This window comes from Acanthochromis polyacanthus, chromosome 1 (assembly GCF_021347895.1).
Source record: "Acanthochromis polyacanthus isolate Apoly-LR-REF ecotype Palm Island chromosome 1, KAUST_Apoly_ChrSc, whole genome shotgun sequence".
NCBI classification, from domain to species: domain Eukaryota; kingdom Metazoa; phylum Chordata; class Actinopteri; family Pomacentridae; genus Acanthochromis; species Acanthochromis polyacanthus.
Genome location: NC_067113.1, coordinates 29,577,875 through 29,850,771, shown reverse-complemented (window position 1 = coordinate 29,850,771; position 272,897 = coordinate 29,577,875). Strand labels below are relative to the sequence as shown.

Sequence of the window (272,897 nt, the reverse complement as noted above, 5' to 3'; positions counted from 1 at the left end):
TATATGTAATCACTTTAGATATTTTTAGGATTTCTTTGAACGATTTTTACAAATTTTTAAAAATATTTACAAGAATTTTCCTGCCAAATTTGGGGGATTTTTTTTTTTTAAATTAAACTTTTAAGAGAAACTTTCAAGGAATATTTACATTTTTTCCTAAAGGTTTTGCAATTTACATGAGAAGTGCTAAATTTTTGCAATGCAAATTTATGTTTTTTACTTGTCTGTGTAGATTCTCATCCAGAACGTGGTGATCCTAGAAGTTCAGTAAAAAACAGCTAGGCTTCTCTTTGAGGCTTTTGAAGATACGAGAAATATTTTTTAATCCCATAGCAAATGTGACACCAGTAGAAAAACAAAACAAGGAATTTGCACACGTACTGTTGATATGTGATAGATACACTTATATATCTTTATACTGTTATTGACAGCTATTATATTTTTAATGTGTTCAAAGCACACTTCATACTGTGATTATAATGCATTTTTACTGCTTGTTTTTCACTTCTGGTTAGATGATAAAATTACATCTTGTTGAATCTAATCTAATTGAGATTCTTCTTTACGTAGTAATTCAGATATTACACAGATTCCTCTGATTGAGGAAAATACTGATTATTGCACAGTTATTACACAAAAAGAAAAACACTGGTAGTGCACAAATTCTTCCAAGAGCAGAAAATATTTGACTATTGAGAAATATTAATATCACACAGATTTTACTGATATTGCGGATTGTTCTACGTGTAGAAAAAGGGAGAAACTGAGGCTTTTAGAGTAATTTCATCACTTAACATTTTTTGTGATTTTTAGTGTGCCATAGTGTCAATACAATGTTATTTCTTCAAGTTTTCTCTTCTCCACCAGCACTAAACTCTGTTTGAATTATGCATTACATGGAGTTTTCTGAGTGCAAACATTGATGAATTTAAACCTACTAAATCTTGTGATAAATACTGGTTTCTTAGTGGATTCTATTGCACAGTTCAACTTGAAACATTTGTTTGGATTTGTGTTCCTATTTGTAATCTGCTCATGCCATGTCCCATTTTAATTGTATTTTTGATGCTCAGTTTTCTTGTGTAATGATGCCTGACTTGTTTAAGATGTCTTAGCCCTTTTTAAACTTTAAATTATAATAAATAACATAAAATGTCCAGTTGAAGTTCACTAAAGTATATCTAGATAAGTATATAGTTCAGCATACACACAGTCAAAGAATCATAAGTTGCAGTTTTAATTTCTAATTGAAACTTAATTTTTTAATTGTTTTTTTGTGAATTAACATTTATCAATGCAATATTTGGCAAGAATAAAAACTGTTAGAAAAACAGTTTAATTATAATTGGTAGAAGTGACTAAATATTTTAAAGCCAGTTGTCAAAAATATTTTCCCCACATCAGCATACAGAAGTCTGACAGAGTTCTTGATATTGTCGATAAAGCAACAGAAAACAACCTGTTCTGGAAAGTATGAAAAATAATCAACTAGAAAATAGAGAAATAATAAGTGGACAATACATTTGTTTTCTAAAAAAAAAAAAGCATATTTATTAGTTCACACAACGGAGCAGTGCCTCCACACAACACCAGGAAATCAAAGCAGAATGTGTCCAACGTATCGGCGAACAGGTGGGTGAAACGCGACCGTCTTTTTCCAAAAGCATCAAACAAAGGAAAAATAATAGAACCAAAGTTTTATCATGCAGCATGTTGGTGCAAACCCTTTCTGTTCACAACTCAAGACTTTCTCTTACAAACACACATACATACAAGGCAGCAGCTCCTTGCTGATGGAATGGAGGCGTTATGGGCACGTCTGCTGGACCTCAGAACTGCAGGCAGCAGAGCTGACAGCTTAACAAGTCACTCAGAGAGACTCTCCAGGTCTTTATTTCACCAGTCCGATCTTCTTGGCTTCTGTTTCGTATATCAATAACCGCCACATTTTTACTATGAAGACTTCTGCTTCTTCATCGAGAACCTGAAAAAAAAAAAAACAGGCCAGTTAAACACAATTTTAATTAAAAAGCTTAATAAATCGAAGTCATCAAGCTTGATAAATAAAAATATGATTACCTGTGCTTGACTTTGTTAGTTTCTTGCCACATGTTGTACTTTATACTTTACTACATTTATCTGACAGATGCAGTAACTTTACAAGTTCAGACTTTTTAATATAAAGAACACAGAAAATACATCATTAACCTACCAAACAGTTTATACACTTGGCGAGGCAGAAAAGTGGCGAATATGTTGATAATCGTTTAGAGCACTTGTGACAGTACTCATCATCATTTTCAGAATTTTTACAAATCGAACAATTAATCATTTAATGAAGAAATTAATCAGCAGATCCACCTAAATCAACTACAGCAGTGAAATCCTGCTTTTACAAGTAATAACAGTCATCTTCTTCTTTTCCTTTCGGCTTTTCCCTTCAGGGTCGCCACAGCGAATCAATTGCCTCCATCTAAGCCTGTCTGCTGCATCCTCTTCTCTCACACCAACTACCTTCATGTCCTCTTTAACCACATCCATAAACCTCCTCTTTGGTCTTCCTCTAGGTTTCCTGCCTGGCAGTGGGAAACTCAGCATCCTTCTACCAATATATTCACTCTCTCCCCTCTGGACATGTCCGAACCATCTCAGTCTGGCCTCTCTGACTTTATCTCCAAAGCCTCTAACATGTGCTGTCCCTCTGATGTACTCATTCCTGATCCTATCCATCCTGGTCACTCCCAAAGAGAACCTCAGCATCTTCAGTTCTGCTACATCCAGCTCAGCCTCCTGTCTTTTCCTCAGGGACACTGCCTCCAGACCAAACAACATGGCTGGTCTCACCACAGTTTTGTAAACCTTTCCTTTCATTTTAGCTGAAACTCTTCTATCACACATCACACCTGACACTTTTCTCCAGTCGTTCCAGCCTGCCTCTACACGCTTCTTCACCTCTTTTCCACACTCTCCATTGCTCTGGACTGTTGACCCTAAGTACTTAAAATCCTCCACCTTCATGATCTCTTCTCCCTGTAACCTCACACTTCCACTTGGGTCCCTCTCATTCACACACAGATACTCTGTCTTGCTGCGGCTAACCTTCATTCCTCTCCTTTCCAGGACAAACCTCCATGCCTCTAGCTTCTCCTCCACCTGTTCCCTGCTCTCACTACAGATCACAATGTCATCTACAAACATCATAGTCCATGAAGACTCCTGTCTAACCTCGTCTGTCGTCCTGTCCATCACCATAGCAAACAAGAAGGGGCTCAGAGCTGATCCCTGATGTACTCCCACCTCCACCTTGAACTCCTCTGTCACACCTACAGCACACCTCACCACTGTCTTACAGTCCTCATACATGTCACAAGTAATAACAGTCTAATTATACAATATACAATAATACCATTTACAAATGATATTTTTCTGTATTTATAATTTCTACTTTCAAAACACGTTTACAAAAGAATCATTTTCAATGCAGGAGTTTTACCCGAGTACTTTTGCAGTGTGGTGTTAGTACTTTTACTTGAGTAATCCATCTGAATACTTCTTCCACCACCAGTTTTGAATTTCAGCTCACACTGATGAATGAATGCGTGTGAATGTTGGTGGTCGGAGGGGCTGTAGGCACGGATTGGCAGCCACGCTTCCGTCAGTCTGCCCCGGGGCAGCTGTGGCTACAAATGTAGCTTACCACCACCAGAGTAAGAATGTGTGAGTGAATGAATAATGGATCCATTGTGAAGCGCTTTGAGTGCCCAGAAAAGCGCTATATAAATCTAATCCGTTATTATTATTATCACACTGTGTCCTTAAAAAACGAAGCTCACCAGGATGCCTTTTTACTGCTACTGTCACAGCCGCCCTAATGGGAGCTTGTTGCTCCACTCTGTGCACATCTTTATACAGCTAAAAGCGACATTAAAGGAAATCCTTATTATCCCCAACGGGTCATTTCACAACCATCAGGTGCCCTCACACGCATATATTGATGTTATACATAACTATGAACCACCACAGCAGTAAAATTTATTTATTTTGCTCGTAGGACAGTAGAGTAAATAGAAAATGTATTGATTTAATGGTAAAGTAATATTTCCACAGTGTTATAAAAATCTCAAGTATTTATTGAACCTGCACCCTGATGGAGGGAACTGGAATTCCTTGTGCTTGTAAGATCATCTCAGCCTTCTTAGTTGCTTTAAAAAGCAGGTCAGGTTCATTCAGATAAGTGCCAATAATCTTGTGACCCACAACAACTACTAACTACAGGCTACAAAACCAGCAGAAATACACAAAAGTTTACACAGATGCGATTGCAAGCAGATTCTGGTATTTTCAAGAGATGGAGCAACACTGACACTTCTCAACTTCTGTGCAAAGAACGACCCCTGACTTACCTTTTTGCATTTCAGGATGGTATTGGTGTTGAAGTTCAGAGTTAAATAACAAGAACTCATTTACTGCTACACTTTTATCAGAAATCCAAAGTGTGATTTAGAAAGCATACATTTTCCACAGAGAAGAAAGTACAAATTAAATGATTTAAACAAGTAATGATAGTGAAAAAGAGGATTTAAACTCACCATAGCAACATCATCAAGAATACCCTGAGGGGTGCTGTGTGCCATTACCTGGAGGTATAAGAACAAAAGTCAACCAGAGAAGACAACATGCTCAACACCACAGGCTTAGAAAAACAAAGAAGTTGTATCACATTTTGAAAAGCAGGACATAAATGTGATAACTTGAGAACAGTTCATTTCTTTCTGAGCTTCTATCATAAACAATAACTGACCTTAGAACAGACAAAATCAACCAGAGTGGGTTCCTCCTCGCCGATGTATTCAATAATCTTCTTATTAATCCACGGTCTAATGCGCCGATCCATCAGAGTCTGGAAAAACACAATCAGAGCAACACAAGGATTCATTTTCAACTACTAATCGTGTTGTGACAGCTTAATGTGTGCATGAAAGAGATTAATAAAATATCAGTTAATCAAAATGCTTCAGAGCGTTTTACCGAATCGACCATGGCCCAGTCCAAAGGATAAGAGAAGAGTTCAGGCCTGCCGGTCGGGATCTTCTCTATAAGGCTCTTTATGTGCTTGCGTTTCTCCTCTGTGTTGATGCTGCCTTTGGCCCCTGAAATTTCTGCCCCGTCGAGCCCCAGACTCTTGTCGTCGTCGCCGTAGTCCAGAGGGACCAGCTTCCTTTTGCGAGGCTGCTCATCGGCCTCCTCGTCATCGAACTTGTTGAAAACACTTTCCACGGTCGCCAGCTTCTTTCGCTTCCCTGCATTAAGCTGGCTGGGGCTGTTGGTGGCACCTGGAGTAGAAAAAGAAGAGGAAACTAGTTTATTCTGGCACAAATGCTGAAGAAATAGCTCCCTCTGTGTGCTGAGTTTACTCACCCAGTTTGAGGCTGAGTCCGATCTTGGGCCGGTGCTCCTCTGGTGGCTGGACCTCCGGGGTGCTCTCTCCTGGAATGATTATGCCGCAGGGGGATTCGTTGCTGGGCGTGTTCGGAGTCACGTTCCCGCTGGCGGAGGACACCGAGGGTGCTGTAGTGATTGGTCGCATGATGGGTTTAAGTTGCGGCTTGGCTTCTTGTGAGTCCTCGCCATCGTGGTAGTCGTCCTCCTCCCCTTCCTCCACATCATCGTCCGAATGCTGTGGCGGTGGGCCTCGAGGCGCCGGCTCTACGGGCCTTCCCGAGCCTCTCTTCTCCCGATCCCGATCCCTGTGAGCTTTCTCCTGGTTCACCTCCTCCTCGGGTTCAAGCTTCAGCGGAGGCTGTCGTCGGCGTTCTGCCTCCTCCTCCATCTACACATAACACATGAAAAATCTTTGGTGGCTGCTGGATTTATATAAAGATAACAAGTGCGCTGAAATCATTATAGTCTGGACTTCCTCCATCAACAGTGAAAAGTTGCTCTGACAAATGGATGTCATAAACATCTAAATGGCATGATGTAGTGTGTGCTTTATGACGGTGTGATAGCGCAAAAATGTATTCCAGTTTAATAGTTCTTGGATACACTGAGTTTTGTTGACATGCAGGCGCCACATGAGCACAGCAAAATGAGCTTCAGAGAAACACTAAAGGAGGAAGTAAGGAAGGTTTGACTGCAAAAAGAAACACGATATGTCGGCTACAGAAGGGAAGACTGTCTGCAGCATCTTGCCGGTGTTACCAATAAATGAGGAAGAAAACTAATATGTGTGTTTAAACTGGCAGCACAGACCTCTATACGAGTCCAAAGCCAGATCTGAACATCATCCCAAGCAAAAAATTATTTTGGATGCCACTGTCAGCATTGTACCATATGAGAAAGATTCAAAATGGATTTTTGCAGCTTTTTCTCTGCAAATATAGTCTCTTTGTAATGATTAATTCTTTCCAAATACAGTTATTTGTGCCATCTGGTGAAAATTCCTGTATTTCTATACATTCCAGAAAAACAAAAATATTGCAATCACAGTTTTTCTGTATATCATACAGCCGTAGTCTGGACAGTGAATAGACAAACTAACAGAAAAAAATAAGTTTACTACACAGGTTTGTTTCCTGGACAGAGTTTTTTTTTTTTTTAGATTTTAGTCAACACCAAATGAAAATCACCACGGCAAGTGAATAATCAGAATCAAGAATAAAAATAGAAACTTAATTTCTTAATCAGTTTTGTTAATTTGGGTTTAATTTACTCAAACAGAAAAGGCAGTTTTGTTGACAAAATGGTTGGAAGTAAGATAAATCGTGGATTTCTGTCAAGTAAAGGCTCATTTTCTTTACTGATCATGTTTATTGCTCATAGCCTCCCCAAAATGCCTATTCTGAGTGAGTAAAAACTGGTTACATGTGCCAAAACTCCAAGAAAACAAATAAGAATCATGCAAATGCGCTGCAAAACAGTCCAAAGAACAAACACCTTCTGTGCCTCAAGTGGGAAAAAAACCCCAAAAAACTCTTGAATGAAAAAGAAGGCATCAATGTCTGAGGGGAAAAGGAAGTTCCAGTGCACCCAGACAGCTTAGCTGGCTGAGCAGGCGACCCATAAACAGGGGCTATAGTCCCCAATGCAGCGGCCTGGTTTGATTCAAGCTCACAGCCATTTGCTGCAGGTCTTTCTCCTATTATTCTCTCTGCTTTCCTGTCTGCCTTTCTACACTAGCAGGTCTAATAAAGCCAACAGAAGACCAAAAACAATCTTTAAAAGAGAAAAGGAAGCTGCAGCTGGACTCACCCTCAGCAGCTCAGCATCAGGGTCAGGGTGACCCTCAGCCAGCAGCCGTTGTCTGATCTCCTCCAGCTCCTCTTTCTCCCTCTTCCGGTCTCGCTCGTCCAATTCTGTCTCCTTTTCTCGGTCCCGAAGTCGCTTCTGCAAAGCACTGCCCCTGAGGAAGAGAAAGCAAAGTCAAGTAATGAGAAAAGAAAAAATACATCCTTAAAACGTATAAATATGCGCTAAAATAATCACCTGTAGTACTTCGGGTCGTCCCTGTCATCGTCATAATCTTCAAGGAATTCTTTCAGTCTTTTGGCTTCTTTCATCTGATTTTAAACATACAGTAACAATAAGTTTATCTGCATTAAACCAGCGAGATAATTCCACACATCTGACATCATGCCATTGTAAACTGTCAGGTTTACCATTTCACGACGCCTCTCGTCCTCCCTTTCCGTTTCTTTGCTGTAATCGCGAGACTTCTTCCTCTCACGTATCTCCCAGTTTTTCAGACGCTTTGAGGAGACACAGTAAAATAATTCAATCAGCATATACAGTCTCCTATGTGCAATTATTTAAAGGTACATCTAACCGAATTAAAAATGACATACTTCTTGGTACGCTGCCTCCTTGTCTCTCAGCCTCCTCTCGAGTCGCCGCCGTTCATAAACGTCCTCCTCATCTTCCTCACGGTCTCGTTTTTTATCCTCTCTGGTCCTCTCTCTGCAGAAGACAGCAGGTTACTGACCAACTTAAATATATTAACGCTGAACTGAGAGGAGAAAAAATGCAAAGTAAAAATCTCCAAGAACTTATTTCTCCTGGGGACAGTCTTGTAGGATTGGTCTGAGCCAGCACCAACTGCCAAACACATTTTTACTACAGTTATGTTTGATAGCTTCCAAACGTTAAACTACAGCTATTTGCCAGACCGAGTGTTATTCAACAAAACTGCCCTGAAAACAAAATTCATATTACAAATTAAGTTCCACATTCCTTCTTGACTTTGGAAGCAGCTACTGGTAAAATCCTATCGTGGTTTATTTAACAGCTGATCTGAAACTTTCCATAATATTTCAAAAAGGCAACTAAAAGATTCAGAAGAGCTACTAAATCCATCTTGAGGTGAGGTAACTGTACAGCTATTTTGATTTTGTGTGGTTCCACTGAATAGTATTCCATCATAATAAAAGACATTTTGCACCTACCTATTTACACCAATGAGCCACATCATTAAAACCACTCACAGGAGAAGAGAAAAACACTGACTGTTGTTATAATGTGATGCTCTACTGCTAAACCTTGGGTCTGCAGCTACCACTAAAAGAAGAAACAACATTTTTCACAGTGGAAGTACCCGCAGTTTAAAAGACTACAATAGTAGCATCAGGCCAGAGGTACCAAGAGCATGGTAATCTTTCAAATTGCGGGTACTTCCATGTTGATAACTGTTGTTTCTTCTCTCAGTGGGAGCAGAAACCTGTCATTCTAGGCTTCTTCATTAACAAGGGTGACTAGAAGTGAATACGTAAAACAGAAATAGGAGGTATTAAAATATCTCCTCTGTTTATGTGCAATCAAATGAGTTTGATCAGTTTGTCTTCCGTAGTTACATCTGTTGTTCTTCTCCATTTTCTTAATATTTCAGTGTTCTGAAACTTTTATTTCCCACTAAGGTTCATATCTAAAAGCATTTTTGATTACTGTTTTCCAGATAGTTCCAGGATAATCTGTGGCTGCCCTCTAACTTAGTCATGATACATTTTAAGTTCCACAACATAACATCTTACAGTAGAAAGGCTACTGAGCTAGCCTAGCCGCGCTAGACAACCCACGGCAACAAATTTAATTCTCTGCCAGGGTGGGTCTAGTTACCCTCCATAAGGCTCGAGGTTTGGATTCTCCTAAAACTGGCCGGACGAATCATCATGAAGTGTAGAGTCAGAAGGCGGGCGTAACTAAGTGATGACAGAGGCATGACGATTCTGACAAACAACGGAAACAACTAGCCTAGCCACGCTAGACAACCCACGGCAACAAATTTAATTCTCTGCCAGGGTCGAAAACAAAAACGACAACAGTCATTGAGCTCCATTAGCACCAACTCTGAATAATCTTTCTGTTAGCATGTCTGTAATATACTTGAGCTTCACCCATTGATGTATAAATAAGGCTTCACCGAACTACCGCATCCTCTGATTTCCGGCGCTCTAGGAGCCTATTCGTTGCGCTGATTGGTTGTATACCTACCCAATTGCTGCAGTGTGATTTGATAGACAACCTTTTAGCCCGCCTCCCTCCCTGTCGAGCCTGCCTAGACCCTTGCGTCTTCAGAGCATGGGTCTAGCCCGGCTAGGCTACTACTGAGCATCATATTTGTTCCTACTGACCTCGACCTGCTGCGATCTTCGCTGGCATCTCGACTCCTCTCCCTCTCTCGTTCCCGCTCCTTCGTCCTTTCGCGGTCGCGATCTCGCTCCCGTTCACGGTCGCGATCTCGGTCTCGTTCCCGCTCCTTGTCCCTCTCTCTCTCCCTCTCCTTCTCTTTCTCGCGGTCGCGGCGTTCCCTCTCTCGCTCTCGTTCTTTGTCCCTCTCCCTCCTTTCTCTCTCCAGCTCCAGTCGCTCCTTTTCTTTCTTCCCTTTTTCCTCCTCCAGTTTCTGCAGGAGCCCAATGGGAAGAAAAGGGGAAAGTGTGTTACTACATGCGAAACACACAAAGAAAGACCACATAACACATAAATATAAACAGGTTATGAGCACATAATACTATAAAATGATTGAAATTCCCTTTGCCAGACATGCTCACATACTCCTGCCTTGGAGAGGCTGGCTGCTGCAAGTCAGGAAGTCTTCCTAGCCCTGTTGCTTCTTCCAGGAAGTGAGCTACGGGTTTAATGTACATACTGCTCAATTTAGGACACATTGGTGTAAAATGATAAATTGCAATGGTGGAAAGACACCGAAACGATTGAGGTAATGTGGATTTGTATGATAGATTCCAATGGGAGTGGAAGTTAAAACATCCAGCTGGTGTTTTATTAATGCATTTCAGTGCTTACAGTAATCTATTCTGGTTACATCAACGGGCAAAGAGATCAGTAACAGTCCTGGCATCAATAATCCGCCTTCCTCTTTAGAACATATGCTTACATCGAATGATTTTTTTCCCCCACATGTAACAGGTCAACTCGTCCTCTGCAGTTACAGTGGGATCTATGGTGATCTGAGATTATGCTCTGATGTAATACGAGGCCATTCCAATAAAAATGTCAGCTGTAGGCTAATAAGTGTCGGTCACATTCACATCCGCCCGCTTTCCCAATCAATGTGCACTCATGGGAGCGCAGAAAAAGATTTGACCTCATGCAAGAGACAGAGCAGGTTAAAGTGCATAATGTTTGACATGGATTTTAGAGATACCCCCTAGTTACATGAACCAAAGAACGCACTCATCTCTGCGCAGTAGGATTGAACTGGAAATGGGGCTTCTGATACTACAATCATGCAGATGGTGATAGAAAACACTTTAAAGCATCTGCCGAGTCAGCTGTGAACCTTTAGTTCACAAAGACCTAAGTATACACTTAAGATCACGGCTATATAATGCCCTGGTTCACTCTTACCTACCGGCGCCAAGTGGATTAAAACAAGCCGAAGCTTAACAAGGCAAATGGCCCAACTAAGTAAATTACATAATCAGTTCCCATGTGTTTTCTACATGGTCAACTGAAATGCAGGGAGGCAAAGCCAGACCACAAGGCAAGTGATCCCCTGCAGCTGTGTGGGAGTTCAGAAGGCAGCCGAATGACAGAAGCACAATTTGAGATATCATAACCTAAACAATTAGTTTTATCTTTACATGTCATATTTTTTATCTTTATTTTGCACTAAAAAAAAACAAACTTGCAGCTGATTATGAAGCACCTAAAAGTTCTCACAGTTGTTGAATGTGAATCTGAATTAATAGGAAATGCAAACCCACTCGTCTACATTCTAAGTGACATTAAAATCATTGCATTTTCTACAGACCGTACTGGAGCTACTGGTGTGCAACTTACAGGCGATGAACTACGGTTTCAGCACTTCTCTGCCCCTACACATCCTACAGGCTACATGTGGGAGGAAAAGCAGGTCAAGTGCAAAGTCAAAATACTCAGGAAAATCGTCCACGCGACACCTGTGAAGCAGCTTAATTACAATTCATCCACAGAAATGACACCAAAATCTACTTGGTTTTTTTTTTTCAATTGAAACAGTTTAAACAAATCAGATATTGAATTTTATTTTGCCACAAGGAAATTAGTGAAGCAGTCTTACCTGCAGGTTGTCTTCTGGTGTCTGTCTGGTCTCTCCAACCCCGTAAAAAAAACTTTTAACGTCACACCCACAATTCAAACTGTCTCCTCACGGATTTGGGTTAATACTGCACATCTTGACTGGTTTACAATATTTAAAGAACACTGTTGGAATTGTGCATCTGACATCTATTAATTAATGAACAAAAACCAGGAAAGAATGGAGGAGGTGCAAGCTACCTGTTCTATATGAGCTTTACTTAAGCATTGTGAGACTTGACTCAGCTTAGAGTTTGAACACCTTTTTACCTCGAATCCAAAGGACGGGCTTTGACAGCTGACAAGTTAACCATGAGGCTCTCATAACGTTTTCTCACTTCTTTCCAACCTAGAACTTACCTCATGTTTCTCATGTTTTAAAGACCCCCCTCAAGAAAGTTTTTCTACATTTTTAACATGTCCATAGGGTGTTTTTTTTAATATGCTAATGAGTAAAATAAGTAGTCAACTAAATAAGCTAAAACTGCAGTGTACCAATGACAATCTGAAAAAGCACAGATTCAGATTTCCCGGGTTTCACCCTTCACAAACCTAACGATAAACAAACAAAAAAAACTTGTAAATATGCAACTTGGAGAAATGCAGATGAATTTATAGTCGTTTAATCAACGTCTGAAGAGAGGCAAAAACATAGCTTTGTGCCTAGTTTGAAAAATACCAACTGAAAACAACTTAATCAGAATTTCAAACACCGTTAAAGAAGAGGACAATATTAAGTTGAATGTAAATTAACAGAAGTTTTAAACTGTCTACCTTCTATTCTACACTGTATGTTTTTATTTTTTATATTTGTGCTTTTATTGATAGTAGAGACGCTCATGTGTTTTGCAATCTAACCACTTAGGTTTTCCTGTCCTGCCAGTTTGGCCTGTTATTAAGTTTTAAGTTCCTAGTTCTTCCTTGTTGACGGCAGTTTGTTTAGCACATGGCATCAACTGTGTTTATTGTTGTTGTCGCACCTTTATCTTTGGTACACGTGTTTTTTTTCCTCGATTTCTGTCATTTTTTTTCAGGGATCATCACAGGACATTATTTTACCTGTGAAGAAGTAGCAGCAAGAGAGACCAACAACTGGTCAAAGATTGCAAGGAAAAAAGTGGTTGTTTTCAGTAGAGATGAGATATCATGGATTCTAAGCCCAACCTGCAAGGAGTTAGCAGACAAGATTAGGAATGAGGAATGTAAAAAGGCTGCAAACTGATCTTCATCCTAACATGACTCTCCTCTGCAGGAGTGTTTGACATTGTGATTAAGTTACAACATCAGAGCTAATGTCCAGTTTCACGAGACGTTTACATTTTGTTACTAGTTTGCAGCTTCGTTCTCTTCACTCTCATATATTTGAGCATTTCCTTGTTCCCTTGCCGTCTAATTAAAGGGGTAGGGGTAGAGTCAAAGTGACAGAACAGAAGAAAGGAAAGGCATGACTGAAAACAAAAGAAAAACAGAAAAGTAAGGTCTTACCTTGCATGTCTTCAGACCGCAGAGTGCTGTGGAGGGGCGCTCCCTGCTTTAGTTATGCTACAGGCTGCAGTGTGAACTACTGCAGAGGTTAGGCTCATTTAGTCTGTGTGTGTTCTTCAAACACAATTTATTATCTGAGGATGTGCAGAGGTTCACTGAGCTGCCCGACAACAAGTACAAGCGCATCAACATTTAGCAGTCACTACCAATTTGTAGATTCTTGTTGCAGCATCAGTGTCGTTTTGCATTCGCTGAACGCACAAATAAATAAAAATAATACAAGTGAACCGAGAGCCAGTTGCCCCTCTGCAAACCCTCCAGAAGGGAGCGCCCAACATGAGTAAAGAAGAAATGAAAGATCATACTTACATCCTATCCTCGCAACTTTTTCCAAAGCTGAGTTTCTGAGATTCATCTTGCTCTAGTCACCAAATGAACTCTACCATATTGGTGGGGTTTAATCAATAGATTAGCTTTAGTTGGAATTTAACATTGTGTCCATGCACTCTGTGTGATGAATTTAGCTTGTGCAGAGCTGAAACTTTTAGTCTCAAATCAGTATCATAAACAGTGTTAACACTTAGCCCGTTTGGAAAAAACTGACAGGAACTATGAAGCCATCTATGAGTGGCTGACATTGCATCAGAATACTTCAATAGATACCATAAATTCCTATCATTAACATCGACTACTTTCTCTTCCTTTACTGTTAAAATTTCTAAGTATATGGTTGACAGTAAAAAGAAAAGTAAATTAACTGTAGATTGATTTTTTTCTGGAGGAATTTCTAATAATTATTGCAGAGGTTTTCTTCTTCAAAACCTAATTTATGGATTAAAAACATCAGTTTGATACGTTACCTTGTGTGTGTCACGGAATTTACTGATCTCTCTGGAAATCAAGTCTCTCTTGTCATCCTCCATCTCCATGGCATTGATATCCTCCTTGCACAAAGCACAGAAAGACAAGAAAAAAAGCACACTAAGTACTCACCAATTACTACAAATGAGCTAAAAAAAAAAAATACAGCTGAAGAAATTACTGCTCCACTTCGTTCTCATCGTGCAAAGACTACCTCCTCTTTCTTCTCTTTGCGCTTCTTGTTGCGAGGTTGACTGTCGGGATCCTGTGAAGGAGCATTGAGCTCACTTGAATACTCTCGGATAAGGACGTCTATGATCCCCTTCACCGCCTGGTCCCGACGCAGAGTCTCTTCATCAAGAACCTCCTCCTCGTCTTCATCCCCATTTTTTGAATCACCACTAGCTCCCTATTTGTTAAAAAGCAGAAACCCAATTCAACTAAATGACAGGAAATACTGAATTCCAACCATGTGCTGAACAGGTGAGCAGCATACCCCATTGGCACTCCTCTTCTTGGCTTTCCACTCATCTAGCTGGGCTTTGGTCTTGGCATCTACTTTGACCAACAGCTTTTTATCACCTAAGAGCAACTCGTGCAGAAGTCTGAGGGCTCGCAGGGTGGATTCAGGCTCCTTATACTCACAGAAGCCAAAAGCTTCAAGAAGTAGAGGGGAAAGGAGGAAAGTCGGTACCATAAGTGTACAAAATAACAAAATATACGATACCTTAGCCATATGAACCCAAAATTAAAGCTTAAAATGGCAATGTTATGTCAAAATGCGATATATTTATGTACATGTTTTCACCAGCTTTTGCTAAAAAACAAAAAGAATGATTAGTAACTCAAAAGGAACAACAGTCGTGTGACAAATTTTTGAAAACCTGTCAGCTAAACTGCAGACTGTGTTCACAAAGAGCAGAGAACAGACACGCAGAAAGAATTTAAAGAGAGTGAGAAGAAAATAAATCATATTTGATGATAAAGTTGCCATTTTGGACAAGTTTCAAGTCATTTTTGACAATTTTCAAGCTATGTGGCACGATTCATGAGTCAGTCTGGACTAGCTTTAAGTCATTTTGAATGAGTTACAATTTAATTTGGACACTTTAGTGTGACTTTGGACAAATGTGGACTCATTTTGGAAATATATTTAAAACAACTTGTAAATCATTTTGAACAAAAATTTAGACAATCTTCAAATGATTTGGGGCATTTTTACAGAAAAACTAAACATACTTGACCAATAAAATAAATGTATGTAAACATTTCAGTATCTACAGTATGTTGACTCCCCATTTTAATTTCTGTATTGATAACACCTCTGGACACTTAATAAAAAAATTGTACATGTTATCTTTTTAATGGAATATAAGATTATAAATTAATTTTACAACACAAAAGATGTTCCAGTGTTCTCTCTGATTCTAGTCAGGGTTGTGTTGTTTCCATGGAGGTGTAGGACTTTATACTGCAGTGAAAAATGAGCCCACAGTGAATAATAGTGAGACAGGAGCAAAAAACACTTTGGGGTTCACAGAGTTTAAAAAAAAATTGCAGTAAAAAGAGCATATTTAAAACACCTGAGGTCTCTGTTCTACGCAGCATAACATGTACTAACACTGAGAGAAAACTGTTTAACCGTGTTGGTGTTACCTTGAAGTTTCCCAGAGGCACCTTGGACCCTCTTCCAGCTTAGAACAATCCCACATTTCTAGATTGAAAAGAAAAGAAAAAGTTATTATTTCCCTCTATAGATAACAATGATCAATCAATGGCTAATTGATCCCACACAGCATAAGACAGAATATGTGTATCCCTGTAACTGTAGCTCCTTGACATTTGTCAGTGGTTAACCCAGAGCGTATGTGGTGCACTGTGTTTTTCTGTAAGCAGCTCATTTGCAGCATACATATCTACTGCTTTACTTTGAAAATTTTATGCCGACTGACAAATAAAAAGCTCTAAAGTATGTCTGTATGCAGACTGATTTGGTACAAATACACAGCTGCTTCATGCCATAGAACAGCAGTTTTCCTTGACAGAACTGTTTTATTTCATGTACAGTGAACTCACTGCTAGTAACTGTCTGACCAACATGTCAGATGCTTTTTCAGAGATGTTTCCTACGAACACGGTGGTGGTTGGACCGCCACCATCCTCTGCGTCCTTGGCTCTGATGCCACCAGGATCCTTCTTTGGAATCATCGGCTTCTGTGCTATGGTGACTGTGGTTGGGACCAGGACCTGCAGAACATGAATTTAAATTTTCAGCAGTCCAGTATCACTCTTATCGAGAGAAACAATACAAGCAACAAGGGAAAAAAAATAATGCAAAGCGTAAAAATAACTGTTTATAGGTGGAACATTTTGAAGGTCAAGTCATATTTTCTGTGTGATCAATGCAGAGTTTGAAAGCAGACAAGCACCAGGCTCTATTCATAGCATTATGTATGCAGGTGTCCACGTTGCCCCTCATATCACTCACTTAAAAACAAATAAGGCTCCTGTGGCTGTTTTGTAAAGGCTCTGACTTTGCATTTTTTACAGATACAGCAGCTGGTTGCAAATTGGGCTGCAGCACCGTACCACTGTGATTATTCCTGAGGTGTACGGACCTCAGAGGGTGAACATAGCACAGGATTTCTGGAGGGTTTAGAGCTTCCCACTGTGTTAAATTAAAAGCATCTCCAAAGTCCTGTGGCGACGACCTGAAATTTGTTAGGATTTTTTATCTCACGAAGGTACTAATACCTGAACACTGAAACTGACATTACATATGAGTGTTATAGTATTGATAATAATAACCATTCATTGTGCAATGAATCCATGAGTTCTGCTTGACCTTTAAAAGGGAAGAGATGGAGCTAAGCATCAACTCCAAGCTCTGATGGGTAGAGACAAGTCACGCTGGAAAGCTACAGCCGCTTACAAAAAAAGAAAGCTTCTTCTTCTCCACGTGCACACACTCTAACAAAGACAGAGTTTTGGCCTTGATCCACAGCACATTCCTATTTTCTTATAATGTAACAATTAGTTTTACTGAAACTGGTAACTCAAGGTTGTTTGAAGGAGAAAACCATAATAATCTTCCCTGATGAACACCTGCATCCTCACTATGAAATACCACTCATGGCTACATCACATCTCAGCTAACAATGGAATAATACTAACCGGTAGAAAGCGGGAAAGAGTTTGCAGGAGGGTTCCTTTTACAGGATGCAGCTCTTGGGGATTAGATGAATCATGTGCAGAGAAAAATGGACATGTCTGTGCACCAACTAATGGGAGGACGAAGTCTAAAACACGTTTAGCCAATCATATTTCAATATTTGAATTTCATGTTTATATCTATGACCTATCACATAATACTGGACGGAATAAAATGTTGTGCTCACTTTTGATTTGATCCTTTTCTGGGAGGCTGTTCCAAACAGAAAAGGTCTTTGTACAAGATTCTTTTGAGACGCTGATATTTGGAGAATAAACGGCTTAACTGGAGAGAAGTGGTTTGTCTTCTATTTCAATAAACAAACACATTCAACAATATTCACCAAAAAAATTGCATGAAGCTAAATTGTTAATGTGTCAGGATTGTGTTCTTCATAGCAGGTCACACAGAACAGGAATTCCAGATTCAAACTCACTGTGGGTGTCGGCGTCACTACACCCATGTGGACTGGGATCATGGGAGTACCTGAAAACACAAACAAAATACACTCAAGTCATGTGTGATGTGAGAAAAAGAACATATACTGATATCATTATTATTATTAGAGAGTGTGTGATTGCTAAAGCTAGTAACCATTAGGGTTTCTAAACACATATTGGCAAATGTTGTACTGTTCTGTTAATCTAATAAGCACATATCTGTGATACGATTATCAAACCTTCTTAGTGAATATTGTTAAAAGGATTTCTATGTAGTTTTCCACAGTCAGCTCCGGATACAGACTGCTAACCTTCATCAGTTTATGAAGCTATTATGTTTCTTGTCAATCATCCAATATACAACCTTTTTCGTGTTTATAAGAGACATTCTATTGAGAAATCGGTTTCATATATAAATTTTAAGACAATGCAATTAGTAAATTGTAAAGGCTGCATTTTAAGACATATGGTACATAGCATGTCTGATTCAGGGTTTAAAATGTGATGTCAATGGTTTTACAAAAAGATTCTGTCAACAGTGTCACAGTCACACTTCTGATGGCATCGCATGTTTTAAGGCTTTTGCACATTAATGACTATGAACTGAAGCTGAAACTAATTACATCGCAAATCAATTTTACAATCATCTAAGGCTGTCAGAGAATTTAAAAAAAGAAAATCAAAAATGGAGTTGTCTTGTACAATGTCAACACAATACACAATCTTGGGAAGTCAAGCTAAGCTCCCATTTGTGATACAAGACAAACCCATGTGCATATGTATAAAGGGTGAAAGACACCAAATTTCTTTTAAATCTAATCTGCATATTTGATTTGTAGAGAACCAGTCTTTACATAACAGACAGCCTCTCCCTAAGTCAATATGCAGAGCTGTGTCAGAATGAAGCTATTAGAAAAATGAACTTACATCTGAATGACAGAACAGCTTTAACAGACAAATGAAGCAGTAATATTACATATCCCAAGACTGAAACTGGATTTTAGCAACCACCACTTCGAGATGCGGAGAAAGATGCACATGAAATTAAAGTTTAATGAGCAGATTAATGGGATTTTTAGCAGGGAATCTTAAGATTGCTGGGTTGTGATTTGGCTCAAAGTGTCCATTACAGGGTTTTAGCCTTTTTTCTATCGTAAACTGATGTTTTAGTCAGACATTAAATCAAAATATGAGCCCAGTAGTTGCAGCTTAGTCACAAATCTAACTTTCTGTTGCACTTTTTTGCGCCACAGAGTTGGTCTGATTTGATTCTTGGTGAGCTCAGGTGGAGTTTTCACCCGAATGACCAGAAGGGAACCACGGGCTGATTCACAAACACACACACAGGGCTGTTCAGTACCTGGCGGGACACCTGGGGCGAATCCTCCGTACTGTGGAGGGGGGATCCGGGGAGGTAACTGTGGGATACCGATCTGCTGACGGTTGAGCGGCGGAGGGTATGACATCCTGGAAGAAACAGAAGCAAATAGGCGAAAGCAGATGTTTACCAGGAGACCAAAGGAGCACTGTTGACGTGGTCAGAGAGGCTAGTAGTATTTATTTACATATATAGCACAGCTGTCTGCCAAAGTGTCAAACTGAGCAGGTGCGACAGAAACCTTAAAGTCCGCTACGTTAATTAGCCAAATTAGCTGCAGCTAGCTAACGGTTACTGTGTGGCCTTGCTAGCTAACATTAGCCGCAGCGGTCAAGCTCGGATTTACTCACCTGCAGCTAAGTTTGAGATAAAAACCAGTGTCTAATAATACTGCCGGTTATTCTAATAAAAGCCCATTAAATACAGAGGATGGGAAAACCGGGCGCTAAAAACTAGCGGTATAATTGTCGCCGGTGCGCTACGAGAAGCCCAGCACCACATACAAATAACTGGGACCTATTCTTTTCGCAAGGCATCATGGGATTGATTCACTGGGATTGATTGGCGGTAACACCCTGAATGTTATCTCTCAGGCAGGCAGTCCTAAAAAGGATCTTTTTGACTCCTTACTGGACTTTTTCCACCCAGGTAGTACAAACAAAAACACTAAAATTTTAAATATTTGTTGACTGTAATTTTTGAACAATTTAAATTTATTGTCCTGTTATTGAATTACACATAATAACTAGTGAAATCCTAGAAAATAGGAAGTATCCAGCACTAAAAAAGGGGCAAAAACTGTAAAAAAAATAAAAAATAAAAAAAAATGTTCAAGTGGTAATTCGCTCATAAAAATACTTTGTTAAAACAAGGAATTTACAGTTTTAGTTCATAATAACTGTGCAATATAGATAATAATATGTGCAATATTAATATTTATGTCAATATTTCCAGTCATGAAAGAATTGGTTCAATACCAATAACGTGGAATAATGTGATTTCTATAGCTAGTATTTATGTATATTTCGGTTTATTTTGGCTATGTTTTATTTTGTATTACATATTACCTTATCATATGTTATTGTAATAGTAAACACTCATGAGTAGGAGAGTGAAAGAATGATGAAAGATTATTTTTTTAAGCATTGAAGAAAATTTTTAGACTGTATTTACATATCTGCTGTTATTTGAAAGAAAAATGTCTACGAAGAACTGAATAACATTTTATTTTACAGATTTTCCTCGCAAATAAAATCTTGTAAAATCCAAAAAAACTAAGTATTTATTTACATGTCCATCCTGAAAAATCTGGCAAAAACATGGAAATTATGGACACATAAATTTTTTTTTATGTATGATCGTTTATTCTTTTAGAGTGTTTGACTGTAAAATTACACAATGTAAATGGTATTTAAATCAACGAGTTGAAAATAATCAGCAGTAGCATGCATTCTTTTCACCATCAACAATCTTAAGTGGGTTTGCACATCATCTCATGCGAGACTGTTGCCTGCCAGACTGTATTCAGGGCGTTTAAAGTCCTTTCCACGTATTATACCTGTCCATATTCTCCATTTTAGACACTTGGTGGCACCAAAGGCTTTGCTTTGATTTGGAAAGACAGGCTTCCAATGTGTGTAGAGTTTTCTAGCTTTGCCTCCCGCAATACATCTGGCAATTACTCCAGTAGATGGGTGTTAGTTGTTGCCGAGCAACCACTGAGTCCAGTTCAGCGTCTGTAACTTTGCTGCTTAGTGAAAACTGACAATAGGTTGCTTTAAAAAAAAAAAAAAGTATGTTATTTATTTGGAACTTTTATTTTTGGATTTTTTAAATACTTGATTTCATTTGGATCTAAAGACAAAAAAATTAGAGAGTAAATATCAATTAATAAACAGTACATATACCCTTACCTGTACAGGCTTCAGTAATGTATATCTTCTGATAAATATAATGTATTATAATGTAGGTGTAGGACAAATCTTGATACAGATGGATATTTGTATAACATTTTATTTCATTCTGTCTTCTAACATTTTGTTGTCATTTTTAGTGTTGTATTGTTGCTCTGTTTGTGTAAAGCACCTTCCACCTGTGTGTTGACGGTTATTGCAGCCATGTGACTTGTGATCATGAGAGGACCTGAAAATAGAAAAATACACTCAAACTACGTGTGAAGTACATACAACAGACACAGATATGATTACAACAGTGTGTGTGATTGTCAAAGCTGCTAACAAACCAGGTTTGTCCATCAAATACTGATCAAATATTATTAAATAAGAGTTTGATCATTTGTTTGTCTAACCAGCAGTTATTTCTAATATGATTATAGAATCCTTGATGTTCATTATTCAAGGAATTTCTCTAATTTATCACAGTTTGTTAAACTTTTAAAGTTTCACATATGACTGATATTCTTGTCAGAGTTTGAATTACTGCTGATCAAAGAATTATCAGATTTAATTGTTACATTGGTGTCACCTCTGGTTGTTCTTTGATAGTTTAAATTATACTTGTTCCTGGGATTTTATTGTGTATTTTGAGGTTTTTTGGCCTTAGGAATAACCACTCTGGTGGAATTAAACTAATTGTGAATAGCCTATGAGACTTTATTTCTATGCTACTTAACTTTCAGAACATAGGTGCTCAAAAAATAAACTGTACTGCTGCAAACTAGAGAGAATATAAAACAGCTCACAGACCAATTTTAAACATTTAAGAACGTCTTGTACCCAGGGGAGCAAGCTTCCGTCAATTTTCGCCTGAAATTTCTACTGAAGATGTACGGAAAGTAAATTGAATGCTGTTCTTGAACTGTTTGGAGTACAGGCATGGTTGGGGTCTCCTTTGAAAGCTGACAACCTGAATTTTTACCCAGTGCAGTCAGAATTACTCTAGGTGCTACTGGCACAGAGTATTTTATGTTGGAACACACTGAATTAGGATGACTTTTATTCTTGCCTAAATTTTTTCCCTAATAAAACACAAGTGTGGCAGCACTGTGAGAGCTTGAAAACACAAAAAGGCAACAGCCTGGGGTCTTACATAGTTCAGGTCAAAATTTCAGAGCAATACTACAAGAAATGAGTGTTTCACACATGTATTTGTACTACTATGGCCAGGCGCTGTCAATTTTGGACACCCTCTGTACACCCTGGGCAAAAATGATATGTTCGTTTTTCAGCCCGTTTTCACATTATTTTCACTCCAAAAACTCATAAAGAACTCAAAAAAGGCACTTCAGAGCAGCTCCAGTGTGGATCAGACACAGAGAGACTGGGAGGGGGAGACAGAGAGCCTCCAGCTGCAGCCGTAGCCGAGGTGTGAAATGTCACACAACCCCGCTATTCAGCAGCTCATTGGCTATCAGCCCTGTCAGTCAAATGTTTCCTCCGACGTGATTTGCTCAGAATTTACTGACGAAATGAGGTAGGTCCAGATCGGTCAGTCTCGGCTACGGTTGGCCGTTTAGGGCTCAGAGGCAGGCCAGAGTCACTTGATTGGTTGAAACACGGTGTAAACATAAAGGAAAGACTTCAGTCGCCATTTTGAGTGCAAGACCGCATTGATATCTGTATGCTGAATAAAAATATGGACATAAATACAGTGAATATGAAAGGCGCAGCGCCGCCATGCGGTGAGTTGTGCCCTTTAAATTTTTGTTGTTTGTTGGAGAAATGTGTTTATATTACCCGCTGTGGTAATCACATCTGAAAGTAGTTTATACCGGCGGATTCATGAGAATCTAAGTTTTACATGGGTGTATAGTGTTTGTATAATCGCGTTTGCAGCTTCAGACATATAAGGAAATGCTTATGCAGTTCTCAAAGTGTCTGAAGCGCAACGGGTTAAATTCTGTGCTACCTTACATTTATCTGGTGATGCAGAATAAAACAGTATGCAAGACATATGAGCTTATTTATTAAATTGCAGTTAAACTAATTACAACAGAAAATAGCTTACAGACCAAATAAACAAAGTGTTATCTGCAAAATATATTCAGTGTAACATAAAGTAGTGTAACAATATTGTAAAAAGCCTGAATAAACAAGCAAAAAAGTTGAGAAAGTAAGTGAAAAGGTTGCATGTCTATATACAATATATAATAACACTAATAACATTTTTGCTCGTTCATTTAGATTTCATTGTTACACTAGTTTAGATTTTTTGTGTAAATCCAATTTTAAAACACCCCGGAAGCTTTAATTCTATGCTACTTTTCTTTGCTCATTGCTTTGTGTGTAAAATTACACACAAGATATATGAGCTCATAAAATCAATTAAACAAAAGAAAGGTTTTAAAACATGCAACCTTACTGACAGATTAGCTTACTGGTAATAAATAACAAGCCAATATAGAAAAATAAAACTCATTTTTGCTGGCTTATTTTGATTCTTTGAGAACATTTTGTAAGCTGGGAAGCTTCAGTCTCAATGTCAATGCTAAACACTTTCTTGAGTTTACAGAGGTGGGGTGTAATAAATCACTTTAAATAAAGTGTAATAGCCGGAGAAATAAACAAATGAAAAAGAAGTTCATGAACCTAATGAACGGCAAATCCATGTAGCGGCAATAATAATCAACTTTTTCTGCTCACATTGTACATTTGGTTGGCTATAGTTTTGCATGTCAGTTTTTTTTTTAGAATGGTGGGATGTAGTAAAGTGCCAAGATCTGTAACAATACTCTAATATTTCTCTTTATCTGCTTACATTGTAGGTTGTTGCATAAATAAGACTGCATGTCAGTTAGTTTAGAGTCTGACTGAGAAAAGTGCTAAGATCTGCAGCCTGTAATCAGCTGCTCCACACATTACAGACCGTGTGTGCATGTCGTGTTGTCGTGTTGTGTGTCTGACAGCCGGTGTTGTGTGTTTTGCTGGGACCTGCTGGACACGTGTCAGGTCCCGTTAATGTAAACAGTCCCATCAGCGCTGCTCGGCCGCGTCTGTGGAAATTTCCACTTCACCCCCATGAGGCTGCAGTTGAGGGCTCCACAACAAACATTTCTAAAGCGGCTCTTGGCCCATATCGGCACGGGGAAGTACATGCCTCCTCCCCGAACGAATCCTCTCATTTCCACGGCTCCCATTGGTCAGTGTGAAGGTGTGTCATCCTGCTGACGTCACATGCCCCTTTTGGAACGGTCCTTGCCCTCGGTAATAAAGTTTCCCAATGTGTGTTTTGTAACCTGTGTGTGTACATGAAGGGGTTGAGATGAGTAAAATACCTTTTGTTGGTTTAGTGTGACTACCGACGGGCGTGTCCATTTCCTCCACTCATCCTCCTCTTTCCTCACGTCATGAATATTAATAAGATAGAGCAGCCATAAGACCGCCCCCCCTGCACCACCGCGGACTCATTCAGCATCCAACAGCGCAACATCTCACTGCGCTTTCGTCAGACTGTCTGGTCTGGGCTCTACATTTTAGTGTCTGGGAGGGGAAAATGGCTCTAAGAGGACCACTTATCCGGGCGCTGCTCAGAACCCAGCTCGGTCATACGTGCCAACAAAGCAGGGCGCAATCCGTGGCCGTGCTCGGCGCGCCGTTTTCAAGAGGACAGGTAAGACGCATGACTTTTTCATGAGTCATATTCACAAGGCATACCATTTGACCACATGTCTAACTTTGATTTCCTCCCCGGCACAGAAAAGAAGAGGAGTGGAACACGGGCCTAAAGTCATCAGAGATGCGGGGCTCATCGAGCGGCTCTCCACTTTGGGTAAGCGAGACGCAGCGCGGAGGTAATGATAAATAATGCCGCTGCGTTATGTAACCGGAGATGGGTGGAACCTGCATTGGAAGGCGTTTAGACAGATTTAACTTCGCAACCTCCGCTTCACAGGCAGCTCGTTACATCACCGGAGAAACAGTAAATATAAGCATCTGACATGTAACCAAGGAGAGAGCTTAAAGGCGAACGACGCGGGTTGTGCGTAAAAAAAAACACATGACATGCGTTGGAAACATCACAAACCTCACACAACATCTGAGGAGATGCAGTAAAAAGCAACTAGACTTCTCTTTTAGGCTCATGGAGGCGTTTCATCTCTCCAAGAAGTAAAAAGAGAAGGATTGACCTGCTGTAAATCTGCACCATTCAAGGTGCTCTCTTCTCATTCGGGAAACCGCATGCCCGCTTTAGTCATGCTTTCCCCTCCTCTCGCACATGCTCGGAAGGGAGCGGGAAGAGGATGACTGCTTTGTTTCCACTGTGTCGTCAGAGAGCTGCTGTTAAAGCGCGTTTTGTGCGTGCGCGTCGCGGGGGGGGGGGGGGTTACGTGTCCGGTATCCAGCGTTGGAAGGTGGAGGAGCTGAAAGGAGACACCACAGGCGGACAGAATACCGTTTTCATTTTAGAGCCGGTGTCATGAGGATGCATTGTGATTGAAATTACATAAGAAAGGGCTGGCAAGGAGACAGAGAGAGGAGGAAAGTCCGACAGAGAAGCAGTGATAGCAGGAGGGAGGATAGCTGCTGAGTGTTTAAAAATACAACCAGGCAGTCTGCCAAGGCTCAGAGTCACACCATTTAACATCACATCAAATCAGATCGAGAGAATTTAGACTGGAAATTTAAAGCAACAATCAGAAAAGAAAGATAATTCATCAGTTTGCGTCAGTCTGTATGAGTCATGAAAACTTCCAATGAATTTATGGCCAACTTTGAAACTACATTGAATTAGCTTGTCCTAACAGTTATGATTCCAGATTTAAGACCTGGATCACAAAAGGTATTGAAGTCTTTTTTCAGATTGTAAAGGACAATCAATTAGAAAGTTTTGATACACTACAGAATAAATTCCACTTAGAGAAAGAAGTTTTTACAGGTACTTGCAAATTAGGAATTATTATGTTAAAGAAATCAAGGAAAACATTAAATATAATCCACTAATTGACCTTTTTATAAAAGCATATATATCAGAACTTACAAGAGCAATAATTTCTCAACTGTACAAAGCTATTAATAATCTCAACAGTCTCTCAACAAATTATATTAAGGGAAGATTGGAAAAGGAAGCCAACCTAGTTATAACAGATGGTGAGTGGGAAAATATATGGAAAAGCTCAAGTTCTCACATTTGGAAAGAATCCATCCATCCATTCTCTATACACCGCTTTATCCTCACTAGGGTCGCGGGGGGTGCTGGAGCCTATCCCAGCTGACTCGGGCGAAGGCAGAGGACACCCTTGACAGGTCACCAGTCTGTCGCAGGGCTACATATATAGACGAACAATCACACTCACATTCACACCAACGGGCAATTCAGAGTATCCAGTTAACCTCAGCATATTTTTGGACTGTGGGAGGAAGCCGGAGTGCCCGGAGAAAACCCACGCATGCTCAGGGAGAACATGTAAAACATTTGGAAAGAATTCTGTTGGAAAAGTGTAACTCGCTACTTTATAACACCATGTCAAAGTGCACATTTCTCACAAGGAAACAGTCAGTGTTGGAGAAAATGTGGTTACCAGAGAGCGCATCATTACCATGTGTTTTGGGACTGTCAGATTCTACAAAAATATTAGTTGGAAATTAACAGTGCTTTAAAACATATTTTTCAAATGACTATACCTTTCAACTTTAAAACTATGTTTTTAGGTTGTAAAACTAAAACAATGCAAATGATTGATGGATATCTTTGGTATATATCACTAGCAGCAGGAAAAAAAGGCCATAACAAAGAAATGGACGGAACAGAGACCCCCAACGATTCAGGACTGGGCCCAAATAATGACTGACATTTACAAAATGGAAAAGATCACCTCTGCGGTCAATTTAAAGATGGACTTCTTTCAAGCACATTGGGAAAAATGGGAGAAATATGCAAAACAGTACATGCCTGAGATTATATAGAGAAGGTTCCTTCAACTTGAGACAATACAATGTAACTCTCTGGAATTTCATTTGTTCTATGGTTTGTAATCAAAATATGTATACATAAAAATATGGGGGTAGAGACAGAAGAAGTTGTATAATCACACCTGCTTCTTGTTTTGTTTTTTTGATTGTTTATATTCTAACAACTCTGTAGCTTTGTTAATGTCTCATATCCTCCAATAAAAACCTAAATGAAAGAAAAGATAATTAGCTTGTCCTCTCCAAACAGACGGATTTTCAATTATTTTATCACTGATGCAATAACACAAGAGTTTAAGTTGATAGAGCTTTAAAAATCAACTTATTACAAGCAGTATGTATATGGTATTTGAAGGGAATTTTTAAGTGTTCACAAATGCGGGTAAAAATACAAACACATCTGAATTATAGTGTTTTGTTTTTCCAAAATATGGTTAGAAATTCTAAATCTATAGCTAAGAGTAGCAAGTAACAGCAGGCTAATGCACAAAGTTACAGTTTAAATTTAACGCGAGGCGCCACAAACAAGACACAAGACAGCAAAAAAAAATTGAAAACTAGATGCAAAAGAAAAATGAGCCATAAAACGGCACAAACAAGACACAAAATGACCAAAAACAAGACACTGAACTACAAAAAGGAAACACAAAATGACACGAATAAGAACAATGAGGCATAAAAGACACAAAATGACAAAAATGAGATGCAAAAGAAAAATGAGACATAAAACAAGACACACAAATGAAACACAAATAAAACACAAGCAAGATGAAGAAAAATGAGATGCAAAACGACACAAAAGAATACGACATGATAAAAACATGTCACAAAGTATAAAGTGTTGTTGATTCTATGATGATATAAATACAGTGTTTTATTGGAAAGTCTAGTTACAGTATTAAACAGTCAACATCACATTCTACTATATAGTCTGTAGTCGATTAAACATTATTTAACTGTTTAATGACAGCTGTAACCCTGCAAAAAAAGAAACAGTAAAATACCAGCACTGCTCTTAGTCCTGGTGCCATAAAAGAACTGTTTCTAGTTCCGCAAAGAACCTTTTAGCAAGAAATTCATTAAAGAACCATTTTAAAGAATAATTTCTGCTTGGAATTTGTGAAATTGTAACAGAAATTTCTTACTGTTGTCTTATGTTTCATTGATCAAATCATTAATCCATTAATTGAGAAAATAATCTGCAGATAAAACCATAAAAAAACATAATTGTTAAATCCAATAAAAATGAAGGAAATTTAGAAGCTACTTTATAGAACAACATAAAGGACCATCCTGAGAGCCAGAGAGGAACCTTTATTCTTCTGAGTGTTCTTATTTCTTTGTGAAGGCCAGACAGTTTTGTGCACATGAGAGCTCTTATAAACTATTAGAAGCTTTTCTGTGTAATCCTAATTCGTTTAAATATCAGGAATGGTTGCTGAAGTTCTGCCGATAAAGCTCGTGCAGATTAAACTAGATAAATGGGACACTTATGTAAAAAGTGTCCTTGTTCGGTTCGGCTCAGGACAGTCGAGACGTCACGCCGTGTTCAGCCAGCGTTCGGCTTCTTTTTTTGGCTGCAGGTTCTGGGTCAGTGTTGAATTTTTCAGCAGTTTGTACCACCAGTTTCCAGACTTATTCAAAGTCCCTGCAGAGTTTAAGAGTTTGTACAAGAGCTGCAACTAAACCCTCAGCTAAATGCACTAATATTATCCTAATACTTTATATATATACACAATCAGAGGCATTTTATACTGTATGTGTACTTTGTATTGACAATAATGTAAGAGCTTTAAGATACTACAAAATCATATTGTTAAAATGCATCTGTATGGGAACAAGGAGAGAAATAGTTCTGCAAAAAAGTCTTCCACCAAAAATAGTAATCACTGTATGTACCTTCCGTTCTATGAGCGTTTATGTGTTTTATTCTTGGGGTTATGCCACCTGAGGCCACCCTTTAGCTGCAGCCCTGTCTAGGCTACTTAAAGTCTATCTGTGGTCCAGACACAGATAAGTCTTCTTGGAGTAATAAGGACACTGGAGGTTAATATGGGGCCACGGGGGACACGAGATAGAGTACTAGCACCACAATAAAGTCAAGAAAGCTTCAAGTAATTACTGCAGTGTGATTTAAAGTAATTGTAATTAATCTGGTTTATATTTGATTGAGATAATGACCAATGTGCACAAAGGAATGTCTTTAAATTTCACATTACAAAATTAGGTATCATGTTACATTTGACAGTAAAAAAGATAATACTAGAATCTATGCAGGCCACTGCACTGGATGGTAGCGCTAAACCAGTTCATCTAGTTGATCAACAACTCTTTTGATAACTGAGTGATCAGTTTGTTTTTCCCCCTAATTTGAATATTTTCTGTTTTGTTTTTTCACTTCTCTATTACAGTAAACTGAATGTATTTGTGTTGTGGATGGAACAAGACATTTGTCAGTTTAAGAAACCATTTTCTGTCATTTTACAGAACAAATAACAAACTGATTAAGCCAGATAGTAATGAAGAGATTAATCGACAATGGAAATACTTAGAAAAAGTCAGTTCCAGCTCTGCTCCCTGTGAAACCAGGTGTTGCTGTTAACTCTACACAGGAGTGAAACTTGGCCTCCATTCGCACGATGAGGCTGTTATAAATACACTGACTATAGAGAACACCACAGACAAAGCAGAAGTCTACTGTCATGATACCTCTGGGTTGAACAGGGTCAAAATAAAGTCACCAAGGAGCACAACAGACTGTTCAGACGCCTATAAATTACCTTTGTAACAGCAGGTATTATTATTATTCAGCTTATAAAGCATCAGAAAATGATGAAATATGTGGATCAGTGTCTCCAAAAGTCCAAGATGATGTCCTCAAGTGTCCTACTTTGTCTACGACCCAGATTTATTCAGTTTACTGTCAGAAACTAGACAGTAATTACATTTAAAAACCTGCAATCAGTGGATTTTGACTTGCATTTTTAACTTAACGGTTGACAGCTGATTAAATAATCACTGCAGCTCTCATCATCACATATAAACATCTAGATGAGTGACAGATGAGGGCGATCGGGACAGATCTGGACAGTTACAGCTCGGTGATCCCAGCGTCTTCAGTTGCAGACATCAGCTGTAAACATCAGCGGGTACACAAGAGGCCTCGGCGTCCTCATACGGAGCATTCAGCAGTTGGCACACTTTTCTGCATGTGTACATTTAAATCAAATATAAAGAGAAATGTTCCAGAAATACTTTAAACTGTATGGAATTATGATTAAACTGCAGAAAAACTGACGTCTTTTCTTATTTTTTTAATGTAGTTTGATTGGTTTATGGTAATACTTTGTATACTGGTATAGACTACTAATAGTGTAATCCATTTTTAAGTATGTAATATATCAAATTATGATCAAAACCATTGCTTTTTCGTTTAATTTCATGTCTCAAATGTTTTTAAACCTATTTCCGATGTGCTTTTTGACAACTTTACGTTGGTAATTTTGTTTTCTCCCTTTACAGTGTCACAGATAGAAGTAAATTCTATGGAAAAAAAAAGAGCTTCAAGAGAGCATTGCTCTCTTACTGTTGCCTACAAACACATTTTGAAACATTCAAATCAGAGTTTGGAGGCAAATACTTGGCTCTGAATCAGCTTGTGGTGGCCTGATGTCAAACTGGCAGCAGTGAAGAAAAGATACAGCTGCAGCCCGACACATGAAACCAAACACTAACTGAACTAAATACCAGGTTGTCTTGCCATCTGTAAGCTCTCAGGTTTGCTGTACAAACAGTTTCAATAAAAAATTCACACATGTAAAGAAACCAGTAATCCTATAGAGTTACATGCAGTAAACGGTCCAGTTAAGTGCTTATAGGAGCTGTATCTTGATTTTTTTTTTTTTAATGGATGAAAACTTCCTGCAAGTCGCTTTAACGCACTTTTGAATTGTCCTGCAAGAGATGTTCATGATTGCATCGACTCATTACTATTCCTGTCCTGTCTACAAATGGTAATGAGGCGCACCGGCTGCCCTCAGATCAGCAGAGTAACACTAAACCACCATCAAGGCTCACGTTACCACATGAACCCTAATATGGTGATTCACATCGCTTGTTTACTTCGCAGTCCGCGTCCTAAACTAAGTGGAAATTTCTCGGTCTTCACGTCTACGGCGACCTAGAATAGGGCAAACTGAAAACCTGAGCTGCGGCAGAGAAACGGGACCAGTGGAAAGTGCTCCGTCACTCAAGCTCCTTTGGCATCGAGTGACTCACCAGGCTGCAGGCCACACAGTCCACTCTTAAGTAACGCTGTGGCAGAAACAGATTAGGATTTTCAGATAACACCTGCAGCGTGGCACCTGGAAACATCCCAAACCCTTAGCTTGCAGGTTTCTTCCTTGCAGCAGTATCTGTCCTAAAACTGACCCCACACAACAAAACCTGCCATCAGGCTTAAAAGGCATGTTGTCTTTTAAAAAACAGTGACTCAGCATAAAGCTCCTCTGCTTAATGGTTGTTTTGCTCTGTTGTTGCGGTTTTAGACTACTCTGTGCACGACTTTGGCGACCTGAACTTCCACCACCTGGAGAAGGACGAACCCTACATGGACGTGAAGTTCCCTCGCTCTGTGGGCGGAGCTAACAAGATGCTGTCTGGTGCAGTGAGCAGAGCGATCGGTGCTGGACACACCCTGGTCATGCTGGGAGGCGATCACAGGTAATTAGCTCTAATGCAGATGATGCAGCGAGAACACCTCCCCTAAGGTCACGTAGCACAACCAGTGTAATATTTAGATATAGAGGGGTGACACATTAAAGCAAAACCCAACATAAAGTGTTCTTGTAAGGTGTTGGACCATTGCATGCTGCCACAACAGCTTCAGTGCTGCTTGATGTTGAATCACCAAGTGTCTGGAATGCTACTGGAGGGATAAAAACCATTCTTTCATAAGATATTCTTTCATTAGAAGGGTGCTGTTGAAGATGTCGTTCCACAATCTTCCTTAAATAGTGAATTGGGTTTAGATCTGGTGGCAGTGAAAGATATGAGTCCTATTATTTTCATCATTCAGTGACACCTTGTACCCAATCGATGGTGGAAAATATCACTTTCATCAGGATACAAATGCTTTGGAGCAACTATGTTTTCATCTCTGGACCCACATTCAGCCATTTGATCCCCTCACTGTCAGGTTTCAGGTTTTTCTTTTAATTTGTCACCCATCCAGAAGAAACTGAATATCATTTTATGTATTGATGATACGACTCCCTTGCAAGCCTATGGTCAGCATCTAAAGTGGCAAGATATAAACACCAGTTATTTATAAGGGCTCTCATCCTTCCACAGCCTTGCTATTGGATCAGTAGGTGGCCACGCCCAGCAGTGTCCTGACCTGTGCGTCATCTGGGTCGACGCTCACGCAGATATAAACACGCCCATGACTTCTCCATCAGGAAACCTCCACGGCCAACCGGTGGCTTTCATGCTCAAAGAGCTGCAAGACAAGGTGAGGAAAATAATAAGCTCACAGTAAAATCACTCACTTTGTAAACAGGCACTCACTGAACTAGATGCTGTAGCAGTGGTTACTTTAAGCAGTTCACATTGTTGGATTTAACATTAAAATAAATGTTGGGCTGAAGGTGCAATGTGATCATGTGCCTTCTCTTTATCAGTTTATGGCGGAAATGTTTTATTAATGTGAAGGAAAACACACTGTTCAGACACTAGGTGACAGCTCACAAATGTAGCTAAATATAAAGCAGTAAGGCTCTCGGGCCTTCTGTGTTTACAAATGTTTATACTGATGTAAGTTGACTTTTCTCATTGAACAATAAGTCAACACACATAGTACAGCAGTTTTTTTCCTGGGCGCAAGTATTTAGTCGTCAGTACAAACTGCTAAATGTGTAACTGATTTAAAATGCTTTACTCATTTTAGTTCTGGCAGTAAAAAAATAAACCAAGACATGTTGGATTGGATTTAGTTGCCAGTTATTTGTTACTAAAAACACATAACAGAATCACTCATTTTAACTGAGCTGTGTAACTCTTTAACAAGTAATACAAGTAACAATATTAATTCAAAATATTCTCAAAAGGAATCTTTGGATTTGTTGGATTTTTCATGTATAATTTTAGAGGGCATCACCCTTAATTTTTTATTTAGTCAGATACATTTCTACAATATATTTTATTGTAAAGTTTTAACCTTGATATTTACTGAAACAAAAAAAACAAACAATTATAAATAAATATGTAAATGTGTTGGAAAATAATGGTAACTTGACGTAAATAGACTTCAGCCCTGCATGAAAAAATGCTGCCTTGTACTTTACCCCAACAAACCCAGTTGTTGATGCAATGTTTTCTACTAAAAGTTGTGCTGTTTTCGTTTAATAAAGAACTTTTTTTTGGTTTCAGTCTCTTCATATATGTCTTCATATTACATTATGTCCATCTGCCGTTGCAGATGCCAGATATTCCCGGGTTCTCCTGGACGAAGCCCTTCCTCTCCTCGAGGGACCTGGTGTACATCGGACTGCGAGATGTTGACCCCGGAGAGTAGTAAGTACAAACTTTAACTATATGCGGCTAATTTTTCCAACATGTGGCCACTATGAAACTGATGTGTTTGATTTTTGCTGAGTGCAGCCACATCCTGAAGGACCTGGGCATCCAGTACTTCACCATGAGGGACATCGACAGACTCGGCATCCAAAGAGTCATGGAAGTCACTCTTGACCATCTTCTGGCGAGGTATGTTAAACAGATTATGGTATAAGTTCATTATCAGCTGCATTATTTATAATGCATATTCACATTTGAACGTTCTTACCTTGTCTGGACAGGAAACAGCGACCGATCCACTTGAGCTTTGACATCGATGCGTTCGACCCGTCTCTGGCTCCAGCTACAGGAACTCCAGTGAATGGAGGTTTAACCTACAGAGAGGGAATCTATATCACAGAGGAAATTCACAACACAGGTACAACAAACACCAACACAATGACATCTTATTAAAGACCCTCTCCAGTGAAATTCAGATGTTCCCAACAAACATTTACTTAAGCAACAATGAGGTACAAAAGACTCTAACAATGTAGTTGAGTAAGAAAATAAGTTATTATCTAACTTAGAAAACAATCAAACATTAAACAAATTCAATACCTGAAACAAGGGCAATCGAGATGTTATTTTTATTATTATTTATATTTATTTTATGTATTATTTATATTTATTGGCTCTGGTGAAAATCGTGTTTTATCTGTACTGAGAACTAATTAATGCAGCAGAATACACATTATCTAAAGTACAACATAGTGTCATCAACATAAAGATGTACCTTACAATCATACAGAGGAGACAATATTATCTATGTATACAGCGAACAGCAAAGGCCCCAGCATTGAGCCTTGTGGGACACCTTTTGCAACTATTTTGATGTCTAACCTGTGAATGTGTTGTTGTGCAGGTCTGCTGTCAGTCATGGACCTGGTAGAAGTAAACCCAGTCCTGGGGGCGAACCCCGAAGCCGTGGAAACCACCGCCTCTTTAGCGGTGGACGTCATCGCGTCGTCTCTGGGTCAGACGAGAGAAGGAGCTCACGCCTCCATCGACTCGATTAACTCTGCGAAAAACGACACAGAGCAGCTCTGCCTCTGAAAACATGGAGCAGAGCTATGAACTTTATCAGTGTCATGCCTGACCATTCCACAACCTTGAAGACAAGATCGACCCTATCAGTAGCTGATGTTTTAGTTTGCATCTCTTTGCAGTTTAGTGTCGTGTTTAAACCAAATTATTTCTGGATGCATCAAACTACGAAAGGGCTTTAAAAATGTTCCTATTGGTACTATTTAGACAAGCCTTTGATATATTTAGAAACCACTAGACTTATTGATGGGACTACTATTATTTTAAGCAGCAATATTAACTTATTTTGTTCTTGTATGTCATAACTTAAGTGTAAGAGAACACAGCTGCCACACATTTATCATGTGTTTGGCTTACAAGAAACTGAACCTGCTTCAGAGGTATGAAATACTAAGTTTGACTTAGTTTATAAAGTTCGCAGTCTGATGTGGACTTACACCGTTTTGTGGCTGTGCCAGTTAGTTACAACTAGTCATGTGCTATCACTTTCGGACCAGTTATGGTTTCTGTATTTACTTTAGAGTTTTACTTTTGTATTTTCACAATATGTGTGTGTATGAATATTTACTACATGAGTGCTCACGAAAACAGAAAGTATCCAGCATTCACTAAAAAGCTGGTAGGAAACAAGTGTTTGCATAATTAAGCCGATTTACTGCTTGTTCTGTATTTGACTTGAAGTGACTGAATGATTATTATTTCAAAGAGCTTCTTTTCTGGTCTTCCATAAATGTGACTACATTTTTTCTTCATTTGTACATGTGTCTTGTTTCCTCCTTACACCGATTTTATTTTGATATCAAGGTGTGCCGTATAACTAAACCTTTTAATTTCAACATGACAAATCCACAAGTCCATTAAGACAGTTAATATAATTGAAGAGTTCTACTGTTGACCAAACAGGTTAGTTATTGAGTGCATTGAAATAAACTTCAGCATGAGACACTACTGCACAGGTAAAAACATTGTTACATACACTGGTCAACTTTGAGATATTTTGCTTCCATGTTTCCTTTCAGATTACTGGAAAGAAAACATACAAAATACACATTTAGGTGTTTATTTTATTAATTTTTTACCAAGTGGTATTTTTTGCAAATAAATAATTAGATAATACCTCATTTGCACATTTAAACATATCATTTCAGAAAACTTGCACTATGAAAAAATAACTCTTAATATAAGTAATAAACTGGGGAAGTTTCATGGCGATAAACATTTAATAGTGAATACATATATCTTTAAAAAAAAAATCCTGAGTTAGTCTGAAATCTCCTCTCCAGTAGCACCTTCATCATCTTCATATACCAAACTTTCCACTTTTATTTATTCTATATTCTACTGGATTATGTCAAATAACTGGCATATGTAATGAAGCCATGCAAAAATTTTGCCTTCATACTATGAATATTGTCTCAGGTATTCTCGAAATACATGGATGCGGGTCTAAATGTCCCACTTTTTAGTTAGTTTCAAAGGCAAAAGCAAAACTACAGCAGCTTAATATCTATGACACTGAGTCATAGTAACAAGCATTGGTACCCTGGATGTGTGATCTGTTCACTGGTAATTCACTGGAGAAAACTGAACAAAAGTGCATTTAGGGTCGACTATGAAGGGTCGCATCAGGATGTGGGTCAGGTGCAGATGAAGGGCCGCATTTTTATCTACATACTGTGGGGTCTTACCAGGATATTTTAATTACCTATGTAATTTTGTATAAAAAAAAACCTTAACATTTAAAGTAGTCAGGTAAACTTTTTACAAGAAATAAAATTGGAGTGTCTTTACCTTAATACTTAAATATGTTAGGTAAACAGCTAGAAAAATACTGTAGGGTCTTAACCTCAATATTTCAATTACTCACATAAATTTATATAATAAATAATAGTGTAGGGTCTGAAGTTTGATGTGGGGTCTTGGACGTAATATTCAAATTTGTTGGGAAATTTTTTGTCAATAATGTAGGATCTTAACCCTAATGTTTAAATTTGCAGAATAAATAATATTGTAGGGTTGTGTAACCTTAACATGAGGTAATGAATTCCAATTCTGTAGGACAGAAGCGTATTTAGGGCCAACTATGAAGGGTCACATCAGGATGTTGGTCAGGTGCAGATCACAGGTCTCATATTTACCTCCATGTTGGTACCAGTCTCATCTTCTGTGTCAAAACTATTCTCTATGCATCAAGTATGATAGTGCAGGGTCTCAATTTCAATATTTAAATTAATTGGATAACTTTGTATAATAAACAATATTATAAGGTCCTGAACTTAATATTTAAATATGTTGGGCAAATATCTATAATAATATTGTAGGGTCTTAACCATTACATTTAAAGTAGTCAAATAATTTGGAAAATAAACAAAATTCCAGCATCTTAACTTTATTTTTTAAATTATTTAAGCAAATTGTTTAATAAATAATATTGTAGGGTCTTGAGTTTAATATTCCATTTAGCTAAGGAAAATTTGTACATTAAACATTATTTTAGTTATCGAGGGAATTTTGTATCATATATAATACTGTATATTAAATTTGCAAAAAGAATAATATTCTAGGGCCTTAACCTCAGGTAACCTAGTCATGTAAATTACTGTAATCTTACTTTTCTATTGGAAAGCACTTTGAGTTGATGTCTGCTGTTTTAATGTGCTGTATAAATAAAGGTTACCTAACCCAACCACCTGCTCCACACAAGCAGGTCACCAAACATGTTTGTGCACTTTGCATCACACCAGGAAGGCATGATATGGCTTCAGGAGGAAAAACACGGTGGCAGATGCACCACTTCACTGACACGGCACCATAAATAACCTTATCACCCATTATTTGAGAATTAATTCCGTAGTAACAGATGCTGTTTACCAGCTCTAACCTGTCCTGGTGCTCCAGCCTGTCATGCCACAGCGGATGTTTTTCCTAACTCTTAACTGGCTGCCTTCCCTGGAAACACCAGATACAGTGCAAACTCAGGTTAAACATTAGCTTTAATAACATCAGGGCTGGCAAATAATGAATTTCTGTGCCTATTTGTAACAGTGATTTCTGAATTATACAGTAAACAGACATTAACGATTAAAAACATTGCATCTGTATTAAGACTTTCTGAGTCCAATTTTTACATTCGCTACAGAATCAGCTGGTATGTTATGTTGATTCATTTTACAAAGCAAAAAAAAGGAGCTGAATTCCAACAGTTATGTATCTCGATCCTCTTAAAACTGCGGCGTTTATGGGTAACATTTCACAAATACTGTTGGAATCAGTAGATCGTTTGTCCAAATCCTTGCAGAGAATCATCCGTGGCTCCTGTAGCATCATTCTGCAGGGCCTCATTGGCATCAACAGACCAATAAAAGGCTGAAAATATCAGTTCAAAGAGTCTCTGTGGGTTTGGTCCATTAACAGGTTCAATAATGAGCCGTTTTTCACCTGCCCATGGACAGAATCTCCTCACAGGAACAGCTGGAAAAAGCAGAACAGTGTTATTGCTACCGGACAGTCAGTGGAGACGGATGAGGAGAGTCTGGATCCACAGCTCAGAACGTTTTGTACAAAGTTTGCTCATTTGTGTTGGAAGAACTTCAGGTAAACCACAGCTCCCAGAATGGCCAACTCCATTAAAATGATGATGGCTAATAGCAGCTTGTTGGTCACCAGCCTGCAACACAGAAGAGGATAATCAGCAGTCATGTTCCATAAATATGCATAAAATAAGCCTAGACTGCAGAGTAAACTGTTATATATTAGAATTATCTGATTAGTTAATTAGAAGATGGTCAGAAAACCGTTACGCACACGATGCTGATGTGATGACTGGATGTCATTCATGGTAAAATAACATTTAAAGATGTCATTTCTCACTATATTCTGACATTTTACAGATTAAACCACTAAAATTTTGTAAAAATATTGTCATTTTTCATTATCTTCTGTCAGAAATTCAGTAATTAGCCATTTTTTTTCAGTTACAGAGCTTGTTAAAGTTTTTCTTTTTTTTCATTTTTCTTTTTTATGAGAAAAAAAATAGTTGTTTTAAGAATGTATAATTTTATTTTTTATGGGCGCCCATATAGCTCCACGGGTTAAGCGTGCGACCCATGTACCCTATCATCATCATCACTGTGACTATCAAATAAAAGCCGAAAAGGCCAAAAAAATAACTTTAAAAGAACGTATAATTTTTTGTTAGCTGAATGCATAAAATGAAATTATTGTACTGTAATATTGCACCCGAAAAAAAACATTCATTCATTGATAATGATGATAATAATAATAATAAAGAGAAAACATACAGTACAGTCCAAAGTGCTTCACATTACAACAATAAGGTACAAATTAATCATTACAAGGGCTAAATGATTATGGCTGATGTAATAATTATTTTGATCTATATTGAGATCACACTTATAGTATAATTTCATCGCACGTACACATTCAAATAAACAGAGCTCTGATTTCACTTCAGTGTCGTACTACATTCCTGCTAATGTAAATAACATATCCTTCTCAAAAATTCAGAGCATCTCTTACAGGCAAAATAAAATAAAACTTGATACTGCTTATTGACAGGCACTATAATTGTCAAAGTTCCCTAAACGCCTCACATTCAGACTATAGAAGACGCTAGCAAGGCGGTTGTGCAGGAGAAGCTTCTAGTCTCGAGTAAAATAAGGCGTTCTAACGTCACATTTACCAAAGTTGAAACAAAGTCATTTGATCTGCACTGGCTGTTTTCCATGATTGGATGATTTTTTTGTTACATCAATACTGAAAGTAATGATGTTATTTTAACTTTGGGAGGTAAAAATCGTGATTACTGTTTGATTAATTGTGCAAGAAATACACCACATCACTGCACACAAACGATAACAACAAAGAAATCTGTGGGAATAAATGCACTGAGCAAGAGGAACGACATCAAACTCAAAAAATGAACATTTCACATCCAATCATTTAGCTCATTGATAAGAAAGTCAAATAAAATCTCCTCAGGGAGGCACTCACCGCCGTGACATGGCACGTAGAATTTTTCGACTTCGACTGAGGTTCTCTCCGGTATTTACCAACTACACAGACAAAAAGCCAAAAGAAACAAGAGATTTAACAGACTCATCAGCTTCTCCCCACACTGACTTAATAAAACTGTTTTATCCCAGAGCAAAGCTGCACCATCTAGTTAATCAAATGCTGCATCATTAAAGATCCCATAAAACAAGAGAAACAGCTGATCAAAACTTCTTCCCACATGAAGGTAAGTGTCATGAGAATTCACAGCTCACTCTGTCTCTGGTTCGGTCCAGCTGTTCTCTCTGTTCTCCCAGCTCCTCGATGATATCTGTACCGATCTGCTCCGTCTCGGTGGCGATTCGCTGACTTCGTTCGATACTCTGGCTGGCGTTGTTCAGAGCGTCTGTGCCCTGGAGGAGCAAAGCTCTCTGGGACTGGAGGTGTGTCTGCACAGGAGGGCAAATACGGGCAAATTTTGGGTTAATAGAAATAGGATAATAATAACAGAAACAACATTTACATGACAAAAAATACACTTATGTGTTTATTGAATATGTTTCACCAACTCTTAACCCTCGTGTCGTCCTGCGGGTCAAACTGACCCGTTTTAAAGTTTGAAAATGTGATTAAAGAAAATGTATTTTCACAGTGTAACTTCTGATGTCCACATTTTCAACATTTTTGGGGAAATTTCGCTGGATTTTGGTGGATTTTTTGTGAATGATCTTCAAGAAAATACTATAAGTTCCACTGATATATACATGTAATCACTTTAGATATTTTTAGGATTTTTTTGGAAGATTTTTACTCATTTTTTGAAAATATGTAAGATTTTTTTTTACCACTTTTTTAAATAAAACTTTTAAGGAATTATTGGAATTTTCTTCCTGAAGGTTTTGAAAATTTTCAGAAACTTGTTGAATTTTTAGATTTTTTTACAGACAAGGAAATTATATTTTTTGGTGCCCGTAAATAAAGACAACAGGAGGGTTAATATACAAAAATATATATACAAAACACCAAAGCCATCATTTTCCACTGATATTTTAAATAGTTCCAATATTTCTGCTTTTAAATCTTAACTACTCTTTCAGATGCACTGTAACTGTCTTGACATGTCCTCATATTGTACAATCATTCGTGATTTTTAGATCTAAAAAGACAGTATTCACACCTTACAGCTGCATTTCAACATACTTATGATACAATATGATCACAGTAACAGAATTAATTAAGGATTCGGGTTGTGGTAGTTCCTCTGGTATTGAGATGACGTTTTGCTCTGACAGTCTACACTCACACTTTGCTGATTCTGTGATGAATAGATGCCGTGATGACTTCCTTGCACCGGCTGCGATGGGAATCCAAACCCAGGTGCAGAGTTCTTCATGTCCCTCTGCAGCTTCCCCAGATCTCGGTGGTACAGACGAAGCTTTGTGCTCATAGCGTTTCGGTAGGACGGAGGGGCGGCACGCAGCTCCTCTTCCATTCCTTGGAGCTGGAGACAGATAAGAAAATTGTATTACGTAACACAAGAGAAGGATAAGATCTGTCTTGAGCCGACAAGAAATTTAGGCACTTTACAGACTTTATTTCAAAGGGAAAATGGGTCAGTCATCTGTCTAGCTGTCCCTTGCTTGAAAGTTAGTGGTGGAAAATAACTTTCTACATCTACTGCATTGTAGAGGGAAATTTTCCTTTTAACTTCCCTACAATTCTTTGACTGTTAGAACTACCTTGATGCTTAACAAACACACACATGACCAGTGGATAAAATACAGTGCATTCTTCAAAGTTTCATCTGTTAAAGTGTATAAAATACATAGAATGATCTCTAACTCAATACGGAATATTAAGATGTGGTTTACATTAATGTGTAGTTAAAAAATAGAACTCATTCTTACATACTATATAGTGTTCTTGCATGCCATTTAGTATGAAAGTGTAGATCTTAGAGAGCACTCCTGCATCTGTCAGTCGGAGCTGTAAATCACACTTTAAGCTGGTTGACTATTGTTTAGCTAGTTGTGAACCTGGTTGGAAATAGTACTTTTGTGTAAAGCTAGGAGAATAACTAGTTGTGGGAGGAATAGCATAAATAAATGTCTTTATATTTTAGCAGCTTTATTTTACACCTCAAACTTTGAAACAACCATAAAGCACAATAACAATGGATTTTTACAGCATGACACTTTCAATTTCTAACTATCACCTGCTAGCTTAAGTGTGTTTCCTCAATCAGCCAGGTGTGGTTGACAGAGGAAACAAGATGTTTGTGGGTGAAACAGGCCTCATATTTATATCACTGAGATGTATCGTTTAGAATTAATTTAAGAGATTCACACGTTAACAAGTCAGCAAACTTCACCCGTGGTTTAAGTAGATTTAAGCCAGCTGTAGCTTCACAAACACATAAAGTAGAGAGCAGCTCACCACTTCTTCAGCCTCCCCTTGTCTCTCATCGAAGCTCCTCACCAGCCTCTTCCTCTCCTCTGCAGGTGTGACAGCGAATATTTTAGTTTCACAGCACATAATTTCTTGTCAAGCGTCAGTTATGGTGAAGCTAATGTTAGCTGGCTAACAACAACAGCAGCTGTTTACCTCCGTAGACTTTCAGAGCTCTGTCCGGCATCAGCTTCAGCTCCTCGTACAGAGATTTGTAGATTTCATGAAGCTTCTCGAACTCCTCCGACGACATCGTGCTGGTAACTGTAGCTCAGTTGCTTCTTTGTGAATAAAACTATTTCCTTTGAGCAGCTAAATCCAGAAATAACCTAATCCAGTAGTTTTGCCCTCAAGTTAATCAGAATCCCGGGACTTCCGCATGATGGGCCTTGTGACCGAGCGCCTGAAACTCCGGAGCAAAAATAAATAAAAACACATTTCAATTTAGTAATTTTATTTAAAATATAGACAGATAAAATCCATATTTCGCACATAATCTAATTTACAAAAATATTAAGAAACATGAAAGGAATTAAATTTTAAAAATCATCGATGACTTTTTTCATTCAGGCATGGTGCAGACAGCTTTAACATAACACATGCTTCTGGGAAATGTAGTTATTTGTGTGTTTTACAGCCTTTATTGGCAACAGAATAACGTTACAATACAACAAACAGTACAGGCAGTACTGAGGAAGAACAAGTAAGCATCTGTAATAACAGCGCAATCAGAATAAAAACTATACAATGCAAAACGCACATTTTTTATACGCCTGTGATTTTGCAACTTATCTGTAATTTAACAAAGCTTGTTTTGATAAATCACAGACTATATCTATTAAGATCACAGAAAAAATTCACTTACTTTAATGTACATGTTGTAAAAGGAAGAATTACGATATGTAAAAATATTATTTTGATGAAGACATTATTTCAGCCTGTTACCTTGTAAATTAATGCCCCCCCCCCCCCCCCCGAGATTTTACTATTTAATATCTGTAACAAAACAGGGGCAATGTGCAAAATAAGTGTTTGCCAATCAAATAATAAAAAGTATATGTGAAATATAAATAATATTTCTTTCTGTTTTAAATATGATATAATTTTTTTAAAATGTGCTTTTAAGGTGAAATGTAAAATCAATTGTGTTTTTTAAACAGTTAACATGTAAATTAACCTTTTTTTCTTAGATTTTATGAGATACAATCAGTAATCAAACAAACTAGGGAGTCTGTTTTTTTAAAAAGTGTTTCAACAATAGTTTGCCAATCAAATAATATCAAATATATTTAAAATGCTTTTTCTTTCTGTTTTACATACAGTAATAAAATAAAATAAATAATAAATAAACCCTAGGGTTTCAATAGGGTCCTTGGCACCGTCAGTGCTCGGACCCTAAATATAAATAAAAGTGTCCATTTGAGGTCAAATGTAATATATAGAGGTGGGTAGAGTAGCCAAAAAAATTGTACTTAAGTAAGAGTAACGCTACTTCAAAATAATATAACTCAAGCAGAAGTAAAAAGTAGCCATCCAAAAAATTACTCAAGAGTAAAAAAGTATTTGGTGAAAAGTCTACTCAAGTACTGAAAGTACTGACTAAGTGTTTGATTGTAATGTCTGATTTATTTTTTAGAAATGATGTAATCAGACAGACAAAAATATAAAATAATGTGCAAATTCTGGTATTTACAAATAATAATTTAAAAAACTGCAAAAATAAACATTTTTACAAAATGACAAGTTAAGGCACAAAAAACACAAACTTCCAAATCTCAGTTTTTCACAACATAAAGCTTTTGAAACAAACACCTGTAGTAAGGTAATGTTTGTATGTTTGAACAGTGCAAACTACTTCCAGTGAAAAGACATACTGCATGCTCATAGAGTCTATGACATTCACTGTATGTGAATGCTGTATCCCTCCTAAATTTCCTTCACTAAGCCAGCCCTCTGGACTTCCAGTAAGCTGTGTTCCTATTGGCTGTCCAGGTGGATGCTTGGTGTTATCAGGAACACCTGAGCAGCTCAGTGTTGTCCTGCTTTATTGCAGTCAAACATTTCCTCTGCTTCTCTTCACCACTAAACTGGGTTTGCTTTAGTTTGTTCTTTAGGCGTTGGCTTGCAGCTTCCAGCAGTAAAATCCTCTTTGATGTGTTTCTTGGTGTGTTTTAGGGCTTTGTACTGGATAGTTGTCTTGGTAAATGTGGTTCTTTAGCCACAGTTAGCACATGGTACTAATGTGTGCAGTCATTAGTGAGTTTAGTGCAGCTGAGTTGTGTCTTTAGAGGTTTTGGTCAGACACATTCTGTATTCTTGTTTGTGGTCGGTTATCCAGAAGGTATGAGTTCCTGTCCTGATTCTCTATTTAAAGAGCTTCTCTGATAGGCTGCAGGAGACTTTAGCATTTGGGTTGTGCTAGTTTGGTTTTTGTACGGTTTCATTTGGATGACTATCTTGAGGCCCCTCCATGTGGTTTAGTGAGGTTCTCTGGAACAGTTCTACAAAGCAACCTGCAGCAGAAGAGACTTTGGGAGTTTGTAGGAAGTTCTGGAGACCAGACTTTAGAGCAGCAGAAACATTTGTCAGCAGTTTGAGCAGGAGAAGGTGAGCTTCAGAGTAGAAATGAGAAGGAAACCTTCTTGACCCGTGTGGTGATGTACTGTACCAAGAGTTTGAGCAGGTTGTGAAGAGTCGACTCATTAAAGGAGAAAACAGGAGATGTTGTTGGTTTTTCTGTCGCTCTGCAGTTTCTTGAGACTGAATATCAAGTTTCTATTTTAAATGATTTACTGTGTGAGCCCAAGAAGGCTTCAATAAACTCCCTCCATCCCCTGGACACAACACATTTTATTACCATGTTAAGTGTTTCAAGTTTCATTCATAGACTTTTCTCTTTGTTTAATTTTGTCATCTGTGTGAAAGGTGCTAAACAAATAAAGTTGAATTCATAAACTGAATAACTCATGATTGTGACAACAGAAGTATTTTTATTGTGATTTAAGGGTTTGTTTCATTTTTAAGATTGGGGTTAAAATCTTGACAGAAAAGAAGATTAAAGAAATAAACTACATTTAAAAAAGCAATTAAATCAAAGGAAAAACATTTAATAAGAAATTAAACATTAAATACAATTAAATTATATTAAACATTTTTTCAAATATTCAACATTAAAGATGAAATATTTTAGAGAATTAAACATTTAAAAATACAATTAAATGAGAAGAATATTAAACATTAAAAACAAAAGATTTAATTAGATTATTAAACTCTTAAAAAGACAAAACATTTAATTAATAAACATTTAACTTAAAAATAAAATTAAACAATGAAAAAGAATATTAAACATTAAAGACAAAACATTTGGATAATTAAACACTAAAAATACAAAGCATTTAATTAGAAAATTAAACATACAAACATAATTTAACAATTAAAAACATTAAAAAAGACAAAATATTTAATTGGATGAACATTAGAAAAGACAAAATATCTAACTAGAACATTAAACATTTAATTATAAAACTAAATATTAGAAAAGACAAAACATTAAATAGGAAATGAAACAATAAAAACACAATGAAGCATTTAAAAAGAAAAACATTAAAAGAAGATAAAGCATTTAAAAAGAAAACCCCTAAAGACAAAAGATTTAATCAAAAGATTAAACATTGGGAAAGAAAATTTTCAAACTTATAGAACTTAGAAAAGCTGATAAAACATTTGAAAGAAAAATAATTAAACATTAAAAAGACAGAACATTTCAAAATCAAATCAGACATTAGAAAAGAATAAAAGGTGAGAAAGTGCAAAACTAAACATTTAAGAAGAATCAAACTAAAGACAAAACATTTGAAAACACACCAGTTAGACTTTAGAACAGGGATGTCAAACTCATTCCACAAAGGGCCGGTGTGGCTGTAGGTTTTTGTTCCAACTAAGCAGCATCACACCAGACCTGACTCATTTAATCAACCGATCTCAGTCTCCAGACAGGTGATTGGTCAGACTGTGTGCTCCAGGCTACAGCATTTAGTTCCAACATTGCTACAGCATGTAACGCGCATGCTCAGTGAAAGCCGGTGTCATTTCCGGGCAGGCTCTAAAAACTACAATCCCATGCCGCATTGCGCGGTGCCTCGTTCACCCCGCTGCGCTCTGCGCCCCTCTCTGCTTTGACATCAGCTGTTCTGCCTCCACAGCAGCAGCATCCCGCCGGAGGAGACGCAGCAGCGGAGCCGCGATGTTCGTCCTGATCGCCGCCGCGGGACTCGGACTGCTGACGCTGCTGGTCATCGTGTTCGCTCCGAACATCAGGTGAGCCGCGAATCAAGTCACTTAGCCACTCATCCGGACGCAAATGTACTGGTTACCACATCAGGGGCAGGTCGGCTGACAGGACTCCACTGAGCTCTGGTGGATTTATCACCATCAGGTCCGCTTTTAATCCGAAATCAAACACAACCAGCTCTGTTAGGCTCATAATTATTGGGTGTTTTTCTATTTTTGCTTATTTCACACGACGCTGGGTGGCTGTGTGAGCGGAAAATCAATGGAGATGGAGCAGTGGGAGTTTTTGCACAGATGAACCGGGTGTCTTCCATCCGAGCGCTCGGGCCTATCAGCAGGCTGAGCGGGGGAGGAGTTCAGTCCGTGGGCTTCAGTCCGAGCAGCTATTGGTCACAGGGCGGCTCTGATCCGTGGAGAGGCTCGGACCACTACGAGCTGATCACCGTCCAAGTTCTATCTGTGAATTATTAAACTACCAATCCATATGTCCGACCGGAAGCTCAGCAACAACTTCAGCTGATTGTAGAAGAATCACTCAAATGAAGCTTCCTGGTGCTTCAACTTCTGCACCTTCTTAAGTCATTTGCACATTTCTGTACACTCTAAAAAAACAATACTGTCACTCTTGTATATTCTGTAGGTTTTTTTCTAGATTATAGTCTATATATTTTAACACTCCTGTTGTCCTCATTTATGATCAGAAAAATATTTTTCCTTCATATGAAAAAAATCCAAAAATTCAGCAAAAAAATTTCAAAAATTTATTAAAATTTGCAAAATCTTCAGGAAGAATTTTTTTAAAAAAAAATCCTTAAAAGTTTCCCTTAACATTTTATTTTTAAAATTTTATTTCTTGGCAAGAAATAAAAAGTAAGTTTAAAAAAATGTAAATATTTTTAAAATGAACAAAAATCTTCAAAAAAAACCCTAAAAATATCTAAAGTGATTCAACGTGTATCAGTAAAACGTCTAATATTTTCTTTAAGAACATTCAGAAAAAAAAATCAACACAAAATCCGGTGAATTTTGCTGGATTTTGGTTGATTTTTTTCTGAATGTTCTTAAAGAAACATATTTTAAAATATCTTTTTTTTCCCATCAAAAAAATGTTCAAAAATTTCAAAAAGTTTCACTGTGAAAATATTGTTTTTTCCCCGCACATTTTCAAACTTAAACGGGTCGACACAGGACGACACAAGGGTTAGTGTGGTAAATGACTATTCTATCTGGAAACGGCTGATTTTTAGTGGAATATCTCCATAGAGGTACAGAGGAACATTTCCAGCAACCATCACTCCTGTGTTCTAATGGTACATTGTGTTAGCTAATGGTGCTGAAAGGCTCATTGGTGATTAGAAAACCCTTCTGCAATGATGTTAGCACATGAATAAAAGTGTGAGTTTTCTTGGAAAACATGAAATTGTCCCCAAACGTTTGAACAATAGTGTACCTGCTGAGACATGAATGTTGCTTCCCCGTCCGCCGCTCTGCTCTACATCAGTGTGTGTAGTAATAATCTCTGGTCGCTGTTGAACAGAAAATATGCAGCAGGAGGAGTTTGTAAATCTTCAGCACGACTGGACGGGAAGACGGTTCTCATCACCGGAGCCAACACAGGGATCGGGAAGGAGACGGCGCTGGACCTGGCGGTACGAGGTGAGATGATATTCAGACTTATTTACTGCATGTTTGTACCTACAACCTTCTACCACAAGGAAACAGCAGCGTCTTAAGGTAGCACGGCTGAAGAACACATCAGGGCATTTATGAAGGGAGTGTGTTTTGAAACTGGGATATATCATAATCATTCTTTTACCACATTTTTTCTTAAACCATCTAATTTTCTTTCACTCTCTGATTTTGTCTCCAAAACTCCTCTAATGCTAATTTTAAAGATTAGGAATGAATAATTTCGGGGAAATATCTCATTTCAATTTTTGTGACAGATTTTGTTTACGAAAAAACCATGAAGATGAAGCATGAATTTGCAAACCACTGGCGTTTTAAAGTTTTTTTTACAGTTACACATAATGATGTTGCATAATGTATATAATAAATTGCTTTCTTTGTCATTTGCTAATTGCTTTGGTTTAAAGTGAAATCCATTAACTGTGCAGCTCTAACGGAAACTCAATCAGTCTGAGTGCTTCTAAACAAACCTTCTCACACTTCACTAGTAGCTGCCAATATTTTTGACCTTACATACTGTATACATTTAACTGTAATATATTCTAAATCTTCTAAAAACAGGCTTTTGGTCCTTTACTACACACAGCAGCAAGCATGATTGGTTTGCATACAGTGAAGGAATTTACTGGTCAATTAGTTATCAGTATCATTATTTTTTCTGTAACCAATTCCTGATATCGTAAATTAATTTAAAAATGCATACATGTTGGCTCTGATGCAGCCGCCTCTTTCTGTCTGGTATCTCCAGTAACATCCTACCGATAATTCTATTTCATGAATTATCTGATAGAATAAATGTAGATAAATGTAGATAAAAGGCATTTCAATTATGTTTTGTCTCGGCATTTGCTGTTTTCAAAATTTTGACACCAATATTTTCATTTTTACAACAACCATAATTGGTTCCAAATATCAGTTATTTGTCTCCTGGATTACTAATTATCGGTATAATTATCGGCCTGAAAAGAAATCTTATCGTTCAGTCGCGAGAGACGATAAATCTGTGTTGCCTTATTAAACAAAAAATTTCTGCACTTTTCTGCAATTTCTGAGCATTTGATACACAAAAATACCCGTAATGTTTGAGTAAATGAAGTAAAACACTGTTTTTCATTTGTCGTTGTCTAAAATTACTTGTAGGTGCCAAAAATTCATTTTTGCAGGAAAAACCCAGTGAAAAGGGGTGCAAAGTGCAATTTTATGTACACAAAGAAAGCAATTTAAGGCTACATTTAATGCTTTTCCTTGTGCGGGATGCTCAGTAGGCTTTAAAACAAAACTTATGTAGCCACATGTGAAACTCACTGGGCTCTGCAGGTTTTGAATAAATTAAAACACAAAGGAGTCTAATCTTTTTTTGCCTGCACACACCCAACACAACCAGAACATCCCATCATCTTTGACTGACTGTAATGTGTGTTTTGTTCATAGTTTAGCGGTTTATTTCTCCTCTAACAGGAGCTCGGGTGATCATGGCGTGCAGAGACGTGGAAAAAGGCGAAGAGGCTGCAGCCAGCATACGAGCTTCTTACTCCCAAGCACAAGTGGAGGTCAGAGAGCTGGATTTGGCCGACACCTGCTCCATACGAGCCTTCGCACAGCAGTTCCTGAGAGGTGAGAGCAGCCGTTTAATCCTCATATCCACCTACAAACCTCCACTGTTTTGTTATTTAACAGCTGTTTTTTCTTTTCCAGAGGTCAACCACCTTCACATCCTCATCAACAACGCTGGGGTGATGATGTGTCCGTACACGAAAACCATCGATGGCTTTGAGATGCACATTGGAGTCAATCATTTGGGTACGACCTTAGAAATCTCCTGCAATCAACTAATCATTTAAAATTCCTCCTTAGTCATTGATTAAACCCCTAAAAACTCATCTCTGTGTATAAAAGAAACATATTTAGAAGCTTCTTTTCTATTAAAATGATTATTTCCTGGCTTAAAATGCTGTAAAAACTGTAAAGTTATGCCACACTTCATACACGCTACAACTGAAAACCAATTCTGAAGAAGGATATTACCACAGAAAGTCTTGTCTAAGTTTGTACGTCTGAAACCCTGGAAGTGAGATTCTGTGTCGTTGAGTCCCTCATAGATTCACTGCTGTTTTATTGAACATTTACAAGTGTTAAAATATAATTCTATCAGACAATTATTTGGAAGCAGAAGGAAGCATGGCTAAAAGAGGAGCAAAGTGTAGCTGAAAATGAGACCTTTCCTAAGATACAGCTTATTTAACCAGCCACATATCTCAGTGGTGATATGAGCCTTTAAATTTGACCCCAAATGCTCTTTAAAAAAAAAAAAAAAAAAGTTTCAGTGAATTATAAAAAACAAAAACATCCAAGATACACATTTCTATTAAGTCACTGTCATTAAACTAGTGCAGTTTAGCTACTTAAACTATCATATATGAATTGATATTGATGTTTAGAACAAGATTTTGGCTTCAGTTTAAGACACCTTGAGTGGATGGAAAACTAATTTATTTGTACTTTTGACCAGAGCTCAAATGTTTTCTCCAGTCCTGAAAGTTTTGTTTCTCTTTCCTGTATTTATGAAGTTACAAGGCTCAAATATGCTGCAAAAAAGAATACATTTATCTATTTCAAGGGTCTGTAACTCTAAAAATAGTCGTAGTACGAAGATTAAAACATGCATGGCTTCATTTAATACACTAAAGTTATTGTGCAAAACAAGTCAGCTGAATCTAAGGAGGTCAGATGGGAACTTTTTTTAAAAAAAATTTGCTTGATTTTATTAGGAATGAGCCATATAGGGCTGAATTAGTCCAGTTATTACAACTTGCCATTGTGTCATGTAGATAGTTTTTACAGTAAAAACGAGGCAGGTTTCTAGAGGAAGCAAAAGTGTGTAGTTACATCTGAGCCATTTAAAGACAGGATGATTATTTGATGGAGAAAACTTCAAAGTATGTAATTTTGACACATAAAAATTAGTTTTTAGCGGTTTAATCATCAATAAGAGGTGGACGTAAAGCAATATTTGGGTCTAGTTTTTTCTTTATCTGTCAAACCATGTTGAACAATTACAACTTTTCACTTTTACAGAAAAATACGGCTAATTCATAACGAGTCTACTGTTTTCATTCTAACAAACTATACATTTATGTCAAATCTGTGTCCAAAGTCAGAGCTGTTCAGCTATAAACCACTGATTGTGCGTTTCTTACCTCCGTCAGGTCACTTCCTGTTGACGTCCCTCCTCATCGGGCTGCTGAAGCGCAGTGCGCCGGCCCGGATCGTGGTCGTCTCGTCTCTGGCCCACAACTTCGGCTGGATCCGCTTCCACGACCTCCACAGTCAGGGCAGCTACAACAGTGGGTTAGCCTACTGCCAGAGCAAACTAGCCAACGTGCTCTTCGCCAGAGAGCTGGCCCGAAGACTCAAAGGTGCACAAACACGCAAACAATCGCACAAAAAAATGGGAGAAAAGACAATCGACCTCTTGTGGTCACTAATTAATGAATCATTTTAATTCTAGAGTGGGAATAAAGAAAATAAAATAAAATACTGAGGGGTAATGCTGATGTTTAAGAGCAAGTAGAAAACAACAGTTTGTAAGATTTTAATTACAGAAGTAAATGAAAGTCTATAATTAATTTCTCACCTGTACAGCAAAAAAAAAAAAACTTACTGTACGCATTTTGTAACTACAGCAAAATAAAATAAACCTTGAAGAAAAGTGTACAAGAACACAAAGAAACAATTTATTAACCTTTTGAACCCCAAAACCAACCAGTGCGCTTTAAAGGCATGCTATCTTTACAAGATTACAAAATTAGACCATTTATCCGAGGCATAAAACTGTAATAACATAAAGAATCATCGAATTTTCTGATTTGAGATTTCTCAAACTATTATTGTACAGCATGGAATTCTGTCAGTAAAACTGTCCAAATCCAAGCTGAATATCATGATATTCAATCAAAATCACTTAATTGTGCAGGCCTTTTTAAAATTTTGCCATAAATAAAGCTTTTGCACAAAATGGATTTTGTAAAAAAGTAAAACAAAAATGTTAGATTTGAAATTTCCTGACAATCCTTGAACTACTCATGTGCTGTTCTGTTGGTAATCTAACTGAATCTCAACCTAAAATCATTATATTTCCTAAAAATTACTTTATTCTAATTTTAAAAATGCCAGAAAAATAAGTGGTTTGCTTTAACTAGATTCTGTAAAAAACAAAAAAACCTACTCTCTTTAGCACAACCGTGAAGCCATTTGTGACGCAGAGTGACCTCACAAAAATTCAGGGGTTTTTCGGTTGAACTGCAGGCAGTGTTTGTCCTGAGCTAATCAGAGAAAAGTTTGGAGGTAAACTAAAATGTAAATGGTAAAATCTATACAGCATGAAAATTCTATATTTTTTTAGTGTTGGTAACACCTCTGGGCACTTAGGAAACATTAAACACGTTGATTCCAGGTTATTTCAGAATTTTAACTGTAGTTTTTTTCCTTTTCTTTTATAATTTATGGCATATCATTGTTCTGCTGTAGAAGACATTTCTAAGTTCCCTCTATTTCTAGCCATGGTTGTGCTGTTTCCATAGAGGTATAGGTTTTATATTACGGTGCAAAATGAGCCCACAGTGAATTAAACTGACAGGAGCAAATAAAAACACCTACAAACTGCTCAGAGGGTTAATTGAGAGCCGTGTTGTTTCCACAGGTACCAATGTGACGGTGAACTCAGTCCATCCAGGGACGGTGAACTCTGATCTGACCAGACACTCGACCCTCATGACGATATTTTTCACGGTTTTCGCCATGTTCTTGAAAACTCCTCGGGAAGGAGCACAGACCAGCATCTACTGTGCCGTGGCAGAAGAACTGCACTCAATCTCTGGGAAACACTTCAGGTAGGCAGAAACAAACCGCCCAGCTGCTCAGTGAAACTCTTCTCTATGAACAGAGGGCTTAAGGAGTTATTCTAACAACAGAATGGTAACATAGCCTGCATGTGTGATCCTGTAAAAAACACTTAGGACTCTGAGCTGAACTTCTTTATTAAAGAACAGCGCTTTATTCCCCTGAGTCCTCTTTAAAACCACTAAACATTTGTCACATTTCTTCTACATCAGCGGCTCCGACATGGTTCTGCTATTAGACAGTTTGTCGTTTTTATTATTTTATTAAGTGCTCTTACTTCTTAAAAAGAAAAAGAATAGAAATAAATGTCCAGTACACTGCTGGAACAAGACCGAGACAGTCGTCTGGGATGTGGGCGACGATTTGAAGTCTGGAGCCAGACTATAGAAGAGTGAAATCCCTTTTATACTCCCTGTTCAGGTCAATGGTTATTCTGAGTAGCACTTAAGCTTAGTTTACTTGTCTTATAGTGAGGGTTTTTCTTATATAAGGTAGATTTATTTCTGCTTCTATATTGTCTGTCGAGGAGCCACATACAGCAAATAACTAGATTTGCTGACTCGTGCTTGCATGTTTCCTCCAACCAGTCAAGTTTCATCTCATTTCAGTCCAGATTAATTTAATATACGAAATGATTACTCTAAAAGGATTTAACAGGTGTGCACCCAAGATTAACGCCAGTGAATCAGTATTTATTATTCCGTTCCTGAGTTATTTTGTTGACTAGCAGCCAGAAAAGTGTTTTTGCAGAACATTATGATGCCACAGTGAAGCTCACTTGAGACCTTGTGGGCATTAAACATACCATTAGACATTTGTGTGAAATTGTGTCAGAAATAGTGTATGGATATCTTTAATTATGGCTAGAAAAACCTGTTTTATAAGCTTGTTATGAGCTCTGACCACCAAAATCAGTTCATTGTTGAGTTCAGGTGGACGTTGGATGCAAATCTGCAGAAATTCCCTCATGGTTTCAAAAGATATTGTGTTCACAACAATGGGACATAGGGACAGACATGAAAATATGATACCTCTGGTCATGGCTGCTACCAGTAAAGAGCATGCAAATGCCTCAAGCACAGCCTGTAAAGAGTGGATGTGAATGTTACCCATTGGTTTGTAGACTGCAGTGAAGTCTTGAGTTGGCATTTGACCATGCCCATCTTGGCAAGGGTCTAGGAACTCTCGACAGGGAGGGAGGCGGGCTAAAAGGTTGTCTTTCAAATCACTCTGCAGCAGTTGGGTAGGTATACAACCAATCAGCGCAACGAATAGGCTGATGTAGTTCCTAGAGCACCGGAAATCAGAGGATGCGGTAGTTCGGTGAAGCCTTATTTATACAGTCAATGGGTGAAGCTCAAGTATATTACAGACATGTTAACAGAAAGATTATTCAGAGTCGGTGCTAATGGAGCTCAACGACTGTTGTCGTTTTTGTTGTCGACCCTGGCAGAGAATTAAATTCGTTGCCGTGGGTTGTCTAGCACAGCTAGGCTAGTTGTTTCCGGTTGTTTCTGTCAGAATCGTCGCGCCTCTGTCGTCACTTAGTTACGCCCCCCTTCTGACTCTACACTTCATGGTGATTCGTCCGGCCAGTTTTAGGAGCATCCAACCTCGAGGCTTATGGAGGGTAACTAGACCCACCCTGGCAGAGAATTAAATTCGTTGCCGTGGGTTGTCTAGCGCGGCTAGGCTATATGTAAATATCATTTAACCAGTTTGTGTCATCAGTATATTATTTCCTCCAGCATAAAATACATTTTTTTCTGTATGAAATGCTCAGAAATAACAGGAAAAAGCAGAGATTTCTGTCACCCTCTAAAAAGTCTATTCTGGGATAGGAAAAAAAAACATGCATGCGAGGTGAAATTTCAGCTTCACATCTTCAAATTTTCTGGATTTATTGACTTTAGGAAATTTAAAATCGATGCAAGAATGTTTCATCTTCAGTCTAAATATCTGTTATTATTGTCATCTTGTCTTTACCCAACACTGTAAGCTGCCACAAAAAAGGCAGTTTGATCAGAAATGCTGATAATAAAGCTTATAATCACGCGCAAGGTCAAGCAGAAATTAGATGACTGCTCTGAGCGATGACTCACGCCGACATTATCTCTTATGTAATGACGCTTCCTCCTCCTCCTCCTCCTCCTCCTCCTCCGTCTCGTTGCAGCGACTGCGCTCCTGCCTTCGTGGCCCCACAGGGAAGAAGCGAGGAGACGGCGAGGAGACTGTGGGACGCCAGCTGCGAGCTTCTGGGCATCGAGTGGGACTGATTCAACTTTTGAACCGACATCTATCTCAGTTCTCCGAGGAGTCCTTACCCTTTCTGTTTCACCATTCACTTCAATATGGTTTCGATGTTCTGTACTTTTTTTCCCTACCTAATAAGCAGTCAGGTAAAATTCTGTAAGAGGTACTAAAATGTGAAGTTGCTTTTTTGTGTAATAATGCAGACATTACATCATAATAACTTGAGTATTTTTGGTGCTCCACGGCGGCTAATCGAACCAAAACCACTCGACTATATTATTGTGTAACCACAAATACCTTTTTCGACTCTATATTTTTGTGACACAATGTGAATCCAGTGTAGGCAAAAAAGCAACTTGATGCATCGTGTCGCTGTGGGATACGGTGAAAGGTCAACGCAGGGTAAACGACCAGCATTTTTATCAAATATCGTGTTTTGATTTCTCCAGAATTTGCAGTAAAATTGCTTGACTTTTTTGTGCCAGCGTTTCTAAAAACAAGTGCAGGGGTTCTTACAGCGTTTCCAGGTTGATATAAACTTATTACAACTATCGAATATCCGCGTGAGTCTGAGCCACAACTACCGCTTGAAATGCATAAATGTATTTTGTGATACCTGTACGAGCTAATGAACAAGACAAGGAGGTTTTTCTATCTTTAAAAAGAAACAACATTCGCAGTTTTTTCCCCACTTGCATTGTCGGCACAATCTGCACATTCCTGGAGGAACGGCAGTTTTACATTTCTAAGGATCTCCCGACTCATGTTTCCTTCGCAGCATTCACATGCAAGGTGGCCAAGAGTTTACATTCTGTGTTTTATACGAGTCAAACATGCCTTTTACTACACTTACATTCATGTTTAAGAGTTGAATGTTTACATTTTATGTAAATAAAATGAAATATTACTAGAAACTTGCTCGCATGAATCATTTGAAATCCTTGCAGGGAAGAAAGAAACGCAGGTGAATCGATCATTTTGAGCCAAGAAACGTTGGACAAGGATGAAATATTTACGGAATGAATGAGTCAGGTTGAATCAAAAATGAAGTAAATGAGAAAATATTACTGGACTTAAAGCAAAAGTTAGACATTTGATGTCTGTGAAACCGGATGACCAACCAGGTGAAGCAGGCAACTGACCAGAGGCATGAAAAACACCAAGTTTTTGCATAATTTAAGCCTACATGGTCCAATTAATCAAAAATTAGACTTCCATCTTGCAGCCTGAGTCTTGCAGAAGGGCTCAAATTCAAAGAACAAAATGGTTTAAGGCTTTATTGCTCTGTGTATTAGATATCCAGTCTAAAATTCTTGCTTCTTAGCGTTGGAAGTTGTTTATTCTTTTTTAAATTAGTACACTGTCTGCCCAATATTTTCTTCAATAAATAGGCAGATTTTCACTGGAAGAATTTGGGTCATGTGCAATTTGGCACACATATTTACAGGAAAGTGAGATTTTGTTTTGATAATCGATGATCTCGAGTTATAGAAAAAAAGTGCTTTGTGTGAGGGGACAGTGACCGTTAACCATCAAATTCTAGTCAGTCTTTCCTCGAGTCAAAATGAACATTTGAGCCAAATTCTAGGAAATTACCAAAAGGATTTCCTCATTTACTGTACTTATAAGATGGTAGGGACAACCTGAAAAACTAAATCCTTCATTATTGCACTGATTTCTGTTGCTTTGTCCGATCAGTAGTCAAAAAATCAAAAACACTCACCTACAGTTGCAGAAAACAAGCAAAAATTCATATCATAGAGGCTCAAGCAAGTGATTTTAGAGCATCTTTCCTTTAACAGCAAAAATTAGCTTAATTATAACCAACAATAATAATATCAGATTTGTTTCCATTTAATTTTCTGTCAAGTAACTAAATAATAATTCTGGCTAGAATCAGGGGAAATAATAGCCTAGCCGCGCTAGACAACCCACGGCAACGAATTTAATTCTCTGCCAGGGTGGGTCTAGTTACCCTCCATAAGGCTCGAGGCTGGATTCTCCTAAAACTGGCCGGACCAATCACCATGAAGTGTAGAGTCAGAAGGCGGGCGTAACTAAGTGACGACAGAGGCGTGACGATTCTGACAGAAACAACCGGCGCACAATAAACAGTTATCTTTCGACTCGGCTTTGGCCACAGCCCTTAAAGATTTGAAGCTAAAATTCAACTTGAAAGATAAACAAAGGACGGCACTGAAGTGTTTCATTCAGAAGAAAGACGTATTTGAACTTATGCCGACGGGATATGGCAAATCCTTAATATACCAGTTGGCTCCGCTGGTTGGGAAGCTAATGGGACTTAGCCACAATCCGCCGGCGCTCTAGGAACTCCGTCAGCCTATTCGTTGCGCTGATTGGTTGTATACCTACCCAGTTGCTGCAGAGTGATTTGAAAGACAACCTTTTAGCCCGCCTCCCTCCCTGTCGAGCTTCCCTAGACCCTTGTGCCTTCAGAACATGGGTCTAGCGTGGCTAGGCTAGGGAAATAATGCATTTATCTTCAATAGTGGGGGTCAGTTGGGGTCCCATAACTAAACTTTTTCTTCAGGCCCGTCAGGAGTTAATAAAGCACTGCAGGTCTGCAAACTAAACATGCTGTTAGCCTCAACAGTTCAGTAATTCACCTGAAGTGTTCCGTTTGTGTCATTTTGCATGTTGTAAATGACAAACTTTCGCTTTATAGGGGTGATGTGCGACTATTTATTGGCTGAGCAACCACAAGTACCAGAATTTACAAGATCTAACCCAAAAGTAGTCCAGCACATAACTCTCCAGGTTTGTGCAAAATGAACAAAGAAGATACAGCATATCATTTAGTGAGCTTCACAGAAACACCCAGGTTTCCAGCCATTATGCTAGGTAGTGTCTACAGATACGGACCCGTACCCGTAGCCTGTGGCCTACGGATACGGCACTTTCCATTTGCCAGACAGATACGGACCCGTACGCGAGTCTCGCGAGTCAAGAAGCTGCTAACCACTGCAAACTGTTGAAAGGTAAGCAAAGGTTAAGGTTAGGGTTAGTGTTAGGGTCAGGTTTAGGGTCCGTACCTGTAGTACCGATGCTACGGGTCCGTACCTCCAGCGTCTACCGGGAGTCACGTGACCAGATCTCGCGTATCTGATTGGCAAATGGAAAGTACAGGTCCGTACCTCTCGCAACTACCATTATGCTAAGCTAAGTGAGCAGCAGCATAATATTTAGCAAACACAAAAGAGGGTAGCATCAATCTTCTCTGCTAGCGTTAAACTATTGTAAAGAAAGCAAATATTTCCTAATATGTACTTTGAAAAAAAAAACACATTCAAGTGCAAGAATCCACATTTTTAAATATTCCATGTTTATTTTAGAAGGGATGGAGAAACCATGTACATTTCAAAATCACTCATCCCTGCATCGTTGAAGCAGTTACTGTGTTACATATTTTACAATTATTCCCCATATAATTATTTTCTTTCTTAATTCGCTAAGTATAAAGTGCGGCAGTGATGAGACACAACAGTCAAAGTTAAGAGGAATTAGAGTGCATCTCAAGTCTCAACTGGCTTCTTTTCATTTCACGTCAATTAACACTGGATCTGGCTCCGTTTTCCGACTAGTGCAGCAGCAAAGCAAGGCAAAGGGACGACACAGGATCTCCTCCAAGTAAAGATGGACTACTTGACCACGTGACAACAAGAACTATGACATAAATCAACTAAAAAATAACGTGGATATACATCTGCACCGTTATCTGGGTTGCAGGTTTGTGAATAAAAGCAAAAACAACATATGGCAACAGTTAAATCCCTTTTTTTTGGAACATTATTTGACTCCTCCTGTGTTTAGGTGATTCATTGTGGATTTCTACAGTTCAGACAGATGTGGGTCACGTCTCCGGTGAGAACAAAGCAAGAAAACGTGATGTCCAATCAGCATTACTTGGAGCAATTACTGCCTAAATAGGAAATAAAACGACTGACTACAAGTCGAATTACTGGAAAATGAACTAGTGTGGGTCCCTTTCTGTATCCTAAAAACTTTAACATTTCCTGGAAACGTCTCAGCAGTTTCTTAAATATTTTAAACGGTTTGACACTAATCCTTCTTGTGCATTTGCTGAAAGCCGACCACACAATGTGCTGTACAGGTAAAACAGGATAACAGCTTCATCAGATTACAAAAACACGACAATTTTTTAGATTCGTCAAGGTACATCACAAGTAAAAACCTTATTCAAGCGCAAAAACGACATAAAAATGGGGAAATAAAGACCTACATGTAACACCTTTCTAGAGGCCTTCCAGTCTGTTGTAGATATTTTCCCTTTGGGCTGAGGTAGGAGGTAAAACTTACACAAATACCATAAAGATATGCTCATATTGCGCAAGCGTGACTGGACCTGGACACTGCGAAAAGCATTTCTGTTACACAATAGTGGTTGTAGCTCCCGCACGTTCACACTGCCCCCTTCTCAAATACTGCACAGATGAGTGTTAACAGCTAAATATTTCCGGCGTAGAGATAAAGCACGGCGGTGATTCACGAGTTTTACAGCACGCAAGGCGACCTCAAACAACAGAGGCCATCAGGGTTTGTTCTATTTGGCGAGGATCCAGTTTTAATATATTTATGTGCTTTAGATTTTTGAAATATTTCCACGATGAAGTCAAATTTCCTCCCCGAAGAGACAAGAAACGACGACAGACAGCTAAATGTGGTGCTTCTGTGCAAAATGTAATAAAATTTTACAGGAAATTGAATGAAAAAGGTGTAAAAACTGAGTGTCAGCTGTATTATAGTTGAAATAAGTGCCGGGTATCAATTACAGACTATGCAAAGTCATGTCAGTTCACCCCCCAAGAACAATGAATCCTCTTTTCCGTATAGTTTTTAAATGCTGTCTGAGTGATCCCTTGTTTCGCCGACTGACTGGGCCTTTACCTGGCGTTGGGTCGGGCCTGCCGCTGCTGAGGCGCCTTGTTGCTGTGTTCAGAGAGCCACTGCCGGCAGATGTTCTGCATCACCGAGTCCTGAGTTCCCTCGGCGGCCTGAAGGACGTCCTGAACCAGCGGACCGGCTCGGCTCGACTCCAGCTTCACCGCCAGCAGGTACGCCGGCCTCAGCTTACTGCAAACCAGGTAGGCTTTGATCTGCAGAGAGAGCGATGATTAAACAACGAGCATTGAACCACCAGAAATCAGGCAGCTTTGCAAATAAACAGTTTTTACATTTGAAGGGGATGCTCTTTTTTTTTCTTTAAGTGGGCCATTGAAGTTTAAAAAGACAAATAATGAGGACATGAAATAACAAAATCTGTAGAAAAGCAGGCTTCACAGGAAAAACAAAGCATCAGAAATAGAATAAAAGAGCACAGAAAGCCTTTCTGTCATTGTATTCAGGATACAGTTAGTTAAAAAGACATACATTACATTACATTTTTTAAAAAAAACATTAAGCTCTCCATAAAAATCACTGCCCATAAGACAAGAATGATAACTAAGTGTTCCAATTATTTTATTTTTTTTAGGTTATTTAGTCATTTATCATTGGCCTATCTTACATTTTACTGCTAAGTTTTATTTATTCTGTACGCTGCTGGATCTGAGAATGAATTTCATTGTTTTTAACATTTCTGAATGGCAATAAACTGAACAAAGAGAAAACTGTGCAGGAATCAATAAAGCACCAGAGCTATTGCACAAATCTCAGCGGTTATTTACATGTGGAGTAAAGTAAACATAAAATACAATGAATATAGAATATGTATAATAATGTCATATCAGTATAGTGAGAGTGTTATTGTGAGAAAGTGTAAGGAGGGACTACAACTGTTCACTTTTATGTTGATCGAGAGAGGAAACGGCCGTAGGGAAGAAACTATTGCCGGGAATTGAATACTGAAGGTTATGATTTCTGGCTTCAGGCAAGAAAAGATTCACTTGTTAAGCTTATTATTAGCTCTATTGTCACATTGTACCTTTTTGTACTTCACTAATACTCCATTTTTGTTGTAAACACCAGCAATTTTGGCATCTTATTTCTATTTCTTTGATCATTTACACATTAATTGTACACTAGTTTCCTTATCTATATTAACATGTGAAAAACTAAATATCTTGATTTTTTCCCAAGGAGATGAATAAAGTGTCTGTCTATCTATCCATCTTTCACTGTACCTTGTTTTCTGCGCTCTTCATCTCCAGAATGAGACTTTCCAGCTCCTTGGCCTGAATCAGATCAAAGATAACAACAGTTTTCATGACCAAACATGCAACAAACTCATGTATTTAAAAAAAAAAAAAAAAATCATAATATGATTCCTTATGTATCTTCAAATCATTCACATCAGCCGGTCCTTTATCTGCAGTGGAGACACAGTCGAGGATGAGGGCGTCGCAGTCGTTTTTGGTGGCAGTTCCTGATTCGCCGACACACTTGAGCAGCTGCCTCACAGATCCATACTGCTTCTGTCGGACGAGTCTTTGACCGGCCCGAACGTAGACGGCCTGGGCCTCCAGCTGGAAGTCCTGAAGAGAGAATATAGCCACATTAAACTTACAGTAAACAAGCCTTATCTTTTCTTTTTTTGGTGTGTAAATGGTCAATTAGCTGCAGTTATCCGTAAACTTAATGATTCCATTTATGAAGGAAAATCATGTTTGAAACCATTACAAACTGCTGCAGCTGGTAGAGACAGTGGTAATAACCTCGTCGGCACAGAAATATAATTAGTGAAAGCGCAGTTTTAGTGCTTTTTTTGTCTAAATCAAAATTATAAATGTAACTATCAGAGCTGGATAGAATTTGTCTATTAGCAGGAATTTCACAAACAATTCTGGATCTTTTTGTACAAAACAAGGTAGAAAAAAATCTTTCTTGTAGAAAAGCCCAGCTGGAACTGACAAAATAAAATACATTTTCCAGACTTATCCGGTTCAGCATTTTGTAAAATATTAACTCTGAAGTCAAATTTACTCCCCAACAAGACGAGCATCATTAGAAATCAGAGAAAATGTAAAAATTCTGACATGACGGATAACTCAATGTGGCGTTTTTGTAAAAAATATAATGAAAAAACTTGAATTTAAACAAGAAATAAACACTATGAACTCACCTGTATGACTCTATAAGCGATGCCAAAACCCTCCTCTATGTTTTTTCCTCCAAGCATCACCTGCAGCATCATGAACAAAGAACACATTCCTGATTCTAAGATAACGTTCTGACAGCATCTTTGTTGCACATGAAAGATGAAATACATTCGAAACAAAGTATTTATTATTATTTACACAGACTGCATTGACATATGTTAAACACTGTAAATATCTATTATCTTGGTATTTATTTCCATCGCTGGTGAAAAGATATGATTTTAAACCTTTAAATTAGATGATAAATTGCTGACATTTTAATGTTCCACATCTCTAAAAACAGGACACTTTAATAAAGTTGATATTTTTCAGGTGGATTACAGACTTTTAAGCAAAGTAGGGCAAAAACAAGCAGAATCTCACCTTGCAGGCGACTTCAACCTTCATAGGACTTCCTCCGAACAGCGTAGGCAGTGAACTGGATCCAGAGGACTTGGAGGAAGGCGGGCTGCTGGTCTGTGGGGCCTTGGAGGACGTCGCAGCCTCACAGCGGTGAAGGAAACGGGTCACCTCCAGCTGCAGCTCTATCGTATTCATGTGTCTGATGTAAAAGACAGAGGACACAAAAATAAGTGGAGCAAAAATGAAGCCTCACTTCTCAAGCTGTTCTGCTACACAGACAAAAGCAGATTTAGTTTCATCCCATTGTTTGAAATAAGGATGTATTAAACGACCTGGACACATCACTGGAGGACATCATCTTCCTGAAAGAGTTGACCTGCGACCTCCTCCTTCCTCCACCTCGACCCTGCTGCTCCTGCAGGTACGTCTTCAGGTGTTCTTTGGCTCGGACCAACCAGCGCTGCACAAAGTCAGATTCAGGGTCAGATTGCTCTTATGTGCAGTGAAAAGATTTTTACCTGGTTGCATAAACGTGGACAAAAAAAGGAAGAGACGTGCCTGCCGTTCCCCCAGCTGGAGGTATGAACTGGCTCCATGCGTGAAGAACCGGATGCAGGTCATGGCTGCACGTACGTGGTCCTGCAGAGGTAAACAGCATTTTGTATAATTTAAACATTTTGCGATATTCAGAATACAAGATGAATAGAACAAATGCATAATAAAAGAGGTTGGGACATGATTACAGGAGAACAAACTTTAAAAAAAAAAAAAATCTCTCCTGTACAAGACTTTTAATAATTGAAACTGCTATCCCACTTTTTTGGGTAGTTTTCTGGCAAAATACTGAACATTTTTATCTCTTCAGGCCTCTAAAAATCATATAATCAAGTGTTTATACAAACTGTTATGGAGGCTGCATGTTTATAGCTTCATATTAAGGTGTCACAAGCAAAAAAGTCTGATAATTACCAATACAAAGGCAAACAGGACACAAAACAATGATATTATACTCATTTTAACAATTAAGCTGCTAGAATGAGCCTCTGAAACATCCATATGGGGAGAAAAAGGCCCGTTTGGTCGGAAAAAAGGAGATTAGATGGATTTTTGATGTGTAAATGATGAATTAGTCATATTTAAAATTAAAAACTATTTAATTTGTGAAGTAACAACGCGTCTCCAACCATCATGAACTGCTGCAGCTGGTACAGAGAGTGATAGTACGCCCGTCGCTGCAGGAACTGACAGGAGGCCATGAGGTAACGGCTGCACGACTCCAGGCCCGGGTCCAGTTTTTCCAGAATTCCCTGCAGCATGCCAAGACAGCCTCGTTCCAGACTGGGCTGCAGCACACCCTCCAGGAAGATCTCCTCTGGGCAGTCCTGAGCCGCGGCAGAGCACAAAAACACAGGTCAAACTAGAAACGGCACATGCAGTCACAGCTTTAGACATCTTCATATTCGACACGCTGCAGCTTCTTTAAATAATCTGCAGCAGTTTGTCTGGTACCAACAGCGTGCTTTGTTGTATTTCTGTCTAAAAATAAAAATCAAGGCTTATAAACCAAAGTCACATGGACCTCAGTGGTTGGACAGAGTTTGGGTGACAGGACCACCAGACTGTTTTGAGATCTTGGCAACAGAGCGGTATGAAAGTATATCTGAAGCCGGGTTACATAATCCACTAGCTCCACACAAATGTGCAGTTTCAGCAGGAGAATCAATCAAATGTATAGTTAAATTACTTATTTAGACATACACTACAGGTCAGAAGTTTGGACACACCTTCTCATTCAATGGTTCTTATTTCATTATTTTAAACATTCTAAATTATATGAAATTATGTTGTAAACAGAAAGTGTTCATCTTCAGTATTTATCTACAATGTTGAAAATAATACTAATAAATAAAAAGCACTGAGTGAGAAGGTGTGGACAAACTTTTAACTGGTAGTGTATGTCAGTCAAAATTCTCCCAAAATCAACCCTCTGCACCACATTCTGTACAAAAAAAACTAAAAAAAAAATCTGCATCCCAAAGCACAACCAAGAGGCCAGTCATGTGACAGAAATTTCGTGTCTATTTGGTTGAACTGCAGGCTGTGTATGAAAACAAGCAAGGCAGATTAAGAGTAAAATACAACATATTCGAGAAATAAAAACATTGCTGCATTGTTCAATGGTTGGAAAAAGGTATTGAGGAGGAAGTTGTCTGTCTGTTATTGAGAGATACGTTCAGCATGGTGAAACATCTTTAAGTTCACAACACCGTTTGTGGTGTGTGAGAAACAACGAGTTTGTAAAAATCTAAGTAGTAAAATATCTATAAAATGTGGAGCTCCCATTGTTTTCCAGAAGAAGAAGAAATTTAACCAAATCTAAACTTCAAATTGTGTTATTTCATTGAAATGACTTTTGTCTCATTGAAATTTCGCCCAAAACTGTTTGCTTTACCTGGATTCCACAAAAAACTAAATATTTTACTCTCCTGGTGAACTGCAGAGTTGAGGAAAAAGGAAATACTGATGTGCAAATATTTAACTAAATTGTAGAAGTCAGAGTAATTTCTTTTAAGTGTTAATAAAACTGTTGATGCCAGGTTTTTAGCAAAAAATGCACCATTTTTCTTATGATATACAATATTCTAACTACGTTATAATGTCTATACCTAGTAACAAGCCACACTGCACAGAAGACATTAATGAGTTCTTTCTCTTTCTAGTCATGGTTGTGTTGTTTCCATAGAGATGCAGGACTGTATATTGTGGTGAAAAATGAGTCCACAGCGAGTAAAAATGTAACAGAAGCAAAGAAAAAAAAAATGCTTAGAAACAACTTAGAGTTTCAAAAAAACTCCACATAAAATGCCTTCAAAAAAGTTGCAAATCCACCAGTCTAAGCCTCACCTTGTTAATCAGGTACGTCAGAGCTTCTTTCATACCGTCGTGGCGCATGTAGAAGCTGATGAGCGCCAGGTGAGTCCCGTACGTGTTCAGGTAGTAAAGACACTCCTGGTGGAAGCTGTTGCTCTTCGTCGGAGACTCTGACCGATCCACAGGAGCGACATCGTTCAGGGCGTCCTCCAGCTCCCGTAAAGGAGCCAGAATGTCTTCATCAAAGGGCTGATGGACACAGAAAACACAAACAATCATTAATTTATATGTGCACATGTTGTCATTCATTCGAATTTAACATTAAATCTACTGAAATGGTTTTTTAGCCTAGCTGCGCTAGACCCATGCTCTGAAGACGCAAGAGTCTAGGCACGCTTGACAGGGAGGGAGGCGGGCTAAAAGGTTGTCTATCAAATCACTCTGCAGCAATTGGGTAGGTATACAACCAATCAACACAACGAATAGGCTCCTAGAGCGCCAGAAATCAGAGGATGCAGGAGTTCGGTGAAGCCTTATTTATACAGTCAATGGGTGAAGCTCAAGTATGTTACAGACATGTTAACAGAAAGATTATTCAGAGTCGGTGCTAATGGAGCACAACGACTGTTGTCGTTTTTGTTGTCGACCCTGGCAGAGAATTAAATTCGTTGCCGTGGGTTGTCTAGCGCGGCTAGGCTAGTTGTTTCCGGTTGTTTCTGTCAGAATCGTCGTGCCTCTGACTCTACACTTCATGGTGATTCGTCCGGCCAGTTTTAGGAGCATCCAACCTCGAGACTTACCGAGGGTAACTAGACCCACCCTGGCAGAGAATTAAATTCATTGCCATGGGTTGTCTAGCGCCGCTAGGCTAGTGGTTTTTTTATTCTTAGGTGCAAATTTTTTGAAGCGACCCAGGAGTCTTTTTCCTTTAGCTTTGGGTCTTTTATAACTCCCAAAATATAAATTATGAGCTCATACAACCATGAACATATAGTAGAAAACATAACCAGACCCATATATATTCCATCTTATTATGTTTTGTCACTTGGTGCCTGAATATTGTGTTTTTGTTTACATAAATAAAGACATTTCCACCATAAATCTTTGCAAAAAAGGAACAAATCAGTGGATAAGAAAGTGTTTGACGCTCTAAATAAAACCATCACACGTGCTTCTATCCAAAGAACAATACATGCAAGCGTCACTGAACCACACACAGTTTCTAAAGGACACAAAAGTTCATCAGAGGTCTCATTCAGTGTGGAAGCTCCAAAATAACCCCGGCTCATACACGGAGTGCCACACATGCTAGAACCTGCTGGCTTCCCCTTGGCGTGAGCGATAACGTGGGAGGATTCCTGAGGTGTCATGTAGCAGAACAGGAGGTGAAACTGTCCAGCACATTCTGTCGGGGGAGTGACTCTATGTGACCTCTCCGTTTCTGTATGTTTGGACAACATGGCACAGCTGAAAGGATATGAACTGACAAGCACTTTATATGGCTATATATCGCTTTTAGATGGAATTGGTTTGCTGTAATTTCTTCAGAGTGTGTCAAAGGAAATTATTTGGGTAAGTTACTAAATTATAGTTCGCTAAATAAACTTCTCAACATCTCCAAGTTCTAGTTTTTGTGATGCACTGGTGGCTTAATGTTCATGAATAGATTTACAAAGCAAGCATGCACACACATTTTTTGGTTTCTATATAAGGAACTGCACAAAACATTTTAAAGGAGGATGAACTGGGTGGGTTAAAAGTTCTCTAAATGCAAGAGTACGTTCATTGTTGCACTTCAGTATTTGAACATTAGATTAGATAGATCAGATTCTTGAAGCCTGTGTGAAAAGTGTTAATCTGAATATATAACAGTATTTAGGAATTATGGTGGAGCTGATGGAGCATGAATTAAAGTTAGTGCAGGATGATTTCCTCAATTTTTTCTCCTCCAATTTCAAATCATCAGGGCCCTCTGCCCAGCAATCTGCAGTTTGCCTGAAATGTATTTTTTTCATCATAAACTATAGATATTTAAAATGTCATCACTGAATTTTTAGATAGGATATCTAGCAATGTTGTAGTTTTGGTAATTCAACGTGTTATACCTGCTCAGTTAAAATAACTTTGGTTTCATTTTTGTCTTTCAAAATTAAAAGCATTCTATATTTCTAGTTGTGTATTATTGTGACAGGCAGCTACATGTGGTTCAGAAAATATCCCTAGTTAACTTCTGCATTATCAGGGCTTAATGTGAGCTCAAACATGGGACTTTTTATGACAGCTGAATTTTTTTCATACTTCATCTCACCCGTAATCACAGATGATTTGATCTACAAGTCCAATATTACAGATTCTGAATCAATGACATGATGAGAAATAAGAATGAAAATCTCAAGTTTTTATCTTTAATAGTTCCTGAGATACTGTCATTCAAACAGCAACAAATACAAATTTCAATGTGTGAAAAAATGTGCTGAAAGCGTATCGACAAGCATGCACATTTTCTAAATTAACTTGGAAATTATGCAACATATCAAGCTACAGTAGGGACAGCAGCTGAGAGACGCATGAGGGGCAAGGTGCAGAGCATCCTGACAAATCCCAACCATCCTCTGTACAGTACTGTCTCCGGACAAAAGAGCAGCCGCAGCGACCGTCTGCTTTTAATGCCCTGTAGGACGGAGCGCTTCAGGCGATCCTTCATCCCTTCAGCCATCAGACTACATAACTCCTCATAGCTCCCCCCATTGCACATGCACACTTGCACTTATTAATTTGTACCTATAAATTCAACTCGGTTGCCCTTTTTATGTTTTTATGTGTTTTTTTTAGGTGTTTCATATGAGCTGCCGGATACAATAAATAAAGTATCTATCTATCTAAACTTTTACAATACAGTAAAAAAAAATGTTTAAAAACGTGCCAAAGAGGACAGAAACTTGTGAGATCAATTACTATAGTATTTTATGTCTCCCACTGCATTTATAAACGCTGTTTGGATCGAACACAAAGTGAAAACATGTCAATATCTTCCTTACCGTGGCTTGACTGGGCCTCACTGTGGTCTCCAGGTGCTGGACGACCTCCTGCAGCAGTGAAGGACCCTGGCTGAGCTGGTTTCGGTCCACCGGGGGCTTCAGGCAGCGAGTGAACTTCTCCCTGGCCGCTGAAAGGATTCCTGCCTTCAGCAACGCCAATCCCCAGGCCTGCCACACACCGCTAGGGTCCAGGCCGCTCTTAGTGGACACCTAGCGAAGCAGAGAAACCGATTACAGCTACGGAATTTAACTTTCTGGGAATTTGCATTTATTTATGAATAAGAGAGAGTCTCACCTCCACTGCTAGCTGGTAGTATTCAGCTTCCAGCAGCTGATTACGGAGGCGCGTGACGGCAGCAGTCTCCAGAATGTCGTCCAGAGAGGGAATATATTTGTAATTGGCCGTCACTAGAATCTTAAGAACGTCGACTTTACTGGTGTAACTGTGGATGTAGAGGATAAATAAAAGAGGAAGAAGCGAAACAGAGAAAAATCTGTTAAAGAGACGAACAAAGATCTAAAGCAAACAGAGGCGACATATTGACCATGCATGCTCATGAGAAGAATAAGGATAAAGGAGAGCAAAATAATTCAAATTTAAAAAAAAAAATTAATAATAAAATCTAGGTTCAGGCACTCAAAGTGGGTTCATAAAGCAAAAACGCTTTCAAATTAGCGGACTCGAGACATTAAAAAACACACAAAGCACAATCGGACATGAGTTGGAGTGTTTTTTAATGACTCTAGCCATCTAAAATAAATCCCTCTTACCTTTCAAACCCACCTGCAATGACATTTTTTGGCTCTAATTCTTTTGCCCTCCTTTAAGCACACTTCTAAGTTTGCATCTAATGGAGGTCACGCCGTAATTTGAGTCCTGTGGTGAGTTACAGCCCAACAACTACCCCTACAGAAGCACGTATATATTTACAGCTGCCTTCAGTCATACGACTTCTTACATGAAGGCAGCAAGTAGGCGTAACCTTTTAACGTAGGTGAACCAGAACACAGCATTTTATATTGCACCTGTTAGTGCAGAAGAATACATTAAGCATTAGTTTTTTATAATTTAATCACTTAATGGAAATGACTATAAGCAATAATTAAGGTGCAGAAAAATGTTGTATTTTACTTGTTCTTCATAAGCATGATCTGGCATTTAAACTAGCCAATGGTTCCAAGGTTGCATTATAAGCAGTGATAAACTGTATAATATTTTCTCACGGCTATAATTTGCAGCTGTCATAATGCTGAATCATTTAACTGTGCTAAAAACGCACCAATCGCAGTTTCTTAGCGGTATTGAGATTTTCTATACGTCAATACTCAGACAACAAAAACCCTGTTCTTACCAGGCTTTGGTTGCTTTCGTTGAAATGTAAAGATGCTTCCCTAAATGCTTCACATGTTTGGACAGGCGCTACAATTTACAAATGTTCCCTGAACGCCTCACAAACATCTATAGATGCAAAAAGACAGCTGTGCACAGAGAAGCTTCTAGTCCCCATCAGTTACTGAGCAGCTCAGATAGATGTGTGGCCAATGACTGGCTGGTTTGAAAAGAATGAAATAAGCTTTTAAGGTCAGATTTATATTTATAAGCTGAAGCTGAGAGATTGTATCGAATCGGGACAGACTTGGACAAACCTCCCACATGTGAGAATGATCTACCTCCGCAGCTTTACAGAGCAGTTTAGCATCTTTTAACTTCATTGTTTTGGTTTTAAGGTCACCTGTTCGAGTAAAAACACTTTTCAGGGGATTTGATAGGGACGAAACAGAAATTAGAAGATTATTCACATTCCCAAGCTCTTCATATGATCCACAGACTAGCTCAGCGTCTGACCTACAGCTCCCCAACTCTCCCTGTTTTGGTTAAACAACTCATAGGTGTGACACGAGCATATTAATTAACAGAGTTCGATGCTGTAACATAGTTCCCTGAATAGAGGCAATAAATTTCAGCCTGACAGATCAGTTTCATAAGAGAATACTGGAGTGGGTGTGTGGGGTGTTTACGAAAACATCTGGAGGAACAGCTTTGTAACAATGAACACAAGACGCTACAGGTCAGGAGTTTGTTTTGTCAGTGTGACGCTTTCTGTTTTCTGTGCTCCTCAACTGACTCTTAAATGAGGTAAAATGGCCAAAAAAACAACTATATTTACAGTAAAACAATTAAAAATAATGGCAGGAAGCAGTCAAATACACTGAAACTGACCCCTCTTTTGTTGCCTCAGATGAAGATTTTCATTTAAAGAGAGAGACTTGCTGAGCTTGTTTATTCCCTGATTTTGGTGAATAATTGTATATATGAGCATTTAGCAGTTGAGCAGGAGTGAGAAACCTTTCTTGTTTCCAAGTTTTCTCAGGTTTACTGGTTTAGAAGCTGAGGATAGAGTCCTGTCTTCTGATTAACGTTTGTTTTTGATATTAAGGAAGTTTTAGGAGTAAAGCAGAATTTTTTCCTTGGGTTTTTTTTGGGCAATCCTGTTCTCTGAAACACAATAAAGCTGATTTCCATACAGTGTAGCTGACTTTTCTTAAGAGTACAGCGGAGAAGTACACCACATTACATCCAGAACTTAGAGACAACAAGTGCAACTAAAAAACACAAATTATTTTTGTTTTTTCACACCTAAAGTGACTAAATCTGACCTGTCACACAAGGCGAGATCCTGGCTGCGGCCGACTTTAACAAACATCAGCTTGGCGCTGAACAGCAGCTGCTTCATGATGTCGGTGAGCAGGCAGGCGTCCACCTCCGGGTTGTTCAGGTTACGAGATAAAGAGCGGCAGTGGCCGATGAGCTGGTGACCGCAGGCTGTTTGGTCGCTGTGCAGAGACAAAATGGCCACGCAGAGGTAGGCGCTGGGAGCCTGCAGGTTGGATCAAAACAGCTTCATGATTTAAAGTTAAATTTGAAAGTTCTGACTGAGTTAATTCCACAAAAACACAGCCTGAATAGCAGCGTAGCTTCCTGTACCAAACTCAATTACAGAGAGTTTCATTCTGTCACAGCCAAAGACGAAAAAGGAAACCATACAAGGTTTAAATTCAACATAAAGGTTTTATTAAGTCTAATGAAAGACACCTGCAGATGATGAACTTGAAAAGGTAAAATGCACAAAGGTCCAGAGTAATAATAAATGTACAAACGCAGACCTGTTCGTAGTAGAATTCGCTCCGCAGCAGCTGGTTCTCTGCAGAGTCTGAGCTGAGCTGAAATTGTCGTTGGACCACTTCAGGCAGATGCAACATCCCGTCCAGAGTCGACTCTGTGACGACAGGACTACCAGCCACTGGACAAAAGCAGAAAAGCAGAGAAACACAGAAGGAAAGTTCAGCATTAAAACCTCTACTCAGCAGGGATATGTGCCTTTATCAAGATTTTAGAGGAGATGAAGTTCCTACATGCTACTTTTCCAACAAATTAAATGCATTCTGATGCTCTAATACAGCAAAAAAGAAGAAGATGAAAGCATGAATTATTTTACCTTCAGCTGGTTCCTGCTCATCGTCGGAGCTACAAATAGAATAAAACACAAGGAAATTTCAATTTAGTTTTGCTTTTTTTTATATTCTTTTCTTATTGTTTGTTACAATATTGTTTGAGACAATATGACCTGTAATTGGCACAATATAAATAAAACTGAACTGAATTAGTTTTGCAATAAATTTCATATTTATATGTATTCAACATTACTTACATCTTGTGATAAATAGGGATTATTTACACAATACAACAAATTTTATGACTGTTTTTAAGCTCAGACGTCAGTGTAAAACTAATTCAAGCCCCGAGAAATGTACTAGGAAGCATGTTTGACACAACTATCCCTTCTTTATGGAAGCTGGCTCGATAAAGAGGAACAAGTTGTTAGAATCCACAGATATAAAGAATATGAAACCTTTATTACAGAAAAAGCACTGTTAATTAAAAGATGATGCAAGAGAGGAACGGTGGTAGAAAACTGTTAATCATGTAAGTTAACATTTATGTGTTTCACCACACAGTGACTCTAAATGCAGTCAATATTAAACTTTATCATTTAAACATGATACTCAAGAAGTGCATTTGGATCTCAAAGTGAATTTAATGTTATTAATTGGATATCCTCTGTGATAAATACCAAACAGTCCATTTTCTCATGTGTTCTGCTAGCTGCAGTAACAGCAGGTTAAAGCAGACCTGGCAGCCCACCAGGACCAAATATAAAAACATATTTAGGCGTTTTCTGCATCGTCGACTGAATGTGTGTAGGTTTCCATGGCAACACAATGCATACAGCCGTCCCGCTGTAACTTCACAGCTGTAATTGGTGGAATTTCTAAGGTTCAGCTCAACAGGTTTGCAGATACAACACATGCCCTCAACTAACAGCTTCTTACAGCTGATTTAAACCCAAACTCTGGACACAACCTTTACAGCAACTCAGCTGTGCAGCATTGGTTACCATGGTGATGAAGCAGGTTAAAGGCCTGTTAAAACTGGGACTTTAGACTCAACCTACCTCCCTAACCGCATTCATGTCATTCCTATACTGCCCTCTGGTTGCTAACATATTTGGATTTATTCAGGCCGCACGTCTTCTAATGTTTCTATTATAAACAAGAATCTTTCATTCTAAAGGCTCTTACTCTGGGTGAAAGTAGGCGTAACACTGATCACAGACTCTGACTTCGTCTCCTGGACATCCTTCAATGGGCATCTTCTTCTCAGAACAGGCGTGACAAACCAGACGGCCGCATCTCCGACAGTGATGCCGTCTGTTGAACTAAAAGCAAAGAGCACAAATAACGATTAAATCACAGTTTTGTTTTTCCCTTTCATTTGGATTTGCAATTTTAAGGTATTTCATAATTCTTGCCATTTTATAAAAATGTAGTTGATTTATTACAATCATTTCACAGCATCATAAAGACAAAAGAGAAAATAAAACACACAAAATTCATTTGACATCAACTGGAATTTTACTTTGGACTTTTGTCTTTCAGGATTATTTTTTGAAAGTAGGAAATGCTTTTTTTGTCCCAAAGAGAAATTTCTTTTTGGTATTTTTGTTTGAGAGCATTTTTATGCTGTAGTTGAAGACAGATAGGAATAGAGAGGGAATGTCATGCAGCAAATTGCCATTGCTTGAAATCAATCCAACTTTTAGTCCCAAATCAACCAGGTGTGCTACCAGCTTTTCTGGACTTTTGCACATAAAATCAAATTTACATATCTGCAAGTAATTCTATTTAATTTGTGACAACCTTACAAAGTCTCAGGCTGCTCCGCCCACTCACCATGGTGAACCTCTCCCTCTGGCAGACCATGCAGACGACCTGCTGGGTGTCGGGGACCCAGTCTTTTCGGGCCGGTGGTTGCTCTGGAGGCTGGAACTTTGTGGACGAGCGACGTTTCTTCCCTGCCGAGCCTCTTTCCCTGTCTGAGCTGCTCATTGAGGAGGTGTGTGTCGGGGTGCTGCCTGGAAATTAAACACAAGTAAGTCGAGAAAACACATGAAATAACTGAACTCGCTTATTATTATCACTAATGAGCATGTGTCTCACTTGCGGAGGATGATGGAGATTCAATTCGACTGGACATCAGGGAGCTGCTGTCCTGAGCTGGACACTGCATCAGCGTCTCCTGCAGGCTGATTACAGAGTCTGGAAAAAATAATGTGTCACAAATATATGCATTACCTACTGAAATATCTGATGTATTCTCTGTGTTGTCGGCTCGCTACTGACCGGATCGAGACCTCTCTCTGGGAGCGCAGGGGAAGTCGAGGGCCTTGCAGGCGTAGTCCGCCAGCAGCTTATCGATGTCCTCGGCGTTAAATCCGGCTTCCTGACCGACCAGGAGGCTCCGCAGGGTTTGAACCGCCACATCCACCCAGTCCACCTTCAGGTTCATCAGCAGCTGCTCCAGCATCAACAGCGGGTCCGACAGCAGGGCAAAGTATTCCTGCCTGGCAGCCGGGGGAAGAGTCAGCAACACCTGGAGAGAGAAACACACTGACTGAGCCTGAGGATTTACATACAAAAAGCTTATAAAAACCAACATGTTTGACGAGATTAATTTATAGGTAACAGCACTAATAGTCCTGGATGGTTAAAAGCACGTAAATGTGATCTAAAAACCACTGAAAGCAATCAGGTCCACACATCTGTGGGTATTTCTGGGAGGTTTTTAGATTTGCAGTACCATTTGGCGATATAACTTGTACCAGATAAATATTCTTCACATATTTTCAGAATCTGTACACAGGTCTTTGGCTTTTCTTCATTGTGTTTAATTGCTTTAAAATGCGGCTGATCATGTTTCTCCCATGATGGTCTTCGTGTCTCCCTCTAATTTTTTACACCGATTGTAAAACGTTGCGGATGACTTTTAAGGCTCCTCATTATTATTTATAGTTACAAATCCCTGATGAGTCTGTCTGTATTTTAATTTTAAATCAGCACATTTGACTGATTTCCAGGATGTTCTGGTTGTTCCCAGTGCCTAATTAGTGACTACTTTGGACTCGAAGTAGGAGGGTAGGAAGAGATTTACCAAATATAGATATATATTTTTTTAAATCCTTCCTGGAAACAGTTATTTTCTGCGTGTATTTAACTTCATTTTTATTTTTCTCCTCTGATTATTTGTTGTTTTTAATGATTTCACAAAGCACTTTTGTGAATTGTTAAGAAAAGTGCTGCTTAAATGAAGCCTGTTATTACAGATTCAGCAGAAGCTAAGTTGGAAGTGCTTGTTGTCTTCTCTGCCATTACATCATTTTGAGATGGAAAAAGTTACCACATCAGAATTACTAGAAATACACAAGACCGGACATGATGCTGAGATGAAAAAAGGGAATTTCAGAGGAAATTACATCTAATGTTGAGAAACCACCATTCTTGCAAGCACAAAGAAACTTCCTGTCCTTTGAGTGACCTTAAAATCTAAAATTTCAACTAATCACAGGCAGATTTAAATTGAATTTCAACAGATTAAAGGTATGTTTTTGCCAAAACAAGTGTTATGCCATGTTGTCTTTCCATCGTCATGTTATGTAACCGTGCACACAAACAAACCTTGGAGCCCAGATGGAGGGCATGAATGTGTCGTCGACGTGCTGGAGACACCTGCATCTGGAAATGCATGGTGAGGTAGTCGGCCAAGAAGTGACAGGCAGGCAAACCGGGCCGCCGATCCAGAGCGCGCTCACAAACATCCAGACCGACGCCAAAATCTGACAAACCCTCGAGCAGCTAAACAATTAACAAAATGAGAAGAACACACCCAGCGGTTGAGGAGGGCACAAATATTCTTAAAAGTTGAAATATTTCCAAGGATGTATGGTTTCTCGAGGCAAAAGAAGAACATATCGTGAGAAGGCTATAGAGATAATCAGTGTAATTTGAGTTTTGTGGAAGATTTAAAGGATATTTGGTACTTATGCACAAATCACATTAGTCCTACAATGTTTTGTGCAGCCTAAAAAGGATTTGAATCTTAACCCAACAATTTAAGTGTTCCGGACCTGAAAAGCTTCATCTGTTTGCCCCTTCTCCAGCAGATGAAGCAAATGTTCAGTCTGCAGCTGCAGTCTCAGCTGGTTGGATACGGGATACAGCTCTACCCACTGTGCACAAAGAGCAAACTCCTGCAAAAAAGATAGAAAATAAAATAAAAATCACCACACTATTCAGATAATGTGCTACTGTTTTGACTGAACCACTGCAGATCCGCCGTGCCTACTTTTGCCTCCATGATCATAGACAGCATTTTCTCAGAGTCTGTCTTGGATTTGGTTCTCAGCTCCTGCCACGTGGCCCACGGCAACGGGGGCTGTAAATTCAACATCTGCAAGGAGAGAAGAAGGAACAAACGCTTGACAAGTGACAATTAAAAGTCAAATATGGAGTGTGTTACAAAAGACGCAGAAACAGCTCAGCCCAAGTCGTAAATTCCCTCAGCTGTAAAGTCAAGTACTGGCATGCATCGGTTACACAAGCCCACTGTACACTGGACTACAGAGGCGTGTTTTACTGTACTAAGATGTATTCATTTCTCCCAAGAATACAAACAAGTAATCAAATTCAGCTTTACTGCGTGGTAGATGTCCAGTTCTTTCTTCTTGAGCTCCAGGTCTGTCTTCAGCGAGGGCTCTGTGTCGGAGTCATTGAGGCAGAACTCGAGCAGCTCCAGGCAGGACGACAGAGGCCATCGCTCCAGAGCCTGGAGGGCGACTCGGGCTCGCAGGTTGGCATCCTGCACCCGGAACAGATGGCCGATACCTTCATCTCCATCTAAACACAGACGATCAGATAAACAATAAACATCTGAGTGAGATTTGAAACACACGCAACACTGAAACTGTGTCGTTGTTGTAAATTTGATCATTTCTGCGTGACAAAATTGTGAAATTTGTTGGAAAATGTGGTTTAGATCTCAACAGATGAACGCAGCAAATGAAAATAGGACATTTTATACCAACAAATAATAGTTGATTAATGTTTGTCTGGTGATTCTATTAGAGGTAAAAGTGAATAAAAATGTCATGCTTTGGCAGACAAACAGATGAAAATACAATTGAATAGTTTGAGGAAAATATTTAATTGCAAATAGATGTTTTGATATAATTTTTCTTAAAGTCAATCTGAAGTTTAAAGTCCCAAGTGTGATACTTCTAAACATATGTGATGGATAATGTTTGGGGGTCAACAAGACATTTTCATGTTTTCCATGAAAATTCACTTTAGTTCATGTGCTAACATAACAGCACAAGGGTTTTCTAATCATCAATGAGCCTTTCAACACAATTAGCTAACACAATTAGCATTAGAACACAGGAGTGATGGTTGCTGGAATGTTCCTCTGTACCCTATGGAGATATTCCATTAAAAATCAGTGTTAAAGTGTGATCAATTTAGCACATTAACAGTGTTTACACTGTATTTCTGATTCATTTAATGCTATCTTCTTTGAAAAAAATGCTTTTCTTTCAAAAATAGGGACATTTCTAATTGAGCCCAAACTTTTCAGTGGTTGTGTATGTTTATGAAGAATTGGTAATAAAGCTGACTTAAACATCTTTCCTCACCCTCTAGAGCAGCAAAGGCCAGTAAGCGGTCTCTTAGCGCCCCCTCCTGGCTTCCGCCCTGCCCATAAAGCTCCAGCAGACTGAGGGCTCGGCTCAGGTCTCTGGAGGCCAGAGCTTTCTGGAAGGCCTCAGCAGCCGCAGCCTGAGAAAGCTCCTCCTGAGGCCCAGAGAGCAGGAGGCTGACCAGAGGTTTCCCACAGATGACTGATCCGAGACCAGCAGAACTCTCCTCGTCTTCGCCTAACGGGGTTCCCAGCACCGGTTCAGCCATGGTCTGAAGGAAAGACCGCAGGATGGGGAACTCCTTCAAGAGGTTGTCAGCTTCTCTTGAAATCTGCTCACCATCCAGGACGACCTCTTTACGGCCGCTGCGGAAGTATCCGGACCAGCCAGAGGGTTGTGCCCGAGCAGGTTCTCCTTTACAGGCCGTCAGACAGGCCAGCAGGGCCAGTAAAGGAGAGCGAGACTTCAGGAAAGACAGGGCTGATGGTGTGAGGAGGAAGGAGTTTGAGGATGAAGAGGTGGATGGCGGAGACGTGGAGAGGTTGGTGGGGGAAGCTGAGTGGTCGTCCACTGAGACTTCGGACTCGGAACTCACGTCAGACTGAGACTCTGTGATTCCCAGAGTCGTCACGTGATCCTGAGCATGTTGTTGGAGCAGAAGAGACAAACTGGCGACACTGAAGGGTCCGTCGTCTTTCCCGGAGACTCCGTCATCACCCGGACATGAGATCCACACAGGAAGAGTCTCACAGCATCGCTGGACGATCACCTGCTGGACACTCAGGCGCAGACCTTCCTGCTGCAGCAATAACAGAACTCTGGAGATAAAACAAGACAAGAAAAGGTTTAGGCAAATTGCGGCTTTTACATCCCTCAACAAAGGTTAAAGCCACCTAGATTTAATCACATTTTTACTGTTTTCATCTTGAAAAGAAATATGAAAGCTAAAAATTGCAACTTTCAGAACTTTGCTGCCCTAAAACACATCAGAGCATCGACTACCACTGGTCATATCGCTGGTGTTCAGTAGAATGTCAAATTTAACATTTAAGTTCTTTAATGGAGTCGTCAACTGATCAAACCCAACCAGAATTTCAGAACAGCATGCAGCAGCAGCGGTAGTAGTAGCAGTAGTGAGAAAGAGAAGAAGAAAGAGAAGGAGAAGAAAAGGAGAACATGGGAAGAGGAAACAGAAGAAGAAGAAAGACAGAGTATAAATGTCTAATTTAATCAAAAAATGAAAACTAATTCAAACAAATGAACAGGACTCAATATAAACAACATAAAACACTTTAGTCAACAGCCAGAAGATTACAACTGGCACCAAGAAAGTAACCCATCATAAAATACATTATTAAGATCCTATAAGGTTCTCTTTCAAACCTCCCTCGGTATCTCACTATGGGAAACGCCCTCTGGCGTGACCCATCATGGAAGCTCCAATGACACCACGTTTGTCATATGACAGACCAATCATCTCGAGATGTATGGGCCAGCCTGCCCCCCTTATAAGCGCCCCTGCGCTGCACCCACCATTCTCGGTTTCTTCCACGTGAAGATCATCACATAGCTCCTCAGAGGTCCTGATGTTGGGTTTTCATTCAACTGCTCTTCCGACGCGCCATCAAGGTAGTCACTTTCAGGATTCACTTTTATCGCTGCTTTCGTCGCGAAAGGGTGTGTTTTTGTTCGCTTATCACGCTAACCGTTAAGGTATTAGGGTGGTGGCGTTTTATTACTGACCGTCGGGGTCGGCTATGGCTACTGCTTCCTCTAAGGGGACAACGGTTAGCGGCAAGGGGAAGGACGTCGAGTCCCATCCTTGCCCGGCCTCTTGCGGTTTTAGCATTTCAGGGAGAGGCCCACATCCTCTCTGTATTGCTTGTATAGGAGTGCAGCATGCTCAGGCGTCACTCGCAGACTCCGAGTGCTGCCAGCACTGCAGCACTATGCCAACCAGGATCCTGGAGAGGCGCCTCAGGGTCTCGGCCAGTTCAAAAGCCGACCCCTGCCTCTCTGATAGCGCCGCCAAGCCGAAGCCGGCTACAGCTAACATAGACTGGGCTAACCACCCGGTGGAGGATTTCCCTCCGCTGTTCGACCAGCTCCTCGACTCGGAGGACGAATACGGAGGGGGGGCGGAGAGGAGGATGATAACCTGGACCTCCTTAACAACAAGAACGAGGAGGATGACGAGGACGCAATCCTCCCCCCGACTCTGGCATCCCGACCCAGCAGCTCCGTTAGCGGAGAAATCCAACCCCCCTCTTCACCCTCGGAGGTCGACCTGCATGAGGTGTGTAAGCGGGCAGCATCCCGGCTGGGTATAGACTGGCCCGCATCACCGGATGACAAGGGCGAGGAAAGAGATCTATACGACGGCAAAATTCTGCCTTCTCGCCCAGTGTCAAAAAAACAGGTCATGCCCGTCGTCCCAGCATGCATGAAGGAGATGAAGCGGTTTTGGGACAAACCGTTTCACCACAGAGTCCCCGTCAAGGGTTACTCCAGCTTGGAGGTAGCTGACAGCGAGGAGTGGGGCCTCGGAGATCCCCCGGCAGTGGAGCAGGCGGTGGCTTCTCACCTCCACCCCAGCCACCGGTCCGCGCTCACTGCAGCGGGTCCCACCCTTCCGGGGAAGATGGAGCGCTTCTCTGCCTCCATGTACCAAAAGATGTACAAATCAGCAGCCCAGTCAGTGAAAAACTTAATGTTGTCACCCTGCTGACAGCCTACCAGGCTGAACTTTTCCAGGAGATGGGGGTCCTCCTGGATAAAGGCTCCCCAAGCCCCAAGATATGGGAGGAAATATGTGTTGTCACCGACCTCACTCTCCGTGTCTCTAGAGGTGCGGCACAAAGCTGCGGCCGTGTTATGGGGCTTGCAGTGGCAGGGGAGAGAGCGCTCTGGTTGAATCTCTCCAGCCTGTCGGACCAGGAAAAACAGGTCAATATTGACGCTCCCTTTAACCCGTCAAGGGCTAAGGGCTTATTTGGGGAGGCTGTCACGGCCATGCAGCAAACCAGTGACCTGAGGAAGAAGCAGGGAGAAGCCTTCGACCTCTGCCTTCCTCGCAAGGTTACCTCTCGCCCCACACCGCCATCTCGCCAGGGATTTGCGGCTACAGCGAGAGTGCCCAGCAGCGGCTATAAGGAGCCCAGACCACGCACGTATGAGCAGCCAGCGTCTCACCAACGCGGAGCTCAGCATCAAAAACACTGGTCCAAAAAGTCCTTTGCCGCTGTAGCTGCTGCTCCAGGCACCGATCCAAACCGCCCGTCCCGCCCCCCGGACGGGAAGAAAAAATGGTCGGCCTAGGTGTCGTGGTTCGCGGGAACAGAGGCTCAGCAGTCAGCACTCTCTGAGCCCCACGGAACATACCACGTGTTTCCCTCTCCTCCCAAGAAATGGAGGATGGATGTTTTGGACCAATGTTCCGGTCAGCGCTGTGTAACGGCCCCGTTTGGTCATCCCGTTCACAGACAGAAATATGCACTCGTTCCCCCAGTGCACAGTTTCTTTTCCCCCCTGGTCGCTCCACGGAGACAGTTCAAAGGGAAGTGGGAAAAAGTGCAATGTTCACACTAAGCACTTCTCATGGTTTTTCAATAAAAAACAGGCTGTCGCAGCCAGGCTCATTCATAAAGCCGAGGGCGCAGCAAACACAAAACAAAAATGGAAATCAAGAAGTGCAGGACAGTCTGTCTCCCCCAGAGGGCGCAGCTGGTCCATTGTTAATAGAGTGCCTGTATAACCAGAGTGGCGACAACTGGGGATTTGACTCCATTTTGTTTCCATTCACTCAATATGGGACGCGCAGCGCGAGGTGCACATTCACGAAAACTAGCCATTTGTGGATTGCTTACTGATTTCAAGACATGTTTTGGACAAAATATTTTACTGGCTTGTTTTGTCTGGATGTCCAAGGTTGGATTATGGCCGTTTTTTGTGGAATATTTTCATCTGTGACTAGTTTTGAGCCTTCAAAGGTGAGTTGTGCTGTTTACGTTATTTGCTGTTTGTTGGACAAATGTGTTTATATTACCCGCTCTGGTAATCACATCTGAAAGTGGTTTATACCAGCGGATTCATGAGAATCTAAGCTTTCCTTGGGTGTATAATGTTGCTATCATCGAGTTTGCAGCTTCGGTGAATTTAGCAAAATACGTTTGCACATATTTCATGCATCTCCATGCATGAAAATGGTCAAAGTCAAAATAACCACATCTGCCTAAAATCACATCAAACTTTTCTATCTGTCATTCACCCATACATCATAACATGAAATTACATACATGGGACTAACCTGGCACAAAAACCATGATGAAGTCGGTTTCCATCCCACTCTCCGGACTTTATTTTCCCACAGTTTCCTTCTTTCAGGATCACTGGGAAACCGAAACATGTGGGATCCCTTCTCTGACCGATTTGTGCACCCAAAGGCACAACAGCCCATCATTTTTCTGGTATTTAGGGAGCGAAAAAAGACTTAGAATTACACTCTGCGGTGTAAACAACGTTAAAAGGAAACCCGGCGTTCATGAATTGGAAACAAAATGTCACCTATACATCACGTGACCAAAATTTTTTGGACCCGTCGTGTCGCCACTCTGGTTATACAGGCACTCCAATTGTTAAGCTTCAGGCCACCAGGCCCTCTTGCTGTCAACACAGAGGAGTGGCACGCATGCGCAGTGAACCCCTGGGTGTTTACAACAGTTACCAAGGGTAACAGGCTGCAGTTTGCAATGAAGCCGCCTCGCTTCAACGGTGTGCTAATGTCAGAAGCTACGGGGGAAGCCGCGGAGGCTTTGGAGAGCGAAATATCTTCTCTATTAAGCCGAGGGTCAATTCGCATTGTACCGGAGGGAGAGAGGAATCAGGGGTTTTATTCCCAGTATTTCCTCATTCCAAAGAAAGGAGGTTCATTACGTCCGATCCTAGATCTGCGTTGCCTCAATCTACACCTCCGAAAGTACAAATTCAAAATGCTCACACACAAGGTTCTGTTCCGATCCATTCGTCCAGGCGACTGGTTCACTTCAGTAGATCTGCAGGACGCTTATTTTCATGGAAGCATATATCCCGCACACAGAAAATATCTCAGGTTCGCTTTCAGGGAAACGGCATACGAGTATCAGACCCTGCCTTTCGGGTTGTCACTAGCCCTGAGGGTTTTCAGCAAATGTGTGGAAGCAGCCCTGAACCCGATGTGAGCATCGGGCCTCAAAGTGTTCGTGTATCTGGACGATTTTCTCCTTTGTGCTCCCAACAAGGAGAACGCAGAGAGGGATACGCGGGGACTGATAGACAGGCTGAGCAGGTTGGGCTTCAGTACAAACCCCTTAAAGAGCTGTTTGTCTCCTACTCAGAAGATCGAGTATTTGGGCCTCGAAATAGACTCTGTTTCATTTCAGGGTTTTCTGTCCCATGCTCGGGTGGAGAAATTTCGCCAACACCTGGCTTTATTTCGACGGGGAAGTTCAGTGTCATTACGGGACTGTCTCTGGCTGTCAGGGCTGATGGCGTCATCAATATCTGTCATTCTACACAGGCTGCTGAAAATAAGGGATTTTCAGTGCTGGATATCCTCTCTGCGTCTGGACGCACAACGTCACCTCAGGCGTATGGTGAGGATTTCCCCGGAGTGCCTCCTGGCTCACCGTCACTGGAGAGACCCGGGGATATTCACTACCGGCGTCCCATTGGGAGCGGTTGTGATGAGGAAGACCGTTACAACCGATGCCTCGTTAACGGGGTGGGGAGCGGTTTTCGAGGAGAGGTCAGTGAACGGGACCTGGCCCCCGACGCTTCGTCATTTTCTGCCCCTCCTGGGGAAGTTTCATGTGCTGGTCAGAGCGGACAACACGACAGCAGTGGCCTACATAAACAGGGAGGGAGGCAATCACTCTGTAAAATTACACAGACGAGCTCAGAGTCTGTTATTATGGACCAGCGAGCACCTGTTATCATTACGCGCGGCGCACGTTCCGGGTGCACTGAACAGCGGGGCAGATTTACTCTCCAGGGGGAATCCCTTGTACAGGGAGTGGAAACTGAACCCCGAAGTGCTTCTCCGGGTGTGGGAGAGATTCGGCCGAGCATCCGTAGACCTCTTCGCATCGCACGAAAACGCGCAGTGTCCCCTATTTTTCTCATTACGAGACCGGGACGCGCCGCTGGGAGCGGACGCGTTGGCGCACCCGTGGCCAAACGCGCTGCTGTATGCTTTTCCCCCTCTCTACCTCATCACTCCATCTCTGATCAGAGTAAGGGAGCAGCAGCTTTCATTAATCCTGATAGCTCCTTACTGGCCCAGCAGACCGTGGATGGCGGAGCTGATACAGCTCATACACGGCCAGCCATGGCCGTTACCGTTACGCGTGGACCTGGTGTCACAAGCGCGCGGGCAGATTTTTCATCCGAACCCCGAACGTCTAGCTCTCTGGGCTTGGTACGTGAGAGTGTGAATTTACACGAGTCTGGTCTCCCGACAAGGGTGATTGAGACTATTCAGTGTGCAAGAGCACCTTCCGCGCAATCATTATATGACAATAAATGGCGCGTTTGAAAAATGGTGTGAGACTAAAGTTATCATTTCGTTTCAGTGTTCTGTCCCAGATGTGTTGTGCTTCTTGCAGGACTTACTGGACGGTAATAAAGCTTTTTCCACCATTAAGGTCTATTTGGCCGCTATTTCAGCTTGTCACGTGGGCTTTGGAGGTGCGCCTACCGGGCAGCATCCTCTAATAAAGAGGTTTATGAAGGGTGCACGTCGGCTGCATTCCGTGCGTAAACACCCGGTTCCGTCATGGGATTTACCCTCGGTTCTGGAGGCGCTCACAAGGTTGCCCTTTGAGCTGTTAGAATGTGCAGATTTAAGAGTGCTCTCTCTTAAGACTGTCCTGCTGCTGTCTTTAACGTCAGCTAGACGGATAGGCGAGTTACAGGCTTTGTCTGTGCACGCCTCATGCCTTCAGTTCTCCCCAGAGTATGGAAAGGTAATGTTGCGTTCTAACCCAGCGTTTGTGCCTAAGGTTAGTGATTCTGTCTACAACTGTTCCACGCTTGAGCTGCTCACTTTTCACCCACCGCCGTTTGCAGGGGAGGATGAGAGACGGCTCAATTTGCTTTGTCCTGTGAGGGCGTTACGCATCTACATGGACAGGACCAAGGGATTTAGGAAGAGCAACCAGCTCTTCATATCGTGGGCTCCCTCTCACAAGGGGAGGGCCCTGACGCGCCAGCGCCTGTCACACTGGGTGGTGGAGGCTATAATCTTGGCGTACGAAAGTCGTGGGTTGCAGCCCCCGGAGAGGCTTCGGGCCCACTCCACCAGGGGTATGGCCACCTCATGGGCCCTATTCAAGGGCACATCTGTGAGGGATATTTGTGCCGCTGCCAGCTGGGCATCCCCACACACATTCATCCGATATTACAGGCTGGACGTGACCGAGACGTCTCTGGCTCATTCAGTCCTGAGTGTGGGTAAATCTTAATTGCGTGCTAGCTCTTGGGGAGGGTTTAGGGTGTCGACCCATCGCGGGTCGTGGCTTTGTGGGCTTTGGAGCATGCAAATCCGGGAGTGGGCTATATCTCCCATAGTGAGATACCGAGGGAGGTTTGAAAGAGAATGTTAGGTTACTCACGTAACCCCGGTTCTCTGATAACCGAGTGAGGTATCTCACAACACTGCCCTACTTGCATCAGTGGGGTGGAAGAAATACGCTTGAGAATGGTGGGTGCAGCGCAGGGGCGCTTATAAGGGGGGCAGGCTGCCCCATGCATCTCGAGATGATTGGTCTGTCATATGACAGACGTGGTGTTATCGGAGCTTCCATGATGGGTCACGCCAGAGGGTGTTTCCCATAGTGAGATACCTCACTCGGTTATCAGAGAACCGGGGTTACATGAGTAACCTAACGTTATTTATGGTGGGATTTTACCCGAGTAATTCACATATTAGGAATTTAAACCAGACAAAAGTTCCAGAAAACTTCAGACTATAATGCCTTTTAAGGCCGAGACCCTACAGTTTTCCAGTGTATTTTAAACAACGCACATAAGTCAAAACATGCACTTGCATTTTTGTTTTACTGCAATAAACTATAAGATTTGACACTGGTTTTTCATTATCGGTGGTAGAGGACATTCACCTTAACATATTTCTTGAATTACCAAAGCAAAGCAACCTTTCACTCAATAAAAAGCTCTGCTGGGAGGTATAGAATTACAGCAGCAGCCCATATAAGGAATAATATTGCAGGTAAATTACAGGTTGACATGGGATGAACGTGGTTTGTACCTGTCAGGAGACACCTGCCGGTCAAACAGCAGGTGGGAGAAAAGCTGAAATGGGGTTTGAAGCAACACCAGCAGTGGATTCCCGAGTTTCACTTCACTGTTGTAGTCTGAGGAATCAGTAGGAGAATGAAATCAAAAGAAGACCAGGTGTAGGAGGAGAAAGAGACACAAAAGGCACAAAGGCAGTCACAGTTAAGCTGGAATAGCTGTAACTTGGTATAAAAGTGAGCTTGTTGAGTGACAAGAAGCTATGAGATGGTGAGATTAATACGAAACAACATTGTGCATTTAAACTGCTTGTTTGTTGTTAGACAATGCAGTGACCAAGTTTTTAAATCAGTGTCTCTTTCCAAAAAGGAAGGAAAAAGCTTTAACTTCATCTTCCCTCAGTGACGAATCATTGTACCTTCTGAACTGAGGCTTCGCACTAAAACAGACGCCAATGTGTTGACGTAGTCGAAGAAGCTGCGCACGAAATCTGGTCTGGCGAGTTCTCCGTCTGGCTCGAAGGGGCAGAGCTGATCCAGAGAACGCAGCAGCTGCTTCATGCTGGAGCGAACAGGATGAGCGTCCAGCTCCGACTGCTTCAGACTGGCCTGTTCAACCAGGAGGGCCATCAGAGAGCTGCTCACACTGCCGTCTGGTATAGGAGATTTTAAAAAAAACAACAAAAAAAACAGAGGGTTCTATATTCTACATATTTACGAGAAAAAAAGTTGAATATTATCAGGGATCATTGGGGTTAAAGAATAACATGGCTTCACTTTGCAAGTCTGGATCAACATCATCACACCAGACACCAATACTCACAGTATTATATTACGTCTGCAGTGGATAAACTAATCAAATTATACTTCAAAATTGGATTTAGTGATAAGGAAACACTCGAGATTTTCGCAAAGAATCAGCATATTAAAAACATTCGGACTTTAAAGAGGCTGCGAATTGGGTACATTCAGAAGAAAACAACATTCTGGTTTAGATGAGGTGACAGTTTTTATGCATCAGAAACAACATCATACGATACTACTAGCTGCAAGGTCATTCTCCTTACTCATGCAACTCCCTACTTTACTTACTCTACATACACTAGAATAAATGCTGTTTCCTTCGTTCTATACTACAAACAGTTTGTGCAAAAAAAAAAGTATCAATCAGTATTTCTAGTCATCAAAAAAATCTGTGCAGTAATTATTGTTCTAGTAGTTATTTTTACAAGTAGTACTTGTGTATATTTTGCTTTATTTTTTATACTACATTCCTTAAATGTTTGCACTACCTTTGCTGCTGTAACAATGCAAATTTCCCCACTGTGGGGCTAATGAAGAGTTATTATTTTTAAGCTAACTGTAGCTATTTTCTGTATTTTGTCTTGTGAATTTCACTGTACTTTCACATCTGCAGTGTACTGTGGTTTTGTGGAAATGAAAAATGTGTATTTTAACTGTACTGTATATTAAAATGAGAAACAGCTATGAATTCTCTGTGCACAGCCTCGGTTTCATGATCTGTTTTGGAACCATATTCTACTGCATGATCACGACGAATAAAAAAATAAATAAAACTAAAATGGGCCTATAACATTCAGTGTTTGTGGTTAGCATCTGTGATTTGATGAGGATACCTGAACTGTGCAAAGTACAACAATGTCAGTCCTTGATTTAAAAAAAAAAACCAGTTCAAAATGTTTGGGGAAATTAGCATAATTCATGTGGTTTTTTTTCCGTAAATCTGTGAATTTCTGCTTGCAAATTTACCATTTATTTCCATTTTTCCCCTACAAAGGCCCTAATACACCATCAGAGGCATTACACGTGATGGTCCAACATAGAAAACAGCTGCAAGACACGTAAATGAAAACATCTGAACACAATCTGACTACCCAGACACAGTGCAAGTTAAATTTTCTGCTTCTTGACAGTCACCTATGCCGTCAGTAGCGGTGCTCAGATTGTGCAGGGTGCTCTCCAGACGCTGAGTGAGGCCGAGCCGAGCAGAAATACACTCTTCAGTCAGCGTCGGGTGGCAGCAGAGCAGCACCTCCTGGATGGAGCAACCAAACGGGCTGGAAGACACCTGGTCGTCCCCACCGGCTTCTATGAACAAGAACAAATCAGTAACAAAGGAGCTATTCTGTGTATGATACATCTATGTTATGTGAACTATATCTATGAATGACATGCTATGGCCGACTAAAGAACATTTAATATACATTTTTAGCCTCCTCAAGCTAAATACTTATACTAGTCAATATCTATGATTCCATTAATGACTTTTTTTTTTTTGCATTCACCTGCTTTGACGGAGCCCTTATGAGTGGATGAGTGACTCAGGATCTTGCTGATCTGATGTAATATCATTGGAAATCCACAGATCCCTTCAGCATGAGGCACTTTAGGGTCAACTCTTACTCCTGGGGAAGCAGACAGTGATGTCAGACGCACAAAAAACACGAAATCCTATTTGGTTTTGTTGCCATCTCCGCACCGAAATAAACCTCTTCTTTAACCTGGAGCATCTAAGTTACATCATCAAGACCCAAACGTTCCGGTTTGGTACCTCGAGCCTCCAGGCTGCTGTTGAGTCTGCGCTCCGCCGTGTCCAGCAGCTGTCGAGACGTCTTCCAGAGCTGACAGTGGCAGCAGGCCAGGTCGAAGGCAGCCATGGCTGAAGGGCTGAGCTCAGCCAGCAGCGTGTAAAGGAGGTCGGGAGCGTCGGAAGAGCAGCGACTCAGCCAGTAACCTTCCTCCAGGGAGGGCAGCGGGTGAGCTGGGGTGCTGAGGAGGCGGTCGGCTATGTCTGAGATGGAGTAGAAAGCAACACCTGGAGGGAAAACAAGTCAGATCTATGAGTCATCTACTTTACACGGCCTTATTATGCCAATAAAATCATTTAAGAGTCTATGTATGTACATGTAATATAAACAAAAACAACAAAACTGCAATACACTCTTAACTTAAAACCTGTCAGCAGATTTGAAAACTACTTTATCTTTAAAAACTGGCCAAAATTGGATAATATATTAGAGCCAGAAACAATAAAAAACAAAGAATATTGGTCAGTCCTTTAACTAAACATATGTGATGTGTGTTTCTGGCAGGAAAATTAACCAAAACTTACAATTGTGATATTTCAATTTAATCATTTTATTCTAAAGGTGTCATTTAAAAAATGTCTAATATAAACTGCTTTCATCATCAGATTGTGTTAAAAAAAAAAAAAGCTCTGCATCCTTGGAGCACTTGAAAAACCCATATATGACTCAGTTGCAACCAACATGACAAAAATTCAGGGATTTTTCAGCTGAACTGCAGGTTGTTTTTACACTGAACAAATAAGAGACAAGTATGGAAACAAGTTAAAATGTAAGGATTAAAATATCAGAATCAGCTTTAATGGCGATGTACGTACACAACATACAGGAAATTTGGATTTAGCTATTGATGCAGCACTAGCAATATGGAAAGAGAACAACAAAAATAAAGAAATCATGTAAAGAAGAACGGGGAAAAAATGGCAGTAAAAATAAATCCGAGGGAGCGCGGTGCTGAGGCTGCCATCTACGGCGTCATCTCTCAATAAAATAAAAAATATCTATAGTATGTAAAGCAAACCGTTTTTCCTGTATTGGTAACATCGGTGGGCACCAAAAAAATGTTGTAAAAGTTGATTTTTGAAATTCAACTTGAAAAAAGACAAGACATTTCTGAGTTCTCTGTACTTCTAGTCATGGTTGTGCAGAGGTGTGCGAGTGTATATGGCAGTTAAGAAGAAAAAAAAAGAGCCCACAGTCAGTGAAAAATGTAACAGCAGCAACATCAGCAGTTTAAGGCATTATTGCTTTAATTGTCACACTGCAAATCAGCAACTGAACGCCAAACCTGCAGCAGCAGCGCTTCCTATCGCCTGCAGCGTTGATCTTCCACTGCTGCCCAGACGACTCCTCCCTGTCCCCGTCCCTGTTCCTGTTGCAGCTGCTGTTCCCAAACCTTCTGAGGAGGACGAGGACGAAGACATGGACTGATGCTCCATCTTCTGCTCCACCTGCCCCAACTCCACCAGCACTTCTTTGTAGCGCTCCATGAACACCAGCTCTCCACAGCAGGCCGACGCCTCCAGATCAAACACCACAGACACCTGCAGAGCAGCCGAGAGATTCACACAACTAAGAGTATGAAAGATGATTGTGTTGAGAGTAATTTTATGCTAGCAGTAATGGTAAAACAGGAGTTTGTAAGGTTTGTTTTGTGGGTCCAGTTTGCACACAGACCTGATGCGCCTCCATGAAGTTTCCTCGGCGGATGCAGGAAATTAGCAGAGACTCTGGAGGCGACAACATGGCAGGAACCAGCCAGCTGTGGGAGCCTCCACACGGACAAAACTCTGGTTCAGCACAACCTGAAGCTGGTCCGCCTCCACCATCTGACAAAGGATCAATAAATACTCATAAATCAACAAAAATAACATAATTTTTCCTAAAACAAAAAAAATGCTTAGAATTCTATAAAAGGACAAAACCCAGACGGGAATAATTTGGATGAAATACAGCTCTTAAGAAAATGAATCCAAATCTCTTCTAAAGGAAGATGTAAACAGAAATAAACAAAAAGAAATATAGAAGCAAGAAATAGGTTGGCTGGATTTATATTGTAATAGCCTCATTTTTTTTAATTAGTCAGGTAATTTGGTATATAGTATATAATACTGAAGGATGCTGACCATCATTTTAAAATTATTTACATCAATTTGACATATAAAATTGCAAAGTCTTACCTTAGTATTCAAACTACTCAAGAGTTTACATAGTAAAATTTATAAAATAAATAATATTGTGGAGTCTTAACATTAGTATTTAAACTTGTTCATATACACAAACTTCTTGTTTATTTTACATTATTTGAAATTTTTTTCACTTTCCCTTTAGCTACTGAAGCAGTGCAAATCTCCCAGATGTGGCACTGAAAAGGATCATCTTGTTTTGTTAGACACATTTGCAGTAACTTGTCATTTCTCTGTTGGAAGGTACTTCGGGTAGACATCGGTTGCTTTCAGTGTTCTAAAGTATTTAAAAATAGTGAAAAAAAATCTGTATGTGCATATGTACACTTTAGTTTAACAACTCCACCCCATTACTTACACACTGTGACTTTTTCCAAATTTTCTATTGTTTTTTTAAAGGTTTGTCCTTTTTTACAATGTCTTCTTGTGATTGCAAAGCCTTGAGAAACAGTCACTTTACATTTCACTGCCCACACTGTATGAGCATGTGGCAATAAATACTCTAGAATCTTACATATATTAAAAAAAAAAAAAAAAAAAAAAGACAGATTAGTGTTTGTCTTACCTGATGCACTCGTGCTGGCTTCTCCATTATGTTTCTCTACGGACGAGTGTCTCTCTATTGAATGCCTCCCTGGTTTCCTTCTCCTCCTCAGACTCGAGCTCACGCTGCGCTTCAAAGACGTTGTACCTCGACTGACTGCTGACATCTGGAGAGGACTTTCTGAACCTGTAAGCAGATTTATGGTTAAGGCTCAAAGAGTGCATGCCATCAGTCAAATGTTTGTGGGTTTTAGGTGACTATTCAAGCAAAAAAAGCTGAATAAATGTCCTTGTCTCACCATTTCCACTGCCCTGGTTGCTGGTGATGATCTGCAGCCTCCACTGAGCCTCCGCTGTCCTTTTAGACAACCTCTGCAGTCGAGCCCCGAACGTCTCAGGAGTCACCGAGCAGCCCAGACAGGCCGCCGCCTCGGCCTCTTGAAGCAGCGCTCTTCCCTCCTCCTGTCCCTCCTGTTGACCCACCACACACATTCCCTCCAGCCCTTCCTTCAGCAGCTTCAGAAAGCCCTCCATGGCAGTGATGTCCACCAGAAACCCCCTGCAGCCCTGTATGAAGTGTCCCAGGTCCAGGTGGTGACGGTGGGCAGCTGTTGGACTCGAATGCAGCTTCTGGTTCTGCCTCCTTTTCTCCTCAGTCTCGTGTATCTTAGCGTCCGATTCTACATTTGTGTTTCTTGTATTTGATAAACCTTCTGACTGAGAGTCTGTACGAGTCTGTTGGGCAAAATCAGCGGTGGACAGAAAGAGGAGGGAGAAGATATTCTCCAGGAGCTCCAGGCGGAACATGGCAGGCACCGTTTCTAGATAAAGCTGACACTCGGACAGGTAGTGCTGGAAAACGAAACTACAACCTGAAGAACACAACAAGAAGACAAGAACAAAGTCAGCACAGAATCTAGATCTACAGTAAAACAAAGATCACCTTATTGGACTCATACTTGTCAAAGATTCTTCTTAAAACAACAAAGTCCAGCAAGTGTTGTTCGGCATTAATGGAGCAGACAAAAATGGGGGAAAACAAGACACTCCATCTTCAAGTAAAGTAATCTGTGTCTACAAAAGACAGAAAAATATGCATCTACAATAAGGTCAGACAACATTAAGTATTTTACATTAAGTGGAAATTAATCCCATCCTGAAAATACTCAACAAATAAATAATTATGTTTAACTGGTCACTGAACCTGCTGGCTGGTTTGAAAGGCATATTATATATATATATATATATATATATATATATATATATATATGTATACTGAAGAAAATTTAAGAAACGCCACAGCATTTATCAGACCGATCTCAAAAACAGAAATGAGCGTCAGACTTTAAATTTTCCAACAGTCCCTAAATCTATCATGACACACAAAAAATGAACTAAAACTAGGCTCAAAAATCAAGATATTTCATTTATTTTATAGGTCTCATTTAAAAAATATCTCAAAAATGAATAAAAATGCTCCCTAACAAATCCTCCGAAAAAAAAATCTACTAGAAACATCATCAAATTTTTTAAAGAACGAAGACAGGATTCAAATACATGTTAACTTTCAAGCTTTATATTGTTTCCTTGCAGCTGTTGGAAAATAGTTCATGTTTGAAAGCGTTAAAAACATGTTATTCCAGTACCAAGAAGTTCCTGGAGACAATGTGGGTCAAACAAGGAAAGCCTTTACTATGAGAAGCTGAAGAAATGCATGAGGGAAATATTTTTAGAGCAGAATTTCCGCAAACATTTAAAGTTTTGTACTTCAGTAAAATATACACATATATATGGTTGGGATAATTTTAATTAAACATTAAAGAGCTGTCACCAAAAACAGATGAATCCTTCTATGTTCTTTTATTTTGTACTTCTCTGGTGCATAAATATCTCTCATGTTTAAAAAGAAAATGTGGGAAAAATTTATTTAAAAAAATTAGACAAAAGGAAAAAGAAAACATGCGATTCCACTAAGAGTACATTTGTAATCGTACCCACACAAGGAATTTTCTCTATTTGTGTTACATTTTACAGATTTTTCCTGATATTTTACTTTCTTTTATAAAGTCAGTACACTAGTACGATTTAACACTGCCAGTAATAGCTGCACATTTAGTTTAGTGTCTTACTTTTTTGCAAGTGAGATTATATTTAGCTACAACTTGCAAACATAAGTTTTCTATGATCTGCCATCAAACTAAACCTTTAAGGCAAAAACAGAAGAAAGTCTCTGTACCTTCTGAGGAAGATGAGGTTTTGTTTCGGTCCATTTCTGCTTCAGAGTTCTGCTGCTGCATGGACTCACACTCTGTGCAGCTTGAGTATTTGTGTACATTTACACAGAGTGCGTAGACGGCATACTTCATGGCACAGAAGCCCTGGAACAATATTATATTCCTCTGCACACCAGGGTTGAGTGTACGGACTGCCTCAGCGTCCTCTGGAAGAAATTACAAAACAGAAGTGCATACTTTATAGTAGACACCATCACATTTATCATTCTTTTAGCATTTCAAACTCATCCGGACATTGAAAAGTGGACGACACAAACCTGTTTCTGGTGAATCTTGCTGCAGTAGATCTAATATCCTGCGTTCTTCAAACTGAGCTAAAGGAGTCAGAGAGTGCAGAATATAGAGGGCTGAGTGATTGTCCAGAGTGTGAAGCTGAGCTACCAAAGCTTCCATGGAAATCCCTCTGCACATGGACACAAAGGACAAAATAATCAGTCAGTCAATTTTATTTAGGGTGCAGAATCATCATCCAGCATGCCAAGAAGAATACATGGAACAAAACAGATGGTAATCAAATGAAACAATCAGAATTCAAATAAAGAAAGCACATTAGAGGCATTAATATTACGAGGAAGTCAGAAAAGATGACGAACCCAATTATTCTGAGCTCTAGGAGAGGCTGCAATGAGTTTTGATTTAAAGATTTGAACTAAAAATGCCTCTTGATCACATCAAAGGTTTGAACAGATTTCTTATTAATTAAGTAACTTTCAGGCCAGAATTGGGAGACCAAACATGACTATTACAGCTTTCACAATGTAAAGTGCACTTATGTTGTGATTTGGCTCAATACAAGTAAAACTGAACTGACTGAAGAACTGAAAAGTGACCGAGTTGGAATTAAATGGCAGCTGAGCTTCATAAACAATAAAATGAGTGCTTACGGATTGTTGTTTTTACACCATTCAAGTATTACGAGCTGAGATGACAAATGATTGGCAAACTCCTGCAGAACACAGTCGTTGGCTGCTGCCTAAAGAGACAAAAAAAAATTCATCAGCAAATGTTTAAAAAAAAGTAGACATCTGCACAGCTAAATGAATTTGGTTCTGACCTGCTCCTTGTGAAGGATGCTGAGCAGCGTCTGAGCAGAGTTTAAACTGCGACACTGAGTCCATCCGAGCAGCAACAGCAGCCGAGACAGCGGCTGAAACTCCAGCTGCAGTAAGTCCTTCAGCTGACTGAACTCCTCGTGTTTAATCAGGTCGAGTGCAGTAACCTACGGGAATGAACCGTCTTATTACATTATAAAGCATTTCATCACATGCAGCTGCTAAACATCTTTGCTCGACCTTCAGGACGCAACAATCCCACTGAAAGAAGAGTCCGTGTGCTCCATTACTTGCCGCAGGAATTTAAATCTGGTTAGTAAATTTGTATTACGATGTTTTACTCACCAAGACTTGCTCCAGAAAGTGCTTCCCACTACTAAGGCACTCAAAGTAAATGGACTTCCAGGCTGAGGGACGATCCTTGTGGCAGCATAAACTGAGGGTCAGCTTTTCGGCTTCGGGAAGGTCCACTGAGAAAAGGAGGAGAAAACAATTGATATTTAATGAAAAAAAAAACTTTGTTTCCTGGGGGCAATTTAAGGCATGTGGGTCAACAATAAACAATACGTCTGTGATGTATGGAATATGCAACGTTTGATACACTGGAAACAAACAGATAAGGAGATAAAAACTAAAAACTTAAAAAGCCCTGTAAATAAAATATAACAGCCAACCATTTGAGTCTGATTCCTTTTACTCACTAACCCTAAGGACACAACAGGTTGGAATAAGAATAAACAGAATCCCTACACACACACCGATCAGCCACAACATTAAAACTACATGTGTAATTTTGCATAATTTCCTCTCATGCCACCAAAAGAGCTCTGAATTGTTCAAGTTTGGACTCCACAAGCTTTGGAAGATGTGTTGTGATGTGTGAAGAAATTAGCAGCAGATGCTTTCAGTTTTGGAAGTTGAGGGATGAGACCTCCATGGATTAGAGATGCCAAATCGGGCTAGGATCTGGGGAATTTGGCGGTTCTGATGCCCCCAAAGTCCTCTTGAGGGTTATTTTAATATTAATCTGTAATTCTATTATTCATTGGCTCGACAGACGGCTGCTTAATGTGATCATGAGCACCAGTGGCATCCTGGGTTACTAGAATGTCAGCTGCAGTCTTTAGTGCTGCTGTAGTTTATTCTGTACGCTTTGGTTTGCACCTTGCAGCACCTGCACATACACCACTGATTCCACAGATTCCTAAAACCCCATAGCATGCCTTTTTAATTTGGCTTTGAACTGGTTTCATTAGCTAAATAAAATGTGGTTTAAAGGTCATCTTTTTGTTGTGGTCACTTGAACCAGGCCAATAACAGTAATGAGCCAACATCTTGAGCTCTTGGTCATGTTCCTCAAGCCATCCCTGAACAGTGCGGCTGAAAGAGGTCATCAGAGAACACTGCTGCTCTGAAAATGTGCAAGATGTGTTTAGGCAGTTTGTACAGGTCAGAATAACATCCACATGAACACAGGACTGACGGTTTCCCAGCAGAACATTATCCAGAGCATCACACTGCCCACAGTTCCTCCTTCTGCTATCTGTTCCCCAAGCAAAACAATGCATGGTCTGTGTGCTACTGTAGCTCTTCTACACTGGATAACCTTCGCTTTCCACTGATACCTAAGACTTTAGGGTGTCCCTGACATTGTTGTTGGTTGTCTGTCCTTGTACCACTTCTGGTTCAAAGAGCTGCATACTGAGAAAACCTGACAGGACCTGCTGTTTGGTTCTTGTGAAAGTCATTCAGAGTCTTACGATGTCCATTTTTTCTGCTTCAAACACATCGACTTCAAACGTTGACGGTTAACTTCCTGCCTGATATATCCCACCTCTTGATAGGTGCCTTAATAATCAATGCTATTCACGTGTTTCTAACTCTGTGGCTGATCTTTGCACAGGCCGACCCTTCAACTTACACACATATCCAGCCAATACAAACTCTAAACTGACAGACGGAGCGCTACGAAATAAAATAAAGTCCAAGCAGACACCAACAAAGAAACGAAACCAGACAGAAAACAAGTCGAAGATGTCGTGTGTCAATTTTCCTGACACCCATTTAAAGCTGCCTCAGATTGAAGCCACAGAAGCAGAAGTGTGAATAAAACAGGAAAGCGGTCAAAGTTTCTCCTCTGAGCAAAGGCGGCAACCTTTTAGACTATAAATGTCTTAGCAGTATCAGGAAAGAAAAGTGAAGCTAACCACAAAAACAGCTCATAGTGATTTATAGAACATGCAGCTGTTTGGTCAAACTGACTGATATGAAAATCAGTTACAGTAAACGGTTACATCATGTATTCTAGCAGAAATCTGTACTTCAAATATATCAAACTATATTTATAGCGCTTTTCATACACATGAAATGTAACCCAAATTGCTTTAGAGATAAAAGAAATAAAAACACAATATAACAATAAAACAAGGCAATGCAAACAACTTCCTATCCCCAATATTTTGTTGTAAATGAAGAACTCAAAAATAGAGATTGAGGAACTGAAAAAACACGATCCTAAACACGTGTACAGAGGAAACATCAGCTGAGACAAAATGAAATAAAATAAATGAAAAGAAATATATCAAACAAAGTAAAATAAATACAAAACAATTTGTCAGATTAAAAAATTTAAATTAAATGTTTGTTATTACAATACAGACAAATAAGTGAAGGGCAAAACAGAAGTCAAAAATCACAAACATTAAATAAAAAAATAAGAAAAACTAAGTAATAAATTAAACAATGTTTAGACTAAAATATGTAAATAAACTGTATGTATGTAAATGAAATAAAGAAAGAAAAATGAAATAAAACAATAAAAAAGATAATTCAAACAACCTCCAATCCAACATTGTTTTATAAATGAAGGACTAAAGAAATGCTAGACTATTTTTTTTTAATTTAACCTTTATTTAATCAGGAAAGACCCCATTGAGATTAAAAACCTCTTTTCCAAGGGAGTCCTGGCAAAGATAGGCAGCAGCAGATAAAAAACAGTTATAAAATCACAGTTAAAACATGATTAATATACAAAAAAAAAGAAAATACATAAAAAGAACAACAATAAAAACATATGCAATGAGGAAACACCAGATGAGACAAAATAAAATACGATAAATAAAACAAAGAAAAAGAAATAAAATAATTAAATAATCATTTTTAAATAACATTAAGTTAAACTAAATAAATTAAAATAAAATGTATATTATTAAATTATCGATAGATAGGTGAAAGTCAAAAAAAGAAGTCAGAAATCCTAAAAATTGAAAAAGAAAATATTAAAAATAAAGAAATAAGCTGAACATTGAACAGACTAAAATACGTGAATAAGAGAATCAACAGTAAAATCAATAAATAAAATGAGTTCTGAGAAGAGTCTCAAATTAATTTAATAAAATAATATTTTCAGAACATCAATATAATAACTATATTACTAATAATATAACATAATCATTAAAAATATAAATAGATTGATCAAACGCCTGATTAAAGACAGTTTTTGAGTTTACCTTAAAAATATGACATTACTGACACCAAGACATGAAATAATGCCCGGAATCTCCTAATAAATTTAAAATTCAGCGAAGAAGATGTTAATATAGCAAAACAAACAACACAAACAGTAAAACATCAGAGCTGCATGAACTTTCTTCAGTGTCCTACCTTGTGTCTGAGGTGAGTTCCTCAGCAGATGATCCCTCTGCAGCCTCAGAGCCGTGCAGCAGTAAGTCGTGACCAAAGCGTCGCATCGAGGTCGAAACAGGCAGCTGAGGATCCTCTCCTCCTTCAGGGGTCCTTCTCTGGCCGCCCACAGAGCTTCACAAAGAGCCTCCAGCTGCCCGTCGCCTCTCTGAGAGCTCCACGGCATCACGGCCAACACTCCATAGATCTCCTCCATCCAGACCTCCACCTTCTCCGCGCTCCTCTCCGGCTTCCCCAGCTTCTTCAGCAGGTGCTGGATGAACGTGTGCTGCAGGGTCTGGTCCTCCGAGCACGACTGGTCCTGTAGGAGAACACCAGGAAGTTTTTATACACGCTGCAATTACTACTATTAGTTATTCCATCTCAAATCAATCGCTAGGATGCCAGTATTTAAAATGTATTTTCCAAGTTGTACCTCAGACTTCACAGCTCTGTTGTGTTTTTATTTCTGTTATCATACCGGCTCAATCAGTTATGAAAGTTATGACCAAGTATTCTATATGTTTTGTTTTGCATGATAGTGATATGCAGTTACACATGGCTAATTAAATACAACACTAGCAGATTATATTTTTTTGGCAATGTGAGCTAAAAAGATGAGATTTTTCATGACAGCTTCTTTTTTTTGTCCGATTTCAGTTCCCTTATAATTACAGACTATTTGAGCTACTCGCCCAGTATTGCAGATTCTAAATCAATGTCATTATGACAAACAAGAATGAAAATTTAGGGCCTTTATCTTTATTTGTTCCATGAATATTGTCATTCAAACATAACGTCAAATTTCAACGTGCAAAAAATGGGCTGACAGTGGGCTGACAGGTTGGTTTTTGTTGTGTGTTTTTTTTTAATCCGGAAAGTATTTGATATATCAAGCTAAAATTCCACAGTTCTCTTTATAAATACCCATATTGCATGCTAAAAAAAGTTTCTGCAAATCAGAGATGGCTGAGAAGAAATTGTTTTGAAAACTGGATTATCTGGGACTAAATTACTGAGAAAATAATAACCTTTTTAGATAAGATTCTGAGATTAATCTCTCTGGGATTCACAGATTTTTAGATATAAATAAGTGTAAGGCACAATTTAAATAAACTTTATAAACACAGGACAGTGTTTAATCTTATTTCAATTAATATTAATGTTTATACAATACTGTAAGGTCCAATCCGGGAAAAAACTGTATTAAGGCTCGTTTAAGTAATTTAAGAGATCATATTGATGATAGGTTTGATTTGACCTGTAAGAAATGTGCTAAAGTCTGGGCGAGTCTCGGCTTCTTTTTCTCCAGCAGGGTTTGCAGACACGACTCCACGGCAGAACCTGCTGTTCCTGAATCTTCTGAGGTCTTATGCTCAGACTGGGAGTTCAAGAAGGCCTGACGCAACTCCTGCTGAAACATGAATTATAGATAATTAGGGATTTTATTCTCAAACACAAGCTCAAACGCAGGTCAGAGTAAATTTTAAAAAAAAGCAACACTGACCTTTAGAACAGCCTCTGGTATGCCCTGTGACTCCAGCTCCTCCAGAAGTAACAGAAACTCCAGTTCTTTTTTGGTGTTGGGAGAAACCTGAAGTGAAGAACAAAAATAGTCAAGTTGCTGCCTTTTCAGGGTATTTTCACAACAAAATATTAGCATTTTGACCTTTTTTATGGCTATTTTAGTTTGATCTTTAATATATTTAGTGTTTTTGCTGCTCAATTTGATCCCCTTTATCTTAATCTGCTTTATCCAGAACGTTTGTTTAAGTTATTACATATTTATATCAATCATCTGCACCTTTAATTAACAATCCAACATGCTGGGACAGAAACGTGGGACTAAACAGGTGTCTAGTGTTCAATCAGAGCCGTTACAGAGCAAAAAAAAAAAAAAGTAAAAATGTGGGGTTTTTTTCCCATCTGATGAGATTTGACGGCAGCAATACAACAATAACTTGTAAAATGCACAGTGCAATTTGTGAGGTTTCTCTTCGAGCTAGAATAGTGATTATTTCATGTATAATTTCTTCTGAACTACCTGCTCTTCTGTGTGTTCCTCCAACACCTGCAGCCAAAACCAGGCCAGTCTGTGAGGACTTCCTATGGACTCCCATCTACAAAAACATCATCAAATTAAAAAACAAAACAAAACAAAAAACAACTGTATGCATACAATATGGAGAATTGTTTAAAAGCCAGTATATTTAGCTTCCTCATATGATCAAATATATGATAAATTTAACTCCAAACTATACAAACACACTGCATGACCTGTAATCCTTCAGATAATTTGCATGTGACTCACTTTAAGCTGTAAGGATGGGTGACAATAGCTCTGATTATGACTTGCAGCTGCTCTGAAAGTTCTCCTCCTGAGTTCACCAGCTGTGGAACACAAGCTCTGGCCAGCTCCCACTCTGCATGCTGCAGACACCTCTTGAAATACTCAAACAGGTCCTGAAGTGACGTCTCAGCTTCACGGCCGAACGGATGCATTGTCACCTTCACCGGGACTCTCCTCGGCTCAGCGGTCACAACTGAAACTGCACCTTTGCTAGGAGCAACCTGGAGCTTTCTGCACCTAAAACACAAAGAAAAACACACCTGAGTTCATAGCTGCAGAGAAATACAGTTCACAAACAGCTCAGAAGAGGGAGGAAAGAATTTCTAGCCCTGACACGCCAGCTATGCGTTTCCTGCATAGAGGAATTTTTGGCATCTCCCAAAACTATTTTATCTAGAGCCAAAGAAAAACATCAGTGATAAGATAAGAAGTGAGTTTTGTAACCAGGATTTCTTTAACTGAAGCAAAACAGACATTTTTTTGTCAAACTGGGCCTGAATAATACATTATTTAAACACTGACACTGCAAAATTGATGTGCAACAGTCGCATCATAAGAAGCACAATGTGAAGTAAGACAAATGAACTCAAAACGCTGCCGTTCAAAGGTTTGGGGTCATCCAGACAGTTCAATGTTTTCCATGAAAACTCACTCGCTAACATAACTGCACAAGGGTTTTCTAATCATCAATGAACCTTTCAGCACCGTTAGCTAACACAATGTAGCATTAGAACACAGGAGTGATGGTTGCTGGAAATGTTCCTCTGCACCCCTATGGAGATATTCCATTAAAAATCAGCCGTTTCCATTTAGCACATTAACAATGTCTAGACTGGATTGCTGATTCATTTAATGTTATCTTGATTAAAAAAATGATTTTTTTTTAATGACATTTCTAAGTGACCCCAAATCTTTGAACAGCAGTGTACATCACGCCACAACTTATTTTCTGCTTGAGAAAAGAAAATTTGCACGGTTCTTGTTGTTCACGACTAACCTACAAGAAAAGTTTGATATAATCCACTTTGATTTAAAGCTCTTTGGATTGTTTTCTTATTTAAACATTACTCATGGAACACTGAGGTTGTTGACATGCATTCTAAATAAGTGAGAAACAGGAGAGAAACCATGAAAAGGAAGTTTCAACAACGCGACTAATTCGCACCAATAGCTCTGTATGACGAACGTAAAACATGATCTGAAAGAATCCAGTGCAATAAAGATATCTGGTTGCTTTTGTCACCGTTACACCATATAAGAACAATTCTAAACAGCTTTGTTATGATCATTTTTCTGTCAAATTAGGGCAAAAATGCAGTATTTCAACACCGACACTGCAATATTGACATACAACAGTCACATTATAGGACTCACGAGGTGAAGTAAGACAAATTTAGGCGCCACAACTTATTTTCTGCTTGCTACGAAGAGAAAAGTTGCATGGTTCTCATTTTTCATTACTAATCTACAAAGAAAAGGGGTTTTCATTTCAACATTATTCATAGAACACTGAGGTTGTTGGCATGAAGGCTAAATAAGTGAGAAACAAGAGAGAAACCATGAAAAGGAAGATTTGCTTGCAAAAAGAAACACAATGCCAGCTGCATAGAATATTCCAGCTAGAGAGAGGATGATATTGAACAAAATACAGTACTTTGTCTGCAGTGTTTTGCACTACACAATGCAACATGACTAATTTGTTTGACTATTTAAATCAGCACCAATAAAATCCAATGCAAAAAAAATTAAAAAATATCTGGATGTTTTTCCAGTGTTACACCACACGAGAAAAGCTTTTTTTTAATGATCATTTTGAATTTACTATGCAAATACACTCCCCCTAAAAATCACTCCAAACATTCCAGACAGATTAATACTTTAAAAGTTGAATTATTGAAGTCATTTAGTGAAAATTGCTGTATTTTTTTCCAGCTTGCGAATATTCGGATCCGTTCGTGTGGTTCGTGCTGCAGCGCGGCAGCGGCGGAGGAGACGGCCCGAATAGTCGGATCCGTTCGTCTGGTCTCCCGGGTCCACATTTTGCCCTCGTTTAGTCTTCAGTTAAACTGAAGAATTCCCAAACACCGGTCTTCAGCATCTTGTCTTGTGTTTATGCAACGAAATGAAGCGTGGCTTCAGAGTCGGCAGCCACCCGGCCATTCGGGTGGTGTTTACAAACACGAATGGAGGAGCGGAAATGAGCCGAAGAACACGGCGGGATGAGCCGAAATGGGCCGAAGGCACAGGGAAGAGACGAGCTCCGAATATTTTCGTCTGGGGGGAGGAGGGGGTGATCACATCGACATATGTGTATATGTTATAGACCAGTGGTGTAGCCCAGGGTATACGGCGGTATACGGCGGTATACCCACTTATTTTTCAGTTAGCATTGCGTATACCCACTTCTAAAGCTCCCTGGTGCGCATCATTCAGTAATATCTGTGTGCCAGGCAGTCCTCTTTTCCTTCAGGATGATGAAGCCATGAACAACCCTCCTCTGCCTGTAATTGGCTGGTACATGCTGTCTTCACTGATTCGATTGGTTAACTTTAGGGATGAGCCAATCAGAGGCAGAGTAGGGCGGGTCATACAGAGGAAAATTTTGCTAACACCTCTGTGGCACTACAGTTGATTGACAGGTCTGCTTGAAAGATGCGCGGAATAAACACCTTTCAAGTGAGTGGCACGTATCGAGCGAACCTACTTTCATGGACGATATAATTCTCAGGTAAGTTTTAAGGTGGTTTCCAAATGAATCATTGTTTTAAACTACTGGCAACATGACTGCACATTTCAAGGAGAGGATATTTTGTCGTCAGTGGTTAAAGCGGCAGTCAATTCCAGCCATTTTCAGTACAAAAAAAATCGCTAATATTCTATTTGTAAATAAAAATATGACGAGAAATACAGGGAATATTGGACGCCCATGGCGAGGTGCATTTCCTTGAAAATGACCTATTCGTGGATCATATACCGTCTTCAAGACATGTTTTGGACAAAATAGTTTACTGGCTTGTGTCGTCTGGATGTCCAAGGTTGGATTATGGCCGTTTTTTGTGGAATATTTTCATCTGTGTGTAATAATGAACCCGGAAATGTGAGTCGCGCTGTGTACGTTGAAGCCCTGTACAGAGAAAGGATGGATGGATATTCGTTGTTTGTCGGACAAATGTGTTTTTCTCATCCGCTGTGGTAATCGCATCTGAAAGTGGTTTATACCTACGGATTCATGAGAATCTAAGCTTTCCATCGGCGTATAGTGTTTGTATAATCGCGTTTGCAGTTTCAGACATTGAGCAAATTGCTTATGCAGATCTCAAAGTGTACCGTGGGCGGGACACTGAAGCGCAACGGAAGCGCAACGGGTTAAACTGAGTGTCGGGCGAGTCTGACTAACGTTTTGAAAGGCTAACGTTATTCTAACGCAACTCTGAAGCTAGCTACATTGGGATAATGTGGGAAAACCTCTAGGCTGGTTGTTGATTTTAAAGTAAAAACACAAGAATGGGGACAGGTAGTTTAAGATTTGACCTAAAACAATATTGAGGTTTTATTCATGATGAAATATGAACAAGGATGCACTGTCAACTTCATATTTTTAGTATTTTATTTAAATAAATGTTCAAAAGTAACTGACACACCATGTTTGCCTCTTGATAAATACATGTTACATTAATCCAGTTTGCTTGTGTGACCAGTAATAACTACAAACTGCTCCTAATCAAGTCATGATAATTTTATAATAGTGGGCAAGTAGAAATGACTGAATAAATTGAACAGAGTAGTCTTCTATGTCACTGTTTCTAAAACTGGGCGTTTTTCTGGACTAATTAAAAAAAAAGGTGAAAATTAGGAGTATACGGTACCCACTTCTCCAGGGACCACTACACCACTGTTATAGACATGTGTGTATATGTTTATGTGATCACAGGACGAGATGAGCCGATGTGGGCAGAAGGCGGAGGGAAGACAATAATGCTGCATATTCTTTCCGCCGGGTGACGTCCTGCGGGGGCCGGGGGGGAGTGAATATTCGGATAATATCGGGATAGTGCCATAGCAAACGGATATTCGGGATATTCGGGTCCAGCCCTACTGAAAAATCACAGAATAATTGTCTTTTATAATAACAATTTGCACAGCACTTCTAAAAAAAAAAAGAGCTAAACAACAAAACAAAATATCAAATTAGACAACTTGCATTTTTTCTCCATTTTTAATATCTTGACCTGCTTGTCTTTATATCGTGTGTGTTGTGGCTATTTTAGTACGAGCTTTAATACATTTTTATTGTTTTTTTTAACGCTTAATTTTAACCCCTTTATCTCAGTCTGTTTCGTGTATAACCTTTATTCAAAATAGAGTTAATTAATGCAAAAACAGATTTCTTTCAATGATCTGTACCTTTAATTAATTGTGCAAACAAACCACCATGTCGAGACAGAAACGTGGGACTAAACAGTTGTCCAGTGTTCAGTCAGAGCCGTCAAAGACCAAATAATTCGCGTGCAAAACGCTTTCATTTTCGCCTCCGACGAGATTTGACAGATACCTTACTATTGTAGTTAGCATTAGCATTAGCTGAGCATGTTTCTGACAAGCAAGCAGCGGGAACAAGTTCACTAACTTCCATAACAGCAAGCCAGAGCACAAACTCACAAACATATGAAGCTTTAAGAAGTTTAACAGAATGAAATAAAGTTACTTACGCATTTCTTTGCGGTGTTTCCCCTCAGTCCGGGCTATTTACGCTCCCTGCTACACGGCTTCTATCTACCTATTATGCTAACGGCACAGCGGTGGTCATGTGACTGTATCAGCTGATTTTCAGACGCTGGTTGGTCAAAGGTTGACACGAGGGGGGCGGACTTTCTGCTGCTGCGTTCAATACAGTCGGACAAGCAGATTTCAGAGGAGAATGCGTTTCTGCAGTAGAGAAAGCGATATTTTTAGCACCACAGCTGCAGGACCCTTTTCTATTTACAGTACTACCTTCTTTTGAGCCAGACAACATGGCGACCACTTTCTTACCCAAAGTTCAAGGTTCAAGGGTTATTGTCATATGCACAATAAAGAAACTTGTAACTTGCTAATCATCACAGCGAATGATAAAATAAATAGAACACTTATCACATAAAATCACAATGTGATTGTGATCTGACAAAAACAATCTGTGAAATGACAATTTAATCACAGCTTTAGTGTGTAATAAAAGTATTTTTCATGATTTAAATACAGTTCAAAGCATTGCAGTCTTACAAGCAATGTAAAAACAATTATTGGCCAAAATGCAGATTTTTGATGTGGACATCATTAATAGTTTTGGTCTATTTTTTAATGGTTAGCATGTAAATTAATACTTTTCTTATCTTTCTAGCTTTTATCTGGAGTTGAACATAAGAAATCTGTAAAAAAAAAAAAAAAAAAACAATAAAAACACAAATTTTTGAAAAAACAATAGTTACAGTTGAAAATAGTTATAAAAACTTCCCTTTTATACAGTCATTTTTTAAATGTATACTTTATCTCAGATTGTATATGTATCTGAAATCATGATTGAAAAAAGAACAGCACAAATCTGTGAAATAGAAGATTAAAAGGTTAGTTGCCATGTTTAATCTATAATCAGCATATGTAGCTATTTCACTCAAATAGCAGCAAATATCTGTAAAATCTAAATATTTTTGCTGACTTTGGCAAACAAAAACTGTATCATTTTATAATCAAATGTAAATATGAGGACAATATTTACAGTTTTCTGCCTCTTTTTTCGGGTGTAAAGTATGACTAGAGAGAAAATCTGTACAAAAAAAAGACAGTTAAAAATGTTCATTCTTGGTGCCCGTATTACTAAATGTCAGTGAAGGCATCTTCCTCAGGTTGATATCAGGGATCGCTGTGTCCTTTTTCACTGACAATGATGAAAGTGAAATTACAGAAACATGGCATTAATCAGATGACAGTGAAGTGATCCAGCACGGCTTTATCCTTAAACAAGCTTCCATCCAAATTATGAGGAGTTAATTAGCATGTGAGGGATAATAGCCTCCCTCCATCCCTCCTCATCCCGGAGTCTGTCTCTATGACAACGTGGAGCAGGCGGGGTTTGCCAGCTGGAGTCAGAGTCCGTCAGTCTTCAGTTGGCATCACAGCTCGAAAACCTCCACAGCTCATCACGCCCCGAGTGGAATGGAAGAAAAGGACCAGAAAGAAAATGTACGTAGCTGCCTTTTTGTTCGCATTGTCGCGTTTCTGAAAAAAAAAAAGAAAGAAAAATTAAAATCCCACTCAAACAATGTGCAGCTTGTTGAGCAGAAGTGTGATGGTTTAGCAGCGGATCAATAAGGCTATTGTTCCTGCCGCTGCCACACACTGCAGATGGAGACATGAGCAGGCTGCACGATGAGGAAGCAGCTTTTTATTCACTGACACGGTGGGAAAAGTGGGAGTTTTGTGGCCGTGCGGCGGCTCAGGCTTCATCCTGCTCATGCTGCTCTATTGTTCCACAGGGGGAGTACACCGGGGAGATAAAGGGGGGGCTGCGGCCTTCCATGAAGCTGGTGGTGATGGGGATTGTTAACAAAAAACCCAAGAGGTCAGTGCATCTTCTCGTTTTATGGCTCATGCATTATTTACGCAGACTACTGTTGCACACATTGCGTTGCATGTTGCGCTCGTTAAACTTCCCCGGTTTGCAATAAAGCAGCTTTAACTTCCTGTTTTTGGGGTAAATATCAGCGTAGTTTTCTCATTTAGGTTCATCTGTGTGGGAGAGCTGCAGTTCCCATGAAATCCAAAGACTCGCTGTGGAAATTGTTCTGCCGGATAACATCAGCAGTCTGTTTGTTCAGTCAGTCATCAATTTAGTGCAGTAAAAAAAGACAATTACTCTGCAAAAATGAGCCGTGACGCAGAAGTTTCTGTTTAAAAAAAACTTATTTTTGGCTGCAGGAACTTCAGAAGGGTTTTGAGGACAAAGGCTCCCAGGAGACCTTTACCCCATATACTGACTGTAGCACAAGCCTGGTGGTGTTTTAAAGCCTTTTATCATTATTTTATTTCTCTAAGTCAAAACTATCCTGTGCAGAAAACAAATATCCCCAAAAAATCAAGAAAATGAAGGTGCTAAGACACAAAAAATACCTTTTTGCAGTGCATTACAGTGCAATACAAGAATAATTTTAAATTCTGCAAAGTAGTTCTTCAGTCAACCATCTCTGCAAACAGTTCCAAAAGGTGCCTCAAAAAACATCAAAAATCCTTCTTTTAGTTCGGTAAATGGTGCTCTCATTTCCACAAAGAACCGCCTTTAAATGGCTCTTAAATAATTTTTCAAAATAAAGCATTTTTAAGCCTTTTTAAACCACAAAAGTAAATGCATGAACATAGCTGCTGCTGGTCATTTTTAAACTTTAATTACAAATAAGTATTAAAAATCAACCATATTGACCCAGCACAACCACAAAATTAATCATTATTACGTGAAACATGGACCCTAAGAATTATAATTAACTTTCAAGCTGAAAATAAACATATACTGAATGTGCACTCAACAGATTGATTCTAAAAACAGCTGGAAATATAAAAAATTTGCAGCATTTCCAATGTAATACATGTAATATTTAGGGTTCCCAATTGTTAGTCAGGCAGAACAAAATATTACAAGATGCCAAATTGGGTTTAAAGAAACTGTGACAGGTGTTTCTCACTGTTTTCTGATGCTTTATCAACCAAATGATTTATCTAAATAATCGAATAAGTAAGAAATTCTATTATGCTGCAGCTTTAATTTCATCTTATTACCTACCACCAAATTATTCCAATAAAATGGGGAACCTTTAATATTTTAAAGAACATGTAAAATCGTCTAAGTGACAATTTAAAAAACAGTATTTTTCTGAGTTGGTTTATCCAAACACAGAGCCGACACACAGTAAGCCATCGTAATACTAAATATTCCTCATTCTCATGAAAATATGAGACCAAAGATATGTTGTCTTGGTTCTCAGAAGCTCCTAAAATAGATTTAAAAGGACAGAAACTGTTGAATTATGAAATGACTCATTAAAATGGAGGATTCTTATGGAGGTTTGTTTCCCAAAGATGGTCAAAGAAAGATTCGTGACAAGTTGGCAGTGGGGGAAGAAATATTTGGACAATTTTCTTCAGAAGTAAAAGCAGCAGTTCCAAGGAATAATAATTATCTTTTGCAGCTAAAATCTCCTTAAATGGCTGCTTTTGCTCATGTCAGTTTGATTTATTCTATTAAAATAGCTCTATTATTGATGCTTTAAAATGTACAGACATCAAGTTGTAATACTTTATATCATAAAAATGTAATATTGTGTGTATCCATCATGTGTTATTCTGAAAACATCATAACCTGCAGAGACGTTTATGAATGTATAATTGAGAATATAATTGATTCTGATGGAGGAATAAACCAACATCCTTAACTTTTTTTAATTATTCAAACTATTGTTCTCTTGATGCTCATGTTTGTGTAATAAATTCCCACATTGCCTCATTACTACGTTGCATTTGTGCTAAAAACCACAAGATGTCGCTGTTCCCCAAAGAATCTATAAAGGTTAACAACCCAGAAGATACCTTGATGAGAAAAAGAAAGACCCACAGAGTAGCCATATGCTGCTTTAAATTTAAACTGTCTGTATCCTGCTCCTTGTATCTGTTGCTGTTGTGTTTGTGCTTCGCAGCATGGAGGTTATTCTGTCCAGTCGGCCTCAGGAGGAGGACTCGGAGGGCGACGTTGGTCTACAGCTGAAGGTCAGCTTCAGAGAAAAGGCCGTCCAACGCAACGCCCGCCTGGCTGGAAAATGGGGTTCTGCTGAAAACACTCTCTCCTTCTTTCCCTTTGCAGCCGGAGAACCCTTCAAGGTGCTTTTATGATCTAAAATCTACACTCCCAGCCCTGAAGTTACACCCTCATATGAAGCACATAGCAACAACCGGCACCGTTCAGTAAGCGTGAACATATGAAATGCTGTAGAGCGGTCCTGCTGTATTTGCAGGAGAATTGTTTCTCCAGTCGCCTGTATTTTGACAGGCTGTAATATGTTTTATGTGGGTGTTCCTGTGAGGTTGAATTTGCAGAGTCGGCTGATAAAATTGCACTGCAAGTAACTCTGGCAGCTCCAGTTACAACATTATGTTTCTCCAGAGATAGATAGCATATATCAGGATAGTCCATTAGTCTCAATATCATATTATCATCATCTTCTACCTCTGGACGAACAAGATGCTCTTCACTTATGTTGATCTCAAGTGACCACTCATGATTAGATCTCGCTCTATATGTAGATAAATATGTAGATCATATTATATGTCTGTACAACGACCAAATGCTTGATTTCTGCACAGGTTTAGGTTTGCAAACATGCATCCAAGTCAAATCTGAACACTCCCTTCTCGAAATGAGGCAAAAAAATTTAACAAAATGGGACCAAACCAACCATTTTTTGATGCAAAATGACCACAGAGAAACACAAAAATCAATAACGTGGGACACAAATGGAACAAAATTGAATGCAAAGAGATGCTACCAATCAAAATGAGACACTAAATGACCAACATAAAATAAAATCTATCATAAAGAGATGCAAAATGACCACTCATGCAATAATATGAGAGAAAATGGGGCATAAAATGTCCTAAATATGATGCAAAACAGCCCAAATAAAATCTACAGTTACCCCAAAGAGGCACAAAGTGACCAAAGGCACCTAAATGTGACACAATACAGCCTAAACTAAACACAAAGAACCACAGAGAGATCCAAAATATTCAAAATTAGACATAACATGACCAAAGTGATACAAAAACAATCATATAAAAATGCAAAATGACCACAAAGACTCACAAAATTGCTAGTATGAGACTCAGAATAATGTAATTGAAATGCAAGTGCCAACAATGAGATACAAAATGACCACAAAGAGACACAAAGAGGCGGAAAACAGCCTAAATTAAGCACTACACAACCCGAATTACATGAAAACAATCACAAAGAGATGCAAAACAATCAAAATGAGACTAAAAAGGACCAAAATGTGACAAAAACAAGCATACAGTGATGCAAAATGACAACAAAAACTCAGAAAATTCATAATATTGGATACTAAATTACCAAAATTAAATATAAGTGCCCGCAAGCTTTAAAAAAAATTCAAAGAATAACCAAAATGAGACAAACACAAATGTGAGATGACAAAAATAATAAAATGAGACACAAAATGACCTAAGTTAAAGCCAGTGTTCACGAGGTGCAAAACAATCAAAATTAAATACAAAATGACCAAAGTGGGACAAAATGAACCATATAGAGACACAAAATGACCACAAAGAGACACAAAATTAACACAAAGTGACCAAAATTAAATTCATTTGCTCACAAACAATTAAAATGAGACAAACAATTACAAACATAGGACAAAATCGATCATAAAGAGCTGCAAAATCACAACAGAGAGACTTTTATTTTGAAAGTCTGACCTCCAATTTAGTCTTCTCTTGTTGAATTCTCTGCTGCAGCCTCAGTTTGTGATTCAGGCTGAAACAATATTTATCTTTTTATATGACTGTGACCTTTCTTTGCCCTGTAGATGGAGATAGTTTGTGAGCACCAGCAGTTTCGTATCCTGGTGGACGGACAGCCTCTGTGCGGCTTCACCCACCGACTCTCCCAGCTCGCCTCCCTCACTGCCTTACGAGTCTTCGGCGACCTCCAGCTCACCAAGGTGGCCTAAACGCCTCGCACAGGTGACACAAGGACGCCCGGGACAGCTATACAATACTTAAGATTAGAATAGGTCTACTTTGAGTGAATAATTTAACCCTCGGTGGGGATGTTGTGTTTCCATTTTCAGACTAAGTCACACCTGCCTCGTAATCACGTGTTAAGACAAAGTGCCTTCACTAAGATTACCTGTCTGGGGACTTGAAGATACTGACTGAATGTAACAGTCTTAAATCAAATGCGATTTGAACTGAATTAAACAATGTGATCGAAGCTGTAGTATTTTTCCTGAATGAACATTTGTACAAACACTAGAAAAATAAATGTCTGTGATTTAAGAAGGGGAAAAAAAGGAGATTTCAGACTTGATTTCTCTGGCGTTAAACTTTGAAAGCACTTACGTTTACGAGCGCCTGCATGAAGATGAATGTGTCTGATTGCGTAACCAAGATTGTCATTCTGTGCCCGGCTACGTACTGTAACAGGTGTAGTAATGTAAAACTGTAGTGCATGATAGTAAACACACACAGTATGCTTCATTTCTCTCAGTTGGAGTCCAGATTAAACACAAGGCTGGAAGGATTTTCTATGAGTTGGTTTCCTTTACCATGAGCACTTTTTATGTGAATGTTTGATATCGACTTTACTTCACTGCAATAAATCACTTTGGTTGTTATTTGCTGTTGTCGCGGTTGAGTAACTGCTGCTTGGATTCGCTCCAGAACCCACTTCCACAGTGTCATATATCATGGTGTGTCTCTTATGATTTCACTGGATGAACAATGACGATAAAATATGATCAAAAACTGGCACAAAATGTCCCAAATGTGACACGAAACAGCCAAAATAGGACCTCAAATTACCTTAAAGAGACACAGAATGGCAACAAAGAGAGATAAAAGCAAAATGTGACACAAAACTGCATGCAAGTGCACAGAAAGAGATGCAAAAGGATTAAAATTTACACAACGTGGGATGAAAACAATCATATTAACAGATTAACTGAATTATACTACAATCAGTGCTTGGACTCGCCCCAGAACCCACTTCCACTGTGTGATATACCGCTGGGTGAGTGTGTCACTCCTGATTTCCCTGGAAGCAGACTGTAAAACACCAGCTCAGCCTGAGTCACTCCGATAAAGGCTCGACTCAGCTTGCAGAGTGGGAGTGCCTGGTTGTGGTTGATGGGAGCAGCCAGACCGAACTAAAGATTTAATGATCGGGACAAATACCTCTGGAGGCTTTTCTAGTCTCTACTTGTGCTGTACTTCCTCAGCTTTTGTTAAAGCAGAAGTACCACATGAAGGAATTCTACCATTGAGGGCTGGAAAAGTTGAATATATGACTTTTTATGGCTTTTTTTTTAATTCATCACAGAGGAGGTAATTTAAAAGCTGCTTCATGATTACATGGGCGAAAGTAGGAAACTCTGATGGAGATCCAATGAAGAGGATGTTGTGTTGAATATATACATTTACACACAGCTGTGAAGACAGGCTCTGAAGACCATGCATATCATGACAGTCCTGAGATTCCAATGAGTCTCATAAGTTCTGATTTTCTATGATGATTGAAACATATTCGTCTGTCGCAGAAAAACAATCGTATTTTGGATTTTTCATGGATTTATTACAGTTTTTTTTAAAAAATATGACTAAGTCTATCAAAAATATACATACAGTAACTTTAATTATCAGTTTTGGTGATGTAGAAAGGTGTGTTAATCCAACTTTCTTAGTGCCGTGGCCTCTTAATTTCTTACGATTGACTACAGCTGGTGACTCCTCTGAGCCACTTTAAAACAGGGCCCAACTGATACACTGATTAGACTCTGCAAAGATCTAAAAAAGCAAATTGTTGACTGAAGCAAGTCAGGAAAGTCCATTGGAGACATTTCAAAGCAGCTACAGATCCAAAAATCAGTTGATTTTAAGTATAATTGAAAAGATATAGAAGAAAACATTGAATTATTTTTTTTCTATTTGGGGTTTAATTCAAAGGAAATCCTTCAACATGTTTAGACGATGTCACAAACCTCTCCAAACTGATACGACTACACATTGTTTTCTTGTGATGGGTCAGAGGTACAAACTAATGGGAACCACTGGTTTGACTGCACAGTGGGGTTGTGGTTAGCACTTTCGCCTTGCAGCAAGAAGATCCCTGCTTCGCGTCCTGGGATCTTTGGAGTTTGCATGTTCTCTCTGTGCATGCATGGATTCACTCCGGGCACTCCGGCTTCCTCCCACAGTTCAAACACATGCTGAGGTTAATTGATTATTCTAAATTGCACGTATAGGTGTGAATGTAGTGTGACTGTTTGTCTGTATATGTAGCCCTGTGACAGACTGGCGCCTGAGTCAGCTGGGATAGGCTCCAGCTCCCCCGTGATCCTAATGAGGATAAAGCGGTGTATAGAGAATGGATGGATGGATTAATGCTTAACTGTGTGTTGTATTTTGCGTTTATCACATATTGTATTAAGTGAATACAGCTGTAAAGAATTTTTTTTAAGTTATGTGGCAGTGGTAGCAAAATACAAAAGACAAAATTTCTCTTGAAATAAGAAGCATAAACAAGCATAAATTAAAAATTGCAAATACAGTACTTGTAGACACTGGCATCTGGAGTTGGAGTAAACTCCCATTGAAAGTAGTTCAAATTATTATTTTTATTAATTTGAAAAACACATGAAAAATTACCAATGTAAAAGAAATTGCTACAACTGTTGGGTAAAAACTCTAAAATACACAATAATCAGACTAAAAGTGCCAGAAATTCAGAGACAGATGAACAGAAATGTTCTGAACCACTGATGCTTTCATTCATTTTGTTGCTACAGCACATTCACAGAATGTTTGAAATCAGTCTTCTTCATAGCAGATTAAAAGCACAAGATACATTTTTATGTGGAAGCAGCAGCTCTATGTTTGCTCTCTGATCGCATCGATCCAGTCCATCTTGTCCTGGTGGCTCGGAGCCTGGATGAAGTAATGTGTGTCTGACTGAGTGATGATTTTAAACAGGTTGCCTTGAATGTTGCCTTTCACACCTGCATGGGAGGAGAAATTACAGTCAGCAAAGTTTATTTGCGTGAGGACTGACATCATAAATCTGCTTTAGATGGACAGACTGATAGGTTAAAGCAGAGATGCTTTATCAGGAGCAGATAGAGCAGGTCTGTGATGGGATGACAGGGAAGCTTTAAAGGCTGATCTGCTAAAACCCTATGAAATGCACAGATTACTGGCCTCCTGTTCACAACCCCAATGTTCCCAAGAAATCAGAGGTCTTATTGGCTCTTTTTCCAGATTTATAATATACAGAATATCCTCATAAGACACTCAAAACAAATAAAATGTGACACAAAAGAGACACATAATAACTCAAACATAACACAAGTGACCTCAAAGAGACACAGAAGCTACAAAGAGATGCAAAACAACCAAAATGTGGCACAAAGTAACCAAAATTAAATACAAACAATCAGAAAGAGATGCAAAATTATAAAAATGATACAAAAACTACCAAAATTGTACAACCACAACCACAGAAAGATGCAAGATGATCACAAAGAGAAACTAAATCAACAATATCGGACAAAAATTAAATGCAAAAATCCCCATGTTGATGCAAATGGATCAAACTGAGCCACAAAATTATCCAAACACAATAAAACAAAAGCAGTGTTTACTTGTTGTCATGGTTACAGTGCCGTTATCTCACAATGATATAGAAATCTTTAACAAATCCGCGAATCCAGACTATAAGCCACTTCACTGCCAAAATCTAATCACTTGGTCCTTGTGTTATTTCTGACCTTCCCTGAAAATGTCATCCAAATCGGCTGCTAACAGACAGACAGACAGATTCACAGATTAACAGACGGATGTATGCTTATTGTCAATAACTCTTCCGCTTTCCTTGGTGAAGTAAAAAAACAACTACAGAGACACAAAATTAACAAAGACACAGAGAAACCTAAACAGGGCAACAAAAGGATGAAAGACAAGTGATATGATGCAAAACTCCAGACACAAAACAACCACAAATCCTGTCTGTATGACTTTCAGACTGGGTGTGGTGCTCCTCTGGCTTTATAAACATCTGTCTCCAGGATATGATTCTTTCATAATCTGTCCATGATGATACATCTGTCTCTAAACACTGCTACACTTCCCTCAGTATTTTTATTTGCCTAACAGTCATCAAAAACATTGTGTTCATCATAATGCAGGAGTTTCTGGATGAAATGGGGAAGTTCTGGGTTTGAACCCACAAATAAAACTTTGCTCATTGAATCAGCTCATTGTTGTTTTAGTTACATAAACACCTCTGTTGTTGCATCCTGTAGTTACGTAACTGAAAAGGTTGCATTAGAAAAGCAGAAGTTTCTCAAGAGTTGCTGTCGGCTCACCTGAGGGAACTCCGTTATCATCCAGAGACGACACCAGGCATCCTCGCAGCGAGAAGCCGCCCACGGGGCTGATGTCATCCTGACGGGTGACATAACAGGAAGTGGATCAGACATAATGAGACATGAGGAGGATTTACTTGGAATGATGTGTAACAGCAGCTCCAGATTCACAGCTGGGCAGAACAGCTGATTTACTAAGACTGGGATCTGTTCTGTTCACTTTGTTACTACTTTTAACTATCAAAAATCGCTGTTATTTACAGAGCGTTATCATGTTTTTGCACTTTTTAATGCTGCCTGTTCACTTACCGAGGTGGGATCATAATAGTGAAGGAAAGCAGGTTCTGAACGCAACACAAACAGTCGCACCTTCCAGTTCTTCCTCCTGTGTCCCTGTTTAAAGAGTGAGCGACAAATTCATAGAAGCATGAACAAATTTAGCCAACAAACCGCAAATGCACCACGCTAATTTGTAGCACTAAAAAGGCCTATATAATGCATATAGAGCACTAAAGCAAAGTTAATAGCAATCAATTTTGGGTTGCCAGGTTCTTAAAAATCTCTTCTGCTGATATTGCTGTTACAAATACTAAAAATCCATTTTTCTGTGGCTGTTACACCATCAGGTTTGATGTAAATATTGCATTTATACATCTATTATTATCAAATTTAAACAAATTATAAATTAAAGGATGCTTCCAAGCTCTTCTGCAACACTTCCCAAGAAAATAAGTTTTCAAAAGCTCTAATTAGAGGTGCTGCAATGTAATATAATATTTAGAATGTGAAATATTCCGATCATGTTCCATGTGGTAATATTGTAAATAATTATAATTACAGCACCAGTAAATATCTGATTGACACAAACACAGAAACAATACACATTATAGTTATGATTAAAGACTATCTGTTCACACATTCACTATTTTAAGTGTGATTAAGCCACCTAAAGAAGATACAAAGCACCCAAATAAAACAGTTAAGGATAAATTTGTGTCATAATGAAGTTTTTTTCAATAATTTCTGCAGATATTTGGACATCATTGTAATGGTGAATTGTTTTGGCATTAATAGTGAAAATCTCATATTGTGACAGCTTGAGGTTACATAAACAAAAGGTTTAAAAACTGAAAAAAACACCAGATATTAAACTTTCCAACAGTCCTTGAATGCATCATATGCAGCTTAAGGTTCTTTAAAGAAAATTAATTGAATCAAACATTAAAATCGCAACATTTCATCAAAAATCGAAGGATTATAAGTAACCAAAAATTCATATTAAATGACTGATTATTCACTGGAACCGTGATTTAGAAATTATTTCGTTTGTAAAATCGGTGCATTTGGTGTGTTTTCACCTGTTTGAGCAGAAATCCTCTCTTCTTCACGGTTCCACTGAGCTCCACTGCAGAAAGCGACGTCTCTGCCTTCACGCTGCCTCTTTTCTTCAGACTGTCAGACTGTGATGAAGCACAAGCAGCATTAAACCAACCACAACTCCAACCTCCTGTATCCCACATCTCAGATCAATGCAGCAAATGAATCAGCTCTGATAATCTGTGCTCTATGTGCAGATATTCTCATAGCAGTAACACATTCAGACTGAGTGGAAACGTACGAAGCTGTAAAGAGCAGTGGAGTCGTCCATGAACTGCTCACTGAGTCCTGCGGTCCTGAGAGCAGCGACACTCTTCAGGCCGACGGTTCTCAGGAAACCTTCCTCCAGCAGAGCCGAGGCCAAAGTCACGGCCTCCACACGGGTCAGAGCGAGCTGCATGAACACCAGCCAGTCCACCACCGCCGAGCCTGCAGGAGAGAGACACATTTATAGATATCAGCATGTCCAATAAAGGCAGAGATACATAGATGGAAAAAAGGAGGGGAAAATGCTAATATTCCAGCAGCTAGGACACCGGATGGCTTCTCCATAAAATCAGATTTTAAAGCAGAAAAATTAAAACACTACTCTTTTGGAGACATTTATTTGCTTTTTGGAGTTGTATGACAAAAAAACAAACCAAAAAAGTCAATATTGTGACAGTTAGAGAGCCAGAAAATATTGGAAATTAATGGAAAATATCAATTTCATTTAGAAAAAATCTATTTTGTTTTTGTAATTTTTAAAAAATATTACACAGTTACAATTTTTAGTTGTTTTTATATTAGATATGTATATTTTCAGCATATTTTCATAAATATTATCAATATTTTAATTATTGTGTATAATCTTTTTGCGGTTTGTAAAATGAAAAGAAAAAAATCGTATCATTACAGATTTTTTTCTTTTTTAAAAATTAATAATTTGCATTTTCTCCTCTGATGTGAAGCACTTTGAATGCTTCTAAAACCTGGAAATTTAAATAACAATAGTGGCTAAAGACGCAACATAATTTACAGCAGGTGTAGTGGTTTATATATCGTACACACATGAAAATTTTGAAGCATTTTTAATCCTGACTGACTTTAGGAGCATCGCCATCGCAGGAATTATCACAAAGTAGCTGGAATCCAGTTGTGTACATTTATTGGGTGATAAATAGGATTCATTTAAAATGTTTGGCTGCATATTAGAGCTCAAATTGTTGATATTTCAGAGGCTGACCTGAGAAACAGTTGCTGTAGGTGCTGCCCTGCTCCACATGGTTGCTCATCTTGATGCCGCTGTGGACATCGTACATGGAGTCCAACACTTTACTGTAAATACAAACAGAAGCTGAGACGGTTAGAAACATGAATATAGTATGAGGAAAACAGGGTGAGACATGAGAATCTTTGGTAAATCTGTGAGAGGCAGCAGCGTTTACCTCAGGTTGATGTTGTGTAGCTGGGAACCACCAGGCTCTTGCTGCTTGGTGGCCTTCACACCTTCATTCGTCTGCAGCTTGTTGACCTCAGCGGTGATTTCTGCTGCCCACTCGTCTCTCTGCTCTCTGGAACAAGCCTCCAGAAAATGGTTCACGCCATGCTTCGTCTGCAGCTTGAACACCAGCTAGCCAAAAACGCAGAAAGGAGAGTGCCATCGTCGGTGCCAGAAAACTTGCTAAATTACAAATTGTTCTTCAAAGTTCAGGTCTGGACAAAACAGAAACCTGAGGCAACACATTTTCTCTTGAGCTGGTGGAGCCACACCTGCACTGTGGTTTCCAGCAATAAAAATGTAAACAAAAGAAAACAATGATTAGAAAATGTGATGCATTCATCAGAAAGTGCAGCTAAATGGGAAATAAAGTGTTCGTAAGGCTTAATGTGATGCATATTTTGCTTTATAGAAGAATTTATTCCTTCATTTTGATTCGGATTTTGTCCTTTCAGTGAATTATTGTTTCTTTTCCACCTTTAACATGAAAGTTTACCCCATAATTTGTAGACAAAAAACTACACTGAAATGTTCTTAACCATCCCATTTCAATACTACAATAATAACATTTTAATTACTGAGAGACGACAGCTTTCACTCAAGCTGCATCTACACTCAGTATTTCTATTGTGTTTAACTGGAAGACTTTGAGAAGTTGTCCCCGTTTGCAGAAATGACTCACCGGTCGATTTTCAAATTCCAGGAAAGGACAAGTTATCACACAGTCCTTCAGCAGGATCTTCCCTCTCTGACACGAGTCTCTTCTGCTTCCATCGTATTTGTAATAAAGCAGCTTCTCTGGTGTCAGAACAAACCAGCGGGCCTTCCAGTTGTGCACAACATGACCCTGTGAACAAAAATAAACATAAATCAGATTTTAAAAAAAGAGCCAAAACAGCACAGACATGAAGGAATAACAGCATCCTTTCTGCAGCACTCACAACATCAGTGATTCAAAGGTCTGTTTGTGCAGCATCAGTTCTTCAAGCGATCCAGTGTACACAGATCAAACTTGTATTTTAATTCAATGAAAAAGAAATATTATATGAACGTATATGCCGTTTTAAAAAACTACGATTTTCTGAAATTTTTCCTACTCATTGTAATTTTGTCTGTATTGTAAAGGCATATGGAAATATCAATAAAATGACAAAAAATGGACCAAATTTACACATTTAATGTAAAATAGCATTAAAACTCCTTAACTTTGAATCAACAAAACATTTCTATTTTGAAAGTTGTTTTTTTTTACAACAAAAAGACTGTTCAAAAACAATCACAGATTTAATGTAATTTCACAAATATGAACTTTTAATAAAATGAAACTGTAGTTCAATGAGTATTCAATGAGTACAGAGACTGAACATCTTATGTAATTACAGAACATTTCAGCACAAAAAATGTTGAGCAAATGTGTTTTCATCAGTGTACAATATCTATAAGCACTGGAAACCGGTAAAATTCAGTTTATATCATTGTTTTTGTCATTTATCTTATAGTATAGGTAACGTCCTTGTTTTTACACATGTGAATATTCTTCATTAAGCATTTGGAAAGCCACAAAAAATACAAATGATGCCAATTAAATCTCTATTTTACAGTTGTTTTGATAAATCTCTTACCCTTTTCACCAGGAATCCTTCTCTCAGAATCGTGACTTTCTTGTCTGAATCCATTCTCTCCGGTGTGTTCTTGCCAACTGAGCTCTGCTTGTTCCTGCCTGCTCAAGCCTTCCAGTTTAAATGTGTCACACCCACATTTACTCCCACACACCTTGTCCTAAAACACCATGTGAACAATTCACTGTTGCATCTTCTCCCCATTAACACACGATGGCGCTGTGACTCCTTCACTAACTGGATCAGGACCGAACAACCTTATTCTCCATCAGTTTAGGCATGATAAGAATTTAGATCCTGGAAATTAAACTGTGGCTCACATCCTCACTTTATCCCATTTTGATGCACAAACACCTGGACTCCTCTGTAACAGCTGGATTATATTTAATTTTACTTGGATAAAAATGGCATTTTTCCACTCAACGGCTTTAAAAAAAACTTGTAGACATTTTTGCTCATTTATTAAGCTGGTTACCTAGATAAAAATAACCTCAAAGAGACACAGATTGGCCACAAAGACGTTTTTGGGAGCACTTATCTGTGTGAAGAGCTCTTCTCCACTATGAACTTGTACTTTTTGTGGAATACTTGATGGGGTCCAGCCTCACTGAGACTCTTGAGTTTGAGACCCCCGACAGAGAGACGGAATGAGGACAAAAGAAAGCAAAATGACAAAAATGAGAGAAAAAACAACCAAAACGAGACTCGAAATGAACCTTAAATGGAACAAAATCAACCATAGCAACATATAAAGATGCCACAAAGAGACACAAATTGTTCCAAAACAGCTAAAATGAGACACAAAATAATCACAATGTGGCGCAAAATGACCTCAGCGTGGTTACAAAGCAGTCCCAAATGAACGACGAGGTACAAAATCATCACAAAGACACACAAAAGATCCTAAAAGTGACACAAGAGATGAATAACAACTAAAATGAGTCGCAAAATAAGACACAGAGAGACGGAATGACTACAAAAAGACACAAAATGATGAAAATGTGACAAGAAAATGATCACACAGTGCAGTAAAATGATGAAACACACCTGCAAAATGCACAACCGGAGACACAAAGTTAAAGTTTCAGTTTTCTTTTTGTTTTTCTTCTACTTATGCAACAGTGTGCTCGAATAACCTTGTTTTGACTGAAAGCACCAGGAGGGTTTTCTCAGAGCTTCGGGATTCCTATAAACTCTGCATTGTGTCTCCCAGGTGAGGAAACCTGAGGAAACTGGAATGTGTTGAGCACACAGAGGAAACAATAACCCCTAATCCTACTTCTTTAGGCTCGAGCACCTCTCTGAGTCTAACATGTTTTCTGTGAGATGAGAGCCGAGGTGTGTCTGGAATGCCCTCTGTGTAACATTAAGCATAAGGCAAACATTATTTATGGCAAATAAAAAAGAGACGGTGGTGTTTCGGCACGCCAGGATATGACGGCTTGTGACGCAGGTTGTCTTGGTCACACGGTCTGAAAGCGCAAACACTCGACCGACTCTGTTTTCTTGGTCCACAGACTTATTGTTTGCTGGGTGTGTGTTTAAGTGTCCACGTCCACAGCTGGTTACACAGAGCACATCGCCGGTCAGACTCACGTTTTATGGCACTGAAATGGAGACACAATTCCCACTTGTGATCATAAACTTGACTGTTTTATTGCCAGATGTCAAAAAAGTTCAGAATTCTTTACACGAAATTTTTTTTAAAAAGACACTATATAAACTCAGAGAGAGACACAAAGTTATGGAACAATGGCACAGAATGACCCCAAACACAAAATGAGGCAAAAAAACAAGGAAAATGAGACACAAAATAACACAAATCAGCCTCAAAATGACTTCAGAGAAAAGCAGGATGGCCACACAGAGACACTGAAACAACCAGAGTGGTACAAAATGAACCACAACGAAGTGCAAAATGACCACAAAGACACAGAAAACGCCCCAGATGTGACACAAAATAAATCAATAGCAACAAAATATGACAGAGACGAACGAAATTGCACCAGAAGATGCAAAATTATCCCAAAGAGACACAAACTAGTCCATATATGACACAAAGGTGATAAAAAATAATCTAAACAAGACACTATATAACCTCAAAGAGACACAAAGTGAAGCAAATGTGATGCAAAATGACCCCAAAAAGAGAGAAAGGCAACAAAACGATTCAAAATGAGAGGCAGAACGGCTGTAAAGGGAGGCGAAACGACCAGAGTGGTACAAAACCAACCACAATGAAATGCAAAATGACCAGCAACATGCATAAACGTTGCACAAAATGACCTTAAAGTGACACAAAGAGATCAAAATGGTCAAAATGTGATGCTAAGCTCAAAAAAATTGACGCAAATATGACACAAAATGACACCAAAGCTGTTCAAAATCAACCATAAAGAGATGTAAAATGATCGCAAACACACAGAAAATATCCCAAATGCGACACAAAAGAAATCAAAAGCAACTAAAATGTGGCACAAAGTCAAGACAATGTGACACAAAATGATCCCAGCAAGTGAGAAACGCAACAAAAAGATGCAAAAGGCCCAGAATGAGTCAAAACAACAAGCAAAATGTGGCACAAAATGACCTCAGAGAGACTGAGTGGACATAGATGAGCCGCAAAGACGTGCAAACGTACAAAAATAGTTGAAAATCAGTCATAACAAAAGGAAAATTACTACAAAGAGACATCCGCTGGTCCAAATATGACACAAAAGAGATGAAAACCAATTAAAATTAGACACTATTGCATCTTTTTGTTCAGTTTCTCTCTTTTTGGGGTAATTTTGTATCATATCTTTATTTTGTGCCTCAGAAAGGAGCAAAATGTGACTCAAAGTGAAAGAAAAGCAACAAAAAGATGCACAATTGTCTAATTTAGGTTATTTTTGATCACTTTCGTGCCTTATCTGGAACTGTTAGTGTCCCTTTGTGGTCATTTATGGTCGATTTTGTACCATTTTTGTAATTTTTCATGTTCATTCTGTTTCTCCCTATTATATTTTAGTTGCTTTTGATTTCTTGTGTGTCACATTTCAGTTACTTTGTGTCTCATTTCGCATCTTTCTGTTGTCTTTTCTCTATTTGGTATAATTTTGTCTCACATTTGCTTTACTTTGTGTGTTCTTTGATGCTATAAACAAAACAAAATGAGGGGGAAAAAAATGAGTAAAATGACCCCCAAAAGAGAGAAAGGCAACAGAAAGATGCAACATGAATCAAAAATATACAAAACGAGACACAGTGACCCAAATCTGACAAAAAACGTTCTGAGAGAGAAACAGAATGGCAAAATGACGGAAATGTGACAAAAAATGACCATAAATCAAACAGGAACGTGTTTTCCTGCAAACAACAATTGCTATTTTCCATCATCGCTCTCCAGAAGTGGAGGGTGAAACTCTCCACACACAGCAGTTACATTAAATTGCTTCATAATAAACAATGAAATGGAAAAAACAGGATGTTTCAGAGTGAGGAGGAGAAACCCTTTTATCTTTGAGGCTTTTTCAAAAAAAAGCGACACGGTGCTTTATGGGTGTTGACCTGTTTTACAAGAGCTGCACTGTGTTTACCGTGCAGGAAGACTTTGGCCTGTTTTCTCTCCATGTTTGTGTTAATAATAAGGTCACGCATCATTTGTTTCTAAAATTAAATTCCTGCCGTATCAGACGTCCTTGTTTAATGATAGATTATATGGAAACCCATTTACACACATTCAATGAACACACTTTGGGACAGCTTGCAAACAAAACCTGCTTTTAATCACAGAACACTTTCAACATTAAATACATTTTTAAAAAATTTTTTAAAGTGCTTTTATCAAAAGCGTGAAGCTGCTGTATTGTTCAGTAACATGACGTCATACAAAGAAAAAGATAAAACCTTGTCGCTCAACTTTCAGGGAATTAAAAGATAAATAAAGTGACTTTTTGTACTTTTCCGTTGATTAAACCCCTAAAAACTCATCTTTGCGTATTGAAGCTACGTATTTATCGCAAATGCCTCCACTAAAATAGTTCATTCCTGCTTGAAAATGGCTTAGATGTGCAGACTTGTGAAGTCTCTGCACACCAGCTCACATATAGCTCTGCTTAGACAGTAAAACTACTGAAAATAGGAAGTTGTGATATTGGAGTAACTCAGATATACATGTTGAAACTGATTCTAAAGAAGAATAATGATACAGAAAGTCCCATATTACAAGTCGACAGGATTGGTTCTGTAGGTTTGTGATGTATGAAACCCAGGAAGTGTGAATCTGTGTTTTTGAGACTCGTGTAATCGCCGGTGCTTTGTTTCATGATACATCTAAAAAACACCACTTTGACTGAAGTAGATCTTTAAAGCATATTTGTTGCACTTGCGGCATCCTTCTACATTATTAAGAACATGGATGTTGTAGTTTTTCAAGCTAACATCTATGAGTCACCGAGCAATTTTCTATTGATTAGACACCAAAAAACCCACAATGGTACAGAGCTGTCTCAACTAAAATCTGGAAAAATTGGGTTGGAAAGTTAAACTTCAGTAGATGTTTAGATCACTCTTTGCTGTTCCTTTAATCAGCAGCTGTACATTTAAATATATAAATGTTAAAATGGCATCATGTAAAAACATTAAATGCAGGTTAAATCTTTCAAAAATAAATATAAACAACGGCCCCAGAAAGGAATTATATCTGCAACCCTGAACAAGAATCAGGGAGGAACAAGTAGAGTCCAAGAGCCAATCAAGAAGGAAACAGTAGCTGCCCATCCAGACTGAAATAAAACCCCAGGATTTTCAAAATAAAGATCAGCAAAGGTCCCTCTTTTAGAGAGTTCTTAGATGATGGAATAATTACACTCTGTATGAAAATGTTACCTGAACAAATGTATAAATCCACCAAAAACTGGTCTTCACAAATAAACTATTTGCTTCTTTAGTTTATGTAATGTTTGCTAAAAACTACAAAGCCCAGCTGTTTTAAGACATTCATCATTAGTCTTTTTTTTGTAAATAAACTAAATGATTGTGACCTTTTTTTTTGTTAAAGATTTGCATCTGTGAGAAACTAGTGAGAAACAGTCTTGTAGATGTTTGTTTTCAAGAAGAAAAATACAGAACACCACCATTTATATCCTTTAAAACTCATCTTATTTACAGACTAATAACACAAAGTCTCTAAAACAGTAAATTCGGCTTCATGGCCACTATTTTCTGCTTGTAAACTTTCTCTCCAGCAGAAACAGAGTGACAAAGTTCTCACCAAACGGTAGTGATACACACAGAACACAGCATCATATACAGCTAAGTTAAGTTAGTTTTTTGCAAGTTCTTTAGTACTTTTTAAGAAAAAAAAAACCCTCATTTAGTCTAAACAGCAAAAAGCCTTTCCAGCACCTACGCTTTGTTCGAAACCCCCGACTGTATTTACAAGCGATGACTGAACACCTGAAGTGTCTCACGGCTCATTCAGAGCAGCAGTTTACAGTCCATCAGAGCTGATGGTCGACTGGAAAAGTAATCAGCCGGACCTGCAGCACGAGAGCGTTACGTCAGCAGTGTGTGAAGAGGAAGTTGGTTCAGGTAGAGCTCAGTCTGTGCCACTCTGAAACCACTTTCTCTGGATGAGCCATCGTGTCTTTCCACTGGTCCACGGCTTCAGGGACGGGGCTGTCGAATCCCAGCTGGACCTGAAGCAAACAGAGATTCCTCAGTTTGTTGCAAATAAACCTAGAAGTAGTTTTCATAGAGTCAAAATGAGAGCATCTTTGGCCATGGATAGAAGAGCTGAACTACAATTTTAACAGAAATAATTATGCACCTTCTGAAGAAGAAATGATGAAAAGAAAAGATGAATTAATGCGAAATTAAACATGCTCTTGTTCAGTTCAATTCAGGAGGTTTTGCTGCGACAGATTTATGTAATCTGGTTTGACCAGCAGCTAAAATTGTAATTATTTGGTGCTACTGTTACACCATGTTTCAAAGGGTTTATTTCGAAGGTAAATACTGTACACTGTAGCTGTAATTAGACTTAAACTTAGACTTGGACTTTCTTTATTGTCATTGCAAACACAGCAGTGAAATTCTGGCAACGAAATGTCGTTGCTTGGCTTCCGTATTACAACATGTGGGGGTGTTAAAAAATTGAAAATACAGGAGCTAAATATTATAAATACAAGAGCTAAATATTATAATATAAAAACTAAATATTATCTTTGAGTGCAATAGAAAATAAATAGTTAAACAGGATGTAAACAACAGAATAAATAGTGCAAAATAGAATAATCAGTATATAAACAGTATAAATTACCACATGTGGTCACAGTGGCTGCTGTTGAGCAAATGCTAGTTATTTTAAGGCGATTATTTTTGCTTTGTTGGTCATTTCTGTCCTAATCTTGATGTCCTGATCTTTTATTTTTTGCCTCCGATTGAATGGAAGTCATCTAATATTTATTACCAAGTGGCGATACAAAGTCCTAATCCAACACTACCGTATTTTCCTGGAAGAAACACACTTCAAGTACAATATAACCTCTAAAGTTTGTGCTAGACAACAGAATATCTCTGCAAGGTTCAAGGTTCAAAGTAATCATCATCATCTCAAGGGCAATTTGTCCCTTGACACAAATTAAAAGATAATAAAATCAAATAATATAAAACTGTTGAAATAATGAAATAAAATCACGCGCTGTTGTTTAAAAAGACAGTGGTAGCAGGGACAAATGAATTCTCTCTGGTTATGAATAAAAGTCACCATATCAGCAAGATCAAACCATAGACTATATATGAAGATGGACGTAGCATCTGGCTCCAGAATTGAAGCCAACCTGGAAGTGTCAAAAACTTGCAATATCCCGCCGTCCACTAGAGTTGGCTCCAAAAAGCTTTTTCTCCATAGACCCCAATTCATTTTTGGAAAAAATAAAATTTGATAGACTGATTTTCTACAGCTCAGGATTTTTTCCTGTTAGTTTTCATGGTCAAAATGAGAGATCAGGTGGCCGATCTTAAAATAAATCAATACTGAATTTTAAATAAATCGTTAAAGTTGGCGGAACCAGGGGGCGTGGCTATACTTGATAGACAGCAACAGAAGCCTCTGCGGTAAAACGTGGGCGGGATAAGAGAGTCCTCAGCCAATCCTGCCCCTAGTTGCTCTCCGGTCCAGTCTGTTTGATGACGCTTTTTACATCACTGGCTCCAAAAAAATCCAAAACGGCGACCAGGAAGTAGCAAAATCCGTGTTTCTTTTTCTCGGCGTTGAAACCAACGGGTGACGTCACGGTTAGTTTACGCCTGGATCAAACGCAAAAACAGATCGAGGACACTTCAATGACTCAGAACTCACCTGTCCGAGACACTGTTTCCTCCTGACCGAGCTGCGACTGTAGAGTTTGACCGTCATCGAACAGGGGTGCTCCAAAGACGCTAACAGGAAGTGAAACGTCTCGGCCCACTGACACTGACCCCCTGAGGCCTTCAGCGCCCGAGTCTTCTTCTTCATCACCACCTGGTCCAGCTGCTGCATCTCCACTTTGACAAAAAACGCTGCAGAGGATGGGCATAAAATAAAAACATGAGAAACACAACTGCTCATTTTAGTACTTAAACATTTAAAATACAAACAAACGTACCTTGTGTGAGCGGTGAGGAGGATGCTGGGAGGTTCTGGGCGGCGAGGACCTGAAGCTGGATGCGACCGTTGACCGGCTGAAAGCAGGTGGTGAGATGCAGCTCAGAGTGGGACACCTGGGAGAAGATATGCGATTATGAATAGAATTTTAAGATGTACAATTGTTCTAATTGTGCATAAAATACAGATATTTCACATTTTCATGATACAGAAATCCATTTCAAGAGATAAAGTGCAATACGTGCTTCAAGAAAACAAGACATTCAAGTTTTTTTTGAGGTTTTCTTTAGTACAGGGTTTGTAAACGAGCTGTAAAAGCATTTTCAGGCACTTACAGTAGCTTATTGACCTAATAATTAATGAAGATGTGTACACAGAAAGCTGCTCTAATACTATAATTGCTAGAATAAGCAGCCAGTGAGTACCAAAGATTGACTGTTAGCATCAAGTAAGCACACTGTTCATCCACTGGGCCGGCGCTGCAGCAGCTACAGTCTTGCACAGTTTGACATTTTGACCTTTAATCACAATTTTCCCTCCAGAACCATCAGCGTAAAAAGCAAGAACAGGCTGTTAGATGTCAGTTTAAGACCTTTTAAGACCTCAGGGCATTAAAGCTACAAAACACTGACCTTTAATTGTTGGCAAAAAGTACGATTTCTAGAGGCCAGAAGAACATACAAAGCTGTTCAAGAAACAAGTTTGAGGAGTTTAATATGCTGACCTTTAAAATTAGCACTCCAGCAGGACAGTTAATGCATTTTGTACAACACTGGCAGAAACTGGAGAAATGTCAAAAATCTACTAGTGTAGGTGAGCTGGTGAGCTTGAGAGGCAGTGAGAAAGGCTGGAACTGAGTAATATAATAATACATAACTCTGATACACAGAGAGGAGTTAAATCAATGACAACAGGGGAATTTTAAGGTTTTTTTGTTGGTCATTGGTTTTAAACCAAAATAGTCAGCATCCCATCATCCTTTGCTGTACTTTGTGCGTAAAGACAATTAGCAACAGGCTAAACTAAGATAATGAAGTGCAGCTAACATTGTCATCTACCCTCTTATGAAGCCTCACAGAGATGTGAGTGTTGCTGTAAACCCGTTTTCTCCTGATTCATCTTAGACTTCCTGCTGTCCTGCTTCTAGTCAAAACGCTGCTGATACTTTTCTTCTTCGAGTTCAGCCGTCTTAAGAGCCTCCAGCGAGCGACGGTGATTTGGACAATTTGACTCCTTTGTGTCCACAGACGGGTGAAATCGCCGACGGAATCAAATGGCCCCTCTGAGAAGCTAATGATGACTCACTGTCGGATCCTCTAAGTACAGAAGCAGTCACATTTTACCAGCAGACATACATCCATTTATCAGTAAAACCACTCTCTGCTGCTGAAGTGCTTTGAGGTTTGCCCTACTTTCTATGTCTTATATTTTCTCTCCAAAACAGCCTGTTTCCCAATTTCCCTCGAAAATGAATCCACTTTCTGTTTTTCCTGTGATTATGCAACAAAATCTGCTTCGACAGCGTACATGCACACATATAATTCACCGTGGGGAAAGTTTTACGAGTGCTTGGTCCTCATTTACTGAAAGCATACAAAGGGGTGATAAAAGACAGCAGCCAGTGGAGGAAATGGTGGAGAACAAGCAGTAAAAAAAAACTCTGGGATATTCCCACATGGAGTTTTGCCTCTTGGACACAACAGCTGAAGAGCAAGTAAGACAGTAGCAGCTGATTGCATCATAAAGAATATATTTACATTACAATGTAAAGAGTGGGACATCAAACAGAGCAAATATTGCTTAGACAGCCTGACTCCATCCATATAAGTCAGCAAACATCACTCATTATTTGTCTTCCTGCATTTTATTTCTAACTGCTAGTCGTCACGTTGTGATTAATAAACAAAATTCTTCACCTGCTCGGTGCAGCTGAAGTTTAGCCACAATGTGTACATTTTAAAGAGCCCATGTTATGCACTTTAAAAGGATTCTAATTTTATTTTTTGGGGTCAATTAGAATGTCTTTGCATGATTTTATGCTAAAACCCCCCCACATTTTTCTCACATCGTATATTACTGCAGATATTTTAGCTTCTGTCCATTAAAGGACCCCTCTGAATAAACCCAGGCTACTCTGATTGGTCAGCTGGCTCGATGACAGAGAAACAACATTTACATATCACAAAGATTTAAGAGTATGTGCAGAAAGACTTAGCAGCTATCGTTAGTAAATAATGCCACTAGCTGCTGGGTTGACATGATGCAGATGTGTCACATGGTGACATCGATAAGTAACAGAAGGAAAGCCTGAACCTTAAACATGGCGTTTCAGGTGGTTTAGAGGTAGCAGTGACATGGATTTAGGGCTTTGCAGACTTTTTTTACATGCACAAAAAAGGTATGGAAGACTCCCCAAAATCATAGCCTGGCCTCTTTAAAGCATGCTAGCAGCATGGACAGCAATGTTTGTCTGTTGTTTCAGATTGAAATACCTTAATAATTAAATGTGCTGTCATGAAATTTTGTTTAAAAAAAACGATGAGAGCCACAAGTTTAGATGCTTTCAAAGTATTCTAATGGATGCACTTTATTCGCAGACACTTGAGACGGTCAGAAAAAACTACACAGTCAGTCAAGATAGAATTTGCTGCAGTGTCTTTCTTCATTCTAGCTGTAGGAGGAGCAAGAGTTAGACATTTTAAAGCTTAGCAGATTTAAAGGTCCCATATTGTGCCAAATTTCAGCAAATTGATCTAAATTTCACAGGTTCCAGCATTAAAACGTTTAAGTTTTTCAGCTCAAAATACTGCAAAGGTGGTCAATTTTACCATGACTGTATAATTTTGGGTTTTGAGGCTGTTTTAAACGGACTGAAAACCAAATGGGCTGCTGCTGTTTCTAACCACTGTTGGTTGGTAAGGTGTTACATAGCACCAGGGTTACTGTCTTGTAAACCTGGGAGGATAATTAGCGGTGGAAGGGCTTCAGAAATGGAAGAAGTAAACATCCTTGGCTCTTTACAGCTTTTGTTTTAGATCCTAAACATTAGAACCACTGCAAAATAAAATAAAAAATAATTTTCACCACCTTTAAGTTACTCTGATTCTAGACCTCTGAATAAATCAAATACATAAAACATTAAAATAATTATTCTAAATACCGTTCTAAAAAATAAAGGCATATAGATCAATCAGGTGAAGGTTGATATTATTTTGCAAATGCTTGATTAAACCAACATAAAGTCTGACAAATACCTTCCACCAGTTCTTGGTTTCAAATAATAATTTTTACTTCCTGATCATCTAGTAAATGTGTTACTGTTTTAACCCCCAGTCACAGACAATAAAATGGAAACCAAAGACTTTGGCGCATCAATCTTGAACTCTTACCGAAGATTTGGACGGAGGGTTGAGGTCGAGCCAGTGTTCGGTCTCCTGGAGGTCGAGCTGTCTCAGTGAGAGGACGCACTCGGCCACTGTGCGTTTCTTTGGGTTGTGCGTCTGCAGCCGAAGCACCAAAGCGCTGCCTCGCAACTGGTGGAGTCGCAGCGCAAACACAAAGGTCTCCATGAAGGACACATCCTGAAAGAAGAGAAGGCGTAAGTGAAAGTACAGGTGGTTCTGACGCAGTTCATAGACTCAGATTCATGTTATAAAACTAACATTATATTCATATATGTAATTCTAGCAGTTAGCAGTCTGAAACCTGCACAATTTTTAGCCTCAGACAAAATATCAACCTGTAAAAATTGATATCTGATTATAAACTGTGTGTTGTGTTTAAAAAGCACAAATACCTGAGCGTATTCCTTGACGGAGCTCTTGAACTGGATAGGTTTGGGGATGGTGATGATCGCTTTGAAACCAATCCTTTGTTGCTCTGCTCCATCTGGATGCAGGTTGAGGTCTGAACACTGATGAGAAAAAAGAAAACGGTCAAATCTACGTGCAAGTAAAAGATGATCTGATATCCGAAAGGTATAAAGACAAAGACGACACATTTCTATCGTGTTTTAGGCAGGATTGTTGTCTGAAATCTTTGGCAAGAATCACAGCTTGTACATGCTTTTTGTAGCAGCTAAGAGCTTTTCAATTCTTCTTTATGATATTTTCTTCCTGTAAATGCTTCTAGTTTTGACCCTTTTTCAGCTTTCTTGAGGTCTAGCTATAGTTTTATAATAATGTTTAGGTGAATGACTGAGGGCAAAACCTTCAGTTTGCACCTCTAGAAGTTATCCATTGCGGATTTTTAGGTGTTTCTGGATCATTATCCCGTTGAAGAAGCCATCCATTTTTCATATTCAGCCTTTTTATAGATAGCATAATGTTTGCTTCCACAACTTGCTGCTATTTCAATGAATAACCACATTTATTCTTCCCTCTACAAGTGATATGTTTCCACTGTCATTGGTCTAAAACATGATCGATTAAACCCCATGTTCCACATTTGGAGGGGTGTTCTTTTCATGACATTCTGCACCATTTTTTCCCCTCCAATCACACCTTTACTAACTACTGTGCATTAATTGTTTTCAATATATATCAGGATTATTTGCAAACTTACGACGCTGAATTTTATGATGAAGGTGCAGAAATGGGTTTCTTCTGATAAGTCTTTTTTTTTAATGGTCATATTTCTGCACAGAATCAACACAACAGCATCACTCCAGAGTCTGCTAAACCTTCCTGGAGGTCCTTCTGTTAACTGGCTACCTGAACACAATCTGCTGTCTTCTTCTAGACGTCTCCTGCTTTGTGAGCATCACTTATTTTAATCTTCAGTGTGCCTGGTGGCTGTTCAGAGGAGTAAATGTCTGCTTTTTGCTGGGAAAAGGTTGGAGGAGCAGTTTTAAATCCATCAGCAGGCCTTTTGCCATCAATGAGTGTGAACAAGCCACAGTCCTAACAAGCTATTCAACCCTCTGAAATCAAAAACCCTCCAGAGGGGTTAAAAGGCATGTTATCTTTATAAAATTGCCAAAATTACACCATTTATCAGAGCATGAAACTGTAAAAACAGAAAAAAATATAGGCTTTCAACTTCTGTGGAGAAAATGAGCCAAATCTAAGCTTAAACTTGTTACATTTCAGATATGTAAGATTTATTTTATTCCACATGTCTCATGTAAAAAAAATGCCAAAAATAAACAATTTCCTTTAACCCCATTCTCTGAAAAACAAAAAAATCTCCACTTCTCAGCTCAACTGTGAAGTTATTAGTGATTCAGCTGCAACCAGTAGTTATTTGACAAAAATTCAGGGACTTTTCAGATGCACTCGATTGAACTGCGGGCTGTGTTTGCATACAGTAGACAACTATGGAAACAAAAAGCACAAAACAATATTTGCACTAGCAGATTCACGTTTTTCTAGTATTTAACATGGATCCCTTGGGAAAATATTGCATTTTCATTCCAGTTTTGTTCATCTTTCAATTTTTGTGAAATAAATAATAAAAGAATTTCAACTTTAGTTTTATCATTGTTTGCATTTTATGGCACTATAACTGTATTATACTGCACATAACAGATGTTCAAGTTTTCTCTACTTCCAGTCATGGTTGTGCTTTTTTCATGGAAGTGCAGGACTTTATATTACAGTGAAACATGAGTCCACACTGAGGAAAAATGTGACAGGTGCAAAAAAGACCACGAGAGCTCAGTTCTCTTGGGATGTCCAAACGTTTGCATTCCACTGTACAGACTAAAGTGCTCTTAAGAAGGCCAGTTTTGGTCGACGTGCTCTGCTTAGCAAATAAAATACTCCATTTATACCCTAAGAAAGTCACAAAGCCACACAATAAGGGCATTTGTGGAACCACATTGCGCAACCTGTTCATCTAAATGTCCCAGCGGATGCTTCAAGAGCAAAAACAAACCCTCACTAATACCACAATAACCCTAATCCAGGGTGGGAAAGAGGTTCTCCTCTTTTATTTTCTGCCCCTGTATCTTAAAAGTTTTACTCATATCTCTGCATGAAAACATCAAAACTGCAAACAAACACATCTTCTTGCAAACACTGATCGCCAACATCCATCAGGACAGTTCACCTGCTTAAAAAAACAACCTTTTCCTCCTCAGCGTCCGAGCCAAAGTTAACAGAGCACTGAGAGGAGCGAACAGAGGCCTGTATTCTGGACTAACAGAGGGTCCATTGATAAACTCTGCAGGGGAGAAACAATGAAGCTTTTTGTCAGTTTCAGTCAATCCTTCCACTCACTGGATGTAACCTTACCCGAACCAGGGTGATCCACACCTGCTCCACAGCCTCCTGGTAGTTCAGCCGGACGCAAACCTTCCCCAGGTCGCGCTCGTCTCCGGAGAGGGTGATGGATTCTGTAGCATTTGGGAATAAGAGGACCGGTGTTCTATAAAAATTAGCTTAGAAATGAGGCATAATATGATGTTAATGACTGTTCGAAGAGGTCAACTTTGAAAGATTTTGAGCCAAATTTAATGTCTGATATAAAATTGTTGGATTTCCCTCAAAATATGTTAAACTAACCCACCTAAATATCACATCAAGATCAAGAAGATCCTCTCAGAGATGTCAAATTTATGCCTAAATTCATTCAAATAATCCAAATCTTCTCTATGTTATCAAGATTTATTTCCTGTTCTATCCAACGAAAAGGTTTACAGCCACAAAACCAAAACAGGTGTAGTTAATTGTGCTTATTATGGTTACATTATTGCATCATATGAAGGGTTTACATGTAAGAAAAAAGAAGCTATTTGGTATTTGCCTTGCTGAACCTTTTCAAAGCAACATGATTTGAATTGCTGCCTTGAAAGCTGCTTGTCATCTTGCAGTAACACAATCTTTCCGGCTCATTTGTGAAACTGAAAGATGGACTGTAGTGAAAATATCTGGAAGTGACTTTTGTGTCTGTCTTTTCATTGCTGCACAATGCAAAGTGTTCTCGATTAGATTTAATCATGTCCTTTTTTGTTATCGGAGCAGCAGTTAGCAGGGATTTCCCCCCCTCATTACAGCAGGAATTTAATAAACAAAAAAGAAGGTTCAATCAGTTACCGAGGCTGCTTTCCATGGAGCTCATCATAGAAGAAGTGCCGCTGAAGACGCTGGACGAGGAATCGAAGCGCTGCAGCTGAAATCAAACACAACAAAACCAGCATAAAAATTTGTCATTTAATGAGATTGGGACTGTACCCATGATAACAGCTCTGTGAGGCTGAGCGTTGATAAAAACAAACCAAAATTCCGCCTCACAGAGCTGTGTTTGGGAACTTAGATTAGCGTGTTAGCATGCTAATATGTTTTTTTTTTGTAAACACAAAGTACAACTGAGGTTACAGGTATAGACTCTTTATAAAAGATGGACGCAGCATCTGAAAAGTGAAGTCAACGCGGAAGTGTCTAAAATCTGCATTCTTTCTAACAGCCAGTAGAGGGTGAATCCTCTGGTTGCAAAAAGAAGTTAGATTGTATAGAAGTCTATGAGAAAATGACCCTACTTCTGCCTTAATTTACTGCCTCGGTAAACATTTTTCTATGGAGTTTATGGTCTCAGTTGCTAGTTTGAAGTCTCCTTCAATTAGCATGATGTTCATTTAGTAAATTAAGGTTCCAGTGATAAGAATTACTACCTTCTAATTGACAAGTTGCGACCTTATGGGTAACGTCCATCTTTAACCTATGGTTGCAGGTAATTGGTACAAAAACCAAGTATTGGATGAATTTTAATTTGGGTGCGATAAAGGCTCCAATTATCAGAATTCATCCTCTTGTGACCCTAAATATGCGTTTCACAGCAGGATCCATAAGGACTCATCCTTTCGGACACTTTAAATGTCTGTACAATATTTCATGAACATACATTTAACAGTTGCACACTTGGAAGTACCTATGTGCATTTACATTACTTACATACAGTTCTGAGTTACTTGTATTTGAGTATGTTCATTTTCTGCTACTTTTTCTGACATACAAATTACAAAAAAACAGATTTAACAATATGGACCTCTAAAAAAAAAATCGCCTCTGCACTCACATCCGCCTTAAAAAGTTGTTTTTCTCTTAACTGCCCTTGTTGTTTCACATCGTCATTCTTCATTCTGGTTTGTTTGTTTTCTCTTCGATTTGTTTCCAAGGTGCTATAACTTTTCTGCTTTCAGTTCTTGCTACTACTGTTTGCTCTTGATGCTGCCAAACTAAACATTTTAACTGCAACAAACACTGCATGCTGAGCTGGGACATCAGAGAAGGTGGAAAAAAAATGCATCTGTGTTGGTTCACATCACGCTCTGACGTTATCACAGTGTGGCCAGTGAATCAGCCATTGTGATGTTTATCGAGGTTTTTTGGGCGAGACGTTGGATCGATTGTTTGCAGCACAGTCTCGACTATTGCTGGTCATTAATAAGGAGCTGACTTACAACACCACATCCGTTATTTAACAAAGAAATACACCCCAGCCTGGTCTTTGTTTAATTGATTAAAAACCACTTTAGCATGTTCTATCAGAAAGGCTGCAGCTGAATCACAGGTGACAAACTGAAGTAGACTCACAGAAAGAATAAGTGCTGAAATGAATAATCACTTTCCTATTGATTTGCGCCTTTCAGATCCAACCTCCACTTTTTATCGCAAAAACAGACTTGACAAGTTGACAGTAGTTAATAAGTGAGCATGACAATAAATCACAAAGTTATATAACTAAAATGGAATGTAAACTGACTTTAAAAACAATTACAGAACTCCTTTCTTTCTCTTACCAAGTGATACACGAAAGGACCGATAACGCTTTAATGTCTGTATGGTAAACACAAAGTTTAGCCGTTTAGCTTAGCTTAGCATAAAGACTGAAAACAGAGGGGAAACTGCTAGCGTGGCTCCATCTGAATGCAACCAAAATCTGCTTCTCAGTGCATCCAAAGCTCACTTACGTCTATATTATACAGGGAAAGGGCTTTTCATTTAACACACAGATTATTGGTAAGAAAGCCAATCAGTGTATTTGCTGAACCCCAAAACCCACTAAGGGGTTTGGAAGGCATGTTGTCTTTTAAAAGTCATCAAAAATGACACAATTTTTCAGAGCGAGAAGCGGTAAAAACAGGAACAATCATCGGATTTTTAAGTCTTAGAACTAATCATCTGTTGTGTACCCTTTGGTTGGGAAATTTAACCAGACACAAGCTAAAATCAACACATTTTTTCATGACATTTCTTACTTAAAAAAATGCCAAAATGCATAGTTTGAACGCAGTTCTGTACAAATACAAATTTTGGGTTTCTCGGCTATAACCAACAGTCATGGAACAAAACATTTAGGGACTTTTTGGCTGAACTGCAGGCAGTGTTTACACAGAACAGAGAGCAGACAATTATTTAAACAAATTAAACATGTCACTAGCAAAACATCTACAGTACATAGTCACTTTTTTCCAATTAATGGTAACACCTGTAGGTACCTAGAAAAATGCCGTACATGTTGATTTCAAGAATATCAGCTTTTTCTTTTTTTATGACTTATGGCACTATAACTGTGTCATACTGCACAGAGAAGATTTCTGAGTTCTCTCTACTTCTAGCCATGGTTGTTCTATTTCCATTAAGGAGCAGGACTTTATATTGCAGTGAAAAAATGAGCCCAAGTGAGGACAAATGTGACAGGAGCAAAAACAAACAAACAAACAAACAAAAACACCCAGAAACTCAAGCATGTATTCCCCATTTTTCCCATGTAACATTTTTAATTTTCCATTAAAGTTCTGTATGGCACATTTGGGCCTCCATACATATAGCATATTCACCACTTAAGTTGATATCTCAAAAACCTAATTAAAATCGTTTAGCTCCAGCCTTCCAGTAACACACTCGCATCTGTTTCACCTTGTCGGGATGAAGTGACCTCCTCACTTTGCCCCTTTAAGCAAAAAAAAAAAAAAAAAACACCTTGTGCTGCTTGTTTGCAGTGTTCCAGTGGAAACTATAAAACTATATTTGGTCTGGGTTGACACAAGGTGAGAAAGGCTGTGTGTGAATACAGATTAGATTGAGAACATGCTCACCTGCATGTGACTCTGAGGGCTGGACAGATCAAACATGGAACTGCTGAGTCGCTGCTGGCCGCCCGGCTTCAGGGTCCACCCTGGAGATGAAGTGTGTTAAAGGGGTGCCATGTAGGTGGTAATTACAGATTCATGTGCAGGAATCTGTCATGAATTCAGGTATACATGCAAAATGTTCACAACACTTTTCCCTACAGCTGTACACACACATGGATATAGACAAACTGTTTAGCTGCTGTTACATAATGACAGATAAGGATGTGTGTTTAGCTGTAATATCCACACGTATGTAACAGACGTTTAATCTGGATACAAACTCCAGACTCCATATTACAGTAAACTACCCGTGGAAAGTAGCTGAATGCATTTACTCAAGTACAGTTTTGAGTTATTAGCAGTTTACTTGAAAATTTGCACTTTCTGCTACTTTGTACCTCCACTGTAAAACAGTTCTTTAACAAATAATGTGCCCTTTCCCCTTCAATTTAAGCTACTTTGCAGATTTAGTTCAATCATGCAAAATAAAAGCCAATAAATAAATTTTGAAGTCATGCTATTGATTAACAGAGAACTTTATGATCCTTGAGGGGAAATTAACAAGCTACCCAGCAGATATCAAGTAGTTAAATCACCTTTATCAGCTTTAATATTAATGTGATTAACACATCAGTACATGAAAAACTTAACTGAATGTGCATTAATCTGAAATGTGTCATTCTGTGTCATGAGCATTTTCACTTTTAGTACTTTGAGTGTATTTTAAAACCAGTGTTTTTGTTCTTTTAATTAAGGAAAAGTAGCAACCCACAGTGTAAAAACACTTTAAAGTCATGCATTTTAGTTTTTCTGAAAGTAAATGATCCAAGTATCTCCAGCTCAGTAGCAAATTGTTCAGAAAAGTAAATTTGTGAACAATATTGTGAGATACATAATGTGTCTTGGTCAATATGTAAAACGTTTGCTAATATTTTGTACAGATATCTCTAATTTTACTGCAGCTTTCATATAATACACAATAAAGAGCTGTTATAATGGAATGTTTCTGCACTGAATAACCTTCAAATGTTAAAATAATTGATTTCCAGCCTGGTCAGTGCAGATTAAGTTTCATATTACTGCTCGGTGCTACCTGGGCTCTGAGGACTGGAGTTCTTGCTCCTCAGTGTGTCCCGGCGGGCCGATCCGGGGGAGATGTACTCGGTCATCTGACCCTGTCGGATGCTGGACTCGGGGCTGTAGGTGAAGTGACCGGTGCCCAGCAGCTCGGCCTTCCTCTCTGCATACGTGGTGCGAGCTGAACCTGGACACAAACAGCAGCAGAGCCGGAGGTCAACATTCCTCCATTCCACCAAATCATTGTCCAGAGTCGCTCAAGTGAAACGTTACAGCCTTTCATTTCTGAGCAGGATATCCTGGTCAGCAGCTGCTCATATCTCAGTAACCTCTGAGCTGATTTTAATGAAACTTCTGTGAGGCCACGAGCACCGGGAGACTTCTATTCATACTAGAGCTTGGAATGATTTAGTCATTTTAACCTTTGCCAACTGAAATCAAGGCAAGATTAGAAGTTGTACATCCTCAGTTTAGCTGTGTTTATTCTCTGGACTGCAGCATGGGGTTTCTGTCCTGCTTTACGGCTGTTTATCTAAACGTTCAGAGACTGTGCCTATAAAAATCAAAAACTAATTTAAGTTTTAAGTTTGTTTTGTGTGTAGCCCCTGCATTGAGGTACCCACATGACATGTCGCCAAAGTTGGGCCAAATGTTCTTCCTCAGATGTCTCAGTACATGTGTATACTCTGGAGGTGTCTTGATAGTTAGAACTTAGGAAATAGCTTCCTGTTGCTAATGCATGTGAACACTGAAGAAAAGAAGAATCCTCCTGGTGCTCCTGACCTGATGTACCTTGTTCCGTTACGGATATTGGAGACATTTTAACTGTGAAAACACTGTGCTGTTTCTTCTCCTGATGCATCCACAGACCCTCCTTTTGTCACCACTGATGATCTTCCATATGAAGGTTTCTGATGACAAAAATGTGATGTTTTCTTTTCCAGTATGAGGTCCAAGGTGAAAGCACAAATGCTCACCCTCCACTGGTCACAAAAATGTGTAACACAGACGCTAATGCTGATATCGCAGTGCTACATGATGTCCTGACTCATGGCAGTTACTACTCTTAACATGCTACCAATGTGTGATCTTGTCCGTCAACAAACATCATAAACAGTCCCGGAACTTTTTGATCGGCCCTCGAATGTTTAACATCCAACTCTCTGCACACATCCAGGACTTTATGAATGACAGCTAACTGAGATGTGGTGACATCACAGGCAATAAATCTTCTAAAAAATGCACTCACAGGACTGTTGGTACAGTCTGTCTTGTTTGCACAAAAACTAAACTAAATCAAAGGTTATTTGTGGAGGCGGAAACTTCTGACTGCATTCTGGCCCTGGGAGATCAAACGGAAGCCGGATCCGGTACGTTTGTGGGGGCCATATTTGCTAGGACTTAATTAACTTTAGCCATGGGCCAGTAAGTTGAAGGCTTATTTGTGATGTATCCAAAAAGATCACATGCTCAGAAGTCTTCTTAAGATCTTAAAGAAACTCAAAACCTGATTTGACCAATTTACAAATCAGGTTTTACAGGATTCATAGAATAATACACGCCAGAATCTGGAAAAGTGTGATATTACCTCTAAATGTGCGTAAGCTTCAGGAACTCAGTTTTCTTCTATTGTTATATCCCAAAATGTGCTAATATGAGCCTACACTGATGAAATTGGATTTATGACTCAAAACATACAATAATATCGCAAAATCTGAGCATCCAATTGTCCATCCTTCCAATATCTGTTACCATTTTCACAATGTTAACAAAATAAATTTAATTTTTTGGGAAAAAAAGCAAAACAAGATGATGATAGAGCAGCTGTGATCCCAAAAAATACCAAAAACGGTTTAAAATGAAGGTTTAATTAAAACAAATACCCATTTTTAAATTGTTTGGAATTAAAATACCATTTCTAACCTTAATTTTACATGAGATCATGAGTATTTTTTGGCTTTTCCATGTTAAATGAAGAAGATTAATTGTGTAAAAACAAGGAACCTTTAACAGACGCGCATATAAACACAAAGACTGCATTTTGACTGATTTTGGCTGCTACTTTTAATTAAATTATTTAAAGCGGACGCAAAGCACAACATAAACCAAATATCAGTTAAATATTTGCCTGACAAACACATTGATGATGCGACTGGTTTTATTTACCAGCCACCTTCTGTCAACATTATCACCTCACATACTAATTAAACTTCTGGTTAATTAAACGGCTCATAAATATAATGAATGACACATAACGACCTGTCTGAGGAGATAAAGCTTCTTTTAAATCACTTCTAAAACCCGACTTTTATAGACTTACTTTTTTATGAAGTTCACCTCAGGCTTTAAGTAGTTTTAGTGTTCTATTCTGTATTCATGTATTAGTTACCTGTTTATTTCGTATATAATTCTGTGGTATGATGTCATTTTTAACCCATTTGTCATGTTCATTTGTCAGGAACAATAATGTTCCTGGGTTATGTTTAATCATCCAGAAATGGTTTATATCATATTGTTAACTCCATTACAAGACAATATTTAGTTCATTGATGTTCTTTGCCGATCATGGTTCAATGAGGATAATTCACTTGTTTTTCATTAAAAAATGCATAGTAAAACTTTTTTTAATGTTCATCGGAAAGACCTACATATAAAATACAACAGTTTTAAATGATGGAGATTTTTTTTAAAAAAAAAATGCATTTTATATTTTGAATTTTTTACTTTTTAAGGAGCTGATAAATTAACATGAGACACATCTTCGGTTAAGGGTGGTTTTGCAAATATGTGAAATTAACCATCTTACACTTATCTAGCCAAATAGAAGAAGCTTCATACCAAAAAAATACGTTTCACGTATTTTTTTACTAGATTTTTTTTCACTTTACAACGGGTCATTTTGACTCGCAACATAATAGGAGGGCTGATTGTGTAACTCTCAAAACTTTCGATTATTAATTTCTTACTTTTAGCTTTAATTATCTTCACTGTTCTAATCTGTATTCATGTACTACTCACCTGTTTATTTCATATGGTCTCTCTTTCTTTATTTTAATTTTACCTGCCTAGTTCTATGGTGTGATGTCGTCTTTAATTCCCTAATTTTTTGTTTTTTAACTTCTAACTTGTAATCTTCAATCTTAAATCTTTAACCTGCTTTTTACTTTGATGCACATCCTAATCTAATTAATGATTCATTTAACTTATTACTGTCATTTTTACCATTTATCTTATTTGACTGCTCTGCCTTGTTTTGACTGTGAAAGCGCCTTGTGAACGTTCTTGTTAAGGGTGCTATATAAATAAAATTCATATTATTATTATTATAATCCCTTTACACAGGTACGTACTCTGCAGGCCGGACTGTAGATTGGGGTACTGGGGTCCTCTGGGTTGGATGTATGAAGCTCTGAAGGTCGGCAGAACAAAGGGAACCTCTCGGCCGTCCGGCGGCAGCTTGGAAAGGAGGTAATCTTCTGTGACTCCCGTCCTCGTCTCAGTAAGTGCTGAAGTTTCCACCTGATCTGGAGGCATCTTCAAAGCGATCACTTTGAAGCAGAAGAAATCCTTAAGTCAGAAACAAAGCAGTCTTTCAAAGCAGTTTATATGGAGAGAGAAGGATGTGAGTTTACCTTGGGTCTCCTGCTCCTTCTCCCGCTTCTTCATGAAGCTCTTGCAGCAGTTTTTGATGCACTCCATGGCTGCAGCTGGAAACGTTGAAACAGTTTGAGGAAGCTGCAGTTTGTACAATGAACAAAGGTGCCAGCATTTCTAGGCACTTAATCAGGAGTTTTTAACATCCTTATTGTTGTGGAAGTTCAGTGAAGTCGAGAGGCAGACACAGATGAATTTGGTTGCAAGTAAGGTTCACTGACATCAGGAGAAGTGACACCGACAGAGCAGCAGTACATGCAAGCAATGCCAGCATCGGTTCTGAGGATTCTCTCTGCTCTTCGGGTATATATTGTAGTTGGGAGAAGGTCAGATTTGGACCACAGACCAATATGGAAACAACTCGTCTGCTTAGTCAGCATATAACCTTCAGCAGAGCAGAGAGTCCTGGAATATCTTCCTCCTACAGCGTCTGTCTGTCAGAAAGCCTTATTGTAGGATATTCTGGGACAACATCAGCCAATAGCTACAATGAAATACCTTAGAAAGGGGAAAGAGTCATTTTTCCTTCATACTTTTGTTTCAAACTGACTCCTGCACACTGGCGAACTTGCAAAAAAAAAAACCCATTTACCTAGGATGTTTCAGTGCTTGATCTTCGCCAGGAAAATGGTTTGTGACGAAGAGAAGCCATCTGAACTTCTGCTTTGGGTGATTCAACCTTTAAAATTCCTCTCTGTGTAGCAAGGTTCGATCTTTCTTTCATTAAAATAATCCCTTTCTCCTTTAAAATGCCAAAGATACAACCCACTGCACTGTTGTTTCCATTACAACTTGAAGAACTGTACTCTATTTCTTAGTCACTGCAGCTCAGCACCACGTCACCCTGAGTCTGTAAAACTGCTCTACGCTATACAAAGACAGGTTGTAGTATTGGAGTAATTTGGCCACACACGTTAAAACTGGAAAGCAGCTCTGAGAAGGAACAATGACACGGAAAATCCCACAAGTCTGAATGTGTATTGTTGAGAGTGTTATCATTACACTGCAGTTTAAAGGTGTGACTGCTTTTATTTACATAGACATGCCAACAATGTCTGCAACCAAAGACCAAATATAATTTTACTTCAGTTCCCACAGCGTAAAAAGAAAAAAAAAGGGCAAAAAAACTAACAAAAAAATTTAGATTTTAGCAGCTGGAACGCCAAATAAATACAGCAAAATTATGGAAAATAAGAATCTCACTAATTTCAAGAGCTCATGTGTAATTTTCTGGCTTTTTAACATTTAATGAAGGAGATTTACATGTAGAGAAACAAGGAAATTACCTTTAATAGACAAACAATAACGTAAGAGTATAATTACCAATGCTGATAGATGTCATGCACTAATAAAAAATATTTAAGTGTTTTTTCACTTCTGTAGCGAAACTTCTGTAATTATACAAGACATCTCTTATTTAAACAACAAATCCACTCAGTAAAATGACAAAACTAGGACTTCTTTTTCTGTTTTCTGTCACTATTTGCGTGTAAATTGAGAAACGGTATTTCCAGTCTTAAATTTGAATTTAACTATAATTAAATAATGTAAAATATATTGCAAGTTTATTTTAAAAGTCTTCTTTTGTCCAAAATATAAAAGTATATTTAAAATTAGAAAAATGTACTTATTCAAAAGTGCAGGTATTTAATGTCAGTTTACATCAAACTTAGAAATTCAGCCTCGTTTTTTTTTATTTATCGATATTTTTCTGTATTTAAAAAAATAGTGAAATAAAAATTGTGTAATAAAAACAAAAAATATTAAAAATTACTTTTTTTCTCTTTTTTACAGTGTATAGGACTATTAGTAACCCCAGAAGTGCATTCCTCAAAAAAGGAAAAAAAAACAAAGAAAGAAACCTTTAGCCTGTTTTTGGCTATATTGATTAATAACAATCAACTCAACACAGGAAGTGGTCTAAAAAAACAAAAGTCGGATTATTCCAAAAGTAATCAACACAGTGCTTCTCTTCCTTTTCTTTGAATTAGTTCAAGTTTAACCTCATCACACAGATAAAACATGAAATAATCCAGCTTCCTGTAATAAAAGCGTAGATTAATCTCACCCAGCGATGATTCCGGTGGATAAACGCCGAACTTTGACCATCCAGCGGCGCAGCTTCTTCTTAAAGGACCGACTGCAGAGAAATGAGCTGATCTGAGGTTTGTGCTTCTCTTTACGCTCAGGTCCCCCCCCCCCCTTTCTCTCTCTTCCTCCCTGTTTCCTCCCACTTGATTCCTGGACGGACTCTCTCCTTCCTTCTTTCCTCGAACAGCCGTGAACGCAGCACCGCTTCGGGTTCGTCGTTTCTCATCACTCTGTTTTATTTTCAGCTCTGAACATCTTACTGGAAAAATAAACCAGGATCTTCGTGTCTTTATTTGCTCTTTTACTAAAATAACGACTGAGCAAGTTAGAAAACATCTCAGCCTGATGGTTCCAGAAGCTGTTGGTGTGATTTGGACACAGTTCACTGATATAAACCCAGTTTGTGCGCCAGTGCTCCCCCACTGCAATAAAAATCTAAAATCCTACAAAAAATTCATAAAATAATCTTTAAAAGATGTTCAGTTTATAACAAACTCACATTTGTAACGTCAAAATGTGCCCAAGTTTTGAGTTGCATTCATTAATTAGTTATAATAATAATATTGTTAAAAATAATATATCATTGTTTAAAAATATTTCATTACTAGTATTTGACTAATATAATTTTATTATTGATAATTAATAATAATAGCAATAATATTATTTAAAGGCACAGATCTTTCAAATGTACTCCATTACCCACAAATGTCTTCATTATTGTTTTGCAAAATCTCCCAAATCAGGTGGAGTCCCCAAATCCAGTTGGTTCAATCCCAGAACAGTGCCTGCTGTCCATGCAGCTTAATATGACACATTTAACTTCTAGGTGTGCTCATGTTGTGGACATTCATTGTTGCGTTTTTTTTAAAATCTTGTGTAACTTCATGCAACTTTGATGTTAAATTTTGTTATAATGCCCCCTGCTGGCCAGAAAGCAGTACAGAGAGCAAAGATGTGCAGATAAAATCCCACGTTTACCTCAAACTTTTGCCAAAATTTGGTGTGAACTCAGATTTTGAGCGTTTCAGACTTGAGTCAAAACTTGGAATTTGAAATAATCGATCGCAATTGATCATCGTCCCCGCGAAATACTCGTTATAATTCTGTCGTTTAATCTTCAAACCAGCTATGTGGAAGTTTTGTCTCCACCTTTAGGCACTCAGGAAAATTACACAAACACTGCTGCTTATGACGTACCCCTTTTAAGACTCAAATTCTTTTTCTGGTATTTCTTTTTTTCCCCTGAGGCATCAAAAACTTTTCTTTACCTGCCTCCGAGGATTTTACTCCACAGCCTCAACCATGACCCTACACTGTAAAAAATTAAAATTGAAAAAAAAAAAGGTGTAAATGTTATGGCCAGGGCCACAAAACATCGTTTAAAAACACGAGAAAACTAATGTTAAAGAAACTGTGAGAATATTTTACTTAATTCTATATTTGAAATGATTATTTTATAGTTAGACGCTATAAAAGAACAAATTACTTTTAGTAAAAACACAGATTTGTTATATGGTCGTATACAGTTTTGGCCTGTATTTTTACTTTATTTAATATGCTTATTATATTTATTTACAATTAACATTTCTCATCTGTTGTTACTAGATATTGTCTTTAATTTAACAAATCACGTAAAATATATAATAGCTATTTAAAAAAAATACATATTTCTTTAAAGTAATGCAAGTGTCTGTAAAACAATAACATTTTTGCTAATTTAAATATTATATAGTAGTACTTTTACATTCACACATAGTAAAAGGATGAAAAACATTCGTGGAAATACATTTTTGATGTGGATGGTCAAAGTGTAAATTAATATTTTTATTTATTAATTTCTGTTTAATACTTACCTATAACTTTGAATCATTTTAATATTCTTTCAAGATATTTGTAATTTCAGAAAACAGTAAATTGTTAACACAATCAGCACTGTGCGAACCTGTTTGACTTCAGTATAAAAGACGTTCATTTATGTGCATTTTCCACATTTCTTGGTGCTCCCCATTTGACAAAAAAACAATCTACAACTATAAAACTGTGCTCAGAAAACCCCAATTTCGCCACATTGCTCCCAGATGTGCTCAAAAGTGTTTCATTATCATAGAAGTTGACACTGCGCACCCAAAATTCACCCAAAAAGTGTAAAATGTGACACGATAAACTCCAAAATCTGCTACCGTCAGGAGTGGAGCGGCCGCCTCATGCCAGGGACAGCAGTGTGGTGTGAAGACATTTATTGGTCTAAAAGAAACTGTGATCAATAATTCAGTTAATGGCTGCTTCGTTACATCATCTCAAACACCGACACAATTACACAAGCGGCTCTCCTCAGATGGCAGCATCGAAGTCACAGCTTTACGTGAAGGGATGAAGATTCACAGAGAAAATACACGCTGATATAAACTTCAGGTCTGGATAGAGGATGTCAGAAATTGTACACCACAAACATCCTTCAGTGTCCAGCCGTAAAAAACTCAGTGTCCATTAAACCGGGGCGGGGATTCAGGCAGAGGAGCGTCTTCCCATCTCTGGCCGGAGTCCTGATCGGACGGGTCTTTATGGAGGATGACATCATGACAGGAATAAAGGGGTTGAGCCGTCTCAGACAAACCATGACATCAGCTGCAGGACTTTCTGAAGTTCATGTTGCTCAGAACGGATGCTCGGACACGAATATCGTCAGACGGATGATGGAGCTGCCTCTGAAGTTGATGACGTTGTTGACCGTGACCATCTCCAGGTCCAGGACCACCTGCTTGGGGCCTTTGATCGGCCGCGACAGCACCAGCGTGGCGCTCACGTTGCTGGTTTGCTGCGGGAGTTTAAAAAAGAAAAAGGAGGAATGTGAAGTGCAGGAAATTAGTGAAGTGGGACAGCTGCACATGGAGCAGAGCCACACTGTGTTATTTCCAACCAGAAAACATGAGCACTAAATCAGGGAATGTGTTCTAAATAGTACAGGAGGCCAAATCAGGACTTTGAAAACAAGAATCAAAGGTCATTTTTGCATTTTAGCATCTTTATATTTTAAAAAAATTGCCTTACACACACATTAAACACACTTATTGCTCCATCTCCTGGATGCAAGCTGCACTGACAACATCTTTCCTCTTTTTTTAGACTAATTATCTCCATATACATGTCTTTTTAAACCACTAAAACACATATCTATCATTTCATCCAGGTAATTCATCCATCATTCATTTTATTTTGATTATTAATATTTGTGCTCTATCTGCTGTGATATTTCATCGTGTTTTCAAGAAAAAAGTCCATAAATACATAAAGAGTCGACATTAAAGCTGAATCTTTAACGTCTCTTTGGTATATTTTCCGGCTCAGTTTCAATTACAGCAACACATAATGTTTCATGAAGTATTCAGGTGCTTTACTGAAGCAAAAGCACCAAAACAGTGATGCTAAAATACTGCATGACAAGTTAAAATTATACTGTAAGTAGCTGAAGCAAAATGTAGTTAAAATATTAAAAGTAAAAGTGCTGATTTGATGTGAAATTAGATTATTAATAGTACAGTATTCATGATTCTATTATAATGAATGAATGAATAAAGAATGAAGGTTTAAAAACAATTATATTAATAATAGTATAGAATTGTTCTGACAGACAAAACTGTTTTGGTCTAATCTTTTTAGACTGTCTTGTAATTTTTTTTGTTGAGATATCTGATTATTTTATTAAAATAAAACCATAAAAGAAGCTTTAAGTGGAGGAAAATAGCACGATTTGCTGGAGCTATTAACAACTCAGTCATCTGAAAAGCTTTTTGTAAAAAGCTTTCGTCTGTAGCTACATCTATATGTTGTGTTTTAAAAGCTCATTCTGTTGCCTATTGGGTAAAATTTGCACCTTAATAGTAACTAAAGCTCAGCTAAATATGTAGAAGCAAAAAGTACAACATTTCCCTCGGAAACAAAGTGAAGCTGACATGTAGGACACTTCTGCTCAGGACTGGAGCTGCAGTTTGATCATATTTGTGCAGCGGTTCTAATAATAAGCATCGTGATCATATGAGACGAGTCCAAGACTGATTCTGGCAACAACTCTGGTAACTAAACGCTCACAGCTGGAGTCTAAACATTATGGCCATTTCCTCCTCAGTTCTGCAGCTTCCTTTAATTTCAGTGTCTGTAGGTGGCGCTGTTTGTGTCTGATTCATACCGACTTCATTACTGTAGCAAAAAAAAAAAAAAACTGCAGCTGCTTGTTGCCTTCAATTTTGAGGTGTTTTAATTCAATATTTTCCCATTTTTATTTTAGTTTAAACTTCCACGTTGCTACATTTCAGAAGTAAGAGATATTTTACTTTCTACTACATTTATCTGAAAGCCTCAGTTACTTTAAAGATGAAGAGTTTGCACAAAGGATGATATAAATTCCTCAAAGTTAAACCAATCATTTTAGCTTCTTACCAAGAACAGTGTACAAAAGCTCCACCAAATATCTTTTTTTCTGTCTAAACTTGTCTCATTTCAATAAATGTTCAAATAATCCAATACGAGGCGAACATCTCTGACATTAATCATGTTTGGATCCCTCAGATTTATCTTCTGTCTCTGCACATAAAACTGGATATAAAGTAGTTCAAAGCTGCAGCAGCTACAACAGAAACAAGCTGCTGACACACTGATGCTTCAACAATAAGAATATATGAACGTCTTATATAATCTTAAATCACTGAAAAGCAGTTTAATGTGCAGTCTTTGATTATTCTTTGTAACATTTTCTTTTTTGATTACATGTGCAATATCTCATTTTCATATACAGCAGTGTTGATGTAATGTGCAGTATTTCAGTTTCATTTTTCAGCTGCAGTTTCATCATCATGTCTGACTTTACAGCCATAAGTTTGGACACAAGTACCATGACGCTGGTGAATCTTAGAAAATACCACAAAATTGTCACTTACAATATAAATACCAGTCATAGCCATCAACCAAAATGAAATATATTTCATTCAGCTTTAATGTCGACTGAGTTGAAATATATTTCAAAGTGAAATATATTTCATTTTGGTTGATGGCTATGACTGGTATTTATATTGTAAGTGACAATTTTGTGGTATTTTCTAAGATTCACAAGCGTCATGGTACTTGTGTCCAAACTTATGGCCATGGCTGTACCTATAACCCCAGTGTGACTCTCAGCATTACTTTTTTATTTTTTTTATTCTAGAATTATTTTATCTTATTTTATTTCAGTAATGTAGTTGTAATCGCATTTGATTTTTAGTTTTAGGCACCACATTTATTATGTTGTCATTAATTTTTTCTTAGGAACATCTGACAGAGGAATTTCCTTTGGAATTAATAAAGTTGTATCTCATCTTATATCATATCTTACCATGTCTCATGGTATCGTATCTCATGGTATCGTCTCTTATCTTAGAAGGACCAAATCTGTACTTTGGTTTTCATATTTGCTGCTCATACCTTTTTTCTTGCAGGCTTCTCACTTGTACTTTTAGCGTTTTAACTTTGCTGTATTGGATGTTTTGCTTCAGTAAAGGCTCTGAAAACTTCTGCGGGAGAGTATTTTTCCATGTGTAACCCACTTAACGTTACATAGATGTTTGTTTACAACAGTAGAAGTGAATATGGGGTCAGTCTGATGCTGCATTAGGGTGATATCAGCTAAAATGGGCCACTTTTTGGTAAATCGCTTGAAGCACTAACAAAAAACAATGTATTCTATTAAAATGTGGTTTTATGGCTAGTAATGGTTGTTTTATTTTAATTTTGCATTGAAATTATCTAGTAAATAGAATTGTTTAGTTCCTACAGGTCTTGATAGGTCAGCTGTGCCAATTTTTTACACAAGCAAAGTTCAGGTAAAATGGGACGCTTATCAGGGAAGTTGGGCCAGTCCAACTGCAAAGGGATAGTCATCAATTTTTATTGTAAAAAAAAAACCTGTCAATATGGCAACATACTGTGCAAGAACAATTTAATAATATCAGGACAATTCATTAGATTGTAAATGATTAACTGATCTGCTCATGGCAAATGTATTGAATCCACATGGCACTGTGAACTTGGGTATAAAACACATAAATAATGATTAAAAAAACAACTGCAACCTACTAGGCCTACAAATGGGATGAATGCAAACACTGAACCTCAATAATATCTAAATAGTCAAAATTTTAAAATGTGTGTGTGCTTGGGTAGGTACATATGTCATGGCCTAGGCTACTTAAATGACAAATTTAAATACCGGGCTTTGCAAAAGTTCTGTTACACGGTTTCATGATCTTGAGAGACGTTTACATGTCGGAGTGAAAAATTCCATTAAATAAACTGAAAGTTCTACCTTATAGGCAGGTGTCCTTAATACAATTTTTTCTCTGGTGAAGTTGTATCAAGATGGAAGTCAAAAGAGTTGAGATATCTGCTCTCCTTCATGCTGGCCACAACAAGTCTGACAGAGCCAAGCAGCTGAACATCAGCCGGATGACCGTCCACAGAGTCGCAGAGAGGCTCAAGAATGGTGAAGACCTTTCAGTGATCTTTCAAGAATGGTGAAGACCTTTCAGTGATCTTTCAAGAATGGTGAAGATCTTTCAGATGATCTTTCAAGAATGGTGAAGACCTGAAAGATCTTCACCATTCTTTAGCCTCTCCGCAACTCTGTGGACGGTCATCCGGCTGATGTTCAGCACAAAGGAGAGCAGATATCTCAACTCTTTTGACTGCCATCTTGATACAACTTCACCGGAGAAAAAAAATTGTATTAAGGACACCTGCCTATAAGGTAGAACTTTCAGTTTATTTAATGGAATTTTTTACTCCGACATGTAAACGTCTCTAAAGATCATGAAACCGTGTAACAGAACTTTTGCAAAGCCCGGTACAGTCCTGACAGGTGAAGCCGTCATCATCATAGATGCCGTACTCACTGCAGATAAAGTCAGTGGATTGTTACTAAAAACACTGATCATCATTATTTTTAGGCAGATGCATCCTTTTCACATAAATGCCGACTCCAGTCCCTTGAAATGTGTACACGTGTACATGTGTGACTGACAACAAGGGTGGCCCATTTTAGCTGAAACCAGGGGGCCCAACTTACCTGAATAGGTTCAACTAAATTGGGCCACTAACAAAAACGTCAATCTTTGAAAAAAAATATCCAAATACCAAACTTTAAGCATTATTTCTGATAGGTGTCATCAAGACAGATATTATACATCAACAATTTTATATATACATGTTTCTTTAATTGACTTATCATCCTTATAATTTTTATCAGAAATTCTTATGCCAGTCCACTCACCGCGCAGTTTTCCGGTGCAGTGTGAATTTGAATCTTATTTCCGCCCACAAAAACAACCACAGACCAATAAATACTTTGGTTTCATGTTAAGTACAGTTGTGGCAAACATTTGAGACCATTTGCTGTCATTGGCTCTAAAAATCAGAGGGGCTAGGACATCCAAAGCTTAAATGGCCCATTTTACCTGATGGCCCAATTTACCTGATATCACCCTATATTATGTCGCCTGTTTGCATTATTATCTGAAACACTCAAACACTCACCCTCATGTAAAACTCTCGTCCATCGTTGCCCGACTTTATCTGGAAGATGTAGAAGGCGCCGGGGTAGCGCGTGGTGGCCTGCATCTGGAAGATATCTGCAGGCACACTGCGCCCCGACGACAAGTCCATGTGTCGGTACAGAATGGTGAAGGGTTTGTCCCTGCAGGCAGGGTTCTCTGCCGAACACATGCACTGACTGCAGCGGAAAACGACACATAATTAAGCGATGAAGCAGCTTTACTTTGGGTATGACAGAGCGGTCGGTCGATCAGCTGGGGGGGGGGGGGGGGGAGAAACTCACTTGTCACTAACTTCGATGTAAGGAGGGCGACACTGTAAAGGATCCAGGCATGTATAGCCTCCCTGGAAATTGAAACATACTTGTGCTGTTGTACAGGTGTTGTTACCAGTGTCACATTCATTGACATCTTCAAAATCAAACACACAACAGTCAAAGTCAGTTAAAGCGTCCTCAGCATCAACAGAAAAAAACAACAAGAAGCATCAAAAACATGAAGAAATCAGTTGCAGAGAGAATTATCATGGATGAACTCATTTAGAAATGCTGACAAATGTGAAATCTTCTCAAGGAAACACATTCATTAACAGCCAACCAACAAACATACATGGGAATACAGATCTGAATGAAGAACTGCACAACACAGTGACCGTCTCCTGCTGTGAACTTTACCTTCACAGCTCCTGCCGTCCTCGAACACATAATATCCAGGCGGACAGATGCAGGAGAAAGAACCCGGCGTGTTCACACATCTGTGCTGACACAGAAACTCAGAGAAACTGCACTCATCCAAGTCTGCATGAAATAGAAAACAGAATTAATACTTAACCTTGCCAGCAAGTTGATTTCTCACGATATTTGTGAGTTCACAAATCTCTCAAGAAACCATCTTGCACCGCTCCCGCATTCACTGTTCGTACAGAGCCAAGTTGGCACGGGCCAATCACGCAGCAGTATTCGTGTGTGGGGCGGGATATCCGGGTGTGAAGACGACACCAAGCGCCAGTAGATCAAAACAAACATGGCAACGGAGGACAACGATCGTGTAGATGCTGCTATTAAGTCAGTTTTAGCTGAATCTCCTATCGCTTCTTTGAAGGAAGAACAACAAGAGGCTCTTTGCGCATTTCTGGATGGTAAAGATGTTTGTGCTTTTTTACCTACGGGTTTTGGTAAGAGTTTAATCTACCAATTGGCTCCGCTCGTCGTGAAGATCCCGCGATTGGCTAAAAACAAACCTGTCAGAGGCGGGACATACTGTTGCATTGTCCAATCTGTGCCTCTTTCCTCCGAACGGATTTACATGGAGCGGTCCCAGATTGATATTGTGGAGTATTATCAAGTACTACACAATTATTAATCTGGCTATTGCCAGGTTATTAATACTAAATCAGGATTCAAACTGAAGGAGACCTGCTCTGGTTTCCTCCCACAGTCCAAACCATCCATTTAACTGCAGGTAGGAGTGAATGTTTAGGATTAGGAACATTTCTGGCAATGTTGTGTTATTCAGGATTAGATCACTTTTATGTTGATAATTCACAGTGATGGAGAGTCACAGTACGTTATTTGTCATTTACAAGAGATTCAACAAGACATTCATTGATGTATAACACATAATAATGGACTAAAAAACTAAATCCAAACTGATATTTTTTATCAAAAAGCTGATCAAATTGTCCACATAACTAATTGCAAATTTATTTATGGCTTTCTAAATAGTAAATTATAAATTGAGTGCATCAGTTTTACTCTGAGACATCAAACCTTATTCCCCCGTACTCCAAACACAGACTGCATTTTACATTTTAAAGACATAACATGCGTAAATAAACCCTCACCGATACACGTGGTGCCGTCAGCCGCCAGCTCGAAGCCTTCGTCACAGTTGCACATGAAGGATCCGTAGGTGTTGAAGCAGCCGTGACTGCAGGGTTCATCTTCACACTCGTCCACATCTGGAACAACAGAGCAAGTTAACACAACTCAAACACAGTTATTAGGCGGCAAACATCTTTACAACACCAAATGATGGAATATTAAGGAGCTTTGAAGCTGTTCTGGCAGCAGGTTGTAGCTCAACACCTCACTGAGACACTTTATTCAGGGTTTTCCTTAAATTTGTCGCCCGTCTGTGTATTTAACTGTTAGATGGACTCATTAAATGTGCTGCAGATGTTTGCGGTCCCCAGGAGGATTAACTGCAGTGAAGTAGTTGTAGTAAATTCAATCAGAAACTAAATGTGAGGGCTTCAAACACGAGTCAGAAAACTGCTCTAGAAAAGAATGTTTTTCTCTAATCTTAAATTCTTGATGAAATATCGGATAATTTACACTTTGATTGAAATTAAAATCATGTGAAATCATGAAATCAAACTGCCGTTCAGTGGAGCAGTTACCTTCCTGTTGACATCTAATATTTCCTACATATACTAGAATATGCACAATATCATTATTTTTACATTTATGGACAAATTTGTGCAGTATTAATGCTTCTCTGTCAGTATTTTTATCAGTATCATGAAAGAATCTGTGCAATATTGTTACATCCATCCAAAGGAATGTGCACAACCAGGATTAGTGCTTATGGATAATTTTGGTTTAATTATTGACTGACATTTCTTAAATGTTTGCTCTATCTCCTGTGCTGTTGTAACAATGAAATGTGGTACAGTGGAAGCTGAAAGCAGCAGAAAATGGAAACATTCAAATAAAACACATCAAAGCTGTACATATGTGCAGTAATTAAATCACCATGCTTTGCTATTTTCAACCCCTCCACTAAATATTCTGCATGTTGTCTGCTGCCGTTTCTTACCTTGACACGTCCTGCTGTCCGGGTTGAGGATGAATCCAGGATTACAGGAGCAGGAATAAGATCCGGGAACGTTGGCACAAAGCTGCTGGCAGTAACCGTAGCGACATTCATCGATATCTGGTCCAAAACAAAAACACAGACTGGTTATTAACACAGACACCACCGATCAAAGGTTTGGGGTCACCCAGACATATTTATGTTTTATATGAAAACTCACACTTTTATCCATATGCCAACATAATTATACAAGGGTTTTCTAATCATCAATGAGCCTTTCAGCACCATCAGCTAACACAATGTAGCATTAGAACACAGGAGTGATGGTTGCTGGAAATGTTCCTCTGTACCTCTATGGAGATATTCCATTAAACATTTCCAGCTAGAATAGTCATTTACCACATTAACAATGTCTACACTGGATTTATGATTAATTTAATGTTATTTTCATTGAAAAAAAAATGCTTTTCTTTCAAAAATAAGGACGTTTCTAAGTGCCCCCACTCACAAATGTCCGTCGAGGGTTCTCTCATAGCTGCATTACTGCACAAACCCTGAAGAGGGCGCTGTACCTCTACAGGAGAAGCTTTCAGACGAGTGGTATTTTATTAATGAAGACAAGAATCTGCATTTTCTTTTCATTATCCAACACCAGCTGCAAGAAATGTGGCTTTCATTTTGGAAATATTCACACTAATAAGTGGACTTGGCCTTAATCTCAAACGAACATCAAAGTGTGATGGATGACTTTGGTGGCTTTGCATGATTTGGTACATTAGATTAAATAATGTTTATCTTTGCAGTGCATTTCAAAAAAATCTGGGCTGGCTAAATTGATGCCATATTATAAGACAACTAAACAACTAAAAGCATGTGCAAAAAGATGGAAAATCGGATAAAACTTCAGAAAAAACTGAATCTCAACCTGTAACATCAGTTCTTAAAATAAAATAAACAGAGTGCTAACATTTTAAGCCTCAAATCATTGAACAGATGTACGTCTTGAGGCTTTCCTTAAAAATGTCAATGAAGAAGAAACTTTTGATTGACTGAGGAAAGTTTTTCCAGAGCTTTGGAGCTGCTTCATAAATCATGTGTGATCTGTTCTCGTACCACATTCATTTTCTACCTTCAACAACACGACTACATTTACTTCTGCTCAATAAGGAAATCCACTGGAGCAAAGAATTCCTCTCAGCTCTTTAATTTAATGCCAGAAATCACTGATCATCGATTTCACAACAGAAATTGCTCAATCCGTGCTTTCTGGAATTTCTTCTCCAAACAAAACAAAGAATTTATGCAACAGGAGCTTGATTTTCGCATGTCTGAGCGTCCTTAAATGCACCGAAATACAAGAGGTTTCTGTAATTAATCACATTAAGACACAACAACAACTACAGATGAGCTTTTTAAAAAGGACTAGATCATTTTTTAGGACTTCTACTGCACATACAATGTCCATTTGATTGACTGGAGTCGTCAAAAGCGGCCTTTGAAAAAGAAGTTGACAAAAGTATGATAATTCAAGTTGTTCTTAATCAATATCTTAAATTCAATCGGCAAATTCAAGGACCCAGATTATGTTAAAATAATTTTTTTATTGTTTGTGGACATGATTACAGTTTAATTTCTAGTATTATTACATTATTTGTATGTTGACTGTAAAAAAACACTGAATCATCCACATCAAAAATCTGTATTTTTACAAATGTGTGACAGTAAACAGACACGATCTTACTGCATTTAAATCAGCTAAAAATATCACTATTTTACAGACATTTTCTGTCATTAAAAACAAAAACAGTATTGTATTTCACCATTTTTTTCAGATTTTTCCTGATATCTTCGTTGCCCCTTTTTTTTTTTTTAACCGTTTTATCTATTTATATATTTTTTACAGTGCAGAATGCCATTACTTTAACATGTTATATGATCTTTTCAAACATTTTGCTGCTTTTTCTAACGCTTTATTGTATTTTCTACAGGTCTTTTATTGTTGCTCTTTCTTGTAAAGCACCTTGTAACTCCAGTTTTGAGAGATGCAGCAGAAATAAAGTTGATTATTTTGATTAAAAACGCATTTAAAACACCACCAGCTCACCCTGACACTGTCCACCGATGAGCCAGTAGCCCTCAGTGCAGGAGCAGGTGTAGCCGCCTGAGGTGTTGATGCAGACCTGGGTGGGGTTACAGTGGTGGGAGTTGGTCTCACATTCATCAATGTCTGCAAGAGAGAACAGAAAAGCGAGTAAATGCAAAGAGAAACAGACAAACAAATGAATTAAAAGATGCACCAAATACAATAAAAGGACGTTCAAAGATGCAGGTTAGAAATAAGCAACAATGACTCCCAAAACTGAACTAAAAACAGTCAAACTTAGCTCATACTCAACAAGACGTCACTTAAAAGCTATTTCTTATGCTTTAAATGTGACAATGTTAGACTTCATACATACCAAAGCTGGTATTTAGTTCCTAAATTTGAGAATAAATCTAAATTTTTCTCTTTTAACTGGATGATATTTCAGACTTTCTTCAAGAAACAATCATAATCAGGACAAAGAATCTGGTCTGCTATTTGGGACACTCCCTCAGAACACATCTGATGCTGGTTAAATAATCAAGTTGCACCACTAGGGTGAGAAAAAATAATCAAAAAGCCTTCAGCCAATCAAAAACACCAGGCATTTATACAGACAGGAGAAACCAATCAAATTACTTCAAAGAAAAACACATGCAAACTTGAAATTGTAGGTTACTTTGGGTTAAGAATCTTCCAAAATGTTAAAAATGCATTCACTTTGAAGGGATTTCTACTTAAAAAAGGGTTAAACATCAGCTCAAAAAGAAATCCTGGACACCTTTAGTGAAAATATTCAATAAATAGGAGCATTAAGAAAGTCAAAATCTATATTCAGGTTTTTCTGATGTGATCTGTTCAGTCCCGGAGAGTTAAACATCCATGTTAGCTCCTTTATCCTTTAGAAAAAGCTGCTGCATGTGAAAAAAAAAGTCATTGAAAGTGTAAAACAATGAGCTCCATGAGACGAGTATTCAGTGGTAGAAAGTAACTAAGTACATTTACTAAGTACTGTACTTAAGTGAGGTACGTTGCTTGAGTATTTTCCATTTTCTGCTACTTTAAAAATACACTTCTCTGCATTTCAGAGGGAAATACTCTGCTTTCTACTCCGGTTGTTTCTGTCAGAATCGTCGCGCCTCTGTCGTCACTTCGTTACGCCCGCCTTCTGACTCTACACTTCATGGTGATTGGTCCGGCCAGTTTTAGGAGCATCCAACCTCGAGGCTTATGGAGGGTAACTAGACCCACCCTGGCAGAGAATTAAATTAGTTGCCGTGGGTTGTCTAGCGCGGCTAGGCTATGCTTTGACAGTAAAAGCACTCAAACACAAGACAAAGTAAGATATACAAGACAAGACAGAGCAGTCAAATAAAATAAAAAGTGAAACTGATACTAAGTTAAATGAGTAATTAGCTTGATGAGCACACACAGCAAATAAAGGAACTATGCAGTTTAAAAATTAAAGAAAAAGATTGAAGGTTGGAATTTAGAAATTAAATTTTAAAACACCAAAGAACCAGGCAGCTAAAACAAAAATAAAATAAAACAAGACAGAGCATCTGACATAAGCAGGACGTAACACAGAATAGAACACTGGAACTAATTAAAGATAAATGTAAATTTCACATAAAAGCAAGTCTGTAAAAGTGGAAGTGATTAAAAAGAAGTTAGGGACTCTGCAAGCCTTATCTCCTAGTTTGATCCTCTTTTATCTCCCATTAATCATGCTTGGAGTGCTCTAATTTATGCACTGTCTGGATATAAAGTGGTTAAAACCTGCAGTAACATGCTGATGCTTCACTATTAATAATCAGATGTTCATCCAGAGAAACCAAATCAGGGTTTTTTACTTGAATACTTTCACGACATTTTGCTGCAAATGCTTACTTTAGTGCAGGATTTGAACTTGTAACTGAGTGAAGTGTGTTGTAAAGGGTCTAAATCTGGTAGTATTTTCCCTGCATGCTTTGCAGATTGTTCCAGCTGCAGGTTTTCACCACCCTGTGTTAAAAAAAAACAAAAAACTCTTAACACAACACTTAACCTTTCAATGCAGCATCAGCCTTCAATTGTTTTCTCGCAAGATTAGCGATTTCTCCGATTACAATCTGGATTCCTGGGGCCAACACATCATATTAATGGCCACATTTCCTTATGAGGATATGACAGATCATAAGTTCCACCCTCTGGATTCTGGTTCTCAGACCGTGAAGTCACTGATCTGTAAGAGAACCGGTGGTGGAGGGGAGTGAGTGGAGCTTTCAGTGTTTGGACAGGCAGCTCTGATAAGCGATAAGGTCGGTCTGTGCCAGCTTCACGGGGGTGGAGGAGGCCCGGCGCGTTCAGGCCCACCGCCAACAGCTACACGACGGCGGGCGGCACCTGCTAGCAGTTACCGTTTGAAAAGCACATGTGAGGCCTTTGGCTGCAGATCTCCAACATGCACCAAGCTGCTTCACTTCACCTCCTTATATAGGCCGTTTCATGAGCTGTGGGGCTGCTGCTGACAAACCCGATCAGCCTCAAATAAGACGTGACACACGGGATTTGTTGAAACGCCTCAACGTCCAGAACACATGTAAAGAAACCTGAGCAGTAGGGAAATGTTGACGTGTAAATTGGTTCGCAAATTGATTCAAAAATAACCTTAAGGGGCCCAAAAACGACACAAATGCAGCTCAACCTGCAGAACATGACAGCTGTGTTCTTTATCTACGATCAAACCACATGAAGTAATGCACTGAAAGCAGAAAGAGCTGCACAACTGGAGAAAAGCCTCCTGCTTTGGATGAAAATGTTGTGCGGTTTTAAGTTAATCTGCTGCTTTAAAAAGCCCACAAGGTTGGAAATTTTTCTCGAGCCACAGAGGAGCATTTAATCCGCGGAAATGAGCATTATAACACAACATAATGTGTGAACTTTAAAGGGTTTTTTTTAACAGGCTTGACATTAAGAAAAAAATGTGCTTCCAGTGTGTTCTGCGCCTGTTAAAGCTTGTGAATGTTGCTCATGTGTTTTCAGGCAAATCTGGCACGGGTTCACTATTTAAATTTGCAGATTATCTAAACATTGATAAATTCTTTAGTATTTTTCTCCAGAATTGAGAAACCTTGGTGTGGAGGAACTTAAATTGTCAACACAGAGCCTCAAATACATCCATAATATTCATAATATACATAGTTTGTCATTCAAATAACGGAAAATATCTCTAAAGTAATAATGATAAATTTGGCTCATTTAGTTGCTGTAAAAAAATGTGTAATTTTACAGTGAAATTTAGTCAAAGAAAAAATTACTATTTGTAAAAATAAAGATTTTCCTGTAGACATTATTCACAGTTTTAGGCCTTTTTTTTTACAGTTGTAAATTTTTTTTTAGATGAATACTTTAAACCTAATGTATTTTTAAATTTAAAAAAGTATCTGTTAATAATGCTAGACATTATTTAGAATAAAATACTTTTTTACACGGTGTTTATTATTTTTACAATTTTTCAAATAATAGCGGATATTTGTAAAATAATTTTAAACTTAAGATATTTTAGTATTTTTTAAATTCAAAATGTGTCTGTTATTTTATTTTACTAGACATTATTTGTAATAAAATACTTGTTTTAAAGGTGTCTTTTTTAAAATAACAGCAGATATTTGTAAAATAACTTCAAATGAATACTTTAAACCTAGAATATTTTTAAATTAAAACAATTATCCATTTTTAACCACGCCTGACGTATGTCAGCGGGGTTACTGCATTCGCTTTGGTCTCTGGCTGGCTGGGTAAGTATGTATGTATGTCCGGTCAGATATCTCTGCAAGTGCTGAAGTCAGGATGATCAAACTTGGCACTGAAGATTGGTCTAAGGTCCCCTGCTCAGTTGTGGAGTTAGAGGTCAGCAGATCAAGTAGAGAGGGATATACATAGGATGATCAAAATTGATACAGAGTCATATGCAAGTATTTAATGCCATCTACTGAACCTCGCCAGTAGATGGTGTGGTTCTGCCCTCTACTGAGGGCTCCTCTAGTATTACTAGACATTATTTGCAATAAAATACTTTTTTATAAAGGTGTTTTTTGGCTGTTTTTTTCAAAAAACAGAAGATATTTGTAAATATTTTTTAAGTGATTTAAATTTAAATGTTTTACGGTCACACATTGCAAAAGAATGAATGACTAATTATAAAAATGCAGATTTTTATCTATTTATTAATTTTTTTTACAGCGAGCATGTGAATAAATATTTTTAAAAATCTGCTATTCTACTGGTTATTTTCTAGAAATTAACAAAACTGGAATGAGCTGTAGAATAGCAGTAATTATTTCCCCCCAAAAAATTACAGTCAAAAGCTGTTAAAAAAGCTTTACTTTTTACAGTGTAGTGTCATGAATTGGTTAAACTGCTGCAACACAGAAGTCAGCTCAGAGATGGATTTAATGTGACTTTGTAAACTTGGAAAAACAAACAAGCAAATGCATGAAAGCAAACCAGTGGCCTCATTACCAGAGCCATTGTTCCTCCTGACTGGTGCCTTCAGTGACACTGATGGAGTATTTCAGCGCTAACTTCAGGACAAAGCCGTGTTTATGGCGCATTCAGACAGGAAGTCACAGTCTGTGTAGTTTCTGCCCCACAGCAGCGTCAATCAGCGACTCATTACATCACCACACACACTTTAACACACTCTACATGCCAGCCTCCAGGGGGGGAGCAGACTTATTACGAGTGGCCCCCACAGAGGCGTTCCCGTTCTCCAGGCCTGGCTGGACCACAGATCTGGCAACACATGACCTCATTTTTTGGCACTGGGACGGTGTAGTTTACCCAAACAAGGTCGTGAGACGATTCCCTGACAGGCCCTCTCTCACTAGCAAAGAGAAACATTCCATATTTGTGCATGAGTGGAGAAAACCGTACTGTACATTTTCCCTCCATTACAGGGTCACGGCTGATTTATCCAAAATGACAGAAAAAAAAACAGCCCAAATGGACTTTAAGGAGGCTGGACACACACTGGGTTAATTATTTAAAGCTGGATTTAACGGAGCTGGAGCGACTCGAGGCTCTTTGTGTTTATCTGACAGCTGGGATCTCTCGAGGTTGTGAAATTTGACAGACTCAATTAAAAAAAGATGAAATTTATTCACGGCGAGGAGCTTAAACGTCCCTGTGCTCCGGCCTGGTGACGGCAGACGGGCCGTTGCTCCGAGCATCAAACATCTGTCCTGTGATGTGACGGATTCATGCAGTCCCCGAAGAGTTTAAGCGCACATCTTTCATGACTTAAAGAATTTCTGGCCTCGGCCCTTTTCCCTCGTGTCACCTCGTCCGGCTAGCTTCGCTCTAACATCTAATAAACAGCAGGAGGCGGCAGATGGAGGGACGGACTCTCTCTAAACATGCACATCTTCCAAGCTGAGTCATTGCAGAGATTCAGAAAAGAGGCTGAAGATCGTGAACAGCTGCAGACGAACATGGACGCCTTCCAGTCTGCAGCTCTCGCAAAAAGATAGGAAGTAAAAAGTTCTTTAAAGGTGAGGTTAAGCTCATGTTGCAACCAAGAAAGTCACCGGAAATGAGGAACCCATGGCTTCGAAAACGAGAGGTTACAGTCTTGTTAAAGGGAAACATGTGCTCTTAATAAAAAAAAAAAGACTAAAAAGAAAGAGTGAAAATCTGATAGTTGAGGTGCCAGAAATATTGTCTACAAAAGAGTGGAATACTGTAACGGTTGAAAAATGTCATTTTAAATAACTGTAAATATCTGTATTAATGACATCGGTCATACATGACATCGGTCATTAATACAGGGTTGCGGTTTGATCCCCGGCCCGTTGAGCTCATGTCGAGGTGTCCCTGAGCAAGACGCCTAACCTAATTGCTCCTGGTGGGTCGTGGTTAGTGCCTTGCATGGCAGCTCCCGCCATCAGTGTGTGAATGGGTGAATGTGATGTATCATGTAAAGCGCTTTGGATAAAAGCGCTATATAAATACAACCATTTACCATTGTTGCTGCCGAAAATGCCTGAATTCGCGGCAGCTTTCCTAAAAAATTGCGATAAAAGTTGCGATGTTTTAAGCTTATTTGTTGTGATGAAATTGCAGGAGATAGTGACAACTGCTAAAAAGCAGCATTTTTTCCTGCTTGTAGAACATGTTTCAACGCTGTAATTGACAATATTTATTCCGAAATTTATTATTTTGCGTTCCAACCCATTTCCACAAAAGCTAGCACACCATGGTGGGAAATTAGCAGCAGCCAGATACTGGTTTAACATGACGTGGTTGGTAGATTTGCGGCACAGAATGATAATTTACTAGCCTAGCCGCGCTAGACAACCCACGTTAATTCTCTGCCAGGGTGGGTCTAGTTACCCTCCATAAGCCTTGAGGTTGGATGCTCCTAAAACTGGCCGGACGAATCTCCATGAAGTGTAGAGTCAGAAGGTGGGCGTAACTAAGTGACGACAGAGGCCCGACGATTCTGACAGAAACAACCGGAAACAACTAGCCTAGCCGTGCTAGACAACCCACGGCAACGAATTTAATTCTCTGCCAGGGTCGACAACAAAAATGACAACAGAGCTCCATTAGCACAGACTCTGAATAATCTTTCTGTTAGCATGTCTGTAATATACTTGAGCTTCACCCATTGACTGTATAAATAAGGCTTCACCAACTCCTGCATCCTCTGATTTCCGGCGCTCTAGGAGCCTATTCGTTGCGCTGATTGGTTGTATACCTACCCAATTGCTGCAGAGTGATTTGATAGACAACCTTTTAGCCCGCCTCCCTCCCTGTCCAGCGTGCCTAGACCCTTGCGTCTTCAGAACATGGGTCTAGCGCAGCTCGGGTAAGAATTTACTATTGAATGAATATATTCAGACATATCAGTCAGTGGCTTAAAAAGTTAATTTCACATCCTGGCACACACGTGTTCACACACACAAGCTCACGGCTTGTCACGTCAACTAACAAGAACAGCACTGAGAGAGTGCAGTCCTCCACCAAGACAGGTGTGTGTTCTGCAAGTGTACATACCCAATCGCGTGACCTAAACATGTGGCGGGCGACGGGAATTGATGGGACTCAGAAACACCCCCACAATTTAATCAGTTGTTCCTTGTATCATTTCATTCGTCCACAGTGGTAGTTTTGTAGTAGGATCACAATCATGTGATTGTCAGCAGGCCGCTGAGGTAGCGTTCACCTGTTGCCATGGTTGCAGGCCGCTGAGGTAGCGTTCACCTGTTGCCATGGTTGCAGGCCGCTGAGGTAGCGTTCACCTGTTGCCATGGTTACCGTGCCGCTATCAGACGCCGTGCCGCTACCTGAATGGGAAATCCTTAACAAATCAGTGGATCCAAACTTTAAGCCGCTTCACTACCGAAGTCTAATCACTTGGTCCTTGTGTCATTTCTGACCGACCCTGAAAACTTCATTCAAATCCCTGAGTTTGTTTTTGAGTTATATGGTAACAGAGGAAGGATTCACAGGCGCTGATCGTCACATAACTCCGCCGTGTTCTTTGGTGGAATAATTAATCTAATTTACCTCATTCTTTCGGTGCTCTAACGGATCCGGATGCAACAGTTTCCATCGTGGTGATTTATGTGGTCTGTTGTCTGATCATTTCAGCCGTTCTAATATGTTTCGTGTTTTTTTTTTTAGTGTATCAATCGATTATTTTTTATTTTTTCTCACTTTTCTCTCTTTTTTCTGTAATTTTATTAGTCATTATCTGTAATTTAACAAAACTGAGAAAATCTGTAAAATTGTAAAAAAATAAAAATAAAATAAAATAAAAATTACAGGTAAGGATGTCATTTTTTCTACAGTAGTAAATTACGGGACGATACAAGGGAAGCAGAAAAACATTTCTCTTCAGCAGAATGTACACATCTGCTGGTGAATTAATAGACAAACATCTTTACCCCCCTTAAACACTAAATGAAGCATTTTTACAAGTAAAAAAATCAGCAACATTCTGTCAGTCTAAAACTCCACAACAAACTGACCTCAGAGTCTCTGCTTGAGACAAAATGGGCGTAAACCACGGAGAACAAGCAAACAAAGTTTTTGTCAGACTGGTGAAAGCAAACAAGTGGAAACAACAGACAGGAAACTTGGCTCAGGCAGCGTTTCCTCCACATTTGTAAAATTTGGTCTGAAGACAAGAAGCTTTCAGCGGCATCTGTTTTATGCGACGATTTATCAGCAGATGCACAGGCGAAGATTTTAGGGGGTAATTAGATGACATGGATTAGGCCCCCTGCAATAAAACCTGACAAGTATGCGAAAAATCTCTACATCTGTGTTGAATAGTAGTGATAATAAATAGAGATGATAATTATTTGACAACCAAGCAGAATTGCTTGGTACCGGAATTCAGTGCTTTCTTTTACATAGATACATAAATTAAAGCAGAAAAGAGACAGACTGATGAAAAAAGCACCAGAAAGAAAGTGGGAAATGAAGCCCAAAATGTCCTAAAGATCTCCCACCTTCATGTTCAAACCTACATCTATGTGCGGATCTGTAGCTCCATGAGCTCTACTGAAGCAGTAAACCAGGATCATATTTATATGTGAGGAGGTTAAAGTGAATCTTGGACAGTTAGGGATCGTAACTAAGTATATTAATTCAGTTAATTCAAATACATTTTAAATTCTACTGCATTTCAGAGGGATTTTTACACTTTTTACTTCACGAGTTAACAAAACAAGATATGATAAGCTCATAAGATACACAAAATTACTGCAGCAATGCATGGTATTTCACTACATTTATATGACGGCTTTATACGTCTACAAACCATAATGTATTACATCAAAACTATACAGTTGAGACTGGAGAGCTTTTACACAAAAAGTGCATTTGAGGCTCTGTTTCCCATTTCAGATTTCAATGAGTTGTTTGTAGTTCCACTAATGAGACATTTAGTCTGTAAACTTCACAAATACTCTCACTTAAATCATGATTTAAAGCACTAATATCTTTCAAAAAGAAAATAAAAGCGAAGAGGACAAGAATGACAATCCTGCTTCCTGATCTAATTATAGTTCTTCAAGTGAAATCTTTGCAACTTTTACACATTGAGATGAGTATTTAGGGCTTAAATCAGCAACCAGAGAGGGACTTTAAACCACAGCTGTCTCACAAACTATTATTCTAACCTATTAATAATCACACAACCCTCTCAGATTCATTTTGTGACCCTTTGGAAGGGCCTGACCCTTTAGGTTGGACACCACTGGACTAAACTTCATGAAAGTAGGTAAAAGTAGAAGTAAAATTCTGCCGAACTTCAACACAGACACATAAATAAATACATCCTTCTCTCTTTTTTTTTTTTACACCAAGTACATTTTCGTGGGAAAACACTTGGTTTTATTTAAAGGTCTCATGTGGAGGGAAAAAAGATGCTCAGGTATAAAAACGTTTACTTTTGCCATCCTTGAAGCCTCCACACAACTATTAAACCTCTCAGCTGTACGAGTGAGTAAGAATTCAAGTCCTATATAACATCAAACTAACTAATACTCTGCTCTGGCTGCAGAGAGAGTTTTCTTCCTGAAGGAGGTGGGAAAAGCAGCAGTTCATTGATTTTCACATCAAAACAGCCCGTTAAGAACAGGACTAAAATCAACAGTTATGTAGTTATGATGACATTAACCATATCGACAGTATTCTGAGCTAAAAATTTTTTTGAAAGAAACACGGCTGAAAATAGCCTCAATATGGGACCTTTAAGTATGTGAAAGCTTCCTCAATATTTCAATTTCGAGAGAGAACTCAACTCTGATGCTATCTAACAACTAACCAGTGAGACTTTTCTTCCTGAAGGGGGCAGGAACAACAGCAGCTCGTTGATTTTCAAAGAAAAACAGCCCATTTGGAGCAGAACTAAAACAAGAGTTATACAATTATGGTGAAATGAACCATCTTTGCAGTATTTTGAGCAGGAAAACTAAAATACAATGCTAATAAAAAGAGCCTCAATATGGAACTTTAAGTATATGAAAGCTTCCTCCACCACTAATATTTCATTTTCAAGAGAGAAATCAACTCTGGTGCAATCTAACAACTAACCAATACTCGGCTCTGGCTGCAAACACAGGGGGAGTTTTCTTCCTGAAGGGGGCGCGAACAGCAGCTCATTGATTTTCAAAGCAAAACATCCTATTTAGAGCAGAGCAAAAACCAGGAGTTATACAATCATTGCGAAATTAACCATCTTTGCAGGTTTTTAAGCTGAAAAAAGAAACAATATGGGTCCTTTAAGTACACTTGCTCCACCACCAATACTTAATTTTCTAACATCTAGCTAACTAATACTCGGCTCTGGCTGCAGACACAAAGAAGGTTTTCTTCCTGAAGTTTGCAGTAAACAGCAGCAGATCATTTCAGAGCAAAACAGCTGTGTGGAACAAAAATAAACCGAAATTATACGATCAGAGCGAAATAAACCGTTTTTGCAGTATTTTAAACTGACAAAGAGCTTCAACATGGGACCTTTAAGCATTTAAACACTTCCTCAACCACCTGAAACCAGAGGTTATAACTGAAAACTCACCATTACAGGTGCCATCCTCTGCAAGAGTATATCCCAGGATGCATTGCGCCGTGGTCCTCACTCTGGGGTAGCTGGGCTCTACTGCACCTCGACCACCTCCGCCTCCTGGAACAGCTGGCAGAAAGGTGTCTGAAAAGCCAGCCGAGGGGTCCTGGTAAACCTGGTCGGGCACGGCGGGCGTGTCCTGCCTGTACTGCCGGTTGTACAAGTTCCTGGGGAGGCACAGGTAACCTCCGTTCTGGTTCACGCAGCCCATTGCTCCAAAGCACGGCTCTGGCAGGGTACGGCATTCATCCACATCTGGAACACAGAGCAACTGATAAGGACATTCCTGCATCCAGCAAACATCTGGGAGCCTGTGATCCATCCACTGCTGGGTTAGTCTGCGGCACAGCTTCAGTTTGTTAACCCTCGTGTTGTCCAGCGGGTCAAACTGACCCGTTTTAAAATTTGAAAATGTGGAGAAAAAAAAGCATATTTTCACAGTGAGAATTTCCACATTTTTGGGAAATTTTTCAATTTTTTTATGGGGGGAAAAAGAAATGTAAAAAAAAAATTTTTTAGGAACATTCACAAAAAAATCAACAAAAATCCAGGAAAATTTGCTGGATTTTGGTTGATTTTTTTAAATGTTCTTAAAAATATTAGTTTAACTGATATACATGTAATCACTTTAAGATATTTTTAGCATTTTTTTGGAAAGTATTTTCTTGCCAAATCCGGGAGATTTTTGGAAATAAAGCTTTTAAGAGAAACTTAATGAATTATTGCGATTTTCTTCCTGAAAGTTTTGACATTTTTTTGGCTGAATTGTTGGATTTTTTCAGACAAGGAAACAATATTTTATGGTGTCAGTAAATGAAGACAACAAGAGGGTTAAGCTGAAAATGTGGGTTTTCACAATAAAAGCCTCTAAAACTCAGCTCACCTATACACTGTCTCGACCTGCGGTCAAATGCAAAACCTTCTGTGCAGGTCTGAGGAGAGAGTGGATTTAGTCACAAAATAATGCAAATAACACACATGTAATGCATTATATTGTGCCAAACATGTATTTCTAGCGTTACATTATCCCTTCTTGTGTACAGCTCCATGACCTTGACTTCAGCCTAAATGAATGAAATGTTGCTTTACCTGTCCATGTCCAGGCTGGACACAAAGCAGAATAAATACCAGAGCTGCCAACATCCTGCAAAAAGGGAATCACAAGCGTTTAAAATCCTCTGAGAGAGTTTTATGGAGAGAAAAAAACAACATGAAACTTGAGACAAGCATCCTGTTACATATTCATTCACAAGCAAAAAAAAAAAAAGCAAGTCCAGGCAGAGAGAGTAGGTAGAAAAAAAACAGAAAGTACTGACCTCGCAGGAGAGCAAAACCTGAAGCCACGTATTTCCAAAAGCATGGTTTTACAGTTTCTAGAGAGCTCCCTAGAAAAAGGAAAGGTTTAGATCCCTTCACCGCCGCCACCCCCCAGAACTATGCGCCTTTTTACGCGAGAGCGGACACCAGGTTTTCATTAACGGCTGTCTGGTCGACCTGGAGCTTCGGCACATGAAACCAAGTGTTGCAGAAGGAAACCGCGACCGCCTCTCGTTTTCTAACCTCCGCTCCGTCCCGTCCCGCTGCACAGATTATTTAGCAATGCAAATCCGCGGGCCCCCCTTCCGCGCAACTTTTCCCCAACAGCTGGATTCAATCAACAGAGCCAGCCCCCTCCGGTCGGCGCGCACTGCGGCCCCACAGCGGCGCACTCGCTCCGACCAGCGGCTGCTCCCGTGCTGGTTCGGAGGGGTTGGAGGTGGGATTGGAGGGAGACGAAGAAACACACTCAAACACACACTGGGTGTCTGTTTTCCAAAGTTATAAACAGCCCCCCTCCTACCCAGTCCACTGTACATCTGGCGCTCCTGGTAGCCACATCTGGCACACGTGAATGCAGAATTTTTGGAAAGGGAGGGGGGAAAGATTAAAAAAAAAAAAGACAACCAGGAAGAGGGTCAGCAGTTGCACCTTTATTTCATTTTTGATTCCAATTCCTCAATTAAAGATCATCAAATCTGAGATCTAGAAAAGAAATCTGAGAATTTACAGTTTATACATTTCTATTTTTGAAATCAATACACCTGAAACCCTGGAACATTCCTTCTGCAGCGGATTCTGATTGATGTCTATACAAAAATGCAGAGCAGCTCAGTTACTCTCTGGTCTGGTAAAGCCTCTTAAATGTGCAGTTTTTGTCTTTACATTTTTTGTAAATATATATATTTATATTAACCATTTACAATCCTGATTATACAACTATCTAATTAGCAAAAAATGCAGGCACTTCTCTTCTGCCTTCTGGTGCCTATAAATAGGAAGAAAAAAAAAACGCCACCCATTTACATATATATAACTATATAATAGTGCTGTACTTTAACATAAGAGCAGCCACTCATCAACCACAGTCAGCAGCTTCGGCCATAATTACAACGCTTATTGCATATCACAGTCTGGCCGTCTGGAAAAGACCAGATTCTGCACAAAAAAAAAAGAAAAAAAAGGTCTTTATGGTTCTAACAGATGTACTGAACCACATAAATCTGAATGCAGTCTGCTGCTGCTGCCGCCAGAGAGTTTTTAGGCAAAGTCCTGGATCAGAAACAGCTCACTGCACTGCTGAAAAGAAAAGAAAAACTACTCCAAAGTCGAGGAAATAAAATGCAAGTGGAAGGATGAAAGCTGAAGGTTTCCTCTCACAAAAACGGAGGCGACGATGATGATGATGATGATGAGGCTCAACCCACATGTATGGTGCTGCACACAGCGAGTCTACAAGGTCACTTGTGTTCACAACTGGAGCGATGAGTAAAAATCAAAGCTTAAGACGTAATTTTCAATGAAAAGAAGTGTTTGTTTTTTTGAAAATCTAGTCTGTTACTCATGCTGGACGACTCACCCTGCATCCTTTCTGTGGAGTCACTTCATTGTTAATGTTAAACTTGTGGATGTAAAGGGAGAGTCTGTTGCATAGCGCAGCAAATTGCGAGTAAAACTGACCTTAAAAAAACTAACTACTTTCAATCCCCTTCAAAAAAATGGTGATACAGAGCCTTTGCTATAAATCTCTGGTCATTTATTTTTGCGGGAAATAATAAAAAAAAAGAGCAGCAACAACTAGTAAAACTGCCCAAATGTCTCAGTTTAGTGTATTTCGTGTTGCAGCGATCACTGCTTCAACAGGTCTTTGAGCACGGCTCCACCGCTGGCCTCGGCCGACACCGGCACGGGTGTGAAGGTGGGAAGAGCGTCGGAGATGGGCTTCATCAGCAGGTGACCTCCGGGGCCGCCGGAGCTGGAGCCGGTCATCAGCGGCACGGCGGCGGAGCGAGGAGCCAGGAAGGGATTGGACTCGCCGGCTCGCTTGCCGGCTGCTGCGGCTCCTGCGAGGAAAGAGAGGATCACGTTTAAATTAAGTTTGATGTGTTCGGGGAAGCATGAAGAAAGAACGCCGCCTCCCGTCTGACAGGAGCGATTAAAGCGCACGAGAGGAAGAAACATCCTGGCGGTGGGTTTTCCCACAGGGGTCGTTTACCTGCGGCGCTGCTGGTTCTTCTGGAAGGCGGGGCGCTCAGAGGCTTGATGTCGTGAACCGGGAGCTTCGGTGCTGGCAGAGTCGGGGTCGACTCCATCTCCAGGAACTTTACAAACATCTCTGAGAAGGACTGAAAGAACAGAGGATAGGATAGTAACATTTTGAATGAAGAAAAACAGGGATAAATCTTCTTTCACATCCAAAACAGGGAGCTCAAAATGAAGACTTAGCTTCAAAGTAGCATCCTGTTAAAGAATAAGAGTTGAGCACATAGTAGCGAGCTGAAAACCTGCATATTCCTGCATGAGTAAGTATAGATTACAACCTGATGGAGTGCAGACTTCTACTTTGGCAGTTTCACAAACATGTAAACGGTTCTGTGTTTGCTATTTTTCTTACCTGAAGTCACTGTTTATATATTTACATTGCACATTTCAAACAACACACGCTCAGCCAAAGTGCTCTCCAGCACAGGAATAAGAAAATAAGATTTCAGGAAAGTGCATGTTTTCATGAGGTAACATGTTTTTATGAATCATCTATACACAATTCCTATGAAGGGAGTTGTGTTAACATGAAGTAAAGTGCCTGCATGTTGCAATTTCACAACCTCCTCCTCAAGACTTTTCCCTGGAAGGATAAATACATTCTTGTCTCTACTCTGAGTGACGCAAAGTGAAACTAAACAAATGAGTGAATGCATTCCTGTTCTTTACTTTGAAGAGATTTGTTTGATTTATTTCAGTGTATACATTTACTAATCAGAAAAAAAAAACGGTTTTAGAGGTCAAGACAGTGAATCTTTGTTGCATCTCTCTACCGTTAAAATTCCTGTAAAAGCATTTTAAAACCACTTGAGATGCCTGCCAGAGGATGTATGTGGAAGATAGTAGTGTGGCGATTCTGCTATATTCCATACATTGCAAGATAATAATAATTGACAATACATCACAATATGTATGGGACCGAAAAACAAAAAAAACCTCTAAAAAAATAAAGGAAAATAGCAGGACCTTTGTATTTAATCACAGCATTGTGGTGTCAATGCGTGAATGTATTATCACTACTGTTCAATTTTACTAATGTACAACTGATTTAATTCACTTTCCCGTTTGTTTTTCCATCTCATCTTTCTTCTTTTGTTCCTTTTGCCTTCGTTCAGTTGAGAAACTCCAACATGAGACACAGGAAGTAAAGATTTTGGAAAATTAAAATTGTTTTTCAAATCCATTGAGAGTTCCTGCATGTCTTAATACAACGTCGACATTTGGTGCTGATTTATCCTTCCTTAAAGGCAAAATGTAATGACATGATGCACTGCTTTTTCAGATTTTATGTCATTTCTAGTTGTGGCCATGATGAGTGAGATGGACCGCATTGTGACTGAGAATGTACATGAATCAGCAACGACATTAAATTTCTAAAACAGGAAACATTTCAACACTATCATGTCTTGCTTTGGATCCTGCATTTCTGTGGCTGTTACCTCGACACATACCACCCAACTTCAGACTGCTGCAGGCCAAGCAACACCCCCCACTGCAACCTGATGGCAGCAGCCTCTCTCAGCAGGACGATGCTCGATGCCACTCCACAATAACTACCCAGTAACGGCTCGAGGAACATGACCAAGAGCTCCAAGCCTTGACCCAGCCTAAAAACTCCTAAGAAGTCAATCCAACTGAGCATCCATGAAAAACCCAAGAAAAAGTATCAATTATTGTCCCACAACCCACCAGACCCAAAGGATCCGTTGCCATCATCCAACGTCAAAGCCCCGACAAATTACTGCAGTTCTGGTGGTACAAAGTTGAGCTACACAAAATTAGCCAGTGGTTAAAGTGTCATGGCTGATTGGTGCATGAAAACACACCATCTGGATGCCTAGTTTTGTTGCAAATGGACGCTTGTCGACTGATTTTTGATGATTATTGTTGTTGTTCATTTCCCAAAAACTTTCGGTTTTTGCAATTACTTACTCCATTCGATGGTTTCAATAATTGTTTATGTGAACATTATGGTCTGTTCTACCGAACGTTTATTCTGCTTTGAATGTTCCATTGGGAAAGGATCATTATTTGTTTAAAGTAAAGTCCAGCGCCTTTGGATAAATTGATGGAGAACAGCCCAAGAAGGTGTAGCGGAAGAGTTAGTCTGTGTTTTATGCGCTTTCGGGTCATAGAATAAACCTAAAAACTCATCTCCCTGTGTATCAAAGTCACACATTTAGAAGCGTTATTCCATGAAAAGCATCATTTCTTGCCTTAAAAGGGCTTCGATGCCACTACCTGTGAAGTCCCTGCCTCTTCTGCATCAATCTTTCTTGCATTTGTTGCATTTCGAGCACACCAGCTCACCTACAACTCCGCTAAAACACTGTAAAACTACTCTACACCACACAGACATAGATGAAGTTCCACCCAGCAAGCTAGCAGGTTGGATCTTAAGGTATGCGACGTATGAAACCCTGGAAGTCTGAATCCATGTTTTTGAGCCTGTCATCGGCTCTCTGCAGTTTTAAGGTGGAAGTGTTCAACTGTAATGAGAAAAAAACCAACTACTAGATTTTCATGGTAGGGGGTCTTGTTTGTTTCTTACCGAGTTGAGCCCTTGACCACTGGTGGGTCTCTGAGGAGTGTTCGGGACGCTTTGTGCTCCTCGACCTCCCAGCCAGCCTGACATCCATCCAGTAACGCCGTGCCGACTGTCTTCTTCCAGCATCTGCAGATGAGAGGTAAGTAGTGTCAATAAATACTGCTCTCCAAAGCCGACACCTAATATTTTACGATCAGTTGCACAGAACAAGTCCATAACCCTTATTTAACCAAGACAAAGGATGCAAAGTGCTGCCACGGCAAACATGAAACTGTACGGCTCAGGCTGGAGAGTAGATTCTCCTCCGTTTTCAAAGAAGTGGTCGAATTATTTCAGCTTTAATTGCGCTTGGTTTCCTTTCAGCTTGCCACCGCTTTCTGGAAAATGATTTTGCGGGCCGACTGTCTAGTTAAACTGATGTGCAGGCTTCTTGTGATTCTTTGCAGACAGCCCACACTCCTGAAAGAAACCTTATCACTCACTGCCATTCATACTCCCTCATCATCAGCGTCATTTCCCTGGAAGCATTCAGCTGGATGGACCCCATATGGAGTGTATGGACGACAGCTTTGGGATTAAAAGGAACCAGAGGGGGGGGATAGGAGCCCCTTTGAGGCTGATTCTGAAAAGTCGGCTGGTTTGCGGGACACTTGGCCGCTGTAATCACGAGTTGAGTGGAAAATTTAAATAGCATTAACAGCAGATGAGGGACAGATGAGAGAAGAAAAAAAAAGCAGAATGACCTCCAGCACAATAAAAATGGGTCTTCTGAGGGGTTGTAATCGCATTTGCCCCTCACTCTGTATCTGTTTTCCTTTAAGAGAGTTGGGTAATACACTTTTGAATTGTTGGACGCAGTTCCAGGAGGCTCCTGCCAGAAGATCTGGATTAGAAAATGCTTTCTCTTTCGGGGCTGAGCTCTGAGAGGGTTTTTAAGGGCCTGTTCAACAGTGAGTTTTGCTAGCTGACTGTTTGAACTGAAGGACATGTTTGCCCAATTATTCATCAAACCAGGTCTGTCATCACAGGGTTCGAGTGTCTGTAAACAGTGTAGGGACAGAAAATGTGCCACCCTGACACAGATTCTGGCCATCTGAAGCTTGTGAAGTAGGTCACACTTTCTGTAAATATTGTGCAACAGCAGTGTGAATTCAATTTGAATTCTGAAACCCTGAAACAGAGCTGTAAACTGGAGATTTGGACTCAGCTCAGACCCTCTGGTAACTTATAAAGAACAGGATGTTTTCCATGATTTGGACTTAAGATGCGATTTAGACCACAATGTATGTTTGTATTTTACATATTATGGTGCTATTTAGAGAGCATTGCCGCAGTTACAGCCAGGCTAGCCGTTTCCCTTTGTTTTCAGTCTTCATGCTAAGCTAAGCTAAGAGCCCCCGGCACCATACTGTAGAAAATATTTCTAAAAAATATAACAACATTTCAAAAAAAATTCTGCCAAATATGACAAAAAAAGTAGCAAGGTTACCAGAAAAACTGTGTAAAAAAATTGAAAAAGAAAAAACAAGAAAAACTTTGAAAATAAGGAAAATATCTGTAAATAATGATATTTATAGCATACTGAAATACAGTAAAACAGTAATCTTACGGTCAAACATTGTGAAAGAACAGATTACTGTTTATGAAAATACTGATTTTTGATATGGACATAACATACATCAGTCAATTAATAGTTTTTTTTCTGTTGTCATATATGATATCTGCAATTTAACGCAAATTGAAAAAAAAAAAAAAAACATACAACAGTTTTAAAAGTAATTACCCATTTTTAAATTTTCAATATACTGAATTTTTCTTGAACAGAAAATATGTGCAAAATAATTAGACTTTTTGTCAATTTAAATAAAATAAAAACTGTGGAATTTTACATTCAAACATTTAAAAGAATAAACTGATTTTGAAAAAAAATAGATTTTTTGGGATGTTATTTACACTTTGGGCCACTTTTATTTTCGAGTTAATATGCAAATTTATATTTTTTGGTGATTTAACGTGTAATTTGACAAAATGGAGTGAAAAATCCAAAAATTAACAGTAAATCCTTAAAAACAATTCTTGTTTAAAACAGTTCTTGAACTGTTGCAGTGTACCAACATCAGAGTAGCATCCATCACCTCATCTGAGTCAATACGCGTGTGTGACTTTTCTCAAGAGTTGACCTGAGAAGCAAAGTATGACTTGGGAAAAAGGGCCACAAACTTTCAAAATTAAAGCACTTGACAACATTAACACAGATTTGACAGGAACATTTTCACGTCTCATTTAGAGACCTGCTATGACTCCTGAACAGCATCATTCCAGTTTATAGTTTGTCTTTCTGAGTCACTGTGCTTCATCCCGCCCTCTGTGTTGATCATTATACAGTCTGTCAGAAGTTCATTGACATCTTCAGTAGGACTAAACGAACAAACAGGCTGATAACAGTTCACTGTAGACTCGTATGTTTTGGCATTAACGTCAGTGGAACGCAGACGGTGTAAGAGTGAGGTGGTTTAAAAACATTGCAGCCTGGAAAGTACATAGCCTCAGGTCTCCCACACATTTCCCATTTCAGATTTCAAGACTTCTTCGTAAATTTTTCAGATCATATTTGACATCCGAGTACAAACCGCTGGATGTAAATAAATGGTTGCTCACCCTTTAGGCGCCACAGTTTTTTCAATAAAATATTCAGTTTTGAAATCATTTTTTCTAAAGGTTGTAACTTCAAAATGGTTAGCGATAAAGGCAAACTGTAAATGAGAAAAATCATCAGTATGATCCAAAGTTTATGATGGGAGTAAATTCACTCATCTAATTTGCATATTATGGCGTCACCAGGCGGCGGACATATGGATTACATAACTTTATTGATGTTTAACGATCAAGATGGCATTGTTTGGGTCAGAATTTGTCAGATCCCTGTCTCAACGATACCCAACAGGCTTATCAAAATGTCTGATCCACTTGTGAAACTCTTCCTCATCTGTCAAGCAAACCCAGCCATCATCATCGTCATTTACGACGGGGCCCTGAACGCCACTGCAGCCTCCATCGTTATTATCAGTGCATTTTCTCCCGCGTCTGTTGCTATTTCCGCGTTTTTTTTTCCAACCCCTGCTATCCCCCTCATTGTTAGCGGTGTTTTGACCACTCCAGCTACACCCACCACGTCCCCTCCTGCCACCCCGAAGCAAAGCATCGGCTCCAGTATGTGCTGCTCGTGGACTGTCATGGCGCACCGACCCGCTGCCGTTACGCACAGACGCAGCGGCACTTTCTGTCTTACTGAACAACTCAACATCTTCATCAGAGGGTGAATATTCCACTTCAGAATCTGAGTAAGCCATTACTTGACAAAGTACTTTGTCAGCGTTGACCAGACCTCTCGGTACGGTGAGTTTTCTCACTCTAAAATTTGCCGTCTTGCGCTCTGATACGCTCCGACGGCGAGTCTCGTCTCCTCGGTTTTCAAACTCTGTAAACTCCAAAACTTTGAATGAAAACACGCCCACAAATGATGCTCAGATTGAAGGTCCAGATGTCCGCCATCTCCTGGTGTAAAGTAGGAACTACATGAGGCAGTATATTTGAAGCTATGGCTTGTTATGTTCAGCAATGTTGCTTGTCGCAATATTGCGACTTTGGCGCTTAAAGGGTTAACATGTATGTAACATTCTGACTATGCCACAGCAGCAACAGCTTTACCCAAAGACAACCAATGCTACTTGTATTCTTACCATTTTCTCTTACAATATCGTAAAAACAACATTATAAAATTGTTCCTTTTATTGTTTTAGCCACCTTTAAAAGGAAGAACTGAAAACGCTGTGACCATGGACATGATGATGAGCCATTTTCTTAATCATAGATATTTTTCCCCAAGAACACAGGGGACTATTAGAGCTACAACACAGCTGTACTTTTGGTTTCTATTAGCCTAGTGACTCGTCGTGCGTTTATTCCCACTATGACATAACATTTTCCGCTAACTGACTGTTTAAGTTGTTCGAATTCCCTTCAGAAATTTCACTGGAAATCTCCCACCTTATCAACATCTTCTCGGCTCAATCCCAAGACGCTTCCCATGAGCCTCAGGACGTCGGCACGCTTGGTTTTCGGCGTGTGGAAGTATCCCAAGAACAGGTTTCGCATCAGGACCCTGCAGACACAAGAATATTATCTCATGGAGTAAATCGGGATTGAAACAATGCAGACTCCAGTTTGAAGCAGCTGCAGGAATTTAAAGGGAACATTTCTTTTCATAAATGTCCTTTCAAACCAGTGCATCTACAAAACAAAGCGTTTTCCAAAGCTGTGTTTGTCGCTTAAGCAGTAGGAACATTTTTTCAACCCATAAAAGGTTCACCTAATCCTGTAATTTATCTGGGAAAAAAAAAACATTTCGAAGGCGCATAATTTCCACTGGACAGCGACAAACTGCCCAAATCAAATAAAAATGAGACATTATACAATTTTTTTTGTAGTATGACTTTCCAAAATCCCTGAAAAATAACTAAGAAATCTGGTGCATCAGTGGATTTAATCAGAACGTCAATTAAACTGAAGATAGAAACTTACTTGTCGATCTTTCCCTCTGTGCTGTTCAGGAGGTTCATCAGTTTCTTCTGCGCCTCCTCCAGCATCTCCTGTCTCACATCCACTGCAGAACAAACAGAATCATGCGACGTTATTTCATCTTTTATAGTAATATTCATGTCTCAGTTGCACAAACGGCACCAAACGTCCACATTCAGGAAAAATACACACTCAGAAAAGACTCTTCTGACCATCCAGATCTGTAACATGCAACTTGATTTTTCTAGCGGTCACTATAGCAAAATGGCAGGAGGCCAGAGGGATTAGATAAAAATGAATATATATATATTTAAAAAGGCTCATAACTAATATTTCATTTAAACTTATTAAGTTGACATTAACTGTCCCATATAAACAAACCAAAATATCTAGAGTGTTAATGAGTGCATTTTCATTGGGAATTAGAAATTGTTGAGTGAGCCAGATGGCACAATTATTGCAGCCAAATGAAGCCCACTAGCTGTAAGACAAGAACAAGTGAGTCTGACTTCTACATAAAGTAATATTCAACCCACTACAAAAAAACAACAAGATTTAGTAGCCATAGATAGGAGCAAAAAATGATTGAGCTCTTTCTGTACGAATAAAAAATATCATAGATTTTTGTTAGAAAGTATAAAATATTCTAAAGTAATTATTGTGTAAGAATGCTGAAGTTTAATGTCGACATCCTCTTAAAATATTGGCCTAAGTCATTTTTTTCAGAAAACACAAAAAAACTGAACCACACCACATTTTATCTTGATTTAAACCATTATACTACAGGGGTAGAATCGCATCATCTGTTCAACTCAGGATGTAGGCAGTTTTACCAGAGGTGGCCAGCATCATGAGATGATGATTAGGGGGGGAAAAAAACTTTCGTCAAAAAATGACTGAGGCCATTATTTTAGCAAGGCGACCATATGGAAGATCTGGTCACTTACAGGGTGACCCAAAAGTTTGGAAACAAATGAAAAGTCTATAATCCAAATAATATAATGTTATTTCAATAAATCAATACCACTGATATATTCAGAAGAGTAACAGATTAGTGTAAAACAAACATATTTCAACATGTTCATGTTTGTTTCTTATACAAAGTTGTGAACGTTTCCACCAACTGGTTACACTGGTATCTTCTGGAATGTATCTTCATTCATGCTTATGAAGGTTCCTCAAACTGGCCAGTAAATGTTGCCTCATAGTACTTTTGGATGTTTAAAATTTTTTTTTAAAACTGTCAGATACTTTACCATCAAGAGTTTTGAAATCTGACACTGATGGCCTGCATTTTGAAGTGATGCTCCAGCATACCTGGACCTTATGGTTTTATTCATTTTCTTCAGAGTTATTGCACTCGGCAAATACTATGCTTTTAAGTTATTTTATTATGCTACAACAAAAATGGGTAAAATAAGAGTGAATTCATGCACCCCCAACTCAAATAGACACTGCAGTTAAACTTTGCTTCCAAACTTTTGGGTCACCCTGTACAAAGGCTCTGAACTTCTCTACCAATCAAATGCTCTCATTTCTCTAGCCAATCAGAAGCTCTCCTCTGCCTCTTGCCAATCAAATACTCTTGCTTTCTTGAGCCAATCAAGGCTCTGAATTTCTTCAGCCCATTCATGGCTTTCTTTTACTCAAGCCAATAAAAAAGCTCCCATTTTCTCCTGCCAATCAAATGCCTCCGTATTGTCTTGCCAACCAAAAACTTAAACCTCCCCTAGCCAATCAAAGGCTCTCATTTCTTCCAGCCAATCAAAGGCTCTTGTTGTCCCTCTTTGGCCTCTAGCATCTCAAGCTCTCAGTTTTTCTCTGTGGCCTGTAACACTCACTAACTTTTGTTGTATATTTCTGTATTCTCAGTCAAGATCCTTTCACCTATTAGCCTTTTTTTTTTTGATAACTTCATTCTGTGCTGAGTTTTATATGAAAATCTTTGTAGCAATTGTTCTGTTTCATTACCATGGTAACCACAGTGAAATATGACAAAATGGCCAATAGGTGCATTCTACATAGCCTATACTACCAGCATGCCCAAAATGGGAAGTTTTGGTCAAAAGCGTAAGAAGATAAATTAAGGGGCAGTTTATGCGTGTCCGAAAATCAAGTTTTGAGAAATCGGCACTTAATTTCAATCCAGTTGTTCAAAATGAAAAAACAATTGGTTTCACAGTAAAGTTGGTGTTTAGAGGTCTCTAAAAATGTACAGGCTGCATACCTTAGCTTCAAAAAGTGTGTGCAATATGAAACTTTCAACACTGGCCATTTTTAGTACTCGGCCGGGTGAAGCTCCCCCTTAACCAGGATTTTTTAATGATTTATGAAGCAACTTGATGAAGCAAATATGCTCGACATGTCTTTTTCTGGTTACCTAGAGAACAAATGCAGACAGAATAATCTCTCATTCACACGACAAGAGGGGTCTTTCGACTATAAAATGTCTTCATAACAGTGTTGTGTAACAGTGTGGACTTACAGACCGCAGGGAATTCACTGTTCACAATATCAGCTATGGGAACAAACCCGAGCTATACCAGACATACCAGAGCTAGTCTCTCATTGGTATCAATATACAGCACATTCTCTAATCTACTATTTATAGACGCAATGCAAGTTCTCCTATAGGTGATTGATTTGTAAAGCAAATATAAAGCTTCATATCAGGTCTGGAAAAATATAAAGTCTGAGCGGTGAAAAAAAAAAAAAAACAGTCTGAGAATGTGCTGTGATGTAATGCTCGTATCTGATAACGGCAAAATCTACTGAGCGTGACATAAAAATAGATTGGAACCCAGGATAAAGGGGGATTAGAGTCTCACTTATTCAGCCTGTGATAAGGAAACAAGTCCGCTCAAAAAACACTTTAAAATATTTATTTTATTACAACCTCATGCGGACTCCTTTATGTAGCCGTAAACCTGCAAAGCTGAAGTTTTTACAGAGTTCAGTCTGATAATGCGGAACATTTATAGCGAGGAAAAAAAAAACAAAAAACTTGGAGGACATTTATGGAAGCTGGCAGGTGGAAACGCTCAGCTGCACCTCACCTTGTTTTTTCAGCTCTTCCAGTTGCTCCTCCTTCAGGTCGAGCTGATCGGTGAGACGAGACGCCGAATCTAAAGCAGCGTTGGCTTCGTCCAGGTTCAACTGACAGACAGGAAAAAGACATTTAAGAACATCTATCTGTACTGGTCTTCATTCAGCTGCAGTATCATTAAAGATATGAAAAGATCTGTAATCACTTTACGGCTTCAATGTTGACAGCACAGGTTGAATATAAATGGTGGAAAGTAACTAAGTACTGAGCTTTACTTTCATTAAGTAGCTTGATTTTCTTCTGTTTTTTATTTTCATTCCACTATAACTCAGTGGTTAATATTATACCTTTTACTCCACAACATTTATTTTACATTTTTGCAGATTTAGTTGAAGAACACAAACTACAATCAACAAAAATAGGGTGTAATATTTCAGATTTAGGTAAAAATGTAGAGATTGCTGAAGGGAAATTTACAGGTAACCCAGGAAATAAACTATTTAAAGTAGTTCAACTGCCTTTACCAGCTTTAAATTTAAAAAACTAAACACATTAATGCATCAGTAACTAATCCAGTGATATATAATTCTGAAATATGGCTTTCTGCATAATGACGACAATTACTTTTGGTACTTTAAGTGTATTTTATTGATAAAACTTTAATATTTTCACTTGGATCTAAATGCAAATTTATGAGTTCTGCTTGCAAAGGACGATTTCTTGTACTAGTACTTTTATTCAAGTACAAGATCTAAGCACTCCTTCCACCTGTCAGATACTGATAAGATGAACTGTCTGATCAGTTACTGATTGCTGGTTTACCTGCAGAGCAGATGCTTGATCTTCCAGCGTCAGAGCTTTTCTCCTCCACTCCTCCTTCTCCTTCTTGTGCTTCTCAAGTTCTGCTGAGTACATGGCTTTCTCCTCTGATATTGAGACAAACAATGAAAGTGCTACTATTATCACAGGAGAGAAAAACATTTGGCAAAACGGCACAACATAACAGATGCCACGAGACTGGAGGAGCGTTGCAACAGTCAAAGAATAATCTTGTCCGAGCTGCCGACTTGCCTTGTTGGAATTGCTCTAGCACCATCTGCAGGTTGGACAGCGACACTGCGTACTGGTTGACCTGTTCCTGAGAGGTTCTGAGTTGGACGAGAGCGTCGTCGCGCTGCTTCACCACGCCGATTAACTGCTCCTGCAGAGACTCCACCTGCATGCTGGCCTGTTGGCTGCAGAAAGGAGGAAAAGGTAAATAGAAACACAGGAAAAATTTCATGAATAATAATCTTTTTTTCCCCCAGTAAATGTCTGTAACGCAACCCTAATCAAAGAACATACAGTACCAGTCAAAAGCTTGGACACACCTTCTCATTTAATGAGTTTTCTTTATTTTCATGACTATTTACATTGTAGATTCCCACTGAAAGCATCAAAACTATGAAGGAACACAGATCTAATTCTGTAGTAAACAAAAAAAGTGTGAAATAAATCAAAACCTGTTTAATATTTTGCATTCTTCATAATAGCTGCTCTTAGCTTTGATTGCTGCTTTTCACACTCTTGGCATTATCCCAATGACAAAGTGTGTCCAGACTTTAAACTGGTCGTGTAATTAAAGAAAGAAAGCAGCATTTTCTGGCTTTACTTAACTAAAAAAATCCATAGCTAACAACCGCATATTTTAATTCAGGCGTTCTGAGATTCAACTAGACGTCTGCACCTCATCTTTGCTTCGTTTTCAAGTTTGAGAAAATCTCATCTGTGATGGGAGACTTTGGCAAATCAGATGTTTTCAAAGACAGAGAGTGGTAAAATTGTCTTATTTACAAATGCAGATGCAAAGACATTCCTTCAAACAGAAGAAAGCCAGGTTTAATGGAGGGAAATCTTGCAGGAAAAGTTGCTATTCTAGCTGTTTACACTCTAAAGCAACCCCAGAAAAATGGAAAACAGACTTATCAAAGGGAGATTTTGACACACCAAATAAAATGTGTCAATATCGGGGGGGCTTCAGAGTTGGGAGAAGTTTGTGCTTGCAGGCTGCTGCAATCTCAAATGGATTCATAGGCCCACATATACATGATATCTTTGGCATCAAAATCATAATCAGGATGACTAAAATGAATGAGTATGAGCCATATTTTACTGGTTAACCCTTTAAGCTTCAGTCAATTCCAGCCGTTTTCAGTACAAAAAAATCGCTAATATTCTATTTTTAAATAAAAAAAATTACGAAAAATACGGGGAATATTGGACGGGCATCGCGAGGTGCATTTCCTTGAAAAGAACCGATTCGGGGATTTTATACCGACTTCAGGACATGTTTTGGACAAAATAGTTTCCTGGCTTGTGTCATCTGATGTAAAAGGTTGGATTATGACCGTTTTTTGTGGAATCTTTTTTTTTGTGTATAATAATGAACCCGGAAATGTGAGTTGCGCTGTGTGCTTTGAAGCCGTGTATAGAGAACGGATGGATGAATATTTGTTTTTGTCGGACAAATGTGTTTTTCTCACCCGCTGTGGTAATCGCATCTGAAAGTGGTTTATACCGGCAGATTCATGAGAATCTAAGCTTTCCATCGGCGTATAGTGTTTGTATAAGCGCGTTTGCGGCCGTCGGACATTCTTGAAATTCCTATGCAAATTAGTAGGTGTACCGCCGGCGGTACACTGAAGCTTAAAGGGTTAATGTACTGAGTTATGCCACTAAATTAGCATTGTGTGTATGTAAGAAGCACATATGGACAGAGAAGGGAAAGGAGGGCTGCAATTTTGAAATGATCAGATAGAACATAATTCAGGACTTGCCTGCATCCCCAGTTTTTTTAAGCAGGATTTACAGCTGCATGTTAACAGTGTAACAGTGGATTTCAATGTTGTGATATTAACGATGGAGGAGCAGACAAACTGAAAATAATATGACCTAAGATAGAGAGTAGATGACAGAACTGTTTAGTCTGGGGATGAGTGTGTGATCATGCCAGCTTTTCATGTAGTCATCTAGTGTGACTACAGTATTTTAAAGACCTAAAATGAGGTGATAAAATGTAGCGACGTCTCTGGTGATAACATTTTGTTTTAGCTGAAGCTAACCTGGCGTTCTCCACGGCACTGGAGGATGTGGCCAGTCTCTCGTCCAGCAGCGCCACCTTCCTGCGCAGATCCGTCTCTCTGTCCTCTGCGGCTAGAGCCTCTCTAGTGTACGAGTCTTCAATCTCCAACAGGTGATTACGGAGCCTTTCCAGCTCCAAGTTGAGCCGCTGTTCTTTATCCCTCACATGTTGCAGCTGGAAACAACAGAAAAGCTGTTAACTGTGTGCATCTATTAAAATTCAGCTTAATAAATTCTTAGCAATTTCATATTTTCTCCAGAATTGAATGCATTCGTAGCAGGATACAGTTTTGGGGACAATAATAATGTCATTTTTTTGACATTATGATGGTTTAAAAACATGATGTAGCAGGTCAAAGCTGGCTGTGAAACAAATAGTAAAATACTATGATCTGGTCTTTCAGAAAATGTGAAACCGGAAATAATTTCCCCATATTTTTCCAAGAGAAATCTGGACAATATCAAGCTTTTTATTGTTGCCATTGGATGGAAATTTGTTGATTAAACACAATTTAATATTTTTTGACAACTAAATCAAGGCAACAGTGTGTAGATTTTGATTTGTACAATAAAAATGCACTACTATAATTATTTAACACATTTAAAGGGCCCATATTCTAGCTCACACACATTTTCACAATTCTGTTTTTTGGGTATTCCAGAAAATGTTTGCCTATATGAACACCTGCATGCCTTAATATTCAATAATCACATTATTTGTTGTCATATTACATATTCCTGCAGATCTTTTACATGCAAAAGAAACACATTTAGCACAGGAAAACCTCCCCAAAAGCACAACTATGGGCTCTTTAATATACAAAAATAATGTAATTTTACTTTGTAAAAACCAATACAGCACGAGAAAGAGAAAGAACTACAAGTACAGCAATGCACTTTCATATACTCATCTTTTCATATCTTTAGTTGAATTTGTCTTGCAAATAGCAGGTGCAAAACTTTGAGAGCTACAATTAAAAATGTACTGTGTGAATATTATCCTCCTACCTCAGTCTGGACTGCTGTGGTCTCCATTTGCTTCTGCTTGAGCGCCATCATCACCTGATCCCTCTCCTGCTGGAACAACACAGCTTTCTCCTGCATGGACTTCAGTTCATTCAGGAGCTGATTCAACTCACCTGATTTACCCTGAAGCACAAAACCAACAGTCAGTCCGAAGTACAAACATTTGAAGAATAAATAATAAAGAGAAAACACTGTTTCCAAATAAATGTCAAGAAAAAGTGAAGAGAAATAAATAGATGACTGACCTGCTCTTTGTCCTTCAGCATCTTCTCCACGGTTGCAGCCTTCTCGCTCATAGTGCTCAGTTCAAACTCTTTCTCTCTGAGCAGGAGGGAAACCTGCATGTTGGTTTCCTGCAGCGCTCTGAACTCAGACTCCTTCTCTCTAGAACGTGCAGCCACCAGCTCGTTCTCCTCCTTCAGCTTCTTCACGTCCATTTCCAGGATAAGCGCTCGCTCCTTCAGGTTGGTCACGGCCTGCTTCAGCACCTCGTTGTCGTTCTCTCGGTTGCGTAGCGACTCGCTCACTTGAATTAGCTGGTCTCCTTTGGTTTTGATGAGCAAGTCTTTCTCCCTCACCGACCTCTGCAAAGCATCCAGTCTCTCTCTGACCTGCCGGGTCTCCTCGGCCTGACTTCTCTGCTCGGTCTCGGAAGCGGACGCCGAGTTGGAGAGTCGGTGGTTGTTCTCTTGAAGCGTCCTGATGGTGTTTTCCCTCTCGGCCAACTGCGCTCGTAGTCGTGTAAGTTCCTCCTGCAGTTTGTCGCCGTTGACAGGTGAAGCCGTCTGTTGGGTCGGAGCTTCAGCTGTGAGGGAGGCTGCACTAGACTGAGCGACTTCAGGAGTCTGTGCGACGCTGTCCAGCTTCCCCAGCAGGACGTCCTTAGTGGAGCTGAGCTGGGTGATGGTCTGCTGGACCTGAGCGAGCTCCAGACTCAGACTTCCCAGCCTCCTCTCCTTCTGCTCGTAGCTCTGGATCAGCCGAGTGTAGTCCACCGAGAGCTTGGAGCTGCAGTCGCTGTCAGCTGACACCTGACTCTGCAGTTTGATCAGCTCCTCCTGCAGCTGAGCCGACTCGTGCTGCATGTTTTTAACCGTCGTGATCACCTGCTGCTTCCACTCCTCCATCTTCTTCACCTGCTGCTTCAGCGTGTCCCTCTCCGACAGCAGCTCCTCAAACTGGTTGCTGCTGACGCCTCCAGAACCGGCGCCGGACTCTCCTCCTGAGGACTGCAGCACCGTCACCAGGGTCTGGCACTTCTGCGTCAGCGCGTCGATCTCTATGTCCTTCTCCCGGATAATTCGAGACAGATTCTGGATGGTCTCCTTGAACATCTCTTGGCTTCCTGAGGGGTCGCTCATGTTGGAGAGCCGCTGGTTCTCCTGCTGTAGCTTCAACAGCGCCGCCTCCTTCCCCGCCATGATATCCATGAGGCGGTGATAGTCGGAACGGAGCTGGCTGTTCTCTCTGGTCTTCTCGTTGAGCACGGCCAGGACCTGCTCTCTCTCCACAGCGAACGCCTGCAGCTGCTGTTGTAAGAACATGATGTCCTGGTTGTGTCCCCCACCCATCGACACTCTGGCATGAAGCGCCTGGATTTCCAGATCCTTCTGCAGGATCACCTGGGACAGTTTGCCCACTTCATCGCGAGAAACCACCAACTGATCCAGCTGTCTGGTCAACGACAGATTCTTCTCGTTCAGTTGGCTGATCTCCGTCTCTTTCTCCTTGATGCCCTTCACCAGTTTTTCTATTTCGACTTTAGACAGGTCGTGCTTCTCGTTGCCGTTCTCCTGATTTAGAGACTGGGTCTTGTCCTCCTGCAGGATGACGTCTCCCTGGACGGGTGGGGAGTTCGCCCGCCCCCGACTCTCACTGAGCTGATCCACCGTCTGCTGGAGGTGAGTTATCTCCTCGTCTCTGGCGTGGATGAGTCTGTCGTAGTTGAGCGTGGTCTGCTGGTGGCGAGCGTGGGCCTGTTCCAGCTCGCTCTGCTGAGCCTGCAGAGTCTGCTGAGACAGAAGCAGAGACGCCTGCTGCTCCTCCAAGCTTCTCCTCACAGCCTGGACCTCCTCATCCAGACCATTCCTGGAAGATTTCAGCTGGGTGATCTCCGTCTCCAGCTCGGTGATGATGTCCAGAGTCCTGGGCTCAGCCAGAGGCTGAGGTCTGCTCTGCTGATCCCTCAGCCGATCAATCTCCTCTTTCAGGTGGCTGTTCTCCTCCTTCATGCCTCCAAGCTGTTTGTCCTTTTCCTCCAGTGCCTGTTTGAGACTTTCAGCCTCCTTGGTCATGACTGAAATACTGTTCTCCATCTCCGCCTGTAAGTCTGCAGCGTTTTGTTTTACCGTCTCCATGAAGGCGTCTTTCTCCTGCAGCAGATCCGTCAGCTGCTTCTGCCCCGCGACTGTGATCGAAAGCATCTCGTTGGTGTCTCTGTGGTCGGACGCCAGCTGCTCCATGTCTCTCTTCAGCTGAGATATCTCCATGTCTTTGTCCTGGTTTAGTCTGATGGCGCGTTCGTGCTCAGTCTGTAAAGCCGAGGCGTCCATGGATCGAGCTCGAGTCAGCTCCTCGATGGTCTGCTGGTACTGTTTCACCTGCTCTGCTAGTGTCCTCTCCGCCTGAGTCAATTCGCCTTCAAGCTGGCTTTTCTCAAGTTTTAATGCTTCAATTCTAGTGTCTTTCTCTCTTACAGTCCTGTTTAGAACAGCTTGGCTTTCCTTCAGCTGCTTGGTTAGTTCCTCTGCTTTACCCAGAGTCTGCTCACTGTCTTCCTTCAACCTCCTGTTCTCCATCTTCAACTCATAGTCCTCAGACATCACCTTCTCTTGAGAGCTCTTCATCTGATCTAGTTCTCTCCTGAGGTCTGATAACTCCTTCTCTTTCACTTCACGCTCCTCTTTAGCTCCCTGTGCCTCCGGTACCTTCTCCTGGCCCAGATTCAACTTTGCTTTAGTAGCAGATAACTGCTCCTCCTTCTCCTGCAGGATCTTCTTCAGCTCTCCGACTTCTTTTCGAGCGTCTCGGCTCTGCTCCTGTGCATTTCCCAGTTTGCCCTTCAGCTCCTTGACCGTCTGCTCCAGCTGCTGTTTGCCCATGTGCAGGTCATTGAGGGTGAATGCACTCTGGCTCATTTTCTCTTTTTGGTTCTCCAGCTCTTGCTCCAGCGACTTTTTCTGGTCCTTAACTGTGCTGAGCTCTGCAGTCATTCTTTTCAGCTCCGCATCGGCTTCTTTCAGCTGTCCAGAGAGCTGCTCCTTCACCGAGATCATATGCTGGAGAAAACAAAAAAGACAAAATACAAAAAAATGAACATTTCCCTCACTGTTTTAACAAATGTCCCCTTTTTCATCCATACCTTTATGTTTATGCTTTGCATTTAAATGTTTACAGTTGTTGCTCAGTGCAATGTGTTGAGAGAAAAGTCACGAAGGTTGTGTATCTTTGAGCATTTAAATATCTAAATAAATAATACAGCAATGTGAGAGATGACATTGGGTTCTAAAAAATCCAAATGGAAGGCGATTGTCCATCTCCTTAAACATGCATGTAACAATTACAGCACATAACACCAACGATATGACAAGTAATGAAGCAGGACGTCAAGCAGCAGGGCTCCAGACTGCATCCAAAATGTTCACATTTGTGAACTTTGAGAGTGTGATAATTCAACTTTCAGGTGAGTGCTTTTATAACTCTGGTGGCTCTGTCAGTCTGTCCCAGCTTGGTGCATGAAACAAACTGTTGAGTTGTTGTGTGTTAAAAAGATAAAAGTGATGGGTGCCCCTGTAGCTCAGTAGGCGGAGCAGGTGACTCATAAGGAGGAGATATAGTTCCTGATGCAGCGGTCATGGGTTGGAGGTTGACCCATGCTACACAAAAGTAAAAAAAAACAACTTAAAAGATAAGATGATCTGTTGATTATTTAAAAAGAAAATGAGGGAAGAGGAGGCGGACAGAGAGAGGTCCGACACAGACACACCTGATGATCAGAGGGCAGGTGGAGGCAGGAAGATATTGAATCGATGAAGGATAAAGCAATTCATTCACTTACAGCCATGGCCATAAGTTTGGAGACAGCATGACTTACTATGTCTGTTTTGATGTCTATTACAGAACATAGCTAATATTTTTTGACAGCACCAGTTTAATTAGTCACCAAATCAACAAGGGATATAATATTATCAATAAATTCCAACAATTGGAACAACTTTGTTCCCAAAACATAATATTAGAAGAAAATAACAAAAAATGCAGCACTTTCACAACCAAATTTGGTAAGAATAACAAAATGACACCAAACTCTTTTGATGTTTTTTTAAATATGAAACTTAACATAGTTCTCAGGAGTTGTGTACTGTAAGTGACAATTTTGAGGTATTTTCTAAGATTCACAAGCGTTATGTCCAAACTTATGGCCATGGCTGTACAGTGGCTACTGCAGAAGTAGGGCCTCAAAATTAAATGAACATTTCAGCTTCAGACCCTTACATGAACACCATCTACTGCAGGATTTACACTTAATGTGGTCTTCTCGTGAAATACGAAGCGCACCTACATGTGCTGTTTTTTTCCACTAATTGAAAAGACCACATGGAGAAAAAGTAAATCACTCGGTTCAATCTGGGACAAATCTGAGGATTAATTAGAAAAAATTAGAACGCATACCTGCCCGAAAAAACTGCAGCTTTCAATGTGGGGCGTTTAGGGAACATCTGTAAATGTGGTGTTTATCGATAAGCAGATGACGTGTTTTCCCTGAGACCAGGTGGGAGGCGAGACCAAAAAAATGAAAAGTTATTCTGAAGCCTTGTGCCCTGAAAGTGGAGTAGTGTCCAGTTCTTAATGGCTCCAAAGAGAAAACTATTTGGCTTCTGATTTTTCTAAAAAGGCCCATTCATGCTTTCTGCATTATGTAAACTTTACCATCGGCATAAAACTATGACGGCCCACACGGACTCCTCTGTTGACGTTTGTGTGCAGCCTAAAATTTGTGGTTGCGTTGACTGTACAGCAAATAAGTGACTTATCATTGAAGAGTTGTGATTGTAGTCATCACTGCTGTCCTTATATTTGTACTAAAACACAGTGGGAAGTTCTAAACTCTCTAGGAACCCACTGCACTGTTCAATCTGTAATTAGCACCACTTCTTCTTGTAAAAAGTGCACAGCCTGCCTTTTAGAAACATTCACAGAAGCCTTGTGTGCTTTTCTGTGTTTAACATGAGGAGAAATGTGACCGTATGCTTGTCAGACCGATGTGTGCATTCTACTGTGCAATACAAGATGCTGAGATGAAAGAAACGAGCGAAACAATAAATGAAGAGCAGACCTGCGTTGCCTCCTGGTTCTGCTGGTCCAGCTCCTCCAGCTCAGACAGCAGGTTGTCTCGTTCCTCCTCAGCGGCTCTCAGGACCTTTTCTCTCCTCTCCAGCTCCACTTTCAGATCCTCCACTGACTCCGCTGCACCAGCTTCAGTACTGCTGATTATTTGTTCTTCTGCTACTTTTAGTCTCTCGTGCAGATTAAGCTGTGAAAAACATGCACAAAAAACAGGATTGACACCTCAGGACTTGTTTTTTATGCGATCAAATACACCTCAGTTGTTGAACCAATCAATAAAAGAGCTTTGTCTTGTTCTCTGATGCGTAAAAATCAATATTTCATTTGACATTTTTTTTGCTACTCTGGTGAGAATTTATCTTTTCTTGTCTTACCTCCAACTTAACACTAAAAATCCACTTAAAAACTACAAGGACAAAGAAAAAAGTGTTGAATCAAACACTTATTTTTAAAAAAAAGTACACAACATAAGACACTAATTGCATCAATAACGCCATTACACATTCTAAGGACAGCTGGTAATTCAACAAAATGTTATTTTTGCAGCCAAAAAACAAACCTTTTCTTGTTCTAGGACCTCCTTCTCTTGTCTCAGCGTCCCAATAATCGTGTTCAGCTCTAAGATGTCTGCATGCTCCACTTCCTCCTTTGGTTCTGCCTGAAATGAAAGTCAAAAGAAACATTAGACTGGAGGCAAATATTACAAAACTCAGAACTTCAAACCAAAACTACATATAGTATGATGAAGTGGATGCTGTTTATGTTCATACTCGCCTCAGGCAGGCTTTTCAGTCTCTCGATTTCTTTTTCTGCACCTAGAAAGTGGAAATTTTAGTTAGTATGTAGACAAATCATGACTTAAAGCAGGGGGAAAAAAATGACAATATTGGGTTTCTACACTATGCAAATATTATGAGGTTATTGAAAATGAAAAAGACAAAATAATATGTCACCGTAAAACGGGGCTATAAGGGACAGCGGGGTAATAAGGGACATTTTTCCGGAAAATGTTTTAAATGTAATTCTGCGGTTTTTACCTAGATTTCTTTAAGAATTCCTGGATAATTGATAAAAACAACACAAAACCGCATCCTGCTCAACATAAAAACCGCAGAATTACATTTAAAACATTTTCAGGAAAAATGTCCCTTATTACCCCGCTGTGCCTTATAGCCCCGTTTTACGGTACATACAAAGTATACATATGTAAATATATATTACTCAGAAGCCATAATTTAACACTGCCAAAATTTTAAATATATGACATCAATTGTCTTATATGTGAGGTGTGTTGTTTTTTTTCCTTTTTCTTATGCATTTTAAACCTTCCCATCTCTTTTAAAATAATCAGCTTGGAAGCATTTATTCATTCATACACCTCTGACTGACGCACTTTACTGTTTGCACTTGAACAGGTTAGCACAGAATTTTCTTGTACATGTACAATTACAAAGACATTCAATTCTATTCTGTTCTATAAATAGGAAACACATCAGTTTAGAGTATCTGTACTCAGCACATGTCAAGCTCTACCTGTCAGGTTGCTTCTCAACATTTGGATCTCCTGTTCTAGCTGGGCTTTCTGCAGAGCTTTCCCCTCCTGCTCCTGCACTCGTGTCTGGAGCTCGGCCACCGACGCCTGCAGCCTGGTGTAGTTCTGCAGCAGCCCGGCGTTCTCTTCCTGGGCGTCATCCTTCTCCAGCTGCAGCGAGACCTGTTTCCTCTGAGCCTCCTCCAGGCTGGCGGTGAGCTCGGACAGCTGCTTCTCACGCTGCTCTGCTGCTTCCTGCAGGGACCGGATGGCTTTCTGGAGCTCGGGCAGTTTGAAGGCGTCTGATGAGGGACTGGCTGGACCCCCACCTGGAGAAATAAATTTAGAGAGGAATTTAATTTGTGTGGTACCGAGATGCTTGATTACAGCTGAATATTTGGCATTTAAGTCATGATTTCTTGCTCAAATCCATGAATTTCTCTCCTTTCCATGTGTTTTCTTTTTGTCTAAAGTTTCAAGAATAAACACCAAAGGTAAGCTCACCGCTCTGGATCTGCTCCTCCAGCTCCTCTATCCTCTCCTCGTACTCTGCCAGCTCCTCTCGGTGTCGCCGCGAGACGTCGGCCATCTTCTGCCGCTGGGCGTCCTGCAGAGCTGCCAGTTCGTGCTGATGTTCGTCCACCTCACGACTCATCTCGTCTCTTAGCTCCTGTTAAAAAAAACAAAAACGGCAGCATCGAAGCTTGCAGTCAGTGTCTGTACTGTCTGAGTAGCATTTATGCTCTACTACAATGGATACTGGAAACAAGAAGAAACTGTTACCTTTATGGTCCGTTGCAGTTTGAGAATCTCACCCTGGTCGCTGTTACCTGACCCTGCTGCTGTTGATGCCTGCAACAACAGCATAAACTCAATACATTTAATAATATGACAACTTTACAGCTCTGGCTCAACATATATTTCAAACTGAAGCTTGTTTTCAGAAAGATGTGAGAGAGAAAGAGTAAAAGGGGCCAACCTGAAAACAAAAACCACATGTTCTCAGTCTTATCTAGTCAAACAGATAGTTTGCTGTAAGTGGCTAAATTGGAAAACATCCATCAGTGACATTCCTGCCTCCACCACAAGAGATTTAAGATCAGTGCCTTGATTTAAATTTTTGTCCTTCAGTTTAATCAGAAACATCTCATTAGACTGATCCTGAATAAAACCTTTCAGGAGAACCGTTTGTTTAAAGGGATGATTTCTGTGCAGTTGTCTGTAAATGAAAGTGTCATATTGCTGCAAAAATACTTCAATATGTTCAATATTTGCATTCACGTGAGCACCACACAACATTTTACCCACCCTACTGGACCAGAGAGATGGCAAAAATCTCACAGACGACTGTGTCTTAAAACCTGGACAAACAAAACCAAACTGCCTATAATCTGAGTGAACCAAACATTGGAGTAACTGGAAAAAGCCTGATCTAACACTTGAATGTGCATCTGAAATATTCTCTAATGACAGTCTACGGAATGTGGTGACTGACATGCTGTAACCTAGCTTGGAAAATCCAAACTGAATCTCCTATCTCCATGTTAGGAGATACAGGAGAGTCAGTTTGGCATTGGGCGAATTGAATCGCGTTTCAATCCCGGTACAGTTTGGTACGACCAATCATAGCACGGGAGGCGGGAGTAAATGCTGCGTCATCTTCAGCGCCTCGAAGATGATGCCGGAGGAGGAGGAGGAGGGGGGCCAAAGCGAATCTTTTTGTGGTCTCTTGGCTTTTTGGATGGCGTTAGTCGTTGCCTCTTTTCACTTGACGTTTCCGACGATGAGGAGGCAGTGGATGGCTCGTTACTTTCGGCTTCTTGCCATTGTTTGTACAGAGGAAAATCCCGTTCCAAACATGTGAGTACATTTAAGCAACTTTTACACATACGCACCGACTTGGTTTGGCTCCGATTTAAAGTTATTCCTAACACCGCTAATCGTTCGGAAGGACTCTTTTGTTAGCCTTTTCAAAAATAAGTGTTGTACTTGAGAGTACCCCGTGTATTCGCAGATTTTTGTGACAAAAACGCCAGTCATCATTCACCGCGACGCTTTCTCGGCTGCATGCCATTGTTGTTTGGACTACATGGACTTCAAGGTCGATTTGTTTGTGCGTCACATCCGTGTTACGCTGATTGGTTCTTTCTCGTTCAAGCTGCATTCGTTAGCCCCTCCTTTTTGAAATCGTCTCCTATCATCACAATCCCAGACTGCCTTTATTTGTATTTATATTAATACATAAATAAAGTCAGTCTGGATTTTCCAGGCAAGCTGTAACCTTCATGCAAATCTACTAAATCGAAGAAAAATGATTATATATGGAGGACAAAGTACATATGGAAGAGTAGTCTAGCTCAGTGAATGTAAAATGTCATTACACGGTGCTCTCATCCCTCTTTGCTCTCCACATCTCTACATTTTCAAGCCCACTTTGCTACAGAAAACCACATCAAGAACACTTCGAGTACCAACCTGTCGGCTAAAAATGACATGTTTTGACAAAGATTTGGCAGATTTAGTTCTTTTCCTGAATTGCCTCTCTGCTTTTCACACAAAAAAAAAGGCTCCCACATCACGACTTTGCAGTAACAGTGTTACTGCACACATGCAAGACAACTGTGATTGGTTGAAATAAATGCAAACAATCCAGTGTGTGTTTTACCCATACAGCAGAATGATAACAAGGTGCTGCCAGACCATTCTGCAGCTCTGTGGAGACACGTCTGACTATGCCAGAAAAGGAAGTCTGTGATACACAATATTGGAATAATGAACTGGACAGTGTTCTTTAATGTTCAGAGTTAACATCCTGTAAACCATCTGTCATTGATAAATCCTCCCATATTTCACCTGAGACATTCGCCTCCAGTGAGCCACTTCTGCCTCCAGACGCATCACTTCGGTCGACAGCCTGTTGATCTCCTGCTGCGACCAGAGGACGTCGCTGAGGTCGACTTCGTCGCCGTGGAAGCCCTGGTGAGACCCTGAGGGACGCGACAAGAAGGCGGAAGCAGAAGAGGAGGTAGTGGTGGAGGAGGAGGTGGTGACGGGCAGCAGCGCCGGGCCGACGGAGGCCGACTGGGCCGACTGCTGCAGCTTCTGGACTTCTTCCTGGAGTCCACTCTGCCGAGCTTTAAGGTGACTGATCTCCACCTGGGAACACACAAAAATATCCAGTTATCATGAGCATCACGTCCACAATCTGTTCCAAAAAGACCGAGCTGCTGCAGCATGTATATGAAGGTATTCATGTATGTTCACACACCTGAAATCCTTTGCATGCTTCACTTTTATAGCAAAATCTGAAGTAATAGCAATTCATGTTTCTACCTTTTCTCTCTTTACAGCTATGTGTGATGTAAGTGTGTAACTGTGCGTACATCTTTCTGTTGCAGAAGCGTCCTGTACTCTGCAGACTGCTGCTTATTCTGGATCTCTGACGCCTCCAGTTTTTCCTCAAGCTCTGCATGAAGCTTCCTCAGTCTGTCGTACTGCAAGAAACAGAGTGAGGAGACGAGAGTCGATAAATAAAACAGAAATATGGGGAAAAGTAGCCTTTACAGAAAGGTCAGAGGTTGTTTTCAGGTACACAGCAGCCTTACTGGAGCTTAGAGAGATGGTAAAAAGTGTTTAAATTGGATGAATGATTGTTATTACAGTGATCTACAGCCGATTGTAAAGAATAAAGATCATGTTACCCCACATTTTTCTTATTGCCAACAAAACTCTTTCTTAAATCTTCTTTTTAAAAAAACACGTCACAAATACAGTATTTAGTTTCCTTTTCCAAAAGGCTAAGTAACTTCACAAATGAGCTGGACTCTGTGGCTTTCAGCAGCTGATACAGGACATTTGTTGGGGCTATTTTTAGCCACAGATTACACATTTGGTGCCCCAGTGAGTGTTTACAACAGCAGGACGGTCGTGTGTGTTCGTGGTAATATAAGAACATGTCATTTAGTGCAACAACCCTGTACATTTATGTGTTTTTAACAGTTTTGAGGGGAAAACTGAGCTCTATGGCACAGAAGAATAAGCAATACTTAGTTCTGGATAAACACACTTGACACTATTTTCAATTCGTTGTTGTTTTCTGACTTTTTATGTTATTTACTGACATGAAGAACCAGAATCACCACCTTACACTTTGCGGTTTGTCTCTGCCAATCAGTTCACATTCATGTCTGATCACAGTAAAGTCCAAAATCATCATCAAATCAGCATCTGAAGAAATGTGAAAAAATATTCACAACTGCTACAATCTGTTCCTGAGTTACGGTGTTTTGCAGAACATTATAATCTACCAGTAAAGTTGACCTTTTGGATGTAAAATGTCATCACTTTTATTACACATTTGTGTGAAATTCTGTCATAATTTAAGCCAAAGAATTCTTGAATTATGACCAGAAATGTATATTGTGACCTCTAAACAAATCATTTCCTTCTTGACTTCAGTGAACATTTGTGCCAAAGCTTTACTTTTCTGGTTCATTTAGTCGGGACAGTGCATATTAATGGACAGTACATACATGATGTAATGGAAATATGCCGGAATTAGCTAAATGCTAAATTTAATCCGTAGTCCCCAACAAAAAACATAAAAAACACTCAATACAATACAATACAAATAACAATAAGAGACATTGAACATATGCAAACACACATATACTCCTAAAACAGGGGGGGACTGTATATAGACATAAACGCCTCGTGTGTATGTGCAAACGTGCAAGCTGAAGGAATTCCTGCAGGTGTTCAACTAAAACAGGATTTTGCAGCACTGATATGAACTATACATCACATTTTTGAAGTTTATTAACGGAATGCCCCTTGAGATGTAGCATCTCGTTTTCAAGGGGGTCCATAAACGCATACATATATAAACACAATTTACAATGACACACGTAAGTGCACACATTTACACATAAACACACATACCCACACACACACACACACACAGGACAGACATGCTCCTTTGTTCCCTCACCCCCCAATCCTCAATGAATTCTAAAACAGGTGCCACCAACTTGGTGCCAATGAGGCCAGATAGCCTTTTAGAGACGTCTTTGTTTATTTGTCTATCTTGCTCTTTTTCTTTCCCCTTCCTTCCCTTTTTCTTCCCTCCTTTTTCCTTTTCTCTCCTTCCCTTCCCCTTTTTCCTTCTCCCTCTCTTCCCTTCCCTTCTTTCCTCACCTCCCCCTTCTCTACTCCTTCCTCCCCTTCCCTTCCCTTTTTCTCAGAGTAGGGAGTGCAGAAGGGTTTCCAAGACTCTCATGGCTTGAAATATTACTTTGCTTTGCACAGTGACGACTTCATCTTTACTATAAGAGCCTGAGGTTGTGCTGTAAAGGCTTTTCTTACTCAATTGTGTCTGAATTCTTGCTTGTGTTGTACGCCACTTTGGACAAAAGCGTCCGCTAAATGAAATTGTGGAATTGTAGAATGATCAAACACAGGTGTTGATAAAAACACAGATGTCTGCATTTCATTCAGGCACTAGAACAGAATGAATTCACTGCTAATGTTTTCTGTAACACCTGTGCTTTTCCTCTTTGGAGCAGTGAGAGGAGAATCTCACCTCAGATTTCTGAGTAGCAAACGCAGTCTCGACTTCAGCCAGCTTGGAATTGGACACCTGTAGTTCTGTGGCAGCATCTGGAGTTACAAGGAAAGAAAAGCATCAGAAATACCAACAGAGCATTGGGGAATAGGACGGGACATTGTTTTTTTGTTTAGGACTGTCCTAAGTTGTATTGTTGTTTAGTCTTGTCCCTTTGTTATCTTATTGGAAAAATAAAAAGGCTTTGATCAAAAGAAATACCAACAGAACAAACAGGGTATCACGCATAAGTCAAAAACATCCAGAAGGAATAAAAGCAGCAGTATCAATCTCATTTTAGTTCAGGGGCCACATTCAGCCCAATCTGATCTCAAGTGGGCTGGACCATTAAAATCAGAGCATAACAACCTGTAATAAATGACCAAGAAAAAAATGCTAAACAAAACAAGAAACAAAGCAACAAAAACACGAGATAAACGACACAAAACAAAACAAAAATGAGACAAGAAAAGCTACAAAGCGACAAAAACGGGACAAAAAAATAACAAAAGCGAGAAACAAAATAAAAAAGAGACAATAAATTTGACAAAAGTGTTACAAAGTGGCAAAAATGAGACAAAATAATGACAAACGCGAGAAACAAAACAGCAAAAACGAGACGAAGGACACAAAACAAAACAATGCTACACAAAAGAAAGAGTAAAGCAAAACACAAGATGACAAGAATTTGACAAAAACACAAGTGAGACAAAATGAAACACAAAACCACAAAAACATGAGACAAACGACAAAAGTCAGACCAAAAAAACCCCAAATAAAACAAGAAAATATTACAAAAATGAGACACAAAACAACAAAAGAACAATGAGCAATCACGTATTTTACTTTATGATCAAAATAACTCGTCATGGTCTCAAAATCATTTTAAATTTTTACAATTTGCAGTTCATGTCTTCTCTGTAATTTTTACACTTTGAGGGCTGGATCGGACCCTCTGGAGGGCCGGTTTTGGCCCGCAGGTTGCCTATCTGACCCCCCTGAATTAAAGGAAAGAATAATGCATGTTTCTTTATCATTAACACAGCCAGAAAAGGAAAAGATGCATTTTTTTATCAAATGTTTTTTTTTTCCTGCTTTATCCATCACAGCACATTCAGGTGACACCAGCTCCTTACTATCAGTCACACACAGATCTGCTGAACTCTCCTCACATGACAATCGAACACGCTTGGCTGAGCAAGGCAACATTTCTAGAAACCTTTTCAGCGATAAGCGGTCCAACAGCTGGACACATACCGTTCATTTCTACACCAGCTGAGCTAAAGCTGCAGTCGGTGCCGTCTGGTTAGTTTAAAAGCTTTCTTCCAGCTCCTCCCTGCACTGATAAGGATTCATACTGGTGTTTTTTGACTGCAGCAGTGAGTTGGACTTCTGTGGCCAAAGTTCTCTCATCGTCTGGGTTTTATCTTTCGCCGTCTGTTTGCTTTAGAGGCTTTTGGGCTTAATTGAGCAAATGCAACAGATCTACAATCTACAATCACTGCATTATGATTTTCAGTCTACAGTTTAGACCTGGTGGGAGCAAGAATTGAGGCAAATCAGCAACTTAGCGCAACACTGCATTTGAAACTAAATATGATCTAAGATTACATGACTATGAGACACTATGTTCCAAAACATGAAACCAAACAAGGCGTTCTTATGTGTGTCGCCACTGTGATGTTATCTAGAATTAAAAGGAAGTGACAAACGATGTCTGCTTGAAATTACACACACAAACAAATGGATATTTTCTGCTTTTACTTTAAAAAAGCCATTCATTGTTCCAAACTAATTTGCGCATTTGTACATGCAGATATGAAAAAGAAAAATCATAAATATCAGAGTGCTTAAAGGTGATTGGCCAAGGATTAAATTGTTAACAAGTTATTTCTTTAGGGAAAATAGCAAAAAAAAAAACACTGCTGATTTTATTTCTGTAAATGTGAATATTATATATTAAAAACTTATAAGCTTAAAACTGAACACAGAAAAATGTCATGATAGTAAGATTATTTCTTTTGCAGGACTGTTGCATTTGAGTGCATAAGTTTTAGTGAATGCCACATGATACTGGATTTTATATTACATGTTTTTTCAACTGGTTTTGATGCCGATTCTAATACAGATACATATTTTCCATGTAAATGCTGAAAACATGGCCTCTCCTGTGGTAGCATTGATAATTATTATGCTTGCTCCTAACACGATGGAACACTGGCAGGTGTAAACAAACTACAAAGCCTTTTAAAGCTGCACATTCACCGGGGAAAGTTAAGAAATCTACTTAAACTGAAATGTTATGATGCCGTATTTATTTTTATTAAACACTTTCAAACAAAACTGTAAACCGTAACCTGGATGGACACCTATGGCAAGGTTTATTTTGGGTTCATCATGCCAGTAAAGCCTTTATCTGCCAATAATGATGATGCTAGTATCAGAGAATATCCCCAATTGTAGTTAATTTTGCAAAAAAATATATCACAAAAAAGTGGCAAGTGGGTACATTCCAGGAGAGTACCTTGAACTCTGCAGGGTCACAGCATCATTTAGAGTATATTAGTAAAATATGTTTGGCAGTCGTCTTGTTTTTAGACGCCAAAAAGTCACCTTTGAGTTCATGCCAGTTTCTCTACAAGACAGAAAATCAGTGCAAAGTGTTCATGTTAGCATTTCCTCCAGTGAAGGCAACAAAGCCGGCTTCTCAGTAGGGCTGAATGAATTGGAGAAAAATTTATCTGTGATACAATTTTTATTTGACAAGTTTTTAGTTCAGTATGCACTGTGTCATAGATTTAAAACATGCAATGCAGTTTAACCACATTAGCTACAATCTAAAGCGTGACTGTCACAACAGGAAGTCGGCATGAATTTGTAAAACCATCGACACAACAGTTTCCACCCTGGGTGAGACACGCAGTGTAAAGTATAGTGTAATTAGCAGCTTTTGCCATCTGCTAATTAAATCGCTTCAAATCAGTTTAACAGAGATTAATTATTCATTCCTAGTTCTTAAATATTGTGTCGACTCCGCATAATATTTGCAACTGAGGAATTACTAATTGGCGAATTAACCTTACACAGGAAATATTCCAGCAGATTGTCTCATGTTTTCTGTGTTTTGTGGTTGCTCTTAGTGGTCCAGTATTTTACATAGACTGCTCAAAAATGAAGAGAACACTTAAATCATTGATATACAGCTGTGTGATTTATTGAGAACAAAATGATGTAAGAACGTGACAATGAAAAGCAAAATGATTAAATAACTGACTTACAATTCCTAACTGGACACATCAATATCCTAGAAGATCAGTTGAATTGTTTTTATACTGTGATGATTAAGTGTTCCCTTAATTTTTTGGAGCAGTGTATACATTTTTGGGAAATTGACTTGTTGCCCTGTTTGAACTGTGCTTTTGTGTTTTACATCGATTTTGCAGGTTTTATCCTGTTTTCTGGAGATAACGTTGTTGTTGCCCGTCTTACAACATTCACGACAGATCAGGTTATTTTAAAGTATGCTATATGAACACATTTAAACTGACAGCTCTTGTTCTGAGGACCCTCAGTAGATGTGTTATGAAGGCGAGGCGAGGTGTCCCTGAGCAAGACGCTGAACCCCTAATTGCTCCTGATGGGTCGTGGTTAGCACCTTGCATGGCAGCTCCCGCCATCAGTGTGTGTGAATGGGTGAATGTGACGTATCATGTAAAGCTTTGGATAAAAGGGCTATATAAATACAACCATTTAACCAGTTAAATCTGCTGGGACCAACTTGTAAAGTCTGCTGCAGGTGTGCAGTTACAAAGACACAGCTCTCTTACCTCCAACCTCTTCCATCCCCTCCACCAGCATGTCTCTGGTAAAGTTTGATATCTGCCCGGTGAAGGACGACAGGCTGCCTCCGACCTGGCCCAGAGACTGGCCGAGGCCGGAGCCGATTCCACCCAGCCACGATGCCATGTTTCAGGGAAAACAAACAAAAACAAAGCGGGGCCGCGGAGGACTGGATGAGCTAGCTTAGCTTGGACTCGAAAGATGCTAAGGTTAGCTCGCTCATCAAGCTCAGCTGTTGTTTTAAACCGCCGCGACGTTGCGAACTTTAAATCCCACTTTTTAAAATGTTTCCTCCGAAGCACAGTCGCTGTTGAGGCTCATTTAACGAGCATCGAACCCGGCTAATAACAGCTGACCGCCCGCCTGAAGGAATCCGTCCAGACAAGCGAGGAAAGCGGCATTATCTCACCGTCAGACAGCTAGGAAGTCTGGATATAGCTTTACGAAAGAGTCGGTGTCTCCTGCGGTCCGTGTGGTTGTAACATTCATCAGTTTTGAGTCAGTCCGAGCAGCTCAGCTCCCTCAAAGTGCCACCTCAACTGCAGCCATTATCGGCTCGCTGCTGGATGTCAGCTTTGACGTGGACACGGAGCGCAGCCGCGGTGCATTGTGGGATACTGGAGGACCAACACCACGAGGTGTGTTCAAGAACAGCAGCAAGAATCAGACAGTCACCGAAACAGATTTTAAAGGTGTATATCACATACAAAAAGGCAACAATTTGATCATTTATGATGTATTTCGTTGATATAAAAATATTTCAGTTTAATTACTGTATTTTGTATCTCTTTTGCAATTATCTTAGCGTCTCTGCATCATTTTTACCTTCTCTAAGCCCCAATTAATACAGTTTTTACAAGGGAGGACCAATTCAGCTCATACTGTCCATAAATATTGACATAATTGATCTTGACATAATTTTCAGCATTTCGGCTCTCTGCAAAACAAAAGTAGATTTGAAATTAAATGATCAAGACCCAAACACATTCTATTGGCACATTCTGCCACTAGACTTCTGTTGATTTTTAAAAAAAATCTTATTTCACCTTTTCTTTTACCTTCACTTTATACTGTAATATTCCGTGTTGTCTTTTTCTTTACCCCTTTATTAAATATCCATGCTGTTGTAACAACTTCAGTAGCTTTCGCAGTTCGCAGTTCCCGGTCAATGTTGCGTACCCTTTTTAATTGCCCCCTGAGGACAAATAAAGTTTTCTGAATCTGAATCTGAAATAGCTGTAGAGGACTAATTCAACAAATATAATGCAGTTGATTAATTAATCAATATAATACAGTTCCACTTGCCAACAATGGATTGCAGTCGCTACAATGTTACTGGAATGTTATTTATATAAAGCGCTTCATGAGGGCTACATGAAAGATTACAACAGATACAGTGTGAGGAAAATGTGGATTTTTATGTCATTTTTATTTTAATTCTATAGATTTTTTTGGTTCTTCAACTACATGAAACTATTTTTTAAAAAAGCAAAAACAAAGTGAATTTACATGTCTAATGTAGAACAACATTAAAACCTGTCAACTAAAATTCAATTTTTTGAGATGACTTTGAAAAAAAGAGTGATCAAATAATTGTGAATTTATCAGAATTTTATAAATCTTCCCTTTTTATTTAATAGATCAAACTGTTGATTTCACATTTACTATTGCAGGTATTTCTAAAATTAAATACAAGTAGTGACAATTAATGCACTTTCACAAAATTGGAAAAAAAAGAACTTAACCTTCCATATAGAACCAAAACAGCTGTGTTGATATGCTGACTGTGCTTCTGAAATAGATAATCTGACTTTTATGTGTAAAACCTACCTGTAAATTACAGATAATGGAATAAAAAAGCAGTTGAAGTTGTTTCTTCTAACTCATTTATTAAAAGACTCTTCTTTTTTATACATAGTGTTAAATACAATCTCTCAGGAGACCAGAGGTCTGAAAGCAGATGATGTGCAGAATGGATGCGAGATCATTTTTTTGATTGATGTTCTTTCAGGAGACCACCAGCACAATATATCACTCTGTAGTTAAGTCACAACTCAATGCTCTAAATTTTCGGTTGGAAACAATATAGAACAAATCAGAGGAAACGTCTTTAATTCAGAACATATCTGTGCAAATCAGGGAGAGTCAGGTCCCAGAGCCCATAATCCAGCAGCTTCTTTAAACCGAAGGCTGTAGAGAAACATCTTTAAATAGCCAACAGTAAAACTCAGGCCTTCTATCTTCCATCGGGGTGACCGTGCATTTCTGGTGTGTAAGTCAGAAGAACGATCATGACCCACAGGTGCAGTACCGCCTGGAAACAAGAGAATAGTTTGATGAATTAAAGATTTTATCAACTGACCAACAGAGACAACTGCATCCCATTTTTAAACACTCACCATGTAGAGGATAACAAAAACTCTGGCCACTGGGTAACGCCTCAGGAAGATTCCCAGTCTTATGCTGCGAGAGACAAAACAGCATTTTACAGGGGAACACAATGCAATTAGAGCAGAGAAATGGTAGAACCTGTATGAAAGGAACACTGAATGTTTACCTGAAGCGGTCAATAGTGCTGGCTGCCTTGCGTACTTTTCCGTACACGCCTGGACTGTCCTGGTCACTGAAGAGCACCGGTGTGTTTCTTTGTCGTGCTCCTAACAGTCCGAAACAAGGAAAGAAACAACCGTTTGAGTCCAAAAATGAACATTTCTTCACACTTTTAGCTGAATATGTCCCATTTTACCAAAGGGATGCACTATGAAGCAAATTGGACCGGCTTTCTTTGTGTCATCTGTCTCGACAAAACCTAAAACTCCAATCACAGATGATAGCTTTTGAAAATGTCTTCGTTAACCAGGTTTTCTTCACTCAGTTTTGTGTGTGCTCCCATAAAAACGGAGGATTCAGTGTGTTTCTTTGACTCTTATTCCACACAAAATGGACCAAACCTGTGCCGCCTACTTCAGCCATGAGGAAGAGGTTGTTATAATAGAGAGGTACTATAAATATAAAAAATATGTGATGGTAGAATATCACTGTTACTGCAAATGATTCAAGAGAGGAATGCCAGTAGAAAATAGTCTGTTAATATATTTATTTTACCACTCAGTCACTCGCAATCCAGCGTTAAAAATGATGCTCAAGAAGTGCTAGTAGGTCTGACACTGTTCCATAATGGACACATAGGAATTAAAATAGTTTTGGGGTATCAATTAATAGAACAGAACAGAACACAAATACTGTATTGATCTCCAAGAGGAATTTCTGTTGCTACAGTAGCAAGCAGAGAGCGTAAAATGACCACCACAATAGAATAACAAAAACATCAAAATCTAAATATAATATACTAAGATACAAACGTACATCTTGCTTCATAGTAAATTCCTCTGCTCGATAATGACCAAAACAATCATAAAGACAACAACAAATGTCATCTTCTCCTACCTGGTCCCTCTAATGCGCTCATGTTGATGGCTGGTCCTCCACTCTGTCCCCCCTGAGCGTTCTTCAGCTGCTGCTCCAGACGCTCCAGCTGGAAGACCAGAGAGTTCTTCTCCGTTCCCAGAGCCTCCAGCATCGTCTGCTTCTGGATCAGCGTCTCCGTCAGCTGGTGGAGTCGATTCTCCAGCTCCGTTTGGCTGCTGCTGCTGAGAGTCTTGTTGGTCAGCTGGGAGAGTGAAGACACACCGGAGTGAGGTTTTCAAAAACGACGACTGTCAAGCTGCTGTACTGACCTGAGAACCATTCGAGGCAAACTGACCTGATTCCTGAGTTTCTGGATTTCATCTTCCCTGTCTTTGATTCGGCTCTGCAGCGAGGTTTTGGCTCGATGCTGCTCTTCCTCCAGGTACTGCAGCTCCTACAAGAAACACAAAAACATCTCACAGAAACACACACACAACCATTGTTTGTAGTTGCCATTTTAAGACATTGCTTCTCTCTTACCTGTTTGTAGCGCTCCACCTCAGCCTCTACTTCCTGCTTAGCTCTGTTCTGTAAGGCCTGTTGCTCCTGCAGCTGCACCTGCTGCTCTCTCCACGTCTCCGCCTCCACCAAGGCCTGATTCTCCAAATCCTGGAAGTAAAATGACACAGTTGAGTCTCTGTGGTCGTTTGTAATGGGGAGCTTTCTGATGTGGACATAAATCGGTGAGATGATTCCATTTTTACACTTTCAAAGTCAGACAGTAGACATACAACTGCATCATTTCTAGCACATTTCAATTATTGGCCTGCCCAATTATCATGGCGGATATTCAGCATTTTTCTGATTATTGGTATCTGTATTTTTACTGATCAATTATAGATACATGTGTCTTCACTCTGTGGTCTCAGAAACGACTCTCAGCAGCAAAAACTCAACAAGAAACACAAGCCAGAAAATTAGCTTCTCTCACAGTAGCTAAGGCTACGCTCACGGCTAGCGACTAAGTTAGACGGCAGCCACAGAATACTCTGATCAAAAACAAACAGATCAATCTCAGCTGATCCACCATGAACAGAGGAGAGCATCCTAACTGAATCACTATTATTTCTAAATACATATTCCGGTTACAGTCACTCTTATTAATGAAGAAGTCTCGTGACAAGTTTTCTGCTATCACATGCTGTTAAAACATTACATTTAATGTATACCGGGTCCAAATATTGGTTATCAGCCTTTCTTGACATCAGCCCTAAAAAAAACTAAACAAAACAGACAAAAACAGAGTAAAAAAGCAAAAAAAGAAAACACCTTATATCGGTCAATCCCTGCTCATTTCATGCAGACAAACGTCTTCAAACCCGGAATCATTCCTATGAAGGATTTTCCACAACAGGATTCATACAATATGACACCACTGAAGTGGCCAGAAGCCATTTACAGCACCTCACCTGTATTTCCGTTCGAAGCGTTTGCACCTGCCCCTGTAGTTTTTGGATCTCTTCCCTCTGCAGCTCTTTCTCATGTCGCAGCTCCTCCAGCTCCAGAGCCATGGCCCCGCTGCCGTCCAGAGTATCCAGACCAGACCCCTCCTTCAGACTGCTGATCAACTTCTCTTTGGACTAAACAAACATTTACAACATTATTAGAAACAGATTAGAGGCATCAAGTAAGATAAAGAAGAAAATAATACAGAGAAAGGCAGCCTCCATGAAGTACAAATCTTTATGCACAAAGAAAAAGTCAGCATTTGGATTTAGCTTTAGCCTGGTGTGAGTCACATCAGTGCTGAAAAAGAGAAGATGAGTCTCCAGAGAGCCTCCACAAGCCTTACTTGTAGGATGCGTGAAGCTTTGTGCTTGTAGTCCTGTAACTCCTGCTTGGCAGACTCAGCTGCAGCTTTGGCACTTTTCAGCTGCTGCTGGAAGTCGTCCACCCTGAGCTTCTCCTCTGCTGCTCGCCGCTCTGCTGCAGTCACCGTCTCAGCAAGGGTTTGCCGCTCAACCTCCACTTTGGACAGACGGCCAGCGTACTCACTCTGCACCACAACAGGCAATTAATGAGTCTCACGATTTCCATGTGTACAGTCCAGATGTTACTGCTGCAGATACAGAAAGATGAATGGTGACTCGTGCACCTGCATCTGCCGGTAGCTGTCCTGTTCCCTCCTGAGGGCCAGATCAGCCTCTCGCAGCCTCTCCTGTATTGTTTCAAGAGCTTGAGAATGCATGCTGCTCCCTTCTGTGTGGTCTTGCATAATTCTGAAAATAGGCAAGGAAACAGTTCATAGAAATGGTTTAGCTCCACAATACATTACCACCACATTAACTGCATTTTCTGTATTACTTATGCCTCAAGAGCAAAAGTGGTTATACTTTGTCAGCTCCAAAAAAGTCTTGTTCTATAATAAATCCTGTCCTTCCATGATCAGTTTAAACTTAAAATTGGTCTCTCATCTTTTCCCTTTCATTTAGTTCTTCCTGAAGCTACTCCATGCTTGGTTTCTTTTTCTTGCCCCATTTTTTTGTACTGATCAGTTGCCTGCTTTGACCCAGTTTCCTCTTTTAATCTTTTAATTTTTCTCCATGTTTTTGTAGTTCTACCTCTTTTAAATCTCGCCAATCGTTCTATAAAAAGCTGGGTCTGATCTCTACTTCAAAAGCTTGTCATCAGACTGCACCTTGACTTCTCCTTCTGTGCCTCCTCTAATGCAGAACTGCGAGATTTCAGAAGCTGGTCGGCTTCATCGAGTCGGATTTTTAGGACTGCAAGTTGACCGTCTTTGGCAGAAAGGGCCTCTGTGAGGTCATCAACCTGTGACCGAAGCTCTCGTAACGTGCGATCAGTCTGAGACTGCTCCGAGTTCCATCTGTCTGCACGCAGACGAGCCTGGTTCAGTTCTAAAGGAGCGCAAAACAACTAAATCAAAACAGAGGGAGAGGGGTAAAATGCAAATCACTGCTGTTTTGTTGTGCTGTTATTCTTTTACCATCTTGCAGGTCTTTTGCTCTCTGGATGACTGAAGCCATCTCCTGGTTGAGGGAGGCCACCTCACTGCGCAGCAGCTGGTTCTCCAGACGGAGGCTGGACAGGATTTGGTTCTGTGGCTCCTCTGAAGGTGGAGGAGGCTCCTGTCTGCTGGACTCCTGAGGAACAGCCAGGTCCGAGTCTGAACCCTCAGGTGTGTCTGTAGTGATACAGAGAGAGCACACTATAAAAAACAGACATACATTTATAGAGATGAAAAAGGAGAAATTTTGCTGCTGTTGGGATTCTTTTATTGTACAGCTGGACGGTAATAAGCTGGTATAATAGCACATCAATATCTTTCAGCCATACTGATTCTTAGATTAGAGTTTTATAATGTACATTTTGAGCTCTTGTCGCGCTATTGAGCTGTTTTTCTGTGAGTGTGTCCTCATATCGCTTATCTTGTGTACGCACTTGACAACACAAGTATGTACGTGGATGATGTAATGCACGGTCCTACCACTGATGTCACGCTATTCCACTGATCTCTTAAGGAGTTTACTACAAAGCAAGTGTGACATCGACAGGTTTTCTTTGTGGAAGCTCGAGTGATAATACATAAAACTCCCATCAGGGATAACAGGTATCATGTTGGTGGTTATCTTCTTTCTTTGATAACCAGGTTTTCTTTATCCCAGTTTGTTCACGCTTGTGTAAAAGAAAGCATTTGACCCGTCATTTGAGTCTTCTCCTGCAGAAAATGGGCTGATCATGTGCAGACTGGTTCAGTTAGAAGTACAGGTTGTTATAATAAAAGCTATGAAGAATATAAAACATTATTATTCCAAAAAGTGCTGTTATTGCCACTGATATAGAGAGGAATGTTGGTAGAAAGTATAGTGAGTTAGTATGTTTATTTACCCTCTCAATGCAGCCATTTATTTTTAACGTGGCAGATGAACATTAGAGCTCTTGAACTTTAAAATGTACATATTTAAATATAATACCTTAGAAGTCCATTTAGGTCTGTCCAATAATTTAGAAAGTTTTACTTTACTTTAGTTTTTGGCCCAATCAAAGTGAAATTAATGTTAACGATTGAATATTCTCTTTTCATGAAAAACAGAAGGATGGAGGAAAATGCATTTGACATGTTTGCTTGAGCTTAAGGATATCGAGAATATATTCTGACAACTAACACTGAATATTAACAAAACTTAAGTGCGTTTACAACAACGTCAAATTTGTCATTCCCTGAATAACATTCTGTTAATTGTACCTTGGAATTTCTACACCTGTGACTTAAGAAATATACTTTTCTTTTTCCACCACTGGCTAAAAATAAACTCCACTACATAAGTGCTGTTCATCAGTGTGGCTGTGCTCAAACCTTGGCTTGGTTCTTTAGCAGAGTTCTCCTCTGATGTTTTGACGCTGTGAGCAGACAGTGAGCTCATGCTGGAGGCCCTGGATACCCCTCTGGTAGAGGGGGGGGTAGACGGGGCTGAGGGGATGGCATGAGGAGTGGTGGAAGGGGGAGGCGTTGGGTTTTGGACTTCTGGAACTGCTGCTTTCACAAGTTCCCTTCTTGAATCCCTCCTGTTGCTGACTGGAGGGTCTGAGCTGTTCAGAAAGTCAAAGAGCATGTCATCGTCCACATCCTGCTCGCTCTTTCTGGGCCTCACAAAGCCAGACGAGGTCTTGGCAGAGTTGGTAGCGCCGCTGCCAGAAGCAGAGGGGGTGCTGGCCACGTTGGCTGTTCCGGCCAGCAGGGTTGCACTGGATCGCTTGATGTTTCCAGCGGCAGCAGAGATGAAGCTCGGTGCATCGTGAGAGGATGCATAGGCGTGATGTGTCACAGCAGGGTCGGCCTTGTACCCTGCAGCTCTGTAGTCGGTTTTGACAGCAGGCTCTGCTTCATAGGATGACGAAAAGGAGGATGTTCTGGCCTGGCTTGTGCTCAGGGCAGTGGCAGCTCCTTGGTCCACTTTATTCAGGAAATCTTCAGCTTTCCCAGCCAAGTCAGCAAACCAAGACATTTTGCATCCTTGTGGCAGAAACACGACAGCAGAATGTAAGGAAGTAGGTTTTTAGCAGAATTCCAGAAAGCAACATGCTGAGGTTTAATAAACAGACATATATATATATATATATATATATATATATACGCCGGGCTTTGCAAAAGTTCTGTTACACGGTTTCATAATCTTTAGGGACGTTTACATGTCGGAGTGAAAAATTCCATTAAATAATCTGAAAGTTCTACCTTATAGGCAGGTGTCATTAACACAAATTTGTTCTCCGGTGAAGTTGTATCAAGATGGAAGTCAAAAGAGTTGAGATATCTGCTCTCCTTCATGCTGGCCACAACAAGTCTGACAGAGCCAAGCAGCTGAACATCAGCCGGATGACTGTCCACAGAGTCGCGGAGAGGCTCAAGAATGGTGAAGATCTTTCAGTGATCTTTCAAGAATGGTGAAGACCTGAAAGATCTTCACCATTCTTTAGCCTCTCCGCGACTCTGTGGACGGTCATCCGGCTGATGTTCAGCACAAAGCAGAGCAAATATCTGAACTCTTTTGACTTCCATCTTGATACAACTTCACCGGAGAAAAAAATTTGTATTAAGGACACCTGCCTATAAGGTAGAACTTTCAGTTTATTCAATGGAATTTTTCACTCCGACGTGTAAACGTCTCTAAAGATCATGAAACCGAGTGTAACAGAACTTTTGCAAAGCCTGGTATATATATAGGGTTTAAGATATTAACTGAGTACTTCAACAAATATGTCCTCTTAAAGGATAATATGCAGAGTGGAATTCTAAAATCAATGTGATTTTCTAAACCTTAAATAATTGCCTCAAGGTCAGAATAAATCTGGAGAGCCAAAAAGCCTCTCTCATAACTGCTAATGACATGCCCCTTGAGCACAGCCTTAAATTCTTAACTTTTCAAGAGAAGCTGCATCAAATCACAATTTCAAAACAAATACCCAATGTACAGTCTGACTTGAAAATTACCTTCTTGACCACTGTATGGTGTATGCCTTCAATAAACGTCTACCAACATTGCTGTAGCCTTAGTTATTTCCTTAACAACTATGTAATAATGTACATTTTTCATCAATACATTAAACACAAAACTATGGAACCTCAGAGAACATGTAAGTTAGTCTGACTATTGTGCAATAACCATTTTTACTGACCTTAAACTTTGTATTTATTGATTGTTTGGGCTGTCCAACATTTCCTACACCAATCTGTTTCATGTATGTCACCTTTACTATCTATTCCCTATCATCAGATTTGCAGTCATGCGAGTGTGAAGAAATTTACAGTAAGTACTTTCAAACCAGAATGAAGCAAGAGTCTGATAGATCCAAACTTGGGGTGTGTTCCTCTGAAAAGGTCCCATATTGTGTCCCTTTTCAGTAAATTAATGAAGGTCCCAGAAGTCCCTAGAATATGTCTTTTTTCAGCACAAACTACAGCAAAGACGGTTCATTTTATTTACCGTGACTGGTTTTGGACTTGTTCTGAGCCATTAGTTCCAGACCAGCCTTTCATGAAGAAGACCCTGATTGTGTGATTGAGCACACACAGCAAAAAAAGTTGACTCCACGAGAGCTGACACAAACATGAATGAATGTGTTTGGGAATTTGATTGGGAATTCAGCTGTATCAAAATGCATCATACGAGACAAGCAAAAACAAGTAAACATCAGGTGAATTTAGGTTTCACTGAAGCACAACAGTCCGTGTTGACTGATATCAAACCAGCCTTAAAGCTTCTACCACTTCTGAATGAGCCTCAGCGTTAAAACCCACCCACATCTGTCACACAGTGGTATCGCTGTGGTGACATTGCCATCAGCAATAAAATAAAACACTCTGTCTTGTATTTCTATATGAATAGCAGCAGTAAATAGAGTAAACGATGGATTTTCACCCTATGGAACCTTTAAATAAACAGGATGACAACAACAAGTGACAGGGAGTCAATCTTAAAATGACATCAGGACCACAACTTGAGTTAAGAAGCCTCCAGTCTTTTCAGAAACCTCACAGATTCGACTCAGGGTTGAAAACTCCTCTATCAATGTATCATTTCTGCTCAGCTAGCATGCTAACCAGGTAACTGCACAGTCAGAGATGACCAGTCGGTGCTATTTTAAACGCACCGCATTGATTCTTCATTTTAAAATAGCATTGATATAAAAAGTCACTGCAGGAGTCACCAGCAGCTGCGGCGGCGTCATCATGAAACTCGTGTAAACAGTTTGTTAAGGATTAACTCCATCGATGCTAAAGCTAACATGCTAGCTGGCCACCACTAAAACCTTCCCACGTACCGTCAGAAACGAGTCGTTGATCTCAGAATGCCTCCGGTGAGCCGCCTACCGACCGGGTTTAACCGGAGAACATGAAAAAGTAATGCCGTTTGGATAAACACAGTCAAATGTCATCATCTGTCACAGAGGATGTAAGGAATCTTCTCAATACGTGGACCAGGAAGCGCTACGAGCGAGGACCCCAAAACAGAGCGTCCTCACAGGAGCCTGATTAAAAAGGAGTCAGTGAGGCTTCCAGTGCGCAGTCGCCGCCTTCTGCTTGTTTACACAAATAAAAATAAACATAAACACAGGTAAACAAAGCTGATTAAACATTTGGTGCACCCATGTACATACAAAAAGTAGCACACAACAAACCTTTAATATACCTTAATATCATAATAATACTAATATGTAAAGCTTAATAATTTAGTCTAATGAATTAGTTTTTAAAATAATATATTGTAAGATCTTCACCCTTATATTTAAATTAGTAAAAAAAAAATCTAGATTATGTAAAATCTTGTAGGGTCTTAATGATAATTCAATGTAAATTTGCATAATTAAAAATGCTCTAAGGTCTTAAATTAAATATTAAATTAACATAATTCTAATAATATTATTGTATGGTCTTCACTATAATATGTAAATTAGTCAAGAAACTGCATTATCAATACTATTGGGGCCAATATTTTATTTAGTTAGGGAAATTGGCATAAATTAATATTGTTGGGTCATAACCTTAACATCTAATTTAGTCAGATAAATTAGTATTTTATATAACATTGTAGGGTCCTAACACATATTTAAATAATCAGGTTAAGTTGCACACTACATAATATTATAGGGTAATAACCTTGATATCTAAATTAGTCAGGAAATTTTGTATTTTATATAATACTGTAAGATCTTGACCTAAACATTCAAGAAAATGTAGATAATAAATGTCATCTTAGGATCTTAACTGTTATAATTTCATGGAGGTAAATTTACATAGTACTGTAGGGTCTTCATTTAATATTTAATTTTGCTCGGTAAATGTTCAAATTTTACAATACTGTATTGTCGGACCTTAACCTTTTTTTAATTCAGTCTTACATGTTGTATAACATTATTGTAGGAACTTAAGCTTAATATAGACTTTTGCAATTTGATTTTGTATTTCATGTCACATCAGATTACTGAGATAAATTTACATAATAAAAAATATTGCAAAGTCTTGACTCTATCCTTTAAACTTGTTTGGTCCATTAAATGCTTAATATCAAACTTCTTTCTGTACTGAAAAGCAATTTGGTTCAGTACACATTGTTTAAAATGTGCTATGTAAATAAGAGCGACATGACTATTGCGGTTGTACAGCTTTAATTATTTCACTGGTAATTAAGGACATTTTATTTTGCATTGTTGCAGCTAGCTTTTTTTAAATAATCATTATGCTGCATTGTGCTTCTGCATTTTGTTAAAGCACTTGATAAATAAATCTGTTAATTTCTGAAGCTAATGAAAATAGACATTCACAGTCTAGCAATGGATCGGATGCTAATCGTGGTGAAAATGAATAGCTTTAGGAAAATTATTTACCCAAAACTGATTTAAATTCGTTTTTCCAGTTCATGAAACTAAATGTGCAAATGATTAGTAACATAACATACACAATTAAGCAGGACATCTGTGTTGTCACAGTCTCACCTTTGATTGAGAAAACACACAAACTGACTCAGGAATTATGAAACAGTGCCTCTTTATTTTTTCTGCACTCACTCGAAAATGCATATTTACATGGCATGCCACATCAATACAGGAACTGACTATGGACACAATCGATAACACGTAGAATCTGCTCTGGGAGTTAAGGGGCGGGGAGTTTATCCCACGAACAACCAACTAAGAGATAACAGAAATGAAGCCGATACTTTTAGAAGCAGGCCAGCCATAGAAAAGAGTTCCTCTTAAATTGGGTTGTTTCAAAGACTTAAAAAGTGACAAATGCCCAGATAAATGGAGTCAGAGATGTTCATCATATGCACTCTGCAGATTCAGGATGGACTGCGAGGGCAGATGTTTGTACATTTGGGGGGGGGGATTTACAACATTAATTCACTGTTGAAGAGGGCAAGCTGGTCAACTCCAGTAGATGTCCAGTAATTTCAAAATGCCTCAACAACCTAAGTCTTCTAAGATAGCGTCCTCGTTCAAGGTAATAATCCAGAAGTGCAGCGTCCTTTTGGAAACAAAAAGACCACAAAAAAAAAAAAAAAAAAGGAGTGGACTTTAGACGATCCAAAAGATAGGGAGAGGAGTTAAATACATAAAAAACACAACTCAGTATACGAGTTTGTCTGTGATAATGCAAAAATAACAAAACGACAGATATCTGGACAAGTTTTCTTCCGAGAGATCCTTTGAGAAAAATGAGTTGTCTTTGTTCAATCAGTATTTCCTCTGTGTTTGGATGAACAGTCTGTTGGATCAACATTCGCGTCCTCACACACACTCGTACTTTTCTCAACACACACACGCACACACACACACTCTCTCTCTCTCCTGCACAACCAGTTACACATGCAATGTTGTTTCTGAATGAGGGACTGACCACCTCAGATCAGCCCCCTCCGTTTCTTGTAGTCCTCCAGGTTGAGGGACCTGCGGGGGGCGCCGTCCTTCACCGGCAGGGCGTTGGAGCTCACAGACAGAGACTTTGCCTCTGCAGGATACAAGAGTGACGTTACACACTGCTGCGGCTGTAACTAGTAATCAGATTACACTGCAACCAATCCACCAGAACCACGCCAGAAAACATGAGTGTCTCACCTGCGTTGGGAACCTGTAGGTCAATCTTAACGTCAAAATCGTGAACTTTAAACAAATCTTCTGAGAGGTCAGTGGTTGGCTTGGGGACGTCTTTGTCTTTCGGGTTTGCTTGTCCCTGTAAAAAACAAGTGCAAAAAAATAAACGGAAGATCTCGTTGTCGTTTATTCAGGTTAGGGCTTGTGAAAAAGTGTCAGAACTCTGGCAAAAATGTAACCAAGGCCGTTACGTGCATCACGCTATCCATCAGTTCTTCGGAAAAGTCACGAATACCAATAACTTTCATGCATGTAGGAGTCACTTTACATCAAGATAACAGAACACGTTGCACTGTTTTTTACGACTTCATCTACTTGATCACGCTTGGGACCCAAAATGAAAGGCAAAAAGTTTGCAAATGTAGCACAATCCCAGGTGGCGTACAACCAGCAAATGTAAACAAAGCCGTCTCATAGTGCCACGTGACAATGCATTCGTCTGTTCGCCAACTAGTTCCACATAACCAGTTCCGATGTAACGACAAAACACTGTAGTTTGAGGACGTCATAAACCGAGGACCCCCGTAGTTATTTTTTTTCCCCCCTTTCCTTAGCCTGCAAATATACCAAGGCCCACGTCTACCTAATCTAGACCTATACGTCAGTCTAAGTCATCCTTTCCTACAGAAAATATGTAACACCTAGTCTGAAGTCCAGGCTCTTCTTCCATTATTTTTCTATGTCACACATTTGCAGAACAGCTGCCCAACAGCTTGTTTAACACGCCCTCAAACAAAGAATGAGTAGCTGCTGCGGTCAGCCGTTACTTCCTCATTAGACTTGCTTCAGTAAGAAATATTTGGTTGCTTTTTGGAAGAAAGGGAAGAAGCAAAAGTGGTGTGTTTCAGACAACGTGAGGGAAAAGGTGACGCAGCAATGTAGCTTTGGAAAAAATAATGTGTTTGTGAACATTAAAACATATTCTAGTAAATCCCTAAAAATAAAACTATGAAACAGTTAATGTACATACTGATGGCTCTTTAACCCTTTAAGCTTCAGTGTACCGCCGGCGGTACACCAACTAATTTGCATAGGAATTTCAAGAATGTCCGACGGGTGCAAACGCGATTATACAAACACTATACACCGATGGAAAGCTTAGATTCTCATGAATCCGCCGGTATAAACCACTTTCAGATGCGATTACCACAGCGGGTGAGAAAAACACATTTGTCCGACAAAAACAAATATTCATCCATCCGTTCTCTATACACGGCTTCAAAGCACACAGCGCGACTCACATTTCCGGGTTTATTATTACACACAAAAAAAGATTCCACAAAAAACGGCCATAATCCAACCTTTTACATCAGATGACACAAGCCAGTAAACTATTTTGTCCAAAACATGTCCTGAAGTCGTATAAAATCCCCGAATCGGTCGTTTTCAAGGAAATGCACCTCCCGATGCGCGTCCAATATTCCCCGTATTTTTCGTAATTTTTTTTATTTAAAAATAGAATATTAGCGATTTTTTGTACTGAAAACGGCTGGAATTGACTGAAGCTTAAAGGGTTAACCATCTGAACCTAAAGTTGAATTTATTTGATTATTACTTTTACAAAAAACACAACGACATGGTCATCAATATCCCCCGCCACATGTGATGTCTATGAGTCTATATCTAAGATAGTGATCAAGGGCCATAACTCTGTTAAATATTATCGCACAGGTCTCATTTTCGAACTTGATCAAGGTGTCCATGGTGTGAAGCTACACACTAAATTTTGTAATCCTAGCTGTAATAGTTTCCGAGAAAAGCTGTCCCCTTCATGACGGACGGACGGAGGCCAAACCTATATCCCCCTTTTCCACTTCGTGGAGGCGGGGGATAATAAATAAACAAATACATTACGAACACTTAAATGAAGCATGTATAATGAAGTGATTTTGATGAAAGATTCCAATTTTGAGCTTAGTTTTGGGGGGGTTTCCCAAAGAAACAAGAAGTCGCACACTATTAGTTCAAGGACTGTTGTTAAAAGTTTACAGTTTTTCAGGTTTTTACACTTTATTGCTCTGAAAAATTGAATTCAATTGAATTATAGCGATGTTAAATAAATAGCTTTTCTTTCAAATGGCTTTTTGGATTCACAGGGTTAATGTTGAAATACTCCCTTTCATAAAATCAACCATTATCATCCCCCGCCTCCACGAAGTGGAAAAGGGGGATATAGGTTTGGCCTCCGTCTGTCCGTCCGTCCGACATGAAGGGGACAGCTTTTCTCGGAAACTATTACAGCTAGGATTACGAAATTTAGTGTGTAGCTTCACACCATGGACACCTTGATTTCCAAAATGAGACCTGTGCGATAATATTTAACAGAGTTATGGCCCTTGATCACTATTTTGGATATAGACTCATAGAGCTCACATGTGGCGGGGGATATTGATGACCATGTCGTCTTGTTTACTATGTATATATTTGCAAATCTTAAAATAAAGCTAACTACATTTAACTTTCTCAATCTCCAGGAGCCTTAAAAGTTACACTTTGCCAATAATTCAGTCACCTAACAAATTATTTCAGGCAAGGATCAGAACACGATATTTAGAATTTAATAGTCAAATTCTAATAATATTACAAAATGACTTTCTGGACAAAATCCAGCACCAAACTATTCAAGCAACCAGCTCCTGTGCCACAACCACTGTGTTCCTGTTTCCAGTCTACATACGGACATTTATCCTGAACAGGACGACAACCAGGATCTGGCATCATTTCCACATAACTAAACAAACTCATGTTTAAGAAGCAAACACCTCTGTGTTCACTCTAAACACCTCTGCTGTGAGAATTCAGGGAGTGCTCTGCTCACCAGTTTGTTCTTCTCAGCACTGGAAGCGTCGGGTGCTGAGCCAGAGCCGTACTTCTGGTTCAGGTGGGCGAGAATAGCTGCATGGACCGATGGATCTCTGGCCTGAGGAGCAAAAGTAGAATTTATTCTAAAGTACATACAGCAGAGATGTCTTGTGCCAAAGTGGAGCTGCTTCTAATGACTCAGAAGGTGCTTGTGAAGTGGAAGCTGGCCCAATTTAGAAGGCAACAGCTGCCACATGCAAATTTAACTGACATTTAAGCAAAGAAACGCTTCTGATCGGCAAATACAAGCCGTTAAAGAAGTGAAATCAGGGAAACAAAGAGCCTCGACATCCAGGAAATAACACGTTAAATAATAATTCGATAAAACTTACGTTCGACACCATGGTGGGTTTGCACTGTCTTCGTGTGAAAGGGTCCATTTGTTGGTTTTTGGCATTTTGTCCTTCAGCCTGTTGGGAAATAAACAGAAAACTAAACATGGGGCTATTTGAACAACAGTGCAGCGCTCATACCTAATTTAAAATACTGAAAACTGCAGGAAAATAAATAGGTAGGATATATTTTCCATTACGTGCAACCAGTGAGGTGACACTGACAGTTTAACAGACTTAAAGCAGTAATAATACTGCTTTAAGTCTGCTAAAGTTACCGGACTCTAATCTCCCCATACACCGCTGTGAAAGGCCTGAAGTGAACCGTAGAGTCACTGTACACCGTCACGCTGGAGCGCTGCCACATTAGGAAAACATGTGGGAGCTTTTCCAGAAGGACAGTAATGACACCCTTTTACAGCGGTGTTAAAAGGGGCTATTGTTCTCAGAAAACAGTTATAAGAGGTGGAACTTGTCCTAAATGTTGTTAGAATTCTAATATGTAATCAATATTTCTGTCTGTGAAAAAGTTTTTTTTCTTGTCAAAGTCTCAATATTATTCTAAAAATTATCCGAGGTACGTAAACAGACGTATAAAGGTGGAATCCGAGGATCACCTACCACAAGAGCTTTCTCAGATTCAACAATGTTCCAGCTTCTGTTCCTCTGATTAATGTAGCTAGAAGACAAAAAACACATAGCAATAACATTAAGGATTGTATTTTAAACACAACGACATGGTCATCAATATCCCCCGCCACATGTGATGTCTATGAGTCTATAATAAAAACAGTGATCAAGGGCCATAACTCTGTTAAATATTATCGCACAGGTCTCATTTTCGAACTTGATGAAGGTGTCCATGGTGTGAAGCTACACACTAAATTTCGTAATCCTAGCTGTAATAGTTTCCGAGAAATGCTGTCCCCTTCATCTCGGACGGACGGATGGCCAAACCTATATCCCCCTTTTCCAATTCGTGGAGGCGGGGGATAAATAATATGACATGAAATCCTCAACTACAAGTCCTCAGTGTTAAATTATTTTAATGTGTCCACCCATTTTGCAGCAATTTTATTAAAACTATCTATCTTGACTCTTAAAGCGTGCAGCCAAAGCCAGGAACTCCAATTCCTGATTTATTAAAAACATCTGCAGAGTCGGGCTGGACGATAAATCACGTTTTTCCCCCAATTTTGTTTTCCAGCTATTACGAAACCGAGATAACGGAGACAACCGTCTTGCACAATAAACCCAGTTCACCTCTTTGGTTTAGGGAGGTGTGTTTTCATCGTCACACCTAAAGGTTCACCAGGTGTTGAGCCGTTCACACACCAACAGGAAGCCAAAGTGTTGTGAGGCAGGTTAGTGTTTTCATACTGATAAAGGGCTGCTGCAGTAATGAATCTGAGAGGAAACACAGGGGACGTGTTTGGCCGAGGAGCAAACGGTGCAAAGCTACCATCTGTTTGTTTATGACTGAATGCCTTTAAGTCAGAATCCTGCTCTGCTTCAGAACTTTGGTTGGCCTCAGATCGCAGGCTCAGGCTCGCGTGGAGAACACCGTGTTCAAGTTTTGGTTTCTAATCTGTACTTGTTTTAGGAGTTTTGCCATATTTCAAAATGATGACGTTCACACCTCTCCTATCTCACTGCTCATGTTTGTGGAGAACCTGGTGATGAATGACCTGATTTATGTGTTTCTTTTAAACATTTATTTTTTTAAATTAGTTTTTCAGTGGCAGGATATTTAATTTCAAGAAAATCAACTGTACAAAGGTCAATAAAGCGAAAATGACTAAATTCTTTGTGAGTGACTCAGTAAAGTGTTTTCCATCTCTATATCCATGCTGTTTTTCTGCTTTACTTGCATTCTTAAAAATTAGAAAAGTTGTCACGCTTTTGAACTTTAATCTCCCTAGTGGGTTTAAAAGGCATGTTATCTTAAAAGGGGAAGAAAAAAAGTCTAATTATGCTATTTATCAAAGCTAAAAAAATGTGAAAACAGAAAAAAATAATCTGAATCTTGAACTATTAACGAGTGTCACGTTGTCTGGTCAGAAAAAAATAGCAACTCTACTTAAAGTACAAAAAAACAAATTAACAATGTTTCTGTTCATTCAATTTCTGCAAAATTATCGAAGAAGTTAACATTCTATTTCTTATTTTTCTAAGGATTTATGGCATTATAAGTTTACTATACCATCGACAAAACATTTTAACTTTTTTCTACTTGCAGCCATGAATGCCGTTTTCTACAGAGGTGCAGGATTTTATATTGCAGTGAAAAATTAGCCCTGTGTGAGTTCAGAGGGTCACATAGAATAATTGTGGTTACATTTTTGCGACAAGAAAAGCACTCGGGGAGCGCATCACTCCACCAAGGCTGCTCAGTCGTTGCATGATTCCTGATCCGCAGCAGTGGATTTGTAGTAGGATCGCAATCATGTGATCATCAGCAGGCAGGTGATGTACTGTTCACTTGTTGTCATGGTTACAGTGACGCCGTGCCGCTATCTCGCTGCGATACAAAAATCTTTAACAAATCTGTGGATCCAGACTTTTAGCCGCATCACTGCCAAAATCTAATCAGGTGGTCCTTGTATCGTTTCTGACCTGCCCTGAAAATTTCATCCAAGTCCGTTTTTGAATAATGTTGCTAACAGACAGACAGACAAACCAACGCTGATTGTCACAGTAATAATGGATCAGCCCTCCTGCAGACGGATGTAAACATGTTTATAATTGTAGGTTTTGTTTACCTGATGGCAGAGATGTTCTTGGTCCTCTGTCTGTCCAGAGCTTCTGCTCGTTCCTCCAGTTCATTCAGCTCATCCTGGATCACTTTCACTTTCTCACCGTCTCCACTTTCCTCTGCCATGGCCTTCAATCAAACATAGGACGGTTAGGGCTGTTCAGAATTTATTCATATCAACAGGTCCCACCTTCTACATGTGCGGTTCTGAAGTTGGTACAAAAACAGTCATTTTCTTTCACCTTATCTTTGAGCAACTGTGTTTTCTTCATGGCATAATTTGGCGGCGCTTTGCGGAATCTGTCCTTCTCTTTAACGATCTGCAGAGAATTTAAGGAGAGAGTTTTATTGAGGTTTTTAGTGCATGAAGCCAGAGAAATCAACGACTATCATGAAACAGACTTACATCTTCAATGTCTTTGTCGTTGAACTTATAATTCAGAGCTTCTTTGATGGACTGCTCCTTCTTCGTGATTTCATCAAGAGTTGGAACCTGCATCCCGGCGACCATCATCTGAAGAAAAAAAAAACAAACAGCAAATAAAACTTCAGTTTAAGCAATTTTTAGAACATAGTTAAATTTTGTTTTTTTTGTTTTTTTAAAGCCACCTACCGCCTCTTTCCACTTCATGAATTCGCTTTCTGTGAATTCTTGATTTGATACGAACTCAAGCCTGAAAACCCGTGTGTCACCTCCATGCCTGAGGAGGATTTAAGAACATTTAAAAGGTCACATTGATGATCAGATATAATGAAAGAGAAGGCAAATTAACGGAGTCTTGATTATCTACTTTAACATGTCTGTAGCAGAACACCTACCTTAATTGTAATCCCTTGTTTGTCCGCGTTGATCCAAGCTGGTAAACCTTCGCCGTCTCTACTACATCCACAATTTCAGCCACCTGTCAACAACAAGAAAGGACTAAAATGAAACTTCATCTTTATTTGACTGACACTAATTCTAAAGATGATCAAATCTGCACCATCACCTTTGTATTCGACCACATTGCTGTTCAAAATTAAGAAACTTCACCTCGAGGCCGAGCTCACCCTATAAACTGGTTTACTGCTGCTGTTTCCGATTCCTATCCTCACAAAGCAGCCCGTCACGGTCTTAGCGAAGAAGGGCATGTGGCACCAGCGCTCCAGCTTGTGTCTGGACAGACGGATCCTGTTGAGCTCGTCTGGGAGTGAAACGGGCTGCGACTTCGGTGGAGTTTCCTCTTTTCTGTTCGCGCAACACACAGTTCAGGAAGTTATTTGAAATCAGAGGAAAAATGTGGTAACATGACAGCTGTGAATCCTTCATCTCAAGAACTTTGCAGCATGTGCATGTATGTAGCTGATGTTTATGCTCGCTGCATACATAATTACATACGGTTTGAACTCTTAATTGATTTATTGTGACGGTGGTTGTTTATGCAGAAGTCCTAATGCTGTAGTGTTTAGGTTATCATAGGAGCTTCATTCGTGTTATATATCTGGATGTTTTCATCTCAGCAACGGGTACCACTACTGCATTTATCTAAAACCACATTTATGTCCTCTCTCTGAGTAAAAACATTCAGCAAACCAGGACTGTGAGCTCCCTGGCAGGAGCCCTTTAGTGGTTTAATATATTATCCAGCCAATCTTACAAGGCCTAACCCTGATAACGGCAAGTGTACTGCTCGAAATACTCACTCGTCGTCATCATAAGACGATGAACGCGAACTCCGGTCGCTTTTGACAGATGACTTGTCATCGTCTTCGTCTTCTTCCTCTTCGTCATCGGAGTAAACATCGCTTGCCTTCAGGGGCAGACGCTTGGCCAGAAGTTCAGCTGTAGAGAAATAAAACGTAAGCATCTGGAGATGAGTGAACTGTATCAACAGTTAAACACTAAAGAGTAAAAACACACCGACCTGTTTTGTTTTTCTTCTTCTCACGTTCAGCTTTTAGTTCTTCCATGGCCTGCGACTTTTTGTCAAGTTTTTCGTCTCGTTTGGATCGTCTCTCCTTGTTGTGTGACATGACCTAGAGAAGGGAGGAGATGGCAGTCAGGAAGACGGGACAAACAAAGAGTGTAATTGGCCGTATTTCCATATAACTGCCAACTGAATTTAAAGCAAAGTCTTAAAATGTCACAGATAAAAAGAAATGTGAACCGTTTCCATTTACTGCTTTGGAGCAAATAAACAAGGCTGCATAGTGTCATCAGAAGGTGGCAGTATAGGCTATGTGGCTGTAGATGGAGCCAAAACAAAAGAAGTCGCTTGTTAGCTGCTAAAAAAAACACCAACAAGAAGAAATAAACAAAGCTTTGGCCATCTATAAGGAAAAAAACAGAGGCCTTCACGAATTGCTTTTTCAAGAAAAGTCATAGATATTGTGTCCTCTCAGCTGTTATCGTCCATGTCTCATGCCATCTGATGGGTACGACGATAAAAGCAGCCGATCAGTCCTGTTACTTAAATGCTCTCTCCATCAGAATATGTTGAAATAAAGTGGTTTCCATCTCCAATTATGTACATTTACTCCTCTTTTCCCAAAAAGTCAGAAACATCTTCACATAAGCATAAAAATGTTTGTGATATTGGGAAACTTTTCTGAACTTTGCCACCAACTTTCTCATGTAACACTTCACAATAAGCATAAAAATTACGTACGTAAACACGGCTACTGCAACACTATATCAGCATAACTGTAACATTGATTTGACGAGAGAAAAATAAAACAAGAACAATGCATTACTTAGAAATAGATTCAGCTATCTGGGCATTAAGACACCGTGTAAAATACTACCCATAATCTATTTAATTTCTTTAACATGACTAATATTGTTTCGAATGTCCATGAACCTGAACTCACCACTTGTGTGTCTTGAACCTGAGATAGCTTCCTTTTTTCTTGCTCTTCCTCCTGCTTCTTTTTCTTCTCCTCTTTCTCTTTCTTCTTTGCCGTCTTCAGCTTCTTCTTAATTTCAAACCTTTGAAGAAAAACATTATCTTTAATGAATAAACTGTGACCTTAAACACAGAAACGTTAGGATGCCAGAATTTCTTTGCATTTCAGTGCAAACCAGCTGTTGAGAAACTTTATGAAGGGAATAGCTAAGTGTTGTTTTACAATACATTAAATATCCAAAGACAATTTTTGTTTGTTTTAATGGGTTTCATCTTTTTGTAGAACTGTTTTCTCCACATTTTTTGAGATGAACGATTAATCAATCAGTTGTCAACTATCAAATTCATCGACAATTATTCTGATAATAAATAAATCAGTTTGAGTAATTTTTTTTAAAGATAAAATGTAAAATTCTCTCCTTCCAGCTTCTTAAATTTAAATATTTTCTGATTTCCTTACTCCTTTATGACAGCAAACTGAGTATCTTTGACTTGTAGTGAAAACAAGCCATTTGAGGACATCATCTTAGACTATTTTCCATCATTATTTTTCCACAATTTATGGTCCAAACAACTAATAAATTAAGAGTTTTTATGCCAAGTACCATCTAGCATTTTTTTTACTCCCACATTGCTGCCACTCACCGTCTCTTCAGCACCTCTCTTTTCTCAATTCTGTTGAACAGCTCCTGTTCCCTCTCCTTCTCCGTCATCTGCTCCAGACGAGCTCTGTCCTCGGCGTCGCCCATCAGGTCGTCGTCGTAGCCGTCCCTGAACACCTCGTCCTCGGAGGAGTCCGAGTCGGAGCTGGAGGAAGAACTGTTGCTCTCCGAGTCAGACACCTCGCCTGAGAAATTCAAAGAGAGTCACAAAAATGGGAATCATTCAGCTTATGTCAAACATAATATGAGATTGTGAACTTGTCCTAAACCCATAAGAAAGTTTGCCTAACAGCTACTTGCAGTAAATATTCCTGACAAGTATCAACAAGATTTAAGTCTGAACATATCTAATAAAATGCAGTCTCAGATTTTGTTTCAGCAGTAGCCATGTAATGTCAATGTAATGCGGAGTATTTCATTTTCATCTCATTTTTCAGGTGAAATGTTTTATCATCATGTCCGATTTTACTTATGACCTCAGTAGAGTTGCCAGCCTTACTTTTTATTGCTCTACTTAAGCCTTATTTTAGCTTCCTTATGTCAGTAATGTGTCATACTTTTTGGGCTGCACAGTAGTCAGCGGTTAGAAATGTCGCCTTGCACCTGAAGATCCCCAGTTCGTGTCGTGGCTCGGGCCTCGGATCTTTCTGCATGGAGTTTGTTTGTAAAATCCTACAACAGCCATACAGGAATACCTGTTCTCTCATTATTTTCAATGATAATCAGCTGGTGGAACGCTGACTTGGAGCATGAGGTCCAGGATTTAAAAAAACAAACAACCAACAAGAAGTTTTACCAAACTTGGACCGCCCGGCGACAAAGATGACCCCTGTGACCTTGAAAATGAGGTCACGGTCACCAAATGCGAACTTGACCTGTGTCTTATTATGGTACACCTGTGTACCAAATATGGTGAGGCTACATCAATATTTTATCGAGTTATCGCGCGGAAACCAAATTGTTACAGACAAACAGGCAAGCAAGACCATGCAGCTGAAAACAATACCTTCTGGAAAACGCAGTTTTGCCGGGCAGTAACAACTCACCTATGCATGTTTCAAGTGCTTAATAACAGCGCTTTCTTTCTTTCTTTTACAGAGTTTTCCTTTGGAAATGAGTGATTTCAGGACAATGTTTTCAACCAACTTATTGCTACATCCATCTTTTTCATACAGTCTGTGGGATACGCTGGAAAATTGACTTGTTTTTATGATGTAATTAACAATATCTAGTATTTTCAGCCTTTTCTGTTAGGGATGGGTTTTCTCCGGGTTCTTTGGCTTCCTCCCACAGTCCAAAAACATGCTGAGGTTAACTGACTATTCTAAATTGTCCGTAGGTGTGAATGTGAGTGTGATTGTTCGGCTCTACGTCTAGCCCTGTAATAGACTGGACCAGGTGTCCCCTACCTGTACCCTACATTTGCTGGGATAGACTCCAGCCCCCTGCGACCACAATGTGGATTAAGCGGTGTATAGATAAGGGATGGATCATATTTTTAAGCACGGTATTTTGAATCTCCTTCAGGATAAATTTTCTTATGTATCAATATTCAAAAATGATATTTGCATATAATCATTTTCCTTGGTAATGCTGTAGATGTTAAGCAGGATTTATTGCAGGATTAAAAGTGTCTCAGATAAGATTGATTCATGTTAGATAAGGTCACATAAGAAATGGAATTCTGGAATTCTACTAACATCCTGAGTGTTTATGCTGAACTGTGCTTTACCTTTATCAGAGCTGTATCCAGTTACTACTAATGTAAGCGAAATATTTCCTTGTGCAGCTGCTTTGCATTAAAAGTGCTCTGCTGAAGCAGCCCCAGAGGTTGGCGTCGACTGAAAACAACCATGATTTCCTAACAGCAAATCAGTGCTGGATAAAGCAGGCGGTAATAGAAGGTAAGAACCCCTGCTGTGGTCTGCCGTTCTGTGAAAAACTAGTCAATATGCACAGCAGGAAGTCAGAATGTGGTTGTTCATATAGTAATGGAAAAACGCAGATTATGCAGGCTGACGTCTTCATGAATTTGCTTGTTTGACATTTGTTCTATTTCTGACAAAAAAAACCTATTCAAGTAATGAAATGAAGCAAAGCCAGAAAGGAATCAAAACAGGGACTCGCTGCTCAAAGGATCTGCATCCAAAGGACACACACCCAAACATTAGCTTTCTGTACAACAACTTGAGGCTGGACCGAACCCTGCTTCATAATTACACCCAGAATGCCTCGTTAACAGATTTTATGTACAGTTCTATTAGCATTTTAAAAAGCTCAAATTTAGCTGAAAGTGACACAGTACATTCTTGAACTGGTAAATAAAAGCAGCCCTAACTAGAGGGCAGCTGCAGCTTCTCTCAGCATGACTCATGCGATTAAAACTGAATGTAAAATGCTACTTGACATTATTTGTAAGTGGGAGATATTTTCTATGACTAAAGCATGTTAGTTTGGTGTGTTTTACTTGATTACTTCATTTGATTGATTACCTTTTTGTTTAAATGAACATCATTAAACTGTAAACATCCCTGGTCTCAAAAACCCAAAACTACATCATGTATTACAGCTGGAAAGAGAATATTTGGATTTTCATCTTTCCGCTGTATTCAATCGTGTGTAAATCACTGTTCCTTCAATGTGGGAATGTGCGCTGCGGCGGTGGGGGATGTGTGCGGCGGCGCAGCGACTTCAAATCGCTGGGCCGTTTACAATCGTCGTTAACAAGCTATCTTTAACGTCGTTACCATCTCGTGGGATTATCAGCGACAATAAAGTCTTCAAACTTGAAATGAAATCCGCGGATCCGCGGTAAATTCCCATCCCAGAAAAAAAGCGGAATTCCGCAAATTCACGGAAAAATCACATCCCTGAGATTTTCAGTTTATGGGTCAGTATATACGGGACTCTTGCATACATTTTTATTAAAAAAACTAACGTTTTCATGTTCATTACGATCATATCTTTACAAATTCTATAACATTTTTTATGGAAAAAAATCACTTAAATAAAAAATGACTGGATAGCACTAAAATGACAACTAAATAATCATCCAAATTTAATAACAACCACTTTCTAATTAGCTAAACAATAACAATGATAAAAAATGAGCTGATTCAGAAATACTTTTGATTGTGTTCTTTTTAATAAGTTGAGATAATTATGTGGATTTTAGGCCTGAAAACAGCAAAAACGTCAACTATGATACCTGTCACCTATGTCACAAAAAGTCCCGCAATCATATACAATATCATATACAATATCAGCAAAAAGAGAAACGTATTTGTGACGTTATAATATGGTTGTACTATAATTAAAGTGAGATTTCAAATGACCACAAGCTTCTCCAGGTTTTCCATGAATGCACGGACCGGTGCTTAGAACAATGTACAGCAACACAAATGAACAAACAACAGCTGAGAGGCTTCACTGTGTGCCTCCTGGGATAAAGGGGATCACAGGGTGAGTCATTTAATCCTGTCACCTGAAATACCTGTGGCACCCTGGTGATGTGTAACCGACAGTTCATCATAAGTCTCTGTGCAAGATGGCACGAAGCTGAGGACGAAACTGCACAGCTACCGGAGATCTGAGCTGAACTTTAATAGTAGCTGCGGCTCAATGAACCCTCGTGTCGTCCTGCAGGTCAATATTGACCCGTTTCAAAGTTTAAATATGTGGAAAAATATATATTTTCACAGTGAAACTTCTGATGTCCACATTTTCAACATTTTTGAAAAATTTTTGGTGGAAAAAAGAAATGTTAAAAATGTTTCTTCAGAACATTCACACACAAAAAAATCAACCAAAATCCAGCGAATTTCACTGGATTTTGGTTGATTTTTTTGGTGAATGTTCTTAAGGGAATATTAGAAGTTTTTACTGATATATATGTAATCACTTTAGATATTTTTAGGATTTCTTTGGAAGATTTTTACTCATTTTTTGAACAAATTTACTAGAAATTTCTTGCCAAATTTGGGGATTTTTTTAAAAAATAAAACTTTTAAGGAATTATTGGAATTTTTTTCCTGAAGGTTTTGCAAACTTTCAGAAATATGGGGAATTTTTTTGTTGAATTTTGGGATTTTTTTCAGACAAGGAAACAATATTTTTTGGTGCCTGTAAATGAGAACAACAGGCGTGTTAACATGCACTAATTCCTCAATCTGATGAGGACACGTAGATACATACCCTCCTCTGGTGCAGAACTCTCGGCCGAGCTGTCGCCATCTGAGCTGCCGGACGCCGTCGCTTTATTAACCTTCTTCTTTTTAGCGTTCTTCTTTTCAGACCCTTTGCCCGGCTTAACCTTCTTTTTGCCTTTGGTGCCACCCACAGTCCACTAGACAAAGGAGTGAAAAAAAATAATCAGTTTTTGATACATAACAGCTGTAAGGAACATAGAAGAGTGGATTATTCTCATACTAGATATGCCCAAAGTCTTTCAGAGTAAATACGGAGACTGTCTTACCTCATCATCGCTGTCGGATGTCTCAGAGTCTGTAGAAGCTGCTGGTTTGCTCACGGGCTCCTCCTGTTCACCCGAATCAACCCTCTTCCTCTTCGCCAAAGACAGCAGCTCCTGAAAATGTCAACACAGTGAAGTGGTTCAGAAGTAACACTCAATCGTACACATGTCAACTGGAAAAGTGCCCCCTACAGTGAAGCCCTGCTTGGCAATAAAAATGCATCTAGGAAAAGCAATCATGAGCTAGGTACAGGTGCAAATAAGCTCAAACAGTGCGGAAGACGTCGGACTTGTGGTGTGTTGAGTGAAAGCAGCTTTTCATTAAGTACACAGCAGGACAAACACGTCAAACTGAGCTAAAATGGCAAGATTTGAATACTAAACCTGAGGAAAGCTGCCAGATTACCATCATTCTCACCGACTAGGAAGAGTAAATATGTATTTTTGCTCAGCAGCCTACAGGTAAAACGACATGCAACACATTCTGGTGGTGAGCTGCAATTTGTCTCGTCCACATCTAGGCTTTGATTCCAGATACTTGTTCTGATGAGAAGCAGTCATATGAGGCTGCACCTTATTCGACTGCAAGAATGTGGAAAAACAGCCTTCAACTGGGTCACCTTTCACCTGCGTTAAAGCACAGAGCCACCACGATGAGACCAATTTGAATTAAATGCAGTTTCTGTGTCCATGTTGTTCTAAAAATCTGTGTTTTTGCTGACAGTCACAGTGAATCATTCACAGTGGGCTGCTGACTTAGTGTTTAGCACCAGAGCACTCTATGGCCTTATGATAACGAAAGGAATGCAGAATTAAAAGCTGCAATTGGTATCAAAGAAAGAAAATGTCTAATTGCAATTCTTCTGACAGACACTGCGATTTGAGTTGAAGCAATCTTTTTTTCATCTGTTTTAAGTCGAGCTTTGGGTGAACATTCACCTCGTAGTCGCTTTAAAACATTTGCAGCAGCATTTCCGCTTGAGAAGCCATTAAAATTGAGACAGTCACACAAGCAGGACAGCATGAAAGTTGAACTCAGGGTCAGACACACTGCAGAAGGTGCAGCTATTAAATAATAACACTTAAATATGTTAATCAAACCACATATATGCAGTGATCAACGGGCAAACAACTCCTGTAAGTTTCGATCTGCTCGACTTAAATAAAACTGAATCACAGCATTAGTTTCATTACTTATTAATAGCCACAATATGGGTATCTTAAAATGCAGACTTTGCAATTTGTTAATTATGTTGGCTACAACTGCAGTTTTATTTTATAACTGATTCATGGTGCAGCACTAATAGCATTCTACACTGGCAGAGTTTAAGTATCTGACTACTGGGAGAAACAAACCTGGAGAATCACTTCAAACTCTGTCCTTCAACAGATCAATTTATTTAGTTATTCGATCTGTACGTGTGTCTTCTTTAATGCGATCTCAAAACACAACTGCAGAAAAGTACTTAGCACTTACAGACAGAATACCTGTTGATGTTTTGAGCAACCAAGGTAATAAAACTCACTGAACCAGTCTCATCTCTTCTGGTCGTTAATTCATCGCCTTGTTTGTTCACTGCAAGCCTCGGTGTAAAAACGCGCTCGATTTTGTCAAAAGCCAGCAGCGTTGGAGGGGTAGCTTTCGTCAGGTCAGAATCATCGCCAAGTTAAAACCAATATTATCTCTCACAAGGAGCTGGAAGCTGTTCTCCATGCCTTTACGAGCTTGCAATACTGTAACTGCGGTTGACAGTCCAAACTTACACCATCACAGTTAGCTCAGAGCTGCCAGACTCTTCACTGGTACAAAGAAAAGTCTCCCCAGTTCAGGTTCATTTGTATGAGATGCCAGTGAAAGGCAGAGCTAAGTTCAGAGAAATTTGTTTTCAAAGCCCTTAGTCGTTTAGCTCCACAGTACGTTAAAGACATATTACCTCCATATTCTACTCCATCGTCACTTTGACTCACGTTTTCCTGAAGCTGCCCGAGTAACGTTCACTCTCAGTTTCCCTTTTCATCACCCTGCTGTTCTGTATTGATTGTCTGATTTAACTCAGTTTTCTCTCTTGCCCTTTTGCTGTTACAGTTCTGCCTCTTTTTTAATCTCACCAGTATGCTTTATCCTTCATATGGTTGTCTTCACACATATTTATGCTCAACTTTTCTGTGATTCCTGTAATCAGAACATTAAGTGTTATCTATCACTTCTAGGTCGAAGATGTGCCCTGATTACTTACTTTATTCCGATGTGGAATTTTATTGGTGAACTTTATCCCCTCGTCAGCACCTGTATCTCTTCTCTAACTATTTAAAGCCACCCAAATGACTATTAAACAACCGGAGATATACCAATTTCTCTCCAGCTGGTAGCTAAAAATTTGACAGCCTTCCTCTGTGAAATGTTTTTGTTGAAAGGGACACTTTTACATATGATTATAGCTCTATGAATGATAAAAACAAGGCTTATTTCAAGACCCACAGTTCAAGAGCCACTGGTTTTGCTCGCCTGCATGAATGCAAATGTCTTTATTGTCATTGAACAAGTACAAGAAAATTGGATGGCTATACATTAATAGTGCAAATAGCATATCAAAAATATTCAAATATTTAGTATAAGCATAGTGCAACGTGTGTATTTGCAAAGAATAAGGCAATAACAAAAGACTATCGTAATGAAGGTAGACAAAAGAATTCAGGTTCCGTGTGCTGCACCTCAAGCATAACACAAGACTTGTATACGTACGCAATCATAACTCATTGTTGCACGTGATTGTGTTGATATTGCGGTGTGTCCATGAAAGTATTGCACATAAAATAATTCATATTGGCGAGTGTGATCAAACACATTCCTTAGAAACCAGAAGAGGACTTACATTTATGCATTTTTGGAAAAAATTAAATCAATTTTACTATATTCACTGTAACTTTAGCTAGATTATTAAATGTTTTATGATGTAACCAGACAGGGCTATAACTGAAATCTGTTTTGTCTTTATTATTTTCCTCGAAGTGCTGAAAACAATAACAAATGAAGCTTAATGCATTTCTCTAACATCTCTTTTACTGTGTGAAGTCACCCAAATTCCTAATAAATAATCCCAATTGCACTCTAGCTTGTAGCTACTAATTACGCACCCTGATCTAGCTTTTTTTTTTGGTTTTGGTGCAAGGCATACCTATATGTTCTGTAAAAGGCTAATCTCAACACATATAGTTGAGAAACACTGCCTTGCTCATCTGCACCAATACAAATATTGGATTGCCAAACGCACATATAATACTAACAACAAAAAACTTGCAAGGCACTGTAAATTAGGCATATTTTAAGACAGAAAGTTTGAGAACCACTGGTCTTTTTCACCTGCACTCAGTGCGAAATTTATGTAGAACAAGAGCTGAGCATGGAAAGACAGATTTGCACGAAAACAACTTGAAATTTGTGTAGCTATTCAGATAAAGTCTAAAGTTGTCTGGGCTAAAGTGAGGCGCCAATGCTTTAGGAACCTCACAACACCTGCGCAACGTGTTGCCAGGTAAATTACATTTGAGTTTAATGCAGATCAGAGCGTTCTAGCAGCGTGTCGGTGCAGATCTTGGGACTGACATGAGTTTGCCAGCTCTTGTTTGACAACAACACCGAAATAGAACTTCAGCTCTGCGCCCATGACGTCATTCTGGAGATAAGGTTCGAGCTGAACCAAAAGCGACTCCCAGTCAGTGTAAACACATCTTATTCTCCTTTAGTCTGAAAGGTAACAAACAAATCCCCCCGACAAAACGCAGCCAAGCAGCCTCGAAGCCAGCCACAGGCCCATGGCGCGGCATTTTCGGGGCAACATAACACTGCATGATGGCTAGCGTTTAGTGCATCTCGTAATCTAACCTTAGCGCGTCTTAGCTAGCTTTCTGTTCGCCCTCAAACACTTACTACTGTGCCGAACATCTTGCACAAGCACTTGACAATAAACCTTGCAGCGTTTTCATGTTGGAAACACCGTGTCTACCCCAAAAGGATCGTAAATAGGACGGGCCCCAGTCTGTTCGAGCGAGGCCAAACACAGCGCAGTCAGTTAGCACACGTTAGCTTCACCTCGAAGCATTGACAACTTAAGTAACCACCAGTCGGAGCAGAATGGGGAAAATGCAAACCTACCTGATCTAAATTATCGTCGCTGGCGCTGTCTTCGGAGTCAGAGTCAATCACGACTCGACCTTTCCGCTTCTTTACATTCACCATGACTAGCTGCACGGCTAACCTGCTAGCTACCCCTGTGTCGTCTGTTCGAGGCTAGCAGCTGCTGCTACCTAGCTCTCTGCAGTCAGCCACACAAAGGCGGTCTGAGCATGCGCGCTCGGATTGATCGTATTATTGCAATTTATCCTTCCGAGTGAGATATAAAACACCACTAGTGTTTCTAATATTCTTTATAAACAGAATTAAAATGCAGACACAGCTGCAGAAATTAAACGTGAGCATTTATAGCTTTCTGAGAGCGGAACTACAGACCTACAGTGAGTGCGTCAGTCAGGGTAGGAATCTGTGTTGCACTAAAGCTACATTCAAGTCACAACCTGTCACTGTTGTAAATCTGTGTACGCTGCCTTAAATGCGTTAATTTCTATCTGTATTGCTCTGAACGCAGCCACATTTACTTCCGCCGTGTGGAACCGGACAACCTTGGGATTGAACACGAGTGTAAATGAGTAGTTTATAAATTGTCTGTGCTTTATAACAGTGATATAATCAGATATATCCATGGTGTAGCTAAAATTAAACCAAATCTGCTGACGTATCCACGAGGCTGAAGCTGCTACAGCGTGGTCACGGTAAGTGGGAACAGGTTATGCTACCAGGATTATGTTTATGTATTATTTGGGTAGATTTCAGTCATCCAGGTCACTGTTAGGCTTCAGTAGAAACTGGATTTCTTTTTTAAATTCTTAGATACTTTTCACCACTAATACAAGAGACTTTCCCTCACTTTACACACTGTTCAAAGTGTTTATTCTTACCAATAACCAATGATTAATAGCAAATGCTTGTGTACCTGCCTGGTCAGGGATGTCCAAGGTCAGGACTGCATTGTAAGTATCTGATAAGTGGTGACTTCTTTCACTCTTCTTTTTAATAACAACTGGATCATTCACTAAGAACCCAATCATAAGTGATACATCCAAAAGCAAGACCAAAAAGCAGGAAGAACACATGTTTCAGCAGTTTGAGGTATGATATAATCTACTAAATAGCTCGATACAGATTAGAAATATTGATTACAGCCTGTCAAATACAATATATACATTTTCATTTAATGTTATTTTCCCTGTAAATCAGTCTTGAGTATGCATCATCACCATGTACCTTGAGTGTAATGGCACAACTTTCCTGTGTGATGCATCCCAGCAGTGAATCGTCCACATCAACACTGAAATGTTGCTGCAGAAGATCACACGACTCCGTCCGGTGAGGCTGCTGAGCTCCATTCACCAGCAGCAGCTGCTCCTCCCGTCCACCACCGCTCTCTCTGTTCCCAGAAGATCAGTGATCCAGAATGAATACAGGCGACCTGGCCAGCCCAGAGAGAACAAGTTCCCGTGCAGAAGATCAACTTTGACTTCTCCAAGGGATTGCAGGGGATCAAGAAGCATTTTCGCTCTGCTAAAGAAGGAGTTTTAGCCCCGCTGGGTTGGTCCACAGGGAAACCGATCCTGGAGCACATGCTGGAGCAGAACAGGGTGATCTGGGAGTTCAGAGGTCCAGAGAGTCTGGAGCAGTGGACGTTGTCATCTGATCAGGAGATAGGAGGCCAGAGTGAAATATACCTGAAGCTGGGAAAGAACACTAATACTTGCTTTTTGTACGGGACTCTGAGTTCTGTTCCTCCAAGAGACGGAGAAACTCGTTATAGTGGATACTGCACCATGCGATCAAAGCAACCACTGGTTAGTATCTTGATCAATTCTGGGTTTTATTTGTGGATCATACAATTGTTAATAGTTCAAGTAATTAACTAAATATAGGCATCAGTGTTTCTCCAAAAGGATTTTATTCTTTGCCATTGAGGAAAAGTCTTCAAAAATAGAGTTTCAAAAATAAATTGGATAGAAAGTTTAATTATTCTGAACACAATATTTTAAAGAATTCATTTAAAGGACTCATGTTTTCTTTTTATTGTGAAGGGGTGGGAGAGCTCATTAAATATTCTAAAGCAGATTCTGAAATAAATATCACATAGAATGATTTCTAAAACATTGAAGACACTTCAGTGGGCAATTTTGCACAGCTAACCACATATTTTGACGCATATTGACAAACTTGTAACTACTGTTGCATCAGGTATTGAAGAGTGACTAAAATCAGAAAAAAGTGTGCATTTCCTATCAATATTCACTTTAAATACCTGTTCTTCTTCATCCTGTGTAGTTTATCGGTATAGGTATGTATTGGAATGAAAATCTACTCATATTTAGGATCTAATAATATGAGTGCTGATGTTGGAAGCAGATAAATGACCACTAAAAGTTACCCTGACAACCTTTGTCTCTTTTAGGCTTCGTTTGACAGAAAAGAGCACTATGATTGGACCAGTTTTAACACCCTCCATTTACGTGTGCGTGGTGATGGCCGTCCGTGGATGATCAACCTCGCGGCAGAAATGTATTTCTCTCACCAGAAAGACGACATTTACAGTTACTTCCTGTACACCAGAGGAGGACCCTACTGGCAAGAAGTGAAGGTGAGCAGAAAACAGATAAAACCCGTTTGATCACCTGAAGCAACATCACAGAACTTTAGGCACTTTGTTGCCACGTTTACTGTACTTTTATTTTAAGGAAACTTCTGAACTAACTCACACGTTGCTCCTTTGCAGATACCTTTCTCGAAGTTCTTCCTCTCACATCGAGGGAGGATACAAGACGACCAGCATCCTGTCTGGCTGGATAAGGTAGTGCAAAGGAACTTTAATGAACTCCGTGATGGCAATTTAGTAGGCTTTATGTCATGACCTAACTATGTTTTTAACCTTAGCCCTTTTCAGACATGGAAAGTGGAACACTTTAGCTTCACCAGTCAGTTAAAGTGATGGCATTCTGTCATTCAGACGGCTTAAATTCATTATTGGTGACTCTGTTGCAGTCTTTCGTTGCTGTAAAAGTTTGGATTTTTATGCACATTTCAGCTTCGAATAGATACAAAATCATAGCGGCAAAATGTATGAAGATGTTTGGTTTTCTCGGCACAAACCGTCTTTGCTTTCTGAACGATATAAAGGAAGTCTTTCCTAATTGCTTTACACAACTCAAACTATCCTGTGATTTCCTATTTCATTTCACTGTATGCAATTCAGACTTGCGCCGTATTAAAAGTGACGCTGAAACGTTACTAGATCCAACCTAGTAAGACTGCCATTAATACTTTTGCAGAAAAAGTAAGCAGGATGTCACATTTAGACATTAAAATGCCACCAAATGAACAGAAAGGATTGTCTGAAAAAGGCTTAAGACATCTTTTTGCTGCTGTTAATGTCGCGTTTTTTGTATTTGCAGGTTAACACCATCGGGTTTACTTTGGGAGACAAAGCCGACGGTCCCGTTCCAGCTTGAGATCGACTTCATTGGCGTCTGCAAAGATTACGCACACACTGAGGAGTTGCTTATGAGGTGTACAAGAGGAACCCTGAAGTTTGAGAACAGCCATCACTGGGATGAAATTAAACTGTTATTGGAAAAACAATTACACCTTCACTCATGTTGACTCATGTTTATCTGGATTATAATGGATGTTCTGAGATGAAGCATTGGCTTCCATCTCTGAGCTTGTTTGGGAAGAAGTGTTTGTCTGGTCTTAAAATTAGGAAATGTGCTCAAATTTAGGGCTTCCTAAATGAGAAAACAGTTGTAGTCGATCACATCTTTTCAGTTAGAGGACAGTAACAGAGGATTTTGTTGATCCTTTACAATAAAATCAAGTTGGTTATCCAAGTCCTGTATTTAATATCAGACCACTTTAACAATAAAATGTTTTCCACATGAAATCACCAACATTTTGTGTGATCACGTCTCAAAAATCATTAGAACACTACGCTCTGGAAAACTACAATTAGCACATTTATTTAAAACATTTGAATACAGAGAAAGAAATCTTTTGTGGCTCTTTTATATCAGGTTCTCCCAAAAATGTAAAAACAAAGCATAAAGTGTTTAATAACAAATGCAGCAAAACAGGACATCGACCTTCTACACATCAAATACTAACATGCATCATTCAGGGTTAAAATGTGTTTTAATATTAATGAGTCAAACCTAAAAAACTTGTAAGACATGAGTGTATCTACTTTCCTACCAGAAATGATTGCAGAAAATGAATGCGTCAAAAATATTTACAGCAGAACAGCAGGCTTTACAAAGGACATCAAACCGCGGAGTATTTTTACATCATGACGAGGCCTCTTCTTTGCACCAAGCATGCTTTCTTTCTTCTGCTTCCGGCGTCCTCCTTTTGTTTGTTCCTCCTGTCGTTCCTGTAAGAAACAGAACATCCATAAGATACCATCATGAGAGGAAACTGTTATCGGAGTCTAATCGATTTCAGACGTACCGTGACTGGACTTTGTGTTGTTTGTAATTATCCTGACGCGTATTTGAGTTCACAGATCGGTCTCCTGCCCGTGTTTTCTTTGACCTCTCCAAACGGCTTCAGTTTACCTTCAGGAAAAATACATGTCACTGCTTTGTCTTCGCTACTGAAAGTAGATTTCATTTTATCAGGGATCTGGAGGACAGTTTTTCTACCTGTATGAGGCCTGTAGCTGAGAGGACGGGACAGACTCGCCTTCAGATCAAAGGCGGGCTTCTTTTGTGTCCCAGGGGTTGTTGAAGTGCTCGTGTTGCCGGAGAAAACAAACGGTCCTTTAAGAGAGGAAAACCAAACCATCTACTCAGTCTGTACGGGTCTACAGGACATTCTGATAGCATTCCGAGGACGGTAATGTACCTGGAATTTTTGTGGCAGAGAAAGCTGAAGTCCTGGGTTTTCCTGCATCAGCGGTCTGCCTCTGTGGGGTGCTGGAGGCCAGGCAGGGTGACATGCGCGCCGGCGTCTTCACCAAAGACCTCTTGTGTTTCGTTGTCTTGAGTAGCTTCTGAGAATCTGCACACAAACACATCTGGCTGTTACGGAGTCGTATTAAGACACTACATTCGGTTTTTAAGTCCTGTAAGAGTTTCTCAGTGAAGTGGAAAGTCCAGTGCTCCTCCAGAAAGTTAGTTTAAAACCCAACATGTGACGGTATTTGGCTACTGCCTTCTTCAGTATGGAAATAATCTTGGTGTTGTTTTTTTCTGCCAGAACTTCACCCTACACAAACATGTTAAAACTGAGGTAAGCAGTATCTTTCTTGGCCATTACTGAGCAAAATTCCATCAAACCTCGAAGCATTTTGTAATTCAAGTGGTCTGAGAGGAAACTAGAATTCTGCACTTCCTCTTGGCTCAATTTTCAGGTTATAAAAAATCCAGCCTGTGATGTGAGACTTTGACCAACCAGACCGCTTTTTGAGAGAGGATGTTTTCTTATTTGCTGATCGACACATCTTGATGCACGTGCACACCTTTTTAAATGATGGAAAGCCTGATTCTGTGGATTCAGTGGCGGGCAGTTTTGGAAGAAAAGTTGCTTTTCCGGCAACGCTACCCAAAAAGGGAATCCAGACTTTGCATGTCACTGCTGGTGAAGCATACTCAAAGCTGAAGCGTTATCCAGTAACTTTAACATTCTAAGTCTGCTGTTTTTCTCCAGGACAGTTATGCTGATAACCTCCTTTTCCTGTTCCATCCCAGTGTGTGTTATAGTGGTTGGATTGGTCATGTAGGAAAACTGATTGTACTGAATGCTGCTAATAGCTATACTTTCTGTTTGCCGTAGCCAAAAGATTTGGGCTGCAGCTGTGGCTAATCAATTCCACGTTAGTGTTCATGTTTATGATCAATCTCACATGCATCTGCCTATGAAGCGCCTGCACATGCCCGGTCTTTTTTGGTGGAAGGGAGTTCATATTATATTTGTCACACGCTCACACAGCACGGCAATAAAAAGCAAAGTGGCAGTTCCACAAAGCTTTGCAATAACAACAAGACAAAATATACACATAAAACATTTCTTACAAAAACAGAAGAGTTAGTTTCTGTCTCCTTAGGGCAAAAAGGGGAAAGGTGAAGGAGGGCAGTATTTTCAAATTCAGGTGTTTGCATTTCTCCTACTCTGTTGTTTCTCTCTGACGACATAAATCATTTTTTTTAAGATTAAGTTAATTTTTCAGTGTGTAATCAATTTAAAGATGTGATAGAGAATCAACACATTACACACCATAACCAAGCAGGATGGTGTGGATTTGTAAAAGCACTGACATGACATTTAAAGACAACCGGCTCAGACACCTGGATGACCGGTGTATTATACTGCAGCCTTTATCCTTTGCTACCTGCATTGTTTTGCTGCGATTTCAATTTTTGTGAATTATATAGCGAGCATTAAATTCTCTATCACCCTACTTTGTAATTGTAACTTTTCAGTGTTTTATTATTACTTTAGTTATTCTCTTATTTTTTATGGTTCTGAGTTTGTTTGTGTTTTAATCTGTTTGGTTTCATTGTAAAGTACTTAGCAATTATTACCACTGAAATGACTTCTCCTTCTACTTCTCCTGGCAAAGCTCTGCGTAAAAAGAAGTGACTCACCGAACATTGATCCTGCGAGTGGAAAGAACAGACGGTCTGAAAGGAACACTTTCCTTCCTGGCAGGTTTATTTGGAGCAGCTTTGGTGGCTGACAGCAAAGTGTGTCTGCGTCTTTCTTCAGCGGTTTTCTTGTTCACCAGGGCAGGACTGAACATGGTAGCACGGACAGGATTTTTTTCTGGAAGAAATATATACACATAATCTTCACTGAACTATAAAGATAAACAATGTGTTCTGCAGATGTTTAGCAGATAGTAATTCTTACCACTTGAGCTTTGTCATCAACTTGCTGCAGTTTACTTTTGTCTGAAGCCTTCTAAAAAAATAATAAAAATTTGAATTTAAACTTCACATTCAGATTTAAAATTGTCTGAAGAAAGTCAGTCACGACTACTGAAAAGAACAATACCTTCAGGTCTTTATCTTGATTTTTGTGGTTCTCCATCTGCTTTGTCCTCCTCTGGAAGTAGGAATCAATCGACTCCATCTTGTTAAACTGCGCCTCATGGAGTTTTTTGAAGTCTAAGAGAGATAACAGATACGATTTACAAAAATTATCATAAGACTTTGTGGGAACAACTCTGCTTAATTATGTTGACTGAAGTTTTTGTTCAGAACTAGACTGTGTGGGAGGAAGGGAGAGATGAAAAAAGAAAAAAAAAACTTACTGGGAGTGACAGGTTTCAACGAAGGTTTGTTCTTCTGCTGCAGTCGAGGGATTTTACCAGCTTTGGCCACTTTTGGTGCTTTTTCTGCACACAGACATTTACAATAAGTGCAAAACAAGTAAGTATACCTGACACAGCAAAGAATCTCTTAGGGAAGACAACAGTGACACATTTTACTCGAGGACGATAAAGGTACTCAAAGCAGACAGATCTAAAAGCTTCATCAAATCATATTACTGACCTGCTTCAGCCTGTACAGGTGCTTCATCCTTAATGCCAGGCTGCTGCTCTGCCTCAGTTTTGTCAGAATCCTTGGCAGAGGACAGCCTTCTCTTCTTAGCACCTCTGGCATTGCAGGGTACATCCACCTCAGTGTTACCCTTAAAGGAACAACAGCCATTTAAGTCTTTAAACCTTTTAAAGAATTTACACTACAACTAAGCAAATTAGTGCGTAGATACCCCAGTACCAACTTTGCATCGCTGCACTAGAGGTCAGTTTGTCTCGCTCACTGGATGTTGACTCCAGGGTGCATTTCATGTGGTTTTAACTGTTCAGATCATTCTACAATGCTGGAGATAGATGCCAGCTATTCAAGACTGGACTTTTTATTATGCTTATTAGATTTTTCCCATCATAGGCTTTGACATATTTCTTGTTACTATTGCTTATACATACACACGTGGACAAAATTGTTGGTACCTCTCAGTTAAAGAAGGAAAAACCCACAATTCTCACTGAAATCACTTGAAACTCACAAAAGTAACAATAAATAAAAATTTATTGAAAATTAAATAATCAAAATCAGCCATCACTTTTGAATTGTTCATTAACATAATTATTTAAAAAAACAAACTAATGAAATAGGGCTGGACAAAAATGATGGTACCCATAACTTAATATTTTGTTGCACAACCTTTTGAGGCAATCACTGCAATTAAACGATTTCTGTATTTGTCAATGAGCGTTCTGCAGCTGTCAACAGGTATTTTGGCCCACTCCTCATGAGCAAACAGCTCCAGTTGTCTCAGGTTTGATGGGTGTCTTCTCCAAATGGCATGTTTCAGCTCCTTCCACATATGTTCAATGGGATTCAGATCTGGGCTCATAGAAGGCCACTTTAGAATAGTCCAACGCTTTTCTCTCAGCCATTCTTGGGTGTTTTTGGCTGTGTGTTTTGGATCGTTGTCCTGTTGGAAGACCCATGACCTGCGACTGAGACCAAGCTTTCTGACACTGGGCAGCACATTTCTCTCCAGAATGCCTTGATAGTCTTCAGATTTCATCGTACCTTGCACACTTTCAAGACACCCTGTGCCAGATGCAGCAAAGCAGCCCCAAAACATTACTGAGCCTCCTCCATGTTTCACCGTAGGGACAGTGTTCTTTTCTTCGTATGCTTGGTTTTTGAGTCTATGAACATAGAGTTGATGTGCCTTACCAAAAAGCTCCAGTTTGGTCTCATCTGTCCAAAGGACATTTTCCCAGAAGCTTTGTGGCTTGTCAACATGCATTTTTGCAAATTCCAGTCTGGCTTTTTTATGAGTTTTTTTCAGCAGTGGTGTCCTCCTTGGTCGTCTCCCATGAAGTCCACTTTGGCTCAAACAACGACGAATGGTGCGATCTGACACTGATGTACCTTGGCCTTGGAGTTCACCTTTAATTTCTTTGGAGGTTGCTCTGGGCTCTTTGGATACAATTCCAACGATCCGTCTCTTCAATTTGTCATCAATTTTCCTCTTGCGGCCACGTCCAGGGAGGTTGGCTACTGTCCCGTGGGTCTTGAACTTCTGAATAATATGAGCCACTGTTGTCACAGGAACTTCAAGCTGTTTAGAGATGGTCTTATAGCCTTTACCTTTAAGATGTTTGTCTATAATTTTTTTCGGATGTCCTGGGACAATTCTCTCCTTCGCTTTCTGTTGTCCATGTTCAGTGTGGTACACACCTTTTCACCAAACAGCAGGGTGACTACTTGTCTCCCTTTAAATAGGCAGACTGACTGATTATGAGTTTGGAAACACCCGTGATGTCAATTAAATGACACACCTGAGTTAATCATGTCACTCTGGTCAAATAGTTTTCAATCTTTTATAGAGGTACCATCATTTTTGTCCAGGCCTGTTTCATTAGTTTGTTTTTTTAAATAATTATGTTAATCAACAATTCAAAAGTAATGGCTGTTTTTGATTATTTAATTTTCAATAAATTTTTATTTATTGTTACTTTTGTGAGTTTCAAGTGATTTCAGTGAAAATTGTGGGTTTTTCCTTCTTTAACTGAGGGGTACCAACAATTTTGTCCACGTGTGTAGCTACTGGTGCAAAGGTTGCTGCAGATCCCAGATTTAAAACTTTGATATACTATGAAATAAAGATTCCTCCTGCTGTGATCTAGCCAAATCAGCATAGTGTGAAGTCGAGGCGCAGGCTTGAATGTGACAGTCATTCATTTCTTTACATAAATGTGAAACACCAGCTTAAAGCATAAATACATTTAAACAACCTGAAGAAGTGCACAAAGTTTTGTGTTGGAGAATGTGTTATTATACATTTTTACGACCACAAATGTGTATTTGTTCCAAACATCCATCATCTGTCTCCTTCACTAATAATCAATATCAGCACTGCCTCCCCCGAAAAACATATTGATCAACAACGGATCTCTACCAACAGAAGGAGGATACACATGTAAAATTGTAAATGTATTTCTATTCTCCCAATACAGAGACAGCATTAGACTGTATTTATACTGATCAAAAATATAAGTCCAGCATGTAATACTTTATTAAATGTTATCTATTCATTTTAGCATATGGGAATAACAATAATTTGTTGTTACAAGAGTTTATACTGCATTGTAAATGATAAGAGGGGGTTCAAGAGTGAGGTCATAAACCAAAAATCACAAATCAGTAACAAGGGTGTCCACCGTTTGCATCATGTCATGCCACATATGCTGAGGTAATGAGGCTGTTGATGTGTGCTTGTTAAATGTTGTCACACTCTTTCTGAAGGCCACTTTGACATGCTAACACTGTCGGACACATCTATCCAGAGCGGTATGAAACTACTTCTTTAATGACAAACAGTGGAGTTGTGAATATTTCTCTTGTTGACTTATGGCATCATATAATTTGAATAAAGCTGCATTTTAAGGTGGTCTTTTATAGTCCCTGGTAAAAGGAGTGTCTGTGTTCTGGTCACACAATCTGTTCATTGCAGTTTAAAGTCACATCTAGGAGCGTTTATGTTGTGGATTAAGTCAGCAGTTGAGATTTTGTCGCCACTTGAACAGCTCCAAACCTCTTTGTGCCATGACAATAAAAATTAGATATACTTTTTAAAAACATCTTCTCCAAGTCATAAAACAAAATCATTTGCATACTGCATTATATTTCTGCTCAGTTGTATTTACAATTATGTTAATTTTGTGCATGTTGTTATGTGTCATACCTTTGCATCATGTATAGGCTTCTCAGCACCAGACTCAGTCACTGCTGCAGCATCAGGGAGCTTTCTCTTGGTACAGTTCCCTTTTCCTCGACGTGTGTTCACAAACACAATGGCGTTGGAAGCTGCTTCCTCACAAGCTGCATTTTCATCTTCTTGGACACTTGCATCATTATTATTTTGTCCCTGAAACATGCATATACATCGGCTTGCTCACATCAAGCTATGCTAACAAAATGTTATTGTTTGCAGTTAATACTGGAACATTAGTCTCGAGGAGGTTACCTGCACGTCCTCCTCCTTGTTCTTTTCTTGTTGGTAATGCTGTTTTACGGCTTTCAGGAGTTTATCAGCCTGTTGTTGAAAAACAAGGTTTTGAATGCAGTCAGCACATGTATGTTAACGTTAGCAAACAGTTAGATACCGTTAGCTACAAGCCACAACACGGCACGGTCTGAATAATCTCGACAATTCAAAGTTATATTTAACGAACTTCGGTTCTCTTACCTTCATGTTCGCTTTAAGTCCGAGCTCTTTCGCGAGCTTTTGCAATTCTGCGTATTTCATGGAGTCCAAATCCATGTTAGAGCGATAACTGATTCCGTTTTTACAATAAAATTGCTCGTTTTCTCATTCACCGTGAGCAGTGGCGGCATCTGACGGTTAAAACTGCCTCCGATTCAAAACACAGCCAGGGGAGCCTTATGATTGGCACTTGGGCATGACCGGAAGTGCTTTGTAGCCAATCACAAAGAACGTGTAGATTATTTAAATATTGGTTAACGTCTCCGCTTATGTTCGTTTTATAAGTCAACATTTTAAAAGTTAATTTTGCACAACCTTGTTCATTTATGAAAAAAAACGTTTTTATTTTGGTAAATTCTGATACAAATAAAAATAATTTGTCAGTAAATAGAAATGTCTTACATTGCACCAGTTGGTGGCTGTGTTGTGCCACTGTGACGACGTAAAACCGAAATAAGACGAGCTGCTTTACGACAATCTGTTCAAATTCACAAGCGGGACCGGTTGTTAGCTAAACTGTGTGAAAACTGAAAAACATGGAATTTAATGAGATCACTTTAATCCAACGTGAGGACGAAACAAAGCTGGGTTCAGCAGAAGAGCTCACAACGCGGATGACCCTCCACTGCCAGCAATGTAACCGCGTTCTGTCGGATTCGTTCAGTATCTGTGGAGAGGTTAAATGTATGGACTCCGTCATGTGTTTAAGTAAGTTTACTTCAGCTCTCAATGATTAATGCTGACATATAAAATGATACAAAGACGTTTTAGACGATAATAAATCAGTTAACGGTGGCAAAACCTGAAGTGGAGTTTAACTTATTTTGACCCGAAGGACCAAAAACTCCACAAAGATTTCCGTTTTCCCCACAATATTTCATTAATTAAAAAGAGAACCAATAAAAGAATCTTATAAAATATTTGGATATTATTTTAAAAAAAATCAAGATATTTTACCGTGGATGCAGTTGGCTAAGTTACCATGGAGACAACTCACTTGACATCACATGACCAAAGATGTAGTTGGAAAAAGGTAATTAATCTGTGCTGAGTTTTGGTCAAACTACTGCTTTTAACATCAGTAATACCCATATTGACACTCATTTTGATATATTTAAACTTTTATAAATTATGTTTTTAGTGTTTATTGATCATTTGCTCCCAGCAAGCTCTATAATGTGTGTTTTGCTGTACTCTTTCTTGTGTGAAAATCTGTTATCATGTCCATATAGTGCCTTTTTATATAATATATACATTATGAGAAAAATAATCAATGTAGTATCAGTAGGGGCTGGAAAGCACAAGCTTTATGATGGTGATTCTGATTATCACCTAATTGTAACTTAGGAAGTGTTTGTTGCATAACAAGCAGTCAATGCTATGAGTATTTTCACTTTGAACCTGCAATATACCGTCAATGGTACCAAAAATCCAGATTCAATCAATTTTAAGACAGGATGGGATTATTTTATAGCAAAAACCTTCAAAATATGTAACTTTAGAGACACAGATATGAGTTTTAGGGGTTAAATTAACAGCCAGAGAGGGAATTTAATCAACATTTTGCTGTTTGTCTCCTTTCAGAAGTAACAAATGATGTGGTTGTTAGTGAGTTGATGGAGGTAGGACATAAAGGAGACATGGCGAATTGGTGAGTATTGTTTTGGCTTTGGAAATGTGAATACTGTATGTGTTTGCCTCTGCAAACACATACATAATTTGTGAATTGGCACAAAACATTAATATAAGAACAAACAAGCTGTGCACCAACTGCTACATGTGTCCTCTCACAGGTTATTAAAGTGTGTTCTTCATCCTTGTCTTGTTTACCTGCAGCATCTACAGCTCTCTGGAATGTCGCGGCTGCTGCTCTGCTGTGGGGAAAGTAGTTCACTCAGCTCCGTCGCGTTTGGCGGCGGTTCGCTCCATCTTTCTCCTCTACAAAGCAAACATCAGCTGGTAAAGCTCTGCAGCTTCTGCTGAGCACACAAGCATATTGACTTCTTGTGTACATGTTTACTGCTGTGTGGAGAAGCCAAAACAAACAAGCGGCTTATGAGCGCTGTCCAGTGTTGGAGGGGATTTTCTTAAAGCTCAGTCACAGCCTTTAGATGTTGTACAGCTGATAAATATGCTTGTATTACTTTAAAAATAACAGAAATGGCTGGAAACTGTGCCTATGACATGATTTTACTCAATCAGTTTTCTATTTATGTCTCCCCACAGTTACATCTTAAACAGCCGCTCGATGGTGAAAGCATCCACACTCACATTCAAGATGAAGCCCCTCACAAAAAGCCTCGATGAGGTGAGACAACAACATATGAACAACGTGATCGAAGTGTTTTTATCTCGGTGTTTAGGGCCTCATTTCACTCTTAACATCCATGATCTATATACTTTTGAGGATGTTTGTGACAGTCAAGCTGGCAGATTTTCATACAGCTAATTAACCCTCCTATTGTCTTCATTTACAGGCACCAAAAAATATTGTTACTTTGTCTGAAAAAAATCCCAAAAATCAGCAAAAAAAAACTCCCCAAATTTCTGAAAATGTGCAAAACCTTCAGGAAAAAATTGCAATAATTTCTTAAAACTTTCCCTTAAAAGTTATTTTTTTAAATGTTCTTAAGAAACATTTTTAACATTTCTTTTTTTACACCAAAAAATGTTCAAAGATTTCCCAGAAATGTTGAAAATGTGGACATCAGAAGTTTCATTGTGAAAATATATATTTATTTTTACATTTTCAAACTTTAAAATGGGTCAATTTTGACCCACAGGACGACACGAGGGAGAAAAAACTGTCAAAGATCTAAATTGCTCCCTCAAACATGTAATTAAGTTTGAAAATTCAGGCTGCAGGTGGCACCAGAGTAACATCGTAGCCAAATCCACCTCAGCTGCACCGAAAGCAAGAATGATCTGTTGGCAGATCTTCACACAACATGCTCAGCAGTTCATGACCAGAAAAGCAAATGAATTACACTACGGTTTCTTTCACTGAACAAACAAATCTGTCCTTTCCTTCCTCTGCAGGTGAAACAACAGTTTAAGGCTCAGCTGGATCACATGTCTCTTGTCAAGAGCAGACTGGCTGACAGGAGTCTGACAAGCGAATTTAACAAGTAGTTGGATGGATGCAGCTTTTCCTGGGATTGGACACCATGTGTTCTCCAGTCTGCTGTAAACTAGTTTGTGTTGGATGCATTATTGTGTTTTCCTTAAGTGGTTTGTCCCTGCAGCCCGTGAACAAATCTTTTCTTTTTATTCGTTTTGCTCAGTGTTTGCAGACGTATTCTCGAGATCGTTGTTTAGTAGGAATCTAACTGTACCTGCAGTGGGTTTAGAAGATTCTGGTGGGTAATTAACTTAAAGTGAGATGTTGGTCTCAATGTATGTTCTATCTGCTCTAACAGAACTGGAGATTTCTGCCTGAACATATTGTCTGTTGTTGTCAAGCTTCTCAAATCCAAGTGCAACTTTACACGCACCAGTTAGAAGCATCGATAATATTTTGTTGACTTTAGTGACTTTTTGTGCCACAAAAATGCCAGAATTTCACACATCATTGAGTTATTTCTCTAAATCTCAGCTCTGCTGGCAAAATACGTCCCTTATACTCTGATGTCATATCTGCAGTGTATGAGTCTATCCTGTTTCCTCTGCGTTCTAAGTTCTCTTTTGTAAATAAATAAAAAGTTGTCCAATAACCCCCTATTCATCACACTACTGACTGTTATGTGGAAAAATGGACATTGTTCTTCACTAACAGCTGTTAATTCAGCAAAGATAAATTATAGACCTGCAATTAAGAAAAAAATGAAGAAATATCTAGTTCTACTTTATATTTTTTGCTGTTTTTGCTTTTAGTAGTTTCTACAACCAAACAACCGATGCATGCACATTGTACGTTAATGCTCATTTGAATGTGTTTTCAGGTGTTAGTCTACACCGACATTATTAAACAGCTAAAGAAGCTAAAAAAAACCCACATTGTTCTTGTTTTAAAATGCAGTTGCAAAATGAAAGCAAGTCAGTGTGGTTCTATCACAAATCTGTGGGTCTTGCTCTGCTTTAGAGGGTCAGGGGTCCCCTTGTGTTGTGTTTTAAAATCTGACCCAAATTGCATAAAACTCTGCTGCATAGATCATCCATTCTGTAACATCACCCAAACAGCACCACCCAGTCGTCCAATTGGCACCATGCTGCATTTTATTGCTGAATTTCTGATACAGATTCATATTTTTTCATATTAAGTTGATACAAAACCAGACAAGAGGCTCACACATAATAAGCATGCCCATTTCCTCCCTTTGGAGTGCATAGTTTCTACACAGTCCACTTCCTCAGTGGAAAAGTTGATCAACAAAGTAATGTCGGTAATCTCACCTAAGCTTTTGTTCTTATTTTCTCTTTTTTTTTCTTCATGGGAACAAAGGTTGATCTGTGTTTTTCAGCTGCACTGTGGCTGTACCGCCAGCTCACGTCTGACACAACAGAGAGCGACGCGGCAGAAACTCGTATCATGACTAAGCAGTCAGTCTGTAAAACCACAAGTGATGCACGAAGCTGCTTCTGTCGCTGCTGTGCCAAACGAACCGTCACAGAACATTTGATATGAACATCTCAGTATCCTAATTACACTCATTCACATTACAAAGTTGGATTATTGCATGCAATACAAGTCATTCGTTATTCTGCTAAGTCATGCATATTTTTTAAACCCATATATTCATGTGTTGCTAGACGCCTACTTGCTTATAAATCGCGATTATAAATCCCCAGGAAAAGAGCATTACAGGGTTTTTCAGGAACACAGTACTCGAAGACAGGATGGAGATGATGACGGTGCAAGTCAGTACATAGAGAGAAAGTGCTTTCAAGTTCGGCCAGTGAGTCTTTGCAGCCACAGAGTTACTGAAAAGTCTGTCGGTAAGAGGCGGGGGCTGTTTGTGCGGATGTAAAAATGCTACAAGGGTTGAAATCTTAAAGCATCTCTCATGTACCGATCAGTTTGGATTGTTGTTTTGGTGTCAAACAAGGCAGGGAAATAAGTGGTTGAATCTGTGGATGCTCACACCACGATGCTACAGCTGTCCTCACATGTCTGCGGGAGGCATCCCAAACCCCAACGCTGCTTTTAAAGCCAAATATATGACTCTGGAAAATAATAAAGATAGCAAGCATAGGCGTAAAGAGAGTGGGAGAAGGGGGATCCTTTCCACGGAACGTTACAGAATCCTTTAAACACTTTAAACACCCTGGCACTAAACTCATGCATTATTGTAGGTTATTGCTTCTAAAACTCTAATCAAATACAATTTTATGGATTAAAATAGAATGCTCTGAATCCCAAAAACTATGAGGTAATATGTACAATGCGATGTCGAGGTGAGATCTTAATTCTACGACTAAAAACGCTAAATGTCGGATCCAAAGCCAGAGATTAAAGTTCTACCATTTGCTCTAAAGGTTTCTATCATTGACGCGTTTCAGGGAGATTTTTGGCATCTTAACTACCTAATTCTGTGCAAGAACACAAGAAAGCACTTATTTATATTGAGCATATGTTAAAAGACTTGAATCTGTGCTTATTATTTGAACACCTTGATTGATTTCAACCTAAACGTGGAACAAAAAATAGGATTTTAGGGCAAAAGCTGAATCTAAATGTGGCGTTTTTACGTCGATCTACCACCGTTTGGCTGTACTGGAATGGTTTCCATAGTTTTGAGCTCCAGCTTAGTCTAGAAGTTGGATTTCACTATTCTTCATGAAGCAAGCATCACTACTGGTCATGCATGGCTACTATACTGTTGGCACCACAGTCCCGCTAAATAAGCTAATGCACATGAGTCTATACATATCTTAATGGAAGACATTGGTGATTTTGTTGCTTTCAAACAACTTGTCACTTGTTTATACAATATACAGTTTGGTCAACAACATGACAGTTAAGATCAAATATTGCACAAATCCCGGTAAAATGTGATTTTTTTTCAAAAAACTTTTTACGAAAATCATAAAAGTGAACCAAAGAAAGGCGACAAATGAGACCAGGGGTTCCCTCGGGTAAGGAGAAGAGGTCAGTAAAAGCAAAAAAATGATACATTTTGCAGGGAAACTAATCTATTGTTAGATTACTTTGTCAGGATTAATGGCATAAAAGAAATAAACCTGACTACCCTAGTGGAAAAGACTAAAAAATAAGAAAAATTGGACTCTAAATAGACAAAGTTAGGACACCACAAGTTGCCAAATTTCTTTTTCAAGGGCTGAACATGAGGAAAATACTGCCAATTTTGCGAAAACGACAACATGGCGTCAAAAACCTTCTTTAAAAAGTAGATGCATAGGAGTGTATGCACAGTTTGAGTGAATTAAAATAAGTAAATGACAGTGTGCATCATGTGCATGTGGGCTGCTCAGTTGTCTGCTATTTACCCGTCAACCACCTCCCTTATTAAGTCTCCAGAAAACTAAAAACCGAGGAACAATACACATAAAACTGCTGTGGTGCTTGACAGCCATGAAGCTACTGGTACTGATCCTTTTCACTCCTGTTGGACTTGCTATGGCAATGAGGTAGTGCGAAAAACAAACAAAAAAAAAACCCACAATGTGTCTAATTTAAATCACAGGCCTTGATCTTTGCTACAGTATCTTGTGTCTTTACTTTCATCACAGAAAATATTAGCAGATAATTTGATCGTAATCGTGATTTATACTTTTTAGGGAAGTTTTACTGACTATGTTTACATATGGCCAGCAAGGCTAACGCTAGGCTACATGTAGACGTAACCAGACCGAGTACGATGGAGGTCAGACAGCCTGAAATGCTGGCAGATGTCCTCATTGTGGATGATTGGGCCGCAGAAACAGGTCGGGACTAGAGGGGATACTATGAAGGAGAGATGCCCGATGTCCCGGCAACAGTAGGAAGGAGGACACCCGAGTCCCAGAAGCCCCAAACAGGTCATCCCGACTGTGACTCTTTACCTCCGCGGGTCTTCTGGGCGGCGATGGAGGCGATGTGTTGGTGAAGCTCCTCTGAAGAGAGACGTCTCTCCAGTTTGGGCTTCAGCTGGTTTCATGACTCTATTAGCTGGAAATCTCTGCCTAGAATAAGGAACCACGGGTTATTTCTATATTACTGTAAACTGGACCATATTACACCGGTTCTCAAATCACTACACTGACTTCCTGTTAGTCAAACGATAGAGTTCAAAGTCTTACTCTCGGTCTTCCTGGACTGATTATCTCCATATGGAGCATCCAGAACCTTCAGGTCATCAGGGGCAGGTTTACTGTGTGTTCTCAGAACCAAAATCAAGACTAGTGAAGCAGCATTCATCTATTATGCTCCTCACCTGTGGAACAAACTTCCTGAACACCTGAGGTCTGCTCAGACTGTCGGCTCTTTTAAATCAGGCCTGAAAATCAGATTGTTTACTGCAGCTTTCTTTTATATACTCAATCTATTTTCTTGTCTTGTGACTCCTGTATATTCTGTTGATTTTTTTTCTATATTTCATATAGTTTTATCTTATTTCACTCCGTTTTATTTATTTTATTCTATTCTACCTTCACTTTATACCCTAATATTCTGTCTTGTCTTATTGTTTATCCCTTTAGTGAATATCCATGCAGCTTGAACAACTTCATTTCCCTTCAGGGATTAGTCATCTAAGTCTTCAGCTTTTGTCATCTAGACCAAGAGTCAACCGATATGTTTATTTTTCCCTCAAAGCCGATATTGACATTGATTATTAGCAATCTAAAAGACATGAAAATCTTGGTTTCAACACTTAGAAGGACCGAAAAATCCACTAAAAATGAAATGAAATGCATCTGTTAGTTAACTAGGACCTGAGGTTCTAACCTAGAAATCATGATAAATTTGACTGTTTTAGTTCATTAAATCAGTTATCCTTTAATCTCACCTCATGACAAAGAGGTGACTGCATTAGGGCCAAAGCAGTGCATTTCTAATGGTCTTTTTAAATCAGAAATAAGTTCAAAAAACATATATCAATAATTGAAAAAAATGCTAAATATCAAATCATGTAATTGGTCAGTCCCTCTTGAGTTCTAAGCGACCTGATTAAATAAAATAATGTTTTGATTTATAAAATGTCAGGAAACCAGGGGAAAAAACAGCAAGTCGTCATACTGCACACTGCGCCGACTGGAATAACCACTTGTATAATTTACCTTATTATCCAAGTTGTTGCTGATTAATTTTCTGCTAATGAAGTGATTGATTCAATTACCAAGAGTCTCGGCTCGAACCTAGAAAAATCCTGGACTTCATCCATAAACGCCGATTACTGCAAAGAGAATGTGAGCAGTGGGGACCGACTGATACTGGATCTGATGTTCAGCATTTTTCTAATTACTGTTAGTTTTTTAAACTAACTCCCAATAAAATAAATGAATTAAACAATGTGCTACTTTGGCTCTGATGCCTCTCTGTATCTGAAGTTACCACTCTGGGACCTCAAGTAATGTCACACGATTGATAATGCAAATTATAATTGGAAACTGGAATGTTCTCTAATAAGCATAAACACTTCATCAATAGCAGTAAGAAAACTGTTCAACAGAATGATCGATGGTTCCATCTGAATGCATCAGATGCAGAGTACGTAATGAAAATGCAAAGTTCAATCCCTTCCTGGTTCTTAACAGCCCATAATACCCCCTGATAATGCAGCTTTTCCTTGAGGTCATTCTTTATTTTTATGTATGTTTAATTACTTATTTGCGTGTATTTTTCATCGCTGTGTTAACATTAAATATATTACCTGTGTACTGAATTTGCTTTTAAAAGTCATACAAAAGTCTCACTTGTATCTCCTAGCCTTAAGTAATTAAGTATGAATAATTATGGATACTAACTGAAAAAAAATCAGAAACTTCTTACTTATGTGTTAAATAAACATGGAAAACATAAAGAAATAAAGGCATTTATTTAAGCTTTGTGTTGGATTTTGCATTATTCAAAGCTATGACACCAGTATTTTAACTTTAACTGCAAAAGTCCAAATATCAATTATCCTTAATTACTAATAACTGGTATTGGCCCTGAAATAAAAAAAACAAATTTATTGATCCCTTGGGTTAATTGTGATTAAACTAGAATATGTTAATAGATAAATACACACAGAGTAACCTAATGATATGAAATAAATAAATTCACGTCTCTGAAGCTGTGACTTGCAGCTAATGCAGATTTTAGAGGTGACCACCCAAAATAACGAAAGCAGCTCAATAAAAAAAAAAAACAGTTTCTGGATCAGTGCTCCATTTTAAACTCCACTGACAGTTTCTAAAACGAGCCAAATGTGCAGTAAAGTGTTGAAGCTGCAGCAGACAGAGTACTGACCTTGGTGACAGCAGCTCTGACATGATGCTCAGATATTTCCTCTGAGCTTTAGGCTGCAGCTGCACACAATGGTAAACAAAAGCCAGGGGGGGTTCTTCTTCCTCTATGGTGACACACCGGAGCTCAGCCCAACCGGACGGACGCCGGGTTTATGCCGCCGACAGGGACCGCGTCGGTGAGGACACGATTCAAGAAGGATAAACCCAAAACCTCTGGACCCTCTTCTCTCCCCGTAAAACACGCCGAAGAGGAGAGAAGAAGGTCCCGTCGTCCCTCTGCTCCTGACACCCTTCGCTCTACGCCATTTTCGCTCTGCTACTACGAGCTAACGGGAGGAGGCGTTGATTGAGTCAGGGAGCTGTCAATCAAAGCTAAAGCCCGCCCCCGGAAGTTTTCTTCTTCTGTCCTTTAGTTGTCAATTAGCTTTGTAGTTCGTTAAAGCAACTACTAATAGCACTCAAAAATGACCATAATTAGGTGAAATTACTAACTGACATCTAATAATCTCACATATATGAAAATATAAATATAAGATTTGAATATATATATATATATATATTTAAATCTAAAGCAGTAAGAAAGAGCTAGCAGTCTGTTAGCCAAGATTTATGCATCAATAATGTACTCTTAGGTTTGAATAAGGTAAAAGCTTCAGCTAATAGAGACATATTCAAGCTCTACTCAAAGTAAGAAAAAGGAAATTTTGTGCAGGAACCAGATGCTCATTTTCTGTCCACCTTTTCCAAGACCTGAGAAAAGAAAACAGACCAAGTTAAGACTCCACAAAGAAAAGTATCTTTAAAAACCTATGATTTTTTTTTAAAAAAAAGATACAGGACAAAAATTCCACTTTGGAGAGAAAGAGTGCCTATTTGGCAAAAACAAACAAAAAACAACGTAGAAACATTTTTCATGAACTAATCATTTTGGTGTTTAAGTGCTACTGAAGTTAAGATTTTGAGGCCTTTAAATATTGCATTGTGACGGAAAACTACAAAATCCAATAGAGAGGATGTAGTAAAATACAGACCTACATTTGTATTTTAGATGTGTTCTGTTAGTTTGAAAGAACACGTTGGAGAAGTAAAATATCCCAAAATCTCAAAATTTACTTCTTTTCCTTTGGACTTTTCCCTTCCGGGGTCACCACAGCAAATCATCTGCTTCCATCTAATCCTGTCCTCTGCATCCTCTGAGTTTTTGCCGACCCTATAAAGTGGTGTCGTTTACAATGTTTCTCATTTTTCTGTAGATGTACAAGTTTACAAATACACTGCTCAAAAAAATTAAAGGAACACTTTAATTCATCATATTTCAATACGGGGGAAAAACAAACTGGATATTAGCATTGATATGGGCTGGATAATGTGTTAGGAATGAAAAGTGCCACATTGTTTGATGGGAATGAAAATGATCAACCCCCCAGGAGGGCTAAATTCAAGATACCCCAAAATCAAAGTGAAAAACTAATGTGGCAGGCTGGTCCATCTTGCTGAAATTCCTTGGCAGCAACTCAAAATGGTATTCAGTAGTTTGTATGGCCTCCATGTGCTTGTATGCATGACTGACGATGCCGGGACAAGCTCTGAATGAGACGACGGATGGTGTCCTGGGGTATCTCCTCCCAGAACTGGACCAGGGCATCACTGAGCTCCTGGACAGTCTGAGGAGCAACCTGATGGTGTCGGATGGAACAAAATATAATGTTCCAAAGGTGTTCTATTGGATTCAGGTCAGGTGAGCATGGGGGCCAGCTAATGGTATCAGTTCCTTCATCCTCCAGGAACTGCATGAGTTCTCTTACCACATAAGACTGGGCATTGTCGTGCACCAGAAGGAATCCAGGACCACTGCACCAATGTAGGGTCTGACAATGGGTCAAAGGATTTCATCCTGATACCTAATGGCAGTCAGAATGCCATTGTCCAGCCTGTAGAGGTCTGTGCGTCCCTCCATGGATATGCCTCCCCACACCATCACTGACCCACCACCAAACCAGTCATGCTGAACAATGTTACAGGCAGCATAACGTTCTCCACGGCTTCTCCAGACCCTTTCATGTCTGTCACATGCGCTCAGGGTGAACCTGCTCTCATCTGTGAAAAGCACAGGGCACCAGTGGTGGACTTGCAAATTCCTGTGTTGCCAGCCGAGCTCCACGGTGCCAGTCAGCGAGTACAGCAGGCACTAGAGGATGCTGGGCCCTCAGACCACTCTTATTACATCTCTTTCTGATTGTTTGATCAGAGACATTCACACCAGTGGTCTGCTGGAGGTCATTTTGTAGAGCTATTGCAGTGCTCATCCTGTTCCTCCTTGCACAAAGGAGCAGATAGCTGTCCTGCTGATGGGTTGAGGACCTTCGACAGCCCTGTCAAGCTCTCCCAGACTAACTGCCTGTCTCCTGGAATCTCCTCCATGCGCTTGAGAATGTGCTGGGAGACACAGCAAACCTTCTGACAATGGCATGCATTGATGTGCCATCCTGGAGGAGTTGGACTGTCTGTGGAACCTCTGTAGGGTCCAGGTATCGCCTCATGCTGCCAGAAGTGACTCTGACCCTAGCCAAATGCAAAACTAGTGAAAAACAGTCAGACAATATTAGGAAGGAAAAAAAATGTCAGTGGCCTTCACCTGTAAACTCATTCCTGTTTTGGGGGTTGTCTCATTGTTACCCGTCTAGTGCATCTGTTGTTAATTTTATGAACACCAAAGCAGCTGAAACTGACTAAAAAGCCCCTCAGTTACTTACTTGACCAGATCAGTATCCCACGTTTCACTGATTCGATGCAATACTTAGATTAAAAAGTGTTCCATAAATTTTTTGAGCAGTGTATATAGTTTCATATAAACAACCTGTAAGGTGAGCAGAGACTGTATATAAATCACAATATACACAGTTTATCACCTTTAACATCTGGGGCCAGTTGTTCAAAATAAGTAATCTGGATAAAAATTATCCAGATTTGGAAATCCCATTTCTTGCTATCCAGGATCAGGTAATCCGTCTTACTTTTATGCCGGTTTTTCAAAGCAACATTGGATTGGATCATCCTGATCCAGATACACAGTTTTTGAGATTACCAAATCCGGATTTCCAGTGCTCTAAATGGGAAAACATAACACAATGTGGGCTACTGGCAATGTAAAGAACAGGTAAAACAGCCAACATGGGGTCACTAAGTGCTTTTTATTTTGAGACAAAACACAAAAATAAGATAAACATCCACATCTATATTATTATTTTTTTTATGATCACTCATCTGAGCAACAACAAATAACAAATACAATAACAAATACACCGTGGATATTTTTGAAAACCTCATGAGAGGGAATGGGAGTACATCAACCGAAAGGGGAGGCGCAGCATCAACATCCAACTTGTGGGTAATGCTGACCTCATCATCACAAACTGCACTGTGAAGTGGCCTGGGTCTGTCAATGATGCACGTATCCTGCGGGAGAGTGCTTTATACAGAGAGCTCCAGACCAACCGACCGGATGACATAATATTAGGAGACAGTGCCTATCCACTCTTACCATGGCTGATGACTCCTTTTTTTGCAGCAACTACACCTGCGCAGGCGCGCTTCAACACTGCTCATTGCAAAACAAGATGTGCAATTGAGCATTTAAATGGAGTTCTGAAGAGACGCTTTGCATGCCTTAACTACTTGCGAGTGGAACCACAGGGAGCATGCAACATAATACTTGCATGTATTGTCCTGTACAACATCGCTACCAGGCGCAATGTCCCTCTCTGTGATGATGTTTGTGATGTACCTGGGCCCGCTGAAGAACCAGACCAACCTCTGGCATTCTGTCAGGATGAGGGACTGACTGGACGTGTAGTGAGGGATGCAATTGTTAGAAATTAATTTTGACAGGGTCATCTCTGATGAATTTTTTTCAATTAATATTTAGTGATGAATCACAGAAATACTGAATATATTATTTTTGTTTGTTATTCAAATCTGTTTGGGGAAATCCGTTTATGTCTTGGGGACAAGATCATTTTTATTTTATTTTTACTTTACTATACTGAAAGGGGTAATTGGTAGCCTATGTCTACTTTATGTACTTTATCACTAACAACAACAACAAATCAAGTTCAAAATATAAATAAAAGTATATACACAAATGATACAAATTGATCATTTGACCAATTGTACAGTTTTGCTACATTTTCTTCCTGAAATCCACCTTGAAATCCTGCCCCCTGTTGGGATCAGGATAATCCTGCTTTTTGGGATCAAAGTTATCCAGATCCTACTGAAATGCTTTGAACAACACAAACTGAAGGTTTGATCCAGATTCAAACTAGGATTGGATTACATGATCTAATCCGATTTCAGAATCCGTCTTTCCCTTTTGAACAACCCATTTTCAAGATTTGATCCAATCCGATAACCAAAATCCAATCAGATTACCTTTGAACAACTGGCCCCAGAAGATTTGCTGCTTTGAAGCAAACTGGCTAGCTCTCCAAAGCGTTTACTTTTTTGATGTTGCCTGCTAAATAAATAACCCATCACTATGAAAAAGATCATTTGCAAAACAGTTGAACTTGAATTTTACAATAAATCCTGTTTTAAGAACATTTCATTTTCAAGCAAAACCAAACTATATATGAGCAGCAAGAAATTAGAGTTTGAAATGTGGTTGAGTAGCGAAAATGTCACATATTGTCTTAAGTGGGCATAAACCCAGATGAGAACATTTAATGTCCAATAAATGACACAAAGAAAGCATGGCACTTATTTTATTCAAATCAAATTCATGAATCACTTTGATAATACAGAGACCAACATCACAGAACATGTCAGTCACAGCTGACTGATAATCACACAATGATTGATTAAACGGTTGAGCTGTATTTCCTGCACTCAGCTGCTGGAGGGTGTCCTGGTAATGATTCAACAAACTCACATTACAGATTAAAGGGTCAGACGTTCGCTCTCCAGTTCATGTGCACTAGCTTTTACTGAAAATATATATATTTTTTAATGCATTTGATTATCTTTTCGAACTAGTCAGCTGGGAAATTGCCAGATAAATGATGAGCAGTGCATTGATCATGAAAGATTTTTTCCTTTACCACAGGCTGACTGATCGTATAAATAAAAGCGAAGCGGGTTTTCTCTACTTGCTCTAAATCCACTAAGTGGTCCACAGCCCAGTTTCCACCACAGAACCTGGCACCAACATCCAGGAGCTGCTTAGTCTTAATCAGAGGGACAAACTTTAGAAAGCGGGTCAGTTGCAGGTGGCAGCTAAATCCTGGTGTTTTTAAACGTACTTTTGTTATCTGGAAGACTCACATACTCAAGAGATGAAATCTTTCTTATTCTTAACAACAAGCCTTTGCTTTGACGTCACACTGAACAAACAGCAGCTCCAACAGACCCCTGGGTGGTTACGGACTTTGAAAAAGGGTCAAACTTGCTTTGGAAAAATAGTAATTACAGTCCATTGGCAGTACTGAGGTTAAAAATAAAACAAACAAACATGGCTACGGATTCCTGCTTTCTGTTGAGATAACCTAAAGAGGAACCACGGCCATGGCACTTCAGTGAGTGAAACACCAATCTGTGGAGCAGATCCTGCTTTGCTTTGAGGGACAAACTCAGAGCTGGCTGGTCGGACTGGCTCTGTCACAAGTGGGGGAAGAAAAAAAAAAAAACACGATTCAGAAGATCCTATTAGCGCTAAAAACACTGACTTTTCTGAGGAGGAATCACACAAACCATTGCATATGTATGCGGACAAAGACGCAGCAGGTGCTAGGTACGCTAAATGGGACAGCATGAGTGAATTTAAACTGAATTACTCACTGCAATAGCAAAAAGCTTCATAGTACCGCGCTAAAAAAGAATTTCACATGACAAAAGCGGTGGTACTAGCTAGGACCCCTCTAAAAGTTTACTAATAAATAAAGTTCCATAACTAGGAAAAAAAAATACATAGTGACATTGCATAAAACAACCCAAGGCACGCAACGTTTCCCTTTGTTGACAGAGAAGTGCAAAGGCAGAAACTCAAAAACCCGAAGACGTTTTCTACCCAATGCTTGGTCTGACGGCGTGTTTCTGGTGGTGACGGGCTGCAGCGGCCCAATGAGAAGCTGGAGGAGGTTGTTTCCCGACATCAACGGACATGCTGAGGCTCTACTCAGTAAGAGAAAGGAAACTTAGTGCAGGAACCGGATGCTCATTTTCTGCTCCACGTCCACCTTTTCCAAGACCTGAGGAAACAAAATGCGACAAGTGAACACTCTAAAAATGTAAATATCTGTAATATTCCAAAGTTACAGCACAATAATTTAAAGAATGGCTGTTTGGCAAAAAGAAATCTTTTTTTAATCAACAAAAATATGCAAAAATGTAAACACAATCGTTGGAAAATTACAAAAATGCAACTTTAAATGAGTTTCAGACAGTTTAATGAGATTGTAGGTGTGAAAAACAGGTCTAGGTTTAATTAAAATGATTTTATTATTTATAATGTAAATCCATCGATCATATTTTACTTGCATTTGGTTTTACATGAAGGGTAGCTCATAAGGCGACTGATGCATTTCATGTGATATTTTCACGTTATTACAACATAAAAGCTCATACAAAGTTCTACAAAACAAAAACTTTTACTTTTTATACAAATATAGCATTTATCTTGATATAATGCACGACTTTTCACAGGATAACTAATATTTTATTACTGCAGAGAATGGCTGAATTAAGGAAAGTCGAGTTGAGTAGAAAGAAAACAAACATGTCTTTGTTGTAGCATAAAAGAAAAAAGTCAGATTGCTATTAATCATAAGATAAACTATGAAAGCTGAACGGCCAATAGTAACTGAACAAACACACACTTTATGTCAACTTCATGAGAAACTATTCTTTACTATGCAAAATACGTCCTTGGAGTTTATGTCCTTCTTTACTGTGGCTGCTCCTGGACTCTAGTTTGCGTCCCACTGAGGCCTCCACCGCTAAAAATGTAGTAGTGGTACTCAGTCAGAGCTTTAAATTAAAAAGCTCCCTTCAAATAGCATCTGTTCTGCTGATATGACCCTCGTAGAAACACTGCAGTGGTTTAAAGTGTAACTTGAGAGCTTTACTCCACCGGCTGCATGATTCTGAAAAATGCTAAAAAGTGTGTGATCGATGTATGAAGCAGGTTGATCAGTGACACTCATGGGTCATTTCAATTCAAATCAATGACTTTAGCCGCTCAAATGCTTGAGACCAGAGCTCTTGTAAATGATGCGTTTTGTGTCTCATATATTTGAAAATGAACGCGTTTTGTTTTACGTTGTTTTCATGTCCTCTTTGGTGCAACTTAGAACTCACCAGCAGCTTTGAAAGGCAAATAGTTCTTTAAAAACTGCAAAGATTCCACTAATTATGCGAGCCAGAAAGTGTAAAAATAGCAAAAAAAATGCCAGACTGGAGATGTGTGAAGCAGGCTGATCAATGACGATCACAGTTTGAATTCAAATCAATGACTTTCGCCCCAAAAATGTCTGAAGGAAGGCCTGTTTTGAATGATGTGTCTCATGTATTTGAAAATTAATGTAGTTTGGTTTCCATGTTGCTTTTTTCTGTGCTTAAGTGCAACTTAACCCTCAACCTCAAGTTCAAAAGATATATTAGCCTTCAAAAATGGCCCAAAACACAGCATGTATCAGAGCCAGAAATAGTCGAAATAGAAAAAAAAAGGTCAGATTTTTAACTTTCTGATGGTGCTTGAAGTTATCATGTTTAACTTAAGGCAGTGCTGGGAAAATGGACCAAGTTTAACCTTAAAGTGGTGATATTTTATTAAAATCAATGTATCTGCATGTCTCATTTGCTAAAACCAACCCATTAAAACTAACCAGATACTGTAAAAAAAAAAAAATAACAGTAAAGATATTAGTGAGTCAGCTGCAACCAACAGTCACGAGACAAAAATTCAATTCGTATTTTTCAGTTGAACTGCAGGTTGTGTACTGAGTCGACAGCAGACAAATAAGGCAACAAATAAAAACGTAAGTCGTAAAATATCTGAAGGATGTCGTCACCATTCTTCTGCACGTTGATCCCAGTTTTTTTTATATTTTTGGTAAATAAAGAATCTCCTTTTATGATTTTTGTTAAACTGCACAAACAACATTTCAGAGTTGTCTTTACTTCTATGTATAGTTGTGAGGAAATAAGCCTTGTCAAATAGTTTGTTTATTGCATACTTCTTCCAGTCCTGTTAAAACCTGCTGTCTCTCAGAAACATACTGATTCCAGCTTTTTTTTAAAAAAAGAATTGTAAAACAACTTAAATTTTAGTTGTTTGTCTTTGTACTGATTTATGACATTACATAATTGTCATGCTGTAAAAAAGACATTTCTGAGTTCTGCTGTTTCCATAGAGACGCAGGACTTTATATTGCAGCAGAAAATTACCCTATAGTGAGGAAAAATGTGGCAGGAGCAGAAAACAAGCCACTAAGGGGTCATAGGCGAGCACAAACTTGCCTTGATGAACTCATTGAAGGAAATGGAGCTATCTCCGTTGGTGTCGGCCTCCTGGATGGTTCTATCAGCGATGCTGCCGAGCTGCTCATCCGAAATGTTTACACCAACCATCATCCGTAAGACCTGTGGAGAGTGAAGAGAAATTCTCCGTATGGTTAATGGATACCAGCGGGAAACGGCTCCTGCTAAAGATTAAACGATAGTCATGATGTGTGAACAAACAATATGAAGGAACGTTGTGAAAACAGTCTGATGGTACAGGTATTTTAGCACCACACGAGATAATTCACAGTGATTTTAGGTCACTGGAAGGCTGAGTGTAAGAATAACACAATTATAAATATCAACATTCATATATTTAGTGAAAAAGAAGCACGCAAAGAGAACTTTTAGTGGCATATTTAGTCGGACAGGCTCGTGCATCAGGTGAAGCAGGTGACACAGAAAAATGTTTTGCGCAAAACAAGAGCCCCGTCTGAGTCACTTAACCCGGAGCTTACGCCAATTACAGGTCACACAATGTCACCGAGACCGAGGAGGCTTCACACAGCGACAACAAATAACACGGAGGGAGCGCAGAGGAAGACAAAATACAGGATATTAGACTGTCTGCTGAAATTCAGCCTGTAGTTAAGGTGAGATATCGCGTCATTATCAGCGCAGGGGGCAAAGTCTTCTCATCGACACTGAAATCCTTCCCTCTGTGGCACTTTCAAACCGCTGTTACACAATAGAGCTTGATCCTTTGTTAAACGGGCAGCCAACGGCAAATATTTCCACAGGTAATGATAATGGCTTTCCATGAAGGAAAGAAAAAAAAAAACATGTTTGCAATGTAATTCTTCACCATCTGAGCTGACTTCCTTGGCAGTGACTCAGCGTCTTATTCACACAAACTCACCTGCAGCAGCTCATCCCGAGAGATTTTGTCATCTCTGTCCAGGTCGTAGAGACGGAAAGCGACTGGAAAAATAGACAAATATGTAAGTCATGATAGTGGTCAGCGGCTCCACCCAAACACGCCTGTTTGACCGAGCTGAACACTCACAAAGCAGCTTGTTTGTCCTGCTGTTCAGAGGCTCGCTGGCTGTGGGATTCCTGCTCTTCTCGTTGTCTTCGATCGGCCTGAAGTGAGCCAAAGTTCGCATGAAGCCCCTGAAGTTTACCTGGTCCTCTCTGAAAAGCACCATCAAAGAACAAGGAGAAAAACGTTGGTGTAATTTTGAAGATAAAAGACAGAAAATCACTGATTTTTTAGTGCAGGCTCAGATTGCCTTTGAAGTCAAAGTGTGAATGAAACCTAGCAGTAACCCGACACTACTGTCCACACTTGAAAGCTCTCCAGCTCTATTCTCAAGTAGAGAAAAACAAGCCAAAACCAGAGAAACAAGAACCCATCCGAAGCCGTTAAAAAGCCACGGCTCAATTTAAAACGCCTACACATCTGACTTTTTGGGATTTTAATGATACATTCAGAAAACATCTGGTTTTTCACTTCCACACTGATAAAAAAAAAAAAAACAGCCAAACAACATCTCAAAACCCAGGACTTGGCAGAAAACACTGAGCTTCTCCCGTCTGCAGTCGTAGAACCGCAGCTGAAAGGCATTACAGTCCGGTTTGGCTTCGCTGTGGTGCTGCTGGTGGCAACTCCAGCCTACACACGCTGGACAGAAAAACAAGATTTTTAAACAGTCTGCAGTCCAATAACAGCAGCGACTCACCCCTCAGGAAAGAAGGCGTTGATGATTCTGTCTCCCAGAGGATTGATGGCCAGCTCAGGGATCCTCTGGAAATCTTCTCGACTGCAGACAACAGGAGATACGATCAACACAACGTGTTTTAGCAACAGGCACCAGGAGAGACGCCGCTCATTTAAGGCTTTACGACAATTTGTCTGACACTGAGAAGTGATTATTAAGATGAGACGCAGTGCAAAGACAGGCTGAATAATTACAGGGAAGATATCTATAGAGACTTTCCTGACAGATACTGCAATTTAAAGTATTTTAAAAGTCAAGATTGAGTCCAATATAATAGATTTTAGGCATGTGATGAAGCTTTACCACAAAAGACACCATATAAAATGTGACTATGACACAAAGAGGAAGCCATGATTTTAGAAAAACACGGACACAACCCTTTAAATCTTGGGTTAGACATAATGTATAGCAGATTTTCCAACTTCAAAGCTTACTAAACCACATCTTGATTTGCTGCTGTATGTAAAACATGACACTACATAAATATTTGGTTTCTGAAAACAGGTTATGGTTTGTAACTGAATTTTAGTCTTTGTCTGTGAATGAAAAGGCTTCTTGGGTCATCCTGTTAAATTTCACTGTTGAGGCAACTATTGCATGATAAGACCAAACGATAACGAACGTGACTCCTGCTGTGACTGACAGCATCAGAGCGAGGACGAGCACAAGAAAGAACTTGTTATGAGTAAACAATTCAAAAGACACAGTTCTCCGAAACCCCACAGAGAACATACTGTACTTGGGTTTTTTTATTATTTTGCCCTTCAGAAAGTGACCTGAGAATGAACCGAACGCTTGCGTCAAATCGAGGTTCAAACTTAAGTTTTAGTTGCTTAATGATTACCAATTTCTTCACTTATCTCTGAGGTCAGAGTCAGAAGTTAACCACAGAAAAGTCACACTGAGGCATGACAGAATTCATCAGCACCCATTTAACACTCGGTGATATCTTCCCAAACCTTTGCCTCCAACCTATGTCTTTTATTTGAGTAGTGCAATGATAAAAGTTGAGAGTTTGCCAAAATGACAACATCAAATTGGCAAACACATCAATCAATCTTATCAAATCCAAAGAAATACTCCTTATATGACCCTTAACATGTTCAGTCTTTCTTTGGTAACATTTAGCCACAAAGTTCTGCATCTGAAAAGATTTTATTTTCAAAAACATTTGTTCTCGTAATGAGGATTAATTAGATTTTTACATTGATGATAATAAAAGTCAGCTACTTATGTCAACAACAACAAATGTAAGGTTCAAAACTAATTATTTACATCATCTACCGGGTGTTTGAAGCGTTTATTTTCTCGCGTACCTCAGGGTGCCGTTCTCCCCTTTATCCAGGCTGGTGAACCGGCTGTACAGTCGAGTGATCTGACTGTGGGAGACTGCAGGGAAACACACAAGAGGTAAAGATTTTCCAGCCAGAAACTAGCAGATATTTACGCAAAGCAACCTTTAACCTAAATACTGCACCTCATTATGCTACTGGAAGTCTATCCATAGGAGGCTGAACGGCTGCAACTTCCCCCCAGTTTCACAGCTGAGAGAACTGGCACAGCAGCCAACAAACGCAACAAGTTTGCGCAACTTCCACTGAGTTTGTGATTAGGAGACCTCGCTGAAGAAACATTTGGCTTTAAATCAATGTGTAATTGCGGTAAATGGCACTTTTAAACGTGCCGGTACAACAGGCAGATTGGTATGATTAACTTAGAGCTCAAGTTCTATTGTTTTTTGTTTGTTTGGTACAAAAGTGAGAATAATTATTCATCTGGCATCCCAATCATGGGCTAAAACTCTTGAAAACAATGTAATTCAGAGGATAAAAGGTATTAAGATTTTATTGTCCTGCTTACAGGATATCTGTGTCTGTGACATACTCATGTGAGTGGATGCTTCCTTGTTACTGCAATTATGTCCTCTCTAATCAGTAAAGTAACTGATATTATGTGGCAGAGTAGCAATAAAAATACGACTAATTGCTTAACTATGAGTTGCTGTGATTACACAAGCTATCATTCTGGTATTGAGAGAATTTTGGGGTGTTTCTTGTCAGCAACTTGCAGCAAATTTAGTCAGATTTGAGGTGTTGTGTCATGGGAATTTACTTTCCCCTTGCACTAGCACTTGGATTTTTAAAAGGATTAAAAGGATCGATCACCTAAATTACAACTCAATAAACTATATGCAAACACATATTCTCAAGGCACGCCTTTACATTTACATTTATAGCGTAAATCAGCAGAAAAAAAAAAGATTTTCAAGGCTGGTGTAGCTCCCCTGCACTCTTTGTGATATTAAAGTGGATTAAGCTTACATAGACAATGGGATGACCTTAGTTTGCACAGAGCATTGGCTCACGTTTTGTGTTCATTTTACTCTGGCAAAAGGTGAAACTGGTGAGATCAGGTTAAAAGCTAAACACCTGAGGGCTGGGATGCTCCTCCAATGTGCCAAGAGCCCCAAAACACCTCAACATCTAGCTAACGATCAGGACTAGTTAACGTTCAGGAATTAGTCTGAGCTCAACTTACAGCCGGTCTCCTTCTTAATTTCTTCTATTTCCTCTTCTCGGAGTAACGTGGACGCTCTGGATCCCATGGCGAAACGTTAAAAAGGGCGACAGAAACGAGCTGATTTGCCGTCTTGCGCAACGCCGAGCAGCTGTGGAAGAATCTCTGCTGATGTTCAAGTTAGCAAACAAGCTAACTTAGCTTTAAAAAACGCTGCTCCGCTCGTGTAGCAGCGGGGAACTAAAACGGCCGTCACAGCCGGAGTTTAGTACTGAAAAACAGGTTTCTGTCCGTCTGTCGAAGCGGCTCGGCGGGCAGCCTGTCTCCCGTTACAGGTTTTATCCGGTCTGTAGCTTTACCATTTCACCGAGACGGGTTTCGGGTAGGTTGTCTTCCTGTTTAATGCCGTGGGTGTGGCGAGCGAGGCCACCTCCCTGACAGACGCCGCATCGACCGCTGACGAGCGGTGAGGCCGCCATCTTGGTCCGGTCACCCGCTCCACTCAGCGCTGTTTGACAGCGCATTTAATCCATCTTAACTCTGAATATTAAACTGATTTTCACGCGTTTTTTATTTTTATTTTTTGCTGCAAACGTCATACATATAGCTATGATACAGGACAAATGGTTCGGCGTATTTTAATATTCATAGCGGGAATAATAGATAATAATAATAATAATAATAATAATAATAATAGGTAATAGAATATTCTGATATTAAGCTCGACTGTAGACAGGTATTTTGCAAACACTGTAAACACACACACACACTAATATATGTTAGAGAAGCAGATAATGGGACAAGGTACGTTTTATCCGTTTGATTCCCGGCTATAAAAGACACAAGCAGAAACAAAAAATCAAGCCGTTTTTTCATTTTTTCGTTTTGAGCAAAAAACAAAAAAAGCAGGAAACGGTTCGTTTTTTCGTTTTTTCGTTTTCACCCCCAAAATGAAAATATGACTCCATATTTCGTTTCATTGGTGGGCGGGGCTTCGGAGCCTGCCAGTGCACAATAAAGCTCCTGCCCATCACAATAAAGCTCTTGCGCTGGCATTCATAGACAGACTGACTTTCATTGTATTGCCTGCCCCCACTGCACTTCCCCTAACTCTAAATCAAAGCAAGTCGTGTACACAGTAATGACAGTCATAACCAGTGGTGTAGTCTAGTTTTTTCTAGTGTGTATACTCCAACCTCATAAACCAAAGCCAGGTCAGGTCAACGCTGCTCGGGGTATTGTGCAGCGAGAAATACGGCCGCCGTCTTGGTCCGGTCAGCCGCTCCACTCAGCGCTGTTTGACAGCGCATTTAATCCATCTTAACTCTGAAAATTAAAATGATTTCCACGCGTTTTTTATTTTTATTTTTATTTTTGCTGCAAACGTCATACATGTAGCTATGATCAGTGATGTAGTCTACGTGATACGCAGGTATACACCCCACCACTAGAAAATTTTCCAAATTTCTGTTTACCCACTTAAAAATGCGCAAAGATACGTATACCCAGGGGTGTAAACACGCAGGTATACGCCTTATACCCACTAGAAAAGGTCCCGAATTTCCATATAACCACTTAAAAATGCGCAAACACATGTATTAGTATGTTTTTTTGACATAACGTTCACTTTTCTCTGTGTCAGGAAGCGGTGAAGCTGTATGGGACAGGGGAAGGTGTCTGGCTGAGAACAGGGCTCACTAAAGGCCGACCGCGGTCCGGATCCGGACCCAGACGCCGTCTATACGGGTGTAAATTTGACAAGTCGCTTCTATTTTACCGGTGCAGGGTGCAGCTTTCCAGTGTTTATCATTGGTCTATCGGCTCAGAAACGCACAGACCAATTATGTACGAGTTCAGGCATCCCACGTGACGCTACTCAGCTAATGACGTCGCTGAATCGCATCGCAGCTCTGCCTTCAAAAAGCAGCTGAGAGATGAGGGACAGAGAGGACTGTAGTGATGGAAGTTCAGCTCTTTTCAGAGAGCTTTTGGCACTGCTTCCAAAGAAAAGCCGGTTCTTTCGGCTCCCAAACGGCTCCTAATTTATTATTCTTTGTAGCCTCATGTTTTTGCCTAACCTGGCAAATATGAATCATTTGTGTTTTGACAAACTCTTTTTCATTCAGTGTTTTTATGAGAAGCCTTATAATTGACTCATTTTGTACATTTGCTCTGTTACAAAAACAGGTATTCTTGCTTTTGTTTATTATTTCAACCAAACTTTTTTGCACAAAAAATAAATGAACAAAACTCTGCACATGAACCCACAGAACCAGAACAGAAACAGAACCAGACTCAGTATTCGAACAGTATAAATGTCCTCAGAGCAGGCTGACATTCAGAAAAATCAGATGGCTGAGCTTGGATGGGCTGATACATTTCTTCTTTCAGTGAATATCTGCCGTGTTTTTGAGAAGATTCTCTCAGATGGAAGAAGTTGTCTCTCCTCCATCACCTTCACCAGGTGGGGCAGACTGAGGCCTTGTCCTGCTCCAGCTCAGTGGGTCGTCTGCTGGTTGGATGAGGGCTTCCTCTCGATATGATCCTCCATTACCACATCAGCTGTAGGATTTCTTCTGAATCATCTCCTGTAGCTCTTCCATCAAAGAGCCTCCACACAGCAGAAGTTTGAGGTTCCTCCTCCACTTGGTCCTCTAATGGTGGAGGTGTCAGACTGCTGCTCTTATTCTCTGAAGTGTCTCATCAACAGCTCTGTTGTCACTGAAGGCAAGCTTCTTTAATCTAGGATCCAGTAACATGTTTTCTGCTAGGACAGTGTTAAACTCCATACTCCATTAAATACGTTAGGAGTCGGCTCTTCAGATTTACTACAAAGCATCGGCTCTGAGAGTCGTATCTTTTGTGCCTTATACATCTCTAGAGGACAGACTGTGGTCACATGCTGACCATGTTTGGCTCAGCAAACAGCTGTAAGGCAGCTTTCTCAACTATGAACATAATCAAAATATGTTTTGAGAACGGCTCAAACAAGCAGCAGCTCAGTTCTCCCATTAAGCAGCAGAGATATTAGGGGAGTGATATGAGACAGACAAAAATGTAAAAGTGTTCAAATGTTTACATTTATGAGATTTATGTATTGTTAAAGATGTATAGAAGTTGATTCAGGTTGTTCAGTCATGCTTTTTTAAGTTCTGCACTTTATTCTAAGATATACAGTTACATAAAAGTTATTTATTAATAAATGTCAAAATGTTTTTGAACCGTACTGAATTTATTTGACGGTCAGTTTTTGATTACAGGCAGACTCTAATAAAACTACCAGGTTACATCAGCATATATCACAGTAACTCAAGTTAGACATTATGATGTTCTGGACCTTTGCTGACTGGACCTCTCTGAATTTTAGCTGAATACCCCTGGCTTAGCAGAAGAGGGACATGAGTCTAGAACTTCTAATGACCCAACATCAGTCAGTGGAGAAAAAATAAGAATAAGAAAGCAAAGCTAAATGAAACTATTTCAGTGTTTTAATAAGCCTGTTGCTTGTCCTGTGAATACTGCCACTTTAGGGAACACTACAGCTGGAGCTAAGGTTAACATTTAGGAAAGGGAGCCTGATGAAGAGGAAACATCAGGTCTACCTGATGAAGAGGAAACATCAGCTCTACCTGATGGCAGGAGGAGGAGCTGCTGACGCTATAATGTCTATAAGTATCTAATTGGTAGTTTGAAATAAAGGAGCTGCTGCTGCGTGTGTGTGTGTGTGTGTGTGTGTGTGTGTGTGTGTGTGTGTGTGTGTGTGTGTGTGTGTGTGTGTGTGGACATGTGAGTGCACGCGCACATATATGAGAACCTGACCTGGCTTTGGTTTATGAGGTTGGAGTATACACACTAGAAAAAACTAGACTACACCACTGGTTATGACTGCCATTACTGTGTACACGACTTGCTTTGATTTAGAGTTAGGGGAAGTGCAGTGGGGGCAGGCAATACAATGAAAGTCAGTCTGTCTATGAATGCCAGCACAAGAGCTTTATTGTGATGGGCAGGAGCTTTATTGTGCACTGGCAGGCTCCGAAGCCCCGCCCACCAATGAAACGAAATATGGAGTCATATTTTCATTTTGGGGGTGAAAACGAAAAAACGAAAAAACGAACCGTTTCATGTTTTTTTGTTTTTTGTTCAAAACGAAAAAACGAAAAAACGAACCGTTTCCTGCTTTTTTGTTTTTTGCTCAAAACGAAAAAATGAAAAAACGGCTTGATTTTTTGTTTCTGCTTGTGTCTTTTATAGCCGGGAATCAAACGGATAAAACGTACCTTGTCCGTACCTTGTCCATAATGGCAGTAAAGTCAATTATTTTAATAATTTGAAGAGACAATATATGGTTACGCTATATATACATATATAAACAAAACACTGACTAATGAACACATATTTCTATATAAAACAATAGATAGAAGTTATATATCAGAGAAAATGAATATATATAAATCATAGATGGAGTATCAACATCATTCACATATATATATATACAGGCTATAATAGATCAAAGTTATATATCAGAGAAAATCATCCTACATATATAAATCATGTATGGAGTATCAATATAATCAATATATCAGAAAACTGACTAATGTGTTCATTAGTCAGTATTTTGTTTAATATTCAGTTTAATATTCAGAGTTAAGATGGATTAAATGCGCTGTCAAACAGCGCTGAGTGGAGCGGCTGACCGGACCAAGATGGTGACCGTATTTCTCGCTGCGCAGCACCCCGAGCTGGGTCTATTTTTTATTTATTTTATTTTTTATTTTTTGTAATTTATTTTATTTAAGTATACAACGTATACAATTAAAGTAAACATAAAAGTTAACATGTCAGCGGGTATGGGTTACAGTTACGTTACATCATTTATAAATAAATGGTATTTTTCACAGATGTACATTGTTCTTAGAGCCTTTTTGTTATTTGAGTTCTTCAGTAAATTAATGTAAGAGAGTACATCGTTGTTAAAATGGGTAATTGAGGGCCTCTGCTTACTGTACTTACATTTGTGAATAAAGAATTTTGATAGCAAGATTAAAAGGTTAATGGTGTGAAACACATCTTTTTCTTGGTGTCTAAAAAAGCAGAAAACCACATTTTCCCATTTGAGGGTGAAGTCTTTGTATAAATGTCCAGTTACAAAACAACAGAACTTGTTGCAAAAAGCCTTGGAGTCGGAGCAGGTCCAGAAGAGATGAAGAACTGTCTCTGGGTGATTTCCAACCCCGAGCAGCGTCTACTCTTTATTATGTCTATGGCAATGACATATATATTATTTATATATATATATATATATATATATATATATATATATATATATATATATATATATATATATATATATATATATATATATATATTATACGTCATTGGTCTACGATGGTGTCCCCGGAGTTAGGTAGCCCAGTTCAATGCCTGATTAAAATTCTGGGCAGAAACTTTGCTTTTTAAAATCCACATTATCATCTCTGTTAAACAAACGCAAATAATACTTCAATTTGAAAAGAAAACCAACAAGTGACCCTTTTTTGTGTGTACCGAATTTCAGAAGTCTCGGTCAAATGCTGTCCGGGGGCTGAATTTTCTTAATTTTCTAGGGGGCGCTATTGAGCCATTTTGAGCCAGTTTTATACATCAGTCTCCAGAGTTTCTGAGCCCACTCACGCCTCTGCTGTGGGTGTGCCGATGTGGCTGAGGCTGAAGTTGAGGCTGTCTGTCTGTCAGTGCTGGACTTTACTGCTTCAAA

The 272,897-nt window shown here is 39.4% G+C and overlaps 16 protein-coding genes and 1 long non-coding RNA gene across 20 annotated transcripts; 5 read left to right on the top strand and 12 right to left on the bottom strand.

Annotated features, from left to right (window-relative positions):
- Positions 1-1,522: 1,522 nt before the first annotated feature.
- rbm25a (RNA binding motif protein 25a) lies at positions 1,523-19,484 on the bottom strand. Of its 2 annotated transcripts, none has more exons than XM_022219228.2 (18): positions 19,294-19,484; positions 18,926-19,032; positions 17,562-17,611; positions 15,991-16,161; positions 15,571-15,628; positions 14,411-14,571; positions 14,129-14,323; positions 13,914-13,997; positions 9,624-9,892; positions 7,845-7,956; positions 7,659-7,748; positions 7,486-7,559; positions 7,252-7,402; positions 5,419-5,830; positions 5,029-5,333; positions 4,802-4,900; positions 4,590-4,637; positions 1,523-1,984 (listed from the first exon to the last, which is right to left on the bottom strand). In XM_022219228.2, the coding sequence occupies exons 2-18, from the start codon at positions 19,029-19,031 to the stop codon at positions 1,892-1,894; spliced, it is 2,478 nt and encodes an 825-aa protein (XP_022074920.1). In that variant the 5' UTR covers position 19,032; positions 19,294-19,484; the 3' UTR covers positions 1,523-1,891. The 2 variants fall into 2 exon arrangements, with proteins under 2 accessions (XP_022074920.1, XP_022074921.1); XM_022219229.2 differs by having other exon boundaries at positions 13,914-13,994.
- A 4,797-nt stretch (positions 19,485-24,281) lies between these two features.
- Positions 24,282-35,222, top strand: arg2 (arginase 2). Its single transcript, XM_022219232.2, has 8 exons — positions 24,282-24,511; positions 24,598-24,670; positions 31,356-31,530; positions 32,161-32,320; positions 33,287-33,381; positions 33,469-33,573; positions 33,666-33,802; positions 34,289-35,222. The coding sequence occupies exons 1-8, from the start codon at positions 24,395-24,397 to the stop codon at positions 34,477-34,479; spliced, it is 1,053 nt and encodes a 350-aa protein (XP_022074924.1). The 5' UTR covers positions 24,282-24,394; the 3' UTR covers positions 34,480-35,222.
- Positions 35,223-37,445: 2,223 nt separating this feature from the next.
- vti1b (vesicle transport through interaction with t-SNAREs 1B) lies at positions 37,446-42,336 on the bottom strand. Its single transcript, XM_022219233.2, has 6 exons — positions 42,088-42,336; positions 41,920-41,978; positions 40,787-40,984; positions 39,759-39,932; positions 39,484-39,545; positions 37,446-38,137 (listed from the first exon to the last, which is right to left on the bottom strand). The coding sequence occupies exons 1-6, from the start codon at positions 42,182-42,184 to the stop codon at positions 38,041-38,043; spliced, it is 687 nt and encodes a 228-aa protein (XP_022074925.1). The 5' UTR covers positions 42,185-42,336; the 3' UTR covers positions 37,446-38,040.
- A 3,727-nt stretch (positions 42,337-46,063) lies between these two features.
- rdh12 (retinol dehydrogenase 12) lies at positions 46,064-55,976 on the top strand. 2 transcript variants are annotated; one of them, XM_022219222.2, is made up of 7 exons: positions 46,064-46,248; positions 47,732-47,877; positions 49,369-49,524; positions 49,606-49,710; positions 51,117-51,326; positions 52,610-52,799; positions 54,983-55,976. In XM_022219222.2, the coding sequence occupies exons 1-7, from the start codon at positions 46,175-46,177 to the stop codon at positions 55,083-55,085; spliced, it is 984 nt and encodes a 327-aa protein (XP_022074914.1). In that variant the 5' UTR covers positions 46,064-46,174; the 3' UTR covers positions 55,086-55,976. The 2 variants fall into 2 exon arrangements, with proteins under 2 accessions (XP_022074914.1, XP_022074922.1); XM_022219230.2 differs by having other exon boundaries at positions 46,078-46,248; positions 47,759-47,877.
- Positions 55,977-58,384: 2,408 nt separating this feature from the next.
- On the bottom strand, positions 58,385-105,364 carry zfyve26 (zinc finger, FYVE domain containing 26). Of its 2 annotated transcripts, none has more exons than XM_051957262.1 (43): positions 105,251-105,364; positions 100,503-100,778; positions 100,236-100,311; positions 99,699-99,785; positions 99,453-99,602; positions 98,174-98,513; positions 94,856-94,980; positions 94,513-94,677; positions 94,343-94,431; positions 93,716-93,861; positions 93,401-93,604; positions 91,464-92,036; positions 91,187-91,351; positions 90,113-90,264; positions 89,724-89,979; positions 88,402-88,665; positions 88,136-88,255; positions 87,768-87,938; positions 86,249-86,482; positions 85,844-85,949; positions 77,536-78,356; positions 76,542-76,741; positions 76,191-76,295; positions 75,973-76,095; positions 75,524-75,700; positions 74,192-74,441; positions 74,009-74,107; positions 73,742-73,923; positions 73,091-73,227; positions 71,947-71,975; positions 71,615-71,751; positions 71,108-71,328; positions 68,745-68,892; positions 68,450-68,659; positions 65,445-65,660; positions 63,725-63,922; positions 63,099-63,179; positions 62,873-63,000; positions 62,562-62,739; positions 62,162-62,221; positions 61,392-61,574; positions 61,224-61,274; positions 58,385-60,197 (listed from the first exon to the last, which is right to left on the bottom strand). In XM_051957262.1, exons 2-43 carry the CDS (start codon positions 100,691-100,693, stop codon positions 59,985-59,987), a joined length of 7,761 nt encoding a protein of 2,586 aa, XP_051813222.1. In that variant the 5' UTR covers positions 100,694-100,778; positions 105,251-105,364; the 3' UTR covers positions 58,385-59,984. The 2 variants fall into 2 exon arrangements, with proteins under 2 accessions (XP_051813222.1, XP_051813225.1); XM_051957265.1 differs by having other exon boundaries at positions 87,768-87,935.
- Positions 105,365-106,616: 1,252 nt separating this feature from the next.
- On the top strand, positions 106,617-111,973 carry si:ch211-10a23.2 (Galectin-related protein A-like). Its single transcript, XM_022217015.2, has 4 exons — positions 106,617-106,757; positions 107,051-107,136; positions 109,259-109,439; positions 111,164-111,973. The coding sequence occupies exons 1-4, from the start codon at positions 106,731-106,733 to the stop codon at positions 111,305-111,307; spliced, it is 438 nt and encodes a 145-aa protein (XP_022072707.1). The 5' UTR covers positions 106,617-106,730; the 3' UTR covers positions 111,308-111,973.
- Positions 111,974-113,946: 1,973 nt separating this feature from the next.
- Positions 113,947-120,420, bottom strand: plek2 (pleckstrin 2). The gene is made up of 9 exons (XM_022217018.2): positions 120,197-120,420; positions 119,257-119,421; positions 118,522-118,706; positions 118,320-118,411; positions 117,336-117,523; positions 117,076-117,177; positions 116,027-116,110; positions 115,718-115,796; positions 113,947-114,352 (listed from the first exon to the last, which is right to left on the bottom strand). The coding sequence occupies exons 1-9, from the start codon at positions 120,248-120,250 to the stop codon at positions 114,225-114,227; spliced, it is 1,077 nt and encodes a 358-aa protein (XP_022072710.1). The 5' UTR covers positions 120,251-120,420; the 3' UTR covers positions 113,947-114,224.
- Positions 120,421-123,938: 3,518 nt separating this feature from the next.
- Positions 123,939-144,813, bottom strand: LOC110967424 (tandem C2 domains nuclear protein). Its single transcript, XM_022217017.2, has 12 exons — positions 144,698-144,813; positions 142,608-142,682; positions 142,326-142,523; positions 138,992-139,162; positions 137,863-137,942; positions 134,861-134,936; positions 134,060-134,160; positions 131,620-131,736; positions 131,213-131,404; positions 127,825-127,939; positions 127,539-127,738; positions 123,939-125,874 (listed from the first exon to the last, which is right to left on the bottom strand). Exons 2-12 carry the CDS (start codon positions 142,672-142,674, stop codon positions 125,764-125,766), a joined length of 1,428 nt encoding a protein of 475 aa, XP_022072709.2. The 5' UTR covers positions 142,675-142,682; positions 144,698-144,813; the 3' UTR covers positions 123,939-125,763.
- Positions 144,814-146,942: 2,129 nt separating this feature from the next.
- fbln5 (fibulin 5) lies at positions 146,943-169,659 on the bottom strand. Its single transcript, XM_022217016.2, has 11 exons — positions 169,135-169,659; positions 168,908-168,962; positions 168,702-168,750; positions 167,774-168,073; positions 157,219-157,341; positions 155,118-155,234; positions 154,141-154,257; positions 152,972-153,094; positions 152,582-152,708; positions 152,281-152,476; positions 146,943-147,535 (listed from the first exon to the last, which is right to left on the bottom strand). Exons 1-11 carry the CDS (start codon positions 169,176-169,178, stop codon positions 147,374-147,376), a joined length of 1,413 nt encoding a protein of 470 aa, XP_022072708.1. The 5' UTR covers positions 169,179-169,659; the 3' UTR covers positions 146,943-147,373.
- A 109-nt stretch (positions 169,660-169,768) lies between these two features.
- trip11 (thyroid hormone receptor interactor 11) lies at positions 169,769-202,628 on the bottom strand. Its single transcript, XM_051957266.1, has 21 exons — positions 202,022-202,628; positions 198,174-198,250; positions 195,976-196,086; positions 195,446-195,748; positions 193,376-193,444; positions 193,097-193,262; positions 192,595-192,921; positions 191,832-191,876; positions 191,621-191,715; positions 191,051-191,248; positions 185,961-188,993; positions 185,698-185,838; positions 184,671-184,864; positions 182,641-182,804; positions 182,392-182,495; positions 181,580-181,679; positions 178,527-178,608; positions 177,993-178,107; positions 173,949-174,071; positions 171,351-171,480; positions 169,769-171,198 (listed from the first exon to the last, which is right to left on the bottom strand). The coding sequence occupies exons 1-21, from the start codon at positions 202,158-202,160 to the stop codon at positions 170,984-170,986; spliced, it is 5,931 nt and encodes a 1,976-aa protein (XP_051813226.1). The 5' UTR covers positions 202,161-202,628; the 3' UTR covers positions 169,769-170,983.
- A 1,275-nt stretch (positions 202,629-203,903) lies between these two features.
- Positions 203,904-212,977, bottom strand: golga5 (golgin A5). Its single transcript, XM_051957345.1, has 13 exons — positions 212,784-212,977; positions 209,821-210,477; positions 208,450-208,647; positions 208,141-208,360; positions 207,598-207,721; positions 207,295-207,498; positions 206,912-207,082; positions 205,983-206,111; positions 205,798-205,896; positions 205,482-205,704; positions 204,592-204,691; positions 204,434-204,497; positions 203,904-204,348 (listed from the first exon to the last, which is right to left on the bottom strand). The coding sequence occupies exons 2-13, from the start codon at positions 210,467-210,469 to the stop codon at positions 204,271-204,273; spliced, it is 2,259 nt and encodes a 752-aa protein (XP_051813305.1). The 5' UTR covers positions 210,470-210,477; positions 212,784-212,977; the 3' UTR covers positions 203,904-204,270.
- Positions 212,978-214,489: 1,512 nt separating this feature from the next.
- Positions 214,490-233,913, bottom strand: rtf1 (RTF1 homolog, Paf1/RNA polymerase II complex component). The gene is made up of 18 exons (XM_022197080.2): positions 233,733-233,913; positions 229,583-229,693; positions 229,303-229,453; positions 225,092-225,293; positions 224,412-224,529; positions 223,466-223,577; positions 223,245-223,383; positions 222,612-222,789; positions 222,381-222,463; positions 222,175-222,262; positions 221,968-222,075; positions 221,804-221,881; positions 221,569-221,690; positions 219,428-219,485; positions 218,807-218,884; positions 218,431-218,532; positions 215,577-215,691; positions 214,490-215,469 (listed from the first exon to the last, which is right to left on the bottom strand). The coding sequence occupies exons 1-18, from the start codon at positions 233,814-233,816 to the stop codon at positions 215,363-215,365; spliced, it is 2,034 nt and encodes a 677-aa protein (XP_022052772.1). The 5' UTR covers positions 233,817-233,913; the 3' UTR covers positions 214,490-215,362.
- A 299-nt stretch (positions 233,914-234,212) lies between these two features.
- ndufaf1 (NADH:ubiquinone oxidoreductase complex assembly factor 1) lies at positions 234,213-237,619 on the top strand. Its single transcript, XM_022197083.2, is given in 8 exon segments — positions 234,213-234,406; positions 234,981-235,170; positions 235,173-235,519; positions 236,128-236,313; positions 236,449-236,523; positions 237,125-237,166; positions 237,168-237,225; positions 237,228-237,619. Coding segments are annotated over 7 exon segments (909 nt in total). The 5' UTR covers positions 234,213-234,406; positions 234,981-235,007; the 3' UTR covers positions 237,266-237,619.
- nusap1 (nucleolar and spindle associated protein 1) lies at positions 237,552-245,134 on the bottom strand. Its single transcript, XM_051957466.1, is given in 13 exon segments — positions 237,552-238,098; positions 238,176-238,243; positions 238,245-238,282; positions 238,370-238,486; positions 238,572-238,698; positions 238,700-238,727; positions 240,314-240,491; positions 240,725-240,835; positions 240,982-241,065; positions 241,223-241,361; positions 244,437-244,619; positions 244,719-244,787; positions 244,941-245,134. Coding segments are annotated over 13 exon segments (1,308 nt in total). The 5' UTR covers positions 245,016-245,134; the 3' UTR covers positions 237,552-238,007.
- A 165-nt stretch (positions 245,135-245,299) lies between these two features.
- On the top strand, positions 245,300-248,507 carry oip5 (opa interacting protein 5). Its single transcript, XM_051957433.1, has 5 exons — positions 245,300-245,666; positions 246,543-246,609; positions 246,795-246,917; positions 247,185-247,266; positions 247,998-248,507. Exons 1-5 carry the CDS (start codon positions 245,495-245,497, stop codon positions 248,088-248,090), a joined length of 537 nt encoding a protein of 178 aa, XP_051813393.1. The 5' UTR covers positions 245,300-245,494; the 3' UTR covers positions 248,091-248,507.
- A 643-nt stretch (positions 248,508-249,150) lies between these two features.
- LOC127536634 (uncharacterized) lies at positions 249,151-254,714 on the bottom strand. Its single transcript, XR_007945712.1, has 2 exons — positions 254,350-254,714; positions 249,151-252,080 (listed from the first exon to the last, which is right to left on the bottom strand). It is a non-coding gene; the product is annotated as an uncharacterized LOC127536634 (long non-coding RNA).
- Positions 254,715-259,095: 4,381 nt separating this feature from the next.
- On the bottom strand, positions 259,096-267,562 carry chp1 (calcineurin-like EF-hand protein 1). Its single transcript, XM_022197085.2, has 7 exons — positions 267,164-267,562; positions 265,942-266,014; positions 264,587-264,667; positions 263,911-264,038; positions 263,764-263,825; positions 262,863-262,985; positions 259,096-260,593 (listed from the first exon to the last, which is right to left on the bottom strand). Exons 1-7 carry the CDS (start codon positions 267,228-267,230, stop codon positions 260,540-260,542), a joined length of 588 nt encoding a protein of 195 aa, XP_022052777.1. The 5' UTR covers positions 267,231-267,562; the 3' UTR covers positions 259,096-260,539.
- Positions 267,563-272,897: the final 5,335 nt, after the last annotated feature.

What these genes read in the sequence shown, in the direction of transcription:
- rbm25a (XM_022219228.2), bottom strand. Translation starts at nt 19,031, where the DNA reads ATGTCATACCCTCCGCCGCTCAACCGTCAGCAGATCGGTATCCCACAG. An exon ending in TTGATTTTGTCTGTTCTAAG is followed by an intron (nt 4,638 to 4,801) that starts GTCAGTTATTGT and finishes TTATACCTCCAG; the next exon opens with GTAATGGCACACAGCACCCC. An exon ending in TTCTTGATGATGTTGCTATG is followed by an intron (nt 1,985 to 4,589) that starts GTGAGTTTAAAT and finishes TTTTTTTTTCAG; the next exon opens with GTTCTCGATGAAGAAGCAGA.
- arg2 (XM_022219232.2), top strand. Translation starts at nt 24,395, where the DNA reads ATGGCTCTAAGAGGACCACTTATCCGGGCGCTGCTCAGAACCCAGCTC. An exon ending in TCAAAGAGCTGCAAGACAAG is followed by an intron (nt 32,321 to 33,286) that starts GTGAGGAAAATA and finishes CTGCCGTTGCAG; the next exon opens with ATGCCAGATATTCCCGGGTT. An exon ending in GATGTTGACCCCGGAGAGTA is followed by an intron (nt 33,382 to 33,468) that starts GTAAGTACAAAC and finishes TGCTGAGTGCAG; the next exon opens with CCACATCCTGAAGGACCTGG.
- vti1b (XM_022219233.2), bottom strand. Translation starts at nt 42,184, where the DNA reads ATGTCGTCGGAGGAGTTCGAGAAGCTTCATGAAATCTACAAATCTCTG. An exon ending in AGCTCTGAAAGTCTACGGAG is followed by an intron (nt 41,979 to 42,087) that starts GTAAACAGCTGC and finishes TCACACCTGCAG; the next exon opens with AGGAGAGGAAGAGGCTGGTG. An exon ending in TGGACCGAACCAGAGACAGA is followed by an intron (nt 39,546 to 39,758) that starts GTGAGCTGTGAA and finishes TTGTCTGTGTAG; the next exon opens with TTGGTAAATACCGGAGAGAA.
- rdh12 (XM_022219222.2), top strand. Translation starts at nt 46,175, where the DNA reads ATGTTCGTCCTGATCGCCGCCGCGGGACTCGGACTGCTGACGCTGCTG. An exon ending in GCTGGACCTGGCGGTACGAG is followed by an intron (nt 47,878 to 49,368) that starts GTGAGATGATAT and finishes CTCCTCTAACAG; the next exon opens with GAGCTCGGGTGATCATGGCG. An exon ending in CATTGGAGTCAATCATTTGG is followed by an intron (nt 49,711 to 51,116) that starts GTACGACCTTAG and finishes TACCTCCGTCAG; the next exon opens with GTCACTTCCTGTTGACGTCC.
- zfyve26 (XM_051957262.1), bottom strand. Translation starts at nt 100,693, where the DNA reads ATGCATCCGTTCGGCCGTGAAGCTGAGACGTCACTTCAGGACCTGTTT. An exon ending in ACCCATCCTTACAGCTTAAA is followed by an intron (nt 100,312 to 100,502) that starts GTGAGTCACATG and finishes ATGTTTTTGTAG; the next exon opens with ATGGGAGTCCATAGGAAGTC. An exon ending in TAAGGGCTCCGTCAAAGCAG is followed by an intron (nt 87,939 to 88,135) that starts GTGAATGCAAAA and finishes TCTTGTTCATAG; the next exon opens with AAGCCGGTGGGGACGACCAG.
- si:ch211-10a23.2 (XM_022217015.2), top strand. Translation starts at nt 106,731, where the DNA reads ATGGAAGAAAAGGACCAGAAAGAAAAT. An exon ending in GTTAACAAAAAACCCAAGAG is followed by an intron (nt 107,137 to 109,258) that starts GTCAGTGCATCT and finishes TGTGCTTCGCAG; the next exon opens with CATGGAGGTTATTCTGTCCA. An exon ending in CAGCCGGAGAACCCTTCAAG is followed by an intron (nt 109,440 to 111,163) that starts GTGCTTTTATGA and finishes TTTGCCCTGTAG; the next exon opens with ATGGAGATAGTTTGTGAGCA.
- plek2 (XM_022217018.2), bottom strand. Translation starts at nt 120,250, where the DNA reads ATGGATTCAGACAAGAAAGTCACGATTCTGAGAGAAGGATTCCTGGTG. An exon ending in GAGGATTTCTGCTCAAACAG is followed by an intron (nt 116,111 to 117,075) that starts GTGAAAACACAC and finishes CTCTTTAAACAG; the next exon opens with GGACACAGGAGGAAGAACTG. An exon ending in ACTATTATGATCCCACCTCG is followed by an intron (nt 115,797 to 116,026) that starts GTAAGTGAACAG and finishes GTCACCCGTCAG; the next exon opens with GATGACATCAGCCCCGTGGG.
- LOC110967424 (XM_022217017.2), bottom strand. Translation starts at nt 142,674, where the DNA reads ATGGAGTGCATCAAAAACTGCTGCAAGAGCTTCATGAAGAAGCGGGAG. An exon ending in GCCCTCAGAGTCACATGCAG is followed by an intron (nt 134,937 to 137,862) that starts GTGAGCATGTTC and finishes GTTTGATTTCAG; the next exon opens with CTGCAGCGCTTCGATTCCTC. An exon ending in CTCCATGGAAAGCAGCCTCG is followed by an intron (nt 134,161 to 134,860) that starts GTAACTGATTGA and finishes CAAATGCTACAG; the next exon opens with AATCCATCACCCTCTCCGGA.
- fbln5 (XM_022217016.2), bottom strand. Translation starts at nt 169,178, where the DNA reads ATGCTTTTGGAAATACGTGGCTTCAGGTTTTGCTCTCCTGCGAG. An exon ending in TCCAGCCTGGACATGGACAG is followed by an intron (nt 168,751 to 168,907) that starts GTAAAGCAACAT and finishes CTCTCTCCTCAG; the next exon opens with ACCTGCACAGAAGGTTTTGC. An exon ending in GGACAGCAGGACGTGTCAAG is followed by an intron (nt 154,258 to 155,117) that starts GTAAGAAACGGC and finishes CTGTTGTTCCAG; the next exon opens with ATGTGGACGAGTGTGAAGAT.
- trip11 (XM_051957266.1), bottom strand. Translation starts at nt 202,160, where the DNA reads ATGGCATCGTGGCTGGGTGGAATCGGCTCCGGCCTCGGCCAGTCTCTG. An exon ending in CCACAGCAGTCCAGACTGAG is followed by an intron (nt 184,865 to 185,697) that starts GTAGGAGGATAA and finishes TGTTGTTTCCAG; the next exon opens with CTGCAACATGTGAGGGATAA. An exon ending in GCTAGAGCAATTCCAACAAG is followed by an intron (nt 182,496 to 182,640) that starts GCAAGTCGGCAG and finishes TCTCAATATCAG; the next exon opens with AGGAGAAAGCCATGTACTCA.
- golga5 (XM_051957345.1), bottom strand. Translation starts at nt 210,469, where the DNA reads ATGTCTTGGTTTGCTGACTTGGCTGGGAAAGCTGAAGATTTCCTGAAT. An exon ending in GCACAGAAGGAGAAGTCAAG is followed by an intron (nt 207,722 to 208,140) that starts GTGCAGTCTGAT and finishes GCCTATTTTCAG; the next exon opens with AATTATGCAAGACCACACAG. An exon ending in CGCTTCGAACGGAAATACAG is followed by an intron (nt 206,112 to 206,911) that starts GTGAGGTGCTGT and finishes TTTTACTTCCAG; the next exon opens with GATTTGGAGAATCAGGCCTT.
- rtf1 (XM_022197080.2), bottom strand. Translation starts at nt 233,816, where the DNA reads ATGGTGAATGTAAAGAAGCGGAAAGGTCGAGTCGTGATTGACTCTGAC. An exon ending in AGAGAGGTGCTGAAGAGACG is followed by an intron (nt 224,530 to 225,091) that starts GTGAGTGGCAGC and finishes TTTTCTTCAAAG; the next exon opens with GTTTGAAATTAAGAAGAAGC. An exon ending in AATCTGAGAAAGCTCTTGTG is followed by an intron (nt 218,885 to 219,427) that starts GTAGGTGATCCT and finishes ATTTCCCAACAG; the next exon opens with GCTGAAGGACAAAATGCCAA.
- oip5 (XM_051957433.1), top strand. Translation starts at nt 245,495, where the DNA reads ATGGAATTTAATGAGATCACTTTAATCCAACGTGAGGACGAAACAAAG. An exon ending in AAAGGAGACATGGCGAATTG is followed by an intron (nt 246,610 to 246,794) that starts GTGAGTATTGTT and finishes GTTTACCTGCAG; the next exon opens with CATCTACAGCTCTCTGGAAT. An exon ending in TCACAAAAAGCCTCGATGAG is followed by an intron (nt 247,267 to 247,997) that starts GTGAGACAACAA and finishes CTTCCTCTGCAG; the next exon opens with GTGAAACAACAGTTTAAGGC.
- chp1 (XM_022197085.2), bottom strand. Translation starts at nt 267,230, where the DNA reads ATGGGATCCAGAGCGTCCACGTTACTCCGAGAAGAGGAAATAGAAGAA. An exon ending in GGGGAGAACGGCACCCTGAG is followed by an intron (nt 264,668 to 265,941) that starts GTACGCGAGAAA and finishes TGTTGTCTGCAG; the next exon opens with TCGAGAAGATTTCCAGAGGA. An exon ending in CCTTCAATGAGTTCATCAAG is followed by an intron (nt 260,594 to 262,862) that starts GCAAGTTTGTGC and finishes TTGTTTCCTCAG; the next exon opens with GTCTTGGAAAAGGTGGACGT.